This window comes from Leguminivora glycinivorella, chromosome 8 (assembly GCF_023078275.1).
Source record: "Leguminivora glycinivorella isolate SPB_JAAS2020 chromosome 8, LegGlyc_1.1, whole genome shotgun sequence".
Lineage (NCBI taxonomy): Eukaryota > Metazoa > Arthropoda > Insecta > Lepidoptera > Tortricidae > Leguminivora > Leguminivora glycinivorella.
In genome coordinates, this window is record NC_062978.1 from 17,279,460 (window position 1) to 17,566,682 (window position 287,223).

At 38.5% G+C, this 287,223-nt stretch overlaps 24 protein-coding genes, 2 long non-coding RNA genes and 1 other non-coding gene across 45 annotated transcripts; 13 read left to right on the forward strand and 14 right to left on the reverse strand.

The window, feature by feature from the left end:
• Positions 1-757: 757 nt before the first annotated feature.
• On the reverse strand, positions 758-7,837 carry LOC125228531. 2 transcript variants are annotated; one of them, XM_048133126.1, is made up of 5 exons: positions 7,389-7,821; positions 4,827-4,950; positions 2,643-2,795; positions 1,350-2,546; positions 758-1,270 (listed from the first exon to the last, which is right to left on the reverse strand). In XM_048133126.1, exons 1-5 carry the CDS (start codon positions 7,458-7,460, stop codon positions 927-929), a joined length of 1,890 nt encoding a protein of 629 aa, XP_047989083.1. In that variant the 5' UTR covers positions 7,461-7,821; the 3' UTR covers positions 758-926. The 2 variants fall into 2 exon arrangements, with proteins under 2 accessions (XP_047989083.1, XP_047989084.1); XM_048133127.1 differs by lacking the exon at positions 758-1,270 and having other exon boundaries at positions 2,422-2,546; positions 2,678-2,795; positions 7,389-7,837.
• On the forward strand, positions 6,039-20,696 carry LOC125228533. Of its 3 annotated transcripts, none has more exons than XM_048133132.1 (5): positions 6,039-6,156; positions 19,439-19,590; positions 19,819-19,988; positions 20,072-20,331; positions 20,581-20,696. In XM_048133132.1, the coding sequence occupies exons 2-5, from the start codon at positions 19,480-19,482 to the stop codon at positions 20,667-20,669; spliced, it is 630 nt and encodes a 209-aa protein (XP_047989089.1). In that variant the 5' UTR covers positions 6,039-6,156; positions 19,439-19,479; the 3' UTR covers positions 20,670-20,696. The 3 variants fall into 3 exon arrangements, with proteins under 3 accessions (XP_047989089.1, XP_047989087.1, XP_047989088.1); XM_048133130.1 differs by lacking the exon at positions 6,039-6,156 and adding an exon at positions 18,868-19,367; XM_048133131.1 differs by lacking the exon at positions 6,039-6,156 and adding an exon at positions 18,868-19,027.
• On the reverse strand, positions 20,682-22,939 carry LOC125228534 (transmembrane protein 41 homolog). Of its 2 annotated transcripts, none has more exons than XM_048133133.1 (5): positions 22,594-22,939; positions 22,358-22,493; positions 22,071-22,199; positions 21,417-21,754; positions 20,682-21,069 (listed from the first exon to the last, which is right to left on the reverse strand). In XM_048133133.1, exons 1-5 carry the CDS (start codon positions 22,742-22,744, stop codon positions 20,900-20,902), a joined length of 924 nt encoding a protein of 307 aa, XP_047989090.1. In that variant the 5' UTR covers positions 22,745-22,939; the 3' UTR covers positions 20,682-20,899. The 2 variants fall into 2 exon arrangements, with proteins under 2 accessions (XP_047989090.1, XP_047989091.1); XM_048133134.1 differs by having other exon boundaries at positions 22,705-22,938.
• Positions 21,613-43,863, forward strand: LOC125228535 (tumor necrosis factor receptor superfamily member wengen). Of its 2 annotated transcripts, none has more exons than XM_048133136.1 (4): positions 21,613-21,734; positions 25,340-25,757; positions 30,801-30,923; positions 43,662-43,863. In XM_048133136.1, exons 2-4 carry the CDS (start codon positions 25,343-25,345, stop codon positions 43,709-43,711), a joined length of 588 nt encoding a protein of 195 aa, XP_047989093.1. In that variant the 5' UTR covers positions 21,613-21,734; positions 25,340-25,342; the 3' UTR covers positions 43,712-43,863. The 2 variants fall into 2 exon arrangements, with proteins under 2 accessions (XP_047989093.1, XP_047989092.1); XM_048133135.1 differs by lacking the exon at positions 21,613-21,734 and adding an exon at positions 24,269-24,542.
• Positions 43,864-44,383: 520 nt separating this feature from the next.
• On the reverse strand, positions 44,384-52,148 carry LOC125228532 (cyclin-A2-like). The gene is made up of 8 exons (XM_048133129.1): positions 51,797-52,148; positions 51,439-51,728; positions 50,660-50,882; positions 49,764-49,987; positions 48,837-49,041; positions 47,361-47,510; positions 46,525-46,679; positions 44,384-45,987 (listed from the first exon to the last, which is right to left on the reverse strand). The coding sequence occupies exons 1-8, from the start codon at positions 51,941-51,943 to the stop codon at positions 45,885-45,887; spliced, it is 1,497 nt and encodes a 498-aa protein (XP_047989086.1). The 5' UTR covers positions 51,944-52,148; the 3' UTR covers positions 44,384-45,884.
• Positions 52,149-56,708: 4,560 nt separating this feature from the next.
• LOC125228979 (ER degradation-enhancing alpha-mannosidase-like protein 2) lies at positions 56,709-70,458 on the forward strand. The gene is made up of 8 exons (XM_048133731.1): positions 56,709-56,933; positions 58,027-58,323; positions 58,504-58,747; positions 65,066-65,216; positions 66,577-66,756; positions 68,653-68,909; positions 69,052-69,296; positions 69,521-70,458. Exons 1-8 carry the CDS (start codon positions 56,800-56,802, stop codon positions 70,227-70,229), a joined length of 2,217 nt encoding a protein of 738 aa, XP_047989688.1. The 5' UTR covers positions 56,709-56,799; the 3' UTR covers positions 70,230-70,458.
• Positions 59,082-64,732, reverse strand: LOC125228984. The gene is made up of 2 exons (XR_007177352.1): positions 64,637-64,732; positions 59,082-59,234 (listed from the first exon to the last, which is right to left on the reverse strand). It is a non-coding gene; the product is annotated as an uncharacterized LOC125228984 (long non-coding RNA).
• LOC125228983 lies at positions 63,100-64,626 on the reverse strand. Its single transcript, XM_048133739.1, has 2 exons — positions 63,766-64,626; positions 63,100-63,210 (listed from the first exon to the last, which is right to left on the reverse strand). Exons 1-2 carry the CDS (start codon positions 64,624-64,626, stop codon positions 63,100-63,102), a joined length of 972 nt encoding a protein of 323 aa, XP_047989696.1.
• Positions 70,459-70,460: 2 nt separating the features above from the next.
• Positions 70,461-72,822, forward strand: LOC125228981 (testis-specific serine/threonine-protein kinase 3-like). 2 transcript variants are annotated; one of them, XM_048133738.1, is made up of 5 exons: positions 70,461-71,130; positions 71,214-71,988; positions 72,129-72,262; positions 72,350-72,430; positions 72,709-72,822. In XM_048133738.1, exons 1-4 carry the CDS (start codon positions 71,035-71,037, stop codon positions 72,404-72,406), a joined length of 1,062 nt encoding a protein of 353 aa, XP_047989695.1. In that variant the 5' UTR covers positions 70,461-71,034; the 3' UTR covers positions 72,407-72,430; positions 72,709-72,822. The 2 variants fall into 2 exon arrangements, with proteins under 2 accessions (XP_047989695.1, XP_047989694.1); XM_048133737.1 differs by lacking the exon at positions 72,709-72,822 and adding an exon at positions 72,523-72,619.
• A 99-nt stretch (positions 72,823-72,921) lies between these two features.
• LOC125229090 (testis-specific serine/threonine-protein kinase 1-like) lies at positions 72,922-73,816 on the forward strand. Its single transcript, XM_048133868.1, has 2 exons — positions 72,922-73,486; positions 73,659-73,816. The coding sequence occupies exons 1-2, from the start codon at positions 72,922-72,924 to the stop codon at positions 73,814-73,816; spliced, it is 723 nt and encodes a 240-aa protein (XP_047989825.1).
• On the forward strand, positions 73,733-78,361 carry LOC125228980 (testis-specific serine/threonine-protein kinase 3-like). Of its 5 annotated transcripts, XM_048133735.1 has the most exons (6): positions 73,733-73,818; positions 74,090-74,138; positions 75,353-75,961; positions 76,082-76,241; positions 77,307-77,435; positions 78,225-78,361. In XM_048133735.1, the coding sequence occupies exons 3-6, from the start codon at positions 75,395-75,397 to the stop codon at positions 78,305-78,307; spliced, it is 939 nt and encodes a 312-aa protein (XP_047989692.1). In that variant the 5' UTR covers positions 73,733-73,818; positions 74,090-74,138; positions 75,353-75,394; the 3' UTR covers positions 78,308-78,361. The 5 variants fall into 5 exon arrangements, with proteins under 5 accessions (XP_047989692.1, XP_047989690.1, XP_047989689.1 ...); XM_048133733.1 differs by lacking the exons at positions 73,733-73,818; positions 74,090-74,138 and adding an exon at positions 74,419-74,793 and having other exon boundaries at positions 75,378-75,961; XM_048133732.1 differs by lacking the exons at positions 73,733-73,818; positions 74,090-74,138 and adding an exon at positions 74,421-74,780.
• Positions 78,323-154,394, reverse strand: LOC125228977 (liprin-beta-1). 9 transcript variants are annotated; one of them, XM_048133727.1, is made up of 13 exons: positions 154,166-154,394; positions 145,538-145,713; positions 110,039-110,212; positions 93,961-94,110; positions 92,518-92,671; positions 90,045-90,204; positions 88,713-88,929; positions 87,451-87,661; positions 86,152-86,328; positions 85,139-85,250; positions 84,740-84,836; positions 82,946-83,065; positions 78,323-80,599 (listed from the first exon to the last, which is right to left on the reverse strand). In XM_048133727.1, exons 1-13 carry the CDS (start codon positions 154,278-154,280, stop codon positions 80,525-80,527), a joined length of 1,938 nt encoding a protein of 645 aa, XP_047989684.1. In that variant the 5' UTR covers positions 154,281-154,394; the 3' UTR covers positions 78,323-80,524. The 9 variants fall into 9 exon arrangements, with proteins under 9 accessions (XP_047989684.1, XP_047989685.1, XP_047989687.1 ...); XM_048133728.1 differs by lacking the exon at positions 154,166-154,394 and adding an exon at positions 147,826-147,956; XM_048133730.1 differs by lacking the exon at positions 154,166-154,394 and adding an exon at positions 145,907-145,928.
• Positions 154,395-159,233: 4,839 nt separating this feature from the next.
• LOC125228751 (zinc finger protein ztf-16) lies at positions 159,234-169,576 on the reverse strand. The gene is made up of 7 exons (XM_048133417.1): positions 169,306-169,576; positions 168,905-169,029; positions 166,728-167,236; positions 164,521-164,831; positions 163,971-164,101; positions 163,130-163,303; positions 159,234-162,948 (listed from the first exon to the last, which is right to left on the reverse strand). The coding sequence occupies exons 2-7, from the start codon at positions 168,977-168,979 to the stop codon at positions 162,709-162,711; spliced, it is 1,440 nt and encodes a 479-aa protein (XP_047989374.1). The 5' UTR covers positions 168,980-169,029; positions 169,306-169,576; the 3' UTR covers positions 159,234-162,708.
• Positions 169,577-170,043: 467 nt separating this feature from the next.
• Positions 170,044-180,732, forward strand: LOC125228859 (transmembrane protein 184C). The gene is made up of 6 exons (XM_048133557.1): positions 170,044-170,554; positions 170,665-170,904; positions 171,194-171,475; positions 171,848-171,947; positions 172,108-172,282; positions 180,245-180,732. The coding sequence occupies exons 1-6, from the start codon at positions 170,292-170,294 to the stop codon at positions 180,478-180,480; spliced, it is 1,296 nt and encodes a 431-aa protein (XP_047989514.1). The 5' UTR covers positions 170,044-170,291; the 3' UTR covers positions 180,481-180,732.
• Positions 180,733-185,392: 4,660 nt separating this feature from the next.
• On the reverse strand, positions 185,393-189,491 carry LOC125228746 (putative neutral sphingomyelinase). The gene is made up of 6 exons (XM_048133413.1): positions 189,248-189,491; positions 188,934-189,107; positions 187,965-188,148; positions 187,453-187,607; positions 186,677-186,869; positions 185,393-186,283 (listed from the first exon to the last, which is right to left on the reverse strand). Exons 1-6 carry the CDS (start codon positions 189,286-189,288, stop codon positions 185,816-185,818), a joined length of 1,215 nt encoding a protein of 404 aa, XP_047989370.1. The 5' UTR covers positions 189,289-189,491; the 3' UTR covers positions 185,393-185,815.
• Positions 189,492-189,742: 251 nt separating this feature from the next.
• LOC125228893 (gastrula zinc finger protein XlCGF8.2DB-like) lies at positions 189,743-193,526 on the reverse strand. Its single transcript, XM_048133598.1, has 7 exons — positions 193,236-193,526; positions 192,724-192,836; positions 192,468-192,638; positions 192,009-192,160; positions 190,990-191,110; positions 190,808-190,907; positions 189,743-190,697 (listed from the first exon to the last, which is right to left on the reverse strand). The coding sequence occupies exons 1-7, from the start codon at positions 193,341-193,343 to the stop codon at positions 190,527-190,529; spliced, it is 936 nt and encodes a 311-aa protein (XP_047989555.1). The 5' UTR covers positions 193,344-193,526; the 3' UTR covers positions 189,743-190,526.
• A 273-nt stretch (positions 193,527-193,799) lies between these two features.
• LOC125229091 (protein ILRUN) lies at positions 193,800-195,634 on the forward strand. The gene is made up of 4 exons (XM_048133869.1): positions 193,800-194,299; positions 194,443-194,556; positions 195,102-195,399; positions 195,596-195,634. The coding sequence occupies exons 1-4, from the start codon at positions 194,115-194,117 to the stop codon at positions 195,632-195,634; spliced, it is 636 nt and encodes a 211-aa protein (XP_047989826.1). The 5' UTR covers positions 193,800-194,114.
• Positions 195,635-196,341: 707 nt separating this feature from the next.
• LOC125228896 lies at positions 196,342-197,711 on the forward strand. The gene is made up of 2 exons (XR_007177342.1): positions 196,342-196,388; positions 196,768-197,711. It is a non-coding gene; the product is annotated as an uncharacterized LOC125228896 (long non-coding RNA).
• Positions 197,712-197,764: 53 nt separating this feature from the next.
• LOC125228894 (thymidylate synthase) lies at positions 197,765-200,835 on the reverse strand. Its single transcript, XM_048133599.1, has 5 exons — positions 200,599-200,835; positions 200,256-200,513; positions 200,056-200,176; positions 199,493-199,718; positions 197,765-198,026 (listed from the first exon to the last, which is right to left on the reverse strand). Exons 1-5 carry the CDS (start codon positions 200,672-200,674, stop codon positions 197,817-197,819), a joined length of 891 nt encoding a protein of 296 aa, XP_047989556.1. The 5' UTR covers positions 200,675-200,835; the 3' UTR covers positions 197,765-197,816.
• A 1,059-nt stretch (positions 200,836-201,894) lies between these two features.
• LOC125229092 lies at positions 201,895-217,994 on the forward strand. The gene is made up of 11 exons (XM_048133870.1): positions 201,895-201,979; positions 202,647-202,823; positions 204,775-204,895; positions 205,845-206,033; positions 207,016-207,164; positions 207,615-207,787; positions 208,181-208,317; positions 210,173-210,182; positions 210,570-210,698; positions 214,864-214,981; positions 217,024-217,994. Exons 2-11 carry the CDS (start codon positions 202,684-202,686, stop codon positions 217,322-217,324), a joined length of 1,467 nt encoding a protein of 488 aa, XP_047989827.1. The 5' UTR covers positions 201,895-201,979; positions 202,647-202,683; the 3' UTR covers positions 217,325-217,994.
• Positions 213,103-213,178, reverse strand: Trnak-cuu. Its single transcript has one exon. It is a non-coding gene; the product is annotated as a tRNA-Lys (tRNA).
• A 396-nt stretch (positions 217,995-218,390) lies between the features above and the next one.
• On the forward strand, positions 218,391-239,970 carry LOC125229153 (epoxide hydrolase 3-like). The gene is made up of 6 exons (XM_048133934.1): positions 218,391-218,623; positions 223,431-223,555; positions 225,376-225,488; positions 238,113-238,281; positions 238,957-239,096; positions 239,493-239,970. The coding sequence occupies exons 1-6, from the start codon at positions 218,423-218,425 to the stop codon at positions 239,759-239,761; spliced, it is 1,017 nt and encodes a 338-aa protein (XP_047989891.1). The 5' UTR covers positions 218,391-218,422; the 3' UTR covers positions 239,762-239,970.
• Positions 239,971-241,647: 1,677 nt separating this feature from the next.
• On the forward strand, positions 241,648-246,299 carry LOC125228928 (anaphase-promoting complex subunit 4). The gene is made up of 6 exons (XM_048133647.1): positions 241,648-242,118; positions 242,231-242,337; positions 242,986-243,177; positions 243,276-243,816; positions 243,977-244,176; positions 244,643-246,299. Exons 1-6 carry the CDS (start codon positions 242,010-242,012, stop codon positions 245,834-245,836), a joined length of 2,343 nt encoding a protein of 780 aa, XP_047989604.1. The 5' UTR covers positions 241,648-242,009; the 3' UTR covers positions 245,837-246,299.
• Positions 246,080-248,239, reverse strand: LOC125228929. Its single transcript, XM_048133648.1, has 3 exons — positions 247,869-248,239; positions 247,020-247,254; positions 246,080-246,498 (listed from the first exon to the last, which is right to left on the reverse strand). The coding sequence occupies exons 1-3, from the start codon at positions 248,076-248,078 to the stop codon at positions 246,284-246,286; spliced, it is 660 nt and encodes a 219-aa protein (XP_047989605.1). The 5' UTR covers positions 248,079-248,239; the 3' UTR covers positions 246,080-246,283.
• Positions 248,240-248,334: 95 nt separating this feature from the next.
• LOC125228930 (transmembrane protein 60) lies at positions 248,335-248,831 on the reverse strand. The gene has a single exon (XM_048133649.1). The coding sequence runs from the start codon at positions 248,747-248,749 to the stop codon at positions 248,342-248,344; it is 408 nt and encodes a 135-aa protein (XP_047989606.1). The 5' UTR covers positions 248,750-248,831; the 3' UTR covers positions 248,335-248,341.
• A 335-nt stretch (positions 248,832-249,166) lies between these two features.
• LOC125228897 (probable dolichyl pyrophosphate Glc1Man9GlcNAc2 alpha-1,3-glucosyltransferase) lies at positions 249,167-257,264 on the forward strand. The gene is made up of 8 exons (XM_048133600.1): positions 249,167-249,311; positions 249,509-249,781; positions 250,148-250,295; positions 250,457-250,699; positions 251,042-251,147; positions 251,747-251,945; positions 255,694-255,780; positions 256,449-257,264. The coding sequence occupies exons 1-8, from the start codon at positions 249,253-249,255 to the stop codon at positions 256,921-256,923; spliced, it is 1,590 nt and encodes a 529-aa protein (XP_047989557.1). The 5' UTR covers positions 249,167-249,252; the 3' UTR covers positions 256,924-257,264.
• A 14,431-nt stretch (positions 257,265-271,695) lies between these two features.
• LOC125228565 (esterase FE4-like) lies at positions 271,696-285,391 on the reverse strand. The gene is given in 4 exon segments (XM_048133177.1): positions 271,696-272,861; positions 275,491-276,224; positions 276,227-276,735; positions 285,201-285,391. Coding segments are annotated over 4 exon segments (1,620 nt in total). The 5' UTR covers positions 285,388-285,391; the 3' UTR covers positions 271,696-272,671.
• Positions 285,392-287,223: the final 1,832 nt, after the last annotated feature.

Genomic DNA, 287,223 nt, shown 5'->3' on the forward strand with positions numbered 1-287,223 from the left:
CACTATTTTCTGTCAAAATATTTGTCAAATTTAATTGTCAACGCGGAGCGACCGGCGACACGTCTGCCTCCGATGAGCCGCTCACGGCATCTAATCGAAAGGAGAATTCTGACAGCAATGGCGAATTTATGGAAATTTTACGATAGTTTAAATTTAAGGTAAAATTTCTTTGTTGCCTTTGAGAGAAAAAATATAAAAAACCTCAAAACTTGTAGTCCATTTATCTGGCTTTCAGAATCACATAATGTTATAACTAGGGTATTGAATTTTTTTAACAAAGTTTACTAAACGGCGACATACGTTTTTCTCATTTTAGGTCAACTTTGTGTGGGTTTAGTTATTACACCGTTAATAATTGGAGATTGTGAATAGTCAAAAGTTGTAGACACACTCTTTAAGATAATAACTACATTTATTTTATTTCATTTAATTTAGAAATGTGAGCAGCATTTGTTAAACGCCGAATGCACTTTTCGAGGATTTCGTACGACCCCCTCTTAATGTATTTTTCGCGATGTATGTACTTATATCTACTGTTTGTTTTTGTTTTATTAATTATGTTCTTCGTTTAAAATTTACCACTCAATAATTATTTTTAAAACGGCTATATAACATGAAAATACAGTACTTACCCATACACACTTACCTGTATTGACAGTACTATTTTTTAGGAATCCTACGTACCTACTGGTAGTTATCTTATGATTCAGGTTAAATTATTATTAGAATGAAATATTTTAAGAATAAGAATCAAATAAAATCTTGCAATGAAAATAATTTAATATTAGAATGACTATACATTTATTGCCAAAAATATCACACTCAATAGCTCAGTATTTGTATAAGAAGTACGTACTCACACATGTACCTAGTACCATTTATTGCAGAGAAGATCTTCTTATACAATAAGTATACTGATTATACTATTAACTAAACCTGTTGAATAAGCACATTTTAATTGTGTTATTATAAATTGACACAGCTGCTATAACTATCCATACTAATGTCACTACAGAAATAATGATCCCTAAAATGAATAAGTATTGTTGTAAGTTAGTTTCCATGTCCGTGAACAGACATACTAACACAAAGAATGTAACTAATAGCAAGGCAGATAGTGTTTCCAAAGTGCTTCGTAATTTTGGCCATTTTCGGGCCCCAACGAAGTCTTGCACTGCGCCCTCCCAACACGAGCTTATGGCGCCAAAACCCAGTCCGGCCACCACGCAGCCGATCGAAAACGCGTCGTGGCTATCTGAAGCCGCCAACACTGTGGGAGAAATAAGGAAACTGTTAGACACCAACTTACTTAAAATAATGTTGAAATACCCAAGCAGAAACATACGTACCAAAACATGCAAGAGTAGATATAGTAAGGCCGAGCACTGCAACGTATTTAAAATTCCTTTTCGGCGTTTCGGTGAGCCATGGCGTACTCAGTAAAAAACAAAGCCAAGTAAATCCATGGAGAGACATTAAAAAATTTGACTCAGTCATAGAGATCTTCGGATGAACATGAGACGCGACCATTGGCAGGAGCACCAGTGATATCGCTAACAAACTTAAATGGGAAAAGCTTAGAAGTAGAGCAGGATAAAACCGCCACGAGGATAGTGACCTCGTCAAAGGTTTTATGAAAGTGTCATTGATACTATACATTGTGAATTGCAGTTTCCTGCGTATTCTGTATATTCTGTACGAAGGCATCCAAAACTTCCTTCGTATTCTAGCGTATGCAGATTCACAACGAAAACTGAACGATTTCATAATTTTTTCCCGTTGTATATCCGTAATAGGTGAAATATTGTCGTACGTCACTTCTAATTCCGAATATTCTCTGCTTTTGTCGCCTTCACAATCACTTCCAGAATCTCTTCTGCCGTGTTTCGTTATGTAATCGTCTAAATTGTCGCTTATTGTACTCAGTCTCTTAATGGCTGCACTATATCTCTTCTTATTCCTATTTATATCCATTTCTTTAACATCACTGTGATCATCTTCGTCTTCTTCGCTCTCTTCGGTTTCTTCCAGAATGTCGGGTAGAATGTTGATCCCGAAGGGATTCCGTCTTGTGTCCTCTGGACTATTAGGCGGCGTAATGGTGGTCGTGGTGTACGACTCGCCAGCATCTATCCTCAACACCTCTCCCCGGTGCAGGTTGTCATCTGACGGACTTTTCCAGCACTTCCTGCTCAAGTCGTGCAATTGCATTTCGTTTGAGTAACATTCATTTTCGACTTCATTGCTGTAGGTTGCATACGTTTTGGAGAGATCACTGTACCTAGAGAAAGAGACAGGCCTCGTTACAATAGGATTTACTTTGAGTAGCATAATAGCCGGTAGAGTTTGGAGCATTATTCCACCGAGTACTATATGTGCGTATGAGTATCCATAATGATTTATCAAGGCGGTTATTATGTGAGGAAAGAGCGACTGTCCAACCGCCTGCCCTGCTAGACATAAGCCTCGAACGATTCCAAGATGTGAGTCGTAGGTGTCAAAGACAATAGCATCAATTTGTGCTGATATGAGTGATGATCCGAGACCTGAAACAAAATTACAGTAAACATATTTATAATTTTCTAGTTCAAGGTTAAAGACATTGAATGTAAAAATAAAAATATTTGATGCCTTCGTTTTACCTCCTGCAATGCCATAAACAAAGGGCACGACATACATGGGCACGAAGCCGCACGCCACCAGGCCGGCCACGTTCAGCAGCAGGCCCGCCGCCGCCATGGCGCGGTAGCCCCGCGGCCCGCCCCACGAGTCTGCTGCTTCGCGGCACCAGCATTCTGAAAAATGTACCTACGATTAGGCCTGATCAGCTAATCCTCTTTCGCACAAGGTAAAGGTAGTAGCTAAAATATGAGTTGAATTATACTGGGGACGCTATTGCTATGTCTTGTATGGGAACCCTGCATTTTGTGATTAAGCACTGAGACTTGGCACAATTGTTCATTGGGTGGCCCTGAGTAGATAAAGATCAGGAGGCATCGAGAGCCCCCCTTAATTTAGGAGGGAGGAGGGGGGGGAAGGCTGGCGCCTCCGCGCTTCCTTTGAAACCATATTTCTCTAAAACTATACAAAATAGGGCATGCGATATATCATTTTCGGATAAATGAAGGACGAGGAATTCATTTTTGGAACAAAAAAAATTTATTTTAGAACAAAAATACAAAATAAAATTGGAAAATCTAAAAACGAGATTTTTTTTTATACATCTTATTGCACATTTTATGAAAACTGTAATGGTTTTTTTTAAATAAAAAATATTATTTAAGAGCTACATTTATCTAGTTTTAGAAAATGTATAATTTATTATAGAAATATATTATAGGACGAGTGATAAAAAATAATTTACATCGCCCGATAGGGTGATTTGAATGCACATTTCAATAAGTTTTGTTAATGATTTCAGGTATAATCACTATTTTTAACACACGAAAGCCGTAATCATTGTAGTTTATGGCTATTTTAGTGATAAATGTACTTAAAATAAAAAAAATACAAAAATTAAAAAAAAATTTAAAATGTGGTAATTTTTTTATAACATTATCCTATTTTGTTCTTTCTATACAATATATTCTATACAAAGCCAGATTTATGTAGTTTATAAAAATATACAGTTTGTTATTTAAATATATTACGAAACGCGAGATAAAAAATAATGAATGTGACGTGGCAGGGCGATCTTGATGTAGGTACGGTACGGGTCAGCTTGTATGATTCGATGAGGTGAGGTAAAGGTACTCAAAGCTCTCAAAAAGTGTAGTTATTTAGAGTACTTCAAATTAAACAACATACTCCTATACACCGTGTTTCACTTAACACTAAAAACCTGAAAACAGTTTGTTCGGAATCGAGAGTAGAATCGATTGAGCTATATCTTGATGGGGGTAATATTTTTATTTAAATTAGTATTATTAGTTATTTTTTAGGTGCCCATTCTATTGTACTCGTAATACAACATTGTGTATATCGCATTGCTAGAGGTTGTTTACCTTTTTTCAGTATTTAGGGGTATTAATACTGGCTGGTTACATGGACGATTATTTTTTCCGCTACTAGTTTGACGTTGTTTGTCAGTTCAATCTTAATGTTTATCATAAGTCATAACAAATTGAACTCGTACCTAATTACAACCTTGTCATTTTGAATATTGAGTTTATTTGCTTACTGCGATTACCTGTCCAATTTGAAGTTTACTGTGACAAAGCTTTAAAGTGTTTTACAGCAGGGACCGGACAACCCCTTCCGCGCTACAAGCCTTTCATTGGGAATCCCTAACGTAAGGACGACCCAATCGAGAGACTCTCCCTTTCGAACTGCAAGCCCATTCATTTGACTAGCCCTTACAAAAAACTTAGTGCCAAGAATTTGAACGGTAATGTTCTTAAAAGCGGCTTCCATGTTTATCTTACTTCGTTGGCAATAGCGTCCCAGCTATAAAATTCTAATTCATTATGGCTGATTTAAGCTAGTTGACACCCGTCGGTAGAAATTCAGGGCCGGATTAATGGTAGATGGAGTGGAGCGGCGGCTCTAGGCGCCACATGGTAAGGGTGCCCCCTTACCATGTGGCGCCTATCGTAAATGAGGAAAATTCCGGATAAAAAAAATGGCGAGAGGGGCCGCCGAGTATAAAATAAGGACGCCAAAACCATACCTCACATAGAATTGCGGGCGGAAGACCAACTAAGTTATACCTACAATATGCAACGTCGTAGGGTGGATGTTCCGGTCCCAAACCAGTTAAGGACAATATTTGTTTTTAAAGAAGTATTACGATTACGAAGAATATAATGGGTATACTATGAACTTACGTGTAAAGCCGTACGTGAGGATATGTGTGACTGGGGTGGACAGCCCGAGCCACGTGGGCACGCCCAGCTGCACCGCGTGCAGAAGCACCACGCCGTACGACAACACCAGATTCGGCACGCACACCTAGACAGGAAACATTGTCAACCATGGGATGAAATCATCGAAATTTTTAAATTAAAGAAAAAATGGATAAATTCAGTCCTCCGGCAGTTGGAAGCGTGATGGCTCCGGCAAAGCCAGAGGTCGCAGGTTCGAGTCCTGCCGGAGGTGTGAATGTTTCCGTTTTTCCTTTAATTTAATAGTACATTACATCAGAGGCCGGGAAAATGAGGATTTCCGGCCAAGTGGGTATATACGAGGATAGGGATACGAGGCCGGGAATCCGTTTTCACGCCGAGGCATGTATAGTGCTTTTCTCAAACATACAATGAAATAAAAAAAAATGCTCTAAAGGACAATATTTTATAAAAAAAAGTTACTTTGCAGGCCTAGGCCTGAAAAATAATATGAAATCCCTTTACAGTCCTCTCGAGTTGTTGCGCCCAAAAAGCGATACTTCCCAGCCCATTTTAAGAAACGTAAAGACAATATTTCATTGCATGTTTGAGAAAAACAAATTTACTTCTCCTTTTGAATTTGACAGACTATAATTTTATGCTAGTCGTAAAACATCGGCAGCAAGACTTCGTTATCCTCTCAAATATTCTGTGTTAATCTTGTTTCTTACAATAACTACTTATGATACCCATCAACGATACCACATGAAAGTGGAAGCGTAGATATACGTTTTAAGTTCAACTCGTTATCTTTACGCGATCCCAAGATAAAACACACCCTTCACATCTCTGTCTATCTTGACTTGGACAAACAGAGGGATGGGCAACAAAGTTAAACTACAAAAATTACATTTTGAAGTACAGAACCCTAAAAACCGACTAAGCTTCATTGCAAACATATTGGTACTTAAGCTAAATATATATTTGCAGCAGCAGAAAAAACATTCCTTCAGCTTATGCTAATTATAATCATAGATAGAGGATGCTCTTTGAATAGAGGTACCTACATATAGATACTTGCAAGAAGGTATTGTAAAACTATGTCAACAATTCCTACACTTTGTAGCTGTGTCTATTCTGACTTGTGATCATGATAAACATAGTAGTAGTTTATCACGACATGACGTTAAGAGTGTCATCACGGTCATTGTGATAAAACAACAGCTTTGATTCAAAACATTTTGCATTGTGACGGTACCTTACCTCTATCTACACATGCAGGGTTTTTGCGCAATATTATCAAACGAGCCTATCACAACAGCTGATAAATAAGGTAACTACCTATAATTTTCGTGCGAACGACCGGGTGGCTAGCCGAATGGCACAATCGCTCACGAAACGCTCACGAAACGAAGCGCTAGTAGATATCTATCTCTATCGCGCTTGCGTATTGGCGCGACAGAGCCAGCGGCGTATCGCTTTCGTTTGGCGTCGGAGAAATGCCATTCGGCTACGGGGCCTGACAAGTTGAAAAGTGCGCATGAATATTTTTTTTTTAAATGTTAAATAGGTATTGTATATATCGTTGTCTGAGTACCCACAACACAAGCCTTCTTGAGCTTACCGTGGGCCTCAGTCAATCTGTGTAAGAATGTCCAATAATATTTATTTATTTATTTATTGTACACTGTTTCCCTAAGACATAATATGCAGATACGATACATGTGATAAAGTTAAAGATTTACGTTAAGTTGTGCACTTTGTTGTTTACCATAAGGACTAGATTTGATTGTATTTTTATACTAATAACCTGTCAAGCCGTCCTTAACAAGCTGCAGTTAGGATTTTTTTCTGGGTCACGCCGACAGATTACCTACAATAAAGACCTATCCTTTTATTGTCTCCTATCGCTTGCGTATGTACTATGTACCTACAAACCAGGCAGCGCTTTTGGTGAACAATAATCTATTTAGCTTACTACTTTGAACTACTGAAATCGCGTTTTTAGGGTTCCGTAGTCAACTAGGAACCCTTATAGTTTCGCCATGTCTGTCTGTCCGTCCGTCCGTCCGTCCGTCCGTCCGTCCGTCCGTCCGTCCGCGGGTAATCTCAGTAACCGTTAGCACTAGAAAGCTGAAATTTGGTACTAATATGTTAATCACGCCGACAAAGTGGTAAAAAGGTATTTAAAAATGAATAAGGGTTTACTAAAATCGTTTTTTGATAATATTAATATTTTCGGAAATAATCGCTCCTAAAGGAAAAACAAGTGTGTCCCCCCCCCCCCTCTAACTTTTGAACCATGTTTAAAAAATATGAAAAAAATCACAAAAGTAGAACTTTATAAAGACTTTCTAGGAAAATTGTTTTGAACTTGATAAGTTCAGAAGTTTTTGAGAAAAATACGGAAAACTACGGAACCCTACACTGAGCGTGGCCCGACACGCTCTTGGCCGGTTTTCTTATACTTACCTACTGTAGTTAACTGTGGGTACTGTAGGCTACATCTCTCTTATTGCTTAGAACTTCAACCAGGAAGTTTTGTATAGTTTGCACAATACATACGTTTAACAGCACAACTGAAAACAGGAGTGACCAGCGCCAAGCGGAGTCCTGAGGTCTCGCTTCTATTTCCATCTAGCTATTCCTCTTGCATCTTCATAATACTCCTCGACGTCATAATGATTTCACAGACACTATTATATATAAGGAATTTAATTAATATATTGCAGAGAGCATGTTGACGTATTGACAGGACGGTGTTATCGGAAAGCCGAACGTGTACGTAGTTTCTTAGTTATCTTATCTTGAAACTGGAACTCGATGTTACTTCGATTTGTGTGTTCGCTTGTTTTTGTTACGGACTGTCTACGAACTATTTACTACCAAGGGTGAAGGAATCAGTCATTATCACAATAAAGTGAGAATTTTGGTTAGGGTAAATTGCCTATAACTGACCAACGTCCACTAACTGGCCACCATGTACAGTCGACCAAAAATGTGGTTTACCACCCTACGGGTGAGGTTCGTTTAATTAAACGTCATGCGACAACAAGGTCGATTTCCGCTTGCAATAATATTATGTCAGTGACAATCGCTCTGTCTATATATGATCAGGGGCGGCTCACTCCGCGATTCTATCGCCGCGCTACAAGTACATGTCAGCGGCCGCGAGTTCGCGGCCCATTCATTGGCGACGACCTTCGCGCGGCGCAATAAAATTCAATGTTGGCTGCTCGCGTGCGGTCCGTTTGTTAATGTAGGTAAGAATTTAGAATGGCGGCATTTTGTGAACATCAAAGGAGCCTTCTGTACTTGTACTATTATATATTCTGTGATATGATGTTTACGTCATGCCGTGTGTCAAGTCAACCTTAGCGATCGTTAGAGCTCACAGAAACTTTTGTAAAAACTGGTAGACCACTTTCTTGGCCGACTGTACTAAAATTAATTGTGATTTGATTTTCTTTGAGTTTCTTTTTATATTATATTATTATTTTATATTATTGGTTTCTTATTATTTTTGACGACCGATCTGGCTCAGTCGGTAGTGATCCTGCCTGCCGAATCCCGGTAAGAGCATTTATTTGTGTGATGAGCACAGATATTTGTTCCTGAGTCATGGATGTTTTCTATGTATATAACTATGTATTTATCTATTTAAGTATGTATATCGTCGCCTAGCACCCATAGTACAAGCTTTGCTTAGTTTGGGGCTAAGTTGATCTGTGTAAGGTGTCCGGTGTCCCCAATATTTATTTATATAATTTTTTATATTATAGGTTAGCTCTCAATAACTGGCCACTTTATGCAATAAAGAAATCTGTGTTCACCCATACATTTTTTAGTATAGTCCGCATCAATAGTAGCGGATGAAACAACGCACCTAAAGGAAATGATATCCTGAATAACTTTTCTAAATATAGGTAAATCTGTACAGTTTGTGGTCAGAAAGGGCAAAGATGAATTACTTTTTCTATGCGTCATCACAAATAATCTTTATTAAGCGATTACAGAATGGTAGTTACTTCCGAAGTGTCATTTAGGTCAGCTACTTTTGATGCTGACTGTACAAGGTTGTAGTTGGAAAGGAACCAGTTACTGACAGTCATAGCTGGGCATTAACTCGTTAATCTGTTAATAGTTAATTAACGAAGTTTCAAATTCAATTTCGATTAACGGATTAACTTTTAAGTTAACTTTAAAAAATGTTAACGGACTCGTTAACTTCCGTTAAATTTCTCCGAGTCCGTTAATCCAACACGACACGTGACGGTTGCGCCTCGAAAAACACGTTCTGAACGCTATTATAAAAGCCAGAAGTACGGCAAATCCTATGATTTACCGGTAAATCTTAGGTTTTACCGATTCCGGTCGCTAAAAGCCCGAAATATTACTTAAAGAAGTACCTATTGTTATATGTTCACGTCGCTTCGCTTTCACCAATGTTGATTCGGTGAATCCTAGGTTTCACCATGGCGACTGTACTATTGTCAGAGCAGCAAATTAGAGCCCAATTTACGACCACATTCACATCCCTAGCAGAACTCTCCTAGCCTCTATCGCCCCGACGGCATCATCGCGCATCCGCCTGCTGTGATCTTGCAGCTCTCCTGACAGCTCTCGGGAGTAGCTCAGATCACAGCCTTCCACATGCAGCCAAGAATTCTCTCTAGACACGCAGGGGCTGTGTATGAAAACCTAGTAGCTTTGGCAACCCCAACGGTACAGGTGTAGGTAAACGCGTACCATTCTTGTACCACTCATGAGTGAGATATGACAGGTCGACTGGTCGCGTTTTTGACAGGCGGTAACTGAGGTAACCGAAAGCGGTTGGGCGGCAGCGGAACTTTCAGCGAGAGTGGCCATATTGTACGATAGTACTCTTTATTATACTGTGCTGTGCTGTGCTGACAGCTGTGAGGTCAATAACATTTGTAACACATCTTAACCCTTAAATGCATAGTGAAGTATATATGCATCATGCATTTTTAACTATATTGACAGCATGTTAAAATTCGAATTTGAATAAATCTTTGTCAAGGTCATGCATTTAAAAGTTAAGGCATATGTCAGTGTCGCATCAGTGTCGTCAGTGACACCTAGTGTCGAGTAGTGGTAATGATAATTCGAATTCTGGTGTCTAGTAGCGGTTAATTATCAAAACCACTACTTGACGCTAGATGTAGACTACGAAATAACTCTCATTTGGGTAAGAAAAGTGATGAAGTTGCCTACTTATAATATATTTCTCTATGAGTTACTGTAAAGTTAATTTAATTTTCATTTCATTTCATCTCTTTTCCATTTCTTTATTAGCATTCACACTATACAGTATATACATAATATACCCATACAACCATTTCAGTCGCAAAATCTTCAAATCAGTAACTAACTGTCAAATGTGACATAACGCGTGGTAACGTCGTGCAAACAATGCGACCGTATTGTTACAATAACAAAATGTAGTCGTCGTGTGCACTCGTTACGGTAACAAAATGTGTACGAATTTGTGGCTGTCAATGTCACTGTCAGAATGACTTTTAACGACACTTTATTAGTCGACGTTTGCACACATAACGGTAACAACATGTGGACGAATTTGTGGCTGTCATTGTCACTGTCAGAACGGTTTCTGACAGTGACATTGACAGAATTTGTACACACATGTGTAGGTCTGATTACCGAACTGCTCCTAAACCACTGTAACCGCAAATGACAATCTGAAATACGAAGGTTTCTCAAACTTTCTTGTGAAGTTGTGGACTGGTTGCTTTGAATCATTTAAATATGAGCGAATTAAATAATAATAAACGACGACGACCATTTAAGCACTCTTCGACATTTTATAGAAATGTGGGAAAGTTAAGAAAAGTGCAGAATGATAATACAAATAGATAAGCACTTTATAGTTACTTAATGTATTAAATATATAATTTTTAATTCTTATTGATAAAAATGAAGTGCAGTGTTGCTTTACACAATAAAAGTAGGAATCAAATGAAATAGAGTATTTACTGTGATATTAATAGAATTTCTGTTGCGCAATGATAGTTTTTTTCAGTACAGATGCTGCTTTTTACACGCAGTAGTGCGAGCAAATCAAGCAATGATTCATTTCTTGTCTGGCCGAAACTCTTAGCTCAGATTTAGGTACTGAAAATCGTCATACGATACACGTGCGAAAAGGACATTCACAACTCGTGTCGATTTAAAACACTCCCTTCGTTCGTGTATTAATTTATCGCTACTCGTATCGATTTTCCTCTTTTCCGCACTCGTATCTACAAGTATTTTGTTTGGGTTACAAAAAAAAAACACATTATTTACTCTACTACGTTTTATTTATCTCTCTTTAACATTACAAATTTGTAGACACTTATCTATACAAAAATCTTGACAAAAGAAGTACAGATCGCTGAAATTAATGTTGATAGTAATATTATTGACGACTACTTCAACAAGTGTCAATTGTGAAATGCCGCAAAATACTAGTTGCTCTATAGAAGACCATAATAATATGATCCCCGATCCTTTACAACCCAGCAGCTCGGTACGCACGTTACATTTTTTTTTATCTTCTTTAGTGAGGGCAACTGAGTACGACGGCATATTTAATTGTTTATAAAGTTTGAGGATACCTGGAAAAAATTAATGCAAGAATTAAGCCATTTTGAAAATAGCTTTCGGTCACGCGTGTACGCTGCGACCATTTTGCGACCGTTTGTCGACCGTTTGGTGACCGTTTGGCGACTGTTTTTTACATGGAATATTACCGTCTTAATCCATATTTTAACAACTTTATTGGTTTTCTAGGCATTATTTTTAATATTTCAGTATAGTATATGCACCGGAGCACTAAAACTTCACCAATCAATATACATAACACGCAAACACCGAGTAGTCAATAATATTATTACTGGTTAAACTGAGGTAAATTGATGGCGCGTTGATAAATTTAGACTTATTTTATGAAATCACTCGAGCAATTTAATTGGCCATGGTAATTAGCCCACATTATATTACAAATGCAAACATTATTTATCTTTAACAAATTCTTACGCCATTACATTTTAATGTCAAATGGTTTTATTTATTTTTTACTTTGACGTCTCTGACAGTCGCCATTTGAAAAGAATGAAATGAACGAATGATTTTGGGAAAGTAGTCGCCAAACGGTAACAATGTGTGCACGCGTGGTGCACACGTACTGTCACTTCTGTGACCATTTGTGCCTGTTACCAATCGTCCCCATTTGGGTCGCCGCGACTAAACGTCGACCGTACTGCGACTAAACATTGAGACCCGAAGACCTGTGTGTACACAAAATAGGAGGATTTGCGTAGGAACGGCGACCGATTATGGTTATATGGGTACAGTACAGCACATAAAACCCCTTGAGGTGTAGCAAAAGATAAAATTACAGAATAAAAGTCAAGTAAGATATAGCGATACATAGTCAAAAAGAGAAAAAAAAAAATTATGCAATGTCAGATTAATAAATAGAACTAGGGTCTTTAAATATGTCATTATTGTCATTAATATTATTATTCTTCCAGAAGATCTCACGGTTCTTAATACATACCTGCTATTTTGCCATACGATAAATAAATAAATAATTATAAAAGCAGCCTTTTAGTAAAAACATTTTGAGGGAATTCTCGAAAACATGGTAGTCTTGCATTTCCTTTAGTTTCATTCCTTTAATTTTTCATAGGTTGTAAGCAAATAAACATTTTATCAATAAGTATGTGTATAAATAATATTCATATAATAATAACATTATTTAAATCTTTTATTTATAGAAGGCTTAGCCAAGCTTGTACTTCTATTAGGATTTGTATCATACTTTTTAGGGTTCCGTAGTCAACTAGGAACCCTTATAGTTTCGCCATGTCTGTCTGTCCGTCCGTCCGTCCGTCCGCGGATAATCTCAGTAACCGTTAGCACTAGAAAGCTGAAATTTGGTACCAATATGTATATCAGTCACGCCAACAAAGTGCAAAAATAAAAAATGGAAAAAAATGTTTTATTAGGGTACCCCCCCTACATGTAAAGTGGGGGCTGATATTTTTTTTCATTCCAACCCCAACGTGTGATATATTTTTGGATAGGTATCTAAAAATGAATAAGGGTTTACTAAGATCGTTTTTAGGGTTCCGTACCTCAAAGAGGAAAAACGGAACCCTTATAGGATCACTCGTGTGTCTGTCTGTCCCTCTGTTACGGCCGATTTCTCCGAAACTACTAGACCGATTTACTTGAAATTTGGTACACATATGTAAACCTGTGGCCCAAAGACGGACATGTAATTTAATTAAATGAAATTTAATCATAGGGGTCACTTTTGGGGGGTAAACTTGAAAATTAAAAATCAAAGTTATTAAAACTATATTGTGTTATATATCAAATGAAAGAGCATTTTATGAGCATTTGAAATATATTTTTTTTTAATTTTTAATTTTGGTACTTTAGAAGTAATTTAAGAAAATAGACAAAAAATGACCATTCCCCCCTTATCTCCGAAACTACTTAGCGTAAAATTTTCAAAAAAATACACGAGATAGCCCTCTACCTGTAGATTACAGGAAAACCTATTAGAAATCTACAGTCAAGCGTAAGTCGGACTTACGAGAAAAAACTCAAATTAAGATTTTCACTCACTGACGCTGCAAGCAGTTACTAAACGTCTTAAAATTTTGTAAGCGTGATGGACAGGTAGAAAGAAATTCATTTCTGTCTTTTTCTTTTTAGAAATTGTTCAATTTTTTTTTTCATTTGCCAAAATGACTTAAGTTCCTACTAAAAAGGAGGCGCTTAAGACCGTTTGTAAGTGGACTGAGCAAAATCGGTCCATAAAAAGGTCTCTGTTGACGAAAACATAGAATTTGTGCCAACGACAGCCCAAATCTGAAGTCCATTTTGCTCTATCTCTTATCGTTTCCGAGATATATACGTAAAGTCTTGAAAGTGCGAAAAGTTAACTTTGCCATCACAGTCGTTCAGGCGCTCATGAGTTCTTTGTATGGAAAAGTCGAAAACCGACTCGCACTTGACCAATGTCCATAGAACGTGTTGTGGTTTTTTACGCGGGTCCGCGACTGACGACGTTCGAATGTTTTGTTCGGAAATGTTTGATGGTGGTTTCTTTGAAACGTCGCCGGCGGCGGGTGGTTCGACGGGCGAAGGTCACACGCCGCACGCGACGGTCTGTATTCGTTTTGTACAATAGCAACGGATGGCGGGTGGCGTCTTTATATGGAAAATGACTGACTTCACTAAAGATAATGATGAACTCATTGAGGTAATACTAGAGAGGACACTGCGAGCAAAACGTTTGCACTACAAACATAAGTCCATTGGACTTATGTTTCTGCCTGCACACAAATAAAATGTAAAAATGCCTTCCTGCGCAACAAGATGCTGTTTAAGCCATACGAGAAAATCGAATAAAACTGACGTGTCACATTTAATCGGTTAGTATACACGCTATGTTAATCGATCTTTATTTAAGTAATTATTTCAATGAAGGGACGCGCTCCTCAAACGCGAAGCTATATCGCTGCCATTTTGTTGAACGAAATCATAGATTAATCGCATCATAATCGCACAGACTTGACATGTAGGTAATGAAGTATAGTAATTGTGATTATATTCTGTTTGTAATATATAAAAGAGAAATGTTAAATTTATTTCACGTTATACTTATGAATACTACACAGTTCTAACACGAGTTGTAATCGATATTTTCATACAATAATAACCTATGATTTTCTTCAAGGGCAATTAAAGTAGGTATATGAAAAAAATCAATAATGTATTTTTGTTTCACTTAGTAGAACTTAAACATAGCACAATGTATGATAGTGCTAAAATTAAACTACTTACCCCCTTATCCATAAACGTTCACTTTTCGGCGTATTGGTGTGATAGAAAGGGACAAACGAACTTTATCGGCTTGATAACTTTAGTGTGCGTTTATGAATAAGGGGGTTAGTATTTTACAAAAAGTATAAAAAAAGGTCTACACTAAGAGTGTCGCGTCTAGGTGGTCATTGGTCAAGTCTTACTCTATGACACGGTACCTCCCCACGCATGCGCCGCGCGCTGCCGGCCGGAGCACAGACTTTGTTTGGGGTGTAATTTCTAGTATCTTAGTACATAGTAATTCAATGGATGAATTGTACTTCTGTGAACTGTTTTCGATATACTTAATCGAATATATGATTTAAATTTTTCTTTACTACAATGCAAGTGTTTGAGTACCAAGTTAAAAATTTCACTTTCTTTTTGCCGGTTTCATACAAAAATATCGTTTGACTGTCTCTTTTTTTGGGTAATATCAATATTTATATGGAAACGGATTAAGTCGCGTATAATCTTCTTCCTCTAAGAATTACAATGTTTTTATTTTATTTTACTTTATTTTATTTTACTTTGTAAATGTATGATATCTATTTAAATTTATAATTTATATATAGTAGTGTGACTACTTGAAAAAAGAACAAATCGAAAAATATTCAATAAAATAATTTGATTTGTTCCCTAGTTGTATAGATGGCAGCACCATCTCTCTCGCTATATCGTAATCCTGCAAAGGATTCGTATAGGAGGTGCAAGCACTAATTGCTCGCCCTTAGAGTTGGTCAAAGGCGCCTAGCCTTATCAGAGATAACATACACTAGAAAAATTTCGTCGGGTACCACGGCGGGCGGGTGGTCTAGTGGTGAAGACGTTAGCCGCGTAAGCTGAAGACCCGGGTTCGATTCCCGGCTCGGCCACCAGTGGGCCTTGTCGTTTTTTCTCTCGTGTATGATATCTATTTAAATTTATAAGACATTTTTAGAGTTTTTAAAATAAGTACCTAAGTAGGTACGTGAAGTAACATGGGAAATTAAAAAAATATCATTAGATACTTATTGCGAAGGTGTAAACTATTTCCTTCGTTTTGCCACATATCAATAATTACCTACCTATATTAAATTCATTAATCCGTATACATTACATTTTTACAGTACGGTAAGTAATACTCACCCCGTTATTCATAAACGTAGACTAAGTTATCAAGCCGATAAAGTTCGTTTGTCCCTTTCCGACGTATTGGTGTGATAGAAAGGGACAAACGAACTTTATCGGCTGGATAACTTTAGTGTACGTTTATGAATAAAGGTGTTAAAATTTATAGCTACGAAATTTTACATAAAACACCTACTTTAAAATAAAATAAAAAATGTTGAATTTGGTTAACATTATAAAAGACCTCACGCAAGCTGTGCTAATTAGTTCGCGAATTCGTCGAGAGGTGGCGCTAAACACAATTATGCTCATTAGAGAACCTATACTTCTAGCCTAGCCCAGTCTTTAGACTTATGTGAGTAACGTAAAAGTACCTAATAGTTTTGTAGGTACGGAACCCTCGGTGGGCGAGTCCGACTCGCACTTGGCCGGTTTTTTGATAATATTAATATTTCCGGAAATAATCGCTCCTAAAGGAAAAAAAAGTGCGTCCCCCCCCCCTCTAACTTTTGAACCATATGTTTAAAAAATATGAAAAAAATCACAAAAGTAGAACGATATAAAGACTTTCTAGGAAAATTGTTTTGAACTTGATAGGTTCAGTAGTTTTTGAGAAAAATACGGAAAACTACGGAACCCTACACTGAGCGTGGCCCGACACGCTCTTGGCCGGTTTTTTTATATAAATCTTTGCCATGAATAATTTCCAACAGTTTTGCATCAACTGTATCCAGTTTTGTTATCTGCTTGAAAAGATCTAAGGTTGATTTCACTGCAACATCTCTTTTTTTGTACAACTGAAACAAAAATTGGATCATTAATTTGTCTTATTAGTTGTGTGGTTCATAGTGCGAGACCAAGCTAAGTTGGCAGATTTCGATAGCCCAGACTTTACAAGTGTTGGTGATTAAAGGCTTCTTTACCTCTTAAACCATAAGAACCACTTTGTTATTTGTCAGTCTGAATATAATTTTATGTTAAGAAAAAATCAATCAATCAATCAACTTATTTACCTCCGAAACAAAATGGCAATCTCTCATCAACTTAGGTAATGCCATTGAATGTGTCCTTTTGACAGAGTGGAACCAGCCAAGAACACAAATACTTGGTTCACCTTTCCCAGTAATAATATAATATTTTCTTAGCAGACAAGTTGCCATGAACTAAATTAGCTAAATTATAACATTTATCCATAAAGTTTATGATTTCATTTACAATGAAAGGCGAGTCCGACTCGCACTTGACCGGTTTTTTTTACTATAGACTCTATAGTAAAAAAAACCGGTCAAGTGCGAGTCGGACTCGCCCACCGAGGGTTCCGTACAAACTTTCAAACTCCCCAGTTAAAATAATCTCATGTTTTCACATAACTCTAACGACTTGACTAGAAGACAAAAGCACAGTATAATAAAGAGTACTAACGTACAGTATGGCCACTCTCGCTCCCCGCTAAAAGTGCCGGCCACCCCCTCTCGGTTACCTCACAGTTACCGCCTGTCAAAACGCGAACAGTCGACCTGTCATATCTCACTCATACAAGCATGGTACGCGTTCGCCTACACGAACTTAGACTGTGTGCTAGGAACGCGCCTCTTTCATATATTTGATCGCCAGTGTCCGAGATGTGACAAAAGTACAGGTAATAATGAGCATTATTGTGTATAGCGCCATCTCTCGGTGAATTCGCTAACTAATTTGCGCGACCATAGTATGTTGGTTTTTCAGGGATTATCTATCTATCTATCTATATATATAAAAATGAAATGCGTTTGTTAGTTACCTATAAACTCGAGAACGGCTGGACCGATTTACGTAATTTTGGTATTGAAATGTTTGTATTAGACCGCAGAAGGTTTAGGCAGTGTAAAAACACGTAAATATTGTGATGATAATTAGAAAACAGTGATTCTTTTTTCCCATACAAATTGTTCCTACCTGACAACTTGACAATGACGTGACGTTAATGACAGGTGCGTTCCAAACTTACATTAATGGCGGATGCGTTCCAAACGCATTGTGATTTTATTAATTTATCTTGGCAAAATAATGTGAAAATCAGTAATTATTCCGTTAAAGAAATAAGGAATGGCAAAATAATGTGAAAATTAGTAATTATTCCGTTAAAGAAATAAGGAATGGCAAAATAATGTGAAAATTAGTAATTATTCCGTTAAAGAAATAATACTAAATCGGAACGCACACGTCTGTTACAGCTATTTTAGGCTCCCCACAGACAGTCTTAAAAATTCATAATCTTAAAAAAAACTTGTATGCAATCTGACAGTTCAGATCTGTCAGTGTCTTGTCAGTGTCAGTTTGAACTGTCAGATTGCATACAAGTTTTTTTTAAGATTATGAATTTTTAAGACTGTCTGTGGGGAAATTTTAGGCTTCCCAGACAGTCTTAAAAATTCATAATCTTAAAAAAAAATTGTATGCAAATTGACACTGACAGATCTGTCAGTGTCTTGTCAGTGTCAGTTTGAACTGTCAGATTGCATACAATTTTTTTTTAAGATTATGAATTTTTAAGACTGTCTGTGGGAAGCCTTAAGTAGTCTATGAAGTTGCACAACTCACACTCACACATGCGACATGACACATGTCAATGTCATTCTATGTCATTGTCAAAGACTTATTGTATGATTTGTATGTTGATGGGGACTTCCGGTTGGGACGCCATCTTAGCGGTTTCGTGTCGTGAATAATTTATTTTTCTTTTACTCATTAATGTTGTTTAAAGTGTAATATTGATAGCTTATTATGCAGTAAACTAATGGTGTAGTGAGAAGCTGATGAAGAATTGTTCTCGAAACGCGTTTAGCCTCTTTTTTGTCGTTAACGGCCGGTAGTCCACGTGCTCTTGTAAAATCTAGCTATCAATTTACAAGTGCTAAGTCACCGTACAATGTCGTACTTACTGTACAAAAATTACTAATATTAGCTCATATCACCTTGACACTGGCGAAATAGTCCCAATGGACTGAAGCCATTTAATTTTAAAAACTGAACTGAACTGTATGTTGATGGTTAAATACGTAGGATTTGATTGAGACTAATAAATATTTCTTACTTTTTCGCCGCTGTTATAATAATAATAATAAAAGGTGCATTAGATCCTTACGCTACGATTACGTACAACTGCAGTTTACTAACGAATTGGCAGTTGATTAAATAAATGCATTATGGTAAATGATGAAGTGTTACAAGAATATTCTAACTCAATTATACGACTCAAAAAACAGTGCATGGACGCTGGTATGAGCGAAGAGGAGTTTCGGCGATTATATTTTGAATCTCTTGACTCTCTAGAACACCGAAATCCTATAAGTTCGGTTACGCATCGAAGACACAGATCAAAGTTCCGGATAGCACTGATTGGCTTGTTTTTAACCATTTGTGTCGTCTATAATATTAAGCCTATTTACAGCTCTGTTGTTTGTAATCTACAAGAATATATCTACCCTGGATTGAGATTTCTAAGGCGGATATCAATTCCATTCATATCCTTATTCCCTGGACTTACTGGTACCTATGAGAAAATAAATTGTGCTTTTGTTAAATGCTAACAAATTATAATAAATATGTAATTTTTGTAGATTTATACCATGAAACATGTTTGATACAAAATCCATTCTTCATGGTTGTGGATATGGACTGCTGGCCATGCAGCAGTGTTTCCAATGTCAGAGAAATATATGATCCGAAAATAATCACCAATCAACAGCATACTGCTCCATTTATATATGAGGTATGAAAACTGTAGGTCTTGTACTTCCTGTGTCAGTATACTATTCTTTTAACACACAAAGCTAGGAACACTCCAGTCTCCAGTCAGGTTCATTTTGTAATGAAAAATGGGGTACTTGACCTAAAATGATGTAAACACATTCACTGTTCCGCTTTGAATTTAAAACTTTATTGTGTCTTATTAAAGACTTGCTGGGACCCATGTGAAAATTAAATCTTTCTTTTTTAGACTGACCAACAACTTGTGAGACTAGAGAAACTTATAGAGTTATACAATAAGAATGAGGAAGTATTTAACAAGGAAGCACCAAAAATATTACTCAATAATAAATATTATTCAAAACTGAATAAAGTATTCAATGAACCCCAGATACTAGGAGATAAAAATCTATTTGTTTGGTAAGGATATTTAAGTATATATTTTTTATTTTCATTAACTACATTATTTTCTACATTTACAAAATTTGGGTATTGTGTTTCAGGAAATTAAATACTATGAATATTGCTAGAATACTCCGCCAAGTTATTCCTAGACCCAAAGTAGTGCCTAAGTTTGGACAGAGCACTGAGAGATTCTTGATCATAGACAATAGTCAAGGACAGTTTGCCGTGCCAGACACTGAGTGCAGTTTCTCATTCCTGTTGGTACTCAGTGGTAGCAGAACAGTCAATTTGAAACCAGCAGAGGAATGCAAACATCAGTGTCGATCATTGAGAGTTGAATTGAAAGAAACATACCTATGTAAGAATGATATATACTAAAGTTTATATTAACCAATGTACAGTCATCATCAAATGGGTGGTTAAACATAGTGAAATTGGGCAGCACAATACTCCTGTGCACAAAAAAGTGTATTTGGCTATTAGCTGTCACATCACCACCAATAATGTCTTAATGATGACTGTTAAATCATAATATGCTTTTGAACTTTATTTTATAAACACAAAAGAACTTGCTTTATTTTTAATGCCATCATATTTTTCATTACAGTGTGGTACAATTGGTGGTATTGGCGACCAGTGGTGCAGCCGTCACTATCAAACAACACTCTAATAGCCCATGTGGGTTCATACTGTTAAATAAAGAAATCATCATAAGAAAGTCCATTTATTAACATATATAAATTAAACCAGCCATCCTAAATAAATTACTTAAAAATATTAATTGTTTAGGAAACAACATTCAACCAGGAAAGTGCAAAAAACTATTACTAAAATGTACTATTAAAAAATAACTACTAATGGTATGTCACTAAGTTCCAATAAATCACAAAACCTTTTGTCACAAGCACAATAATACATCCGAAAGTTTATTCAAATTTTTCTCTTAGACGATTCTTGAGTAGCACTGGAATGAGTGAGACTAGAGCAAATACACTGAGCACGGTGATGGAGGTCCACGACCAAGCATCGCTGGTGGATGTGAGGGTGTGGAGAGTCTGCCCGGCTTGAATCGCTACAAATGAAGGAGGAGCTACACCTGAAACAACAATCAAATACTTATTAGTATTGCCTGTATTAAGCTTATAATGGCTACTACTTTTATCAAGCTTTAAAACTATTGAAATCTTACAATAAGTCAAAAATACCAAATGAATGTATTTTCTTTCTTTCTTCCTGTTGATTTCAGAAATGCCCCGAGAGTTTAAACAGACTTTTTGACCCATATTTCTCACAAGATGTTTCATGTAGTAAATATCAATTTACTCAATTTTTACAGGTAAATTAATAAGGATATTGTCTTGTCACTAGTGTGGAAGTTAGCAGACATGTAATGTATGGTCATTTTGTAATGCAGATTTATTTACATTTAGTAAATTAACTCACCAATAAAAGTTCCCAAAGCAAATGGCACTAGAGGCACACCTATAACGGGTGCTGTCATGTTGATAAACCAGTTAGGTAAAAAGGGGGTCACTCTCAAAAATATTATGTAGTTCAGCAAATTGTTTTTGTGCTTTTCAACAGTTTTTGACCATTCAGCAGCTCTCTCTGGGAAGAACTTCTTCACCAGCTTTTTCCCAAGAAGATTGGAGAGGAAGAAGCAGAGGCTGGCTCCAATGGCGGAACAGCAGCACACCAGCACTAGGGCCAGGTAGAACGGGAACAAGAACCCAGACAGTATACTGAGGAATATGGACCCAGGTATTGCAAACGTTTGCAAGCTGTAAACTATTATTAAGGATATTATTAATCAATGATTTTAAAGGCCGTTACAATAAGCAGTATTGTCACAATCAAATTGCCAACCACTGCTCTATTCATAAAACTTGATATCTCATCTGAACCCCACCTTGTGCATGGAACAGGACAAACATTGCACAATAAACTCAAACTAGGGAGTCTTGGAGACTAAGACAATAAATTCTTCCATTTAATTAACCATAAAAATATGTTCATGTCACGCTTGATAAAAAAATTAGAAACTTAGATTTGCAAATGATATACAGTCATCTTTAACAGAATTTCTTTAAAGGATACAATATATATATTAGAAAAACCCCACACAGCACTTCATAGAAGTACTTGTCCTTGTAACGATCCAACACCAAACCAAGCTGCTTGGCATCATCAAGATCCCATGGCAGTTTTATATGCTGTCTTTCTTGCCTGAAATTTAAAATAAGTATTAAAAAAACTTACTAACTCTCTCTTTAATAAGACACAAAAAAATACATAATAGACTTAAACTTATGTGTAACTAATATATTTAAAGAAATTGTGTTTCTTTGTGGATAAATACATTAGTAGATAAAATCTGAACTCACTCTTCTAAATCCGGAAATTGTCTATATAGAAGTCCCAAAGCCAACAGTGAGGAGGTAAAAATTATCAAGACTAAAATTAAAGCTTTAGATGTAGATATATCACCAGTACTGGGAGATTGAGTGACAGGAACTGAATCTGCAAAAGATGTGAAATCTGACTTTATATAGGATCACAAAATTCAAAGGCAGATTATATTTTTTTAAAGGTAAGGAAGAAACAGAATGGGATTAGGTACTTGGGAGGGGTCGACGATGAACATAGGCATTAGGTATCTCTGGACGTAGGACGGAAGGGCGATCCCCGTTGGACGTGGAGGAAACCAAAGGATCTTGCATAGGCAATTCACCTCGTCGTCTTATTCTCCTGTGAGTTAAATTATTATCCATGTTTTCCAACCTGCACTTTAGTTAATTTCCTAATTAACGAATTGTATTATGTATTAATGAATATGACCCTAAAATACTGCTGTATAAAACAATAAATCTGCTAGGTTTGCTTAATAAAGAGTAATATCAAGGTAATCGAATGAATAGTATTGAGTTGAAATGAAACTGAAACTGTGAAACAAATTAATTTGGTGGTCATCATGACACATGACATGACATTGACAGTCCGATGTGTGACGTTTGGCTTTTTTTTTCTTTTTTACTTGGGCGCTTCGGAACATTCAGCCAATTTGTAATTTCAAAAAAAAATACATTCTTTCAATGGAAAACGCGTAAAGTCAAAGTTTTCTAACGGAGATTAAATTCTCGAAATTTTTGTAGTCCATTCAATACTCACACATATGTCTAAATTATATTATCATCAATATTATTTCGTTATTATTATAGACAGTCAACAAATCTTGTCACTAAAAAAGGTGGCAAATTTGAAAATGTAGCCTGGGGCGAAGGTTTATCGTCCCATAGAAAATCTCAATTTCCCGCCTTTTTTTAGTGACAAATTTAGATATACTCTGGCAAAGCACCCTTCCAAAGAGAATATAATGCACCCTTCAACAAACAAGACAAATTCTCAGACTTCCCTTAGAGAATTTGAATTTCTCGTTAGTGTTGCATGCTCCTTGTGAATATTATATTCTTTGGGTCGTAGCTAGTCGTCAGTGTGCATTCTGATACTGAGATCGAAGTCAGGAGGGACTCGGTAAAGTCGTTAAATAGTCAATGATACGACTGCAGTTTCTGATGCCCTATTAGTGGAGAAATAAAAATTTACATTTCTTTGAATATCTATACGAGTCGATTTTTCAATAGGTAAGTATCAAGCGCTCGATTTCGAATTTTCGACTCATGAAAATCTATAGGGAAATGAAGAAATACTATTTTGAAATACGAGCTTTACAAATCGCGGATCATGTGGTATGTACGGTATATTAGGTATATTACGACAGAATACATGGTAGTGTAAGTAGTATTATGTACTAACGCAAGTAGCGTAGCAATAGTAGTGTAGCAATGCAAGCCGAACAGAGTCGGAATCGTATTACTCGCTCCGGCCGCCGATAAGTATTTACTCTGCGATTCTGACAGGCTATAAATGCTATAATAATGAATACTATCTACTTTTAGTGCTAGAGCCGCTAGTAGTAGGACTGCTAAGCTAGGCCGGCGAGCTAAGGGTGTTTGCTATTCGTCGGAGGGTTAAAGGCGTTTGTAGTTTGTGTACACTTCGTCGGTGCGTAAATTCGCTTGGCATTAAATATATGAATGGGCTTATATTTTATTTTATTCAGTTGACCAGAAGTTAAGACTCTTGACCAGCCATACCAGTAAGATGAAGAATCTAACGTAAACATTTTTGAAAAACCGAGAGATCAATCGGGTGGGGACATTTGTAGCGATGTCTCGGGCTATAAACAGTTATGAATGAGTGGCGTTGCTCCCCGACGCCCCGGGCTCCCCGGCCGGCTCGCGGCCGCGCCGCCAGACCGCGCTCTGCAGCCGCCCGCACCATGCGTGCTCTTTCCCACACTCATTTAAAGTAACCAAATGCACTAAAGTTTTTTTTTCGAAACGCGCGACTTTAAATACTTACATTTATGAAAGCGAACGAACTGTAGTTATCAGTGCACATTATGGATAAATGTGAAAGTGCTCAGAGTGAACTTTCTAATTTAAATTAAGCTATTGAAATGTGGTCCCTGGTGCACACTTGGTGGTATACATGAGTATAAGCGATAAGGTAAATATTTTGAAAAAAGTTCGTTACACACAGATATTTTTATACGATCAGCCAACCATGTTACACTATGTTTCTGAGTATACTCCAAAGAAACTGTATTATGCTGCATTTTGCAAAAATAATGTACCTACCTATATATTAGGTACGACACATAACTATTAGTGTTCTATCTAAAGTACTAAAATAGATATCGAATGAAATTTAAAATAAAAATAGGTATTTCATCTATATATGAATATTTTTCTCACACCGCATTACCGATTTTATCAATAGAATAGATTATATTTTTAATATACCAACCTAGGTACTACATGCCCAGTTTCTTAAATACCTATAGCTCACCTGCTATTTTTGGTTTATTGTACCTATACAGTAGATTTATAGGTAGTACAATACCTACGTTCATATTACCCAATGGAATAATAGTAGATATGCACAAAGCTCTTTAGCTTGCTTTTTTATAATAAACACTCCAGTACTTCGTCAATAAATAATAAATACATATTATATAGGACATTCTTACACAGATTGACTGAGTCCCACAGTAAGCTCGTTACAATGCAAATGAATAATTCCCCATTCTAGTCCCGATAAGCCACTTTCTAAGGATACTTAATAGCCGGGATCAGTTGCATATAGGTAGGTTCTACCTACACAAACGAAGCGAAATGAACGTTTACTATCTATTGGTATTTGTTATGTAAAGAACGTCTGCCACATATATGCTGCCTTATCACAGGCTCGTGTCCGCCAGACAGCACAGCAGCAAAGTATTCACCATTCTTTTTATCATCTAGGTAATGCAAGGAGAGCTACAGAAAGTGTTGCTAGTTGCGACGCTAGCACTCGGGTCTGTGTTGGGCGAGAGCGTGTGCAAGCACCGGCAAACCTGGTGGGACCGGCAGCGGCAGGCGTGCGTGCCCTGCACGCCTTGCGACCGCGCCAGGAACCTTGTCATCCGCTACCCTTGCGAGGTCTACCGCGACACCGTCTGCCAGACTTTACACATTGTAGACAATGATACCCAGGACAGTGAAAGTGATTATGAATATTATGATTCGGACGTGGAAGTGAGTGAGAGTGAGCCGTGGGACCTGCAGACGTCGACGTTGGCTCTGGCCGTGAGCGGGTGTGTGGTGTTCTTTGTGGTGGTGCTCTCGTTGTGGCTGTACCATGCGAAACAGATGAGGATAATTAAACGAGCACTTGAGTCAGGTGAGGATACTAGGTATATTTTATCATACTTGTGTTTAACTATCAGACTTATAACCGACAGACCTATTCCTACTAATTATAAAGGAAACTGAGACCAATGATGTGACTGGGCAGCCAGCAAAGGATATCAGCTGATATCCTCAAGATTACTATAGGTAGGGTAAATTCGCAATTATCATATTAGGGTTACCAAAAATGTGCAGGTGGAAGTGGAACGACCCTTATGGCGCGACTCTAGCCGTCAGTCTGCTCGTTTTTAATGCCACGTCAATAGCAAGAAATCATACGGCCCGCTATCATCCTAGCTTATGGAGAAATTCTTGCACACAGTTTTATCTAACTGTGATACTGATAGTAAATAAATGAAATCGCTTACCTACTCTACCTAATAGACCCAGAGCCCAGGCCCGCCAGACCTTCCTCAAATTCTCAAGGATGAAACTTTGGGACAATGTAGAGTTCATATCGGCGGTTAATGTGTGCATATTTTCTAGTTCGGCCCATCGGCCAATTATTTTGCTATCAAGTGATGAAGGTGAAAAAAAAAGTGCTTACTTTCCTTAAATTCTCAAGGCTGATTTTTATATATGTGTTAGAGCACGTTGTTAGAAATTGGTTATCATCAATGCCAGACCGTTTCCGCCGGCCATAACTTTTACCAGACGCGACAAAGTTGGCAAAAAACGACTCTAACTTACCTCATTTTCTCAAGCCTGATTTTGATATATGATACGCAGGGACCTATAACTAGACCGTTTGTAAGCAGCCAGACCAATCGGATGGACCCAACCATCCGCCAGACCGACTTAAAGTTTCGATATGAGCATTAGTAGAATTGAAATATTCCGGGTCTATAAAAGCTAAAAACTTGAATTTTCTACATTAAGCTACGTGTATATTGTATACTTACGTAATAAGTCTCTATAACCCGTGTAGGGGATGAATATTCAAAATGAACGTTCAGTAACTTTTCTTGCATTATTCAACGATTATGCTTTTGTAAAAAAGTATAAAATAAATTGAAATATATTCGATGTAGATTATTATTCTATCTTATATATGCCATATTTATACATAGTGTGAGATCCCTCGCCCACAAATTAAAAAGGATCGATCTTAAAACTAATTTTAAACCACCTTGTTCGACGACCGAAAAAAAAGTTTAATTTACTTTTCTTCTTTTATTTATAATAAAATACACATGTACTTGCGCAGTGTAAATAAAATTCATAGCTTAAAATTAATCTTGCACCCCATATAAACTTTCATTTTTTTATTTCCTTAGAAGTAAAATTTTTGAAAGTCGCTTATTACGTCAAGTATACAATATACACGTAGCTTAATGTAGAAAATTCAAGTTTTTAGCTTTTATAGACCCGGAATATAGACCCGGAATATTTCAATTCTACTAATGCTCATATCGAAACTTTAAGTCGGTCTGGCGGATGGTTGGGTCCATCCGATTGGTCTGGCTGCTTACAAACGGTCTAGTTATAGGTCCCTGCGTATCATATATCAAAATCAGGCTTGAGAAAATGAGGTAAGTTAGAGTCGTTTTTTGCCAACTTTGTCGCGTCTGGTAAAAGTTATGGCCGGCGGAAACGGTCTGGCATTGATGATAACCAATTTCTAACAACGTGCTCACACATATATAAAAATCAGCCTTGGGAATTTAAGGAAAGTAAGCACTTTTTTTTTCACCTTCATCACTTGATAGCAAAAAAATGGCCGATGGGCCGAACTAGAAAATATGCACACATTAAACGCCGATGTGAACTCTACATTGTCCCAAAGTTTCATCCTTGAGAATTTGAGGAAGGTCTGGCGGGCCTGGGCTCTTGATCTATAAGTAACTGCCTACTACCTACCCATTTAAAATCCAAACATAAAACTTTTCTCTTGCTGTCATGTAGCGGACTTTTTCTGATATTTCCAACGGTTCTATTGCCAATCCAGTTTAATTTGACCCCGACAACCGTAACAAGTTATCAACTGACTGACTAGAGGATTAGTAGATAGAGGCACAGTAGGTTAGCGTAGTGAATACGACCCTTCTCAAGTTTTATTTATTCAGGACGATGATCACGCGACCTCCGCGTCTTGCCTTATTATTATACAAACTGACGTGAGCCTGGAATACCAACAAATCGTGCTTCACGATGTTATCTTTTGAAAAGGACACGCTCGCGCTACTGGGAATCTGATAAGACCTTTATAAGTAGAAAAGTACTCTACCAGGGAACAAGGTATTAGAGGTATCATTATAGTTAGTTACTCGTATGTATGTCTCGATCACTGCGCTGTATGTACATATGAATTACGTACCAACTGTTATCCACGTCCAAATAGAACAGTTAAGAAACAAAATTAAATAGGTACTCAAATAACTGCTTTAATGGCTTTACCAAAAGCTGCAAAAATTGACAACATTAAAACTTCACTGCAAAAGGTCAGCTCGACCAGCTGAAACCCAATTAGTTTTCAAAAATCTAAAGCATTCGATTGCAAATGCAATGATCATTTGACTCAATTTGCAATGCTGTGTGCTTATACTGACATTACATAGATGTACATTTAACTACATACTTTCACCTCCTGTGGGCTCCTGGGCTATAAATGTCAGTGTAGAAGGTAACTGGTACGCCTACGATCATTTGCTTATGCTTGTTACATGTGAAAAGGATGGTACCTGACATTAGGCTAACAGAGTAAAACTTTAGTCATGAATAAAATTCAACAAAAACACATTAAACAATATGGCGACACTAATTTTAAGGCGGGAAAAACCCACACCACACGAACGGGTAAAGGCTTTCTTTATTGTTCGAAAACAGACAGCAAAACTGCATTTTATCCACAAGAGTGCAAAGTAATTTCATACAAATTTAACTTGATGTCTTAAGCTGGTTGATGTAATATAGATTTTACCTATTAATGATGATTTTGAATATTGAATTGATAAATATTAAATTGGATTTGATTTAGTTTGATGTTTTACAGTTAGTATTTTGTTCGTGTTGGTGTGGTGAAAAATGTTGTGTTTCACTCGGTGGCAAATTTTGCCCTCGCAGCACTCAAAATTCCACTTTTACAACATTGGAATCTTTCGCTTGTTCGGGTATCAATATTGCACACCTAAAATAAATACATAGGCCACTGTGAACTGTACCTCTAATATCTACATAATACATATAGGGATCTAAACTCGTCGAACTGCCAGAAAAGCGTTGAAAGATACAAGCAACACCACCTAAGGTGGAAGTTTGATTTTAAACATTAATTTCATCGCGTTCAGTCATAAATCTAGTCCGCAGTGCACGGTTCACTTCGCCTGCCGCCTTCGAGGCATTGGACTCAGTTCACGACCCGACAACATGTATATTTGTATTTAACTCATCAGGGCTAGTATGTCAATTCTACTGCTGGCTGCTGTTGGGCTCAACGTTGTGAATGTTGGAGCAAAATTGTGCATGCAGTGACGAAATTTCCTAGCGCTAATTAGAAGCTGATGACTCTCAAACGACGCTTAAGTATGTGAGGGGTCTCTTACTTATGTCTTAGGCACAGTGGCTGCACATAGGAGAACGGTACGGTAGGGTAGATCATACTGTGAAGAGCCACTCTGCAGATACACATACTGAGTTAGATTTGACGTTCTCCTGAAGTAATGGAGAAAAAACCTGGAGTATCGAAAACGCAATATTCCAAACGCATGGTGGTCTACATACATACTCGTATACTATTGTTCGACACACGTGTCACAATTTATTTACAGCAACGCCATTTTACGCCAATAGCGCCAACTAGTCGCCGCTTCTCGAAAGACACTGGTATGAGCTAGGGGTCTCTTATACTGGTACGCTTGAGGCAAAAGCTATTCGCACTATTGATATTCAGAGCCAGGGCATGCGGCGAAAGCCACGTAAACAATGCGCGTTTGTTTGAATTGAACATGTGCGCTACTAATTTCGACCCGCTGCGCTGCGCCGCGACCGCCCGAGCAACAATAGCTAACGGTTTTTTGGTTGCATTCTCCTATGCGCGCCAAAATTAGAATTTAGTGTTGGTTTTAATTAACACGTCAAGAATTACTCTGCTCACTTTATATAGGTATAAACTTTACTTAAAAGCCCGTGGCAGTACAAGCGATAATCTTGTGAATTCTTGAATGTAGAGTGAGATGCGAAATTGCATGGAGAAGTTATGAATGAATTCATTAAAAAATTCGGCATGCACTTTTACAGCTCAATGAATTTTAGTAACTTGGGCCCGATTTTTTTTAATATGGTAATGTGTCACGTGTCACGTTATACTTACAGAGTGAAATAAAAAGGACCGTTCAAACGTTGCATAGTGACTTTTGGCACAGTATAATAAAGAGTACTATCGTACAGTATGGCCACTGTCGCTCCCCGCTGAAAGTGCCGCCCACCCCCTCTCGGTTACCTCACACTCACAGGTACCGCCTGTCAAAAACGCGAACCGTCGACCTGTCATATTTCACTCATACAAGCATAGTTCACCTACATGAGCTTAGACTGTGTGCTAGGAACGCGTCTCCTTCATATATTTGAACGCTAGTGTCCGAGGTGTGCTTTTGGGGTCATAATGAACAACTCCCTTTCTTCCCGTGGGTGTCGTAGAAGGCGACTATGGGATATGGGTTAAATTGTGGCGTAGGCGAGAGGCTGGCAACCTGTCACTGCAATGCCACAGTTTCGTTTTCTTTCAACCCCTTATTTGCCAAGAGTGGCACTGAAGCTTTAGTAGTTTCATGTGTTCTGCCTACCCCTTTATGGGATACAGGCGTGATTGTAAGTATGTATGTATGTATGTAATGAACAACTGTTATTATGGGCAGTCGAAATGTATGAAACAGTCAAACTTTCCCCATAATAAAAGTTGTTCATTATGACCCCAAAGGCCAAAAGTTACTGCAAAGTTTGAACGGTCCTTTTTATTTCACCGTGTACCTGTATTTGATTTGGGTTAGCTAATAGTATTGCGAGGTTGAGTATCTAATAGTATTGTGTTGTTTCACAGATATGCAGGAGTTTTCCGCGAAACTAAGGCTAATGGAGGCAGGCGACGCGCCGGCGGAGCCGGTGGCGCCCACGGACCACCACATATACTGCAACATCCACGTCGGGAAGGACGCTCTACTTGGTAATACTCATTTATTTTATGATAAGGGGTATATAATCACATTATATCAGCATTTCCCAAACCATGGAACGCGAAATCATTTCTGAGTCATAAGTGTACAGTAAGCCTTGAAACTAGCCACAATCTGAGTCTGAGCGATATTTAGCCCATGACTCGCGAATTTGACAGTAAAGTTTTTGTTAGGAGGATCGGAGCCTTGGGCCTTGTCAACTTTGCTGGTCATTGCTGAGAGAAAGAAATATATGTTTCCCCCAATAGGGCAATAGCTCTTTAATAGAATGATAGCAGAAATTCCATGAGCGATGGTGATCGCTTCAGGCGATTCGTCGGTTCATTTGCCTCCTATATCATAACAGGCACTAATTAAACTTTACAAAGCTCACCCAAAGGAGGAATTTCTATGTCCTGCGCGGCCATAACTCCATAAGCAAGGAGAGTAGGACCCGCTGGCGTCATGCCAGTCAAGTTTAAAATACTGTCTTGCGTGGGCGCGCTCGTCTGGCGCCGCTACAGTTTTTATTTATTTTGAGACGTTTCAGGACGGAGGTCACACATTTCACGTAAACGCGTGCGTATTATGTAGGTACAAGTAATAAATAATAACAAGCGTAGGTACCTGCACTTAAAAAATTCGGTAAAACCGTTTGCTTTTCGTATGTAGGTACGTTACATTTTGTGATACAAATGGTACCGACGCACTTTTGTCGATTCAGTTTTCAAATAGCTGTGGCGGTTTGAAAGCGATCTATAACCCTACTAATAATCTTATACTTTTAATTCTTTTAAACGAGCAATTCTTGTATATTTATTTATTTATTTATATATACCGACGATCTCGGAAACCGCTCTAACGATTTCGCTGATATTTGTTATGTGGGGGTTTTCGGGGGTGAAAAATCGATCTAGCGTAGCCTTAGATCCCGGAAAACGCGAATTTTCGAGTTTTCATGGGTTTTTCTTTCGCGTTAGTACACATAAAATATGCATGGTCGTTAATTTCGCCGCGCGCGTTTCGACTCCGCTTAGCTCAGTCATACGAGGTCGGTCTAATGTTCGCAGATAGGTCGCAGGTGTCTGGGTTTCGAATCCCGGCCAGAAATTAAGTTTGTTTTTTGTTTTTGTATTTATAAGAGTTTTTTTTATCTAAAGACGTTATATAATAAAATAGAACCGAGCGAAGCTCGGTCGCCCAGATATTATTTTTAAAACACGAAGGGATTCCTGTCGCCATTATCACATATAAATTATAAAATTGGGCCTTTAAACTCGAATCTCCCAAAAATAGTATTAAAATGAAACTTGTCCGCGTACCCCCTACTCGGCACTACAAAAATACTAGGTGTTAAATAGCCTAAACAGGTACCTACTTATATTATGTAGGTAACAATTGTCACATACGTATTAATAAGTATTATCAATCAATAACTAGGTGCTCTGCCTCATTGTAATTCCGATCTCAAATGATTATCTGAGGCCGGCTGGCTGCGCTGGTTGCTTGCTGGCGAGCTCGTGGAATACCAACACGACGCCATTACGACGGTTACATTTTAAGGTGTTGTCGAAACGTTGGAATTGTGTCACGCCACAACCGCTTTCAAACTGACAGTACCTACTTACCACCTACTTCGCTCTTAATAGAGAAGTCTAGCTATTGACACATATACATACATGGGTTCATAACGAGTACCGAGACTAACAATAAAACACCGAATACCATGGGGTTCACCAATTAAACGCGGTAGCCGTAGATATATTATACTTAGTACCTGTACCTAAGTACCTATAATATGAAGATGATGGGTGGTTAATAGTGCTTACTTTCACCACACCAACTGGTAAAGGCTCTCTTTGCTTCTCTCGAAAACAGATAGAAAAATTGCATTTTATCCACAAGAGTACAAAGTAATTTCATACAAATTTGAACTTGTTGTCTTTACCTATAAACGATGATTTTGAATTATAAATATTAAATAAATTGATGGATTAGATCTAATTTGATGTTTTATAGTCAGTATTTTGTTCGTGTTGGTGTTGGTGGTGAAAATTTTTGTGTTTCATTCAGTGGCAAAGTTTGTTTAACCTTCGTGCCTTGAAACCCTCGCAACGCTCAAGATTCCACTTTTGGGAATATTTCGCTTGCTCGGGTATCAATATTGGCACGTGCGGTTAAACACAACTTTGCCCCCTTTGTTTACAAATAAATATTATTTCGACCAACTTGGATCATACAATTTACAAACGGTACACATAAAATACCACAATTAATAACAAACAATAAAGCCTGGGGCGTAGGGCGGCAAACTCGTACTTAGTACATCGTGAAAATCTGTCCTTTTGTGTAAGTACGTTAATGTAAATTGCCAGCCTAGCCAGAGTGACAATCGACTCTTCGTGACAATCGAAACGCAGTTCTCTTTCTCTCTCTGCCGCGCCAATACGGTACTACGATACGCTACGGAGCGTCAACGATTTTACCAGTGGCTAGAGGGCTTAGGTACCTATAGGTACTAGCAGTACAGTAGCTTACGCTTCGTAATAAGTCTATCATAGCTAGTGGCCGGACAAAGCCAAACTGCGCTTCGATCGTCACATAGTGTCTGCGATTGCCTTTTTGGCTAAGCCGGCTGGGAGGTTTTACTAACGACGCAGCCTGTTGCAGTAGTTAACGACAATGCTCAAAATCGTATTACGAGGAGTTTCAAGTATTCTAACAACACGAGTTCTCAATTGAGTGTTGTTGTTGGCGGCAGGTAACCGACCCTACGGGCCTTCGCACACGTGCCGCAAGAGGGTCATTAGTAATGCCGGCCCGTCCGCGCCCGCCTCTGCTTCCGCCCTGAGGGCTTCACTCGCGCCGCCGGGACCGCACTTCCTGGTCGCCACGATTTTTGATAACAACTTAACTATAACTCCGAATATAGCTGCGACAAACATGGCTGCTGAACTTTCGCGCGTTCGTCCGTGAGTAAGTTCGAAAAGCTTTGAAAGACTTGAAACTTCCTTAAGATGTCTTAACAGTCTACTTGAGGGCGGGTTAAGTCTATGAAGATATTGAAAATCATTCATATAAACGCGTTTTAATAGAGAAGATACGCAACCCGCACAATTAGTAAATTACATGAAAATTATCTTACCGGTACGTAGCCGAATGGCACAAACGCTCACGAAACGAAACGCTCGTAGATATCTATCTCTATCGGTCGTGCGTATTGGCACGACAGAGCCACACTACCTTTCGCGGCGTTTTCGTTTCGCGTCGCAGAAATGCCATTCGGCTAAGGCACCAGGACAAAATGTTGATGCTTTAATAGGTAGGGTATACATTAGTGGCGTCGCTCGAAGTTACTGTTTTAATTCTATTACTAGACTTTAAATGCCTAAAGTGGAAATATTAGCTAATGAACGATATGGAACGGTTGAAAATGTTGAAATGAAATTGAAAATGCTGATATATGTGCGTTTCTAGTTCCATATATTTAGCTAGAAGACCACGTTTATACAACATATTTAAATTCTATCAGATTTTCCCATAGGTACAACTTTCTCGTGCATCGCACAAGTGATCGTTGAACTTGAAATGCATTATTCACCGCAAACAACTCGTGAGATGTATGCATGGTGGTCCGATCTAGGATAGAATACTTTTATAGCTTTCCCAGTACTGCCCTGTCTGTTTCCATGTTACCTAAACGTGATTACTATGTAAACGTATGTTTGTTATCGTTATTTAGATAGTTTTAATACAATTTTATTACTTAGTAAACTAATTAATATCGGCCGAATCACCTTTTCATACAAACGGACTTTCGTTTTTGTTATAAAACTAAAAGTGCACGATTGAATTAAATTTTGAACATTATTAATGTTTCTACTATTTTTTTGTCATTTACTCAAAATTTGCCACCTTAAGGCCGGATTTAGACGGCGTGCGAATTCGCATGCGATTTTAGTTACATTGCGGGCTGTAAGGGCTGTTGAGGTTACATACAATTTTGCACAGCCATCAGATACCGCAATGTAATAAAACTCGTATCCGAGTTCTCGTACCGTCGAAATGGGCCCTAAGACGTGGCCGACCAAGAACCTACGGAAAACACTATTAAGTATACCAAATGTCAAATGTGTGTGTTGATTATACTACTGGAAATGTATGTAATTTTTGGTCCTAGTTTAAGGGCGCCGTGCACTTTCTCCATCCAATGTCATTTTCCGTGACATTTATGCTGTAACGTATTCTAAAAACGTCAAAAACAAGGTAAAGGCAGATAAGGCTACAAATGAAGTAGTAGGTACTCTTTATAACGTGGTTGATTACTAATTTACTACGCGTCCAACCGCTGCTACAATGGAGACGCGGGCCTTAGCTGGCCGCTCCCGTAACTACCCCAGTCACGTTTACTCGTGATAACGATTAAGCCGGACCTCTTTAGGGACGACCCATTGTTCTACACAATAACTACTTTCTCATTTGTTTCTTCACTTTGAACATGAAAAGCCACATAATCAGTTTATATGTGTTTATACTTGTCCTCATATTATTTATAAAACGAAACAAATAAGTTAAAAAAGACAAACAAAAAAGAAAAACGTAAAACCTAAAAAATTCTTTGGCAGTTTTTTACAAGCATCAGTCAGTCATACGATAATATTTTCGTATGGATTAGAGAAATAAATCGTTAATCTTCGAATAGCCCCGCGAACTCTATTTAGTAAACATGGTTCGTACCTATAAGGGCGATTCTCTGTAAGGATGTTCAACAAACAGTCCCCTGGCAATGATTTTTTGAAATATTTATTAATGAAATCCTAAATAGTTAGTATAATTTAATAAAACCCATTTGCCTTAATTAAATTATACAAACTATTTCTGATTTTATAAATAAATATTATAAAAAATCATTGCCAGGGGACTGTTTGTTGAACATCCTTACAGAGAATCACCCATAATTCAAACTGCTAATTAGCTTGCAGCTAAATGAGTTGCCTGTTACTCTAAATTTAGAAAATGCCTACATGCACTTCAGGGCGGACATTTAAAACAAAGTTAGACAGCAATAAATTCAAGAACGATTTAAAACAAGTGAGCTATGCTACCAAACATTCTAGGATTCAAATTAAAGTTTAGCAAAATACAAGACAGTATTTGGCTTCCAACCCGCACTAATTCGAAACAGATTTAATTGAAAGGATGCATAAAAAAATTCTTCACGCTATTGATATTACGGGCGGATGCAGAAAGGTAAAAACGTGCGTCATGACGGCCCCATTTCTCTCCGAGCCAGGAAATGGTCCAAAAGCTTCCTCCCAGCGATGTTAGCGAGTCAATAATAGATCCCATCAATTCGACTGAAATGCGATCATATCGCTCTGTTTACCGCACCAGACATCGATGACGCGTGAAACGATTTAAACATAGCGAGTGATATCGACGGATGTACATGTTCAACAAGGTCAATTATGTTTACCATACTCTTGCCGTCTTGCCAAAATTCGTTTATAGAAGGCCTTCTTATACTTCGCAGCCTGACGTACATCGAACCGACTTGGTTTTTGTCTTGGACTGCAAATCGGGAACATTACAAAGAGTTTGAGTTTTCTAAAATTTAGAAACTTGTTCGTGGTAAGTCCGTCGTTGGTAACTAGTTGTTCTGTGAGTTGTTCGATGACTTCGAGGCTTCAATACGAGTATATGTATTATGGCTCTATGCAAAGTTCGAATTTGAAACTAAGATAATTGAGATATTCCATGTGGCAGGTGAAAGATCGTCGACGATAAATTTAAAATTCACTGTGACTTATTGTAGATATCCAATTTGGCGATAAGTATTTGCATTTCATAATAAACAATAGAATTATCATGAGAGCAGGGGAGTTTACAATTTCTCGGTCGCGTTATGAATGCCAAGCGAATTTCCTTTCGGGGCTGCGGAAGTCGCCCCAGTGTCGTAACTCCTTAAGGAGTCCTCTTTAGCATGCGGGGCGTCCCACCATGTCAATAACTCTTTAGAGCGAGCCATTCAAAATAATCGTCATAGCAACAGTAGCTAGTCGCCGTCAGATATATCTGAGCGGTCGGAGCGTGCAAAAATATCTGAACGCGCCTTGTCGCCTTAACAATAGAGGCTTGTTCAGATATTGGTGAGCACCTTGATCGCTCCGATAAATCTGATGGTGACTGTACCAAATCAGCAAATTGGCTAAGAGTAACCTGGCTTTTTTGGCTGAAGAAAAATCTTCGAGAGCAACTTAACATGCTAATAAAATTGGCTAAAATCATAAGTAGATACTGTTTGTTATATTGATTCGCCGAGCACGTACTACGGCAGTACGAGCAAATCAGCGTCTCAGTAATAAACAGAAGGAAGCCATGATAGGACCAATAAAATACCACGGTCATTGCTCGTCAACCTTAAGGTGTGAGCGTGTGAAGAAGGCACGTCAGGAATTCGTTAATTCAAAACCACTAAAGTTTCAGATGAATAAAAACGGGTCTCCATTCTTAATATTTACCAATCCAACTCAGTAAAGTACATCAATCATTAATTTGCATAATCCGGGGTCAATTTTATCTCATCCGACGATAAACAATGGGATTCAATTGAGCAACAAGTAGGTATATACGTTACGTAGTCAACAGTATCACCAATAAAATTGCATATTAATATTGTTATACACTACCAATACGTAGTGCAGGACGTCTCATCCTTAAATTAGTGACGGCAGACATTTACACCGGTCAAATCTTACATGAAAATCGGCTAAAAAAACAAAGTGTGATGTAAAGCTGGATTTTTGGTATGTTATTTAGAGTCCTTGGGGGAATGTAAGACTACATTTTGCAAGCAAAAAAAGTGTGCTAACTTCGTAATTTAAAAAAAAAGGAAAAAAATCGGACATTTTTTGATCTTTATTTTTTTATTAAAAAACTATGCGTTTTTGGTCAAAAGTTGCTTTGTAATGTTGAAAGCGCATTAAATTTCAAACAGTTTGACATCTTTTTTATCAATATCCATCAAATAGTTTTCGAGATATGAAGCGTCAAAAAAGGTTAATTTTTGACGCATTTATAAAATGTAGCGTTTTGCCAATATTTTTAAACAAATATCTGCAAAATACTTCATGATATGATATATATTGCAATATAACATTGTATAAAATTTATTTTGCTTTAGTTTTAGTGCAAATAAAGGTCAGTAAGACGAATAGTTACTTTGGTAAAAAAAAAAATCTATAAATAGAGAAGCCAAGAGTCTGGTAGATTGGTTAAGGTAAAATAGTTTACGCTAAAAGTTTTAGGTTGAAAGTGCTATCTATTCGATCTTACTTTCTTTGATATCCGTTTATCTGAAAAAATTGTCTAAGCTAACTTTGCATCGATTTGACTATTACTAATGAAGAAATAAAATACAGTAAAATTTTGAAGTTTAGTAAATTAGAAAAATAAAACAGAATTAGTTACATTTTACTTTTCCTTTTTGAGGGTCCTGGTTCTGCATCTTGATGGCACAACTCCTGTAGTGATAGAAAGTCCACTTGAGTTGTATTTGACCACCAATTGCTGTGGAATAAACTACGGGAACGGAAAGCGCCCACGCCAATTATTAAGATACTGGAGAAGTGGTATTCCCAGCAGAAGAACGTAGTAAGATGGAAGTCAACTCTGTCCACAGCCAGCGGGCTAAACTGTGGCGTGAGACAAGGAGGCAGTATGTCTCCGGCTCTCTTCAGCGTGTACATGGATGGGCTGTCGCAGGCTTTGACCAGTACCGAGGTTGGCTGCTCCATCAATGGACAAATGATAAATCACATCGCATATGCAGACGATATGGTCCTACTAGCACCATCTGTGGGAGCTATGCGTAAATTACTTGCAGAATGCGAGAGATACGCCAGCCAGCATAACATGAGATACGATCCGGACAAGTCTGAATTTATGCTCATGGAGGCAGCACATATGCCCACACATGTACCACATCTTTTGCTTGATGGAGTTCAATTGCGGAGAGTACACGAAGTCAAATATCTTGGCCACATCTTGTTGTCCAGTTTAAAAGACCAGGAGGACATAGAAAGGCAGAGGCGAGCCACCGCAGTAAGGGCAAACATGTTGGCTAGAAGATTTGCCAAATGTAGTGACAGCGTTAAAAGACAGCTGTTCCTCAGTTTTTGTACAAGCGTGTATACTGTCGAGTTATGGTCCGACTACACCTGCGCGGCTGTGAGTAGGGTTTGCTCCCGGGAAATACCGGTACCGAAAGTACCGGGAATTCCCGGGATTTTTGGCCAAGCAAAGAACCGGGAAATCACCTTGAAAAATCCCGGTACTTTCGGGAAATATTTTTAGTGACATTTTTTGCTACAAAATTTATTTATTTTTGTTTATATTATTTAAACAGTTAAAAAATAGACATAGGTACAGTAACACGCGCTTAATCACTATTTAATAGCGTGTGGCAGTGGCAGCCTGGCAGCAGTAGCCACCGCGATACCCTGGCTAGCCCCACTAGCCAGTTCAGTAGTCGAGTTTTGTATTTTTGGTGCAGGTTTGTTATATTAATTTGTGTATTTATTTTTTCTCTCTCAATCTCCTTTGACTCATTTCTCTGCATGTTATAAAACTTTGTTCGCGAATTTTGCGATAGACTCAAAAACTACTAAACGGATATTTATGCGTTTTTCACCTATGTATGAATAGAGTGATTCTTGAGGAATGTTTAAGGTTTTCTTATTATAAATTGATTATTAAAACATGAGTGTGTGTATATATGTGCTAAAAGTCGGTAAAAACACGCTGCTTAAGAGCTTCAATCAAAAACCCTGCCCGTACGTACCGATCGACTTATAACAAAATAATGTATGGTGGAATTGTCGCTCTGATACATACATGTATTAGGTCTAGAAAAAAAGTCGGCAATGGCTTATGTCTAACTTTTAATGATAATAAATGCTATAAACATGCTTAACTTAAAAACATGTTTACATATAAATGTGATATACGGTATTCCAGAGAAATATCCAAAAAATGACTAATTTTCTCGAGAACGATCCCTCTGACTAGCAAACAAATAGTGCACCATCTCAAATATTTTGTTTCCTTTAGTTTACATTCTTTGATTCAAATTACATGTTTGGGTAATTTTGTGAGGTTTTACTGCCGGTCTATAATCAATTATTATATTTCTTTAATAGTATTTGTCTTATTTCTTTTACTAAGCGATTAAACATCTCCCAGTAATGGCAGATCGCTTAATCGGAGCAACGGTAACCATTGGTGCTTATGGTTGCCAGATAGTCGGGTTTAGGCGGAATTCTTCACGATTTTTTGTTGTTGTTGCACGGTATAATCTCACTATGAAAATAACTATGAAATAAAATACGGAACCCTAAAAAGGCAGATAAAATAATACGCCGAGCGAAGCCGGTGCGGTTCGGTTATGTTATGGTAATATAATAATAAAAGATGTAAAATGCCAAAAAATATGTTGTTTTATTTGAAAAAGCGAAAAATTAGACCAGTCCCGAAAGTACCGAAAATCCCGGGAAATCCCGGTTCCATATTGCTTCGGTACCGAAAATCCCGGTTCTTTAAAACAGTACCGGTACTGCAATCCCTAGCTGTGAGAGACCTGCGCGTGCAATACAATACATACTATGTACTGATATTTCGTTAAACGGAGAATACTATGATTCGGGCACGTCCACGACAACGCTCGTGAGATTACATCGATGTTATTGACCCTCAGTGATATGCTTTAAAAACCAGTCCGTACAAGAAGAATTTCGGAACAATCTGATTCAATTACTTAATGAGGGTTTTCTACTCGTAAATATTTTTTTCCGCCAAGCGGCGATCCTGTCTTTCTGACCGTAAACTTAACTTACTAAATAAATGTTGATTTGATATACGCAAATATGTGTCTGAGTAATACTTGAACAGCTCCCAAACAGCGCCGGCCCGCTCACTCGATCAGGGTAGAGCGAGCTACAGTCTTGGCGCCCCCTTGTTTAAACTTTTTTGGGGTCTGAACCCAAAACGCCATCGTTATAGATTCGCTTTGTCCATCTGACACCTCACAAACATTTAATTAATTAAAATTGTCATATTAACGCGAGCGAAGCGAGCGCGAAATTTTTTCCGATTATTGGTGGGGGGGTCTACATAAGCCCCTGTCTTTCATAGGCACACGTACCTACGCGAGGCTAAAGCTTTCCTACGAAACTGATAACAGTCGGAATTAAGCTTCATTTCAGGGCCAAGGCAAGACATGGGAGACAAAAGCAAATCGCGGCAAAGGCCAACTTGGACAGACATTGAAAAATCGAGATGTTCGACTTCAACTGCAAAACTGCAGAGCTTGGAATTAAATAGGTTAATTAAGCTCTCATGTTGTTTGACCTTTGGCATATTTTGGGGAATTTAGACTTCAATGTGCTTACGTTCCCGACTTCTTGGCCTTTTATCTCATCATCCCTCCTTGGAACTTGTACACTCCTTTTTGCTGTGTACTTAACACAGCAAAAGGGAATGTACATGTACAAGTTTCTAATGGGGTGGCAACGCGCATGTGACACTGTTTGCGTTGCATGCGTTCATAGGTTACGGTGACCGCTTTCCATCAGGCGGACCGTATGCTTGTTTGCTACCGACGTAGTATTAAAAAAAAAAATCATCGGTTTTATTTTATATAACACTAAGAATTAATTAGGCCCCAGTAACTCGGTAGTCAGCGTCGGGATGCCATAATGGACATCGGTGGTTTGCCATGTGCCCTTCGGTTTCCTAGTGATTAGAAGTTCGTTCATCATCACGCTTACGCTCCTTTGATTCATACAAAATTGCACCCCTCTGAGACGTTTTGCGCCTCTGGCTTTAAGAGGGACTCCGCTTTGGATAGCGACGTAACTTTGTCGCTCGGCGTTGCAACAATGTGGTTCGTCAAGAGCTATTAGAATCATCTTTCACGGCGCCCTAGCAACAGCTCCCACCTTATGGATGTTGTACATTTTGGCATTGTGGTGCAACTTTTCAGATAATCAGAATCAAAAATCTAGACTTTCAACAGCTAAATAAAATTCGATCCCGGCTCCTCTCGCCAATTTAGGCTATGTGTACGTACGCCCACGTAATGACGATTTTGGCGCCCCCCTTACCATTCGGCGCCTAGAGCGGCCGCTCCACTCGCTCTACCCTTAATCCGGCCCTGCTCCCAAATAATAATAATTCGTTCTCCGCTACGCCTCCTGTAAATATATGTAAACTAACCCATTTGGCCATTACCATCCACCGATTATTTCTGATCCAGTTATACTAGACTTATGATATAATCCTATTTTTTTAAATAACTGGCACTCTTTTGGTCTTAAATGAAAGCTAGTGAAATTTTCTACATCTTTATTTTACAATTTATGTAATAGACTGAGTTGTTTTGCTGATATCTGTCTCAAAATATTAGCAAAACGAATATTTTAATAGAAAGGGAAAAATGCTCTTTTTTTGACGCTTCATATCTCAAAAAATTATTGACGGACATTGATAAAAAAGATGTCAAACTGTTTGGAATTTAATGCGCTTTCAACATTACAAAGCAACTTTTGACCAAAAATACATATTTTTTTAATAAAACGGCAAAAACCAAAAAAAGTCTGATTTTTTTACTTTTTTTTTTAAATTACGAAGTTAGCACATCATTTTTTTGCTTGCAAAATATAGTCCTACATTCCCCCAAGGACCCCAAATAACATACCAAAAATGCAGCTTTACATCACACTTTGTTTTTTTATTTCTCTTTTTGACCAGTGTAATTGCACAGTCGGATGATTTGATTTATTATGTTTATGCATCGCGTCTCAAGTGCGGCCTCCAAACGTTCTTGAAAAGATTTAAATTGTTAGTCTCAGACGGGTCGTAAGAATTGGCAAACTTTGAAGGTTAAAATCGGATCGGAGGTTAAAATGTCAATTACATAGAGCTGAAAAAAAAACGACTAAGTTTGCTTCCAGGTAGGCTCCATGCCAACACCATCATCCGTTATATCATCTAGTGTGTTACATATTCCCAAGCTGATACTTTAGGGAAATCTAAGGAAACTGGAGAAATGTTACAGCAAAAGCAATAAATATGTAATTTTATGGGAGATGGCACGGCACGAGTTATTCCAAGAAAATTTGTATAATTATCCATTAAAACTTTTCGGATTAAAGACAGACTGTGTGTCGGCTACTGTACACAGTGTAACATAATGAACTCTTCTACTTATGACTTAACTCGATACTTCAAAGAAACTATTCTAAGAATGCATAGAATTAAAGAAAACAGCTTAAAGTTTGAAATAGCCTGCAGTTCCAGGGGCCGAGAATAAATAGAAGGGGTAATTTTAATTTCCGCATATTGGCGTGTTCGGTGCAGGGAATAGTGTGCAGCTGGGCCGGCCGGGACTGCGAGGCACGCGCGAGCCGTAAATTCTAATATGGCTGCGAACCGCTATTAGCATTTACTTCGCGGACACCTTTTTTTGTACCGCGTGTTTTCAAGACAGATTGGAATTCAAACCACGCACTGTTCAAGCAAAAGTACAAACATGAAGATCCTCAATTTGACGGTTTTTTCCTAGTTCAAAATATAGTAATCTAAAATTGGTATACTACTGATAGAAGACAATACTATAACAAAACTATAACCTGAGGTGTGAAAGATCATGGAATTATATTTTTTTTGACGGCAACTTTGTTTTGTTACAGGTCGGACGTCGACAAAGAAAAGCAACGTCTACACACAAGAGAAGCACTAGTGTCTAGCGTGGATGCCACCGACCGATATTGTACAACAATAATAAGTCACTTTCATGGAAGAACATGGAACCTCGCACATCAATTAGAAGATAAAATATTTTGATAGAAATGAGAGTTAACAGTTCAAATAAAAATCAGTATAGTTTTTTAAGCCTTCGTTTTAATTATTGACCGATTAGATACAATTAGGTAACGCGGAATTCGCAAGCAGATGCAAGCGCAGTATATGTATTTGCGTAGAAAACGATAAGTGATTTTATATGTATTACATTGTAGGACGCGTACAAGCGACGCACGCGCTCTCCAAATAGATTTGACCGTAGCATGTCTAGCACATCATTACGGCGACGTACAAACAACTCTACCGCGGGTCGAATAAAGTTTACAATTTATTAGTTGGAAAACTGCCGCTAAATAGCTGCGGAAGGAAATGATTCCTCAACGTCGCTGCCCGCACCTGCCTGCGGCGACCAGATTAATAAATTCGTGATTTTTGACAAATTGTTTGGCAGGACTACCTACATTAGGATTGATTGTTTTTATAAATCTTTTATCGTAGTGTTTCTAAATTGGAGAACTGGATTATTAATAACTGTTTGCGGCATTTGCAACAGACCTTTCGGTCTAGTGCCTCAGTGAGAATGTTACATTTTACAAGTAAAACACATAAATTATTTCAAAATATCAATATATATTATCAATATACTCATAGGTACTTACCCTCCATAGTGTAAAACTGAAGCAAAATTGCGATTATATTATATTAAATTACATTATAAACTAATTAGCAATATTAAAACATACCTTAGGTCTCAAAAATAATAATTTACTAACAAACATTTAGGTTTGAATTGAATCGCGCGTTTTTCATACTATTAGACACATTACCCATTCAAAGTAATATACATAGTGCCGAGAGTAAACCCCAATTTTATTATTGATCCAAGTAAGGATGTAGAACGCGGAAAAAATGCAGAAAACTGTAAATGAGATGAACACAAAAGTATGACAAAATAAAAAAAATTATAACACTTAAAATTAAATCTGTACAATGTGATCTTAGCTATTTCGTGCATCTAAAGGTGGACTGTAACGTGTAACGCAGTACTACACAGTCGCACCTCACGTTTTAATGTTCTTTTATAGCACAAACTAACTGTAGTCTTCTTTTACATTTCCATAGGAAACTGTTAATACTACAACTATCGTAATAATTCACACAATCAATATCTAGAAAACGGAAACCTTAGTTTCAATAGGAGTAATACCTGTAAAATATTCGTAAATGCAAGTTTACTGGGTCACTCAAGTCAGTCATATTTTATTTAAATCTATAAGTAAAGAGCGCGGTAATCTACGCCCGCACTTTACATGAAATCTTAGGATAGTTACTTGCCAGGTACTGAAGAATAATGAAATACTTTATAGCTTGTCATTTCCGTAGAAATTGGTCCCAAATGCAATATTTGCGGAACTGAAGTTAGTACCCTGGGAACTTCGGTGCGCACTATAACGACCCCGGGACCGACCAAATTATACTAACACATACGAGGGTCAATCAATCCATACAAACTTGGCGAAGACAAAGGAAGACATCACAGTATAAATATCAGAGATTCACATGATAGGAATTGATACCGTCAGGTTAACATGATAACATGTCTTTAGAGTAAGTAGTACTAAAATACGCAAATATCTTACGAATTTATTAACATCTTTGAAACGCCAGATTGTATGAAATGTTGGCTCACTCTAAATTTAATTAAATGCCTGCTGCATTTAAAACTTTCGACTCTACGTTCTACGATCTACGGATTCAAACATTGATAGCGCCCAGTAATCTGAGAAAAATTCAAAAGTGTCCGCGTAACAGTAACGCGCAAAGTCGAAAGTTGCTAGAATGTTACCTTGCTTACTCATACTTTAAGTCTATTTTTTACTGGAGCAAACTGTGGCGTGTTTTTTTTTCATTAACGAGTCTTGCCCTCTAATCTCGGGCTATGCGTGTTTTTGACACGATTAGGATTTTCTACAAAATATCCAAAGTTTCAATATTCGTTTTTATTTTATTTTTTTAAGACGGACAAACTAAGAGTAGACAATAAAATGCTACACCCAAGTTAGCTCCAAATAAAACGTAGGCTGAAAGTGTGGCGGGCGTGAGGCGGGTTGTTAGCTGGAGCGCGAGCTGTCCCGGGACGCGGGCGCGGCGCTCGGCGAGTACGGCGCCACGGGGCACAGCGGCCGCGCCGCCAGCGTCGACACGCTCTCGTACCTGCAAGGGGTGCAGGATAAGCATGGGTGTGTTTCAACCGTTCCACCACAAAAATGGAATAAAGCAAAAAAGGAATCTCACTTATCAAGTTTGGATAATTTCAAACCCCATACAGAAATATTTAACTATTTCCATTTTGATTTAAGGTTGAGCAGTGACAGCCATCGAAACACGGAAAAATAATTGTCCGTCAGTTAGATGATCAAAAAATTTTGGACACATTTTTTCTTTTTTCTCGTAAATGAAAAATGACGACGGTACAGTGCGTTGAAATTACGCGTGACATCACGCATAGGTATATTTTTTACTTAAAAGTGACGTCACAAGCCCCCACTCCGGAACTTTGATGCTCTATATCTTTGTATTTTTTAATTAATTAGAAAAAGCAAAACATGTGTTCAGTATTATTGGACAATCTAACTGACGGACTAAACAGAATGCAATTTTTATTATGTAGTCGTCATTCCTATTTACTAAAGATTCAGTGCACAATACTTGTAGTTCTGATACAAACAGTAAATAGTAGGTGGTACTAACTTGTTGGTCTTGTACTTGTCGACGATGGCCTGGTAGGGCTGCCGCTGCGCGTGCGCGTGCGTGCGCGCCAGCTCGCGCAGGCACGGCGTGAGCTCGGCGGCCGAGTACCCGGCGCACGCCGCCAGCGCCGCCGGCCACGCCGCCGACAGGCACTCCTGCGGGGGGGGACCATCAATATATCTATGAATGAGGTCTGGTCGATAATAATAGTCCTTTCCGACATATTGGTAAGATGGAAAGAGACAAACGATTTTTATCGGTTTGTCAATGTAAAATGGTCTTATGAAAGATTCAAACTGGCTGCTACCAATATAACACTTTAAGTTCTCGCGCTTTGTACACATATTTAAAGTCACACACAGGTCAGGTCAGGTTTTTTGCTGGGACGTCAGTCTTCCGCGACCACGGCCAGTGCAACCTGGCCGAAACGTTGGGAAAAAAGGTAAAAATAATGTTAATTAATCGCGTTCGACCTGTGTGTGACTTTAAATATGGCTGCTACCATCTAACTACTACTACACACCATCTAACTGTAGATACTAGATACGTATATTTTTTCATGTCACATTCTTCACTTGTATGTTTCTGTTTTATCTCCTTGTAATAAAATAAATAAATAAACTACAACTACCTGTACATGACTCACTACCTGCACGTGTACATGACTCTTATGAAATAAACTTTGAAAAAAAAAACGCAGAAAATAATGTAGTAAGTATGTATACAATGCATATAATTACAGCGTTGTAGTAACTTTGAGGAGCAGTGTGAGATACGAGACCTTTTCAAAGTATTGACGATATGAGACATGTTTAAATATGAGATGGTACACTCACGTCGTGAATAGTGTCGTTGTCGTCGCTGGGCTTGTCGCAGCGGCGGCAGTGCAGGCAGTGGCGCGCCGTGGCCAGCGCCGCGGCCGCGATGACGGACGGCTTGTACTGCAGGTACGGGTCCGCCTCCAGCAGGGATAGCTCCGCGATGTACTGCAAGCAATACTCTACTCACTGCGAGGGTATTATACCAGGGGCGGCTCACTCCGCGATTCTATCGCCGCGCTACAAGTACATGCCGGCGGCCGCGAGTTCGCGGCCCATTCAGTGGTGACGACCTTCGCGCGGCGCAATAGAATTCAATCTCGGCTGCTCGCGTTTATTAATGTAGGTAAGAATTTATAATGGCGGCGTTTTGTGAACATCAAAGGAGTGAGCCTTCTGTACTTGTACTATTATATATTCTGTGATTATACTGCCAAACCTTCTTCTTTTTCTTTGTTAGGGGCTATAGATGTAAAGCTACGTATCACTATGTATCACTGCGACTATTCCTGATCTATTGTGATCGGGATCGCCACCTACTACATACAGCTCTCGGTAAAAGTCCTACAAATTCAAACTGTCAAACCTTTGTATTCCCTACTTGCTAACTTTTGTTGAATTTGCCCCTTGTGGTGAAAGGTTAAGAATTTCACTACCCTTTCCTCCAGTGAGTGTTGTAAAAGTCGACAGTGGGATATGGATTCAACTCAAGTAATCGTCACTGTTATATTAATATCGCAGTATCTGCCTACCTATTTTTGGAACACAGGCGAGTATATAATATGTATAATATAATAACATAACTCATTAGTTAGTATAGATTAAATCTTCTATCAAATTACTTGATATCCAATAGAAATACAATTTTAAATACTTATGAAAGTACCATCAATGCAGTATTATTCGGGCTCTTACAAAGGTCCTCCCTAGCACAGTATAATAAAGAGTACTATCATACAGTATGACCACTTCCGCTGAAAGCGCCACCCACCCCCTCTCGGTTACCTCACAGTTACCGCCTGTCAAAAACGCGAACAGTCAACCTGTCATATCTCACTCATACAAGCATGGGTACGCGTTCACCTATACGAGCTTAGGATGTGTGCTAGGAACGCGCCTCTTTCATATATTTGACCGCCAGTGTCCGAGATGTATCCCTAGCCCCAGTGTTATCTAGAGCCAGGTCGTCTTGGACAAATTAAAAATGAAGATTCAAATAGATAATTATAATACACTAGCTTTTGCCCGCGGCTTCGCTCGCGTTAATTCGAAAACTGCGGTATACTCCATACAAACTTCCACCCCCCATGTTAGGGAAGTGGGGGGTTAGAAAGAGACAAAAAGGAGCCTATGTCACTCTCCATCCCTTCAACTATCTCCACTTTCAAAATCACGACAATTCGTCGCTCCCTTTTGCCGTGAAAGACGGACAAACAAACAGACACACACACTTTCCCATTATTAGTATGGATAATGCAATAATAGTGGACTTACGGCCGCCAGATGGAAGGTCTTCTTAGGCAGCTGGTTGGAGATGCAGTAGTGCGAGAGGAAGGCGAGCGAGGTGGGCGTGGATAGGTCGAACGACAGCACCTTCAGGATCAGGTGCTCCATGCGCAGCACCTCGCGCTTCGTGTAAGTGTCGTCCGTGATATACACGAACTCGGACACCTCGGGTGGGTACACCTCCTCATATTTCCTACAGATACAAGCAAAGTAATCAAATTATTTTTTTAAATCAGTACATAATAAACAATTGTAGCCAATTTAGTATTTTACAGCTTTGTACCAAATGTATGTACCAACAAAATTATGAACAAAAGAAAATCACTCCCGCGTAAATAAAAGGGACACGGCGATGTTTATAGTTACTCGCCCAGCAGTGAGCTATCAATATCGCCCGTGTCTCTTTTATTTAAGCGGGAGTGATTTACTTTTGTTCGTTTTTATAGCCGATAGCTCATAGCTTACTAGCTCGCGGTGGGACCAGTGCCTTTGGGTATTCTGATCAATATCAACCTTCATATCATACATTCCAACAAATTTCTCGATGTGTTGATGACATGCTGTACACAAGACGCATGGTGTTTAAGTGGTTTCTCTGATCTTATTGAAATTCTCTATTTTTATATTACGTCTACAATGGACCATACACTTTGTAAGTTTGCATGTTAATGTTGAAATAATGTACCATATTCAGTTAAACTTTATTGACAATCTGTTGTTTTCTTAAGTTAAAAAAAATATTTAAGAAAAACAGAAATGACTATGGATTGAGAATGCAGGCCATCAGATAAATGCTTACTCCATTCATTTCATGTTATGAGCAATAGAGATAACCTTTGATACCTAATGCTCTAAATTCTTTTGCCAACCTTGTTACTTAATACAGTTTGAGGTGGCCTACACTAAAGTACTTACGCCGCAATATAAGTGGCCGCGGTACCGACGAGTTGTAGTTTCGTGCGCACCACACTCATGTAGGACAAGAACCGGTCGACATAGGACACTGCGAGGTGGAGAGTCTCGCTCTGCTGGCCGTATTCATCACACACTTCTACCAGCCAGTCCACAAGCACTGAGCGCATCACATAGGTGATGTCTGGTTGTTTCCGCATGTAGCCTGGTTTCGCTCTGTGCTTAACCTGAATAAGAAATGTAAAAGGTGAATTTGAAGCATGATCATGATTAACAGATTTAGTGCGGAAAACATGACTATTGTGTATTTTATGAATTTGCTCTCAGGCCAGATGACCCTAAGTAGGGTTCTTGGTACTACTATTATGGCTAACAGACACACCAGTAAACCCAATGTTGAGCACTGTGTTTGGTGAGCCAAGTACTCTATTGTGTACCCTACTGTTGGCATCTTGATATGTGCTTAATTAAATTTAGTGTTGAATGTTGATTTGTTCTAAAAGTGTGCAACTGTATATGAGTCTAGATTAATATAGTTTAGTAGACACATACATTATTATATTCTAATTGAATGACTCCAGGTATACACATACAGGTCCTCTTTTAGTACAACCCCAATTCTATTGCCAGTGCATAAACCCTTAACTCCCGACACCCTTGTCATATACCTCGGTCATTTATATTTCTTCCTTTAACAGTTTAGTTATGCTTAAAAGCTAAACCAAGTTTGCCAAGACAGGTATAGTTTTAAACAAAAAGTCAGTTTTGAGAGTGATCAAAAGTTACTTGTCCAAGGTCACATGAAATGCTAGCTGCTAGAAGAGTTAATAAACTGCATGAAGGATACCACCATAACAACTCTAACTACACTTTCATTAGAATAATTGAAGAAGTCTTACCTCTATTTCCCTCATGTATTCATAAATATCCTGCCGATACTCCACAACATGGAAGAACATCTCTCTGTCTGTCTGTGCGGTGGTTGTGTCCTCCTCATCTTCTTCCAGAGTAACTTCAAAAATCTCACTCTCATTCTTGGAGATTGACATTGATGACAGGATGCTAGCATCTCCAACGGACATGGGTGATTCCACCACATCTTTCTTTTCTTGCAACGGCAGTCTGACAAATTGGAAAACCAAATTCATTACAATCAAGTTACTAAACTATGTTAAAAATAGTATTTACATAACAATTGCTAAATTAATAAGTACACATGATTCAAGAGAAAACGGCACAATAATAAGATTTACATTTGCCTTTTGTCAGCAATTATCTAAGTAATGCTGAATACATATGTTTTATTAGCAGTGGAAGCACTTTAATACAAAATTGAACTACTTAGTTTTACATTTTGCTAGATCATCAGATTTGCACCTGGGGGTAAATCACACCATCATGGGCTTGCAGACTCTACATGAGGGTACATGGGAAAAAATCTAGAAAATGTATTCCTATTTAGCATACCCCAGTGTCAGATATGGAAATAGTTACATGTATTTTCAAATTTGAGACAGTAGGCTCAAAAATCCAATTTTCCTTTAGATTTTTGAGCTTTAAGATTTAATATTTCAAGTTTTCGGGATAATAGGTAACATTTCAACCCCAAAAACTCTGGGGTATAGTTGAGTATTAATGTAAATTTATAAGGAAGTGAGGTTATGTTTACAAATCCTACCTTTTGGGAGGTGCTTCTGTAGGCCGATCTGACTGCTTCTCAACCTGAGCGCATAGGGCGCGTACGTTTTCCGCGGCGCTGATGAAAAAGCTCTCTTTTTTAGTGTCCTTTGCAACGAACGGTTTGAAAGTCGGCTCGCGTTTTTTGGCCTCCAGCTCCGATGGTTTATCTTCATACACGCTGAAGGCGCGAAATTGCGCCACAGGGGGCACAATGTTCTTTTCATTTTTAATTTGACGCACTGTCCTTGTCTCATCTTGGACTTTGCAAGGTCCATTTGTCAATCCGGCCTGAAATAGCGATACATTAGTAAAGATCACACCGTTAGGCCCGTTAAACGACTGATAACTATACTTACCAATTTGATATTCCGGCTCTGATTGCAGGCGAAATGACTGAGGTCGCCGAGGGCACGCCGCTGTGCAGCCGAAAATACATCGGCATTTTCTTTTCTGATTGCCAGAGAAGCATTTTCTTGATCTTCGTGAATTCTGAATGATGCCATTGTCCCCGCTTCTTCCGTAAACAACTTTTAACGACTAATCAGATCCGCCTAAACGCGAGCCGTTAACGGAAACAATGGTAAGTAAAACGGAAACACGTAATTCCTTTTCTAGGGGCACATATTTATTAAAATATTGCGTGTAGACTAGACAATGTGCCGTGTAAATTCAAAATCACCCTCGAAGTTGTTATCCAGCGTCAACGGACAACAGACATTTTGGTAGTTTCAGCTGTTGCGTTTACGACGTTCTATTGTCTATGTTATTTTAAATTTAACCAATAGAAAAGCCAGGCTTGTCTATGGTATTACGATCAACTTTTTTTTAGATTGATATACACTTACGGATTCGATCTATTTTGAAAATTTAAAATTTTCCTTGACATTATTTTTATTGCTCAAATAAAAAAGGCCCAAATACATAATATATCAATAGAGACGCGGATAAAAAATATCATTTATAGTTATAGCGAAGGCTGAATAAATTAAGGAGCATGTGGAGGTGAGTATTATATTCTTTGATGTGGAGCGACCAGCAAAATATGTCGTTTGAAAGCCTCTCCCCCACAAAAAAAAATTGGTTGTCTGTAAAGTCGGTTTACGGACGGTAGTTTAACGTGATAACGTCAAACATTACAGTAGTATAGACAGGGGCGGTCAGAGTATAGCAAAAGGGGCCCGATTCTGGGACTTTTTTCACGTTTTTTTATTTATTTATTTATTTATTAAAAATACACAAAAGTTAACAGTATTTCACCAAAGCACTTATGTGGTAATATAATTATGTACATGTTAAATTGACATAAATAAAAGCAAACACACTTAAAAGTTAAACTATGGTTATTACATTAATCACCTAAGGAGTGTAGAGTCTATGAACCTTAAGAGTTTTCTGTAAAACACACCAACACTATCAGCAAATATGTCAATATCGTCTGTCTCCAACATGATGCGGTTAAGAGCAGCTCGGGCTCGAGCGGTGCGCCGGCCGCCGCGAACAGGCGCCGCCGCCGCCGCGCCGGCACCGCGCCCGGCATGCCAACCACCACATTCGCTCTTGGCACTTGCAGCCCCATTCTCTCAAGCACGGATGCGTCATCTACTCTATGGTGAAACAGTTGGCGGTAATGCATAATATGCAGCAGTTTCCGTCTGGTTTCTAGAGTTTGAAGACCAACCATTCCTGTTACGAATAGAGATGGATACATATATGGGTAATATCCGTACAGTCGTTTGTAAATGTGCCTACAGAACTTCCTATGCACTCTTTCTAGCATAGTGTTTTGTTCTTATTTGAAAGAATGCATTAAAATAACCATCTTTTATAAATTAAAGTTTTTTTAAAACCTACTAATTTAGGAGTTAGAGTGGTGCAAAGTTGCAAAATTTTCCCGTAGCATTACTAAAGCTAGGAACATACTACGCGGACGTCCGTCGTGAATCGACCGCGGATGGGAATCTGGACAATGGAAATACACATAACCGTGCAAACTATCGGTCGACGGACGCGGACGTGGCCTTGAGCGCACGGACGTCCGATCGAAATCTGGCTCTCTGGATGTTTTGTTCCGTGCACACTGATACGTCGCGGTCGCGGTCGTTTTACGACGGACGTCCGCGTTGTATGTTCCTAGCTTAAGGCGCCAGAGACAGAAAGCGATATCGACGGAGCCCCGCTTATTACAGAAACTGCACAGAATAGGAACCTTCGGCCGTTTGAAGATACCTAACGAACCTAACCTATACCTATATAAAAGTCGTCATTTTGTATCCTAGACCGTTTGCGAGACACGCGTTTTTTTTATTAAAGTGCTAGTGCCATTTACTAATCTTAGAACCCTAATATCTCAGTAAATATTAATGGAGAAGAAAAAGTTTATATAACAAAACATCCTTATTTAAACGTGTTCTATATGATTTATCAATATTAACATAGGTTATATTGGTAAAAAAAATCATCGTAAATTTATTGTCTCTGGCGCCTTAGTAAATACTATGGGAAAATTCGCAACTTCGTACTGCACTAACTCCTAAATAAGTAGGTTTTTCAAACAACTTCATTCTATAAAAGATGCTTATTTTAATGCAATCTTTCATGTTTTTAAATTACAAACACTCAAAAATAATAAACACGGGCGCGCCATCTGTCGCAGCTGTGGTGCTTTACTCAGGCCACACGCTACAACCATACCGAGCGCATCGATCAGCCGCTTAGTTCCTACGCGCGCCAATAGATGGCGCTTTCGCTCTCTTGGGAAACGGGACAATGACGTCATCTTTTTCGTGCATGCTGCCCGTAGTAACGAGTTATTAGACGTTATCACGTCAAAAGCTAAATTTATACCCAAAATTATGTGGACCTTGCCAAATCGTTGCATAATCATGACGCAATTTTTTTGACGTGAAAACGTCTAATAACTCGTTACTACGGGTTGCATGGACGAAAAAGATGACGTCATTGTCCCGTTCCCCAAGAGAGCGAGAGCGCGGCACGAACGAGAGAGAAGCGTGATCGGCTCGAGCCACGGAAGTATAACTAAGGCTGAGCGCACACGGAGGCGACAGTTGCACGGCGACATTTTTTGTCTCTGTCTTGGACGCATGTAGTAACGACAGAGACAAAAAATGTCGCCGTGCAACTGTCGCCTCCGTGTGCGCCCAGGGTAAAGCGATCGCTGGCAGAGGGCCGAGGGCCGCGAAACGCCCGCCTGTATAGTCGCGCGGCACGTACTGCTTTTCTGAGAATTCTGAGTATTACTTAATACGTAGTAATTTATTAGTACTAGTGATCTTTTTGACGTGATAACGTCTAATAACATAAAACATGGTGGCAGCGGTGGGATAAGTGAAAATAGAAAAGGAGGCTTCCAATATGAACGTGTTCTCATTTCATAAGTTATAGTATTTTATGCAACAGGCGTTTAAAGGAGGTCAAAAAAGACGAGTAGCGTTGGTAACAATTTGAGGCGAAGCCGAAAATTGTTATTAAGACGCCACGAGTATTTTTTGACTCAATTAAACACCGTTGCATACAATACTTTTTCTACGACCGCGCACTTAGTTTTTAATAGTATTCTACAATAACTTTCGTGAAATTTGCACTGTTTCCTGTATTTTGCCTTGTCGTCGGCCTCCCCTCTGTTCCTGCCTCACCCTGTCGCTCGCGCTCCCCCGGCCGCCGTCCGCCCCCGGCGGCGCCCCGCGGCCCGCTATATCTCTTAAAGGCTTCCTAACAATGCTTTAAGAGCTATATCGTATGCGTGGGTGCGCGGGGCGCCGGGCGGGGCCGGGCATCTTTTATGTAGGGGTTTAAAGATCTATGCACGACACTGTAAATGGCAAATAACACTACGAGAGTAGAAAAAATAAAAAGAAAATTGAAGCGCGGAGGTGGCGGGGGGCGACATCTATTGGCGCGCGTAGGAACTAAGCGGCTGATCGATGTGCTCGGTATGGTTGTAACGGCGCGGGGTGCGCGCTGCGCGCGAGCGTGTGGCCTGAGTAAAGCACCACAGCTGCGACAGATGGCGCGCCCGTGGTCGTTCGGTGTTGTTCTCGTTACAAAATTAATTATTTTAATTTATACGACTTTTTGACAGAACATATCCCGTCTGAACTCATCATAGATTTAGAATTATTAAACTAGATTGTGTAGTTACGTCAAAAAGTGTGTCCACGTGTGTTAAGTTCGAAACGAGTGGCGATAAATTAAAACACGACCTACGAATTTCCTTTTCGCACGTGTATCGTACTTCGGAGGGCCATCTGTACTGAAAAACGTCGTTCGATACACGTGCGAAAAGGAAATTCGTAACTCGTGTCGATTTAAAACACTCCCTTCGGTCGTGTTTTAATTTATCGCCACTCGTTTCGAACTTCCTTTTTACGCACTTGTATCGTAATGTACTATAATGCCTCAATAAGTGTAGTACGGCCTTTATAACTTCTTAAGGGCTCATCCATAAATTACGTCACATGTTAAGGGGGAGAGAAGGGTGGAGAAGGGGTCGACGAAGTGTGACAAGGGGGCGGGTTCAGTTGTTCCGATGATTCAGGAAACCATGTAATTTTTATTTTATTTTATTCCCTGTTTATTGGAACATCTTTAACTTAGTTTTTTTCTAACTCGTTACTACGGGCTGCATGCCCGAAAAAGATGACGTCATTGTCCCGTTCCGCAAGCGAGAGCGCAGCACGAACGAGAGAGAGGCATGATCGGCTCATTTCGGTTCGTGCTGCATCTATCTCCCTTCCACTCGATCAGCCTAGCATAAAAGATACACGTGAACTTAAATATTTATAAAGTGAAGTGAAATGTTATTGTGATTTTCATGTGTGTTCAATACAATTGCGGCAAGATGAGATTTTCAAATGCAAGAATTACTTACCTACCTCTATGTAAGTAATTCTTGCATTTGAAAATCTCATCTTTTAGGCCGGCAACAGACGAGTCTTAATTTTCATAATCTTAAAAAAAAATTGTATGCAAACTGACACTGACAGATGTGTCAGTGTCAGTTTGAACTGTCAATTTGCATACAATTTTTTTTTAAGATTATGAATTTTTAAGACTGTCTGTTGCCGGCCTTAATCTATACTACGGTAATGTTTGACGTTATCACGTCAAACTACCGTCCGTAAACCGACTTTACAGACAACCAATTTTTTTACAGATTTATTAAATGGTCGTATCGTTTGTGCCGTGTCCGTTATCCTAAGTCAACTGTCAAACATATGTCAAACCAAACTGAACTGTCACTGTCAAATGCTGCGGTCGCTTTGGCTGACGTGTTTACATTTTTACAAGTTTGTTTTTACGATTTCTTAATAAAAATGTGTAGAAGAGATATGTTTAAAAGATGAAAATTCGACATCTTCAATTTTACTTAGATATGGGTGGTAGAGCATTAATAATATGCCTGGTATGCCTTTATGGCATCAGGTCTAGTTCGGCGCTGCGAGAATACACCAAAGAAGATATTCTGAAATTGAGGTAAAATTCTCGACTTTAGAGTATTTTGAATGTGTAGCTTATTGAATGTCATTGACGCAAATATACCACAACCACAGTAATGCCTATCTTTGGTTCAAGTTTTTTATTTCTTATTTACTCGAAAGCCTATTTGTTACCCAAAGTCGTGGATATCATGGTTATCATATCAGCCTTTTATCGCCCTCTGCTGACCATAGGCCTCTCTTCTAGTACGCCACTTGTCTAGTTTTTGAGCTAGTCATTTCATGTTATCAAACCTACTGACTGGATGGGAACATATTCCTATTTTTTCCATTTTCGCTAAATTATGTTGACTACCAAGAGTTAATTTAAAATTTGTTGGATGTATTATGATGATACATAACTACTTATTGTTTTAACCATTTGACGACTGGTCTGGCTCAGTCGGTAATGACCCTGCCTGCTGAGCGGCGGTCCTGGGTTTGAATCCCGGTAAGGGCATTTATTTGTGTGATGAGCACAGATTTGTTCCTGAGTCATGGATATTTTCTATCTATATAAGTATGTATTTATCTATTTAAGTATGTATATCGTCGCTTAGCACCCATAGTACAAGCTTTGCTTAGTTTGGGGCTAAGTTGATCTGTGTAAGATATCCCCAATATTTATTTATACCAATAACTCTAATGCTAGAGTTGTTACAACTTACAAGTTACTCAAAGGCCACAAAGTCGACAGAGGCATTATGTACTCTCTATAAAAATGGAGCACAAACTAGGGAATGAATACTCATGCTCATTTTGTTTAATACTTTAACTATTTGACGACCGGTCTGCTTCAGTCAGTAGTGACCCTGCCTGCTAAGCGGCGGTCTTGGGGTATGAATCCCGGTAAGGGCATTTATTTGTGTGATGAGTTATAGCATATTTGCTCCTGAGTCATGGATGTTTTCTATGTATATAAGTACGTATTTATCTATTTAAGTATGTATATCGTCGCTTCGCACCCATAGTACAAGCTTTGTTTAGTTTGGGGCTAAGTTGATCTGTGTAAGGTGTCCCCAATATCAACTGTTTGTGTCTTATTTCACTCTTACTGTTGATAAAAAAAAATGTAATTCTTATTGTTTCAGAGAAGAAACAAGGGAGATGTTTCAACATGCATATGACAGTTACTTGAAATATGCTTATCCTTATGATGAGCTGCGGCCTTTGTCATGTGATGGTGTAGACACGTGGGGTAGCTACTCCTTGACCCTTATTGACGCTTTGGATACACTAGCAATTATGGGCAACTACACAGAGTTCAACCGAGTTGTGGAGATACTCCTACAGAAACAGAACTTTGATACTGACATTAATGTGTCCGTATTTGAGACCAATATCAGGATTATTGGTGGACTGCTTAGTGCTCATTTACTGTCCTACAAGTAAGTCTTTCTGGACAGTGCATAAATATTTTACCATAAGAAACTGCACTTGTATAATACTTTTTCCAAATATAACTTGAAAATGTGAAATTGTCTAATAAATAGACTCTAGTACAAAATGATATGAAAAAAATTATCTAAGGACAAAATGGTAATTAACATGTTACTTCTGATATTCAGAACAGGTATGAAACTTGAGCCGGGGTGGCCTTGCAATGGGCCTCTGCTGCGCCTGGCGGAGGATGTAGCTCAGAGGCTGATAGTGGCCTTTGACACCACCACTGGCATGCCATATGGCACAGTCAACTTGAAGAAAGGCGTCCCGCCGGGGGAAACCACTGTCACCTGCACAGCTGGAGTTGGAACATTCATTGTGGAGTTTGGGACATTAAGCAGGCTCACAGGAGATCCGTTGTATGAAGAGGTAAAATAACAAGCACTAACTTATTTCATCACTTATATCATAGAAGTTTTTGCCCACTAGAACTTACCATACCATTACTGTGCTAGAAGCATAATTATCAGACAAAAACATATTCTTTGTTTGAAAACGTATTTGACCTTGCCCACTAGGCCGTTCCGTCACCGACCGTGCCCGTCGCTTGTCCTGCACGGCGCGTGTCCGCTCCGTCAAAAATATTCTCGCCGACAATAGTTGCCGGGTCGTGCATGGCAAGCGACGGACATCGCCGGTGATTGAACGGGCTAGTGGGCAAGGTCTCATACATTTTAATTTTTTTTTTTTTTTTTTTTTTTTGCTTTGGCTTTTACTCCCTGCCAATTTGCACAGGGTGAATTTGCCAATGTCAGTGTTGGCTTGGTGTTATCGTAGCTTTGACTTTCACACGTGAGGAGAATGTTCGGTATTTTTATTTTTTTTTAATTTTTTATGAAGGATGTGAAGGGAAAACCTAAAACAAAACATTTGTTATGAACGTCACTGACAAACACATGACAACACTTACACAAATTGATTAGCGAAGAAGCGGGAAGCGGATGACAGAATGTTAGTAATGCCAACATGAGGGAAATGAAAGAAAAGAAAACCATATTATATGTATAATAGGAATAAATGAAGTAATAGAATATTATAGATGAGAGTGAGAATGAATTTACGTTATTTATAGTTTAATGTTATTTGTTTGTAAATATTTAATTAGGATAGAAGTTAAGGTCGAATCCATGTAACAAAGTAGCGAGCTAAAGCATATAGGTCGTGGTACACTTTCGGGCAATACATCGTACAGTGAGTAGCTACACATTGAACAAGAAAAGAAGATGTGATCCAAGTTACCCTCCTCTTGCCCGCATTGGCATAATGAGTTCGCGCGGACACCAATCATAGCCAGAAATAACGGAGTGCATACTTTTCCCAATCGCAACCGGCAAATTGTGGATATAACCCATTTAGGAGAATTACGAAAACGATAGAACCACGGCTTCCGAGTGATACGAGGTTGCACACATCCATAGTGCTTGCCCGTCTGCAATTTCGAGATATCCCATTGCTCCTGCCATGTGGCAAACATGTCTGCGAGTGCGCCACTCAAAAGGTCAGTACTGTAAATTACCGATTTCACTGAACCAATGTCGATAGCTTGCCTTGCCCATGTATCAACCATCTCATTGCCATTAATGCCACAGTGGCTAGGAATCCAACTCAGAACTATGGTTAGACCCTTTGACTCACACCTGCGAAGTACGGTTTTGATTTCTAAAATCAAAGGGAACTTTATTTTCATTTTAAATTGGTTGCCAATAATAGCCTGCAGGCAACTTTTACTATCAGTAAAAATAATAGCTTTACTAATGTTGTGTGTCTCTGCATATTTGACAGCCTCAAGGATAGCAACTGCTTCGCCTGTAAAAATTGAAGATTGTGGAGGACATTTAAATGGGAGAGCTATATTGTATCGAGGAATCCACACTGCTGCTCCCACGCAACTGGTCGCATCCATCTTGGAAGCGTCAGTAAACATCGGTAAGTAATTTGACCATTTTTCTAAAAATTTATTGAATTTATTGTTTGCTCCTGGATCATTTTTGAAAATGCCTATATCTAATATTACTTTAGGAGTATATATAAGGGTTTCAAATGCTACTTCAAATATGGGATTAGTACCGGATTTATATAAATTGGGGTAGATATTAATTAATTTGGAAAAAGATATTACTGTTCTTGGGAAAACTTTAAAAGTCCAATATCTGTTTTCAGTGACCTCCAGCGCCAGCGGCCACAAGCGTGGAAGCATCAAGTGGCTATAGTATGAGCTGCTCTTGATTAAGAATCTGTCCGCAAGATACTGTCTGCGGAGAGCCAGTGGAGGGTCAACACTTTCTACCTGCATGCCATTCTTCGGAGAACACCTCATAGCGCCAAGTATAATCCTCAAGCATTTTGCCTGGATGAGGTCTAGTTTGTCAAGGCCATCCTTATTGCAAGGTTCCATTAAAAGTGACCCATAATCTATATGACTGCGTATGATGGCATTATATAGTAACTTCTGGCAATAAGGATGAGAACCCCACCACACCCCGGACAGTGCTCGTAGTATGTTGATATTTTTTTCACATTTACCTATTATGTATTTGTGGTGCAGAGTGCCAGACATTTTATGGTCCAAAATAACACCTAGAAACTTTACAGACTCCTTACTCGGAATTCTGACACCGTCATAGTATACATCAGTTGTTGGCATGTTCCTTCTGCGGCTAAATGTAACAGTACAACTCTTTGTCGGAGATAGAGTAAGCCCATGGTCACCGAGCCAATCCCCAAGGTAACCCAGAGCCGTGTTCAGACTAGCAGTTGCTTTATCCATTGACTTTGCCATCGTATATAAGACAAGATCATCAGCGTACTGCAAGATGTTACAGAAGGATAAGACAGATTGTTCTAAGTCATATGTGTATATGTTGTAAAGAAGGGGCTGAGTACCGATCCTTGAGGGAGACCTCTCCACAAAGTCCGAGGAGGACAATAGGAGTTGCCTTGTCTAATTTTGATAGACCTGCCCATGAATAGCGAGGTGACAATGTGTACAATCTTCGCGGGAATGCTCAGTTGTAGCATTTTAGCCCTGAGCACCGGAAGAAGCACATTGTCATATGCAGCAGAGATGTCGAGGAAACATCCCAGCAGATATTCGTTTTTTGATAAAGTAAGTCTAATATCACTCGTTAAAATGTTTAGGCTATCCATAGTGCTACGCCCCTTTCGGAAACCGAACTGTGTGTCTGCTAAAATTCCATTGTTTTCCACAAACCATTCAAGCCTATTTTTAACCAAGTGTTCTAATATCTTTCCCATTGTTGCAGAAAGAGCGATTGGTCGATAGGAATTAGCCTCGTCTGGGTTTTTAGACGGCTTTAGGATAGGAATGACTACCTGGGACTTCCAATCTGCTGGAACCTCTCCTGTGTTAAAGGCATGGTTTATGATGCCAAGCAGATATTCCTGTCCGGGAGTATTTAGCTTAGACAGGAAACAATATGGAATCCCATCCTCTCCAGGTGAAGTATTCCTTAAACCATTAATTACCAGGTTAAGCTCTGAAAATGAGAAGGGCTGGTCGAGAGAACAGGAGGAACGTGGCAGCGGGGGGATATCAAACAGGACGCCTCAGGGACAGTTGGCGGGGCAAGCCTATCTGCGAATTCTGCCATCCAGGGGGAATCTATTGTTGGTTTAGATTCTGGATTAAATGAACCCCTAAATCTCTTAATATTTCGCCATACAAGAGATGGAGGGGTTCTAGGAGATAGGCTCTCGCAGAACCCCTTCCAGCCCCTCTTTTTAGCCTTTGCTAAGAAACGTTTTGTATGAGCCGAAACTTTTTAAAAGTAATGTAATCGTCCAAATTACCGGATTCATTGAAGAGGCGCTCCGCATCGTTTCTTTTTTGATGGCAGTCGTGCAATCTGCGTTCCACCATGGGGGGAAGGAATTTTAACCCTGGCAGGCTTCTTTTTCGGGATAAATTTGTCGGCAGCTTCCAAAATGATATTTTTGAAGTACGTATACTTTCCCTCTTGGTCCATCTCAGTGGGGTTCCTCTCTTTGATACTCTCTTCGACAAAAAAGCATAATTGGGCCAGTCTGCTGACTGTATTTTGTATTTCAGCAGCGGCTCTGGCGGTGGTGAAGGGAGGATCGACGTTGGTTTAGTGATAATTATCGGAAAATGATCACTACCATATGATTGGCGCAAAACCCTCCACGATAACAAGGACGATAGGTTCGGCGAACATACAGTCAGATCCAGAACAGATTGGGGGTTCTGACCTGGGTAAACCCGATGCGTGGGGGTACCGTCGTTAATGACTCCCACGTTAATGTCATCAAATAAATCCAGCAGAGCTGTTGAAAAAGCATCGGAATGGTATGATCCCCAAGAGATATTGTGGCAATTGAAGTCTCCTAGAATTACCAGAGGGTGTGGTACAGATGAGAGAATAGAATGCAATTCGTCTATATCAACTACCTCAGTATGGGGTATATATACAGAGATGAAATTAATGCCCATAACCTTTGCAGCTACGGCATTAATCCCATCCGAGTGGGGAGGGATAGAAATTTGAGAAAATGGGTAACAATGTTTAATCAATAACGCACATCCAGCACGTCCGTCACTACGGTCCTCCCGGAGGCACGAGAACCCCGGTACTCTAAAAAGAGCCCCGGGACGTAACCATGTCTCCGAGATGGCCGCAACGGACACAGCATGATCATTGATCAACTGGGTAAGTTCTGGTTTCTTTGGGATGATACTCCGACTATTCCATTGTAAAAAGTTGACCTGGTGACCTATTATGAAAGGTGAGTCGCTCTGCAAGTGTGACCATTAAAGGCGCAACGTCGTTCGGTAGAATGTCGCTCCATTTGGCGATGATATTTGTTAGTAACTTCAAACACAGCTCCATTAGGTCCTCCTGAGGGGTGACTCTATTGTAAGCACCATTCAGGGCCTGGCCATTGGGGAGCTGTGGTGGGGGAGTACGAACAATATTATTGTGGGCCTCTCTGTCATAACCTGGGGAGAGGGGGACCCTCGCCCGGGGCGCCCGATAAATGGTCTTACGATAAGATGTCGTAGGCGGGGATGTTGGCATAAACGTATGGCAGGGTGACTCGGACGATCTAGAAGAGTCTGGAATCTGCTCAAACATGACTCTCGCTACGTCAGAGTATGGGCGGCGTACTGATGAGAACTGAGCAGCTGCCTCTGCATACGAAATACTCTGTTCAGACATAGCCAGTTTGATGGCTTTCTGCCGACCAAATTCGTTACATGTCTTGTCAGTCGCATAGTGTCTGCCGGAACAGAATATACATCTAACATGTTCAGGAGCAATGTTACATCCATCCCCAGGGTGTTTTTGTGAACATTTGTAGCACCTAGCATCAGACCGGCACTGTGCTTGGATGTGACCAAACCTGAGGCACTTCCTACATTGGATTATTGGCAGCTGATACACGTCCACAACTAATGAGGTGTAGTATGCAAAAATTTTGGTAGGCAAGCTTTGACCCTCAAAAGTTACTACTACCGATTGAGTCGGAACCCAAGACGGGGAGCCATCATCTTTAAGTATCTTCCGTTGAAGTCGACGAGCTTTAAGGATCTTCCCTTTACCTTCTCTAAGGGACGTTCCATTGACCAATTCCTCCATAGTCCAGTCTGAAGGAACTCCTCGCACCACTCCCATTCGAGATACATGATATGAAGGGATATCAGCTATAAACTTATTTTTGCCTAGAAGCGGGTGCTTAAGGAAGTTATTTGCATCCGCAGCTGTGGAGAAAGTGACCGCTACTCTGTTGCGACCCACCGATTTAATGCCACCGTCCTTCTGGATGTTATTGACGTTTGCCTGAGTTAGTAAAAGGCCTACATTTATGGGTTTTAGAGTGGCACTGGAGGAAGGGGCGGCCTCTCTAGAGACATGCACTATGAAAGGTCCATCATCGTTGGCACCATACTCTCGTGATTTGCTGTCTAGACTGGGGTGTTTGTATAGATGCGGGTTAAATTCAGTTGAGTTACTTTTGTTTATTTCAACTGACTCTTTTTGACTGTTCGCATGAGACTCGACCATCCTACTAGTACCGGGCTCCTCAACTGCACTATTTGTATTACCCGACTGCTTTTCGGACTCTGCCGGGTCAATTACAATTTTTTTGGGGGAAGGCTCCAGCTTGGTTGGTGATAAATCCAAGTTACGCTTGCGCGTGTATTTCTCCCAGTCCATACCGTTATCACCATCCTCGTCTGGAGGCTTCTCCTTCTCGTTGCCGTCCATCTAAACTAACCTTTGGTTTTATGTATTAATAAACCACCACCTGATTAGAAAATAAGGAAAGTTGTTTTATTTACGGGAATATAACCTAAAAATCGAACCACTCACACAACGCGCTACTCCTCCATACATTTTAATACAAAGAATACTTTTTTGACGGATACGCTCCTAGCACGGTCATGGTATGGAGTATGGTCTAGTGGGCAGAGACCCAAGCATCTTTGTTTGCGTTATAGACATTGATGATTAATTGAAAGACAAGTTGAGTAAAAGTAGCCTAGCCACCAATTTTTTTCGTGTTCCATTCGGAACCATTTCAATCTGGGGATGCTGTAGGTACATTCTGTGACAAAAATTGGAATCCATATTATTTTAGCACAACTTAGCCTCTGTAACATTACCTGTCACTGAGCACGTTCCTGTCGTGGCTTTTTCTTTGTAGTTGGCTTATAACGCTTTGAAGGCGTTGTACCACCACCGGTCGCCGATCGGCCTCGTCGGCAACCACGTGGACGTTATGAGCGGGCGCTGGACCGCGCAAGACGCGGGCATCGGCGGCGGCGTCGACTCCTACTTCGAGTACTTGGTCAAAGGTTGGTCAGAGGCATACAATAAATATGTACACATATTAGTGGCCAACTACAAAGTTGGCCAACAATGCTCTGAAGGCACCGGTCGCCGATCGGTCTCATTGGCAACCAAGTAAATAAGAGCGGCTGAGCTGATGGACCGCGCGTTAAATTCGAAAATTGCGGAGTGCTTCATACAATCTTCCACCCCTCATTTTGGGGAAGTGGGGGGTTAGAAAGATACAAAAAGTAGCCTATGTCACTACATTTTCCCATATGAAATGAAATATGAATGAAATGAAATGAAATATTTATTTTCCAAGTAGGCATATTACAATGCGCTTATGAACATCAAATAAAGCTACGCCGGCTCTAACCCTACGCCTCAGCCTCGAGAAGATTTCAGTCCCCCCTCAGTCGGAGGGGGGTATCCACTATGGGAGCAAGAAACTCGGCGGGCCACTTCTTTTCAAAACATTACATCTTATAATTAACATGCATTAAAAAACGAGATAGATACAATTTAATCAGCAAAAGTATTCATCAAAAAAAAGAAATATTAAATTAACAGACTAGGTACCTACTCTATGGAAATTCATTTCAATAAATTATACAAAGTACAAAGCTACTATGATTAATAAGAGATTTTAGAGATGTATAGTCTCTAAGTGTTAAAGTACATTAAAAAAAAAAAAAAAATATACATGATGAAAACAAAAGAAAAACGAACTGATACAAATAAAAGATAACTAAAATAACTTTAGAGTTGTAAAAGACTCTTGATGTCACAACTAAAGAAAAAAAAAATAGATATACTTAATCTACTTTTTTCCTTGGAGATGTATATGGTCTCCAAGAGTCAGAAAGAAAATAAACAAACAAGGACCGAACAGAGTGCCTCAATGTAATCAAAATTAATGTTACAATCTAATAGTTATAGCCCCTATTAGCTGAAACAGACCGGTCTTCACAAACAGCACCCGTTCATGAGTATGGCGCGTATCTCAGCCATCGCCTCCCTCAACCTATATTCGGGAAGGTGGCGACCCGATCAACGACGCCACCGTAAGCAAAGACTTAAGCGAGCATGACATGTTCAAGCTGTCCGGGCTGTATTAAATATTCAAATAATAAGTCAATACCGTATACCTAGATGTAAGACACAACATTCCGTGCTTGTATGTTACATAGCTTAAATTGACTTAACTGAAACAAGATCTTGGGAGATGTAAAAGGTCCCCACAGTCAATTATAATTAATGGGATATAATAAAAAATAAAAATTTGGAGGTGTAAAGTTTCTCCAAGTGTCAAAGTACTAGAAATAAAAAATGCGTATGAAATACAAATGTGATTTATGTGATGTGTTTTTTTTTTAATTTCAGGAGCCATCCTCCTCGAGCGTCCAGAGTTGATGTCGATGTTTAAAGAAGCGCGGCAGATGATCGACCGCTACCTGAAGAAGGACGACTGGTACGTGTGGGCCACGATGCTGCGCGGACACGTCACGCTGCCCGTGTTCCAGAGCCTGGAGTCCTATTGGCCGGGGCTGCTCGGGCTGCTGGGTGAGTTCAGGAGTTGATGGTCAGAGAGGCGCGGCAGGTGATCGACCGCTACCTGAAGAAGGACGACTGGTACGTGTGGGCCACGATGTTGCGCGGACACGTCACGCTGCCCGTGTTCCAGAGCCTGGAGTCCTACTGGCCGGGGCTGCTCGGGCTGCTGGGTGAGTTCAGGAGTTGATGGTCAGAGAGGCGCGGCAGGTGATCGACCGCTACCTGAAGAAGGACGACTGGTACGTGTGGGCCACGATGTTGCGCGGACACGTCACGCTGCCCGTGTTCCAGAGCTTGGAGTCCTATTGGCCGGGGCTGCTCGGGCTGCTGGGTGAATTCAGGAGTTGATGGTCAGAGAGGCGCGGCAGGTGATCGACCGCTACCTGAAGAAGGACGGCTGGTACGTGTGGGCCACGATGTTGCGCGGACACGTCTCGCTGCCCGTGTTCCAGAGCCTGGAGTCCTACTGGCCGGGGCTGCTCGGGCTGCTGGGTGAGTTCAGGAGTTGATGGTCAGAGAGGCGCGGCAGGTGATCGACCGCTACCTGAAGAAGGACGACTGGTACGTGTGGGCCACGATGTTGCGCGGACACGTCACGCTGCCCGTGTTCTAGAGCTTGGAGTCCTACTGGCCGGGGCTGCTCGGGCTGCTGGGTGAGTTCAGGAGTTGATGGTCAGAGAGGCGCGGCAGGGGATCGACCGCTACCTGAAGAAGGACGACTGGTACGTGTGGGCCACGATGCTGCGCGGACACGTCACGCTGCCCGTGTTCCAGAGCCTGGAGTCCTACTGGTCGGGGCTGCTCGGGCTGCTGGGTGAGTTCAGGAGTTGATGGTCAGAGAGGCGCGGCAGGTGATCGCCCGCTACCTGAAGAAGGACGACTGGTACGTGTGGGCCACGATGCTGCGCGGACACGTCACGCTGCCCGTGTTCCAGAGCCTGGAGTCCTACTGGCCGGGGCTGCTCGGGCTGCTGGGTGAGTTCAGAAGTTGATGGTCAGAGAGGCGCGGCAGGTGATCGACCGCTACCTGAAGAAGGACGACTGGTACGTGTGGGCCACGATGCTGCGCGGACACGTCACGCTGCCCGTGTTCAAGAGCCTGGAGTCCTACTGGCCGGGGCTGCTCGGGCTGCTGGGTGAGTTCAGGAGTTGATGGTCAGAGAGGCGCGGCAGGTGATCGACCGCTACCTGAAGAGGGACGACTGGTACGTGTGGGCCACGATGCTGCGCGGACATCATGCGATTCACGCGGCCCGCGTTCCAGAGCCTCGAGTCCTACCATCCTGGAGATCAGATGTCGGAGTAATCGGTGACCATACATTATCACAAAAATAAGCCAAGAAGATGAAAAAGGGCATTTCATTGAGCATTTCTTTTTTTTGCTACTTTTATGAAATCTGATAATTTTGAAAAAAAATATGCTATTTCTACTCAGAATCACTAGCTTTTTCAATCCTAGTAGTTAAAAAAATTGTCCCATACGATTTTTTCTTATTTTGTTACCATTTTCCGTACATGTTGTGTGGGGTCACAAAAGAGGAAAGTAACAAAAATGTATGGATATTCTGGGACACTTTTTGTCTCCCAGTGAGATTGAAAATACTCGTGATTCTGAGTAGGTACAATTGACCTAAAATTCCCTAAAAAAATCAAAATAAAAAAAATGGCAAAAAAAATGCTCGGTTAGTTATTATATTGTATTGTAGACGTTTAACTTCCCTGCGGGTTACTAGTTATCACCATATCATGCGTTTTTAAAATAGGTATTTTGTTATCAGCCTATACAAATGAATTCCTTAAATACTATTTTCTTTATCTAGATTGCTGTAAAATGCACTACAACACGTTGAACTCGGCATTTATACATTTCTATTTGTTTTTTTACCTGCGTTATATTGTCCATAGGCGACAGTGACACCGCCATGCGTATAATCCACAACTACCACAGCGTGTGGCGTCAGTACGGGTTCACGCCCGAAGTCTACAACCTGGGTACCGGCTCGGCCTCCTCCAGCCGCGAGAGCTACCCGCTGCGGCCCGAGCTCATCGAGTCCATCATGTACCTCTACCGGGAGACCAGGGACCCGATACTGCTGCAGATGGGGGAGGATATCATCAGGAGTATACAGCATAGTGCTAGGACTCCTTGTGGATACGCTACGGTGAGCGCCCAAAATTAATCTTACTACAATAGCACCATGTTGCGTCGAGTAAAGTTTAAAACGAATAATATTCGTTTTTGACTGAGAAATACGTCTCAAGTTATTTATGACGGGTGGTTCAACTTATATATTGTACTTTCAGATAAAAGACGTCCGCGATCACCGTAAAGAGGATCGCATGGAATCCTTCTTCCTCGCGGAGACCACCAAGTACCTGTACCTGCTGTTCGACCCCGACAACTTCATCCACAACCCGGGGAAACACGGCACGGTCATCAACACGCCTAGTGGAGAGTGCATCGTGGATGTGGGGGGCTATGTGTTCAACACCGAGGCCCACCCTATAGATCCCACCATGCTGTACTGCTGTAGAGAAGCTAGGCAAGGGTGAGTTGTTCCATGTCCATGGTTTTTAAGTTCTATGCTCAGTAAGAATAATGACGCGCTGCTTTTTGGCGTGGAGTCCGCGGCCTAACATATTAAAAACCTCTCATTCTTATTAAAAAAACAGCCTATTTACGGTCCCACTACTTACCACCGCTGTGGACAGTCTTCGTTTCAACGCGGCTTCGGCGCTTGGGTTATAGTCTGACGTTTATTTTTATTTTCAGAATCAACATCAGCGACGTTCATAGAATATATCAAATGCTGGAAGATGAAGACAATATTCATTTCATGACCATGATTGATGCTACTACGAACGAAGTCGCTCCGAGTAACGCAGAAGAAAGATATACGGAAGCGGACCCGTCTGTTGAAATTAACAACGAATCAAAATATATTAAAGTAGAGCAAGAACAAGTTTTGATTAAAACTGAGACGAGAACAGGATATGTCAATATGGACGGCACAGAAAGGGAGAAAGTTAAAAACGATTCTAGTCTACGAGACGTTGTCAAAGAACGTATAGTAAACTTTAATAACAATACGAGCACTTCTCAAGAATCCGAGGAGAGCAATGAGGAACCTACTGAAACTGATCCCCAAAAAATAGAACCAGTGGGAGAAGTAGACGTGGATGATATAATAGTGCCCGGGCAACCACAGGAGGCAGAGAATTTACAGCCTCCCAGCAGCACTAAGGCTAAAGAAGCATTCAAGATGTTGCCAACCGTAATTCAAGATTTTCTAAATAGCGACTGGAAATCTAAACCGAAATGTGAACCGCAGCACATTCTGGAGAGGATCCGCAGGGAAAACAAGTACCCAGACCACCCGGACGTGGACAAGTACGAACTGCTCTTGACTCCGGCTCAGTCCTTCTTGCAGAGGATATCTTTAGCTGGAGAATTTTTGAACAAAAAGCAGTTGGAGTTGTGATCTATGTAAGTGCTCTATGATACTACTATGATCTCAAATAGTGGTAAAAAAGTATCCGAAGTATCCGTGAATAGCAAATGAAACGTAACTATTTTATTGCTTAGCTTTGCTGTATGAATGAAAACCGCCGAGCAGCATACAATGTTACGTTTGTAAAATAAAATGATATTTATATTTAATTTATACCTAATGTTAAGTTTTAAATAATAATAAAGACTGCAAGTTGCAATACCTGCCTTTGAATTTGGTTGACAATTCTGGGAGAAATGAGGTGCCTATAGTCAAACTTAAAAACCTCCCATTTTCAATTTGACTTATGTGGAAAGGAAGTCGTAAGATGCATTCCCTTTTTGTTTGAAATTCATGAATTGATTTTAGTAATTTCTTTATTCAGCGTAATTATACAGTTATACATTGAATGGCTTGAGTATGTACCCGCATGAGCTGGAACATTATAGGTATATATACTAATTAAGTACCATACCTGCTCCTGCGCAAGTGCATCTATGCAGCTAATAAAACACATTGTAACACCCACCACGCCTTGTGCAAGCGCCCTCAGAATGATATTCCATAGCCAACAAGTACTTTTGTAAAATTGACGCGTTTGAAAGAAGAATAATCGCCGTCAATTAAGGATAAGTGTCACTTCTGTCAGTTATGTTATCAAAATGTAGTCTAAATTTTAAAATATAAATAACAAAGTAAAATATAACAAAATGCCTACTTTTCCTCTGGCTATGAAGAGACGTCGACTGTATACTGATGTTGGCTGCTCCGTGTTTGAGGTCATGGTAGTGGTATCATGACCGAATTGAAAACAACACCATCAGAGGAAAATACTTTGTTGACTAAAGGATACAAATTGAGTAAATTTATAGGTGAAGGTGCTTACGCTAAGGTGCCTAATACAAATAGTAGTTATAAACTCGCCGCAACAACGTTCAAGTTATTTATCTTAATTCTATGCCCCTATATCCGCAGGTGTTTTTAACAGAATACTCATCGAAAGACAGTGATGCCAAATCTACACTCGCTTGCAAAATAATCGAGACCTCCAAAGCTCCCAAGGAATTCGTCGTGAAGTTTTTACCTCGCGAAATAGATGTATTGATACGTTTAAATCACCCTCATCTCATACACATTCACAGCATATTTCAGAGGAAGACCAAATATTACATTTTTATGCGATACAGTGAAAATGGTGACCTTTTAGGGCATATCTTGAAAAATGGATGTATGTCGGAAAACCAATCTCGAGTGTGGATGCGACAATTGGCACTCGGCCTGCAGTATATGCACGAAATGGAGATCGCGCATCGAGATATCAAATGTGAAAATATTCTGTTGACAGCGAATTTTAACGTGAAGCTTTCCGATTTTGGGTTCTCGAGGTTTTGTGTGGACTTGGATAATCAACCAGTTTTGAGTGAAACTTACTGTGGATCTATGTCGTACGCCGCTCCGGAGATTCTGCGCGGGAAGCCATACGCGCCGAAGCAGACGGATCTGTGGTCGCTGGGCGTGGTGATGTTCGTGATGCTCAACAAGGCCATGCCCTTCGACGACACGCGAATGCGAAAGCTGTACGAACAGCAGATGAGCAAGAAGTACCGATTTCGGTCGCGTGTGGCGCCCACGCTCTCAGTCGAGTGCAAGACTGTAGTGAAGTATCTCTTGGAGCCAGACCCGGGGCTGCGGTACACGGCCGTGCAAGTCTTGAACTCCGAGTGGATCGCTATGGATAGCAGGCTTACTAGTACATTGTTTTGGATACTTTAAAAATAATATTATGTGCTATCTATAAAACACATTACGTAGAAAGTACTTACCTAATTAAATTAATTTATTCATAAAGATAGATGAGACCTGCCTAATTATTGTAACACTATGTTCTAGCTATGAATGCGGTGGAAACGGCAGCTCTAAAGCGAGCTAAGGAGCAACATAGAAGAATGTCAGATCCACGCAAAAGCGTTGTCAAAAAGCACGGCGACATTTTAAACAATCCCATAAGAGATTCAACGCATAGAGTAAGTGCTTGTTTTTTTAGCTGTGTACTCGTATTGAATAAAGTACTTACTAATAGTTAATCATATTTACTTTATTTTCCTCTGCAGGCCAGTGAAGTGATCAAGTCTCTGGCTAATCTAACTGCAAAACAGAAGCCATTCTGAGATTAAATGGAGGGTCAATCAACGGTGCGTATAATTGGAACTTTATTCAATGACTTTTAATTTTATATCTATGTATAAGTTAACTATTCATCTATAAACGAAAACTTTGTTTGTAGCTTGAGTCAGAAGAAGAAATAAAGTTGAGCGGTTCCGAGCAACTGACACTCGTAAATCGCGGCTACAAGATCATCAAAAAACTGAACGAAGGGTCATATGCTAAGGTGTTTTTATTTCATTGATATACTAATAAGTGAAAGAGAGTAGACTCCTCGAAAATGTTTAATGCTAATAAACTATTTCAGGTATACCTCGCAGAGTACAAGAATCCTAATAAACACGATGCCATATCCGTTTTGGCTTGCAAAGTCATTGACACTAGCGTAGCGCCGAAAGATTTTGTTAAGAAATTTTTACCTAGAGAAATCGAAATGTTAATAAAGTTAAATCACCCGCATCTAGTGCACACCCACAGTATATTTCAGAGACGAGACAAGTATTTTATTTTTATGCGTTACATGGAGCACGGGGATTTGTTAGAATTCGTGCTAAAGAAGGGTGCTATTCTAGAGGACCAGGCGCGCATATGGACGAGGCAACTGGCGCTGGCCGTGCAGTACATGCACGAGCTTGGCGTGGCGCACAGGGACATCAAGTGCGAGAACGTCATGCTCACCGTCAACCAGAACGCCAAGCTGACCGACTTCGGCTTCTCCCGTTTGTGCATCGACAGAAAGCTAAGAGATATTCAAAGCGAGACCTTCTGCGGCTCACTTTCATACACGGCTCCAGAAATACTCCAAGGAACGCCTTATTACCCGAAACCTGCCGACATTTGGTCATTAGGAGTTGTTCTTTACGTAATGTTGAATAGGGCGATGCCGTTTGAAGACAAAAACATGAAACAGTTATATCAGGCCCAGATCAATAACAATTGGAAATTTCGTGCGCGGTGCCTGAATGTGCTGTCGGATAACTGCAAGAGACTGGTCGCGCGAATGTTAGAACCGAATTACCAACAGAGGGTCAAAATCGAAGATGTCATCAATGGTGAATGGATTGCGATGGATTCAAGGCTGCTAGGTGAGCGTTATTTTATTGTATATCGATATTTAATAATTTTTGTGAGCCGTTCATAGAGAGTGCAACCATCTTTTTTATTCCAACCATCTTATTTAGATTTTAGTATTGCTCACAATCATAAGATTTTTCCAGTTTTGTTTTAATAACTACTCATGTATCGTCGTACGTACAGAATGGACAGCGCAAGAAACTCTAGCATACAAGAAAGCTCAAGAGGAAAAGAATGACTTATTGAAGAGGACCACGGCGCACACCAACAAGAGTCCTAATCAAGTGGACAACTCGATCATGAAGGTCAACTATGATCTTAAGGACCCGACCACGCAATAAAGGTAAGTGGGGATCTTACGACCTCTACTTGTCCTATACTTGTCATTCGTTTATATGTCGTCACTACTTTTAAAAAATCTCGTATCTCACGCTGTTCCTCAAAGTTAAAACGCAGTAAGTGTATATGCATTCCATACATATACTTACTACAATTTTCTTTTCATTGACAGACGAAGATACAAGTTTTTTTAAAAGTAGTGACGATGTATAAAAATTTATATTTATTTAGCCTTTCATTTCGTTTTCTGTAAAAATGAAAATTTCTTTGCCTAGGTCTGTCCCCGCGGGTGTACAGCTGGAGCTGGACAGCGCCATTACAGAGGTAGGTAAATAAAATAATGCTTGCCCGTACCACATCTCGGACACTGGCGATGAAATATATAAAAGAGGCGCGTTCCTAGCACACATTCTAAGTTCGTGTAGGTGAACGCGTAACATGCTTATGAGTGAGATATGACAGGTCGATTGTTCGCGTTTTTGACAGGCGGTAACTGTCAGGTAACCGAGAGGGGTTGGGCGGCACTTTCAGCGGGGAGCGGGAGTGGCCATACTGTACGATAGTACTCTTTATTATACTGTGCCCGTACCGTGGCTCAAACAACCTTACCGACCTCAAAATTGAAATAGGTACAATTTGTACTTACCTATTTGTATTTATGTCAAGTTGACTGACGCTTATTGTCGTAACAAATTGTCAAGTGTGTTTGTGAATTTATTTACTTTTTTGTTAAACATGTTAAATACAAAGTATAAATGAAATGTAGCTAGCTAGTTATATCTAGCTAGCGAACCATACCAAAATGCATCTTAGGAAAAAGAAAACTTGAAGTAATGTGCGGAGCTAGTAATTTAAATGGGGACTCCAGGCGAAAAGTGCGATCTGACTTCGCCTTCGGACCTGGCTATGCTACAAGAGAAAGGATTCATAATGGGCAAGATTATCGGAGAAGGGTCTTATGCTAAAGTACGTGCTTCAGGTACGGGTGGCGGCAAATTTAGCGGTTTAGCACTCCAGCTGCCTTTTGTCCATTCAATACAAATTTCAAGGATTTATATCAATCTAACAACAATAATACTTAACGTCCCGATTCTAAAGAATAGCTGTCTTTCAGTATTAGTTACATAGATAAGGCTGGTTTTAGTGTGACTCTTGTCGGTAAGTGACAATCGTTGACGCTACGTAGCGATCAAAATCAACTGGCTCTGGCGCGCCAATACGGAAGAGCGATAGGTATGTTACGGAGCCAAAGCGATTGTGTCCGAGCGAAGCCAATTCCCACAATCCGATTCCAATCGAATTCCAAGCTATCGGTTACGTATAAAAAGTAATTACCTACGCAAATCTTTCGTGGTAATTAATTTAGGAGTTAATCACTTCCCAACACAATATAACTGATTAATAAAGTGTCTCTGCAGGTAGGTGTAGGTACTGTAGGTGGGCACCAATTAAAGTGAACTGAAGCGTTGCACCTACTTAGGTGGTACTTAGTTTAACGTTTAGAGAAATAACATAATAAAATAATGTAATGTTGGTAGGTTTACAAAGCAATTCATGTGATAGACGAGACCCACAACACGATGCTGGCGTGTAAAGTGATCGACACGTCGGGGGCGCCCCGCGAGTACCTCACCAAGTTCCTGCCGCGCGAGCTGGACATCCTCATCCGCCTCAACCACCCGCACATCGTGCACGTCACCGACATCTTCCAGCGCCGCGCCAGATACTACGTGTTCCAGCGATACGCCGAGAACGGGGACCTACTCAACTACGTGACGAGCAACGGCGCCGTGCCCGAGAACCAGAGCAGGCTTTGGATGCGACAGATTAGCTCCGGTCTCCACTACATACACACTTTGAACATCGCGCACAGAGATCTCAAGTGCGAAAACATATTGATCACATCAAATTACAATGTGAAGATAACAGACTTTGGATTCGCGCGCGGAGTTCGCTGCAGGGATCGGGATGTCTTGTCGGAGACGTTCTGCGGATCGCTCTCGTACGCCGCGCCGGAAGTGCTGAAAGGCGTCCCGTATCTACCCAAGCTGGCTGATATGTGGTCCATGGGGATCATTCTTTACACTATGCTAAACCAAGCACTTCCATTTAATGAGACTTCTGCGAGAAAGTTGTATGAGCTGCAGGTACCTACCTACATAACTTCAAGTCGTAGTCAACTAAGTATTTGATTTATTTCACAGTAAATAAAATCTTAGTTATAATTTTCGTGATATGAAGAAACAACGAATAATTGGTTTCCGTAGGTGACGAAAAAGTGGCGGTTCCGTTCGAATGTGGTGAACCAACTATCGGAGGAGTGCAAGCGGCAAGTCACGGTGCTGATGGAGCCCGAGGCGAAGGCGCGGCCGACCGCCGGCGGCGTCTTCAACGGAGCCTGGATCGGCATGGATGCTCGCCTTGTCAGTCAGTATCGCACATTCATCCAATTGATAGTGGCAGTCAGTGTAGGCAAAAGTTGTAGTTTCTGTCTGATCCAGCTCCCTATTTACTACGCCAAATCGATCTTAGAATAACTTCACTCGATGCCAAATTAAGGAAAATTTGCGTTTCCAGATTTAAGAGAAAATATACCAGCAGCGTGCGAGGAAAAGGTCATTTTTGACAAACTTTTTTATGTCATTCAATCCCGTTTCTATCAAGAATTGCCACACTAATCGATTAATACCATCCAATATTAGACTGGTAAAAACTATCGAACAATGTCGACTCTTCCATAATAGTTATTTGTTATACAAGGGGGCAAAGTTGTATTTTAACGCCGAGTGTGGAATTGAAAAACGAGCAAGTGGATTCTATAGTTGAACCACGAGGGAAGCGAGTGGTTCGAGAATAGAATCCTGAACTTGCGAGTTTTTTAACACACGAGAAGTAAAATACATTAGCACCCGAGTGTAACATAAAACTTTACCCCTCACTATAGCGAGGAAACTATAACGCAAAAAATGCGTTTATCACTGCTTCCTGTAGTTTCACAGGTGGTAAATCATCTTTATTACTAGATTCACCTACTTTTATAAATTTTAAAGCAGTTAATTTGACTTTATTCAAGGTTAAATTACTTTACCCACTAGTGGATAAAATGCGTTTTTACCCACTGGTATTAAAGGGCAAAACACATGTTTCCGAGCAAGTGAGGGGAAATTTTTTTTTCCAGCTAATAAATAAGCCACAAAGCTAGTACAGATCTTTTCCTATATAATTTGTATGCAATTGAAAACTAAGTAGGTACTAAAGTATTCCGTTCTTAGTTCCAGTAGGTACTAACAGCAACACTTATTAACCATCGGTAGACTATATGACCTTGTAATAAGGATTACAAATGTACAGCAATGTTGCCAATGGTACCACCAAAGTAAAAAAAAAAGAAAACTTTTTCCGCAAGTTTACTATGGAAAAAACGTAAAACTTCCCCACGAAATCACCTACAGCTCCAGGCTTGTGTCTAACGGATAATTTCCAATTTTACAGAGTTGACTTTTTTGGAAGAGTCGTTACTGAAACAAGCTGTATCACTTGTCGAAAAACAGATGAGGGATTCCGAAGCGGAGACCGATATGGAGCGCATCGCTGAAATCAAAAGCAAGAGTCGGACAAAAGGTAGGTGTATGTTAAAATGAAACCATTTTAAGGCAGGCTTCTGCACTCAATGAGAAAAAAACTGTCTTCCGCGGGAAAGACTAACATCAAATTGTCATTTAGAGCTGTCCGACCGTTGGGTTGTTTCACCACAGGGACAATTGTCGCCCGACAGTGACACTTCGCTGTTCATTGCCAGTTCAACGATAATATTGACGCTGAGTAATAATGTGGTTATCAATAAATATATAATAAAATTATCAATAAATCAAATTATCAAGAAATAGCCACAGAGTTCACTCAACATCTCCTGAGGATGCCTCGTAGAGAGGCGAAACACGTGTTGAGTTTTGTATTTTTGGTGGTGGTTTGTTATATCTGTTTGCGTATTTATTTTTGCGGCAGGTGGGAAAATTAATTGCATGTAGAAATGCAAGGAAGTACTTAAATTTAACGTATAACGGTTTAGCACTGATTGACTTGGGCGTTTTTGACAAAGTTTACTTCCAATGCGTAGAAAAATAGGTACTTGCAGAATAATTAGCAGAAATTCATTTAATAATTTGCAGAAAAACATTTAGCAAAAAGCGTATTGCCAACGATTTATTTATTTATTTGAAAACATATTTCAATGACATTACAGATAAATCCAATGCGTCATGAAATTAAATAATAAAAAAAAACAGTAAATAAGAACATTAAAAAAAAAACATTATAAATTTTTCGTGTAATTATATTTATTTAATGCCATTCGCTGATAGTCTGCTCTCGTGACAGCCATGAAATTCTAATAATGTATTTCTTTTTCAGAGGGATTCAGAGTATGGAAAACGAGCGACGCAGCAACTATCATAAGATCGAAACATATGTTTGATGACAATGAAAAGCATTAAGAATAAAAAACGAAATCGTCATTCATTTATGTTTATTAAATCATACATTTTATATTCTATGACTTTAAGTTATATTAAAAATTATTTGATACATAATGTATAAATGTTTTCTCGCTATCCGGTGATACAACTCACCTTCCAATAACCTACACTTGTATTACAAAGTCATGGAAGACAGGGTTGTAAGGGCCTATGTAAAGTATGTAAACATTTGTAAGATTTGGCACAACGTGGTAGGAACGGGATCTTGGATCACTCTACATTTATAACGATAATAAAACTGATATCAAAACATTCGATATAAAATTCGATTTACAGCAGTTTTCTATGTGTAATACTGTTGCTTGTAATACAGAAACATCGTTTTTATCTTTAGGTTTCGTGGGTCTGATATGATAATGAGAAACTATTGACTATAAAAAAAGCTACAAATAATCATTACTTTCGTCACTCAATTTATGTGTTTTATCAATACACCGAGATAATATCGTCCAATTTTAGGCACATTATTTTGTGCGTCCACGGCGCAGAGTTGTTTAAACAGTGTATAATGAGGTAGGTATATTAATTAAAAAAATAAAATTGAAAATTTATGTTTGTGCGAGAGACTGGCGCTAATAAAAAAAAACTTATAGGTATGTTTCGTTTTTTAGCGCACTGTTATAAACCTTACATCAATACGAATTAGGTAGTTAGATAAGAATATTTTTGTATAACAAATTTATTTCACATCGGGACAAAAGTGTATTTACTCGTCATATTGTCAGACTTCAAAATACAACTTGTCATTTTATTATAATACATTTTTATTTTGTGCCTTAGTAGAGAAATATGTAAAGTTGTAAACTAGAGAGTGCTCAATCAGTTAATACATTCCTTACTTCCTGCAGAAGTATGGTACAGTACAAAATAATATGGTAAACTCATTTTAAATGCGTTATCGACGTATGGAGTGAGCACTCCTTGCCTACTCATATTATTATTTCCATTATTGTGTCTAGCGAACAAAATTTAAATTAATTTTATCTTACTCTCTCTTCAAACATGTTCTACAGTTCCTGTCGAAATCAATACGGACAATAAAAAAAGGTATCTCTTAAAAAATATATACCAACGGGACGCGGGTTATACGATATTACATTATGATAAAGTGGTAATACATATAAGAATAGAATTTGGGTAATGGTCCTTCTTGGATATAATATTTATAATGTAATATAAAATCTCAATATATACCATAGAAGTAAACAGTTATAATTATACTGAATGTGACCCTTATAACTAGATGGAAAAGTCTTTGTAGCAATAGAAATAAGACCAGAGATATATTGTCGCGTTTCAGTCGTTTTCTACAAAGCTACTCGTACTTAACAATATACAGTAAAACGCACTACCTGTATCAAAAACTGTAACAAATCTAATGGACCTAGTGGGTCAAGTTAACAGACGTGTAAGGTCATATTTCAAATAACAGATACTATATCGGTTCAATATCGGTCTAAAGACGTAGGCTTGTCAAAAGCTCGTTCAATATAAGTTATTCAAGCACATTATTTTAATATAAAATGGAATGTCTATTGCTTTTTCATTTGATGTGATGAGTGAAGCGTATTTAAGGTTTATTAGCGGCCTTCAGATCAGTCCGAGGAGCGGCCACCCGCGGGGCTCGAAGGTCTCCGTCGCATTCGCGTCGTCGACAACAACATCATTTTATAAACTATATAAGTTAAATATATCTCTCTCAATAAACCGTTTTTAGACCTCTAAACATCTACAACGGACCAATATAATTCGAGACATGATTTTTGGCAGCGCGACTCGATTAAATAATTTAATAAAATTAATCACTTAACAATCTATCACCCTTCGCACACCGGGGGCCGGGTCTTATAATATTAGTTTTAGCACCACAGGTAGCCGATCGCAATTAGTCGTTTCGAATGCCCCCGTTTAAAATGAACCTTAAAATGATTAGAACACGATAAATTAGAACGCATGCGTTAGTAGTCCACGGTAGATTAGCTGCCGGAGCGCAGGGCGGGCCGACGTCTGCGCGCGTGCTCGGCTGTGCAGGCGCACGTGCTCGTGCAGCCCGTGCAGGCGCACGTGCAGCCCGTGCAGGCGCACGTGCACGTGCAGCCCGTGCAGGCGCACGTGCACGTGCAGCCCGTGCAGGCGCACGTGCACGTGCAGGCGCGCGCGCTGTGTGCGAGGGCGCTAGTGCGCGCGCGCGGGGTCACGCGGGGGAGAGACAGCCGACGCGACGCCCTCCGCTGATTTTACTCTCATCGTCTGTAAACACAAATCTCTTTTTCAGTACAGATGGTGTTTTTTTTACGCACTAGTGCGAGAAGTGGTTCATTATATGCCAGGTCGAAACTTCGGAAGCTCATCTGTACTGAAAAACGTCGTACGATACACGTGCGAAAAGGAAAGTCGTAACTCGTGTCGATTTAAAACACTCCCTTCGGTCGTGTTTTAATTTATCGCCACTCGTTTCGAACTTCCTTTTTTACGCACTTGTATCGTAATGTACTATTATTGATCGACCGACGGCGATGTCAGCCCCCGACCCGAAGTAAAAGAAAATAAAAGCGTTGTAGTAAAAAACCATCACCCTCGATTAAATGCAGTGTTATTGTTATTAAAACCCGAACCGAAATATGCACACCACTATTCAGATACCCGATAACCGATAAATATCACTGCAAACATGATACACAATAAAGTATACCATTCCAGCCTGGCAATATAGAGTAGAAATTAATAGGAGCGCCACCGTCTATTAAACGTTGTAAACCGTTTTGCATGTGGCAACTTTTGTAAGAGAACAGACAGCACAGTGTTGCTATGATAATAGTACATTACTACAGAGGCCGGGACAAAGGGGTTGCCGGCCGAAGACATATAGACGGCCGAGCGAAGCGAGGCCGGATAGGTCTGAGGCGGGCAACCCCCTTTGTCCCGGCCTCTGTAGTAATGTACTATTTCTCAAACATGGTATGAAATATTGATGATAACATCAATATTTCATACCATGTTTGAGAAAAATAATTAATTCCATCTCTACCCTTTTTTGCCAGACTGTATAAGTGTGTAATAGCTTAAACAAAAATGTAAGAAAAAAATACCTATCTTTTCATAGCTACTTGCTGGCTGAGGATTCGTTTTAAACGGAAAACTTGGAAGTGAAGGACTTTCCGTGAATATGACGAAAGTTGTAATGAAGGATGTAAATACTGAAGGATGCCAGTACTGTAAAACCAGGGGCGGCTCACTCCGCGATTATATCGCCGCGCTACAAGTACATCCTGGCGGCCGCGAGTTCGCGGCCCATTCAGTGCAACGAGCTTCGCGCGACGCAATAGAATTCAATGTCGGCTGCTCGCGTGCGGTCCGTTTGTTAATGTAGGTAAGAATTTAGAATGTCGGCGTTTTGTGAACATCAAAGGAGTGAGCCTTCTGTACTTGTACTATTATATATTCTGTGGTAAAACGCTGTACGACGTTGTTCCGCACTTGTATCGTGTAACTATGCATTAGGTACACAATTTTACGTAAGTATATTAACCACAGTTGTTGCCACTTTTTGATTGTACTTTACATGTATGTCTACAGTTGCCATATGCAGTGTAAAACATTGAACGATCCACGTATGAATGGGTAATTCGCAACTCTCTTCGATGGTGTTTTAAAATATGGCCACTCGTTGAGAATTTCCTACATTTAGCACTCTTATCATAACTAACTACAGAAGTGCAAACTGCGGAAAGTTTCCAAAAATTCAAAGATCAGAGTGCTTAGCCAACTTTCAGGACTATGGCTGGTTTTAGTGTCACGCGGACCGTCCGCGCGGAGCGATCCGCGCGACCAATTTGTATGAAGTTGATGTTGTCGTCCGCACCACTCCAAAACGCTCCCTGAAGTTAACACATATTAGTCCAGTGCGGATCGCTCCGCGCGGTCGGTCCGCGTGACACTAAAACCAGCCAAAGTTTGACACTCATAAGTGTCTGCCGTCTGCCGCCCTAGCAGCAGCCTAACGCAGTCTGGCTCTGTACCTCCACTACAGAAGAGTGATAGGAACAGGTACGCGTAAGCGATTGACGTCTAGGTACTGGCCTCAATATACATGTTACACCAGCATTAAAAAAGCTGACCTCATAGGTATAATTTATACCGAACCACTTTTACTATGGAACCAAAAAACATTTAGTTGTTTCACACACTTTGCTTGCGTGATCTTGACATTTAGTATAGGCACATCTCGGACACTGGCGATCAAATATATAAGAGGCGCGATCCTAGCACACATTCTAAGCTCGTGTAGATGAACGCGTACCATGCATTTATAAATGACAGGTAGACTGTTCGCGTTTTTGACAGGCGGTAACCGAGAGCCGGTGGGGGGCACTTCAGCGGGGAGCGGGAGTGGCCATACTGTACGATAGTACTCTTTATATACTGTGGTATGGGAGAGCTATTTTTTTCTCCAATTTCAGTAGTAAAAGTAGTTTAGTATGACTTATATCTACGGGGAATCTGCGATTAGCAGTGTCTGGTGTAACAGGTTGTAGAGGTGAAGTGTTGGAAAGCCCCCGCTTACCCATTAGTGTATTAGTGCGGTTAGTAACTCACGGGCGACGTGTGGTTAGCGTCACCTGAGCAGTCGTCGTGCAGCGGGCACACGAGGTCCCCGAGCTCGAGCTCGTCTTTGCTCTTCTTGCGCTTCAGGGAGAACTGGCTCTTCTTTGGTACCTGGAAACGTTCCATTTTGAAGTCATTCTTAGTTATTCAGCATTAGCACCACGGACAATGGCAATCACATAGTATATGAAAGAGGCGCGTTCCTACGCACACAGTCTAAGGCCGTTTTCACATTATCCGATCCGATATCGGGTGTCGGACCGACATCCTACACCCGATAAACGCTTCCGATAGTGTCGGATGTCGGTCCGATAAAACGCATTGTTCCAAATCAATCAAGTATGATTTTGTATCAAATAATATTTTTAAAAAGTTTTATATTTAATAATTATAAGCACTATATTTCAAATATTTTATTGTAAAATTAAAATAACGAGCATAAAAATACTCAAGTGTGTGCAGGTAAAATAAATAATTTTACATTTAACTATATCTACTAAAACATGAAAAAAATAGTATCCGCAATTCGGACCGATGAATTACAAATATTACAATCTTTTTTTTCAACAGAAATTCATCATTAACAGCTGTTTAATAGACGCCATTTTTGTCATTCACACTACTACAAAGTAACAAACGTATACCTACATTATATACGCACACATACAAATATTATCGGCCGACAGCTGGCGGGGGGCCCGGCATGCCAAAAATGTCGGAAGCGTCCTGCCGATATCGGCAGTTCGATGGTGCCTTGGACAAAAACTGTTGTAGGAAAGTGCCATCTGCATTAAATCCGCAATTTTTGCGTTTTATATCGTTTTTTAGTAATAATGATCTATCAAATACATAAATAAAAACCTGGAAGCGCATAAATCTTACATTTTACATCCTTCCTACATCCGATATCGGATCGGATAATGTGAAAACGGCCTAAGGGCCAATTGCATCAACCACATTTGACAGACACATCATCGTCACGCAGCAGACGTCTATGGAACTTCCCATACAATAAAATTTAACGAACGCTTTAACGGTGACAGACGGTTTGATGCAACCGGCCCTAAGCTCGTGTAGGTGAACGCGTACCATGCTTATATGAGTGAGATATGACAGTTCGACTGGTCGCGTTTTTGACAGGCGGTAACTGTGAGGTAACCGAAAGCGGGTAGGTGGCACTTTCAGTGGGAAAACTTTTCACTTAGAAAGAAGTTTTGTTTTAAAGGGTTATTTTATCTAAACACAATTGAGGCACAACAAAAATGTACCAAGTAAGGCCCAGGGCAGTCTCTTTGAACTTGGAACTTTATTTTATTTCTACAATATAGAGGTTCAACTCTCGAAGTTAATTTGTATATGTTTGTACAAGTACACCATGTCTTCAATTGCGCCTGGTTCCTATAAATTATATACGATCACTTAAACTTGTTTAACTATCTAAGAGCATAAGACATTTATATGACTTAGAATAAATTCAAAAGTGGAAAATTACTGCCTTGCGTGGGACTTGAACTAGATCCAGCGCCCTCCTAACTGAGCCTACAAGACTTCAATAAAGGCAGTGAAATTTTTACCATATAGCTCAATGAGACCGCTACGTGAAACATTATCTCGCTTCAGCTCAATTCCTCACAGTGAAAAAAAAAACAATAAATAAATAAAAAAAAACTTCGTGTAACGTTGTACTGACAGTGATACAACGGACTTGTTCGACGGAAAATTTTAAGCGATTTAATATGCATGTAGGTACTTAGTGTAAGCAAGAGATAAGAACAGTGTCCGTACCTTATATTTAGTAGTAGCCGTCAGAGGCTGGTAACCAAGAGTTTGCTCAGCATTCCGCTTTTGCTGAATAACATCCCGGCCAAGCAAGTCATTGAACCTGTAATAGAAGAAATATAATCAGAACGACGCTAGACGAAGAATTATATATCCGAAGCGTAGACGAATTAATCAAACACAAATCAACGTAGACGTGCATAATATGTAGGTATGTTAAAATGTGGTTAAAATTCTGTTTTGACACTTCGGTGGTGCGGCTTCCGTGTGACAAGTTGACAACGTTTGTGTTTTACACAGCGTCGAAAACGTGAAAAACAACTCGAGCCCAGGGTGCCAAAAAGTATTATGGCAGACGTTACAGTAACTTGAGGGGTTAGACAGATTAGTTAAGAAAGAGTTTACCTCTGCGTGAGATGCCGCCGAAGTAGAGTCTTGTTGGCGGGAATGTTTAGTAGAGCGGCTAGCAGTTCTGCCGTAAATCTTGGTTCTAGCAGCATCAAGCCGCCGTGAACACCTGAAAAACAAATATCTAAAATTAATACGGAACATTTTTAAAGACTAGTAGTAGTACTAATCACTTTATTGTGTAAGGTCAATAGGTACGGGTAACTGTGTCATAACATAAGGGGAAGTGTGTCTGGCCTTCACATTTGGCTGTTTTACTCAGTATCACTGGTGGATTTGCGAGTTCATACTTTTGCAGCTTGCTGCTTACGATTAGTGGTAAAAGTATTGAACTTTCAATAAACACTGATTATCGTTTAAATAGGCCAAATGAGAAGGCCAGACATAATTCTCCTTATGACACACTTATCCGTATTGATCTTACAAGTTTATATAACTGTAGGAATAGAGATACTAAGGCGAGCTTGTTTTATAGCGTAGGAGAAGAATGTTCCACCGTTACACGTCAAGTTTAGCTCCGTACTCCTTAAGCTACTGAATGTTATGATTTCCAACTCAATTCTTTCGAGCATGCTAGATCTATTCGTGCGGGGTATGTTGCATGTGAAGTGGTTCTCTCTGAGGAGTCATACGATCGTACGGTCTACCACATTTTTTTGGGTATATACTTCGCCAGGCCACGTAAATAAGGCACAATGGTTGCCAACTTGCGGGAAATTCCCAATATAATTAACTAACTCCGCCAAGTCTATCTAATTCAGCCACTGCACATGATTTGGTTGCCTTCTCTGGCCTGATTCCTTCAAGCTTGACAGAGACACTCGTACGCTCTGCCGGAAAAGGTTAAGGTGTTAGTACTAGTGTTAGATAGCGCGCCGGATCATCGTGTCTGGGTTCAACTGAAGCGGTTTGCACTGAGTATTTCGCGGGCAAAGAAGTAGGCAAAGGGTAGTGTCATAAGAGAGGGTCTGTTGAGAGAGGTTTATGGTAGCTAAGTAGTGAGTACTGACCAGCTCCGCGCAGGTTAGGCGCGTACTCGGCCAAGTCTATCTGCTTGAGCCACTGCATGACGCGGTGCGAGGACCAGCGCGCGATGTCCTCCTGCTCGCTCGAGCCCGCGGCGCCCTCGGCCGCGCGCCGGATCATCGTGTCCGGGTTGAACTTGTTGTCCCGGAGCACTTGGATACCTGTAACATGGTTATCAATTGAGTCAATTATACGCAGTCTAACACCGATAAACATTGAAATAAAATAGGCATAGCGCCGGGAAGGAGGTTGATTGGACCAAGGACTGTGACCAAGTAACTTTAAAATGGGAAATAGGTAGGAAGCATTTGTGTTTCGAACTTCGTCGAGCTTAGACGTCGTTTTCCAAAGGGTAAAAGGGATAGATTTACAAGAAACTTGACGAAGAAGAATTGAAGATCAATGTCTCATTTTTTTAGGGTTCCGTAGTCAACTAGGAACCCTTATAGTTTCGCCATGTCTGTCTGTCCGTCCGTCCGTCCGTCCGTCCGCGGATAATCTCAGTAACCGTAAGCACTAGAAAGCTGAAATTTGGTACCAATATGTATATCAATCACGCCAACAAAGTGCGAAATAAAAAATGGAAAAAAATGTTTTATCAGGGGGGTACTACATGTAAAGTGGGGGCTGATATTTTTTTTCATTCCAACCGCAACGTGTGATATATTGGTGGGTAGGTATTTAAAAATGAATAAGGGTTTACTAAGATTGTTTTTTGATAATATTAATATTTTCGGAAATAATCACTCCTAAAGGATAGGGATACGAGGCCGGGAATCCGTTTTTACGCCGAGGCATGTATAGTGCTTTTCTCAAACATACAATGAAATAAATCAAAAATGCTCTAAAGGACAATTTTATAAAAAAAAGTTACTTTGCAGGCCTAGGCCTAAAAAATAATATGAAATCCCTTTACAGTCCTCTCGGGTTGTTGCGCCCAAAAAGCGATACTTATCAGCCCATTTTAAGGAACGTAAAGACAATATTTCATTGCATGTTTGAGAAAAAATATTTTATGCAGTGCACGAAATAAAGCACCACATAGAAGAAAAATATGGACAGTAGTTTTGTTTAAACATTATTTCTATTTAATAAGTCAAAGAGAAAGATATAAAGTAAATGAATTGACCGTGACGTCACTCCTCAGTATTTCTTAGTAATTCCATATTAGCAATCGTTTTGACAGTTCTTAAAAAGAAGCCGATTTGACTAGTAGGAAACTAGGCTATTGTCAGAACCGCATGTCAGTAGTATCAGTAGTGCGTGTAGTGTAGTGTACGTACCGCGGCGCACGGCGAGCGCGTGCAGCGCGTGCGAGACGCGCAGGTGCTGGTGCAGCTCGGTGTGCGTGAGGCGGTGCAGCGCGCGGCCGTCCAGCGCGGCGTCGGCGGCGGCCGCGCGCGCGCCGCACACGCCCACGTCCTCCAGCCAGCGCAGCGTCCACGCCGCGTCCAGCGCGCCCGCCAGCGTCAGCAGCGGGTCGCCGTGCCCGCCCTGCAACCGTAACACAACACTCATACCAAACACGAGGTGGAACATTTTAGCGGAGACCACTTTGCCAGCGCAATCAGTTTTATGAAAAATTTTAGCCGGCTCATTCATTTAGCTAATTTTATGCGAGGAAAATGCGGTTAAAAATCTCATATTTACTGAAAATTACCTAACCAAAAGAGTTAAATTTCTACAATGATTAAAACTCAATTTTAGACCGATTTTTTACATACATACCGACCACCGACCGATTGACGACCGGTCTGGCGCAGTCGGTAGTGACCCTGCCTGCTGCGCCGCGGTCCCGGGTTCGAATCCCGGTAAGGGCATTTATTTATGTGATGAGCACAGATATTTGTTCCTGAGTCATGGATGTTTTCTATGTATATAAGGATTTATATATCATATATTATATCGTTGTCTGAGTACCCACAACACAAGCCTTCTTGAGCTTACCATGGGCCTCAGCGAACCTGTGTCAGAATGTCCTATATAATATTTACTAGCTTTTGCCCGCGGCTTCGCTCGCGTCAAATTGGAGAATTGCTGAATGCTCCATACAAACTTCCACCCCCATTTTAGGGAAGTGGGGGGGGGTAGAAAGAGACAAAAAGTAGCCTATGTCACTCTCCATCCCTTCAACTATCTCTACTTAAAAAATCACGTCAATTCCTCGCTCCGTTTTGCCGTGAAAGACGGACAAACAAACAGACACACACACTTTCCCATTTATAATATTAGTATGGATTTATTTATTTAATACATATAATCACGCCTGTATCCCATAAAGGGGTAGGCAGAGCACATGAACTACTAAGTTTCAGTGCCACTCTTGGCAAAAAGGGGTTGAAAAAAATCCAAATTGTGACATTGCAGTGACAGGTTGCCAGCCTCTCGCCTACGCCACAATTTAATCCATATCCCACAGTCGACTTCTACGACACCCACGGGAGGACAGGGGGTGGTGAAATTCTTAACCCGTCCCCGCACGGGGGACGATTTTTTACAGTTTGAGAAAAACTTTACTAACCGACCCAACTTTTACGTCACTCACCAACAGATCCGTAAGAGCGAGCACGATCTTTTTCCTATGCATAGGGTGTTTTAAGGCCAGCTCCTTCTCGATAGCGGCGTGTGAGGCGGACGCGAGGGCTCCGCGCTCCTGCGTGCCGAGCCACGCGCGCGCCGCCGGCACGTATGTCTCGAGCCCGAGGTACTCCAACCAACCGCATGTCGTGTCACAGTCCCATTGCCGCACGTCTGTTGTTTGCCTAAAATTGTTGGGCGATATTAAAAAATATATGTTCATCCATTATATTAAAAAATATATTCATCCATTATTATATTTATCAAGTATACCATTTTGATCTATGGGACGAAAATTTCATCTCGCTACAATTTTTCTTTAGGCATATGTCGAGGTGCGATCGTCATCTTAGCAAAGCTAGGGCAGAGCTAGGGCACAGGGCACAGGCACACGGCATGCAATACGCGGGCCCGACCTAGGTTGACACCTCATTATATTTTTGTGGCAAAACTAATATGCTCGTTTACGAAAACTTAACCTCTCGTATGCTTAGGAGCAGATCTGCTCCATATTGTTTCAACTTTAACATGTAGTTATTATGACTAATATATTAATGACAATTTTTTGACAGACGCATACGAAAGGTTAAGTCCTCAATTCAAATTGGGTGCCTTAATATATAAAAGATAACTATTATAGTATATTCGGTTCGGTGCATATTCAGCGATGGTTCAGAGACAAAACCTCGCGGGTCTCGCATTATATATAATATCTGGGCAACCGAGCTTCGCTCGGTTCTGTTTCGTATCCTTGACATGTGTCGCCATCTAGTTCAAAAATGAATAGTACCTACATCGAGCGAAAGAATTCTCAGCCTTAACAACACAACTACTCCACACGAGATGGCGCGCATTTCGCCACAAAAACTCAAATAGTGTATTTTCTATTCGTTTTAGCCTTGACCTGTGTCGCCATCTAGTGTTTGCAATAAATAGTACTTACATCGACCGAAAGAATTCTGTCTTAACAGTACAACTACTGCACACGAGATGGCGCGCGAAGAAAAACGCATGAAAACTCGAAAATTCGCGTTTTCCGGGACCTAAGGATAAGTTAGACCGATTTTTCACCCCCAAAAACCCCCACATAACAAATTTCTGCGAAATCGTTAGAGCGGTTTCCGAGATCGTCAGTGTAAATAAATATATATATAAATAAATAAATATACAAGAATTGCTCGTTTAAAAGTATAAGATTATGGACGTTGCGTCTCCCTCGAGGCGCACACCACCGCTGCCAAGCAGCGACCGCATGTCTCGCAGGGAAGGCATTCTGTACACTAGAGCGTCAGTACTGTACCAGGGCATGGTGTCGGGCGGGCGGCGACTCGGCGTGTGAACACGCAGGGACGACCGCAGCTCATCGCCCTCGAGGCGCACGCCGCCGCTGCCGAGCCGCGACCGCATGTCTCGGAGGGAAGGCGATGGACTGCCGCGCGGTATTGCTTCCTCCTTTTCAGCTGCAGTCATCAAGCACGAAAGATGAAAAAATGCCGAGGATAACATGTACTTTCTAGTTTTGAAATATCATTAAAATGAGCCAGAACACAAGGAACGGCGAACAGCTGATAAAGAATCGAAGCCTTTCAAACATTTCGGTCGAAAACATGTTCACGAAGATAAGAAACTAAATATACATAACAGATAATATCTAAAGCGATTAATATTTAACAGCCAGGACAAAAATACCACAATGATTAAGCGTAAGCATGAATGGAGGTATCTATACTGGGTTTAATTTCAAATGGTAGTCAAATGTCGTGATCCTATTATTATTGCCTACAAATTATTCTAAAAAAATGGTATTCAATGTCAATAAACAATATAGTTAACAAATTTTGCATAATTCAGCATAACTAGAATCTTCAAGTGTATCCCGAAAAGTACAAAAATGTGGAAAGTATTTTTCATTTTGCCGATAATGGAGAACGAATACATTCGGATATCGGAAATGAATTCAAAGGCGGGATTCCTGACCCATATAGAGATGAGATGCAAATCCCTACTTCAACGACGCAATAAATGCGCGCCAATTCTTAGGTCCTGTTTCATTTGAATCCTCGGTATAACGCAATACAATTGTTGCATTTGAGTACAGATGTTGCATCCACGAATTGTTAAATTATTTTACTTCTCGTGTGTTAAAAAACTTGCAAGTTCAGGATTCTATTCTCGAACCACTCGCTTCGCTCGTGGTTCAACTATAGAATCCTTTCACTTGCTCGTTTTTCAATTCCACACTCGGTTAAAATACAACTTTGCCCCCTTGTATAACAAATAACTATAATATCCCTATAAGTATTTTGCATGTAGCTAAACAATTCTCAAGTCAACTACTAGTTAAAATATTTACTTCGACGGACAAGCATTTTATTTAATAATATAAGAAGCATACACTTCCTTGTTTATAAACGACCAGCGGCTACAGCTTCCGACATCGAAGCAAAGCAAATACTGTTGCAGGGATAGTAGGTACAATTATTGGTATCTAGGATAAAGGCCTAGCCAAGATGACAATCGCTGCTAGAAATAGAAAGCGCTATAAGAGTAAGTAATACCTAAGTCAACTAGTCGAATTTATTTTTTAAGTGTCTCAGATATCTGTTAGTCTGTATAAAATTTTAAGAGTTACCAAGAAATCGAGCTTGTAAGGGGGTAGGGGTAATATACAATACAAAGTTTATAATAAATAAATATTATAGGACATTATTATACAGATTGACTGAGTCCCACGGTAAGCCCAAGAAGGCTTGTGTTGTGGGTACTCAGACAACGATATATATATGATATACAAATACGTTTTTAAAAAATCAGTGCGCGACATCTTTGCTGGCAGTTTAAGGTAGAATTGAATGTTATCTTTCTGACAGGTTAGTAATATTTATATATGTATATATATAATTATATTTATATATATGAGTATATATTATATAACCTATCGTTATTTATGTAAAAATAGTATGTAATTGTATGTACGTTAATATATTATATGTTGTATATAGTTGTGTAACTTGTATATAGTTTCTAATGGGTCGGCAACGCGCACGTGACACCCCTTGAGTTGCGGGCGTCCATAGGTTACGGTGACCGCTTTCCATCAGGCGGGCCGTATACCTGTTTGCCACCGACGTGGTATAAAAAAAAAAAAAAAAAATATGTCTATATGGTTTTGATTGATATTTCAAAATTGGTCTCTTAATGCACCGCCTACAATCTTCTCTGCTTTGCCCAAAGGTTGACTGGTAGAGAATGCCTCATGGTATTAAGTTCGCCTTTTGTACATTAAGTTGTTCTTTTGTGCAATAAAGTTTAAATAAATTAATTAATACTTATATAGATAGAAAACATCCATGACTCAGGAACAAAAATATCTGTGCTCATCAGACAAATAAATGCCCTTACCGGGATTCGAACCCGAGACCGCGGGTTAGCAGCCAGGGTCACTACGCGGTAGGCCAGACCGGTCGTCGATTATATTTATCAAGTTTACCATTTTGGGACGAACATTTCATCTCGCTACAATTTTTCGTTCGGCATATCGTCACTACTTTTAAAAAAACTTGTATCTTCGTCTGTCAATGAAAAGAAAATTGTAGTAAGTATGTATGGAATGCATATAGACTTACTGCGTTTCAACTTTGAGGAACAGCATGAGATACGAGATTTTTTAAAAGTAGTGACGATATGTCGAGGTGCGATCGTCATCTTAGCAAGGCTAGGGCAGAGCTAGGGCACAGGGCACAGGCACACGGCATGCAATACGCGGGCCCGACCTAGGTTGGGCACGGAGTGTCCGCGCCCGCGCGCCACCACCATGGTGTTGGTGTGTTGTTTACCGAAGCCCGTGGCCAACACGGAGGAGCGCGGCAGCGACGAGTACACGTGCGTGTTGCGCTCGATCTGCCGCCCGTAGTTCGCTGGCGGCGTCTGATACAAACAATACCATGTTATTACACGATCTACGTGAATCACCATCACATACCTAAGATAAGGCGGGATAAGACAAACACAAAACAAGTAACGCTATAGTGTTTAAAAAAAATCCGAATTACGCAAAATCGCTGGTCCTAGAGATTCTAAATGTGGCACGTAGGTTCTTATAAGGTGTAGAGGGGCACTAAAAAAAGGGATTTTTCAAAATTCACATCCTAAGGGGGTGAAATGGCGGCCCAAAGTTCATCGTTTGAATAAGATTACGTTTAGTACAGTCACCGGCATAAATAAGCAATGATTTCTGTACCTTGTCACATTAACATCTTGTTTGAAATGTCATACGAAGTTGTCAAATGATTAAAAGCGACATGGTACAGAAATCATCACTTATTTTTGCCGGTGACTGTACGCGGGCGAATCCGCGGGAAAAAGCTAGTAATAACTTAAAATCGTGATTTTATTGACAGCAATATAAAAATATAAGAGTTCTACGAACACAGTCAGCAATAAGATATATTGAAGTTGGTAATGGAGCAAAAATTGGAAATGTTAGCTTTTCGTACCCAATAATGCCTACATCCTTCTTATTTTGACGTGGGTAGCGTAGCGAAGCGGCTCAGACCGTTGTCAACGAAGAATGCAAGCCCGTTTGCCCTTCAATGGCAAACGAATTCGAATTGATATACTTTTAGGTTAACATCTATTAAGAACATCATTGTTGTGTAGTCAGATTCTGTGACTCGATTAAACCATTTGAATACTCAATGAAGACCTCACGTTGGCTACACGCCAATCAATTTCCACTGCGAACAGCGAATAATAACCGTAATTAGGCACCGTTCCCGAGTACGGACGCTCCCGGATAATACTGAAACTGTATACTTAGCTTAAAGTTTCTGTTATATTTTTGTAATTAAAGCCTATTCTGCAGCTAATTACAACTATTAAGGTACAAATACAAGAAAGAAAAATTAGCAAATAGGCCACGGCCGCCACGGGGGCACTTTTACAAGCGTAAGAAAACTTTATTCTACACAATCGCTTCTACATACCCTTCATTTTCCTTTATAGACTTCGTATACATTACGATACAAGTGCGCAAAAGAGGAAGTTCGAAACGAGGGGCGATAAATAATTAAAACGACCGAAGGGAGTGTTTTTAATAGACCAGAGTTACGAATTTCCTTCTCGCACGTGTATCGTACGACTTTTTTCAGTACAGTTTCGACCTGACAAAAAATGGCCCTCTTCTCGCACTAGGATAAGTTGTAAGTTGCTCATACCCTGGGCGGAGCGGGGCGGGCCACGGGCGTGGAGTCTGGCGGCGGCGACCGCTCGAGCACGCCGCGCGCCGCCGCTTGCAGCCGCACTTCGCTCAGCTTCGACAGCAGCTCCAACTTCTGCGTCTCTAGAGATGAACGCTGAAGCATTTCCTAAAACAAAAAAAAACAACTTTTTATTTAATACAAAAAACATTTAATTTTGTCTAAGGTACAGCGGGGCAAATCTCGGCTAGGGGACAAATGTAACTGGTCCATTTTTCCATGTTTTACAATGTTTGCATTATTAAATATAGTGTCCACCGGTTATATATGGTAGGCGTGTTTAGTGGATACATGTAGAACTCAACATCATAGTGTAATAATGGAAAAAATGGATTAGTTATATTTGCCCCCCAGTCGAAATTTGCCCCGCTGTACCTTATCTACTTACCAAATAGTAATCAGACACCATAGCTAACGCTTAGATGGCCTTAAATTTTGGAGAGTATCTACAAGTGAACTGCCTATCCCATTACGTGATACCCTGCCCCTTTAGCACAACTTGCCTTGTCGCGCGCGACATTGTTGCTCAAGCGATTTCAAGTATGGACTCGCGCGCGACAAGTTGTGCTAAAGGGGCTGTCGTCTACAACTTCTACAAGTTATATCGTCACTACTTTGAAGAAAACTCGTATGTTCTGTCAGTGAAATGACAATGTATCACTATGTATTGTAGGGGGTGCATATTAATTATAAGTTGTTAAATAAGATAATAGACATTGTGTAATAAGATATGACGTGTAAAATTTGTAAAATTTTATCAATAAATGTATCTTATCTTATCTTAGTGCCTAGAGTTACTGCGTTTCAACTTTGAGTAGCAGTGTGAGATACCTACGAGATATTTTCAAAGTAGTGACGATATTCTGACCATGATGTTCATGATCATGATCAATGATATATTTAAGTTTGCTTCATGAAGGCAAAACAAATTGTTCATGCTATCCACCATGAAATGAACATTTCTTTAGAAATGTCCATTCAACTCTAGCGTCGTCGCTTTTATATTTATAGAGCACTTGAACAATTTTATACGCTCACACTTGTAAATATTCAAGCTAATGGGATGAAATTCTATAGCGACAGAATGTGCAGCCTAATTGCTTGTTCAACAAACGTGACTACTCCTTGAAATATAATGATGCTGTCAGACAAACTCACATGGCCAACATAAAAGAACAAGTAGGTCGCTGTTCCATAAGTATATAAAAACCTGATGAACTAGAATAGCTTTGAATAGTATTTATTTTCCTAATATGACGCACTGACAACTTTTGCGCTATCGCTACTAAGTTATTTGACCCTTATTTTGGGAGTGAGAGTGAAACTTTGGGTTCCGAATAACGATGAATATTTTGTTAAAATTCTTACATTGCATTACATTGGATTAAGCGTATTGAGAATTGAGATATTAAGGACAGTGCGGTATATTTTTAGACAGTTCAATAAAATTGGCGTATATTAGAGTTGACACATTGGACTTCAGAATAACGATGAAAAGTTTATTAAAATTCTTCAATCGATTTGCACGAATGCGTCCCTAATTGAGGTATTATGAATCAACAATCCTATATGCCGATGTCATAATTACATTTGATCAGTTAATAGCTAAAAAAACTATGCGTGAGTGCCAGTTTTTAGACGACGATGCGCACTTTTCACTTTCGATTAATGGTCACTTATGATGAAGCGCACTCTAATAATAGGATATGTAGGTAGGTTTTATTTGCCTTTTGTTTAAACTATACGTATATTGAAAAGAGATAGTAAATAAATATTATAGGACATTCTTACACAGATTGACTGAGTCCCACGGTAAGCTCAAAGAAGGCTTGTGTTGTGGGTACTCAGAAAACGATATATATAATATAATATATAAATACTTATATACATAGAAAACATCCATGACTCAGGAACAAATATCTGTGCTCATCAGACAAATAAATGCCCTTACCCGGATTCGAACCCGGGACCGCGGCGTAGCAGGCAGGGTCACTACCGACTGCGCCAGACCGGTCGTCAAAATATTGAAAAGAGATGGTAAAATACAAAAAAAGAAATCTTCAGAAAATCGGAGTCATTAATATTATCTTTGGGTGACGACGACCCTTCTTTAAAAGCACTCTTAAATATTAAAATTTTCAACAGTTTTCTCTTACGAAATTACGAAACGGAATATAATCATTAAACCTTTTAGTGCTCGAAATCGTCTTTAAAAGCCTTTTGGAGAATTAATGGCATTTTATAGTCCTCTGAATATTAGGATGCTGTATTGCTAACGAAATTGTTTAAGCGGAGGTCAATAAGGATTACATTAGCATTAAATCTGCATTGAATATGGAATTGAATACGAAATTGTTAATTGTCTTTATTACAATATTCTACGCGTTTCTACAAACTTCTGCGGATTGTGCATTTATTTTTGGCGTTCTCAGCTGACAAAATTAACAAGGAACTATACTAGCATGTAACTTTTAAAGACACATGTAACATAGGTCATCAATGTCATTCATTATCCGATCTATTACGCTTACGCTGCACCCTCGATAAAGTGCCGTTTACCAAGCACTAACAGACGTTTTATGATAAACGACTGTGTCGTTAGGGGCGCACTGCATGGCAATCTGAAAGTAGTGCCAATGCGACTACTGTATTTTACGAGTGCAAAGCTCAAACTGAATGTCTGAAATGAGCTAACGAAATAAAATACTGGGGAAAACTTTGTCATATATTGTGAGAAAACGTTACCAAGATAAATATTTTGACTTTGACTTTATCAAGCGCTATACGCAATGTATACTAAATAAACGCATTCGTCAACACTAGAAGCTGCTACCTTCACCGAGATAGGTAAACACATCGGCCTACTTAAACAGGAACTTTATCAATCACGTTTTATAGCGGCTTTTATTCAACCACGCTATCTCGTCTGTTTAATAAAAAGCGCATCTGGCATGGTTAGCGCGATGTATGAACGCGAGGCGTAAATGGATTATAGAAATAGAACGTTTATTTTCATTGCCCATTTTTTTATTCCGAATACATGATCCTGTTTACTTATCTCGCAGATACTAGGTATGTTAAGAAAATAGTCTTTGGTGGTGATTATAAACAGGTAGATAGGTACGAGGAATCCAACAGTGTTAAGACGCTACGGGAGCGAAAATGCTAAAATGGAAAGGAACGGTTTCAATTTGGGAATTCTAGTTTAATATACTAATGTTATTAACTAGATTTATCGAATGTCCATTAAGAACAACTGAGTTAAAAGATATTGCGAAAAAATCTTTAAAATCCAGGTTCCGCTCTCGACTGTTTCCTCCTTCAAAACTTAATCAATCGGAACGAAATTTGAGAATATGAATAAAAATTAAATAATCTATGTCGGACCGTTTAGTTTTTTTTTGGCAAATTGTTACCAATCTTGAGTATCACACCTTTTTTTGCGCTATAATGAAAAAGGCCGTTTTTGGAAATTTTTGATTAGCTCTAGCGTCTTTAAAAATAAAAATCTCAAAAAAATCAAAACGGTCCGACACAGATAAAAATAATAATAATCTGTGTTGAAAAAATCATTCCTCTATCTTCAAAAACCAGGGAGGAAATAGTCCAGAGCGTTTGTATGGAGAATTGACCCCTCCTGTATCGTCTTAAAATGGTCCGGAATTTTCTTATGGTATTATCATTATTCAGGGGATACTTAGTAATAAGCATAAGTACGTCCCACAGAAAAACATGCATTCTCAAGTCTAATGTAATAAGTGTAGTGTGTCACAAGAATGCAAAATGACATTGTATTAACGACGAGGGCGCAGTTTTAATCCTGAACGAAGGATAGAAAGAATTCTAATACATAAGTGATAAGAAAAATTAAATGTGAAATTTATAACATTATGACTTAACCACATAAATAGGTAATAAGATATTATAATTATGACTACAAACTTAAACTGAATCTGGCATGCACTAAAATTCCATTGCTTTACTAATATTCGCGGTGCCGTCTTGCCTTATACCTAGTTTTATTAAAGCTAATTGTAAGATTCAGAACAGAAGGGTTCACCAGCATCGGCGATCGCGATCACGAACTCTGCTTCATTTAAAGAACTGTAATTAAATGACGTGACGTTTATTTCTAACGGCTTCCTTAGTTTATCGGCATTCAAGGCACGGCGCTGGTACGTGTGGGTAGGTGAGTGAGTGTATAATTATTTTGTAGACTGCCAGTTTCCTTCGTTTCCCAAACCCGTGTATGACTCAACATTATTTCGAGCGGGAAAACGATCGGCTACCAATGTATATCAATCGATTAATGTAAATAGAGAATGATTAGGAGAGCCGAGAGGTGATATAAAACACAACTACGATTTGGAATTTGTCTGAGTGTCTAGTGCGAATAATAAGAAATCTATCTCACGAATCAACACTTGTTATACAGCGTAAATTCAAATACACATTTCAAGCATTTTTTTCATTTTATGTCCTTTTTAACCATCCGACGCAAAAACGACGGGGTGTTATAAGTTTCACGTGTCTGTCTGTTTGTGTGTGTGTGTCTGTCTGTCTGTGGCACCGTAGCTCCCGAACGGATGAACCGATTTAGATTTATGAAATAAACCTATGGAAACGGATTAAATCGTGTATAATGAATTTAAAATTCATACGCGATTTAATCCGTTTCCATAGTTTTATTTCATGAGTAACTATCGCGGTAACCGAAGACAATATTACGATTTAGATTTAGTTTTCTTTTGTTGGAAAGCTGAATTAGTCGGGAGTGTTCTTAGACATGTTTCATGAAGAACCTCCTCCTTTTTTGAAGTTGGTTAAAAATCGGTCTAAATACTATGTCGCGGTAGAGGGTTTTTTAATTTTGTGATTAGGTTATTACGAAATTATACGGCACGTCCTAAAGTGAATTACATTTCCTATATAAGTTTGAACAGGAATTTGGCCTAGTTCCGCAGACAGCCTACCACGGCCACGGCGTAACTCGGTTGGGTCAAATTAAATTGCAAGCTGTATGAGGCGTTGTTTGCGCTTTGAGGCCGTGAGCGAGGTAGCCATTAATGCATGTTACCAAAATTTGTACTCCCCTGTCAGGTGCTTCATCTAATTTAAAACATGCTCATGTGAAGGCTGACCCTATATTTATGTTGAATATGTAATTATGTACCTACCTATAACACTCTAACTAGTATCTAACCTGACTCATGTAAGGCCATATTATTTTCTTTATTAAATATAAATAATAAAATCATGAGGACAACATATTCTAATACCATGCAATTTGGTATCATAATTGGAATAAAATGGAAATTTAATGAAGTTGAAGTTGCTGTAGATCTATTCCAGAGATAAAAACCGGCCAAGAGCGTGTCGGGCCACGCTCCGTGTAGGATTCCGTAGTTCTCCGTATTTTTCTCGAAAACTACTAAACCTATCAAGTTAAAAACAATTTTCCTAGAAAGTTTTTATAAAGTTCTACTTTTGTGATTTTTTTCATATTTTTTAAACATATGGTTCAAAAGTTAGAGGGGGGGGGAGGGGACACACTTTTTAATATTATCAAAAAACGATTTTAGTAAACTCTTATTCATTTTCAAATACCTATTCAACAATATATAAGTATTACACGTTGGAGTTGGAATGAAAAAAAAATCAGTCCCCACTTTACATGTAAGGGGGGGTACCCTAATAAAACATTTTTTCCACTTTTTATTTTACCACTTTGTCGGCGTGATTGATGTACATATTGGTACCAAATTTCAGATTTCTAGTGCTAACAGTCACTGAGATTATCCGCGGACGGACGGACGGACGGACGGACGGACGGACAGACAGACATGGCGAAACTATAAGGGTTCCTAGTTGACTACGGAACCCTAAAAAAATGATTATAAGAACAATTTCAATACCAATTGTGAACAAAATCCTCATAGAATGAGACTTTAGAAAATGTTAAAAAAGCAATTTCTACTTGATCAATGAAATGAACAATATTTAACGTTAGCAGAATCAGAACCTTGATTTGACGCGCTTTAATAACTTGATAAATAAAAATATTTTTTTATATAAAGTTTACTTTCTAGTATTTAGGTAACCCAGATATATGACAGACACGCACAGCACAGTTGTTGGATAGCCAGTCGCAAAACAATTCATCCCGGACAATTCGCCTCGTTGGAGTATTTGCAATATTTGCATCTCTGTTCCGATTGTTTAGCCATCGAGAGCTGTTAGACGAACCAGCTAAAGCACATTGTCTGATGAGATGTATAGTATTCCTGATAAGAGATGTTTTCTTTTTTCGGCTCATGACTTAGGCACTGGTCCCACCGCGAGCTAGTAAGCTATGAGCTATCGGCTATAAAAACGATCAAAAGATAAGCACCCCCGTGCAAATAAAACACACGGCGATTTTGATAGCTCACCGCTTAACATCACCGTGTCTCTTTTATTTCCACGGGAGTGCTTATCTTGTATTCGTTTTTATAGCCGATAGCTCATAGCTTACTAGCTCGTGGTTGGACCAGTGCCTTAGTCTGTTACTGCGGGTGCGGGTCATATTACCCAGTTTAAGTATATTAACTCCTTCACAAGATAAGAAGGACAAGACAAGGTATTCTGGTTAATGTGAGTGTTCGAGTCTCTTGCATTAACGCAAAGAATGTGTACATGACAAGAGAATGCACGTGCGTGTCGTGCACTAACGAACGTATACGGCTCGCAAAAACAGTACTCGTAGCGTAAGAGAATTTGCAGTAATAGTATAGGTAATTGGCATTACCTACTGATTTCAAATTTAAAGAATACTAAAATAATATTTTATGCAGCAGGCGTTTAAAGGAGGTCAAAAAAGACGAGTGGCGCGGGTATTTTTTGACTCAGTTAAAAACCGTTGCATACAATACTTTTTCTACGACCATGCACTTAGTTTTTAATACTTTTCTCGAATAACTTTCGTGAAATTCACACTGTTTCCTGTATTTTGACGCAAAGATTTGCACTGTCAGTTCAGCTGCCCAAACGCATTGTTATAACGATACTGCGCACGCGCGCAGTATCGTTATAACAATGCGTTGCCATGGTTACAGAACCAAACAATGCGTTTTCAGTTTTTTCGATACTGCGCATGCGCGGAAATCCGTCGGACGCTGGCTTTGGGGAATAGACTTTTATGTAGGGTTTTAAAGATCTATGCACGGCCCTGTAAATGATGAATAACCGCTCGGCAGTAGGAAAACTATAGTAATATGTATAAGTAATATAAATAAATTATCGATAATAGAGATACATTTCTACTGTAGATAATTTATCTAATAAGGTATTTTTACCATTATTGCAAAGCAATTTATCCGGATACGGAACTCGTGGAAGTGGTGGATAATGTGATTTAAAGAGGTACTCCAATAACACAAGAATAGGTAAGTACTTAACGGTTTCTTCACATCACAATGTCTTCATCCAACAAGAATGTAAATTTGTAATGTAAGGACATCACTAGTCGCTGGTCCCCATCCCTAGGCATCGCTGTCAAAAATGGCGGCAGACGGACTCAGAGCGTCACTTGAAGATAGCTCGTCATTGAACTTGTATTTTGAGATTCCGTTTAATAAACTGTATAATTAATAGTGGTGACCTGGTGTTTTTACTCTAACAGTTTCAGAAGCGAGATATTAAGTTACCCATATACGCCCGTACTATGAAATTTGTCCGAAATTGACAATATCATTCTCGCGCCGCGCTCATAACCATTTATTGTCGTCCAACAGTATTTAATTAACACCAGTCGATCTGATTCAACGAGTAAATACACTAGCACCATATAATACAGTTAAAAGTGTAAGAGGCAAAGTACGTGATCAAATAGTTGTCCGTAATTGTGCCAACAAAGAGATAGAACATGCCTAGTGTGCTGGCGTGTCTTGTGTTGTCTTTCAGATTCATTGCAGTTTACGAGATATTCACACTTTGGAGTAATAATTTATCATAATGAGTGTGAAATCGGAAGTAAAAGTGATCCAAACACAGTGCTCTGGGGCTGAAATTATCAACATCCACTATAGTAGCCTGTGTTGTGTTTCTTTCTTTCAGATCAACTTAGTTATGTACATGTTGAAGATACTAATACTTTTATATACTCACAAAATGTATCACAATAAGTACCACAGTAAGTCATGGACGGTGAGATGCTAACCACATCCAAGTTGTCATTCACATAATGCTCCGGGCAAAGAGTATTACCAGTATATATAGAGGGGCTGCAGTAATGAATAATCATTAGCTCACTTGTGTGTTGTGTTTTTGTGCTTCCAGATATGTTTCAGAATACATAATACATATTGAACCTACTTGTGATATATTGACAATTGTCACAGTGTCACAGTGAAACAGAGTATAAGATACAAGTACTTAGATCTAAATTACACCTAAATGATTCATTATAACAGGTGACTTTATGGGTTTAATGATCTACAAAGAGAGATGATCATTATCTTGCCCTATTTGTCATATTAAATATAAGTTTGTCCGGAATGACATGGAATAAGGTATTTATCCTACTCAATAATATTGTACCATTGCATCTGGCTTATGTAAGTATACTGACAGTAAATACATTTTAAATTCACTACAGGTTGGTATAAAGGGATGAGTAAATAAGCATAAGAAAACTTTGACAACTGTCTTGTCTTGTTTGTGTTTTGTTATAAGTTCACTAACACTTCTCCGGGGACTGTATTTTGAAATCTGTCTTAGTGACATTCTTATGCATATAAACTCTGTATGATCTTGCATTTTTCTAAATGAGGAAACATGTTGCTATATTACATGGCACAAATTCATCAAAAATGTTGATAAAATAATAATAATATTTTGATGAGGTTAATTATGCATCTTGTTAAAACCATAATGTGTGTTAAAATTAAGGGCATAGCACTGAAGTATAGTGTATTGTTGATGCTGTTTTGTTTATAATAATGCTGGTTTAGCATTGCAAACATTTTTGACAAGAAATGTAATCAATGTAATCATGTTCTAAATTGAACCAAAGACAAATATATTACCTAGACAGACATTTGGAACATTTATTATCATGACATAGTCCAGTGTCCATTTAATGCATTATCAGTGATATAATTTGTTCCTTAATTACATTCCTTTCCAGATTAATTTATTGATTACAGTAGTTGCCTGCCGGTAACCTGGTGAATATTGACCATAAGTTGAAAATACTTGCATTGGTAAGGCATGATTCCAGAAGTTCCTGAGGTTAAATCTTGCTAAAAGCTGGAAACACCAAACTGGATATCTATTGAACTATTTATGACACTGGTAAAATTTGTCATAGCTAATGGTAAGAGATTTTGATATTTATAGACCTGATGGACTTTAACGGTCTACATGCTATACTTGTCTGTTACAACAAATCAGTTTGATTTGGAATTGGGCTTGAAACATGCCAATCAGTTAAGTTTTTAACAGATGTGCAATAATCTGAGGTAAATAACTTAATTGGAGCTTCTAATAATTTTAACCCTTCACTGCGAAGGAATGTTTCTGAAGTTCTGAACCGAAGCATGACAAACAGGTAACGTTTGAAGTTGACAAGTATTGTCTACTTTTAATATGTTCTGTTCCTTGAAATATAAAAAAAAATAACTGTACACTTCTATTGCTTCTTGATTTCACAAGAATATATATATTTTACATGTTTTGTGACTTTTGCAAGAATCAAAAATAATGATATTTTGTTATAAAAACTCATTAACTTGTACTAAGTATTCTTGCATATGCATAGTATTAACACAACTAACAAAATTATGTAGTTGTGCAGGTGGCAGCTATATGGATAATGTTGTGCTTTAAATTGCACATATACCTACAGCTGGAGCACCTCTCTAGTGTGTCTGGCAAGCTTGATGGTTTAATTATTAAGCTTATGCACCATGCCTGATGATGATATATAAATACCTTTGTCAAGAACCATTTGGTAAGTGAACAATGATAGATAAAATATTACATTATTTGAATGTAGTGAAACCTCGATAAGTCAAGCCAAGTGCCATATGATTATTCTTGCTTGACTGGAATGTGTTTCAATAATGGTATATATAGTAAGCGTGTTACCTTAGGGGCACGGGAAAAATAAGACAAGTTGCACGCCGGATTGAGAACCGAGTTGTGTTTTGTCTTATTAGTCTCAGATTAAGAACTGAGTTGTCATTACATATATGCACACCGGATTGAGAATCGAGTTGTGTTTTGTCTTATTAGTCTCAGATTAAGAACTGAGTTGTCATTACATATATGCACGCCGGATTGAGAACCGAGTTGTGTTTTGTCTTATTAGTCTCAGATTAAGAACTGAGTTGTCATTACATATATGCACGCCGGATTAAGAACCGAGTTGTGTTTTGTCTTATTAGTCTCAGATTAAGAACCGAGTTGTGCTTGTCTTATTACTTTCAGATTAAGAACTGAGTTTCCATTGCATATATACACGCCGGATTAAGAACCGAGTTGTGTTGCCTTTACATGATGTTAATAATATATTCTGTTCACAGGGTTTCCTGATAAGCACATTGTACCTGAATCTTGTGGTATCCATGGTAGTGTAATTAATGTGATATCCACAAATGAAGTGATTTCCGTCACTTAAAGTGTGAGTCATAATTATAATGATTACTTTAATGTCTGCTATACATTTAGCACTTTGATTATTGTTTCTTAAGTAGTTCTGTTTATGCAATGCAGGCCTAAGGAGGCGGACCATGTGCATAAGACCTATTATTGTGGTGTAGGTCTTTACAGACGCCATCATGTGTTATATAGACTATCCTTAAGAGGATTGGTCTGTTTTTGTTATTTGTGATGTAGGTCTTTAGAGACGCCATCATGTGTTATATAGACTATCCTTAAGAGGATTGGTCTGTTTCTGTTATTTGTGGTGTAGGTCTTTACAGACGCCATCATGTGTTATATAGACTATCCTTAAGAGGATTGGTCTGTTTTTGTTATTTGTGATGTAGGTCTTTACAGACGCCATCATGTGTTATATAGACTATCCTTAAGAGGATTGGTCTGTTTTTGTTATTTGTGGTGTAGGTCTTTACAGACGCCATCATGTGTTATATAGACTATCCTTAAGAGGATTGGTCTGTTTTTGTTATTTGTGATGTAGGTCTTTACAGACGCCATCATGTGTTATATAGACTATCCTTAAGAGGATTGGTCTGTTTCTGTTATTTGTGATGTAGGTCTTTAGAGACGCCATCATGTGTTATATAGACTATCCTTAAGAGGATTGGTCTGTTTCTGTTATTTGTGGTGTAGGTCTTTACAGACGCCATTATGTGTTATATAGACTATCCTTAAGAGGATTGGTCTGTTTTTGTTATTTGTGATGTAGGTCTTTACAGACGCCATCATGTGTTATATAGACTATCCTTAAGAGGATTGGTCTGTTTCTGTTATTTGTGGTGTAGGTCTTTACAGACGCCATCATGTGTTATATAGACTATCCTTAAGAGGATTGGTCTGTTTTTGTTATTTGTGATGTAGGTCTTTACAGACGCCATCATGTGTTATATAGACTATCCTTAAGAGGATTGGTCTGTTTTTGTTATTTGTGGTGTAGGTCTTTACAGACGCCATCATGTGTTATATAGACTATCCTTAAGAGGATTGGTCTGTTTTTGTTATTTGTGATGTAGGTCTTTACAGACGCCATCATGTGTTATATAGACTATCCTTAAGAGGATTGGTCTGTTTCTGTTATTTGTGATGTAGGTCTTTAGAGACGCCATCATGTGTTATATAGACTATCCTTAAGAGGATTGGTCTGTTTCTGTTATTTGTGATGTAGGTCTTTAGAGACGCCATCATGTGTTATATAGACTATCCTTAAGAGGATTGGTCTGTTTCTGTTATTTGTGATGTAGGTCTTTAGAGACGCCATCATGTGTTATATAGACTATCCTTAAGAGGATTGGTCTGTTTCTGTTATTTGTGATGTAGGTCTTTAGAGACGCCATCATGTGTTATATAGACTATCCTTAAGAGGATTGGTCTGTTTCTGTTATTTGTGATGTAGGTCTTTAGAGACGCCATCATGTGTTATATAGACTATCCTTAAGAGGATTGGTCTGTTTCTGTTATTTGTGATGTAGGTCTTTAGAGACGCCATCATGTGTTATATAGACTATCCTTAAGAGGATTGGTCTGTTTTTGTTATTTGTGATGTAGGTCTTTACAGACGCCATCATGTGTTATATAGACTATCCTTAAGAGGATTGGTCTGTTTCTGTTATTTGTGATGAAGGTCTTCAGAGACGCCATCATGTGTTATATAGGCTTTCCTTAAGAGGATTGTTCTGTTTCTGTTATTTGTGATGTAGGTCTTCATAGACGCCATCATGTGTTACATAGACTTTCCGTAAGAGGATTGTTCTGTTTCTGTTATTTGTGATGAAGGTCTTCTGAGACGCCATCATGTGTTATATAGACTATCCTTAAGAGGATTGGTCTGTTTCTGTTATTTGTGATGAAGGTCTTCAGAGACGCCATCATGTGTTATATAGGCTTTCCTTAAGAGGATTGTTCTGTTTCTGTTATTTGTGATTTAGGTCTTCATAGACGCCATCGTGTGTTACATAGACTTTCCTTAAGAGGATTGTTCTGTTTCTGTTATTGTGATGTAGGTCTTCACAGACGCCATCATATGTTATATAGACTACCCTTACGAGGCTAATTCTGTTCTGTTATCTGTGATGTAGGTCTTACAGACGCCATCATGTGTTATATAGACTATCCTTAAGAGGATTGGTCTGCTTCTGTTATTTGTGATGTAGGTCTTACAGACGCCATCATGTGCTATATAGTCTATCCTTAAGAGGATTGTTCTGCTTCTGTTATTTGTGATGAAGGTCTTCAGAGATGCCATCATGTGTTATATAGTCCTTAAGAGGTATATCCTTAAGAGGTTAGCTTGAGACCTTGTTTGTCAAAAGCATGTTTTATGACCTTAAAGAGTAATGATCTCAAGGTTACCTTGAAAGGGTCACTTACATGCATACTTTCCAGAGGTCGCTGGTGAAATTACGGTTTCCAATAGAGCGGAGAGAGCAACTGTTCGGAATGCCTAGCTGAACGAATGCATGCTACAGGCTGCGCGACAACCTTGTCATGAAGGGCCAACTTCTGCGGTCGTTGCGCTGACAGCCACGAAAGAAGCCGTATCACCGTGGCTTGCGTATGAAGCTTTGATATGGTAATGTGTGTTGTCTTATAGCAAAATTGGTGGCTAGTACACATTGATTATTACCATTTATTAATTTTATCATGTTGATAGAAAAAATAATCAGCGGTTGTTAAAGGTCCTGCCAAGGAACAGCCATGTATTCTGCTTAATATATATTCATGAAAAAAAAAAAATATATATATTACATGACAATATTTTGTAATATCTTGATTGTCATTGTTTATTACTAAATTATTTAACGGCTATGTAAGCCGGATCTGTAATTGAGAGCACCTACTATGCCAATTGTAAATTAATTTCTCGTAACCTTATCATGTTACTTGAACGACAGTTGTGTTGTACTGATTCTATCACCTACTGGCTTAGTTCCAAGGAAAAATTATCACGTTCTCGTTACATTAAGGAACTTAGTATTTCCCATGTATGTTACAGAGCTTCTTAACAAGAGCTTGTGCTGTGTTGGAAGGTGGCTTGGCTAATGATCACGCATAGGGTGTGTCATGTTAACCTCTCACGAGTTGTACGTCTTCTTGCGCATGTGGGGAGCTTCACAGCCTACAGTGACGAAGCCAACTGTGAGTTTGTTCCATGTATTTGCTATTTAAACGACGCCAATCATCATTATTATATTGAGCGGTTGGTTAGTTTGGAATGCACCGCTCACGTAAGTCTTAACTTAAGGCATAAATGGCATAATACTTGCCTGAAAATAAATGAAATGTATTGATGGGTGAAGTTATTTACAAGCAAATATTAGATGGTGTTTTGTACACCAGTAATTACCTGCCCGCCGCTAGATGTCATCTATTTTACATAATTAATTTGACTGATATATAGTATCGATCATGGCGGTAAAATATGTACTTTTCGTACCATCGCACCTTAATAGTTTTAAAGCCTTACTGGCTGTGGATTTGTTAAATAATGACCTGACTTACTTGTACTAGGCTAGTCTGGTCATGCAATCTTGAGTTTAGTTATGTCATTACTATGATTCGACTATAAAATGAGGCCAATTACATATCTTGGTGTAAGTTAGTCTTAAACTACACCGGCCGTTTCCAACGGTTCTCGAGTTAATCACTTCAAAGGACCAGGGCCTGAGTGTATAGCTGGAGTATACAAAGTTCTTGTTCACTTTGCAGAAAAGAAAAGAACAAATGAACAGATGAAGTCTACCGCCACCAGTTGGAGGCGCGGCCTGCTTCGGCTGCGTTGACTGCGGCAGTCATCAGTAGCAGCATGGATAGCAGAGACCTTCGGGACGAAAGGTCAAGGTCAGAATGGGCGAATGTAAGGACATCACTAGTCGCTGGTCCCCATCCCTAGGCATCGCTGTCAAAAATGGCGGCAGACGGACTCAGAGCGTCACTTGAAGATAGCTCGTCATTGAACTTGTATTTTGAGATTCCGTTTAATAAACTGTATAATTAATAGTGGTGACCTGGTGTTTTTACTCTAACAGTTAATATGTTAATTAGACATTGAAACAGCATCATAAGTTTCTTAAAATTTAAATAAATATATTATGAAACAGCTATTGAAGCGGCGGGTAATCAGCATTCGCGATGTAGTAAGGTGTCGGGCTCACAACAGGAATGGCGGCCTACGCGGCCATGATTATTCAATAGCCCGGGATCTAGGCCGTACTGAATGCTAAAGAGTTTACCGTAATAATCCTTTACTCCTTTCGCGAGGGAATGAGGAGACTGGAAGTCGCTTTTTACGGTTTTTACTAGCATACCACAACCATCAAAATGTTAGTATGTTTACATTTTTGTAAAATTTGGTTCTGATTCTGACGAGTCTATAAAGAATCGAGGATAATCCTCTTAATCACAACATAAGTAGATCGAGGGTGAGATAATCCCGCTCGGGGAGGTTACGTTATACGTTATAAGCCTATATGATAGGTAAAGGTAACCGATAATAATCTATCAATAATATTTATTGGGGTTTTGTTAGTGATTAAGAACAAGAAGAGTTAATAAATGAGAAATGAGCAACAGCAATTTTATGTGTTGTAGTGTATGTTATGATTTATGAAGTGGCTTCATATATTTCTAATGTTTTTATTATACTGAATTGACGCGCGCGAAATTGATTGAGAATAGAGTGGCTGTCTGTGTAAGTTATTTACAATTGAACACTGATTTCAAATCCGCTTGCAAAATTATCAGATTTATCACGTTATCACTCTCCCATGAAAATTACCCAACTTCGTAATCAGATTATCATAAACGCCTCATTGGCGCCTACATCGGTTCACGCCTCGAGCCAGCAAGCTAAGCTGCGAAACTTGCAACTTGGCGAACAGTAAGTTTATCGTGGGAGTTCGTTACGCCGTGCCGAACAATTTCCAACACCAACAAATACTGAAAATACTTGTGTATTATTTTATAGACTAATAACCATTAACAGATACCTAATGCGAATTGACATGATCTCGTGGAAAGCTTTTATGGCGTTATATCGAATTTTACGTCTATAGGTACATCGCCTATTAGTGTATAAAGTTCAGTTTATAAAGAAGGACAGACAATTCTGGCCAGTTTTGCAATTACATGTGTAGGCTCTCCTTGATCGACTTAAACCAATGGTACATTTATCAGTGCACATACTTTTTGCAACTTCTGCCGTCTGGCAGTCTTTGCCTGGCGACCAGCAGTGCGCGCTCCAGGTCCGCCATCTTGTCACTCTGCGCAGACACTTGCTCTGACAACACCTGCACTTGTATGGACCTATCAAAGGTCTACCACCGCGCTTAATATTTACCTTTTGTAATCTCTGCTCGGCGTCGTCCAGTCGTTGCCTGGCGTCCAACAGAGCGCGCTCCAGGTCGGCCATTTTGTCACTCTGTGCAGACACTTGTTCTGACAACACCTGCACCTGCAGGTGTAAGCTCTCCTTGTCCGCCTCGAGCCGACGTACACGGTCTTCGGCGTCATTCTGGAATAGATTAGTTTATATTAGCCGATGTTTGATTCTTAGGGACTTATCCATTTCTAAAAAATATATCAAACGTGTTTTGTTATCTATTTCGCAGTAGATATTTTCTCGTACAAAAATATGGATACCAGCAACTATATTTAGTCGATATAGCTAGATTTTTGTCAACCACTATTGTTTTAACACAAAAACTTCCGTCTCATTAATAATTAAGTACATTAAAATTGCCGTGTTAGCATAAGGCAATCAATTATATCTAATGTCATTGAATCGACATATCGTGCACAATAAGAAATTGAAAATAAGTTGTGTTACTTAAATTAATGAAAACGTCACGGATAATTATACGTACTGAGTTGTAGCTAACATACAATTGATTGTCACCAATATCGTACAAAAAGAAGGCTGCATTATAGCCGATACGCTCTTATGGCTCTTGAAATAAGATTGATTCAGATATTATTGCGGCCTTCTTTTTGTGCGATGCGATATTATTGCCGGTGACTGTACTAAATGAACTATAAATAATTAATATCTGGTTTTCAGTAGAAATAGTCCGTTGTTAAACTTATTTGTATTAACATTAAATTACTTATTCACCTTGGTTAAAATGTTATAAGTATAAACAAAAAAACATCAAAACATCTAACGAAAGTTAGTTATTAATAAACTAACATCACATTATGCAATTCAAATAGGTAGCTATTTTATTGTACATACATTAACTAACGCTGCTGTGACAATTTTAATTGAATTAACTTTCAGTGTCATGTCATCTCTCAAATGAAGCGTGAAACTCATTACCTACTTTTAAAGTAGGCCAGAGATAATGTAGATATCACTAATAACGAAACGGTGTAAATACCATTAGCAATGCCAATACACACTTTGTTTGCACTGTGTAAGTACCTTATACGGCCTTGATGGTACTGGAGGAAGAGAAGGGTGTGAGGGCCAAGAACGGTCGTGCATGCAACAGGGCGGCGGAGGTGGTCCGTGGCACCAGCACATGGGAGGCCACCATCCGCCGGGGCTGCCGTCGGGGCTAGGACCCCATCGGAAGTGCTCGTACGAGTTCCATCTCCTCTGAAGATCAGGAGGCGTTTCCTCCACGCGCGAGCGACGCGGTCGTGGTGACGCGCGGACGCTGGAAGGGTGCTGTGGCGGTTTGGTGGACATTGATGACCTAGTTTTACGGTCACGGTCATTGCGATCGGCGGGAGCTCGCCTTCGCCTGTCTAAACTACCCGACACCTGCTCTTCCGTTCGCGATTCCATGGAAGTTGGCTCGACGATATCTGACATATTTTCCGGTGGCATCCATTTGAAGTTATCGTCTCGACGCGTCGAGTTGTCTAGCCGTCTGCTAGGTGTTAAAGTTCGATAGTCAGCTTCGGCGCTTCGAACTTCGAAATCTTGTAAGTCGGAATCATCGTCGGCCGACGAGGTGGACTCGGTGTCGCTGGAATCGGCGCGCGCGGGTATAGCTCCGTCCGGCCACGCCGTGCATTTCACTGTTGCTTCGTCAGGGCTGTCCGAGTCGCCGCCTGTCACGAGAGAGGAGTCAGTAAAAACCGAGCGAGCCGCCGAGAGCCTCATGAACGATTCGCACTAACCCATAGGCGAGTACATGTAGGAGCGTACGGCGGGATGCACGTAGCCCGCCGCCGCACGCTCCTCGTCCTCGTCGAAGGGCTCCGTCAAGTATTCGCGGTCGGACATGAGGCTCCGTGCAAGCGACACTGCGCGACAAGCTCTCTGTACGAGTCACCGGCGTAACTCTATTTTAGAGTTTGGCCGCGTTCCAGTCATACGCTACGTCAGTGCATCGTCCACGCATAGTAATTACGTACTCTCGTTCGGGGGCGGCTCCTCGCTAGATTGCACGGATGCAGAGTCGCGCTCCGAGGCCTCCGACGCGGTTGAGAGGGGCCGCTCGCTGCACCCCGACACGCGCCGCAAGTCTTCCCTTTCAGACCGCAGGCCACTATTGCAACTCTGCACGCTTGTAGCGCGGAGCTTGGAAGCTCTGTGCTTGCCGTCACTCGCGGAACGACTGTGCAAAGCCGCGATGGTGGCCGCCACTACCGAGCCTTCGCGGCCGAGCTCGCGCATGTTTTAGATCAAAATGAGCGGCGCTTAATCGAGTAGGGCCGACGCCCGCGCCCGGAAATAGATCGCAGTATGGGCGCCTGAAACATTCCGGACAAACTTCCCTTTTGATCCAAGGTATAAAACGGCAAATAAAAACAAAAGCACAAATTCCCGCTCAAGGGTGTTCTCGTTGCATTTGCAAGCACTTTGTATTCAGATTAGTTTCACAAACTAGCGTATGTAGTGTGTATTATGATGGGCAACTGCAAAAACAATTAGGAATAGTAAAACACAAAGTAAGCGCGGCATATTCCGGCGTGCTGCGCGCGGAGCACAATTCGTCTCACTCACCGGCATGCAGTTGACGCCTTCGTAGAGCGAGCGGCGCGCGCGCCCCCACCCGCCTCCGTCCTCGGTACATGTGCTCTCGACATATGTCTGCGAGCACACACCCCATTCATACGCGGAGCTGAAACTTGCCGGCTGGCATTCGACAACTCCGTATATATATTCCGGGTTGTACGGCGGCGGTGAAGGCGGATAGTAAAACGGCGCACTGGGTTCAATCGGGTCGAACTCGTGAAGTTCATGTCGAGAGTTTAAACAGTTCATCTTTGCTCTTCCCGATCTGGATGCCAAAAATACAATTATTGAATAATATAGCCTTCAACATTTACTATTAAGAGTAAGTAGGTCAATATAGCCATTCAATCTCAACAAGGAAACGTAACGCACCTAATCAACGTTAGACGCAAAACCGCTGCGAACCGAGTCTGGTTCCGAAGTAATGTTCCCAAACAGTCGTTTGGGAACATTACTTCGCTGAGCCTACGCTTACAACCTTGTTAAATGTGTAAGGATAATGGGTAGAGTAGGTATACGTTCAACGCTGTAAGTGACAGGCGTCTTGTTCGGGTGCGTTCGAGCAATATAATAATATGCCCCTCGTCTCGGAAATAGATCGACAGCTGTTCCCTGGAGAATACCCGATAAAACGGCGATTTCAACGCATAGACGAGCGAAGAACACGTGCTATTCCAAGAATATCTAAAATTAACTACCGCTTGGAAACAAAAGATGCTGGGATAAATAAATTACTAACTTGCATAATGCATACACAGTCTCACTTCTGAATATTGGTATCGCCAGAATCGTTTTTAAAAGGCCGAAAAGACCTAATACAGACGGACTGTAAATAGTAAAATTTTAATAGTGTAATCCAACTGTATGGGAACTGCACGTTCAACTGTAACGTTGGTGTACTTACCTAATTATTTAGTCACTTGCAATAATTTCAGTAGGAATAACAACAGTACAGTATGTATTTAGGTAGAACCTTATTGCTATCATGATAGTTGCTTTTTAACTACACGGAGACTTTAGCGCGTGCCGTTTAAACGGGAGCTAGCCGCCGTGAATAATAGAAACAAAGGGTTTTGTTTAACAGATTACGGCAAAAGCCAAAAAAACCATCTCTGAAAATTCATACTATAACCCTGGCCCTCTAGTTAAGAAGAGCTCGAAACGCAGTCTGGCTCTGTCACACCGCTAGAGGAGCGATAGGGAGTAACTCGGAACTGTTAGAACTGTTCTAGCTCCGATACGCTTAATACGAAGCGTAAGCTACGGTGACGTGTACCCTAGTGTGCTACCCAAGAATTTTATATATATCTCTGGATAGTGCGTGCCGACCAATGAGTTGAAGCCAGGTTCATTCACCTTTACTCCTATGTTCTATCTCATTCCAACACTGTGATGTATTGCCAGATAAGTTAATAAAAAAAACGTATAAAACATTCTTCAATCAAATTGACTTACTTTTCTTTGTATTATACAAAAAAAAACTCAATCAAAAGCCTTATTTCTCCGGTATTTACCTCCTGCGTACTATGGGAACACTAATAATAAGAAAATATGCCCGATATGTCAGAATTGTCAAAATTCATTCACCGATTCAGAGATTTATTTTGCAAAATAAACGTTTTTCGACGATTTACTTAAGTTCTGAGCTATGTATTGCATAGTGAACCATTGTGGAAGTAAATGGAAACCGAAATCCGACGTAAAATTTCACAAGTAAGTACTTATTTTACCAAAATGTTCATAAACCTCACTGGCAATAAATTTTCTTCTATTTTGCTTGTAATCTTGGTTAGTTCTTATCATTATATTGTTTTCATTGTCTCAAATTATATCAAAATTCCCACGAATAGGTTTAGAACGATAAATATGACCTTTAAAGAAAAATAATGCTATGTGTGGTTTTACGACTAGGGTGACCAATCTTTTTTCTTGCATGGTATTTACTCTTATTGAATGGAGCTAAATCTATCAACTTGGTACGGTTTCTATGTTCATAGTTCATATCACAGTATAATAATACCAACTTTATATAATTTATGTCTTTACAATTAACATGAATAATATTAAACTTTTCAGTGTTCCAAAAGATGAAGGAAGGAGGCAGCATTGGCTGTTGGCTGTCGATTGTACCGATAAAAGGAAATGTTTCAGAGCGTTCGACAATTTGCAGATTTGCACTTTAAGCCTGAAGATTATGACACAGAAAGAAATTTTAAAAATCAGTCCAGTAACGACGGATATATCGTGGCATAAACATTAAATTGAGATACATATATACATGCGAAGAGAATTGAAATAAGTACGAATTGAGAACCACCTTCCTTGAGATTTGGGGCGGCGCTTAAAAATAAAGATACTGTTTTAAAACGTCCTAGTATTTCATTATTTCCCCATTGACAAATACTTCCCTTATATTTTTGTGGCTATTCCCACTAGTTACCACCAAGTTTTTACCTGTCCTAACTACTGGAATTTCCCCCACATTGTTAATTACCATACCGGGGGTTGATAGCTACTGGGATTAGTTTTCCCAGTAGTTACTACCAAAATATTATTGTGATGGTTTAAAGTGACCTTTAATAAACACAGGTGTCAGTTAGTAAAAGACAAATACTTATGTAACTCCGTATAGACAGATAAAGTCTAAGAAAAAAACGTACCTCAAAACCATACAGAAAAAGGTACGGTGAGCTAGATGGCGATACACCTTTGGGGTAGGTACGCTCAGATAGATGGCGCTAATATTAATATGTGACATTTTAACACATATCAATATCATATCAAGCTGAGAATATTGTCAAAACGGAGGTTCAAAGGTTTTAAGCCTGTGTCGAGAGATGTAATACGTCAAATTCCGCGGGATATCCCTAATGTATGCTTAATCATGGACACCCTAAAGAAAGAGATGCAAGACCGGCGTGACGTAATTCAAGGTCAAATTTTCTGGCTTCAAAGTAATGTTCGGCGTGCAACATCCATGTATATAAGATTCTTGGTGCTACCCTAGTGTGCGTGTACCCTAGTATGTGCTAACATACTTAAACCAATGAAAGATGATTCGTTTGTGGCTACCACCGAGCCGGCAAATACAATCGTTAGCGTAGGCCGATAAATTAATAACGTATGTATTCCGATAATTCAATTCGCGTGCCGCCCGCAATATTGATCGCTTTAATTGAAAATACCTACTAGTAAATCATTTCTTAATGATCAAATATGAACATCAAAGGAATGTAAGTAATTATAATTAAACTCTAAACACGTATCACTGATTTAATGTCGATTAATACCTACTGAGTATTTGTTGGTATTCTAATTGTAAGAATTTAGAAAACGAATGGATTTTGAATCTAGAAAAAAAGCAAGGTTACTCACAACACAACATTCATTCCACTAAAATAAATAAACACTATACTACTCAAATGTCCCATTCGGAATCCAGAGGGCAAACTGTTCCTTATTCGGATTAGTCCGATTTTCTCACGAATGCGAAGGTAACTCCACTTCACCGCGTATAAAAACCAATGTTTGAAAAACTTCTTGGCACGAGCCAAATATTGGGCAGAAGCTCAATATATTGTCTCTAATCTCTAAACGGTATGTACCAATATCTGACAATTGTGTTAATTTTAGGAACCACATAAATCGGTAAATCGAAACCAATAAATAATACATTTCTCTTCACTGCCCTGATGAGAGGAGAGAAGAAAAGTACACTTTTCTAGGTTACGATTTCATTCTTTTTTAACCCCTGACGCAAAAACGAAGGGGTGTTATAAGTTTGACGTGTCTGTCTGTCTGTGGCATCGTAGCTCCCGAACGGATGAACCAATTTAGATTTCGTTTTTTTATCTGAAAGCTGAGTTAGTCGGGAGTGTTCTTAGACATGTTTCATGAAAATCGGTCTACTATGTCGCGGTCGGGGGTTTTTTCAAAATTTTAATTTTGTGGTTATTGCATATTTTTTAGAATAACATAATATTTTAGAACATAAAAATTTCTCATTGCTGATGTCACAAGCAGTATGTGTCACCTAGTAACAAAAAAATAATCCAGCTTGGGTGTTCACACTTTTTTTTTTTTGATGAAAAATATTTAATTCGATAATAAATGTTTACATTTTTAGTTATAGGTTGGAGCTTCCTTTTAAGTATAATATACCTGTAACAGGAGGCTCCGCTCCTCCGTAGCAATAAGTTGTAGATTTAACAAATTTAGGCAAATGATAAAGAATAGATTAAAGAGAAGAACTTAAAGTAAGCTATTTACTGAACGAATGAACTTAAAGTAAGTTATTTAGTGTGTGTCTGTGTGCGTGAGTGTGTCTGTGTGCGTGAGTGTGGGTGTATTTCTTTGTGTTTTTGTGTGAGCGTGTGTGTTTTAATTAGGTACATTTCGGGTTTTCCTGCAAGAGTTCATTGACCACATTTTCTGAGTTAGCATATAAGAGCCTCTATATCCTCATAGTTAACAGTTTTAAGCCACTCAATCAATACTTTTTTACATTTATATAGTTGTAATTGATATATATCTAATATTTTATTTTATTTGTTATACACATATCTTGATTGCGCTGCAAATTGTCTCCTAGCAAACACAGATTTTGTTGTTAAGAGGGGAGCAACATTATGTTTCCGTCTACGGTTGAGCAATTCTGGATTAAATGGTAATGTTTTATGTAGTTTTGTTGTTATGCTCAAGATATATAGCTTCCTCATTGACAGAAGGTCACTAAGGTGGTAGAGATCTCTCGTTGGGAATCTGTATGGCTTAGAGTACATGACTTTTAACAAGCATCGTTGACCCCTTTCAACCTCCAAAAATTTTGTTTTTGCCGAGCCACCCCATACTGATATGCAATATGTCATTACGGATTGGGCTAATGTTATATATAACTGATTTAATATTTTTTTTGTGGTAATATGTTTTAATTTTTTGAATAGCCATATAATTTTGCGTATTCTCACATTGACATATTCAGTATGGCAATACCAGGACATGCGTTGGTCTAACATTACACCCAGATATTTCGTGGAGTTTACTTTTTCAATTTTCATACTTTTTTTTTTTTCAATTTTCACTTGTAGGTACCAACTATAGAATTCTTTGCATCGTTCAGGATTCGATGTACACTGTTGACTGTAAATATAACATTTTGCTCCCTTGTGTCACAATCTACTAATAGCCTTCGATTTGTGCAATGATGGTCCTCTGTAGGTATTATGAATTCCGCTATGAGTTCGTGCCATGCAGCGCAATGGGGCAGGTAACGTATTTCATTTCATCACGTGTCAATAAAAGCGCTTTTACCTATCTGCCATTGCACGAATCATTCCACGCATATGTAAAATCGATGTTTTTCTACAGATAATGGCCCAAACAATGATGTCCGGATAACCTAACAACAAAATTAAAATTTTGAAAAAACACCCGACTGCGACATAGTAGACCGATTTTCATGAAACATGGCTAAGAACACTCCCGACTTACTCAGCTTTCAGACAAAAAAAAAACTAAATCCAAATCGGTTCATCCGTTCGAGAGCTACGATGCCACAGACAGACACACAGACAGACAGACAGACAGACAGACAGACAGACAAACAGACAGACACACACACACAGATAGACACGTCAAACTTATCACACCCCGTCGTTTTTGCGTCGGGGGTTAAAAAAATAGCAAACTGATTTTGTAAATAACTTAAGTAAGTAGCTAAAACAAGTAAAACACGATATAGAAACAGGTGTCTCGAAGAAGCCGTTCGATACGAAGCACGACATCGCAAATTTCATAAAAATAATGCCAAATAAAAGCGGTCTGAGGATGACAACCACCGAGCGCAGTCGTCGCGCGGCTAAACACTAACGCGGAAGTTAATTCTAGGGCTCTCTTGAAAAATTAATTTACGAAAGCGAATTTTGTTCCTCTGGCAAAACGGTCGTGTTTACTTTAGAGTTCACAGAAACTGATCCGTGCCCGGCTGGGCCCAGCGATAGCAACTTGGTCAGTTTGCTAGTTGTTTTATTCACTTTTCTAATGGGATCGTTTGTCCCGGCTGCCACCGCTCTCGGCAGTTTTATTTTATTGGATGACTGACTCCGATTTGAAAGAGCCAATTATATAGCAAACTTTTTAAACTTCGTCTTAGTTAATCTGTAGTTTTTATTAGAAGTCTTTAGTAACGGACTGACTAACACTGGCCCAGTAATTAAGTTGAAATTCGACGAAATGGCTAGTTCCCTATAACAAATCGATGTATTTTACTTAATGTATTTAGTATTTTCAAATCAACAAAAAAAATGCGAATCAAGATTAGGAGCATGAATAAACTCGCAACTATTTTACCTAAATTATATTAAACATTTTTTTTATTGTAACTTCCATGAAATGTGCTAACTATTACTAATTATATTTTTAAATCTCTTTACCGAATCCGGTGTGTCAGGTATACTGAAACTCAACGTAGCTGTATATAGGTTAACAACTAAGTTATTTCCAGCAGTTTCATAACGCGGAAAGGACCAGCCATAACTGTTTAATTAAAACGAGAGCAACAGTAAAAACGGAATCAATAACAATGGTTTTGCAATCGCTACCGAATTTCATGTTTACTGTTTCCCAGATTGCTTTCGACATAATTGCTTCGCTGGAGAGCATAAACGTATTTAGGTCACGCGAGCTACGCTAGTTAAAAACCATAACACAGAAACTCACTGTAATAACAACGATTATAAAAACAATCCTGTTAAAATTTCTTAACGCTTGCTGTAGCACTAAGTACACTGCACAAAAAATACACAACCGAGTTATCAAGGGAAACGCCCGATACACACTATGCGTGTGCCAAAATGAAAGTGGTGATGAACTTTGCGTGTTTGTTTCCTACTGTTCTTTTCGTCACATCACACTGTAAGCAGCGGAGAAATGGACACAGTGGATCGCGACAAAATATTCTAAGGAGACAAAAATAGGTGGCTATTTTTATTTTATAGAGAACATACTTGACTATTGTTAACACGCTGATTAGCACCCAAAGCAAGTTGAGATACCTAATTATACTAATTATGTCTTTATATTAATTACATAATAGGATTTGTTTAGTTTGGGGCTAGGTTGATCAGTGTAAGGTGTCCCTATATAAAAAAGTGCATGTGTTTTGACTTGCGGCTAAGTTCAATCCAGGTCTCTTTAAAGCAAGAGTAAATATGTATCTCATAGGTAGGCATGCTCCACCGCAGACCGCATCATCACTTACCATCAGGTGTGATCGTGGTCAAACGTCTACCTATTCATACTAAAAAAAAAAAATTATAATGAAAGAAAGAGAGAAAATAAATTTATTCAGGACGTTTACAAAATTCCTAAAGCTGAGTTAAGACGTGCAAGTTATTGCTGCAAGTTTTGAAACAGAAGTATATGCAAGAAAGAGATGCAGATGTTTGCCACTCACTCTTACCTATAGTTGCGTCTCAAAACTTGTGTTAGATTTAAATGTAATGTGTATTTATATAATCTTACTATTTGCATGTTACCTATTATGTTACTGGCTTACAGCAAGCATGTCTATGTTACATAGTATTTGAATTTTATATTTCGCCTGTTCTTATTTTTGTCTGCATGACAATATCATGTCACTTGATTTGTTTGTTTACTTTAGGATGCACGTTTCTTAATATATCTTAATTATACCTAAACAGTCTCGTGTTATTTAATCATTGCGTACTCAGAAAGCTGCGCTACAATGGTTATGGGCCCAGGGAGCCCTAGGTATATTTAAAATTGAAGTCGAGTCAGTTTTAGGTCAACGTATTTTGTGGTACGTACGGTTGATGCGGAAGTAAAGGTTGGCGTAGAGAGGTCAACAGAATGAGTACTACTATGAAAATAGAACCGCTTACTCAAGAAAATTATGAAACGTGGAAAATTCAGGCCGAAGCGGTTCTTATAAAAAATGATGCCTGGAGCTACGTGGATGGGAGTAGCGTAAAGCCCGCCGAGGTGGAGGAAGCACGGGAGTGGAGCGTTGGAGATGCAAAAGCTAAGTCCGATCTTATACTTGCTATCAGTCCTAGCGAATTACGTCATCTGCGTGATTGTAAGACGTCGCGAGAGATGTGGCTGAAACTGGAGAGCGTGCATGCCTCCAAAGGACCCGCTAAGAAGGCGACGTTACTAAAACAGTTGTTGCTTCACAAAATGCAGGAAGACGGTGATATCAGGGAACATGTTATGCATTTCTTTGACGTCAGAAATAAGCTGGCTGATATGAAAATAGAGATGAATAAAGATTTAATCTCTATCATGCTCCTCTATAGTCTCCCACCAAGTTTTGAAAATTTTAGATGCGCTATTGAGTCTAGGGATGAGTTGCCAGATCCAGAGGCCTTAAAGATTAAAATTATCGAAGAGTTTTCTTCAAGGCGACAGAAAGGTATAGACGATGGAGCATTTATTGTAAAAGCAAAATATTCTAAGCCGTTGAGTGGAGCAGGTGCCAGTAGATCTTACTTCAAAGGTAGATGTTGGAAGTGTCAAGATTATGGCCACAAAGCCTATGAATGTAAGATAAATGACAACAAGGAACGATACAAAGACAGTGCCGATAAGTATGTGTCGAAGTCTAATCGCGATGAACAAAATTATAATTACGGTCTTGTAACTTTTAATTGTATTTCAGACAATAAAGCTGCTGCGTGCGATGGGAATGAGGGCTGGATCATGGACAGCGGGTGCACCTCGCACCTGTGTAATGAGGCTCCTAAATTTGATAATTCTTTTACACCTGTATCTGGTAAGCTTAGCCTAGCCACAAATTCGTCAGCTAATGTAAAAGGTAAGGGCACAGTAAGGTTACTTACATGCCAAGATGATTTAAAAACATTTGTGGAGTTAAAAGATACATTATTTGTTCCGGATCTGAGATGCAATTTGATTTCAGTTGCAAGAATTACAGATAGGGGCTATAGAGTCATATTCGATAAGTATGCAGCTCATGTTGTGAATGACACTGGAAATACTGTCATGGTCGCGAATCGTTCGGGTAACCTTTATCATGTCGAAGAACGGCTTGGGACTGCTTCAGCAGTTATCGGTAAGAATGATGATGTAAAGTTGTGGCACGAGCGCTTGGGACATTTAAACGTAAAAGATTTGGCAAGGTTTTTGAACAAAACTGGCATAAAATTTGAAATGGCGGATTTGAATCAACTGTATGACTGTAGTATTTGTGCTAGTGGGAAAATGATTGGGTCTCCGTTCCCGAGAGGAAATGGACCATGTGACGAGAAGCTGAGAATTGTGTATTCGGATATTGTAGGTCCCATGCGTCATGAGGCTCTTGGTGGAGGAAAATACTTCATCACTTTTATTGATGATTCTTCTAGATGGTGCGAAGTGTTTTTGCTAAATAAAAAGAGTGAAGCATTAAAATTCTTCAAGATTTATAAGAATCATGTTGAAAATTTGACAGGTAAGAAAATAATATACTTTCACACTGACAATGCAGGAGAGTATTGTAGTAGAGAGTTCGATGAATACTTGCAGGATGAAGGTATAAGAAGAAGGCTGACTATCCCTGGTACACCCCAGCAAAACCCAGTAGCAGAGAGGATGAACAGGACATTAACAGAAATGGCCAGGTGCATGTTAATATCATCAGGTCTCTCACCAGGATTTTGGGGCGATGCTTTACTGACTTCATGTTATATTCGAAATAGATGTCCAACTAGCAGCTTAGCAGGCGAAACACCCTATGAGAAATGGTTTGGTAGACCTGCAACAGTAAGTTATCTGCAACCTTTCGGATCTAGAGTCCACATTTTAAATAAAGAGGAAAACAAGGACAAATTTGCTCCACGCGGAATAGACGGTATTTTTGTGGGGTATCCAAGCGACCGAAAGGGTTACAAGATTTGGTTACCACAGGAGCGAAAATTTGTCGTATCTCGAGATGTCAAATTTCAAAAGTTCATTGGACAGACATACGAGCATGACTGTAGTGAATTAGATCCCCTAGAAGTCAGAAATGAAGAGGTACAGATGAATACTAATAAGAGTTCTTCACCTGGTTTAATTGAAATAAGTTTTTCATCCAAAGGTATTGCTACAGAATCAAACCCTCAAAATGATCCAATTGAAACACAAATAGAGAGTGTTCAGGAAGTTAGAAATGACGTGGATCAGACAGGATCGCACGGGGATGACAATCAGACAGTAACGGTTCATGTGGAATCAATTGCTGGTCCGTCGCATACTCGCGTTCAAGATGTCGGCTCCTGTATTGACGAAGTCAAGGTTATGAAGAGAGGGCCTGGTAGACCGCGTTTAGAGAGAGGACACATTGGAAGACCAAGAAAAATTTACCACATGAACGAAGTGAGACAAGAAATCGAAGCAGAATGTAATGTAGAAGGATCGTCTGACGAATGTAATGTAGAAAGATCATCTGCCTGTCAAGATTATGCTGGTGTAACTAAAAGGATGCCAGATGTTGAAACAGAAAGTAGCTCAGAAGAATATTCTGACTGCCAGGAATTCGCTGGTGCTGCCCAGATAACTTTAAAACAAGCACTGTCAAGTGATGAAAAACAGAAATGGAATGAAGCCATCTTATCGGAGATAAAAAGTCTTGTAAAGAACGACACCTGGGATATAGCTGAGAGACCAGTCGGGCGAGCGATAGTAGGTTGCCGCTACGTTTTAACAACTAAATTGAACATTGACAAGACAGAGAAGAAAAAGGCAAGGCTTGTGGCGAAAGGCTACAGCCAAAAATATGGTATTGATTATCACGATACTTTTGCTCCGGTAGTCAGATTAGACACGATACGATTGTTAACATCACTTGCGGTAGAATTGGATATGGAAATCCATCAAGTAGACATTAACACAGCCTATCTAAATGGTACATTGGACGAAGAAATATATATGGAGATACCTGAACTGCGTAAGGAAAGTCTACAGAAGCTCTTGGAGCTAGAGGAAGTAGGATCTGTCACGTATGAACGAGCTAAGAAAATGTTAGCTGATATTAGCGCTGGGGGCAATGTCTGCAAACTTAAGAGGTCATTATATGGATTGAAGCAAGCGGGACGCCAGTGGAATGCCAGGTTAGACGACCAACTTCGTCGCATGGGCCTGAGATCATCGTTAAATGAGCCATGCTTATATTATGAAGACATCGACGAAAACTCCAAACTTTTTGTTGCGGTGTACGTTGACGATATATTAATAGCTTCACAGAATAAAGTTTACATAGAAAAGTTCAAAAAGCAACTGGCCAGTGAGTTTGAACTCAAAGACTATGGCATCGCAAAATATATTCTGGGTATTGACATTGACAGAAATGTCAAAGGTAAAATTAAGTTGTCACAACAAAAGTATGTTGAAAATCTTTTACAGAAATTTGGTTTTGAGAATTGTAAAGGATCCGTGTCGACTCCAATGGAAGTGAACTTGAAATTTGAACCCTTTAAAAGTGACACGAAATTCGACGAGCAATATCCATATCGGGAATTAATTGGAAGTTTGATGTATCTTTCCGTTGGAACTCGACCTGATATTTCAAATACCGTTTCTAAGTTAGCACAGTTTGTGGAATCCCCGCGTAAAGACGCATGGGTCGCTGCGAAACGCGTATTGCGTTATTTACAAGGGACAAAAGAGTATGGACTCGTGTTTACAAAGACTGGTAAGTCGTTAGAGGGGTATTCTGATTCTGATTGGGGAGGCTGTGTATTAGACAGGCGTTCATATTCTGGCTATGCTTTTGTATTAGGTGGTGCGTGTGTGGTATGGCGATCCCAGAAACAGAAATGTGTGGCCACGAGCACTTCCGAATCGGAGTATGTTAGTTTAGCGTCAGCGATGAAGGAAGCGATGTATTTGAACAGCTTGCTAACTGAAATCGGATTGGGTAAGTTTGCACAAGTAACCTTAAATGTGGATAATCGAGGAGCAATTTGTCTAGCCAATGATCCAGTGTTTCATTCCCGCATGAAACATATAGATATTCGCCATCATTTTCTTAGGCATGTCTTAAAGGAAAATCAGGAGATTAAGTTGGTGTATTTGCCAACTGAGTTCATGTTGGCAGATATATTAACTAAGGCTTTACCGAAAGTAAAGCATTACGAGTGTATGTCCGGTCTAGGAATGCATTCTTTGTTTTAATATTATGTGTTGTGCATTACTATCTTCTGATCTGTTTTGATAATAATTATAATATACACATTAAGAGGGCGTGTTAGATTTAAATGTAATGTGTATTTATATAATCTTACTATTTGCATGTTACCTATTATGTTACTGGCTTACAGCAAGCATGTCTATGTTACATAGTATTTGAATTTTATATTTCGCCTGTTCTTATTTTTGTCTGCATGACAATATCATGTCACTTGATTTGTTTGTTTACTTTAGGATGCACGTTTCTTAATATATCTTAATTATACCTAAACAGTCTCGTGTTATTTAATCATTGCGTACTCAGAAAGCTGCGCTACAACTTGCTGGTCTAAACTCAGCTTTATGTTATGTCTATTGATACACTTTTATTCATATTAACATAAACGTCACTGAAAAAGGTCTCCCCTCAGCATTATATTATATTCGTTTTGCTAATATTTTGAGACAGATATCAGCAAAACAACTCAGGCTATTACATAAATTGTAAAATAAAAATGTAGAAAATTTCACTAGCTTTCATTTAAGAGAAGAGTGTCAGTTATTTAAAAAAAAATAGGATTATATCATAAGTCTAGTATAACTGGATCAGAAATAATCGGTGTATGGTAATGGCCAAATGGGATAGTTTACATATATTTACAGTATACACGTTTGTACAAAAACTGAGGAACAGCTGTCTTTTTTACGCTGTCACTACATTTGGCGAATCTTCTAGCCAACATGTTTGCCCTTACTGCGGTGGCTCGCCTCTGCCTTATTTCTATGTCCTCCTGGTCTTTTAAACTGGACAACAAGATGTGGCCAAGATATTTGACTTCGTGTACTCTCCGCAATTGAACTCCATCAAGCAAAAGAGGTGGTGCATGTGTGGGCATATGAGCTGCTTCCATGAGCATAAATTCAGACTTGTCCGGATTGTATCTCATGTTATGCTGGCTGGCGTATCTCTCGCATTCTGCAAGTAACTTACGCATAGCTCCCACAGATGTTGCTAGTAGGATCATATCGTCTGCATATGCGATGTGATTTATCATTTGCCCATTGATGGAGCAGCCAACCTCGGTACTAGTCAAAGCCTGCGACAGCCCATCCATGTACACGCTGAAGAGAGCCGGAGACATACTGCCTCCTTGTCTCACGCCACAGTTTAGCCCGCTGGCTGTGGACAGAGTTGACTTCCATCTTACTACGTTCTTCTGCTGGAAATACTACTTCTCCAGTATCTTAATAATTGGCGTGGGCGCTTTCCGTTCCCGTAGTTTATTACACAGCAATTGGTGGTCAAATACAACTCAAGTGGACTTTCTATCACTACAGGAGTTGTGCCATCAAGATGCAGAACCAGGACCCTCAAAAAGGAAAAGTAAAATGTAACTAATTCTGATATATTTTTCTAATTTACTAAACTTCAAAATTTTACTGTATTCTATTTCTTCATTAGTAATAGTTAAATCGATGCAAAGTTAGCTTAGACAATTTTTTCAGATAAACGGATATCAAAGAATGTAAGATCGAATAGATAGCACTTTCAACCTAAAACTTTTAGCGTAAACTATTTTACCTTAACCAATCTACCAGACTCTTGGCTTCTCTATTTATAGATTTTTTTGTTCACCAAAGTAACTATTCGTCTTACTGACCTTTATTTGCACTAAAACTAAAGCTAAATAAATTTTATACAATGTTATATTGCAATATATATCATATCATGAAGTATTTTGCAGATATTTGTCTAAAAATATTGGCAAAACGCTACATTTTATAAATGCGTCAAAAATTAACCTTTTTTGACGCTTCATATCTCGAAAACTATTTGACGGACATTGATAAAAAAATTGTCAAACTGTTTGAAATTTAATGCGCTTTCAACATTACAAAGCAACTTGTGACCAAAAATGCATAGTTTTTTAATAAAAAAATAAAAACCAAAAAAAGTCCGATTTTTTTACTTTTTTTTTTAAATTACGAAGTTTGCACACTTTTTTTTTTGCTTGCAAAATATAGTCTTACATTCCCCCAAGGACTCCAAATAACATACCAAAAATCCAGCTTTACATCACACTTTGTTTTTTTAGCCGATTTTCATGTAAGATTTGACCGGTGTAGCTGGTCTTCCGTGGAAACCTGTTGATATATTATTTGCACGAGGTAATTTTTACTAATAATGCTACAAACAGAAACAAAATATAATTAATTTTTCCCCTCACTAGCTCGGAAACACGTGTTTTGTCCTTTAATACCAGCGGGTAAAAACGCATTTTATCCACTAGTGGGTAAAGTAATTTGACCTTGAATAAAGTCAAATTAACTGCTTTAAAATTGATAAAAGTAGGTGAATCTAGAAAAAAAGATGATTTACCACCTGTGGAACTACTGGAAGCAGTGATAAACGCATTTTTTGCGTTGTAGTTTCCTCGCTATAGTGAGGGGAAAAGTTTTGTGTTACACTCGGGTGCAAATGTATTTTACTTCTCGTGTGTTAAAAAACTCGCAAGTTCAGGATTCTATTCTCGAACCACTCGCTTCGCTCGTGGTTCAACTATAGAATCCTTTCACTTGCTCGTTTTTCAATTCCACACTCGGCGTTAAAATACAACTTTGCCCCCTTGTATAACAAATAACTATTTCTACTCCCGTGTTGTTATTCGTCATTTACCGTGTCGTGCATAGATCGTTAAAACCCTACATAAAAGATGCCCGCCCCCGGCCGGCGCCCCGCGTACCCACGCATACGATATAGCTCTTACAGCATTGTTAGATAGTCGTTAAGGGATATAGCGGGCCGCGGGGCGCCGGCCGGGGGCGGGCGGCGGCGCGGGGGAGTGCGAGCGACAGGGTGAGTGCAGAAACATTGCAGAGGACAATTCAAAATACTTGTAGGAAACAGTGCGAATTTCACGAAAGTTATTCTAGAAAACTATTCAAAGGTCGTAGAAAAAGTATTGTATGCAACGGTGTTTAACTGAGTCAAAAAAATACTCGTGGCGTCTTAATAACAATTTTCGGCTTCGCCTCAAATTGTTACCCACGCCACTCGTCTTTTTTGACCTCATTTAAACGCCTGTTGCATAATAGTATTTTATGCAACTGGTGGTTAAAAGAGGTCAAAAAAGGTGAGTGGCGTGGGTAACAATTTGAGGCGAAGCCGAAAATTGTTAATAAAGACGCCACGAGCATTTTTTGACTCAGTTAAACACCGTTGCATACAATACTTTTTCTACGACCAAGCACTTATTTTCAAAGAAAATTATAAATTCAACAAATACCTACTTTCAGTCATCTTAGTTATCTAGTGGACCGCCTACCATTTTGAATATGCAGTTTGAGTGCAAACATGAAAATAAAACTGTCTATGGTATGGTTCTTTGAAGCCTGGCCACTAAGGCTGGGCGCACACGGAGGCGACAGTTGCACGGCGACATCTTTTGTCTCTGTCGTTACTATATGCGTCCAAGACAGAGACAAAAAATGTCGCCGTGCAACTGTCGCCTCCGTGTGCGCCCAGGGTAAGGCCGGCAACAGACAGTCTTAATTTTCATAATCTTAAAAAAGATTTGTATGCAAACTGACACTGACAGATCTGTCAGTGTCAGTTTGAACTGTCAATTTGCATACAATTTTTTTTTAAGATTATGAATTTTTAAGACTGTGGCAAGCCTAAGACGAATCGAGCCGAGTTGAATCGAGTTCTCATACATTTGAATGCGATTCGACGCGTCGCCAATGAACGCAGCAGAAAACGAAGGAGCCTGGACTCTGCGAATTGGTTTGTTAAGTTGGTAGCAATGTATTTACTGAACTTTAACAGCTATATCGTGCTACTGCTACTAAATGTTTTCAGGGTATAGACTAGATAGACTTGTCCTGACATCTTTTATGTAGGGTTTTAAAGTTCTATGCACGACCTTGTAACTCACGAATAACAGTACGGGAGTAGAAAAACTTATTTTTCTATGGCAAAACGCGTTAGGCCAGGCCAGGCTAGACTTATCTACGCCGCCACTCGCAATGTATTAGATTTAGCGAATAAGCCGCCGAGTATAAAGTTTTTTCCGCAACAAACGTGGCGAGCTCACAGTGCAAGCTCGGGTCGACACCCGAGCCCAGTGGGCGGCAAATAGACTGTCGGGCGGGCGGTCGTCCTATATATAAACTTATTAACGATAATAATACACCTTGTTTCAATGTAATTACCGACCGGATTGAATAAAATACTGTCCATGTTATTTTTAAACAACTCATTTGTTATTCAGCATGTAGGTGTAGGTACTTCAATATAGTTATGCGAAATGCTTTGATCGAAGTATCCATAAAATAAAGATCACAAATAATGATCCTGTGGGGTTGTTGCGGTCTGTGGACTTGTGGGAGTACCTCTAACTTGGTCACAAGACTCACAAGTTGTATTTTATTTTTAACCGAGTGTGGAATTGCAACACGAACTAGCGAATGGATTCTAGGGTTGAACTACGAGCTAGCGAATGGATTCTAGGGTTCAACTACGAGTTAGCGAATGGATTCTATTTTCGAACCACGAGCGAAGCGACTAAGCGGAGCGAGTAGTTCAACTACGGAACCCTAAAAATCGAATCCTGAGCGCAGAGAGTGTTGCAATACACACGAGGTAAAATAACTTTGCATCCCGTGTGTAACACATAACTTTTCACCTCACTAAAGCGAGGAAACACGCAATAAAAACAACTGGAAATAAGTCAATTTGCGTTTATTACAATTTCCACGATGCACCGACCTACACCACAAAAGTTTCAAATTAAGAATCAAGAAGAAAAATCTATTTGGGTGCGTTCCGTTTCACGCGTTTTGAGATTGCAATGTTACTTAAGGTGCGTTCTGAATAAGTACAATGGAAGAGTCAAAAATACAATTTCTTGTACGATTTCAATTGTTTGAATTTTATGTTTTTAGTCGGATACAATTCGATATGAAATTATTTTTACGTTCGCATCACATGATTTGTTAAGACAATTTAAGCACAGGGAGAAAATTGTCCTGTCTGGGTCTGGGACATGCCTTTACAAGAAATTATATTTAAAAAAACCGGCCAAGTGCGAGTCGGACTCGCCCACCGAGGGTTCCGTACAAACTTTCTTTCAAACTACCTAGTAAAAATAATCTCATATTTTCATATAACTCTAATGACTTGACTAGAAGACAAAAGTATAGGCACTAATGAGTATTATATATACACTATAATACTCACCATCTCCCATCTCCCGCTCAATTTGCTAACTAATTTGCGCGACCTGGTTTTTCAGGGATAATTCTTTATAATGTTAACCGATTTGAACAGTTTTTACTTTATTGGACAGAAGATGGTTTACGTAACACCTCGTATTAATTTAAAGTACGATATACATCCGCAAGGGTGGGTAAATTGAAAGTAAAAATCTGAAAAGTTTTTTGTGAATAAAAAAAAAGTATTCAAAATACAAACACGATTATATTTTTCCTGTAATATATAGCATAAAACCAATGTTTACTAAAATTTTCATAATTTTTCGTTGGTACTTCGGAGATAAGGGGGGGGAACGGTATTTTTTTTTTACATTTTCCTTCAAAATTCTTTTTTTTTTCACAACAAAAAAATTATAAAAAATAGCTTATTTACGTTCAATTTGAGCTCTTTCCAACGATACCCCACTTGACCTAGTAACTTGAAATTTACAGTTTGCCCCCTTTCATTTTGGCCATTTTCTACAATTAAAATTAATATATTTAAAAAAATTATACTTTCTATTTGTAGGGGTTTACAATGTTCACAACTATTCCAAATTTCAAGTTGATAGCATTAGTAGTCCTCGAGATATTTAGGAATGTGACAGACGGACAGACAGACGGACAGAGTCGCACCATAAGGGTTCCTGTTGTACCTTTTTGGTACGGAACCCTAAAAGTAACTAATGACAATGACACGTTCGGCGGATTTCAAATATTCTTTGCACTCTTGTGGATAAAATGCGATTTTGCTATCTGTTTTTAAAGAATAAAAAAGTCCTTTCCGAGCTAGGGAGGTGAAAAGTAATTTTTATTATAAATTCCCGTATCAGCGGATTTGCATTGGCCAGCTCAAACAACGCGGTTTGCGGTTTTCGGATTAAAGTCCGGTCATCCCGAGCGCGATTCAATACTCCTTTTGGTAGCTCGTGACATGGCTAAAAAACATGCCATGAAATTGCGATTTGATTGGGGGTTCCTAATTCCCCCCAATAATTATTTTTAATAATTAATAATAATTCTTGAAGCACTAGTACATGAGTACTATCACAGAATATATACAATTAATATTAAATACTTAGTAAGTAAGTAAGTATTTAATCATTTATTGTCAGATTGTGCAAATCAGTTTACAGATGTTACAATATTAATAAACAATTATAGCTTGTGTCACAATCAACCTTACCAGATTGCAATACAATCTATTTAGATTCATGACAAGAACTTCATTATGGTCATTTGTATTAGGTATTTTTTTTTGTTTTATATTACCTGCCATTATATGAGTAGCGGCCTTGTTCAATACTAGCATTCGGGGAAAGATTATGTATTTAGTCACATTTGTCTTCTCGCCCTAATTACTTGCAGGAGTAACATCTGGCAGTTCGTACGAACGATCCTATTTGCAACCATTACCGCTACCGTCGTTAGGCATACCAATAGAACTACGTATGCACATATACTTATATCAAAATTAATGGCAGGTAATATAAAACAAAAAAAAAATACCTAATACAAATGACCATAATGAAGTTCTTGTCATGAATCTAAATAGATTGTATTGCAATCTGGTAAGTATTTAATATTAATTGTATAAAATACTATTCCGCTTTTGGTAACTTGCGAAGCCCTTAAAATTAAAGTTATCCGTCTAGAGGTTTGCACAATGGTTTGCAACTTAATGCATGAGGTTGCAGTGTTGGCAAATTATTATCCCCGTAAAAATATTAATCCCCATATTTCGTCTTTGTGGATTTGTACTTTGATAAAACAAAAATATAATTTAATAAAACTTAAAAAGTAAGCATGTACCCTTATCCACATTTCCTTTGGGGGATACCCCCATTTGCCAGAATTTCATTTGCCATAATTTTATTTGCCATCCTATTCAACAATCATAATATTGTTTCTCATAACATCTTATGCCATAATCATTGTTTACTATATTAATCTAGTGCCAGAAACTTTGTTTCCCATAAAGTCAGTTTACATAATGTCATTTGTCAGAATCATCGAAATCCGTAATTACCACATTCCATACCATCATTTGTCATACAAATTAGCGTCCAGAAAAGTCAATTTCCATAATGTGCTTTGGCAGAATCGAAAACTACTATAATAGGTACTAGAAAGACTAGAGAATGAAACTGCTATCAGAAAGTAGGTTAGGTTAGGTTAGAACTGTGACCCTCTGGAAAATGAAACTGCTATCAGAAAGTAGGTTAGGTTAGAACTGTGAACCTCTGGAAAAGGAAACTGCTTGAAAAGTAGGTTAGGTTAGGTTAGAACTGTGACCCCCCGGAAAATGAAAATACTATCAGACAGTAGGTTAGGTTAGGTTAGAACTGCGACCCCCTGGAAAATGAAACTGCTATCAGAAAGTAGGTTAGGTTAGGTTAGAACGGTGCCCGATTGATATTCCGAAATAAAATACGCCGTTTTTCGGTACGCCGACAACGATTCGCCGACGCCTTTTTTGGCCGAATAACGATTGGGAGATTCTCATTTCGCATAATATTCGTTCGTAAACGGTGTCGATAAGCAGAAATTTGATACGCCGATTTACTTTTCGTCGAATAATCATTTAGTAATTGTAAAAATTGGCCGACAAAAAATTGGTCGAAACACAATAGGTCGAGTGATCATTTGTTTTTATTTTTGGTGAGTTGGCTGGAACTTGCGTACTTACAAACTGCTCTGCGGATTCAAAAATCTAGTTGTTAGAACGTTTAAGTTTAAGAGTAACTCACGTTTATTTCAACTACTTATTTATATTAATCATCATGTTCTGATTCTAAGGATCAATTTTAGTAAATTATGTATTGTTGTTTTCAACTCACCAAATTTTTACTTTTAAAATGTTTACATTTCCCATTCGGAAATTATCACGTTTCTTTTCTAGTTGCCAGCATATGTAAATTATTACCGCAACCAAAGGGGTTTCACATTATACATTATTTGAAAAAAAAGTGTCTACTAAGTGCGTAATTTTTTTACAACAACGATTATTCATATTTTAGGCTTTCCTCATAGGTGTTGATGTGTAACATTGTAGCAAAATTATTTCCACCTTGGGCGTAGATAGTATTAGCTTTAAACACCTCACTAAGCTCAGCATTCAATTTACGCCCTGTCTGTAAATATGTAATTTTGCTCCCTTGTAACACAATTGGAAATAAGCCTTAAAGTTAATATAGTAATGAATAATAGTTATGAAGGTACGTATAACGGTTATTACTTATTTTTCTTGCAATAGTGTGTTGAGAAGTTTAGTTTAATGTAACTCTATAAGAATTTATGTTTCTACAGTCAGCAAAATTGTCACTTTATTCGAAAATATTTTAACCATGTATAAAATGTGAAACGTTATTCGTCTAAACGTGGCCTAAACGAAAATATTACTTTGCTAAATGAAAAATGTCCAATTGTTGTTCGGATAATTTGCACAGAAGCGAACTGAACTGTATGCGAACCAAGATTCTGCGTAACGTTATTCGACCAAAAGTGACAGCGATAGTTTGATTATTCGGCTAAATGACATTCGGCGAATCGTTGTCGGCGAATCAATAATCGGCTAAAAAATCGTCGGAGAATCATTAGGTAGCCGGTTAGAACTGTGACCCCCTGGAGAATGAAACTGCTGGAAAAGTAGGTTAGGTTAGGTTAGAACTGTGACCCCTGGAAAATGAAACTGCTATCAGAAAGTAGGTTAGGTTAGGTAATAATATGGGCAACAATTAATATGGCAATAATTGCTTATGGCGTTTGAATATTCTATGAAACCATATTATTGCACTTAATAATATGGCTAACAAATAGTATGGCATTGTATGATTATGGAAGGTAATATTCGGATAAACAAGAGTATGTCATATGATTTTTATGGTAAACAAATCATTCGGGCAAATGAAATTCAGGCAAGTTAGATTCGGGCAAATGAATATTATGTTAAATGACTGTCGGGCAAACAATAGACAACCTTCCTTTGGACATCTACATAGTTAAGTTGTAAGTGTTGTAATTGTAACGCAGAGAGGCAAGTTTGTGTTTTCTGCTACACGGGAACAAAAATAATAAATGCAAAAAATAATTGCGCGAAAGACAATGAACATTTTCTGTATAAGTTTACGGCGGGCTTTACCTACACTAACTGAACTGAACAAACTGAAACAATGAGAATTCTGTTTTAAACTCCTTTAATTCAACAAGTATCCTCATTTGCACTCTCTTTCTTATTATTTAGCTATGATTGTAACTTTGTATGCCTGTTTGTATTTGGAATACATTTTGGATTTTTAATTTGAATTGAGAAAATTATCCTCAATGTTACATTCGGGAATAAGCCGCCATGGATTATTTTTCTCCTTATTGTCAGCAGTGCCTTTGTAAAAGGAGCCTAGGCAATTTTACGTCCTGTCAGCCTCACAAATATAGGTAGGCTTCGACGCTGCCTCGCCGCGCCGGCTGGCTCAGCGGATTCTGTGCAAAGAGTAATTTAAAATTCAAAACGCCCGGTCGCGGGCTCTCGCTCGAGTCGAGCCTCTCTCATTAGGAGCTATTCATTCAGCATGGCTTGGCGCACGAAAATAATTATTGGCCTGTTGGTGCTGTTTAACAAATAGGTATAAGCATAATACCAACCAATTGTCCTAATTTGTTTAGATATATGTTTTCACCAAAACAACTTTCTACAACTGAAAACACGAGTATCCTAACGCGATCCGAAAGTTCATTGTTGTAATTTTCGGACACCTATGTTTGAGACCGCTACTTTGATCGGAGATCGGGATCGAAGAATTTAAAAGACAACAAGAGTTTTTTAAGCATCATGTACCTACTTCCATTATTTTCATTTGTCGCCCTGTTTTCCTCGTAACCATCTTTTGTGGGAATACTACAATACGATGTTTTCTTTCTTACTTATATTTATTTCTAATTCAGAGTAAAAGCATCATTCATTACATGAAGAAAAGAAAGCACCCTTAGTATAATAAACAGACGGATAGGTTTGTCGATAGAAATTGTAAAGCCGTAGGGTGACATCTCTTTTCAGGATTTCCCTTAAATGAAACTCAGATAACAGAGTTAATCTGTGTAAGAATGTCCTATAATATTTATTTATTTATTATTATTATTATTTATTAAGGCATATTTACACGGAAACGAGTTTAGTTACATTGCGGACTGTTGTCCTTACCTATCTACACAGGTACCTGTAGTATCTTGCATTAAAGGTACATTGCGCCACTCAAACCCGAGCTTAATCAGGCGAGGTGGTCCAGCTCTGGAGGATTACGTACGTTTCCACTTCTTACCATTACCGTTATAGTATGAATTTTTTGAAACGAACGTTTCTAAACAAAGGTATTGTTCCTTTTGTGTTGAGCGGGAGCTTCTGTATTTGCACGCGCTAAGACAACAAAAAGCGACTGTATCCTCATAATTGTAAGGTTCAAATCTGTACAGCAGCAAATTTGAGATAGATTATTTTGGAAATGTGAAGCGATAGACCACACCGCTATAGGTGCGAAAATACAGCGCTTCTAATACTTTGATACTTGGTGGTGGTGCTGTAAGTAATGAAACACGTATATTATCACTGTTATTTTTTATTAATGATTTTGTTAACAATCACCAATTGTATATAGCAATATATAAATAGTAATTACATAAATATTAGGTACAAGTCTTGATATATAAAATAACACTAATAACTAAACAAACCGTAAACCGTATTTATAACAAAACATAACAATGGCGGTCAGATTGAAAAACCTTATCAGTGTTTATTGTCACTTTGCGATGACACCTTAAGGTGCCAGGTGCTTATCAACCTTTTAATCTGGCAGTTTCGCTGTTTAAACGTGTTATTTTTATTATACAGACTGACATATTACCGATGATTATTATAACTATATGTACTATACTTACACCATCAAGTATCAAAGTATTAGAAGCGCTGTATTTTCGCACCTATAGCGGTGTGGTCTATCGCTTCGCATTTCCAAAATAATCTATCTCAAATTTGCTGCTGTACAGATTTGAACCTTACAATTATCAGGATACAGTTGCTTCTTGTTGTCTTAGCGCGTGGCAATACAGAAGCTCTCGCTCAACACAAAAGGAACAATACCTTTGTTTAGAAACGTTCGTTTCAAAAAATTCATACTATACCGTCAGGATTAAATAGAACTTTTAACCCGTCACTCGTTCTATGGAAGACATTCAGAAGGGCAGGCGACAACATGCAGCCTCAACGCCGCAACAGTAATGCAGCTGCATTTCCCAGCAGAATTCCGAATCACCTTTTGTGTTAAACTAGTAAAAATTATTTAAGTATTTTAAATGAACATATTAAGTATCATCTACCTATTCTTAATAAGCTCAGCTATCACATCTTTTATTTTCTACATGAACATAAATGTATTGTCCGTTTTCTCCAATAAAAGAAAGTGTTTCGATTTTTTTCTCCTATACTAATACCTGTTACTCAATTCACAGCCAAATTAAAAATTTTGTGAAAACTTTTTGAAGCTTATTTATTACTTTTTGTCGTGCGAATAAAACGAGAGCTAAAATGCTTCGCAGTTTTCCTACTTAGCCAAGCGAGAGTATTAGCAACCACTTCAGTGCAGGTGCGTACACCAGTACTTTATAACTTTTATATTCATGTATAATTAAGTAAGTAATAGTAAGCTCAGAATACTTCAAAGCGTTTTAGCCAAAACAGCGTTTCCAAAACTGTTCCTATTCTCTACCTACAACCGAAACTTGTAAAAGGTTTACAAATATTTTAGTTGCGCGGGGTTATATTATAAGTTACACCTCACTAGCGCTCTTTGGTGTTTAAAGCGATACCAGATTGATATTATATAAATAACCGATTCGTAAATTTTGAAAGGCACTCTAGCAAGCGGGGAAACAGCGAACAGTTGAGGCATTGTCGCCGCCGTCTGCCGCCGGATGCCTGCGCAGCCCGCGAAGCTTCACGCTGACGAGCGACCTCGACGGGCGACCGACATAATGAGATCTACAATTCTACAGTATCGAAAAGGTTTAAACCTCGACCAATTTTTTTTTCACGTATTCATTTACTGAAAATGTTATTGGTTTATTTGCTTCATGTTACTTATGTAGGTATGTGTATTTCAATATAATTATTATACCTATTTATCATAATGACTTCCCAAAAGTCCAAAAACACAACCTATAGGCAATTTATCTTAACCTACCTTGATCATGGACCATGCGAGCAACTCTTGATCTACTTTTATTTTCTCCTATAGGCGATGATTGTGGGTACAGTTAAGTATTAAATAAATACTATTATTTGCTATTATTATAAACATAAAACTAATTACTATAAACATACAATTTACTATAGACTACCAAGGGCAAATCAAATACAAGATTAACTAATAAGTAGGTACATACTAGAGTAGAGCCCATCGTAAATCAAATCAAGAGACATTTTCAACGTTATTAAAATTATTGCTTCAGAGTGCCCGCCTCCTGCGAATATATCCGATATTTTAATTAAGTTGGACCGTCGTCACAGCTCTCATTGACTTTAAAGGAAACTTTGTCGAAGCTTCGATACAGCGGGTCAAACAAAATACTCGGTTCATTGTGCATTTTCTTATTAAGAACGCCTACGTGTGCCGAAGTTGTTCCCGACGGCAGCGATTGCAAGAATTATTGCTAACGATAAGATTCAGGCGCTTGAAAATTTTGAAATTTGTTGTTTTATTTTAATCAGAATCAGAATCAGTCATTTATTTGCTAAAACATGGTACAAAAGGTCATGCATATTCAATTTATAGAGCTACATGTTTTGTCACAAAGACATGCAAATATTTATAAAATGTTGTGTGCATCGCATGCATACTTATATTACTTATCAGCTACTTTATTAAATTATTATTATACATCATTAAGATACTCTTTAATACTATAGTATGCCTTAGCCGCTAAAAAGTTATACAGTGTAGATTTAAATTCTTTTTTCTACTCCCGTACTGTTATTCGTGAGTTACAAGGTCGTGCATAGAACTTAAAAACCCTACATAAAAGATGTCAGGACAAGTCTATCTAGTCTATACCCTGAAAACATTTAGTAGAAGTAGCACGATATAGCTGTTACAGTTCAGTAAATACATTGCTACCAACTTAACAAACCAATTCGCAGAGTCGAGACTCCTTCGTTTTCTGCTGCGTTCATTGGCGACGCGTCGAATCGCATTCAAATGTATGAGAACTCGATTCAACTCGGCTCGACTCGTCTTAGTGGCCAGGCTTCAAAGAACCATACCATAGACAGTTTTATTTTCATGTTTGCACTGAAACTGCATATTCAAAATGGTAGGCGGTCCACTAGATAACTAAGATGACTGAAAGTAGGTATTTGTTGATTTATAATTTTCTTTCAAAATAAGTGCTTGGTCGTAGAAAAAGTATTGTATGCAACGGTGTTTAACTGAGTCAAAAAATGCTCGTGGCGTCTTTATTAACAATTTTCGGCTTCGCCTCAAATTGTTACCCACGCCACTCACCTTTTTTGACCTCTTTTAACCACCAGTTGCATAAAATACTATTATATTTTCAAGTTGTAAGATGCTTAATGGTAATTTATTGTATATTCTAGGCGCCATACCAATTATACTTTTAGATACACAGGCGGTTCTAGATAGCTTATAATTAATTTTTCCCTGGTGACGTAGGCTATTGAATTTCGTAAATTGATTTATATTACTTTTAACATAAGTTGCTATTTCATACACGTATAAAACAAGGGACTGTGAGTATTTTTAGTTCTATAAAATGGGGTTTAAGTGTAGTATTTTATTATAAGACTAGCTTTTACCCGCGGCTTCGCCCGCGTAATAAAAGTATTCTTATTGAAACGTTTACAAAAAATAAGATTTTCATTTGGATCCGTAGGTTTCTTTGTAGGTACATCTGTCCGCGATTACTTCGATTAAGGTAAAGCGGGGCAATTCTCGATCTATTTGCTGTACGGTCAGCCAAGAAAGTGGTTTACCACTTTTCGACTCTATTGATCGAAAAGTGGTAAACCACTTTTTTGGCTGACTGTACCTTACACATATTACTATTGTTTTAAAAGTAATTCTTGCAATGATTGTAGAATTGTTACACAGCGACCACAGCGTAGGTAGTAGGTACGAATATGTTTGTATTTTACCTATATAAATATTTATACTGGGGAAACTTCATACAACCCACATAGCCAGTATCTCGACGCTATGGTCGGTAGGGTAAAAAGTACTTACTTGCATTATCGCTTACAATTTTTTCCATTTTGCTTATACTTATTGCAAACGTAAACATATAAAAGGCAAGCAAACAACGATCTTCTTACAGCACATTGAATGTAATAGTTATTACGGATGCAGGATACTCGCCGATGCCTACTTACTAATCGCTTCGCACTGAGCCACCTGCATTTTACACTGCCTAGATATCGATTGCCGACCGATTAGTCCGACCCCAATCCCTATTCTTATCCCCGTCCCTATCTCTGTCCTTGTCCCCGTCCCCGTCCCCGTCCCGTCCCTGTCCCCGTCCCTCCCCTATCCCCTTCCCCGTCCCCTATTCCTATCCCTATCCCTATCCCTATCCCGTTCCTGTCCCTGTACCTGTCCCTGTCAAATTATCATGCTGGGAGGTGAACTTTGAAAAATCCTTTTTTAGTGGTCCTCTAAGGAACTTCCGTGTCAATTTGAAATCTCTTGAACCAGAAGTAAAGATAGAAACTAAACCTATACTTATGGCTATTTTGGATATTTTAACCCCATTGCACAACAACGGGGGAGAAAATTTCTTTTCCACCTCATTAGATTTTAAAATCGTTGTATTTATCGTGTTCAGCGGCCCGATAAACCATAAAAACGATACCCATATTGTGTTTTTGACTTTACCTGAAACATGTATTTAGTCATATGTCTTAGGAATCCTCCTATGAAGTTTCGAATAAAATAGTCAAACTAATCTTGTTTCCCCATACAAACTTTGAACCCCCATTTCACCCTTTTAAGAGGAGAATTTTGAAAAATCCTTTCTGAGCACTAAGAACCATACTACTAAGAACTCTACGCCATATAAGGAACCTATGTGCCAAATTTGAAATCTCTAGGACCAGCGGTTTCGGCTGTGTGTTGATATGTCAGTTAGTCAGTCAGTCAGTTTCTTCTTTTATATATTTTTTGATATTTAAACCCCATTGCACTACAACAGGGGAGAAGGTATTTCACTTCCGCTTCGTTAGATTTTAAAACGTTGTATTTATCGTGATCAGCGACCCAATAAACCGTAAAAACGATACCCATATTAGTTTTTTGACTTTATCACCCCCTTTTCACCCTTTTAGGGGTTAGATTTTCAAAAAACCTGTAACACGTCTTTATATAGTCATATGTTTTTAGGATCCCTCCTGTGAAGTTTCGAATAAAACAGTGAAACTAACATTGCTTCCCCATACAAACTTTGAACCCCCATTTGACCCCCTTAGGAGGCGAATTTTGAAAAATCCTTTCTTAGTGCTCCTCTACACTATATAAGGAACCTACGTGCCAAATTTGACATCTCTAGGACCAGCGGTTTCGGCTGTGCGTTAATATGTCAGTCAGTCAGTCAATATCTTCTTTTATATATTTTTTTGATATTTAAACCCCATTGTACCACAACAGGGGAGAAGGTATTTCACTTCCGCCTCGTTAGATTTTAAAAACGTTGTATTTATCGTGATCAGCGACCCGATAAACCATAAAAACGATACCCATATTGATTTTTTGACTTTATCACCCCCTTTTCACCCTTTTAGGGGTTAAATTTTCAAAAAACCTGAAACACGTATTCAGTCATATGTCTTAAGGAATCTTCCTGTGAAGTTTCGAATAAAATAGTCAAACTAATCTTGTTTCCCCATACAAACTTTGAACCCCCATTTGACCCCCTTAGGAGGTGAATTTTAGAAAATCCTTTCTTAGTGCTCCTCTACACTATATAAGGAACCTACGTGCCAAATTTGAAATCTCTAGGACCAGCGGTTTCGGCTGTGCGTTGATATGTCAGTCAGTCAGTCAGTCAGCTTCTTCTTTTATATATTTAAGAAGATTATAAAAGACATCCACTTGGTTGGCTGAGAGAAAAAGACGCTTCTACAAACACACGTAATTCTTTCCGTTTTCTTTCATAATACAAGAAAATAAATATCACGCAAACTATTTTTACATTTAAGGACTGCGGTGTTAGTGTTAGTAGGAATATGAATAGGTTATATTGCACGGGTCCTCCACTTACGTCCGGCCGGACAATGTTCTATCTACTGTGGATTAAGTGATTTTTCTCTTATGGGTCGAGTACATACCTACATACCATACAGTATAATATGTAGTATGTGCGCAGTACCGGCAGTACCTATATAAAAGCGACGGGGGAGGCATAGAGAAATTCTAATTAGCGCTAATGGAATGCGCTTTAGCTGAAACTTGTCTGTGGGAGACACGTTGGAACCACCTTGTTAAGACTCCTACCTCCGGTGGAGAGAAACGAGTACAGTGAGGAGAGAGTTATTTGCGGGATTTTCCCAAGTCCCATAACCCCCGTTACGCAAGCAAATTAAACTGCCAATCGAATGAGGCAACGAAATTGTCGACAGCTACGATCTCATTTTTAGTCCGCACGTTAAATAACCATAAAATTAAAATTTTGAAAAAACCCCCGACTGCGACATAGTAGACCGATTTTCATGAAACACGGCTAAGAACACTCCCGACTAACTCAGCTTTCAGACAAAAAAACTAAATCTAAAATGGTTCATCCGTTCGGGAGCTACGATGCCACAGACAGACACACACACAGACAAACAGACAGACAGACACGTCAAACTTGCAAACCGCACTCTACAGGCCAATCTCATTAGATTTTTCATACACGTCGTAATTTATTCTATCGCTAATCCTGGACATTGTAGTAGGTACGTGAAGCATGCCAGTTAAGTCGCCTGTCGGGTAGAACACCAGACATTAATTTCAATCCAACGATATTGGCATATTAGACTGTGCGCTGTGTATGTACGCACTTCGATGAACATGGGTATTGATTGATTTACTCCAACAACAGTCCAATATTCAAATATCTGCCAGGCGAGAATGCCAAAAGCATTTCCGATATTCAGGCTGCGGTATCGCGGTGAGAGCGGACGTTGTTAGTGGCGTATTCATATTGCTTAATTTAATGGGATGAAGGCTCAGGCGAACCAGCGTCAAAATCTTTGCCCTTTGTATCCGTATATTATATTAGGTACTTTTATTACTTTTACAGATGGTAAAACAAGCGTCGGGTATTCTACTCTACATCACGGATGTAGGCCTAGCACAGGAGCGGCGGCGCGTCAGTATTTCACTCGCGAGAAAGGCTAACATCTCTTTTATCTCTAATAATCTAGTTTTTTTTAAATCAGCTGTAGACGGGTCGCCTAATGGTAAGCAATCGCTATTCCCTATGGACACCCGCGACACCAGAAAGTTAAGAGGTGCGATGCCAGCCTGTAAGATTCGTTGAAAAATGTATCGGTCCCGAAATAACGCAGGCGATAGGTCATTCCACTATTGTGCGTGGCAGGAAGTTTCTGGAGAAACGCACAGTTGAGGCCTGCCATAGAAGAAGAGCTGAAGGCGGTTGGCCGGTGTCACCGGTGTGAGAATGACGTTGGATGACAAGTGGACGTACTTATTGGTATTAAGTTTCAGTCGATCGTTCTGTGTGTTTAGCACCCGGCAAATGTGGGAAAAACAGTTTAATTTTACAAATATGTTAGGTTTGTTGGGCCAGTCTTTATTTACCGCTGAAATAGTCTGTGCGATTCAGAATAAAATAGGTAAGTGACAAAACAGTAACTCACTAAGCTCCTATTACTCAGTTCTAAGTGTCCTAACAGATACCGGCTCGATGTCACAGGTACGCCTAAAGCCACGCTTCCAGCGTCTCGTCCTGCAGCATTTAATTATTTCGGAATTCATCACACAGAAGCGGGAGAGGGTAATAACCCCGTCACCCGCTGCAATGAATGCTTGAGCGCGTGCAAGCTCCATTCAGCGCTCAATGCATGGTCAGTAAACAAAGCGCATTCAACACATACGTGTCACCTGGTACCCTAGTACTCGCAAACTGTCTAATGCCTCCTTTAGGGCACCGAGGCTGGGAAGGACTAAATAGCTTTCTCTTTTATCCTTTAGAAAGAAAGTTTCGACAGGTAATATCACCTTTTATGTTTGGAAAATATGGAGCATCGTACAATAATAAACCTGATGCTACTAACTGCACCCATTTCCTGTTTTACTCGTACACGTACATACGTGGAACTGTAAGTCTATTATAAATAACAACTTCAAAGGCACACGCTGTCAAATAACGAAGTTAGCTCACTGAACCGAACTTTTAGCATGCGCCGCCGTTTGAATATTCATTTCATTACTTCCGGGCGCGCATATTGTCCAGATAAGTATGTCACTTTGTTGGATGCAATTATCAGTTTTTCTCGACTAATGAAGCAGAGAGGATGAAGTTTGTGATAAAGGAGTCACCTATACAAGGTATGGTAGTTTTGTAAGGACTGTATCTGTGGCGTAAATATTTATTTAATACACGTTTGAATGAATTTAGAATGGGCTTCTAGTAGAGAAGATAGGTAATAATAACGGCACACGGGTTTCACGAAAATAAACAAAACCTGTTGAATTATACAATGAAACTTCTCATAAGAATCATTTCATTGATACGTTAGAACACATAAAAATCCATGAGAGTGAAAAAATGAGATTAACGGGAACAGACATATATACAGAAGGACGGGGGATTTCGTTTTATAAGGTGTAGGATATGTAGGTATTTCGTGATAATATGTAATTTTCAAAACTCCGGGTTTCGAAGGAGACCTTTTGCTACTTCCAGAGTGCTCACATCAGCGGGCAAAGGTTCCACTCGGGAGCAATTACGTTGTTCACTTCCATACCTACAAAGACGAAAGCCTACACGAGCTCATTAAACACGTACTAATTACGTGACGTGAATCACGGTATACATATACTATGATATAGTAACAGGAGTATCTATCGTATCATATATGTATATTAGGATATGGTCTTTTCTTCGGGCAAAATAAATTATTACTTAGCCAGTATTATTGTACGTAAAAATATGAACCTCGAGGACGGCACATTTTCTATGGCTTTAATGTCCGCAGTTAACAGGCTGAATTCATAATGTATATATCCATACGCCTGTAGCGAACAATAAGTTCCGAAACCGTCAGTCAGCCTTTGCTTGACTTGAACCCCAAAGCTCTAATTCACATAGCTAGCGGAATACCTCTCTATAACCAAGTTTGCTTTGCCTTCGACCGCGTTTGTTGCTAATCTAATAAGGGTCCAATCTAATTTTATTCTTGCTAGCGACGGATAGTGCTCCGGTAATGGGATGTGACATTGAGTAGTAGCAACAAAGCTACATATTACCATGAGTGAACGCGAATACTTCCGCTTTGTGACATCGGTTTGACGGCTAAGACGTGCGGTGTTGCGGACGACACGTAATAAGTCACCCTTCGATCTGGGAAACTAATGTACACCTCCAACTATAGATAGATATCTATCCTACTCCAGATTATGTATCCGGGAATAATCCATTCAGTAGTAACGTTGCATTCACCAATGTAAATATCGTTAAGGGGATATATACCGCTCAAAACCGAGCAAAGGGGCATGTTTGCTCTTGTGTTGGAGGAAAAGATTTATTTTGGGTCATCGGGCCATCCAAGTAGTATTGCAGTAGTGGGTGAATGGAAAATTAACGCTCGCATTTATTCCTCTTTTAAATGGAAAGTAGAATTCACTATCTCACTAAATCTGATAAAGTGCTCCAGAGGTATCCAAATAAATCCTACCACGTTCAGTGTTCCAGCTGCAAAGTAATCCGACGGAACTAGGACAAGAATGCAAATGGTTCCGCTGTCTTACCTTAATCGCATAAACCACAACTTTTGAATAAAAGCTTCACAAACGCGGTTTCAGCCGAGATTTTCCTGATGGATTAACGGTTAAAAAACGCAAAATGCGCCACTGATATGGGCGATCCTTATTTTTACTGGTGAATTGTGTTGTCTTTTGTCCCATAACGATATTTTTTACGACGATTTTATTACGTTAGCCGAACGCACCCGCGATCCGGACTGTAGGTTTTTATATAGGATCGGATTGGAACGCTTGGCGGGCAAGAGTGAGACCAGACCCTTTAGCACAGCTTGCCTTGTCGCGCGCGATTCCATACATCAAGCGCAACTTCATGTATGGACTCGCGCGCGACAAGGCAAGTTGTGCTTAGAGGGCCTGAATTAGGTAACAAATGGTATTGTGTTAGGGTACTTACAAGTGCAACGGAGTTGTTGTTCTGCTGCAGCCACCGCAGGATGGCGCTGGCGGTGGTGAAGTCAGGGCGCGGGGGCGGCGGGATGGCGTGCTGCAGCGACGAGGCCAGCTGCTGCGCCAGCTCGAGGGCGCGAGCGCGCGCCGCGCGCCCTGGCCCGGTGCCGGCGCCGCCCGCCTCTGGACAAGAAACAAATCCTTGAATGTTATGGTACATCCACAGTTCACAAGCTTGGCAAAGAGTTTTTGAAGTTACAAGCGTAATTGGATCTACATTGAGATTTCATAACTTTTTGACAGTGCATCCTTCCACAACTACAATGTTTCAGATGAGATATACTCGTAAATATGCCGGCGGATAGTCAACACTTACGAAACATTGATTGGTGATTAATGCAGCATCCGTACAAAGGAGAGATGCGTTGTCTCAATTCTCAGGGGATTTAGCTAACTGGCTTAGCTCTTGATTAACTGACTTGAATTAGATTAACAGCCACTAGGATAGGACTATTTCCCTTTGAAGGTTACACAGGTGAAGTAAGAACTTGGAAAACAAGCCATTACTTCGGCATTGATTTATTTAGGCACTTCTTTTTGACTAAACGCGACACGTTTTTGAATTATTCGAAACCACGATCGGTCACTGAATTATAATAATATTTATATCACAATTTGTGACCAGCACAACACAACTTCCACGGCGATGTTATAAGACTGGGATGTCATGTGTACACCAATGTAATCACAATGGCGTAACATTGATACGAAGATATCCATATCGATATCTCGTTTTGTGTTACGGAAGACAGTATATTATGATTGAAGGCATTAAGATATACGATCTTGTCAGTAACGGATGAGTGAGTATTACGCTCTAGTAAGTAGGCATTATTAGTGTTGTCCGCTGGAATTTTACACTGTAAAATTAAGATTTAAGACCATTCCGCTACAACACTAATCAGAAGAAATTGTAGCACATAGTTGCACCTCAATTAATAATTGTCGCTATCTACAGACCGGAAAAATGTGCAAAAAGCTACGAAATAGCGCTAAGAGCGTAAACTTAGCTGTGATGAAGTTAATTTAATTTGCACAAAAGTTACAAAATTACATAAAGTTAAAGAATTTGACGCCATTCTGGAATTTCGCTGGAGAAAGCAAAGAAAAACCCCACTCTAAGTACCGAGCCAGGTTTTACAAAAAAATAATCTATTGATAATTGGTGTCACAATATTTTAATTTTATACTTGCTTATGAAGCGCTGGTAGCCTAGCGGTAAGTACGTGCGACTTTCGTTCAGGAGGTCGCGGGTTCGAACCCCGGTTCGCACCAATGAGTTTTTCGGAATTTATGTGCGAAATTTGATATTTGCCAGTCGCTTTTCGGTGGAGGAAAACATCGTGAGGAAACCGGACTAATTCCAATAAAGTCTAGTTTACCCTTCGGGTTAGAAGGTCAGATGGCAGTCGCTTTCGTAAAAACTAGTGCCTACGCCAAATCTTGGGATTAGTTGTCAAAGCGGACCCCAGGCTCCCGTGAGTCGTGGCAAATGCCGGGATAACGTATAGTTCTAGCGAACGACTGGAAAAAATCTCCGCAAAAATTAATAATCATTCCGTCCCAACGAGGCTAAAACCTTTTCGAAAGGACTCCACTCGCGCAAATTGCGCGGGAACCGAGTGAATTGCATCCGTCTAGGAACAATGACGCTTTGGGCTGCCTCGGGAAGAAAAAGAAAAAATCTCATCGCTTTACCTTCGTTATAAAACTGAAGGAATATTTTAAACCATATTTCTATCCACCATTCGATATGAAAAGATGCAATAATATTGTGTATGTGAAAGGATCATGTGATTCACGTGTGAACTAAAACGGTAATGCATTTTTGCAATTCCTAATACTGTAAAACGGGGCAATAGAAATTGAGAAGTTAATTAGGCCCGGTTTCATTATGTAAACCGGATATTATCAGTTCACCGTGGATGTCATCCCAGTATTCCCAGCAGTGCAGTGTAACCAATGCGGCTATTTAGATACCGTCTACACTCTAGACATTACTTCGTTACTTTAACCACCCAGAAATGCAGTCACGCTCGCGCCAGTTTCAGGTGAAATAGAGAAGAATAGGATGCTTCTGCAAGTATCCGGATGTAATGACTTTGCTAAAATAACTTGTGTTGACGAGCCTATAAAGTGTCCCACTGCTGGGAAAAGGCATTCATCCTGGGAATTTTCAATCAGAAAAACTACCAACATAAAAGAGGAAAATTATTTCATGATTGTAATACATACGCTGTGGAATCTGCGAGTCGACTGCATCGGTTTCCCCGAAAAGCCTCTCGCTGCACACGTCCAGCAACCACCAGCGGGTGAAGTGCTCCGGCAGATGCCAACACCCCGGCATCGTGCAGTAATCACATCACTTAGCATCCAATACCGCTACAACGAATCTCACTTCGGATACATTCGCTAAGCTTAGGAAGAAGAGAAAATCGGAACGGAATGTGTGGAGAAAAAAATAAAACGGTCAGCCGGCGTATTATGCTTCTAATTTTATCACTTATCCACGTGGATATAGCATCCGTCACGCTACTCACGCTTTGGCAGGTATGTCAGCGTGAGAGTGACAGATGTCTTATCCACGTGGATAAGTGATAAAATTGGAAGCATGATTCATTGGCTGAGCAGGGAGAAAGTATTGTAATAAAATAAATAATGGAAATATTTACACGAAAATTGTTTTGGATGAATAAAAAGAAATAGGTGCCAAACGGAATCGCCCCTAAAGGGTTCCGCAATTAAGTATGTTGTACCTACATATTTCTTAAGATCAACTTCAAGAGTGAAATTTATTATTGGTCTCCCTGTAGTCATCTGTTAGGTAATAAACATAACCACAAAATTAAAATTTTGAATAACCCCCGACACAGTGGACCGATTTTCGAAACATGGCTAAGAACACTCCCGACTAAATCAGCTTTCAAACAAAAAAAAACTAAATTTAAATCGGTTCATCCGTTCAGGAGCTATGATAGCACAGACAGACACACACACACCACCATTAGACAGACAGACAGACACGTCAAACTTAAAACACCCCCTCGTTTTTCGGGGGTCAAAAAGAACTATTTAGAATTTTTCGACATAATACAACTGCTAATCATTCATGGCATCTGTGAAAGTGTGAAGGGTATGCTGAGGTAAAGTCTGCGTCTAATAATAATAAGAAAAGTTTGTAAGTCGTCTACTTGTCCAAAAAATAATAATGATCCCATTTTATGTTTTAATTATTTTTCGCAAACATAGATAAAAATCTGCTCAAGTTTTTCAATTAAAATGCTTTTCATGCAGGATAATCCCTTTGTTTATTGGACACTGGGTTATCCGGGAGGCAGATAGAGGTCAGGCGGAAACATGCACGAACGCTGAATATAGAGTGAAAAATACGGGATATACATGATGTGAATGGTAATTACAAAACTTTTCTGTGTTTTCTCATTTCCCGTTGGCAGAAAAATAACTGAAGTTGTGAAATAAACGCCAGGATGTAAATTATTCAGCTAAGATACGCTTCGCGAATTCTTCTTTGAGGAAACGTGCTCATACTTAAACAAAAGTTGAAATTAATCCAACAAAGGTCTAAGTCATTCGACGGCCTTTCTAATAACGAAAAACCCTAAAAAGCGTAAAAAAAATATTGGAGATAAAGAAAAAAAAACGTGATCCGCATAAAAAAAAATCGACGTTAATGGAAGTCTCTGTAAGAATGTTTAGAGAGGCCGCGATAACAGCTCAAAAATTTAATCTTGACGCGAACCGGCTGAGATTACATTCTTTCATGTGTTGGATTTTAATATTCTTGTGACAAAGTGTACGATGTGTGTTAGAGGAGATTTTATTCACGTTTTATTTGAGTAACGCCCCCATTTAAACGGTTCGAGGATGTGTATGCAATTTTTAATAAATACATTGCGGTGTTGATTGATTGAATTTATATGAATATTGTTTGATGTACCTATACAAGTTGTTGGACTGTCTAAATAGGGCTTCAATGCAAGGATTGATTTAAAATCCTAATATATTTCCGATACACAGAACGTTGAAGTGTAGTGTGAATAAATATTATAAAGTTATAATTTCATAAACACGTACCGTTTAGGATCACGCTCTGTGCTATCAAAAATACAGATTTAGCTTGGGCCTAATGCTATCTCGATTTTTTAGACATACATTTTCGACTTTGAATAATTCTTCAAAATTCAGGTGTAAGTGTAATCCTACATGAAATTTCACTAAAAACAGCAAAATGTTTTTGTGATATAAAAAAAACATTTGACAATTCAGTGTCCACAAAACATACAGGGCACCAGCCACAGGGAATGTATGCTACAGGGAACCTATATTTTCAAACTACCTACATAATTACAAAAGATAAGGCTGTGGCTACGGTACGGGACGGGAGCGTTTTCTCTTACGGAACCCAATGGAAAGGAACGCTTCGAGCTACGTACAGTTTCTAGGTATCTGAACTGTGAACGGATCCCTCGCCCGTCGTTCAAAAACTCATTAGTGCGCTACACTGCAGAAACGAGACGCGGCAACGGTTTATTTCAAACTGCTGAACAACTATTTATTTTCTCATCTTGTTCACAGTTTACTCGATCCTCATGAATAACTCAACGAATGAGAAGCAATTCTATGTTTACTCAAGTAACTGCTATACTTAATTTGTTTTCAAATTAGAAAACAAAAAAATAGCGAGTTTTTATGAACCCCGAGATTCATCCAATATTAAATGAAAAGTCGTTGCTACTTGTTAATTATTTCGACCCTTATCTTAGTTCGTTATTTCAGAACGATTAATTCCTACTTCGTGAATTATACCTAGAGGTAGCTTAATAGGTAGGTACTTTACTATTACTTTTCGTTGGGATAGATATTAAGATACCTTTAAATGCACCATCAGTTAAATATCTTATGAAATAAATAATCCTACCCTACGCGATTCCATTATAAATCATACGACCATACGTACTTGATAAATTTGTCAACCTATTACCAAGCACACATTTAACAAAATATGTGGGTAGTCTAACAACTTCGGTAAAAATCAGCAAACAACAGTATGGGAAAGGGTAAAAAAAAGTAAACAAAAAAAAAAGGTAAGAGATATGTACATGTAGTTAAGCGAGGTCGGTTCGTGAGCATTTGAGATTGCGACGCGACTGGGACGCGACGCGTCCGGCCGGGCGGACGATCGGCGGCGGACTGGCGCCGCAGCCACCCTCCGTTCAACAGTTTGCACCCTCCCGCATCGCGCCCCCATCTCATGTACCCTATTTATTATAGGCTCCTTCCGTAAAGTCTACATAATGTCAACTGAATAAGTACGTTAGCTTCGTATAGGCATGTTATACACAACCATGATTCGAAAATTACAATACTCTTGAATCTGAAATACACATTCAGGGTTTCATGGCCTTAACTCTGTTCAGTACTAAATATAACCATTTAATTGATACATATTAAATAGACTGTCTTATTCATGAAGATGCACACATTGTATAGTCATAAAAAAAATCTGCATTTATTCATTAAAAATAAATTAATTTTCAGGGCTGAATTAAAAATAAATAATCCAAGGAAAGTGTGTGAAGTTAATGGTTAATTAATTCAAAATATTGATGTAAAGGGAATTTTATTTAAACTACTATCATCCTCTTTCCATTGTGTTGTGGGACTTGTGTGCAAGCAACTTGAGCAGTTTTGTATGCTCTGCCTACTCCTTAAAAAATACATACATGAGTTTTTTGTACATGTATGTATTGGTAACACAACAGAATTGACACTAGTATGCATGCATGTACTTAATAGCATGATGATAAAGTTTATAAAAGGAAAATTATTACTTCAGACTTTAGTATATATTTCAGTTCTGTTCATTTATAGAGTAGCACTTTGAACCTAAAATTTTTTGAGATTCTAATGGAATAAATAGAGGATTTGAGGGTCCACATCAGCAAGCTCCGTTATCCTTACAAACATAAATAAAATAAAATTAAAATAGCCTGTATTATTTAAGTTTTAGTTTCAAGTAGATAATTTATTATTTATTTACATCGGCAACTTCGACTTGTCCCTTGATGAAGGCCTTTTCTAAAATTCCTTACAATCATAGTTCTGTTCTCATTTAAAACCTGTCAATTTTATTGAGAAATAATTTAATAATTTGTGAGTAATAATGACAATTCATTTTAACAGGGGCATACCGTTGAGTCACATTGACATTACTTCATTACCCTTTCGAAACCCATATGTCAAATATGAACACTCAATTCTAAATTAAGCCCAAAATTAATTAAGGTGCTATTAAAATTTTTAAACTGGCTCCCTGGGCTTGCAAGGTACACATTTTTCTTGGGTGTTTGTAAATTTATGTCCTAGATACAAATGAAACAGGGCTTTGCCATATCTCTCATAAATTTATCTTATACTTTTAAACAAGCAATTCTTGTATATTTATTTATTTATTTATATACGAGTATACCGACGATCTCGGAAACCGCTCTAACGATTTCGCTGAAATTTGTTATGTGGGGGTTTTCGGGGGTAAAAATCGATCTAGCGTAGCCTTAGATCCCGGAAAACGCGAATTTTCGAGTTTTTCTTTCGCGTTACTAAACGTAAAATATGGTCGTTAATTTCGCCGCGCGCGCATCGATTCCGCTTAGCTCAGTCGTACGAGGTCGATCTAATGTACGCAGATAGATCGTAGGTGTCAGGGTTTCGAATCCCGGCCAGAAATTAAGTTTTAGTTTTTTGTCTTTTTTTTGTTTTTGTATTTATAAGAGTTTTTTTTTTATCTAAAGACGTGATATATTAAAATAGAACGGAGCGAAGCTCGGTCGCCCAGATATTGAATACTAATAAGAGAGTTCTGTGCAGCCATCTGTCTGTAAGAAATCTGTAGCTGCTGGAACTGAAGTAATATCTGTTTTAACAAAAGAAGTCAACGAAAATGCCGGTCTGGAGACCAATAAGAGATAAGTAGCTAAAATAACATGTCATAAGTGTTTCTGTAGGGTCTCTATTGGTTCCCATAATTTTTTAAGTTCGATTTTTACTATCCATAACGTTTTCCGTCATAATTTTTCTTAGTCATATTATCACTAGTCATAAAATTAAACGTCAGAAATTGTAGTTCCGATTTTTGAAAGTCATAATTATTGTTAGTCATAAAATGTATTAGCCATAATAATCAAAGTCCATAAGTTGTGCAAATCCATAATGTCGAAGGAAATAAACTTATTCGGAATAATTGTTCTAAGGATTTTATCACAAGTCATAATGATTAATAGCCATGTGTTTCTTCACTAATAGCATTCAATGGGATCTCTATTGTTTCCCATAAAAAATGTTGCATTTTCGTAAGTTGTAATTTGGCTTACTAACTTCCTCAGTATTTATTAAATTTTCATGGCACCTATTAAACCAATTGGTCTCGCCAAGGAGCTGACGTCGACAACTTCTATATCCGCTTTTAAGGACAAAAGATAACTAGCAAAAGGAAACTAACGAAACTAACTACACGAGGCAAAGGGTTGCTTTTTGAAACAATTTTGTTCCGCCTAAGGTACAACGGGAAACTAACGAACCTACACGAGGAAAAGGGTTATTTTTAAAACAATTTAGTTCCACCAATGAGTAGATGGAGCCCCGCTACTTGGGGCTCCTATTTCCGCTCTAAGGAATCAAAGGAAACTAACAACCTACCTGAGGAATAGGGTTACTTTTTGTTTTGAAGTCATAAATAATATTTTATGTACAAAAATTTTCTGTGTAATTATATATATGTCTGAAATATAATATACTTTAGGAATTTTAGACATTAAATCTATATGCAGAACAATCAGTAGGGCTTCAAAATATATGCTTAATAATATTTCTGAATAATTATTGTTATACTTTCCAATGTTATACTCATCAACTTTATGACTTTTGAGATTATGATATCCAATATTATGGTTTGTTATTGTTAGAACCATTAAACTTTATTCGTAACAAAAATTATGACTAGTGATGTTTATGACCACAAAATATATGAATAACAACTTCTGACTAACAAAATTATGAACAATAAGTTTATGGGAAAGAAAGGGATCCCGTTTCTGTATTATAATGTAATGTTATAGGTACAGTCACATTTGGTCAACTTCGAAAAAGTTTAGATCTGGCACTGAATTACATAGATATCTGAACAAACATGAAGAGCATGAGCATGAAGAGCAAGAGCAACTAATATGAAGAGCATGAGAGTATGTTCAGATATTTTTAACTATTCACATAAGTGTGTTTAGTGTGTAGGGAATTTTCTTCATGCCAAAAGCCTAAAAGGGTTATTAATAGTTATAAATTAAGTAGTGTCCTAATCAGTCACGCACACCTTTCACTTTGGATAGTTCGTTAGGTATTTTAATGTGTCATGAAAAGCCAAACATCGTTAATTTCAGGAAGAATCACAAATGTTTACTATAGTCGGCGAAAACGCTCATTGTTTGGAAGTCTAGTAGAACTGTACGCGAGTTATTAAATGCGTTTTGCTGATCCCCGATGTAGATTTAAAAGAACTTACCCGCTATAATGCCATCCATCTGCAGTAATGCAGCTTCCAGTAACTTAGCGGGGTCTGGATCGGAATCAACCGATGCTGGATTGTTGTCGCCATCAACCTGTGTTGTTTTTCCCATTCCACGAATAAAGTAATTCAGCAGTTCAACGCCAAATGTAGACTAATATTTTTACAATCAACTTAGTTTTAGGAAAAGTTAACTTTTTACAGTCGAACTGTCAACAAAACTTCACAAGGCAAGCAAAAATCAGAGATAGGAAAAGGATGCGTTCAAATGACAACAAATTAGCGATGCGTCATAGATTTGTCGTTCGGTTGTGTACACATTGCGTCACTTTCAATTGACATAAGGAAGAGAAGGACGCAAAATCGCGAATAGTATTTTAATCGCAACCAAAGAGCATTGAATTGAATCATTACGTTTTAATCGCATTTGAGATCCGCAAAATTTTATATTTTTTAGTTTACACCATACCAAAGACACCGCATTGAATCACTAATTCACTATGTTTTGCAACTGGTCTATATTTATGAAAGCTTTCCAAATAAAGAATAAAATAAAAAGTGGCAACATCGTAGTGTCGTCCCGTTTACTCACTTTTAGAGGGTGCGCCCACGGGCGACTTTTATGTCGCGACCATGGGCTAGTATGAAAGTGCGCTCACGAACTTTTCATACAAATACGTAAGTCGCCGAGCAACATTGTCGCCCGTGGGCGCGCACCCTTAAAAACGACACTTTTTAATTTCTGCTCCCTTTTTTTGCCAGACTAAAAAACGTTGTGATTATATTCTCTTTGGACTGTAGTACCGGCCAAGACATTAACACATTCTACCTCTATTCTCCCTGAACACATTCACTACCAGACAACAAATGGCGACTAAGGGCCCCCACAGACGGGAGACAAAACTGTTTTGTCTCCGTCGCTCGGTCTATGGGCTAGTATGAAGGTGCGCACACAAGGCGACGCAACTTTTCATACAAATACGACGGAGACAAAACAATTTTGTCTCCCGTCTGTGGAGGCCCTAATCTAAGGGCCCATTTAGATGGTACGAGAACTCGTATCCGAGTTTTATTACAATGCGGTATTTGACGGCTGTATAAAATTGAATGTACCCTCAACAGCCCGCAATGTAACTAAAATCGCATGCGAGTTCGCACGTCGTCTAAATCAGGCCTTAAACGGGTCATTATTACAACCGCCTTGTATCTTGTATAGAACGCGCGAGAACCCGCCCAGCGGCATCCGAGCAAAGTTCACGAGTGCACACCAGGCGGGTTCTTGGTTGCGAAAGTGTTGTTCAGGGAAATAGAGTCGACAGCGGCGTAGCGTCTGTGATTGCCGCCCGGGGCCGATCACCAACTTTGCCGATATGCCGCCCCTCTTATGATCAACATGTCTAGATTATTTGGTCATTATAAGTGCGAGTTGTGCTATCGTTGTAAGGACTTCGTACACCACAAGAAGGGCTTAAGCGCCTCGTTTTTTGAACTCACTTAAATCATTTTTGAGAATAATCGATATTCTGAACAATTTCTAAAAAAACGAAACGGAAATTAATTTAGGAAGATTTCAAGAGATTTGGTAACTCCTTTCAGCGGCAGACTGAAATTTGAGTTTTTTTTCTTTTAAGTCCGACTTACGCTGACTGTATATTTATAATCTTCCTTCCTTCCTGCTTTCCTGTGTAATCAGCGCCGGCCCGTAATACATTGGATCAGGGTAGAGCGAGTTTGAGTTTCGGCGCCCTTAGGAAGAAGTTTCACGAAGTAGGAAAATAAATCGCGAGCGAAGCGAGCGCGAATTTTTTTTCATAGTAATGCCGTAATTTGAATATTAACAGATTTCATCATACTTCAGAGTACGAAAGGGAAAAATGGTTGAACAGGTTGAACTTTCGTAGTCGCACCCTAGTATAGTACAAAATGGAGCACTATGGTGGCCAAGTCAGGAAAGCAGATTCGGAATTTGTCCTAACTAAAAGAGAAAATAATTATAAATAGTAAGCGCGAGCGAAGCGAGCGCGATTTTTTTTCCTATTGACCTGATTTATTAAGACAACTCGCCAGCGGGGAATCCGCAAACTTTCAAGCTTTTATCGTCTGCAGAGCTGCAGTCTTTGACATATTTTGGGGTATTTTGACTTCACAGGGCTCCTATGTTTGGGAACATACTTTTAGGCCTTACATTTCGCCATCACTAAGTGATCTGAGTGCTTTGAAGTTCGCTCACCATCTGCTGTGACTCACAAACATTTGCGCCCTTGGCTTTATGAGGAACGCTTTGGACTATCGGGTAGACTCATGTTTTTGTATTTGGATAGCGACGTTACTTTGCCGTTCGCCGCACAACAATGTGGTTCGTCAAGGACTAGAATCCTCCTTTTACGGCGCCCTAGCAACCGCGCTTTATGAATGGCAATATTTTTGTATGGATTTTTCCACATTCTCGATTTTGGCGCCCCCTTACCATACCTGTGTGTAATCCATACATTGAAGGCTATCTCGTGTATTTTTTTGTGCATTTTTTACCTAGTTTCTTAAATTACTTACGAAAAATTATTTGAGAAAATATTTTTGAAATACTTATAAAAAACTCTTTCATTTGATTTAATTTTCATTTTTGCCAACAAAAAGTGACCCCTACAATTAAATTTTCTTAATTTAAATTGCTTATCCGTCTTTGGGTCACAGGACATATTGTGCCAAATTTCAAGTTGATCGGTTCAGTAGTTTTGGAGAAAATTGGCTGTGACAGACGGACAGACAGACGCACGAGTGATCCTATAGGGATCCGTTTTTCCTTTTTGAGGCACTTAATCCAAACATTCCAAACCAATAGCTTTTGTCTTTTGTTCCTACTAAAGAAGACGGTCAACCAGATCTTGGTACTAAAAAAAACGGCAAATTTGTAAAATAGAGGGCTCCGCGGCTAGTTAATTTCTTGAAACGCGTGCCTTCCTAACGTCCTTGACGTTGGCGGAATCATCGACGAACTATAATTATCCTGACACTTCAAAAAAATATTGAAAATATAGGGGTGAAGGTTAAATTCCCATAGAAAATTTAAATTTCGCGCCTTTTTAGGGTTCCTTACCAAAAAGGTCCTTTTATTTGTGCCCTTATGGTGCGACTCTGTCTGTCTGTCTGTCACATTATTTAAATATCTCGAGAACTACTTATGCTATCGCTTTGAAATTTGCAATACTTATGAACATCGTGCATTCGGCGCCAGCACAAAACAGAGAATTGGCACGTTTCTCAGCTCAAGTTGAAAACTGTTGGTCTCATAATTTAAAATTTTATTTATTAGATGGGTTCCGTAACAAAAAGGTACAAAGGAACACTTATGGTGCGACTCTGTCTCTATGTATGTAAAAAAATTTAATTGCCGATTTTGCCGCCCCCTGTCATGTGCCGCCCGGGGCCATGGCCCCCCCGGCCCCCCCCTCGCTACGCCACTGAGAGTCGACAACACCTCGGGAGTTGCAGGCGTTCATAGGCTAGGGTGATCACTTCTATCAGGCGGCACGCTGATTGCCACCGACAGTTATTAAAAAGAGAGTGAGTAGGTATCATTTCGTTCACTAACGTCACCTTTATAAATGGTTTCATCCACAAAGATCACATTGACTATGACTCGTATTTTTTTTGTCTTTCCCATCACGGAACAATGGTATTCCGGACCTTTGGGAGGCGTGCGCGGGGCCGAAGCCAACGCGTAGAGGCCCTTTCGACACTTTAATGAAATGTAAGGGGTACACCGAGCGGATGTTGCCCTTGCCCGTATCATGGGACACACGCAGAGGCAACACCCGCCAGGGTGTAAGGACTATTTGAGAGTTAATGGAATCTAAAATGAACTGGTCTATTTTGATGAAAGTGATGGACTTAATACTGGGCTATGGATAAAAAACCGGACGCCTGCCTAATAAAACGGTATCCAATTTTATTTCCGGCAGACGGTGACTCGTCCCCACAAGATGGGCCCCCACAAAAAGCGACATCCAAGATGGCTCAAAGGCAACTCCGGTGTGAGAACTCAAGGGTGTCGAGAGGTGCACACCGCTTTCTGCCCAGTGGCTGTTAAGCCACTGTACCAACTCGCGTCTTATGCAAATTTTCACTTCCACCCATGGGGCATGTAGCCCTAACGACTCCACTCTGGACGGCCAGCCAAGGCAAGCCAGAGGTAGTGACTCGTATTTGTATGTCTTTCCCATCACGGAACAATGGTATTCCGGACCTTTGGGAGGCGTGCGCGGGGCCGAAGCCAACACGTAGAGGCCCTTTCGACACTTTAATGAAATGTAAGGGGTACACCGAGCGGATGTTGCCCTTGCCCGTATCATGGGACACACGCAGATGCAACACCCGCCAGGGTGTAAGGACTATTTGAGAGTTAATGGAATCTAAAATGAACTGGTCTATTTTGATGAAAGTGATGGACTTAATACTGGGCTATGGATAAAAAACCGGACGCCTGCCTAATAAAACGGTATCCAATTTTATTTCCGGCAGACGGTGACTCGTCCCCACAAGATGGGCCCCCACCAAAAAGCGACATCCAAGATGGCTCAAGGGCAACACCGGTGTGGTGACTCGTATTATTATTATGCTATTAAAGATTACATTTGAATAATCTATATACTACTAAGTACGAAATGGCATGTTTGGAAAAAAATGAAACAGCTAATATTTCATAATTTATTAATATTTTATTAGACCCTTTACCAAATTAAACGTAAATAAATAGAACTAGATTGTGGTAATAAGTACCAATCCTTTATAATCTTAATTTACCGTTACAGGACGATAAGAGAAAATTATATTTCCTAACTGCAAAATAAACTTTTCATAAAAACAAGCAACAGCCATATTGCGTACATTGTCTTATATATATAAATAATTAACATGTTCATTTTCTAGTTTTTGTGTATAAATATATAACTCTAATGTGACAATATTTTATTTTTAAATACACACATCTAGATATGAGATATATTATATTAAACAATTTCCAAAAAATGTCTCTTTAAATATGTATTTTTAAAATATTAAAGTATTGATCTAAGGCACAATCTGCTAAAACTTGATATAGTAACTATCACTCATAATTCGAAACTGGTTTTTCATAAAATAGTATCCCTTTTATATTATATAAATATTATATTCATATCAATTGACAACACAATAAATGTAACAGAAAAATATTAACGACGCTTTTAACTGTTTAAAATTACAAGCAATTGCTTTTAACCACGTTCATTTATTTATATTTATCTATCTTAAATTACATATATATAACAACTTAAAAATATATAATGTTGGTAAGCTGTGTTTTGGTATTAAGGTGAGGGTCGCTATACTAAAAGCTTGTTGTTGACTTGGACTGAGTGCTTAGTAAATTACTATAAATGATAATATAATATATATAAAATAGACGTGGCATTATGAACATCTTTATCATTATTTCGTTTTGTGAAATTCTAAAATGTATCAGTTTGCCAACTTTATAAAGTTTTCTAATCCAGAAGTTTTATTTAAAATACTGTTCCACGTATTTCACAAATATCATTAACAATTTGCTGTGATTTTAACACAACTTCCAATACTTATTTTGTACTTATAATATAACTACTCCACAAAAATAAAGTATATATAATATAATTTTAACGATAAACTTTTCTCTCTTGATGAAATTAACGCGATTAATAAATCTGCGAGTCCATAAACAATGTAAATAGGTCAACAGTAATTAATAAATATACTTTCAATAACGTGGCTGGATAGGCACCGAATTATGTAATAATACCTATGTATGTATGTATAATAATTCCTTCGAACCATGTCCAAGTATGTAAGTGAGGGATGAAATAAAATGATGTCATAGTTATCAAATATACTGAAACAGGTCACTCACGTCTTTTATGTGGAAAATGTTCATTCCTCAAAAATGAGCATATTCTGGAATGTTGGCGCAGGCGCATTAGGTACGTCGGTGCGCCATAGCGTGCTCCCAATGATGCTCCTTGTTACAGAGGGAATAAAATGTCGAGCAATTTTCTATATATAACTGAGTGGCTCGGTTTAATACATTTTATATGTGGATGTACCACGAGTTTTGTTAAGATATCGAAATTAAGTTTTAATCGGTAGTAAATAAATGTCATTAGCATTACTGATTGACATCACAATTACTTACATTTTAGCAATGCAGAGATAACGTTAAATGTTAAATAAATTATTACTACATATTTAAATCTCTGCAATTATTTAACCATTTTATAATTAAGATCTCTCCCTAGTCACATCTAAAATCTACAAAATATATTATTTTTTTATTAAATATTAAAGGCAATATCTATCATTAGATATGGACGGATTAAGTAAAGGCGCCCAATGGGGTGACCGGTTAATAATATTAATAGCTCTTAGAGTCTACCTTAACTAACAGTGACGCGGCAACGGGACCAAATAAAAGTAAACATTCAAGTTGCAAAACCAACAATGAAACGGCATAAGAATCTATAAATAAATATGTTGCTCGCTTCAGGTAACTCACGGACGGCCCCGCGCCGGCCCTACTTTATACACGCGATGACCACATAACAAAACAAATATATAACTTCGTTGGTAAACGTTCCATCTAAGTAATTTCGTAAACTTAACAGGCAAGACCACAACCGAAAGTAAGTACTTAGGAGCTACAGGAATGTAAATCTCAGGTTACTTTAAGAAAAATGGAACGGACTGACCAATTATGTTAAACATGAAACATGTACTAAAACAAAATTAACAGCTACATTACAAAATAAATTCATTAACCTATAGCATTTCATTTATTTTAAAATTTTATTTATAAACCAGTGTATGTTTGTATAAGCACTATAAGCACACAAATGAAATATAATATTTATGTTAACTAACACATATATTGAAAGTAAATATAGAAATTTAACTCTTCAAAATAAAAGAGATCAAATATCGTTTCCCATTAGGTTGAGCACTTCAGTTTTAGAACGCTGGCTTATCGCGTCCGATCCGAATCCGGATCGCAAAAACAAATACTGCCTGGCAGTATTCGCAGAGCGTAGCGCGGATACTGATGATCGGACATGGCAGTAAGCGTTCCCTTTGCTGGAAAACGATGGCTATTAGCATTCAGGACGCAAGATGTAAAAATCTTTCGGATAGTACAATTATATGATACAGGTCAGTTTCTCTATTTAAATCTAATGGGGCTTTTTAAACCTTGATTTTATATAAAATTAAGTACCTTCGAATTGAAAGATTAAGCTTTTAAACTTTCAGAAGCATAATATAGTTCACTATTCCAATTCATTTATATTTTGAATATAATGCTTTTGTGCGACGTTGCCCCACACTTAAGCTATATTGAGCAAGTGTGCTTTCAATATATAGTTTTTTTTTAAATAATTTACTAACGATAATATCATACAACTGAACTGACGAAAGGAACATTGCATAAATTGAGAATGAAATAAGTACATAAGACCATAAAAACGCACCACTCTTTAAAATAATAAAACATAGCTATTAAACAAAAAGACATATTTTAGAAAAATAAATAATAACAACAAAACATAACTTGTACATTAAATATTAGTCGTGGACTTGCATTACATGCATATTACGAAACAGTAACATAAAAATGGAATGTAGAATTTATAATTCCTGTCTGTACACAATCACAATAAGTAAATAATCACGGAAATACAGGCTAGGCCCTCTCTTCTCAACAGTGAAATGTAAAAATATATTAATTTGTACAATTTTCACCATACTTTAAAACATTTGTAAAATTCACTATCGCACCAAAAATACTTTTAAAATTTAGATTAGATATAGTTGTAGTACAATTAAGTACGGAAAAGTAGAATGGTCAACTAAAACAAGTGTCCTTTTGCTATCCATTTTTGTCGAACTTCACAATGTTTCTGACATTGCATCGGCGAGTTGCGATTTCTTTGTGATGTGAGGTGCAACAACACACTACATTCGTTTTCGTGATATTTGTAAAAATGGACAGAGAAGATACTTTAAGTAACTACAATAATATTCCCCACCAAAGACTCGAATCTCTCATCATGGAATGTTACGTCACGTTTTGGAATGTAATATTACCGAGTGGTACCACTTTCAGCTTTCAATTTAATCACTAGGTCGTATCCCAAATCTATCTGACCCTTCACAATTAAAATTTAATATTACCCTTTTATAAACCCTTTTCTTTAAGTACTAGAATATCCGCATAAATATCTTCACGCATTTTAACATAACAATTATAACCGCTAAAATATAACTCGACATAATTTGCACTTTTAAAATGACATCTTCGGGGGGACGTTCGGCGCATAGCGAGTTCGAAGCCTTTCAGCGCCCGACACAGTAGTTTGAGAACAGAATCGCGTAATCCAAGACGACAGTGAAGCTCCGAAGCGCTCGTACTATGCACACACCGCGCAAGTGCATCACGAAACACAAAGTCTATATTATTGGAACGGCCCCCCAGCAAACAGTCATTGGTGACTTTTGCTGAGCAGGTGGGAGTTGAACTCGTAGACGTTGCAGCACTGCTCGCCGCAGATGTTGCACTTCCAGGGGTTGGAGTCGCAGTGGCAGCCCTTGTGCAGGAAGTAGAGCGTGGAGTCGGGGAACGTGATGGAGCAGAACGCGCACATCAGCGACGCCGGCGCCAGCGCCGCCTCGCCGTGCGTCGACGTGATCACGCCGCCCTCCGACGGCGACGCGCGCGAGCTCTGCATGTACACATGGAATGGTTACGGCTGACCAATGCACACGATCACGAAACGATTAGTATAATTACTCTCTGAATATAGCTAGCGGCAAAACTATGGAGTTCTGATGTGAGCGCAAAATTCATGAGAACTTGTCGAGCTGAGCTAAACCGATAAAGAGAGAATAATGAAGTGAACTCACGTTGGAGCCGCGGGCGCGGCCTCGGGCGCTGATGCGGCGGCGCAGGTCCTCGCGCAGCAGGCTCTTGAGCGGCGACACCTTGATGAGCGACGACAGGCTGGACGACACGCCGCGCTTGTCGCCGTTCGCCTCACCCTGCGATTCAGCGCCGCCCGTCTCCTCTGCGTTTGGCTCCTATAACACGAATGCGGAATCATGGTGAGTACCTACTATGTACCTGTACCTACCTACACTGGGTACACATGATTGTATTGTAAGCTTATAAATTATCTCTCACTGCATTTTAGTGCCGAACTACCTCGACAGAAATGGATGTCTTGCATCCTTTGATAAACAGGCTATCTACTATTAAATTACTTGTGTATTGAGATGGTATAGTTTCGTTCATATTTTCCGGAAACGTTCGTATTTGTCATGCTAGTTCAGTCAATACATCTTGTACTGAGACTGACTGAAATAGCACGACACGTTCGTACGTTTCCGTAACAATACGAAGGCAAATCTTTTCAAGGATTTAGATTCTAATCTCGCCTAGCTGCACGAGCGAAGAGTTGCCAACGTCGCCGTCGGCCGACTGTGGCGTGAGCGTATTCTTGTCAGTCAGTATCATACCTGCTTGATGGGCATGAGTGTGATGGAGGGCGTGATGCCGGCCGGCAGCTGAGCGAGCGACGAGCTGGCTACGTCGCCCGACTGTGGCGCGCTTCCATCCGCGCCGTCCTCTTGGGTCTGGGACATGTTCTTGTCAGTCAGTACTGTACCTGCTTGATGGGTATGCCCATGGCGAGCTGTAACCCTCACCGTTCATGCACCAACATGTTCCTGTCAGTCAGTAACGTACCTGCTTGATGGGTATGAGCGTGATGGAGGGCGTGATGCCGGCGGGTAGCTGCGCGAGTGACGAACTGGCAACAGCGCCTGCGCTGTCTCCCGACTGCGGTGAGCTGCCACCTTCGCCATTCATACGCGAATCTGCGATGGATAAAAAATACATTCAAGATATTTTTTTATCAAAAAATAATCTCATAAATGCTAGAAGATTACTTGTACAGCCTAATATCCATCATAACTCGTCGTACATAATCATAACATCTTAAAGACGTCCACTGCTGGACACAGGTCTCCCCAGGCCCCCAGGGGTCTCCACCAAGCTCGGTCTTCCATGGCTCCCACTCTTATCCATGAGCTCCTACGACTTTAACCAGATCGTCGGAACATTTTGTTATCGGTCTTTTTGGGCTTTCCGGTTTGCGGTCGACCCTCAAATCTTTTCGCCCCAACGGTCTTCGTTCCTACGAGCAAAGTGGCCTGTCCCGCCCACGGCACAGAGCGTTGTCAGCGGAGCGGGTTAGAGACACAGATAAACCAGTGCTTACATACTATATGCGTACCGGAATTATTAAGATGGTTCGACTGTCCAGGAGAAAAGGTTTCGTTGTTGTCGGCCATAGATATTTCGACGTGAGGGGTCAGATAGTGCATGGGCGGTGTAGCGTTGTCGACCGATCGGGCGCCGTTGCTATCCCCGCTGTCTGAGTACGCGGCTGCGACGGACACAGACAGGCCGGAGCCTAGAGCGCCCAAGGCGTTGATGGCGCTCGCGTCCATGGAGCCGTCGGCGTAGGCCGCGTTGGCGATGCCGGCTGCTAGCAGGGAAACAGAGTTGTTGCCGGTTCCTGGGTTGTCTAGGTCGATGCCGTGTCTGAAATATTTTTCTGACGTTGAATATTTTTGAAGTGTTAACTTATTAAAATGGGAGTTTAAAGGATTAGTTAATTTAAAATTTGTAGTCATGACAATGCATCTATCCATACTAATATTATAAATGGGAAAGTGTGTGTCTGTTTGTTTGTCCGTCTTTCACGGCAAAACGGAGCGACGAATTGACGTGATTTTTTAAGTGGAGGTACTTGAAGGGATGGAGAGTGACATAGGCTACTTTTTGTCTCTTTCTAATTTATGAAATTTTTACCAATCATGGCCATTACAATAAATATTACAGGAAAAATAAAATGGTATACGTATATTGACAACTTTTTTTTAATTTATAAAAAACCTTTCAGATTTACATTTTCACTGTCACCGCCCTTGCGGGTGTTTATTGCACCTGTAATTTTTACAGAATAACATTGAAAATACCTGCTTATAAAAAAAGGAAAATGGTTAAAATCGGTTCACGCAATCAAAACGCATTATCCCATAAATATCATCTTCCATACTATAAGCTCGCAAACATTAGATTACTTAATTTGCCGATAGATGTCACTGTACGTTGAACGCTGATTTCCTACATCGCGTTTTTCCTGATATAATGGGGTCGGATCAGGAGCGGCCTTACGACATGCCATAAGCTATTGAAGTCGAATGGTCTTGATTTTCTTTGGACGTTGTCTAATAATATAATTGAATATTAAATATTAATCGTTATGTGGGAAATTGAGTTTGTAGAGATATATGAATAACATATGATGATTCAACTATTGAAAGTTTGTACGGAACCCTCGGTGGGCGAGTTCGACTCGCACTTGGCCGGTTTTTTTTTAAATGTAAGTGCTAGTACTATGTATACAGGGGTATGAACAATAGGATATGATCTGTATATATTTAAAATATTCACATTAGGGATGTACCGACTATTGATTTGGCCGACTAGGCCGACTACCGACTAGTCGGCGCTTGGGTGGCCGATTAGTCGGCCGACTAGTCGGCTAGTCGGCTAGAACATAATTTTCGATAAATTCACATTTTGAATGTCATTTTTGGTCCTTCGTTCGCGCTTTTCATGATTTTTTTACAGATGTTCAAAGGTTCATGACAATATTTATATACATTTTCCATTTTTAACAACCGGCTTGGCTTAGTAGGTAGTGATCCTGCCTATGAAGTCGATAATCCTAGGTAGGAAATTTATTTCTGTGTTGATAACAGATATTTGTTGTTTTGACAAGAAAAAGGAATTACTAATAGCTACAAAATACAACCATAATTTTCAGCTGGTAATTTAATTTTGTACTGTTTTTCTATCACTAATGAAGTGCCGACTAATCGGTCCTTTTTGCCGACTAGTCGCCGACTAATCGCCGACTACAAATGTGGCCGGATAGTCGGCTTTCCCGACTAGTCGGCGACTAGTCGGTACATCCCTAATTCACATCGTAAATTATTGAAGTTAGCTAAATTTCACGTTTTAAGTATCGTATCTATATTTGAGAACGAAAACTTAACTCTGAAAGTCTAAAAGACAATTTTAATCGGGAACATGCTATCATTAATTTTTCCGCCATATTACGTAACCTAATATAAATAACGTAAGAACCTTGTCTTAGACTCAAAAGACAATGAGGAAAATGTAAACACATACAATTTAGTATTGTACTTCCCATAAGTTAAGGTAAGATAGGTATTTTACCTTACCAGAAGGCTAGCTTCTGGCTGACTTATATCTACCATCTTAGCTCACAATATGAAGAATGGGCAAAAATGTTCAAAGTTTAGTTACTAGGTCAAGTGGGTATTATAATATATATATATTGTAAGAGCTGAAGAGGGACATTAAATTCTCGAAAGTTTACCAAAGAAACTCACATAGAAATCGTACCTGTTAAAGAAATGAACTCGAAGGCTCTTCATGGTGGGGGCACGGTAGCTGCAGAGGGGGCAAGTTTTGACAAGGTCGTGCTGGCCGACATGCTCGTTCTGGAAGTGCGCGCGCATGGCAATCTGGCGCTGGAACCCTCGGTTGCATATGGGGCAGTGGTACGGCAAGCTCTTTGTGTGGGTGGTGAAGTGTTCCGCCAGGTGGTCCTTGCGGAAGAACCTCTTCTGGCAGACTCTGCACTCGTAGGGTTTGACGCCGGTGTGGCGCATCTTGTGGCGGCGCATGTTGGCGCCGTTCGAGAACTTCATGTTGCAGACGTCGCACTCGAAGAGCTTCCTGTGGGGGCGCGCGTCCGCCTGCGCGCCCGCCACATTGTTGTTGTCGGGCGAGCACTGCGCCATGTGCGTGGTGAGCGCGCGGCTGCTTAGAGTGCTAAATGTGTTGCAGGTTGTGCATTTCAGCAGAGTGCTGCCTCTTTTGGGTGTTTCTTCTTTACTAGCGGTGGTTGCCTGCCAAACAAACCATTGTGTTGAAAGTTTGGAAATTTATACCACATTTTATTACTTTAGCAAATTCAAAACATTGTTGATTAAATGGAATATCATATGAATACTGAGTTACTTTATAAAATGGGCTATAATTAAAGCGAGTATTTGCACCATGTGCCAAGCTTAACCAGGGTGTGTTGTGTTGGGATTGGCAAAATACATGAACACCTCTAGTTGCATATTGTGATGTGACTGCTCAACATCAAGCTTGACATAATTATGCTTGTTTGTTTTAGTTCCATTTAGATCTTTCTTTATGCATGTTTGTTTAATAACAATCTTCATTTAAAACATACTCAAAAAGCTTCTAGGCATGCAAAAGGAATCAAATTAGTAGACTTCATCTAATACCATTGTTAGCAACATAGTAGTTTGAAGTGTATAAATATTCATAAGTGTTCTCATGGAAACATAATAATAACCACCTTTGGTATTTGAATAGTATTTAACATCCTATAGGCATATATGTATGCATGTCAAGATTCAAGGTGCACATTTACATTGCCAAATAATAAAAGTATTTTATATATTTATAATAATGTAATTCAATGTAGGTAATTTCAATGTCATAACTTTTTTTTTCAATTTGTTTTTAATAAACAGTGTTATAGGCATACCAAACTAAGTTTGCCAGCCTGACAGGTGCATATGTTATTTTAGTAGTAGTAGTAAATTTCTATCAAATGATAATGTTTGCACAACCAAGGTTCCCAGGTGGGATCTTGGTTGCAAAAGTGTTAAAATACTTTTACACATTTTCAATCATTTTCTGGGTCTACACAGAGTGAGGCACATCGCGGGATATATTCCTTGTGTGGCAAACTTGCTATGTAGAAGTGCCTCACAGGATGCAGTGCACACGTTTTGCTAGGTCGAGCAACCTGCCTCGACTGACGAATGTCCACATTGGATGTTTGCCACACAACCACATTGTCTTGTGATGTGCCTCGATTTTGTGTGGACCTGGCTATTGTTGAAAGCCAGATAAGTCTGTACTCTGTGCCATCTATGTCCAACTTGTGAATTGTCAATTTACCAAACAGATGTGTGAAAAAGTCACCATATAAAACTGATAAACAAAATTATTTTTAACTCAAGAGGTGAGGATATTGCAATTCAGGTTAATTCCTATAATTTTTATTATTGACAATTATGATGGCATGCTTATTACACAACTAGAAAGAAACAGACATTAATTAAGACAACTTCTTGAATAAATGAAACCTTGGGAATTCAGAATCTTGATGGAAATAAGGAAAATCAGTAATCACACTTAGCAGCTCTGAAAGGTGGTGAAACAAGCACTACTTATCTTACACTACTAAAGAGGCTGTGGAAGAGGTTTCAAAATCGAATGCTTAGCTAAATCATACTACATTATTATTTTTGCTGTAAAATAATGTATCATCATGGTTGACTTTGAGTTTATATGATAAAACCATACCTTTTCTAGTATCTAATCAACCAATTCCCAAAATATTATTTTCTTAATAAGAAAGTGTTTGAAAAATCCAGTTAGAATCAGAAAAAAACATTATCTACCCAATTAGAATAAAATTGAAGTATTTTAGAATTAAAACAGCTCATACACTTAGCTTATGAGGAGTTAATTACGATTTAAGTACTAACCGGTTCATTTTTGACTACAGGCAGGTTCGGCGACACGGTGCCTGAATCGGCCTCTGTTTCCCCTTTTGATGACATCACATTACCAGCTCGCGGCCTTTCTGGACATCACTCTCCCGCCACACTCACTTGAAAGAAAAACACAAACATTGTATTTAATACATAAACCTACAATAAATACAAGGGTGTTTAGTGAAACAACAATAACTGCTACGCCAAGATATCACAAAACAACTTCGCTCGTAAAAGAATGGCGAGGTGACCCATTTACAAAAACATACGAATTATCGACTCACGCTATACACTATTTATAAACGTTATCTATCGTATTCATCCCAAACAACACTTCGCTTATCCCGTCCACTAAGTAGAATAATGAACACGAGAGTAAATTATAAACTCACGTTTAACTTGATACGTCGACAACCAGCGGTATTTTAGGGAGAGATCGCTATGTGGCCTAATTCGATGCTCAGAACTCGATGCACAAATTCGTGTTACGCGTATAACTGTAAATGCACAAATAAGTCGATCCCCACTATTAACTTGCACTGGTTTGACATCTTTAAACTATATTTCCACCATTAAAAGCTTTGATTTCCTAAATTAAATAATAGTATTTTATCTACAGCAATCCCATTTTGATCATGATTCGAACAGAAAAAAAATTATACCTACTTCACACAACACTACACCTGTGATGTGATTTTTTTTAAATTAATTTGTGGCTAGTAACACTGATGTGGTGTTACCAACTTTTAATCAATGTCCACAAAAAATACAAATAAACGATAACTTAACTCAATATCTTACTTTGAAATAATTTACAATAATTTAATCTTAAAATGATATTCATTGGTTTTCTTACAATACTTTTGTTCTTTTTTGAAAAGTCCAAGTCATGCTTAATGATTCTGTTCTGAGTAATAAACTGTTTCGCATCCATTTGGACTGGTGAAATAGGTACAGTACCACCACACGGAAAAGTCGTAACTGCCATCCAAATCTCATTCAATAAAATACTGTATTACAGGTCAGTAAATTTCAAATATAAACCAATTTCTTATACCTGTTACGTTTGTTGTGCATGAATGAGGATGAATACAATAGATGGACAGTCGGTCAGCTGCGTCACTCACGTCACTGTCAGTCGATATTCGATAAATATCTACGTAAAATAAATATATTTTGTTAATCAAACTAAATCAGTTTAGCTTGAATATAGCTGTCTAGGGCCTTCATTTGTAGTTGTTGTACACCATTTCTTGATATAAGTACTCAAACGCGATTGATTACATGTCTTCCGTGCGTCATACCGAAATAGAAAATGTTGTGAAACTAAACTTGTTTCGTTGTTCTTATTACTTATTATGTAAAAAAGCATTAGAAGATGTGTTCTCATAGTGTATTTTCATTCTTTAGTAAGTGGCGGTTATGGATTAAACCGCTGCTGGTAGCCGTCTACGTGATTCTTATAATCGTATTAGTGCCAATATTGATAGCTCATTCTATAAACAATGGATTCAGTAAAGCTGACCAAGGCGCTCTGGTGGGAGGCGGATTCGTCCTCTTGGCGATGCCCATCTCGATATGGCAGATCACACAACATGTATTGCATTACACAAAGCCTTCATTACAAAAACATATTATAAGGTAATCTAATACATACCATACTAATGTTACAAAGTAAATTGATCAATGATTTTGTTGCGAGTATGTCATACATTCTTGTTTAATGAAAGATATTTTCTTTGCCTCCACAGAATACTATGGATGGTCCCAATTTATGCACTAAATGCATGGTTAGGTCTACAGTTTCCAGAACAATCCATTTACATGGATTCTCTGCGAGAATGCTATGAAGCATATGTAATTTACAACTTCATGAAGTATCTTTTAAACTACCTGAATGAAGATCAAGATCTGGAAGTGTTACTGGAAACAAAACCTCAAGTTTATCACATATTTCCTCTCTGCTGCCTTGCACCATGGGAAATGGGAAGGTGATTAACAATCATTAATTTTGACACTATCGAATGCATAGACCATATAACTAATGCTAAGAATAATAAGTTAATAATGTTTATAAAGTTGATAATATCTTTACATTAATATTGAAGTAAAGTTGTTGAGGGCCACTTTACTGTAATTTAATTAATAATACATCTTCAAAGAATTCAAGTAATTATGTTGAATCTAAATTGAAATGAAATTAATAATTGACTGCTCTACTTATTTTTTTTTTATATTTACTTTGTATAAGCATAAACATATTATATCTTATCACTTCAGGGAATTTGTCCACAACTGCAAACACGGCATCCTACAGTACACAGTAGTACGGCCCGTCACCACTGTTATCTCCATGATCTGTGAGCTGTGTGGTGTGTATGGCGAGAGTGATTTCAACCCTAATGTGGCGTTCCCTTACATGATAGCTATCAACAACCTGTCTCAGTTTCTGGCCATGTACTGCCTGGTGCTGTTCTATAGAGCTAACCGGGCGGAACTGAGGCCAATGAAGCCTATTGGGAAGTTTCTTTGCATAAAAGCTGTTGTCTTCTTCTCATTCTTGTAAGTATTTTATATGACAATTTCAACAGTTATTTGGTATTATAAGTAACTTTATTCCCACCAATTTGTATCTTTGCTTAGAATTAATCTATTCTCATAATTTACTGCTAGTGATTAACTAAAAACGGTAAAGGAATTGAATCTGAATTAAATTTTTGACAAAAACTTAAATTAAATTTAGTACAATTTTAATTAGTCTGTAACTATGTACATTAATGAATTAATTCATTTACTGATATATATTATATGTATTTTACTCCATATCCTGCTTATGATTAATTATTCCACAATTAAATAATTATGTGAATTGTTGAACACATAAGTAATTGAGTACCAAGTGATTAAATACTAATTAGTATTATTTTCTTACAGCCAAGGTGTAATTATTAATATTCTGGTTTATTGTGGAGTTATATCAAGCCTGTTTGGAATACCAGAATCGGATACCAAAATTATGTCTTCTAAACTTCAGGTATGAAAATAATCCTATATCAATAGGATCACTTAAAAATCAAATGAGTTCATTAAAATTAAACATTATTCAGTTTGAAAAACATCCAGACGTGGATCCTCCTAAGATCCTCACAAGACAAAATTCTTCGCGTTATCTTAAGATAGCAATTTGTCCCCAGGATTTCCTGATCTGCATAGAGATGTTCTTAGCGGCGATTGCGCACCACTACAGTTTTTCATACAAGCCTTTTGCGCGGCACGAGCCCGACTCGCGGTCTTGTCTCGGCTCGTTCTTAGCCATGTGGGACGTTTCGGACGTGAAGCGGGACATCTCTGAGCACCTCGGCGTTGTTGGTACGTTGTATAACCTTAGGGACCGGCCACATCTAAGAGACGCATGTCCTGAGGTGCGGAACGGACGTCCGCGCCACGCCGCCTGAATGTAATTCAAAAAACGTCTCAGTACATTTTGTATAGGAAGGATGTAAGACGCGCCCCAGGCGGCGTGGCGTACGTTACGTCTTTCCTATACAAAATGTACTGAGGAGATGTTTTTTGAATTACATTCAGGCGGCGTGGCGGAGACGTCCTTTGCGCGCCCCGAGACATGCGTCTTATGAGTGTGGATGGTCCCTTAGATGTATGGTTAAGCTTTTGACTCTGAATTTATATCATGGGTATAACTTTTTTGACTCCAGCGACCTTAACAAATACACATATAAATCTTTCTCAAGAATCACTCTATTGATAGGTGAAAACCATTTCATTCTCTTGTCCTTTAGCAGTCACTGGGGTCGGCGCAGCATGTCTGCTCGTTCCATACATCTCCATCACCCGTCATCTTATGATTAACGTGATTTCGTTTCATATCATGACTCACACAGTCTACTCTTCCTCCGTTTTCCTCTCCCGTTACTTCATCCTAATCATCCTCTTGAAAATTATCGTTGAGTCGTTTTTGAGTTTATCGCTAACATAGATACAGACGAAAACGCGACGGGTGATTTTGTTTTATAACTAATTTGTAGATTGCGAATACATAATTAGATTAAGAATAATCTAAATTATATTTTATGAAAACAACATAGACCTTAGAGTCCTTAGACCATATGCCAGATATTATCTGGTCTATGAATGTATAAACGGCTGTTTTTGTTGATGATAGATTGAATTATTTTTTGTTTGATGCTATTGAAATATTGTCTCAGCAAATTACTTGATGAGGTTGCTAAACTTTAAAGAGCTAATGACGTTTTTAAGTTATCGTGGACTAATTTGCCTATTTAGTCATTTATAATTAAAAGTAATTAACATAATGATCAGGCGACTGGTAGGTTCTATTCATACGCACATGCTTCGTACATACAGTCTGACCACAAAGATAAGAAATTAAAAAGTAGCAACATTGTAGTGTCATCCCTTTCAAATCAATATGAGTGAGACAACGGGACGCCACTAACGATGTTTCTCTTTTTAATTTCTACTCTTTTTGGTCCGACTGTATATTTATAATTTAAATGAAGAGGAAAATAATAAAAAAATCAACAGAACTGGTGGTCGTATGAACGAATTTAATATGTGAACGATAATACTACGAGTATGTTTTGTATGTACGATAACCTTTGTTTTACTGGGGACGCTATTGCACAACACCCTGCATTTTAGAACAAAAATACAAAATAAAATGGGAAAATCTGAAAACGAGATTTTTTTTTATACATATTATTGCACATTTTATGAAAACTGTAATGGTTTTTTCTAAATAAAAAATATTATTTAATAGCTACATTTATCTAGTTTTAGAAAATGTATAATTTGTTATAGAAATATATTATACGACGAGTGATAAAAAATAATTTACATCGCCCGATAGGGTGATTTGAATGCTCATTTCAATAAGTTTTGTCAATGATTTCAGGTATAATCACTATTTTTAACACACGGAAGCCGTAATCATTGTAGTTTATGGCTATTTTAGTGATTAATGTACTTAAAATAAAATAAAAAATACAATTTTTTTTTTAAAATATTAAAAATGTGATTTTTTTTTAACATTATCCTATTTTGTTCTTTCTACACAATATATATCTAAAAGCAATAAATATCAATAAAAAGCCACATTTATGCAGTTTATAAAAATATATAGTTTTGTTATACAAATATATTACGAAACGCGAGATAAAAAATAATGAAAATGAAAATTTTAATGTACGGGTCAGCTTGCATTATTCGATGAGGTGAGGTAAAGGTACTACCCGCTATGCAGTGGAGTTCGTCTAGTAATACAGAAATATACTTATTCTAATAACGTTTACACATGTAGGTATATCACGACCCAGTACAGAAAATTGTAAAAGTCCTATAATATAGTTTTCCCCTCACTAGCTCGGAAACATGTGTTTTGTCCTTTAATACCAGCGGGTAAAAACGCATTTTATCCACTAGTGGGTAAAGTAATTTGACCTTGAATAAAGTCAAATTGACTGCTTTAAAATGGATAAAAATAGGTTAATCTAGTAATAAAGATGATTTACCACCTGTGGAACTACTGGAAGCAGTGATAAACGCATTTTTTTGCGTTGTAGTTTCCTCGCTATAGTGAGGGGAAAAGTTTTGTGTTACACTCGGGTGCAAATGTATTTTACTTCTCGTGTGTTAAAAAACTCGCAAGTTCAGGATTATATTCTCGAACCACTCGCTTCGCTCGTGGTTCAACTATAGAATCCTTTCACTTGCTCGTTTTTCAATTCCACACTCGGCGTTAAAATACAACTTTGCCCCCTTGTATAACAAATAACTATTATTTTGATTGTAAAATAAAATTGCATGTGACTTATATTGCAAAAAAAATGTCTTAATCACGTTCTCCTCTCCTAAAGCAGTTCTGCATGCATAGGTTTGAAGATTTTTTAGTTTACTAGCAGAATTTAGTTACTTCCTTTGGGCCCCCTTAAATCGGTTTTACCCATCCATAAAAGATAAAATAAAAATCGTCATATTCTTCCTTTCAGTATATATGATAGTTAGTTATTGCGCAATAGTGCCATAAAAAATAAACTAGATTCGTATTAGCATTAAACATTAATGATTTTTGAACTAAGACATTGCTTTTGTACAAAGGAGAACCTCAAAAAATGGTCTGACTAGACGAAAAATGTGTATCGGGGCTAGTACTCAAGGCTCTCAAAAAGTGTAGCTATTTTGAGTTATTCAAATAAAACAACATGAATAGTCTGAATTTAATTATGTACATATAACAACATCCACTGCATAAGCACATCAGCTCCGAACATTTAATTTAAAAGTCTTTTTTTACGATTGCACCTTACGCGGCACTGTTTTTTACACCTGCATCCGACAATTTCGAGGCATGTTTCTGCAGCAACAGGCAACGTTGCGGGCAAGTAGGCTCCCAAATCCCAATTGTTACAGACTTTCGTCCAGCCACAAGTAGCAAATAATGGCAAATTTTGAATTGGGTTCAGTTGACCCCATAAATGGACACCTTGATATACCTATAACCCTTACAAAAATGGTGCAAGGCAGCTTTTGTCGGTGAAATGCTGTTAATTTGGCGGTCTTTTTTGGTTAATAACTATTTTCGGCACTCGTTAACCAAAGTACAGGACGCAGATCTGGAATAATAAATATGTCAAGTAAGAATTATCCATAAATTATGCAAATCATATAGATAACTACTATTTCACAAGATGTATTAGGATCAGATGTATATATCTGACCTATAATATCAATCGATCATTTCATGTGATATAAATAGTTAAATTCAGACTATATAGGAGTATGTTGTTTAATTTGAAGTACTCTAAATAACTACACTTTTTGAGAGCTTTGAGTACCTTTACCTCACCTCATCGAATCATACAAGCTGACCCGTACCGTACATCAAGATCGCCCTGCCACGTCACTTTCATTATTTTTTATCTCGCGTTTCGTAATATATTTATGTAACAAACTATATATTTTTATAAACTACATAAATGTGGCTTTTCATTCATATTTATTGCTTTTAGATATATATTGTATAGAAAGAACATTGATAATGTTATAAAAAAGTTATCACATTTAATATTTTTTTTATTTTTTGTATTTGTATTTTTTTATTTATGTACATTAATCACTAAAATAGCCATAAAATACAATGATTACGGCTTTCGTGTGTTAAAAATAGTGATTATACCTGAAATCATTGACAAAACTTATTGAAATGAGCATTCAAATCATCCTATCGGGCGTTGTAAATTAATTTTTATCACTCGTCGTATAATATATTTCTATAACAAATTATACATTTTCCAAAACTAGATAAATGTAGCTATTAAATAATATTTTTTATTTAGAAAAAACCATTACAGTTTTCATAAAATGTGCAATAATATGTATAAAAAAAAATCTCGTTTTCAGATTTTCCCATTTTATTTTGTATTTTTGTTCTAAAATACATTTTTTTTGTTCCAAAAATGAATTCCTCGTCCTTCATTTATCCGAAAATGATATATCGCATGCCCTATTTTGTATAGTTTTAGAGAAATATGGTTTCAAAGGAAGCGCGGAGGCGCCAGCCTTCCCCCCTCCTCCCTCCAAAATTAAGGGGGGCTCTCGATGCCTCCCGATCTTTATCTACTCAGGGCCACCCAATGAACAACTGTGTCAAGTCTCAGTGCTTAATCATAAAATGCAGGGTTCCCATACAAGACATAGCAATAGCGTCCCCAGTATTATTTTAAGGAGATTTACTATTAAGTATTCGAAAAAATAAGTTCTACTTTTGTAGATGTAGATGTAGATGTAGTGTAGGGACGCCTGGCCGGATACAGGCGGGCTGTCGATCGCTGGTGCGTTCATTCAGCCCAATTCCCTGGAGTTGGAGCTGCAGGTTACTGTCCCGGCTGCCCTCCCACACTTCTCTCCTCAAATCTTCTTGTTTTCCTGCAGAACAGAAGGACATCTTTAAGTTTGACATCCTTGAGTTCATCTTCTCCCAGATTGTCTCTACCGAATGTGTCATGTCGCGGTGCCGCATACATGACACATTCTGCTAGTAGGTGCAAGCTAGTCTCCTCCTTACCACAGTGTGGACAGGATTCGTCACTACTGATACCTATTATCTTCATACTTATGTCTGTTAAGGGTGTTGTGTCCCGTTATGATACCGGTCAGCATTCTTAGACTGTTCTTACCTAGTTTCAGAAGATACTTAGTTCTCCTTTGGTCTCTACCTTCTATCATCATCTTCGTTTGTCTACAACTGGTCTCTCTTTCCCAGGCTCTTTGTGCTTCCATCTCTTTTATCCTCTCAATGACTCCTTTCGTGACGTCAGCTGACATAGGCAGAGCCGGTTCCGGACCCAAGAATTCCGTCTCCGCCCCCGCCCTTGCCAACTCGTCCGCTTTCTCATTACCTGTGACTCCCTGGTGTCCCGGTACCCACGCAACCGTTACACTTCTATGCTTGCCTATCGAGTTTAGCTCTTCCCTGCATTCTCTCACCAGGGACGAGGTCACCGATATTCTCTTCAGAGCCTTTAGCGCCGCTTGACTGTCGGTGTATATTACCACGGCTCCATCTTGTTTGTCGCTTTCTTTTAATATACGTGCACAGCGCGCTATGGCACATACCTCTGCTTGGAACACGCTAGTGTATCTCCCTAGTGGTATCGACACCTTTTCTCCTAGTTTCGGGATTACTATTCCCGCCCCTGCTAGCTTTGTAGAGCTTCTCCTAGAGCCATCTGTGAAGCATATAGTCGTTGGGTGCACGACCTCTACCTTCCAGTTGTCTCTTTCTCCTATATGTACCCTATACTTCTTATCGAAAATCTCCTCCCTCTTTATGAGGTCATTATTGACCATCAGCATTTCTAGTTTTGATAGTGCCTTTCTTTGTATCAGTGCGTGTCTCTTGTCCACACAACTTCCTCTCCATTCCTTGCATGCTTTCATTCTGTACCACTGTTCCATGGCTCTCTTCTCTGCCTCAATCCAGAGGGGCTTTAAGCCTATCAGCACCTCCATAGCATGTGTCGGGGTGGTTCTCATTGCCCCCGTCATCATGAGGCAAGCTAATCTTTGTACTTTTGTCAGATTCTTCCGATATTCTCCAATATGGGTCCTGTGCCACCAGATCACCGCCCCATATAGTACCCTGGGTAGGATAATGGCTTTATAAATCCAGTGGATCATACTCGGCTTCAGTCCCCAGTTCTTCCCTACTGCCCTTTTACATTGGTACAGCGTTCTTATGGCCTTAGCCGTCTGCTCTCTGATATGAGTCCTGTATCTAAGCGAACTGTCAAGAGTAATGCCCAGATATTTGAACTCGTCTACCATTTCTAGTTCTACACCCTCTATTTTTATGGGTTCCAGCTCTTTTTCCTCTTGTTAGTGAATAACACCAGCTTAGTTTTTGACGGATTGAGATCCAGTCCTCTCCCTCTGCACCATCCCAGTACCTGTCTGAGACCTCTTACCATTATGTTCCTCATGACACTGAGGACCATGCCTCTCACCAGTAGTACTCCGTCATCAGAGTAGGCCTGCATGTACAGGCCTCCCCTGTTGAGTTCTCTTACCATAGAGTCCAGAAGTAGGCACCACATCAAGGGTGACAAGCAGCCTCCCTGCGGGAACCCCTCCTGGGACTAATCGTCTTTGTTATACCTCCCAACTCCGCCGTTATAGACCTGCACCTTAGCATACTGCCTATCCACTGCGCTAATGTCGGTCGGATGCCTTCTCTCACCAGACTCTCCTCCACGGCCTGGAAGGTAGCCCTGTCAAAGGCCCCCTCCACGTCGAAGAAGCAGCCTAGAGCGTACTGTTTTGATTCTAAGGCCCTTTCCACCCTCACAGCAAGGTTGTGAAGAGCCGTCTCCGTTGACTTCCCAGCCATATATGCATGCTGATTCCCGTGAAGCGGGTCTCCACTGCCGTTGACCTTCTCTCTTATATGCTTGTCTATCACCTTCTCTAGGGTTTTTAGGACAAAAGACGATAGACTTATGCTTCTAAATGATTTTACCTCTTGGTATGATTTCTTGCCTGGTTTAGGTAGGAAAACCGCCCTTACCTCTCTCCACACCTTTGGTATGTGTCTGAGAGCGATACTTGCCCTGTACAGTTCCAGTAGGTCATCTTTTATATGCTCATACCCTTTCTGCAGTAGTACCGGTAGGACCCCGTCCGGGCCCGCAGACTTGAAGGGTGCAAAGGAGAAGAGCGCCCACTCCATCCTGCTCTCCTCCACCACTTCCGCCGCTCCTCCCCAGTCGGCCTCCCCCGGCTTACCTGCTCATCTATCTCTGTCACCTCCTCACAGCCCGGAAAATGTGTGCTCAGCATTGTACTCAGTACCCTCTCCGGCTCTGTGATTAGGTCACCGTCTACTCTTAGGCTCCCCAGTTGGCACGCCCGGTCACCAGCTAATAGCTTTACCACCCTCGCACCTTCTGAGTAACTGTCAATGTCTTCTGTAAATCTTCTCCAGCCCTCCTGTCTAGCTCTCTCTCTTAGTCTGGTATACTTATTTCTGACCTCTCTATACTCGTCCCAACTATGAGTGTCGCCTTTCTTTACCGCCACCCTCATAGCCTTGCGAACCTTCTTCCTTACCTTCTGTAATTCTCTGCTCCACCATGGCTGTCCTTCTACTAACTTCTAAGTTCTACTTTTACTCATTATCGTAAATTTTATCAATTGACCTTCATTGCACTTAAACACCAACACTGAAACACAACAAGCGAACATACACCCTATGGGTTTTCAATATGGTGTATAATGGGTTTCTCTTATTTATTGACACAACTGCTTTCCAATCCTGCGGTTGACTTGAAGACTAGGTATTCACATCGAACTCTTTATTTAGTCTAAAAAATCTGCGCCTGCTGTTGGGTACAACATAAATCATAATATATAGTCACCACCTTGAAAAAAAATCGTAGGTACCTATTCTGCCAATGAAAGGACAATGTAGTAAAAATAGGTATGTCTGGGTTCAATATAGAGTTACCTACCGCGTTTCAACTTTTGAATACAAGTGTGAGATACGTGATTTTTTCAAAGTAGTGACGATTGACATCGAGACAACGGATGAAGACTTGTAAGACTTGATAGGCGTTTATGATTGCCATCAAACTTAATGTCTACTTTATTTATTAGTGTCTACCACTATCACTCATCTATCAAAGATTTGTTTGCGCGTGTCTTTATGATCATCCGTAGGTAGTTTTATATCGGCTAATATATACTGGGGAGACCCCTACCCCAAAACAATGGTCTCTAACATAGTTCTGTCAACAGGGAGCTCCTTCAGCCGCCGCCTGCGAGGCAAGTCCATGTACCACATGGCTCGCGGCTACGACGAGAGCTCGCGGCTAGTCACCGAGGCGACCAGCAGCTCAGCCCCCAACCTCACCGTGGAGGAGCCGGCCGTCGACATCCGGCCCTCCGTCTACGGCTCCGTCGACACGACTGTCACCGCCTCTGCCTCGGACTCCGAGCCGTTGCTAGGCTCCGACCATGACCCTAAGGCATGAGCATCAAGTCTAGACAATACGTATTTTATAGACACGTAAGGCACAATCGCTGCGTCTGATGACGCCTTTGTTAAGTACAATCAGTGGGCCTCTATCACGATCACTGAAGTTCGCAAACTCACACTCAAACTACCGTGAGACACTGACATATTAAACATGTAAAATCGGGTAACTCACGTAAAATTGTCGAAGATGCTGCGGCCCGCAGTCTATGTCGGGATACCATCGGCATCGCGCTTGCTCAATGAAAATGCTCCTCCCAAGCGCGGATCCAGCTTCGTGCCCAGGGGGGGGGGTCACGTGGTAAAGGCCCGGGGCTCCAGGGGGGGTCACGTGGTCTATTTGTATGGCCAACTTAGGCTCCAGGGGGGGGTCATGACCCCCATGACCCCCCCCCCCTGGATCCGCGCATGGCTCCTCCTTACGGATTCAAAAGTCAAATTGTAATTAGGTGCGTCTTACTGATAAAAAGAAAGATGATGCAACTTTGCGACTTCGGTGTTCTGGGTAGATCGTTACTATTGTCAACAAATATAGGTACAGTGGGGGGTGGGGGCCAGAGTGGCAAAGTTGTGTAACCATATTTGACTCATTTAAACTGTCATTATCTATTTATTTAGATAATTAAGCGAGTTCTGTGAATGACCCTAAGGGCCACTCGTACCAATGAAACTGGAGGGTTAACCCACCATTATATATGGAATTTGACAGTTGACAGCACACTAACCCTGAGTTAAGTGGTTGGTGCAAGTGGGCCTAAGGCATGCATGTAATAATATACATTAGGTACATGAGTTTATACCCAGATACGTATCTAAAGGTGGCATTCCACCTGTCTAATTTTTGATAAAACATGGGAATTAAATTAAATTAAGATGGGAATTAAAATTTGATTAAATATTAGACAGGTGCATTACCGATCTAAAGTAATGTATGCATGAACGTACCGAGCGCCAACGCCATCTACCGAGTAGTAGAACGAAACCGGTGAACGCTCTAAAGAAAGAGCTCTCCTCCGCAAGTAGTGTTCGCCCTTTGCTGAACCCTTTGTCAGCAAATCAGCAAAGACAGCATAATATGTAACTTTGCTGTCAAACTGCTTGTTGGACAGTGAGAATTATCTACGTAGTAGGGACTACGTATTATACTTACCTTACTACCTACAGATTTTCTGTGACTACATTACATTGATTTCGGGTTTGACTTCGAACAAGAATAATATGACCCTTTTTAATTCGATATGTAAAGTTATTGTTGATTCTCAATATTTTAATTTTGCTTTTGAAGCTTTGTATCTAAAATTAATTTTAAACGAATTTACTTTATACCTAACTATTTTATAATAACTACATCACATTTTATTGCCAAAAATTGGTTGTCCGTAAAGTCGGTTTACGGACGGTAGTTTAACGTGATAACGTCAAACATTACAGTAGTATAGACAGGGGCGGTCAGAGTATAGCAAAAGGGGCCCGATTCTGGGACTTTTTTCACGTTTTTTTATTTATTTATTTATTTATTAAAAATACCAAAAGTTAACAGTATTTCACCAAAGCACTTATGTGGTAATATAATTATGTACATGTTAAATTGACATAAATAAAAGCAAACACACTTAAAAGTTAAACTATGGTTATTACATTAATCACCTAAGGAGTGTAGAGTCTATGAACCTTAAGAGTTTTCTGTAAAACACACCAACACTATCAGCAAATATGTCAATATCGTCTGTCTCCAACAAGATGCGGTTAAGAGCAGCTCGGGCTCGAGCGGTGCGCCGGCCGCCGCGAACAGGCGCCGCCGCCGCCGCGCCGGCACCGCGCCCGGCATGCCAACCACCACATTCGCTCTTGGCACTTGCAGCCCCATTCTCTCAAGCACGGATGCGTCATCTACTCTATGGTGAAACAGTTGGCGGTAATGCATAATATGCAGCAGTTTCCGTCTGGTTTCTAGAGTTTGAAGACCAACCATTCCTGTTACGAATAGAGATGGATACATATATGGGTAATATCCGTACAGTCGTTTGTAAATGTGCCTACCGAACTTCCTCTGCACTCTTTCTAGCATAGTGTTTTGTTCTTATTAGAAAGAATGCATTAAAATAAGCATCTTTTATAAATTAAAGTTTTTTTTAAAACCTACTAATTTAGGAGTTAGAGTGTTGCAAAGTTGCAAAATTTTCCCGTAGCATTACTAAGGCGCCAGAGACAGAAAGCGATATCGACGGAGCCCCGCTTATTACAGAAACTGCACAGAATAGGAGCCTTCGGCCGTTTGAAGATACCTAACGAACCTAACCTATACCTATATAAAAGTCGTCATTTTGTATCCTAGACCGTTTGCGAGACACGCGTTAATTTTATTAAAGTGCTAGTGCCATTTACTAATCTTAGAACCAGTATCGTAAATATTAATGGAGAAGAAAAAGTTTATATAACAAAACATCCTTATTTAAACGTGTTCTATATGATTTATCAATATTAACATAAGTAGGTTATATTGGTAAAAAAAATCATCGTAAATTTATCAAGTCTCTGGCGCCTTAGTAAATACTATGGGAAAATTCGCAACTTCGTACTGCTCTAACTCCTATATAAGTAGGTTTTTCAAACAACTTCATTCTATAAAAGATGCTTATTTTAATGCAATCTTTCATGTTTTTAAATTACAAACACTCAAAAATAATAAACACGGGCGCGCCATCTGTCGCAGCTGTGGTGCTTTACTCAGGCCACACGCTACAACTATACCGAGCGCATCGATCAGCCGCTTAGTTCCTACGCGCGCCAATAGATGGCGCTTAAGCTATATTGGGAAACGGGACAATGACGTCATCTTTTTCGTGCATGCTGCCCGTAGTAACGAGTTATTAGACGTTATCAGGTTATCACGTCAAAAATAACATTGATATTAAAATTAAGGACAAATCAAGAATGAACAAAAGGGAATTTCACTTAATTTTTATTCATGGTAACAATTTTTTCCCGTGCTGTATTTAATTTTTCTATCAATGCAACTTTTAATTTGGGTGTTTCTACATTCCAAATTGTTAAGCATAATTTAGTTAGTTCCCCTAGTGAAGTTTAATTTACCCGTGGCGCCTTAAGGCGTTGTCGCAATCGCGATTTGCGGACGAATTGAAAGTTAAACAAATTTTCAGCTAGATCTTTAGTTTCAACTGGCCCGCAAATCGGTCTACTTATGTATAGAGGGTTTACTGGTGAAACCCGATAAGTCGAGATAATATTTGTCCTTGAAATAACAACATTGTGGAAATTGCACGTAGTTCGAATTTCAAAAACCAGTTTGCTCAACTTATCGGTTTCACCAGTAAACCCTTCATGAAATGTTTAAAGAATGAGTTAGGCTTTATATTGTATAGTCATTTTCATGTCATCTGTGTACCTACAACCAGTTTTCCACGGTAAATATGAAAAACAATCGTTCGAGACTTTAACCAAAGCTGTAACTTGAATATAGAAAATAGCTTTTTGCACTTATAGCATATAATAATTAAATTACTAATATAAAGAAACGGTCTTCTGATCTGCGATATGGACTTAAATATATCTTAATATATTATGTTATAAATTGTGATATATACCGCAACTTTTGGAGCGGTTCGTCTGTTAAGATTTAGAATTAAACGTATTTCTTTATCCAATACACATGATTTTCATTTTCACGTAAGTAACTCAAAGGTCCCATTTATACGGTGCATGAAGTTGCATTAGAGTTTCTGTGCATTGTGGTGTCGTTAAAAAAAGGAGCGTTAAGGCTAAAGGCAAATTGTCCTATGTCTAATGATGATGATGTCTAAACGGGGCTTAAATCAATATAAGTCGAGTCTGCTACTTTCATGGGCTACGTGTTTAAAGTTCAGTAACACCACTACTCTCAGTTCTTGGGCTCATCGTTTTACTTCCATAGCTTTTATCCAGTAGCCTTTTCATATTATATTCCATTAATTTTCTACAAGTAGTTGTTACGCCGTGAAGAGTGGTGCCCTCTGCGTGTCCCAAGAGACAGGATTAGGACAACAGCCACTCGATAGGGTATTTACTAAGGGAGAGAAAAGCAATTTTATTTCATATAATAGGTAAATATATTTCATAGTATTTATTAATTAACATATTAGTTTTTAAACATTGGAATGTACGATAGGTTTCTCATTTAACAAGTAATGCGTCATTAATTAATTATCTACGTAACTAGGTACGAATGTGAATATAAGCAATGACATACAATAAAATTATAAGACTAATTAAAATTATTAATTAATTAATTAATAAGCAATTAAAACAATCATTCATCAAATAGGAAGAAGTCAAAAAGCGAAAATAGGCCATTTTTTTTTCAGAGTTGTCCACCCTACTTTTTTGTAACATACCTACATTTTTTACGCGATTAATACTCAGAATCGGTCTTTCGCTCGTGATAGGAGAAAAATGTCCCAAGATTTCCATACATTTTCAAACCTTCCATTCCGTTACCGCTATACAAAATATATGAAAAAATGGTAACGGAATGGGAAAAACCTTGAGGGACTTTTTTCTCCTATTAGGATTGAAAAAGCTCGCGATTCTGAGTGGAAACCACATAAACATTTCCAAATAAAAAAAAGTGGGGTGGACAACTCTGACAAAAATGTAAGAGTATGTAAGAGGTACCCGTAATGTAAGAGGTTTTTTGTTTATAGCTGCCTAATACTGTATCTATATTCATACCAATTGAATAAGGTACTAATGTAGGTACATGGCACGCCTAATAATGACTTTTCGGTAGCTTTTTTTAACGAGCTGAACAAGCCCTTCTATTTCATTCCTATACATTTACCTTAATGTGTAGGTAGACTTCTTTTTAAAAGGAATCAATACATACATACATACATACAATCACGCCTGTATCCCATAAAGGGGTAGGCAGAGCACATGAAACTACTTAAGTTTCAGGGCCACTCTTGGCAAATAAGGGGTTAAAAGAAAACCAAACTGTGGCATCAATGGGATAGGAATAAAAATAGAATAAGTGCTTGAGCATTAAAATAGAATTTTACCTACTATCGTATGGCATTTTTGCATCTTACTGGACTTAAATTACAGAATTCCTTAAATTAAATTAAAGATTAGTCGGCTAGTCCTGAAAATACTGAAATGAATGTTAAAACGAAAGAAATACCTAACCTAAATACTTTTTCGTAGATATGTCAATTTCTAATTCAACAAATAACAGTATTGTCTTTTTGACCACGAAAAAGTGAACCTTATTGTTACACCATCACATTTTGATATTTCTTGTATTTTTCAACAAAATCCACATTCTGATCAATTTATCACAGGTTTGGCTCTCCATTATCCTTTTTCAACTGGCTCCTGCTTTTGACAAAATTGTCTAGAGCACTCAGCCCGGCCTTCAAGCTATTCATCTCAATTCTGTTCCACAAAGTCCCCATAATCAGATAGTAAAAACTTAGACCAGTGATAATTATCTTTATCACGTTGTACAACACGTAATCCGGCCAGTAACCGAATGAGCCAAGTAGGAACATGAAGATTAGTCCTCCAGCGAACAAATACAGCTTCCTTGTTTTGGATAAGTTGGAATAAGCCTCATCGCACACTTTGTACGCGTCTGCAATAGTGTCGTCCAGCGACCCGTTCTTGTTATAGACGTGGTCTTTGTAAAAGCCCTCTGTGGGCCGTATATGCAGTTCGAGGACGACTGCGTTGTGGTCCGAGTACGAAAATTGCTGCCCGGGCACCCTGTCTTCGAGTGGGTTGCCAAAATTCATTACTTCGGCCTGAAAACAAAAAATATACATCTTAAAAATAAGTTCCTGTAAACAAAGATTTTCTGTGTTACTGACAGAATTGGCTTCATCATAATTTTTCCTATCAAGTTTATTTTTTAACAGTCTCCTACGGGTGTAGCACGCTATAGTTCGATAAGCTTTATCGCATCGGTGCGTCCCTATTGCACTTATCACGCGACCATTTTTGCCTGCCTAGTCTATTTAGATTTTAGAAACTACAATTCCTTATGAGCAGATTAGGACAGTCCACATAAAGCGAGCAACCACTCTGTTGAAGGGAATTGCGCAAGTCTACATTTACCATGCGGCAGAAATGCCTCGCGACGCTGCCCGCTCTATGTGGACCGGTCCGATTCTATTTAATGATCCAAGTGATCTTACCGCCCACTGAGAGTTGACATGGTAAAGTATATGATCAATCCTCTTCCCCTCAGGGCACAGCTTGGCTTGCTTCTTGTCAGAGTAGCTGTTGTTGCAGTTGTCGTTGGTGCCGGTGGCTTTCCTAATAGCAGGGTTTGTGTTCTCACACTCTAAGTCGTACGGGTCTATGAGCGATGGGAGTTCTGTTATTAATCTAAAATAAAAATATTTACATTTACTTGAGGCTCGCTCATCGCCAAATTAAAAACCTTCATGCATGGCTGTGTCAAACACAATGAGGAGGCACACAGACATTTTATCCCGCCAGGCGGCGCCTGTGCAAGTGTCTAGGCATGTCACTGTCATTCATATGTGAGAGACAGAAAAAAACATATCTTCTCGCTCATACGTATGGACTAATAGGGTGGCGCCATCTGTCATAACACTCATAACCTTTGAGTGTCCTCATTGAAAGACATCTAGCGCACTCAAACGTGAATTAATCTGAGGATTTGGCGTAGGCACTAGTTTTCAGAAATAGATGACCATCTGACCTTCCAACCCAGAGGGCACACTAGGCCTTATTCAGATTTCAGTCCCCCCTCCCAACTGAGGAGAGACTGAAATCTTCTCGAGGCTGAGGCGTAGGGTTAGAGCCGGCGTAGCTTTATTTGACGTTCATATGCGCATTGTAATATGCCTACTTGAAAAATAAATTTCATTTTCATAGTTTGGTTCTCTCACAATGTTTTTCTTCACCAAAGAGAAACTAGTAACTGGTAAGTATGTAATTATACCTGTAGGATAAATCGCCGGGGCCTGTATTCAGGTCTCCAGCCAGGATGGATACATCGGCTGTGGACTTAGTAAGATTGACGAACTCTGCAGTGGAGTGTGCTTGCAGAGCCCTGTGTGCTAAGTAAATGTCATCCTCATGGTACTCTGCATGTAACTGTAAATAAATGGAATTGAAACTGATTTTTTTTTTATAAGATAATAAATAAATCAAAAACAGCACCACATTACATTTGGTGCTAGTGTCTGAAACTCTCTTGACATACTGAAAATGTTGAATGAAATGTGAATGGGCTATTATTTTTTGGTGTTTGAACAATGAACTATCTATAATTTGAGGAGGTACTAAACCAAACAAGTAAACTAAAAAAAAAGTTAAAACAAGCAAGCTTCAGTACTTACGAAAAAATATTGTATGGGAAGTGTGAGTTTTACCAAAGATTTTTATACTAAAACCTAAAATTTGGTTGGATACTATTAACAAAATATTAGAAAAGTTAGTTAAAGTACTTACATGGGTACAATAGATGTTAACCAGTCTATCTTTTACCCGGATCCGACACAAACCAACACCCTTGCCTCCAAACCAATCCCCATGGTGGATCTTATGGATGTACCCATTCAGTGGCCATTGGTGGAAAAATACATCCTGTATAAGCCACTTCGAGAACACACAGAGACCCGAGCCAAGTACTCCACTGGAAAACAATGGACAATGTGACACCCTTTATTAATTTAATGTAAGGTGACTAAGTCACAACATGTCATTATCTTCAGTATAGTGCAACAATGTGTTAGTTAACCTTTGGGGTATCAGCCATCAACTCCCAACCAATTATGTCAATCAAAATTGAAATTTGAATAATTGAAATAACATCAAAATTCCAACATCTCAAAAAATTCATATGACACTTGAAGATTGAAGAGCTAATGAAGGCAACAAAATATAATGATGATAATGATCATAATGATGTGATTCTGTTATTCCGCATAAAGGACATAAGGTCTCAGAAGAATCTTCCACTTTTCAAGATTCTATAAGATAAGATGGAAATATAAAGTACTAGCTTTTGCCCGCGGCTTCGCTCGCGTTAGAACGAGACAAACTACAGCCTATGTCACTCTCCATCCCTTCAACTATCTCCACTTGAAAAATCACGTCAATTCATCACTCCGTTTTGCCGTGAAAGACGGACAAACAAACAGACACACACTTTCCCATTTATAATATTAGTATGGATAAAATGATAATATTCTTGTTAAAATGTTTGAATTCGGAACTTAATTAACTTTGTTAGTTACTTGGTATATGTATTGCGCTATCACTGAAAACTAGTTAGTATAAATGCATGACTAACATAATCATAATACTTTTTTGCAACCATGGAATATGATGAAGATGATGATGGTATGATATGGTGGTGCATTCAACACTGTGCCTAAAAATATTAATTTTAAAATCTATTGGTGTATAGTTAAATACCTGTAGAAGTAATGTGAGTAGGGCAGGTTGCGTTTCAGTTTTTCTTTAATAAACAGATAATCATCCTCACTCCAAACTTCCTGCAGGCACACCACAGTATGACAGCTTTCTTGTAGATACGTTGAAATAGCTTCCATACGTTCCTTTCTGTTTTTTGAGACAATAGGTATACCCCTAAAAAAATATAAATTTCGTATAAAGCAATCAAGACATCTCTCAAAACTTAATTAATTTAATTATATTAGGACCTGTTGTGAATGTAGCATTTCATTGTAACTCTGTGACTAAACATACGTAATTTGCTTGTAACTTACCAACAATTGAGCGTAAAAATATTCAAAGAAAAATCCGACATGGTTTAAAAAATAACAAGATTTTTCTAACAAAGAAACTAGTTTTGTTTGAACTTAAGTTATAGTCACTGTCTTAATATCTTTAACACGGTAACAATGCTTTCACAGAGCTTTTTATTATTATTCATTTAAAGAAATAAGTGTTCTTCTTATTTTAAAATATTCATTTACTTTTATTAAAACTTTAATCCTAATAACAATGTTAACCTCAACACAATGAAAATCTCAAATGACAGATTAATAAAGTTTCGCAAACTTCAAACTAGCTTCATTTCATTCCAACCGAAACCTTCATATTATAGCAGAAAAGATTAAATTCCTCTGTACTCTTTTAGTTAAACTGTTTAAGGTAATGAATTATACGCTCGTTTATCTATTCACAGTTTAAAAATGTTAACAAACGTTCGTACTTACATAACCGACTCGTTTATTTGCCTCTCTATCCAAACGTCTTTGTCTCCCTCTAACACATTGTGAAAGAGCGACATCTAGGTCGAGTATGCCACTCGACCTTGTCAGCAGGCGGCAAAATTTAAAATTGCCTAACATGAATTTTGTTTATAAAGGCCAGTTAAGTAAGAAAACTTCGGGATGTGGTAACTTCGTTTACTGCTAAGTACTAGCAAAGATACTAGAAGTTTCCCCAACAATGCTTATAAAACATGTATAGGTATTTTGTCTTGATCTACCCGTCCTTGTCATTAATACAGTTAGAAGACGTGTAATGTATCTCACGGAGACATACTCTCGCGGCCATCATGTGCTAGGCACTGACATTGCTAAGAACGACAGGCCGACAAGTACACAGTGTGACTAGTAAATCGTCTATTCAATATTTTGCCTGCTATGGATTATTTCATCGGATATGATGATGATGTCTTGACCGGATCCAGATAAATTAAGTTATTGCTAAATTGCCGAGTGTAGAAAATTGATCATAGCGGGAGAGCTTTTAGCGGATATAGATCGCGAAAGCCCTTCTACCAAGTCTGTACGTTCTGTCTGCGTAACTACCAACTAAGCTATAATTATTTATTTATTTATTTAATCTTTATTGCACAAAAGAAAAATCTAGCAGTACAAAAAGGCGGACTTAATGCTTTAAGGCATTCTCTACCAGTCAACCTCGCCTCATTATTATTGGAGGGTGATGAAATCTCAATAAGTTAAGACACATATTTCCAAAGAGAATAGATAAAATAACATAACATTGTAATTTCAAAGTTTTTAAACAATAACATCAATGATTTCTGGTTCTAATGCTTCCTGGACTCCAGCAAGCTTGGCGGACCATAGAGATTTTCATGCTGCCTGCATCTTTCCTCTCTTTACGTCCAGTGAGTTTTGTTTTCGTAGGCTTGGTTTTAATATTTGGTTCGCTGTGTAGCTTCAGATGCAATACCAGCTTGGCCTGTAATGAAAATAAAAACTGTACTAACTAGCATGTTGAAATATAATATAATTATATTTTATTATAAATTATAATATAGATTTTCATTTTCAAATTAATGAAATATTTACCTTTGTACTCAACTCTGCTTCACATATTTCACATTCATGCCTTATTCTCTCATGTTTCATTAAGATATGTTGTTTCAAATTACTGTTCCTTGAATAAACCCTGAAATAAACGGGACAAAGTATTAATGAGGTTGTAAAAAAACTATAGCTACTAAAGACTTTCAATAGATTATTATATTTACCGTTCACAGTTATCATATGGGCATGGAAAAGTTCTGGTTTTTATTTCCGAATGTGTTTTAATGTGCCGCACAATGTGACTGCGTAGTTTAAAATGTCTATCACACTCATTGCAAACAAATGCTGAAATATAGAATACATACTAATAATAGTTGTGATAAAATAATTCTTAACTAAGGCAGCGTTCCCACTTATACGTCGCGTGTCTCGGGGCGCGCAACGGGCGTCCGCGCCACGCCGCTTCAGTGTAATTCAAAAAACGTCTCCTCAGTACATTTTGTATAGAAAAGACGTAAGACGCGCCCCAGGTGGCGTGGCGGCGGCGGGGCGCGAGCCTTACGTCCTTCCTATACAAAATGTACTGAGGAGACGCTTTTTGAATTACACTCAGGTGGCGTGGCGCGGACGCCCTTTGCGCGCCCCGAGACACGCGACGTATAAGTGGGAACGCTGCCTAACTCATAAGGTATAGGTACTCTTGGGTCGACACATTCGTTTTTCGCTTTTCAGCACATTCCTAAATTTGTCCGATTCTGCTTTCGTCAGCCATTCTTTATTCATCACGATCGTCGATGGTCTTTCTCAACTATGAAAGACGATTGAGTGTATATAAATGAGCAAAAGGTCAACAACACATTATGGTCAAAGACTGCAGACTAAGTTGACGAATGAAGAATGGCTGACGAAAGCAGAATCGGTCAAATTTAGGAACGTGACGAAAAACGAACGTGTGGACCCAAGAGTATAATATTAGTTATTTGTTTTACAAGGGGGCAAAGTCATTGTTTAACCGCACGCTTTAGTTAAAAAAACTAGAAAAATAGTAGAATTTTTCTAGATCTCTATAATCAGTATTAGCAATAAAGGGCTTTAATTTAATTTCAGTTTTGAATCAATCATTACATCATCATCATATCAGCCCTTTATCACCCACTGCTGAGCATAGGCCTCTCTTCTAGTATGCCACTTCTCCCGGTCCTTTAATCATTACATGCAAGAGTTCTAGTATTTAATTTGTTACCTCTGCCGAAGTGATCTAGCTTTATGTGCTTCTGGTACTTAGACCACATGCCGAATGTGGCATCACACTCTGTGCACCTGTATGTCTTATGTGTTCGAGCATGTTTCTTCTTTTCTTTGAGACTCACAAATTCTTTGTGACAAAGCTCACAGCTGTAACATACAAGTTTTAGGTAAAATAAATGTTATATTTATAAGAAATTAATATTTTTATTATGAATTGACTTCACATGGACTGATTCAGTATAATAATAAACATACATATAGGCATAGGCTAAGGTTGACAGTGTAGTAGTTAGTCCAATTTCAAGAGTATAATCACTAGAGAAACAGTATTGTATGTATATGATAACTCTATGTGGCAATCAGTGAAACTAGTAATAAAATTCACTATATTTCTTGAGAGGTCATGTAACCCCTTACCAGAGTGAATGTATTAAGAATGTAATCCTAAGTATACCTGAACGCCATAATTCCAGTGTGCTGGTACATGTGCGCTGTTAACTGGTGCTTCTTTAGAAAGTTCAACTTGCAAATGTCACACGAAAATGGTATCTTCACTTTGTGAGTAATGTTCACATGCCTTTTCAAATTCTGCCTGTTAGCATACTTCTTTAAGCATGTTGGACAGCTGCAAAAATCAATGATTTAATAAAATAAGTTCAAGCCTTTTACAATAAATATTATAAGGTGCATGCAAATAGTACTTTAAATACCTGAATAACATATCATTTTCAGTAATTTTATGGGTATTATTTATGTGCCTGTCTAGATGACTTTTGTTTGTATATGCTTTGTTGCAGTTACTCTCAGGACATGGAAACCCTTTCTGGAAAAAAAATATTACATTTACATACATATCTATATCATAAGTAGCCTAATCAATAAGCTTCCTCAGAGCAACCATAAAGAGAGGTATGGACATTGTAAATGGTAGGGCACTGTGATGCCCAACTGGGGAGGTACCTCCACCAAACTGCAGCCAAATAACACTAGATCCTACTCCTAGTGTTGCATTCATGTTGGTGAGTATTTAAGGTTGCCAGAGCTCAACAGGCATGCAGTTGGTGGATCGTAATTGCGCATGTATACCACTGGGGTTTCAAAAGTCTATAGGCTACAGCGCCTGTTTCACATCCAATTCTGTTCTACATTGCTTACTAAGTTAGCATTTTGATGCTATGGTTGAGAAGACCAACAAAAATCCAGTTCAATATGACATACTTACGATGTTATTATGGACTAACAAGTGTTGTGCCAATCTATATGGTCTGTTAAACACGGAATTGCATCCTTCAAAAGTGCAGCGATGTAAAGTTTTCTGTTTGGTTTGCATGTTTGTATTTCCTACCGCTACCACATTATTAAAACATGAACTCTTTTGGGTATGTTATCGCTGCTTGTCACTAAGCTAAGATTTAACTTATTTGATAAAAATTACTTCACTTATCCAGTATTTCAAAATTCGCACGCATGTAAAAATAAAACGGACATAACCTAAGCGCCTAACGTCAAACAGTACGTCAACAGCGAAGAAATACCTGTCAAATACCCAGTATATTTAAGACACATTAAATAACGTCGATACATTGTGATAGTTTTAACAGATGATTGTTCTATATATAACCGGACAGGATTTTGTTTAAGGAACTTTACTGCTAACAACGAAGTTTATTATTTGCGATCTTTTTACATTTTTAGTGTACCTAGAGTGATAGAGAAGAATGCTCCCAATTATTTTGTCAAACTTAGTGTTCGTAGTAGAATAGTACACTTTTGCCAACAACACCGAGGTCCATACCTTTTCAATCCATATTTGAATTGTACTCTGTGGTGAAATTGACATGACATGATAAATAATGACGTGATTCGAGCGAGATTCACTGGCTCTCACATTTTACTTGTTCTAAATTTTTATTGTAATTGTTACTTGGCTCTATTCCGACAGGGGTATAATTATTAACATTAATGATATTGTAAGTTACAAGTCAGTGCCCAAAAAATACGAAGATAAAAGAATCAGCTGACGAACATAAACAAAGGGCATGATAATATTCTGTGAAGTGGTGAAATATTTACAAAATACATTGTGATCCGTGCTGTAACTATGGATATTGATGGTTCGTCTATGCCAACCCCCCAAAACATTGGGGAAATAGATCAGAATTTACTTTTACAGTTTAGCTGTATGAATACTACAGACAGGGAAGAACTAATAGGTCAAATGCAGAGACTATTAGGACCTAGTTTGACCCATAACACAGCGAGTTTCTTTCTCGACATGAGTAATTGGTAATTGATTTATTATACATGTTATTGTTATTTGTATATTATGTGCTTTTTGATTCCATATACCCAACACAGTCAGATGATATTTAGTGTTATTTATGGTAAATGTTTTTCGTAACGTTTATTTTGTTATTACAATGTTCCAGGAACTTGCAGACTGCAATATGTTGTTATTTAGACTACACCTTACCACAAAAACTTCCATCTATGTCATTGAAGGCTGCTCAAAACCAGGAAACGGCTGTTGGTCCTGGGGTTTGGTAAACACATTTTCTCTTCCATACATACATATACATATAATCACGCCTGTATCCTATAAAGTGATAGGCAGAGCACATGAACTACTAAGTTTCAGTGCCACTCTTGGAAAAAGGAGTGTAACTTTTCCATACATTTTATAATTACTCCTTGTAAATTTTAGACCTAAGTTTTATTAGTAAACAGTATATTTAACATGTGGTAAAGCTTAACTCATCAGTTAACAACTTAACATACAGGGTTTCATTGACATCATGAATACTGAAATATATAAGTTACTAGGAAAAAAAATAAATCTAAAACAATGTTGAATAAAGATAAAATTTGTATAAATCTCTTGATCAATCAGGAAACTCTTCTCATAAGCTAAAATAATTTTTATAGTCATAGTCATTGGATTAAACATTTTATTCAAATATACATAATACTGCAGTGTATTGAAAATGCTTATGTAATTTTACCCCTGGATGAGTCACATAACAAAGTCATTGTTAGGCTGCACTCATGACTAATGCTTCAAGTGACAATATTGTTTCTTTTATTACAGTTTTGAACAAAACTGGACCATTGCCAATACAGGGGCAGAGAGTTGGCCTGGTAGCTGTAGGTTGGTCCAAGCTGGAGGGGAGCCGCTCGGTGCTACACCTGTCTATGTTCCTCCTTTACCCCCAGGACACTCCACCACTGTTATGTTAAAATTAGTAGCACCTAACAGACCTGGTACACATAGGGGCTATTTCCACTTAGTGACTGAGAAAGGCGACCAAATAGGAGGTGAGTTGTGTTACAAACATATATCAAGTTTATTATTATTGAAGAACCTTTACCACTCAGCTACAATGACAGTACAAATTCAAGCCTCCAAAACATCAATACCACTTCGAAGAGGGGTGCGCCAAGGTGACGTTATATCTCCAAAGCTTTTCACAAATGCTCTAGAAGATGTATTTAAACACTGTAGCTGGGACGGCATGGGCATAAAAATAGATGGAACGTATTTAAACCACCTACGTTTTGCTGACGACATCGTTCTACTCGCAGAGACACCTGAAGATCTCGAACAAATGCTCAATGATCTAAGCCAGGCATCGATGCAAGTTGGTCTAAAAATGAATATGGAGAAAACGAAGTGGATGAGCACTGCTAAAAACGCAACCATAACATTAGAAGGCAAAACGATGGAGAGAGTAAGCGAGTACATATATTTGGGCCAAAAATAACGCTTGAAGGTGACCCCCTGGATGCTGAAATTAGTAGGCGCATTCAATTGGGATGGGGCGCATTTGGCAAGCTGGGTGATGTTTTCAAGTCCAAAATTCCACAGTCACTGAAAACCAGAGTCTACAACCAATGTGTCCTCCCAGTAATGACCTATGCGTGCGAGACATGGACGCTAACCGCTGGACGAATTCGCCAATTAAGAGTGGCCCAAAGAGCTATGGAGCGCGCGATGCTCGGGATTTCATTGCGAGACAGAATCCGAAATGAGGAGATTCGCCAACGCACGAAAGTTACCGACATCGCGAAGAGGATTGCGCAACTAAAGTGGGAATGGGCCGGTCATATTTGTCGAAGAGTTGACGACCGATGGGGCCGGATAGTATTGCTGTGGAGACCTAGACTGGGAAGCCGAGGTGAAGGGAAACCACGAGCCAGATGGTCGGACGACATCAGAAAGACGGCAGGGCCGACCTGGCACAGAACCGCCGCTTATAGAACAGAATGGAAATCCATGAAAGAGGCATATGTTCAGCAGTGGACGCAAATATGCTGAGAAGAAGAAGAAGAAGAAGATTATAGAACAGATGACGCTGCCACATCTAACGTTACTCAGGTCAGATTTTATACTGATGTTATTACCAATTCAGAAATAGCACTTCTAATTTGGTTTTAAGGCAGATGAAGATACAGATGGGCATAACGAATCACAAGGGGCCTTGATCAAGAACATACATTAAGGCAGATATAGTTTTTCTCAGGGCTGGCTCTTTCCAACTTGAGCCCAAAATTTCACCCTAAAAACACATAGGTACTCTTGCGGCCTGCCTAACTATTAGCAGCTGCATTATACTTTCAAATGTCTTTCATTTCATTTGAAACAAAACACCTGATATAATATTATGGTTCTTTCTTATTGCGAATAATGCATAAGGACCATTCTCTGAGGACAGCCATAACTTTTTTTGTATTCAATTCATTTTTTTAATTTTCAGATGCCACAAGATGACCAGATGTGTTGATGAAAATTGATGCAGTGTCACAAAGTTTTTAATTTATCTTTACTTATACATCACAAAACCATCGGTTTTTATTTTGATTATTATATCATAATATTACTATTTCATTTATTTAAATAAAGGATTTTTTTTTCTATTTTAAAAAGAATGCATTTTGTAGTAAAAATTAAGTTAGGTACTTGTATTCTTTAATGTTGCATAAATTTCTTCAATTGAGCCACAAATGTACAAATTAAATTGGTTACTTAGAGATAAGATAAGTAATGCATTTCGTAAGAATCTTCTACACATTTCTTGTCCTTTTGCAAAATGTCCATTCAAGTGTCAACACAATACATCTATTGTTATATTTCTTATTTCAATACTTTTGCTTGTCTTTTAACTTTGTATCATTTGTTTTAATTACTTCAGTTCAGACATATGTTTTAACCTACTTCTTGAAAATTCTTGAATGGATCTGTGAATTTAAATATATTTTTTTTCACTCTAGCTTTCCTTCTAAATTAGTTTATCATTTGTTTTTCAAAAAGTTTCATTGTGAGGCAGGGGCATTCTGGAAGGATTTTGTATAAGATTGTTGCGAACTGGATGTAGTGCAGAAAAAAGGGAGACCTTCCAATATAGATATTTTTACAAAGATATGTTTCGCTAGTGGGATCTCATGCACTCGAAATAAGTAATTTACATTGTATAATGAACATCTCCAATTGTTGAATAGTAAGACAACAAAATATGAATTTGTTAGATATTAATGAAAATTTTACAAAACATTGTAATGAAGTGTTTATTTTAGTAGCATCACTTATTTTTTATCTATAAATTGCATTGCCATTTAGTAACATAACATTGGGGTTTTATTTGTAGTTGTAAAATATGTAAGTGAAGAGTACAATTTAAAAGCAATAAATGATTTAAAACTATTTGGATCTGCATTCATGCCTACAAAGTAACATTGTTTACATAATAAAAATACACTTATGGTTATAATATGTAGTCTTTATAAATTATTTCATAAATATGACTCCTTAAACTGCCATCTGCATATCAATCTTAGGATGTGGATTATAATCTTTAATTATGAAGTCCTCAAATTTAAAGTCGTTGATGGAATCTACTTTGCGTGCAAACTCCAATGTTGGAAAAGGTCTGGGTTGTCTTTCCAGTTGCAGTTTAAGAGGCTCTATGTGGTTGAGGTAAACGTGAGTGTCACCAGTTGTGTGGACAAATTCTCCAGCCTGAAAGACAGAACAATGAGGTTTATATTAGGGCTTCAGCATCAAGGGTGGTGTGATGGTATTAAACCCGCAACAGGGGCACAGAAAGGACCTAAAGTGGTACATCAGCTGCAGAGAAAAGGATACCCCCTTGCATACAAATTTTTATGTAGGGGGTATACTTTTATCTGCAGCTGACTGTACTAGTTTTGACGATTTGGCAGCAGCCTTAAAGGGGCACTTTAAGCAAAACTCTGTAGGACTACAATTTTATTATTATTATTTGTATGTCTTACCATATCTCGGTACCATGGGGTCCCGGACTTTTGGGAGGCATGTGTGGGGCCGAAGCCAACAGCACAGAGGCCCTTTTAGACACTTTAATCTAAAGGCAAGGGTTACACCTGGCGGATACCATCCCCGAGCGCACAATATGATACATCCGGAGATGGTCCCCGCCAGGTGTAAAGACTATTTCAGTGCAGCACTTTTGTGTTGCGATGGGAACTAAGGTCATAGGCTATTGTTGTGCAAGTTGGATGGACTGGATAATGGTCTATGGGGGAGACTATCGGACACCTGCCATGACAACTAGTCTCAAGATTGTAAAAGACAGGCGATGACTCGCCAACTCATTGAGTGGGCCCTGCAAAACGGCCGCACGCATGGTGCGACAACAGAGCAACACTTGAAGAGTGGCTGAAAGGTTGTCGAGAGGTGAGACTGCGGTAGCCAGATCCCGGTGATCCGTTCAGCAGGCCGCCGGCGTTATGACATTTTACACTTCCAACCTGGAGCATAGGTCCCGCTCTTGCGAATCCACGCTGGCCGGCCGGTTAAGGCAAGCGCAGAGGCGAGGGCTAGATGGAAGTGCCCTCTGGAATAGGGGTCCGCGGTGTCGCCACTCACCGTCAGCTCGCCACAAGCTGCCCCCGCGGGCTTATTATTATTATTATTTGTAAAGCAGGCAGGCAGTTGTAGTAACTGATAAAGCCTGTATCTGTTCTTAAACGGTTAAAAGTTAAATTTAGCATGGTTAGCGCATCATAACTGGTGAATTTCCAATATGACTTGGAACTCCAGTTGCCGTTTAAGAAGTTTAACACTCTTACGGTAGATGTCGCTACGGGTCCCATTGACCTTAGTAGTGGAAAATTTCGCTGGCTTGGTTGAAGTCTTGGTGGCTCAGTTGGCAGAGCGCTGGAGTATCGATCCAGAGGCCGTGAGTTCAAGTCTCACCCAAGGCAGACATTTTCCACTTTTAAATTTATACTATGTAAATGTTATGTATTTACATGTCTACTGATACTTAGCCACAGTAAAAATCTTATCTTTAACTTTTTTGTTGGATGGATTTTGGGGTTAATGACACTTTAACCAACTTTAACATGTCATTGAGACTGAGAAGGTTAAAATTCTAAGATAAGACACACCAACAAGGGTTAATCAATTTTAAAGAACCAAGGTGGCAAAAAAACAATTCTTACCTCTAGCCCTGTTATATGAGCAATCATATGGGTCAAAAAGGCATAGCTGGCGATGTTGAAGGGAACACCAAGGCCCATGTCGGCACTTCTCTGGTACAGGAGGCATGATAGTCGGCCACTGGCCACATGGAACTGGGCTAAGCAGTGGCACGGCGGGAGAGCCATTTTACCCAAGTCTGAAGGATTCCAAGCACACATCAGCATCCTTCTGTCTGCAGGATTTTTTCTGAAAAGGATTATTTTTAATTTAACATTATTGTTCCATAGTGACTATTATTTATTTACACTTTTATTTTGAAATTCAAGAGCTTTGCTCATGCTAAATTCGACAAATGTGGAATGTTCCATACCAACTTCTACCCCCCCATTTTAGGAAAGTTGGGGGTCAGAAAAAGACAAAAAGTAGCCTATGTAACTCTCAAGCCCTTCAACTATCTCCATTTAAAAAATCACGTCAGTTTGTCGCTGCAACACGCACAAACAAACAGACACACACACTTTCCCTTTTATAATATTTATAATATTAGTAGTTTGTTCTAATTGACATTGAATCAATAACATACTTTATACTGTCAATTATGTTTTGGAGCTGGTCAATTCCTTGTCCACTGTAATCAGTTTTAGCATTAACATATTGAGCACCACTGTGTCTCCATTGAAATCCATATACTGGACCCAGGTCACCTGCAGAAAATAACTAATGGTTACTAAATAGGTAATATAAAAACACAGCAAATGTTATGGAATTATATATAGTTAATACCTTCTTCTCTGTCTGTAAATCCCAAATTATCAAGAAAAGCCCTTGAGCCATTAGCATCCCAAATATGAACACCTTTGGAGGCTAAGACCTTAGCATCAGTTGACCCGGAGATCATCCATAACAGTTCCTCAAGAACTCCTCTAGTAAAAACGCGCTTCGTTGTCAAAAGAGGCAAAGTATTGTTTCTAAGAGAATATCTTTGCATTGCCCCGAAAATGGACAAAGTGCCGACACCAGTTCTGTCTACTCTTTTGTCACCTAAAACATAACAGATGTTGGTAGCTAATATATATCTTGAAAAATAACTATACATATTCAAATTGTAAAGCTTCTTAAGTCATACCTGTGTCTATAATTTGCTTTACAAGCTTAAGATACTGATACTCATCATGGTGATCAGCAAAGCCGTTGGTTGCCATGACTTTCAGGTGGCCAGGAACTGAACTAAATGATCTTAACAAAAATATATCTTGCACAAACCGAAATGATTTACTTTAAGCTATCACTCAGGTTAATTATAAACAAAATATACGATAAAAATTAATGTAAAAACACTCGCACTCGACAATACTACGGTAGTTCCCGCCAAAATATTTGACATTGACACATGAGTGACAATTCAGGTGTTGTCAACTTGTCAGGATCGATTAAAAAAAAAAAGGAAATATTACAAAATTAAAATAAAGTGGAAATAAATGGTATTTATGACTTATAATTGTAATATATACATTATATACATCTTTATTCTTCTAAAGTTGGTAAACCCTGTGATGATGATGATGATGATGATGATAAACCCTGTACTGTGTACGAACACAATTTTATTAATCCGCGAAATTCTGCGATTAGTTTTAGGGGATTAACGTTACTTAGACATACTGATAGACTGTATCTATGTAAAACAATAAAGCTGTTCAGTATATTTTTATGAAATAAAGGAATAAAATAGCAGTCAAACTAGGAACGCGGACGTCCGTCGTAAATCGACCGCGACCGCGACCGATCAGTGTGCACGGAACAAAACATCCAGCGAGCCAGATTTCGATCGGACGTCCATGCGCTCAAGGCCACGTCCACGTCCGTCGACCGATAGTTTGCACGGTTATAAGTAATTTCATTGTCCAGATTCCCGTCCGCGGTCGATTTACGACGGACGTCCGCGTAGTATGTTCCTAGCTTTAGTCCCAAAAACTGATGATGTTCCGGTAAATTTGGGCACCTGGCAATACTAGTGGCAGAGTTTTTTTTAAAGCGTTTTGATATTTCATATTTAATATAATAGTGCTTGCACACAGCACACGAATCCAGTGCGGGTGATGAAAACTGATTCTGTACGAATATCTTGTTGCAGAGCCCATTAGATATAATAGGGCTAACAGACAAAGATTATAATACTCACTCTAACAGACTTGTTGTTGTTGTTGGGCACTGCACCAAGGTCACCTAACCAAAGTGAGAGAGAGAAAGTGATATATTTTCTCACCCTCACTTATGGATGACCTTGGCCTTGGTTTGAAGCGATCGTTTGTTAGTCGCTTAGCCTTCCTTCATGTTTACGACCCTCTTTGATCAAACATTTCGTTTGGTTGTCACTATGGCAACGGGTCATTATCGGAAATAATATTTGTAAATAAAATCAGTTGAATAAAGAATTAATAATTTTCTGTGAATAAATTAATAAAATATAATATTTCAAAGAACTGTTACTACTAGGAAATTTAACGGTAAGGTTATTTAAAGCAGAGTTGTAATTATTTCAGTCGCAGATATTTACGAAATACGAATGAGGTTTATGAAGAAGTCTTTTTTGTCTGTAACGTAATAACTAAATAAACAAACCGATGTGGAGTCCGGTAAAAGAACGTAACGAAACCTAGCTTCTATCTTATTAGGAATGTTGCTCAATTCAGGGGGTTAAAGTTAAAAGGTTTACTGTGAACTACATTCGACTCGTTGCCTCCCTGTCAGCCTGTCACGCTAACGTACGCATTTAAAAGTGCGAGAGAGAGAGAGAGTTCCTGGTAGGTCCAGACAAGGTTCTCGGTAGGTCCTCAAGTGACCCTAAAGAGTAGTAGGTACATTATCAGAATGCCATTACTCTCCTGAAGTAAGGAGTATTGTTTGCGATGTCTATAACTGGCAATATCCTTATAGAACGTTTGAATGAACTATCTTATTTTGCTTTCTAAAGCGCTTCACATATTACTACCTACATAGGTATCTAATACAGAATTCTATGTGTAAAAATTAAAATCCTAGAGGCCCTATCACACTAGTGAGTTGCCTCTGATATTAGGCCCCAAAAGGAGGACAAGAAGGAGTGTCTATAGTTTTCTCTGTTGCTCATCAGAAAGAAGTAGTAGATGTAAGTATGTAATCCTTTTTTACAAGGTTTATGGAGTAGTCTTCAGTTATTCGGCCAGCCAAAATGCCTGGTCACGAAGCCCCTTGCGTGGAACTCGGCAGCGCCCCGCAGACACCGAGCATCGGACCGTCGCCGTCGCCTTCAGAAATTTCAAGTACAAGTACTCCCGAGCCACAGAATGTGCGACCGACGCCTTTATTTAGGTACAGCCTGCCACCATTCCGTTAACAGTCCATCTGTCATCACTCTGCCTATAATAGTAACATGTCCTGCCCAACTCCATTTTAGTTTGGTAATAATGAAACCTACGTCTTGCACATTCCTCACCCGGTCTTGCATCTTGATACCAAGCATGGCGCTCGCCAATTCCATGGCTCTGTGCTACTCGTATCATAAGCACAGCCTTCTGAGCGTCTATGTCTCGGCACCGTAGGTCATGGTGTGCAGGACCTACTTCTCGTATGCAACTGAATCGCTGTTGTGGAAATTGTCCAATGGTCTACAACATCCAGTATTATCTAGGTAGTAGTGCACTGTATCCTTGGCACTGCCCTTAAGATCGTACAGTATGGCCACTCCCACTCCCCGCTGAAAGCGCCGTCCACCCCCTCTCGGTTACCTCACAGTTACCGCCTGTCAAAAACGCGAACAGTCGACCTGTCATATCTCACTCATACAAGCACGGTACGCGTTCACCTACACGAGCTTAGACTGTATGCTAGGAACGCGCCTCTTTCATATTTGATCGCCAGTGTCCGAGATGTGCCTTAAGTTTCCGTTTCGCTTCGTTTTTAGGGTTCCGTAGTCAACTAGGAACCCTTATAGTTTCGCCATGTCTGTCTGTCCGTCCGTCCGTCCGTCCGTCCGTCCGTCCGTCCGTCCGTCCGCGGATAATCTCAGTAACCGTAAGCACTAGAAAGCTGAAATTTGGTACCAATACGTATATCAATCACGCCAACAAAGTGCAAAAATAAAAAATGGAAAAAAATGTTTTATTAGGGTACCCCCCCTACATGTAAAGCGAGGGCTGATATTTTTTTTCATTCCAACCCCAACGTGTGATATATTGTTGGATAGGTATTTAAAAATGAATAAGGGTTTACTAAGACCGTTTTTTGATAATATTAATATTTTCGGAAATAATCGCTCCTAAAGGAAAAAAAAGTGCGTCCCCCCACCTCTAACTTTTGAACCATATCTTATACTTTTAAACGAGCAATTCTTGTATATTTATTTATTTATTTATTCATTTATATATTTATTTATACTGACGATCTCGGAAACCGCTCTAACGATTTCGCTGAAATTTGTTATGTGGGGGTTTTTGGGGGTGAAAAATCGGTCTAACTTATCCTTAGGTCCCGGAAAACGCGAATTTTCGAGTTTTCATGCGTTTTTCTTCGCGCGCCATCTCGTGTGCAGTAGTTGTACTGTTAAGACAGAATTCTTTCGGTCGATGTAAGTACTATTTATTGCAAACACTAGATGGCGACACAGGTCAAGGCTAAAACGAATAGAAAATACACTATTTGAGTTTTTGTGGCGAAACGCGCGTCATCTCGTGTGGAGTAGTTGTGTTGTTAAGGCTGAGAATTCTTTCGCTCGATGTAGGTACTATTCATTTTTGAACTAGATGGCGACACATGTCAAGGATACGAAACAGAACCGAGCGAAGCTCGGTCGCCCAGATATTGTTTAAAAAATATGAAAAAAATCACAAAAGTAGAACTTTATAAATACTTTCTAGGAAAATTGTTTTGAACTTGATAGGTTCAGTAGTTTTTGAGAAAAATACGAAAAACTACGGAACCCTACACTGAGCGTGGCCCGACACGCTCTTGGCCGGTTTTTGGTTGAATAATTCTGCATTTAGTCTTCTATCTCTGACAATTTGACGAGTCTTCAAGCTTCGTCGCGGGATGGAAGAGACATCTTAAATGTACCTAATGACTCTCTGCCTTATTTTCCCAACTACCATTATTTCCAGCAGGGTACGTGGCGGCATACGAGTATAAATAATCGCCTCTTTATTGCCTGTTATCTTATGATTCACATTCTATCAAGTAGATGCGAAAATGGGGCTAATACCGCTTTGGAAGTGCTAAGATTGAATTGCTCACAGTGAAACTATTAATCCGTGTTTATTAATATCAGGGCGCTGGCTATGCCTCCACCGGAGCCCGAGCAGCCACCGGGGCAGGATGACTTGGAGCGCCGTCTGCCCGGCTACAGGCGTATCGTGATCCCGCGGGATCTAACGCTCATTGAGCTGTTGGTGAGTGCACAGAAGATGTATCTGGGGGGATGGTCCATTACCAGTTGAGCAGCTGGGATAGGAGGGCCTACAACGGAAGACATATACCTAACATATAACTATATATATATATATATACCTAACCGAAATTTCGTTATTACCTGTATCAATTAGATTTAACCACGTATCCATTCATAAAAAGCTTCACACATAAGCGCGGGATCTTAATGATCTTCAAGTCATAGGGTAGGTTAAAACATTGCGGGGTTAAAACATCAGCTAATATGATGATTGATAGCATAAATAAATAATAGACACCGCAGATACACATATTACAAAATACCTTTAGAATAATTATTAAACTATTCATCCGGCTATGCCGTCTATAGAGCAAAAGCGTCTAGACTTTAATAAATAAGTTCGTTTTGTAATGAGTGTAATGATAACGTCCGTCTATCGTTAACTTCCTAGAGATATAAGTAATTTTAGTAGCCGAGTGAAGTGAGAGGTAATAAGCCCTTCCGATTTCTATTTAGCGTCGTCATTTCTCCAAGTTAGGTACTAAACTAAGTTAGCATGTAAATGTTAGGTTTAAGTAGTCATAAGTAACTCAACACACTTACTACTGTTAGGCCTTAAGTTACAAGCTTTCCAATTCTGCATGACGTGCCGGGTTCAGGAAAGTACTTGAGAGCGAAAGTTTTACTCTCTTATTATGTTTTCCACAATTGAAATTTCTAACGTCATCAGCAGTTTCAAATAGGCGTCCATAAAGCAGAAGAGTGGTGTTACCAACTCGTAAACATACAATTTGCATTGGATAAAGTTGATTTTGGTATAATTTATAGGTCTCTCCTGTGCCAGTTAGCATGACTTATATAACGTACATTCCTTATACTGTATGGTGCCACTAGCTGACAATAACCAGTTGTCCACACCTTCCTTCATCACTTCAAACCTGTTCGGCCAGAAACAATCGAGCGGCGCGCAGAGCGACGAGGAGGTTCTCCGCATGCGTGAGGCCAAGTTGCGCGTGATCGCGGAGCAGGTGGGGCTGCGGCGGCTGCCGGTGCTGGCGCCGCGGCTGCGCGAGCTCACGCTGGACGGGAGCGCCGTCGCGACGCTGCGCGACCTTGGCATCGGACTTGCAAGGTTAAAGGTGAAGAAACATGTCACTGCTGTCAGGCTAAAGGGGTTTACTGCGAACAGTGCGAACGTCAAATAGAATTTCGTAATTTAAAGGCCGATAATAGCGGGGTACCTGTTCTTGCTTTTCTTGCACATCAAGCGATAGAGGCAGATCAGTTCTTGCGGCAGGAGACTGATTTTTTAATATCGACTATTCGATTTTGTGAAATTCTAATAATATTTAATTGAAAACGAGTAGTCAAAATCATTAGATATCAAAATTCTAGAGCTCGTTTTACAAAACCGTTTTCCGCTGACTTTGGAATGGCAAAAGCGTGCACTCGAGATTCAAAAATCGGCCCCCAGGTTTCTCAATAAGCCCATTTATTTACACTATGCCAGTCACTGCCACAGCCAAAATCACAATTAATGGAATGATTAATGCCACTGACCAGTAAACTTCCATACCTACTTACATAAAGTTGGACACCATCGGCGGTTTGGAGCGTATACCATTTATCAAAAGGACGGAAACAAATGTAATGTACTTAGGCAAGAATGATTTAATACTGGACTGACAAAGCCCGTACAAAAAAGCGTACCCCTGAAATGTATGGGCCTTTTAGGCTTAAAACTAGATGGCGCTGTTCGCAGTATTTTCCCCAAATATTTTTGTGTTTTATTTTTTATAAGAAGAAATGACATATGTCTCTATTTTAAAATCATGATATCACGTCAATACACATTTTGAAATAAATAAATTTGTAGGCATCATCAGTGTTATTATGATAGTATACTTATTTAATAGGTGGCTAAAAATTCGAGGTACGATTCTTAGTATGGTAAGTATGTAAATCCTATATAAATAATCCTCGCGGCGCGGCGTTCTGTTTCAACTTCATTATAGGTACCATTTGTTAATAAGTCGGAAACATAATTACGTAAAAATTGAAAAAAAAAATATCGCAACTGACCCGCTGCACCTATCCGTCAGTAGTTCTGATGTTGTTCAGATCCTGAGCGTCAACCGCTGCGGCCTGACGAGCCTCGACGGGGTGTGGGGCCTGGGCGCCTTGCACGAGCTCCACGCGGCCGGCAACCGGCTGCGCGACATTCAGCTCCTGGCCGGCCTTCAGAAACTGCATACCTTGAACTTGGCCAAGTCAGTATTTTATAAACGCATCTTTAAATGCCTCCGACTCGTAACTGTAGCCAGTGTACGTGGAAAAGGTTTTAGAGATTTAGAAGCTAAATCAAGAGTTTTAACGCTTTTGTCTATATTAAACATACGATCTTATTTAAACGGGACCTTTCTTAAATTGTACGTACGTGTCTCCAGCAGTGGGTTGTGTAGATTAAATTATCCAGCTCCAAATTCTCTGGAATTTGTGAAATCAGCCGGCCTAGCTGTAGTGACAATCGTTGATGTGGCGAAATGCAGTCTGGCTTTGTCGCACCACTTAAGAAGAGCGATAGGGAGAGCTGCTACGAAACGCTTACGAAGCGTAAGCGATTGTGTTGTGACGTTAACATCCCTGAATCCAAACTAATATTATACTTAAGTATAGGTTAAACAGTACCTAACCCCTTACTACTTTATTTTTTTTCTTAGTAACCCGATAGCAGAGTCATGTCGGCTCTGGACTTTGGGCGTGTGTGACTCCCTGCGCAATTTGACGCTGCGAGGCACCCCGTTTGCGGACACGGAGGACTACCGCGTGAGGGTCGAGACTGCTCTTCCCAAACTGCAGAATCTAGACGATCGCCCTTTGCGTGAAGACGAAGGTGAGTAGTAAGAATAGCAGGAGTACTGAAGACGCTTGAGTTTCCTTGTCGTTTAGCTATTTTTCGAGGCACTTTTTCAAAACTCCTAGTCTTTTTCAGGTTTGCTCTTGCATCATAACCACAAAATTTAAATTTTGAAAAAACTCCCGACATAGTGGGCCTATTTCCATCAAACATGGCTAAGAACATTCCCTACTAATTCAAGTTTCAAACAGAAAAAGAAAACTAAATATAAATCAGTTCATCGGTTCGGGAGCTACGATGCCGCAGACATACACGCACACGGACAGACATACAGACGCGTCAAACTTCCCCGTCGTTTTTGCGTCGGGAGTTAAATTCAGACTCTCAGTAATATCAGACATGTGGCTAATATCTTTTGCGTGTTAACAGACGATGGTCTCGAAGAAGAGTTGAACCCCACGTTAAGCTCGGAGTCGGAGAGCGAGTGCGAAGACACCACGGCCACCTCCATGACGCTTGACGTGTCGCTGGAGCCGCAGCCTGGACCATCTAACTCACAACTTGAGGTACTCGATCCTATCCCTTTGTATAGTTAATCTTACTTGGATGTTAAGTACCTACTAGCGTTTTCCCGCGGCTTCGCTCGCGTTAGAAAGAGGCAAAAAGTAGCCTATGTCAGTCACCATCCCTTCAACTATCCCCACTTAAAAAGTCACGTCAATTCGTCGCTCCGTTTTGCCGTGAAATACGGACAAACAAACAGACACACACACTTTCCCATTTATAATATTAGTATGGATAAGTACATAGCATATTAATAAAGTTCAGCATAAGACCGCACTCATGGCAAGGTCGCCATGTGACATGTGAATAAATATTAAACACTTTTTAGGGAGTATATAGATAGTCGTGTGGCTTGATATTGCTTATCTGATTTCGTTGGATTTCGTAGACAACAAGGAATCTTCATATAAAGTTCCTTTCCCAAAAACTTTTTCTAAATCGGATGGCGAAATTGCCCACCTTATGTGGCACTTGTAATTGCACTTACTTGAAAGTTAAAGAAAACATTATATAGTATACGTTGCAAATTTTTTTTTTAATTGTCACTAGGGTTTCTGATTTCTCGACCTATTAGAAGTCTCGAGTTTCGAGAAATCTCGAGCCCAAAGTCTCGAGTCGTCTCGAGTCTCGAGTCTTTTTTTATAAATGGTAAAATTTTGATAAAACAATAAACAACAATATGATTAGTAGTTTTTATTGCACCACACTATCATAAAAAATGCGTAAGAGCAATAAAAATCTTATTTGAAATAAACATAAATCAAATTTTTACAAGAAAACTACAATTATAGTCTTGAAAATAATACCTAATCCTTTAACTTCCCCGCCTGTGCACGGGTTAAGTAAATTAAAATGTCATGTATTAAATCATAATGTCATTGAAATTAAACGTTTAAAATAACTTCTTCTTCTTCCTCGTTTCCTCATTGCCGAGGTTCGCGACCACAAGTAGCGTGTCTCCATTGAACGCGGTCATAAGCCATGTGGACTGCACAGTATACGCTGTCGCCACACGATTTCTTCACACAGTCAGACCATCTCTTACGAGCCCCACCCCAAGAATGTTTACCATTAATTCGCCATATTATGCATTGGTGCTCTCATAATGTGTCCGAAAAATCTGAGGGTCGCTCTTGGCATATTTTAGAGAGCCGTGTGGTGATATTCAGTTCTTGCAAAATAGAGATGTTTGTTAGTTCTTCTAGCTTTTCAAGTTATACTCGTAGCAGTCTTCGCCAGCACCACATCTCAATAGCGTCAATCTTAGCCACATCAAAACTTTTCGGGGTCCAAGTCCATAAGTACATAAATATCGAGATTATTGAAATAATCGCACTTTATTTTGACGTCGGATTCCTCTGTTCTTCCAAATCTTGTCGAAGTTAGCCATAGCACTCTTCGCAGGTTATCAATGACCCAAGATACATAAACGCGCTGACTTTTTTGTAATGACGAATTGCTTTTAAATAACATGAGGCTGTCAAAACTAGCCAAAGTCGCTGCCAGCTTACGTTGGAATGAGAGGTTAGATCGCTTTATCTCGTTATAATTTATGACCGCCGTTCGACACCGTCCCCACCGCCTCGCGATGAGACCGGGCAGAAGGTAAAAAGTTGCATTTCACTTCAGGTCGTACTTTACATTCGGGCCTCGAGACGTCTCGAGTACCTGTCATTTTTTCTCGTCTCGAATGAAGCCGAAAGTCTCGAGAAGTCTCGAGTTCGAGACTCTCGAGCAGAAACCCTAAACCCTATGTTTGGGCGGGGCCAGGTTTCGGGGCCGCAGTGAAGGCGGCCGGCAGCTCTAGCAAGCAGAGGCATGCTGAATTTCTTGATACCGGTTTACGTACTAGCGCAGGCTGCTGAACGTATGAACACACTCATGAGAGTCAATGTTCCATAAGACCGACAATGACCGGGGTGTTGGAGCTAGAAGCGAGAATACGCATTGTAAACGGTCATTGCCCATTAACCGGTTTTGGAACGTGTAATTTTTTCCGATTGATTTATTATTTTAAGAGGATAAAAAAAATTGTTCACGTGCGAAACTAAAGTGTGTAATTTTTTGCGTCAATATCACAAGTAAATACAAGAGGTTATACTAAGTCAAAACAACACACCATCTAATTCAAAACAGAGTCGTATGCTGTCTGCTCTATACTGCTACATTGCAAAATTATGCTTATTAGAGGTAACAAGTATCCTTTAAAGTTTTGCTGCCCAAGTATCGGGCATACGTAGTGTTTTATTATAAGTAGGTATATATGTTGGTACAGACGAGGAGTGGCGCAGCAGTGGCAGCAAACTCACTTCGCAGCACCCAGTGTGCGGCAACATAGCCAGGGCCCTGCGGCGCCCGCAGTCGGCTCAGAAGAAGCTTTTGGGTAAGTGGACATCCCTTGGAACATAGACATCACATTATTATTTACCGTTTTCCTCTCTAGATATTGATGTTATGGAAAAACTTAAAATTATTGTCCATTTTAATTTAAATTAATAATTAGAGGTTACATAGTAGTTAAAAAATTAACAATAAATCTGTAAAACGGCGATTCCTCGCGGGTTGTCCCAATTCGTGTATTGATTATATTTACTTGAACTTCGCATATTAGCACTAGCAGTGATAAAATGTCGTACCTTACGTCATCAATGACAATTTTCCATTTAGAAATATGTTTAAGTATTGGCTTCGTGCGAAGTGCATGGAGGGGGTATGCAAAGCGATCGCAGTGCTTGCGGTGGTCAAAATCGACACTGATTGTGGTTGTCATCTATCAAAACTCATAAAATATAATACAATGTGTAATGTTTGATATGGGGCATCAATGTTGTTTCGTTATTAATTGTAAAAATAATGGCATAAATATAGTCGTTGCACGTTCTATGCGTTTCTTAGAGCACACTGGAAATTGGATCAAAGAACTAAATGGATAGCTACGGTGAAAAGAAAACGTAAGTGACATGTCAAAACAAAACATTATAATAAATTATATTTAAGCTTTGTTTACCTAATATTGTTCAATACGCTGTTAGTATTTTTCCTACCGTAAAAGATTATGCTTAAAGATTCAGGCCTAGCCTGGGAATAGGCCCGTCGGATATTTCTGCGGCCGCGGACATGACTAGGTACTTACGTTTAGATTTGTTTTATATGGCATTAACGGGACGGAGGTTTAGCGAATACCATATCACTAGCTCGAAGAACTTGTACCATTACTCCTATGTTCTTCAAGATTCCTTATATGCCCTGCCAGCACCAATTTATTGACTCTTTCTGTAGTCTGGGGTTGGAAGTTTATACCGTGAGTAATGGCTTTGGAAACATATTTTTGGTATTATATCCATGTCTTTATAATCTATCTACTTAAATTACACTTGAAATAGTAGCTCTTGTTATTAGATTTATTTAAAATTAACGAAAAATCGTTAAAATATAATGTTTGTTTACATGTCATTTTTTGACATTTTCCACTTCAAGTTCACATGGTAGTGGGCGTAATTGTCGTGCACGTAGCCAATAATAATGTCGTTCCCTTACGGAGTCTACGTTTAACATGCATTTGATAGGGAATAATATATTTAGGTACGATTGCACCGACGTACCTAGATCTACTTTCAGGAGTTTTACCGAAGTGAAGCTCTGTTTAAAGGTTCAGTTTCTTCAGGTAGGGAAACTAGTAAAAAATCCATTTTTGTTGGTAATAAATAGGTAAGTAAAATAGGATATGTACGCTACGCATGACTAGGCTCGACCAAGTTCACTAGCTCGTCGATATAATAGGTATGTACTGTAGGTACAATACATACAATGTAAACTAAATTGACGCATTCTTTTCGACGCTCCAAACGGAACTGTTGACCGCGGTATCGTAATATTTCAACATACAATATCCAGCACAGTCTGAATGCTTATTTAATAACACAAAACCATATCACTTTTTGGCGACTGTCAGTCCGATTCAAACTTACCTATTTAAGATAAGTCCAGATTTTGGATACGTCGCTCTAGATACGATATGGAACTTTTAATAATAAAAAAAAATGACTGGCTGGTTTGGTTGTGTGGTTGGAATGAGTTACTATGCCTAAACACCTATGCAGAAAGGTTTAGGACTGCTTAATTTAGGACACTGAAATCTGAGTACTATTCTCGTAAACAAAGAAAAGAAAACCATCGATTGGGTGCTTTTATACTTAACCATGGTCGTCAACGATAAGTATTCGCTACATCATCATTTATCGTTATGACCTGTGTTTATCTAATAGAAAGCGCTAACTGTATAGAATGACAAGAGAAAATGTGAAATATTTTTCTTTCCGAATTTAACAAAAAGTGATTCGAAAAAAAAAAATGGTTAAAAAAAAACTATAGCGTGTGACACTGGCTTTACGCCTAACGCGTCTCAGAGAGACGGTACGAGTCAGTCTGAGGGAGATAGAAGACTGCCAAATAGGACCAACAGAGGTAGACCCCCGTCTCGCGTCCTAACGGACTTAAGCCGCGGGTCAACCTTAGCTGGCTATCGTGTGTAACTCGTTTTGTCCAATCACGTAGCGGCTGGCAGCGCTGCGCATTATAGAGACAGTGGCCGTTAGCTTTAGTAGAGAACGCACGCGTTTGCGCATGTCAGACCCTACGACCCTTTGTCTCTTTAATTGTGTTTAACTAATATAGCTTGGATTCATTTGTTTAATAACCAAACCTGGTGTACTTTGTTTGATACAACATAAACTTTGTTCTAACGTCAGTGCCGGTGTTGTTATTCCAAATCGTCCCGCTATATCTGGCGCCCAACGTGGGGCTCGAATCCACGACCCTGAGATTAAGAGTCTCATGCTCTACCGACTGAGCTAAAGGACACGCTTTACTAACAATCTTTCTAACAACTAATAACCACAAAATTAAAATTTTGAAAAAACCCCGACCAGGACATAGTGGATCGATTTTCATGAAACATGGCTAAGAACACTCCCAACTAACTCAGCTGTCAAACAAAAGAAACTAAATCTTAATCGGATCATCCGTTCGTAAGCTACGATGCCACAGACAGACACACACACAGACAGACAGACAGACAAACATACACGTCAAACTTGTAACCCCGTCGTTTTTGCGTCGGGGGTTAAAAAATAATGTATAAGTACAAGAGAGTTTTGTGCTACTGAAATATTATGAAATATTAGAAGAAGATTAATACAAATATTAAGACATCCTTCTTGCGTTATCCCGGCATATTGCCAACGGCTCAAGGGAGCCTGGGGTCTGATTTGACAACTAATCCCAAGATTTGGCGTAGGCACTAGTCTTACGAAAGCGACTGCCATCTGACCTTCCAACCGAAGAGTAACTAGGTCTCATTAGAATTAGCCAGGTTTCTTCACGAAATATAAATGACATTTCGCACATAAGTTCCGAAAAACTCATTGGTACGAGCCGGGGTTCGAACCCGCGACCTCCGGATTGAAAGTAGCCCGCTCTTACCGCTAGGCTACCAGCGCTTTATTTTTTACAAATATTAAGTCTTAACTTAATAATGTTTTAAATTAAAATATATTGAAAAAGCGTGGGGTCTGTTATAAAATTTACAGCCTGTAGATAGTATCAATACCTATATATTTCTACAGCTACAGGTGCATGAGCTCATGTTTGCGCACTATGACATCACAGAGGGCTTTGCTCATTACTTACACTGTTTATTGTCTACTTAATTTAATATTCAAACCAAAGATTTCGTCGGCCACTTTTTCTTAACCTCTGCATCACGTCTACCGGCTTCAATATGTATGTACTTGTACTATGAAGATCCGTCACGTAACCTACTAATCATGTATTAATACCTATATATTTTGATAAGGTGTAGATAAATCACATAATATTAATACATTAACATTATACCGCACTTAGAATCGAGTGTACTTATCTGCCCTTGTCACTTGTTTTGTCTATCTAAAGGTGATATTAAAGTTAATTGTCAAATTTGTCACTATCACGCCATGAAAAATAGTACATATTATAATCTAAGATACGATAACTTATCTACCTATCTGTTTACGAACAGGCGGACTGTCTAATAATTATCTCACATTACTCACATACTAAGCCATTGCAATATCAAATACGTTATTTTTTGTACCTACTTATGGAAATTATTTCAGAAACCTATCGATCAAAGTAGCGGTGAACATGTGCAATTAAAGGAATGCAGGAAAATTACATAACGCTCATCATGTTCCATAAATGACGTGACGTTTTCAACGCTGCGTCTATCGCAAATAATATTTTTTCAGTACAGATGGTGTTTTTTTTACGCACTAGTGCGAGAAGTGGTTCATTATATCTCAGATCGAAACTTCGGAAGGCCATCTGTACTGAAAAACGTCGTACGATATACGTGCGAAAAGGAAATTCGTAACTCGTGTCGATTTAAAACACTCCCTTCGGTCGTGTTTTAATGTATCGCCACTCGTTTCGAACTTCCTTTTTTTCGCACTTGTATAGTAATGGTACTACCTATTATATATTATCTAATAAGTAATTGAAATTTTCAGAAGAAGAAGAAAAGCTGTTAGTGAGCGAAAGCCTTGAAAACGCGATGCGCGCTGTTGCGAAGGAGATACCCCGCGCTCCTTGCGTGGAGGATTGGGCTCAGTTCAGGAAACTTACAGGGTTAGTACAGAAAATATCAAGTAGGTATGTATTTGAAGGTAACCTTGATTAGTTGTCAAAGCGGACCCTAGGCTCCCATGAGCCGTAGCAAATGCCGGGATAACGCAAGGAGGATGATGATGTATTTGAAGGTAACACTTATGGATAGACTTATCATGTTCACTGTCCACGATAAATTAAAATGCCGTAAAATGCACAATTAAGAGAGGGACAGTGAATGTGATATTAATGGTGGAAGTCCCCACTAAATATTTATAAATTCGTGATTGCTTTCAGATGTCCTGTAATGTTTCCTGATGTTGATCTAATTAATTCTAATTGAAATGTCAGAAGGATTGGTATTGTTTCTTACTTAAATACATAAAATACATAAAATGTAAAGATTTGCGTATTTTAGTAGAAGTATTTTGTTAGTATCCAAACAATACATAATGTAGAAACTTATGATCAATTTCTGTAGGTACGCTGTCGATTAATAATGAAATACCTATGGCATAAATATAATGACATAATGAGACATGAAAGTCCAGAGCCCATCCGAAGGTCACCGATGGCAGTTAACTCGATTTCTCAATGTTACGTCACGATGTATTTGCACGTGGACTGTGGACTGGCAGTATTTCCTTCTGTGTAAACGGTTTCTCTTGTTTGAGTAGGTACTTGCTTAACTTTTGAACTGACAAAGATGCGTAAACATGCGTATTTAACGTGTTTACCTCGAAATAATGAATTAGTTAGGTAATAGATGGCAGAAAACCACAGAGAGTTTCTTTAGTAGGTAAGAAAGTAAATTAAATTGGAAGATTATCCTGCCACGACGCATGGGAGGATGCTTGGTAACTATCCCCAAAAATGACCTAGCGTTAGCTTTTCCGATTACCACTGCTATCTGACCTTACGGCCTTCCATCAACCCTGGATGGTCTCTAAACTAGACATTATTTGGATTAGTCCGGTTTCATTGTGATGATGTTTTTTCGAAAAGCGACTGGAATTTATCAAATAGTATTTCGAAAATATGTTTTTAGAACAATTATTTGGTAAAAGCCGACCTTTTACATGCGACTTTCGGATTTAAAGGCGCAAAGTCACACTTCTCTAGGCCTCTAGTGCTTTTTTAGGGTTCCGTAGTCAACTAGGAACCCTTATAGTTTCGCCATGTCTGTCTGTCCGTCCGTCTGTCCGTCCGTCCGTCCGTCCGTCCGTCCGTCCGTCCGTCCGTCCGTCCGTCCGTCCGTCCGTCCGTCCGTCCGTCCGTCCGTCCGTCCGTCCGCGGATAATCTCAGTAACCGTTAGCACTGGAAAGCTGAAATTTGGTACCAATATGTATATCAATCACGCCAACAAAGTGCAAAAATAAAAAATGAAAAAAAAAATGTTTTATTGGGGTACCCCCCCTACATGTAAAGTGGGGGCTGATATTTTTTTTCATTCCGACCCCAACGTGTGATATATTGTTAGATAGGTATTTAAAAATGAATAAGGGTTTACTAAGATAGTTTTTTGATAATATTAATATTTTCGGAAATAATCGCTCCTAAAGGAAAAAAAAGTTCGTCCCCCCCCTCTAACTTTTGAACCATATGTTTAAAAAATATGAAAAAAATCACAAAAGTAGAACTTTATAAAGACTTTCTAGGAAAATTGTTTTCAACTTGATAGGTTTAGTAGTTTTTGAGAAAATTACGGAAAACTACGGAACCCTATACTGAGCGTGGCCCGACTCGCTCTTGGCCGGTTTTTTTGTAAAGCTGCTGACAAATTACCGAACCGTGCCAAGATCCTTTACACGTCATCCCGTAAGTGAGACCGAGGAAAAGATGCTTCCCTCAATGAAAAATTAAATGTGTTAGCAGTTAGCAGTTATCATTTCTTTCAGAATATTTTTACCATTATACATATAACGACATATTAGGTAGTAGGTACCATGGTAGGTACCTACATATTTGTATGACGTATAGGACAAGGTTGAGACTGAGTAATAATCTTTCTGCTAATCCATTGGTTTAATGATCGTAACTCATTACTTACTTTTCCCAATAGCATCAACATCAACATCGACTTTGAAACCCGGCCACAAGGGGACGCTAGCACCGCACTAGATCGTCTCGAGAAAATTGAAAGGGAGACGTTGGAACGACTGGAAGAAGAGGCATTGAACAGTACAAATATACCAACATCGTCAGGGAGGCTGGTCATGGACATGCGACCTCCAACTCCTCCAAGCGACTGTGATGTGTGGAGCGGCTCGGGTGACTCGATCCGGGAGCCGCGAGGCCCCAGGCCAGATCCGAGGCTCGAAGTCGACGTGCTGTTCAAAAATATTGTAGATTTGGGGTATTGAATCGCAACACGGATAAAATTAAACATTGTCTAGAGAAATAATTGAGTTTCGAACAACTTTCGTTTTTGCACGGTTTGAATAGCGAATGACGCGTATGATCATGATCTAAGGTTTTGTTGCGTGACATGCCTAACGTTATAACAGTAAAGTGAATATATTAGTGAATTGTAATAACGAATTCTAAAGGTCAATTTTCTTGACGCTTTCGTAGCTAAGACGTAACATTCTTGTTAGATACTTGAGACAAGTATGTTTGATCGGAGGTTCGAATTAGATGAACAAAAACACTTTGTGAAGAAAATGGGCCAACCTCATTTATGGCTAAATAGCAGTCAGTTTAAAATACTTAACAACTTTTAGGGCAAGTAGATGGTTTATTAAGGGCCGTCTTTTTACTATTAGTATCTAGTAGAAATAGTCAGGTCGTATGTGGAAACAGAGTCAAACCAAGCTAAGTTGACAGCTATTATATTATATGACTGTGCAAGTGTTATTTTAAACTTGAAATGTCTATGAAAATTGCTGCAAACTTAGCATTATTTGACTATAGTCTGAATAGAAAGTGTTCTAATGAGATCTTTAGAATCCTAATGACCGCAGATTAAACTTAGGTTTTTGTTTTTGATGTCTTATTTTTTGATCATTGTTGTTGTGAATGTTTGAGATGAATTAAATAATTATGAAGGACTAACTGGTTTTTAATTGAGCTATTTACTAGATTTACATCGACCCCCAACAACGGCAATAAGTGTAGGTACCAATTAGAAATGTTAAATTTTATTAAGGTCAGAGCTTAATTTAACATTTCTTTCGTTGTCGTCAGGGTCTTGAATGAATAGCGTCTTAGCGTCCCATCCGACGATCGAGAGTGAAAAGGGTTATCCACCGTCTCAGTCAACAGTGCCGACTTTCCCATCAATAACTTTTCAAGAGATTTCTCTAATCTAGGGAACTCCGAACTCCGAACGTCATGTCAATATCCCGAAATGAGCCACTTGACGCTTCAAGTGGTGGGCGTACATATTAAACTACACAGTGCTTATACATAGTAGTCAGGTCAGTCTGACAGCCGGCGTCGCGAGCAGTGCGCGTGTCACCATGAGCGTACTCGACACGATCTCGCGTTTCGTAGTGTTCAACCTCCTTACTGTGTTCTATAGTATCCTGACATTAGCGTATTTCGCTGTGAGATATGTCAAGAACCCCTTTGCGGACCCTTGGGCTCAGAAGCTGCGACTGGAACCGCCGGCCTGCCTGACGGACCCTAAATATGGAGTACATAAGTACATTAAAGTTAATGTAAGTTTATTGTTTACCTGTTGAAAATTAAAAATGTATAGTAGGTATCCTATCCTGATGCTTCTGGGTGCTGACCCATGAGCATATATCTACTACTTTTAAAAAAAATTGTATCTTCGTCTGTCAATGAAAAGAAAACTAGTAAGTATATATGGAATGCATAGAGACTTACTGCGTTTTAACTTTGAGGAACAGCGTGAGATACGAGATTTTTTTAAAGTAGTGACGATATGATTTAGATTTAGATTTAGATTTTCTTTATTTCATGATAAAAATTACACTATAAATTTGTTACATGCCAAAGTTATGTTTATCTTCTCATCATGATCGTCGAAAATTACATTATAAATTATGTAGAATTATATGTACCTAGTCCTCTTTTTTTTACCAGAGACATACAAGGCAAACAATTGGCAAACAAGCGTACGGTCCGCCTGATGGTAAGCAGTTACCGTAGCTTGCAAATGTTATACACTCATTTTTTGAACTCGATCTATACTGTAAATCTTTAAGAATATTTTTTTTAATTACATACTATCACAGAATATATAATAGTACAAGTACAGAAGGCCCACTGCTTTGATGTTCACGAAATGCCGCCTTTTAAATACCTACAAAATTCTTACAAAGAAACGAGCCGCACGTGCGCGGCGTCCCGTGATAGGGTTACCAATGGATTCAAACGAATTAATACTCACATAAAATGTTATACTATTATATTCAAGTCTTGGGTACTTTCTAGGTATATATACTGTATTTATATATTTTTGTTCAAGTTCTAACATCACAAATCACAAGCCTTATTGACCTTACCGTGGGACTTAATCAGTAGTAGATCTGTGTAAGAATGTCCTATGGTATTTATTTTATTCAATATGTCTATTTAACTAAATATTATTAGCATTTCACACGCGGACATCGCTTGCAAAAACCTCGCGACGTAAAGTAACAATAGAAAGTGCGAACGTGCATTCCGTGAGAACGCGCGCCACCCCTGAGTAGGCCGCGAACTCGCGGCCGCCAGGATGTACTTGTAGCGCGGCGATAGAATCGCGGAGTGACGCGAGATTATCTCGCTATGTGTCCCACTCTAATGAATACAGTTAGAATAGGACTCGTGCCTGGCGGGCAAGATAATTGCCGAGCTGTAAGTACCCATGGCCCGTAGTTTTTAACCTTTAATTAGGTACCTATTCACTGAACGTGACAAGGCACTATCGAAGAAGTCAATAAACCTTTGCCACGATAGGATGTTGTCGGTTGTCGGACATGAATTATAATAATTACCAACCGTCAATGACTACGCATTCATTACGCATTGTATGTATGCAGGCGTAGGTATTGCAGGGTATTAGGCAATCCTCAATGAGGACGTAAGTGTCGAATGTATTGTGTATGGATACTGATGAACTTTTGATTTGTCTCAGGCGAAGCCACTTGGAACCTCATATTATAATGGTCTCTGTATCACCCTAGTTAGAGTAGGTAGGTAATTTAACTACAAGATGTAGCTACTGTTAGAGGTTCTTTTTGAAGTGAAACTTCTGGCGACTTTCAACTGACAGCATTAAACGTTTAACTCTTAGTGTTGCCAAGTCGAATTTTGAAATAATTATTTTATTTCCTATTTTATTTACAATTTTCATTTCCACATTAAGAAGTTTCACTTCTTCCGCGCGGAGGGACTCTACGCACTATTTTTTCCTGTTAGATTTCTAGAAAACAAATAGACCGCTAACCTTCGTTATATTTTCAGTCAGTTGTATGTACTTTAATATCGCTTGTTTCGTCACGACCTTGGCTTAACTGATAAAATTGTCAAGCACTACAATCTGAGTCACAAAAATTATATGATACTTAATATCAAAATTTGAAAATAGGTGCCAATTTGGCTTTAAAAATTGGTAGGTACGTTAAAATGGGGATATTTAGGATACGTGGGGATATTTAGAACAAGATGGAAAATTTCAAATTCAGAATTAAACGCTTTACAGTTGGTGAGAATATGTTTATGTACAAAGGTGTGAAAGTAAAGCATTTACTTCCATCAACTTCCAAAATAACCCCATCTCGGTTACAGAAACTACAGAAAGTATTTAAAAAAAGTAAAAAAAAAAAAACACTTAAAAACCAAGAGACAAAATTAAAAGTAGATAAAAACCATTCCGTAAAGATCGTATTCGACAGTAAACGGTAATGCGGTTTAAGTTTAGACATTATTAGGAAAAATGTCGTAACACTTTGGCGAAATCCCATCGTCGATTTCTCAAAACTTGTGTGGCAAGGACCGATAACAAAAATACTGCCTACGAAGAATCCATGGTCATACTGAGTATATGTATTTAAGATGTCATGCCCATATGTATGATTTATTTAACGTCTGATGATGTTCATGTGCTTTTTTATAAAATGTCTAATTTTTATTACGATATTTTTTAAGTGCCTACGGAATATGGATTAAAAAGGACGTACTTACGTATTATTAACGTAATCCTATGGTTCGCATTTCAATGTAATTTTTAAACGAATGTTTTAGGCCTAAATTTCATTCGTTCGATTTATAAATTAATTCGTTCGATTTGACTAAAATAGGTGGCTCTATATTCACTATGGTGCTCATTCGATCACAAAGACACAATTTAAGCTCAACTATTATTGCTAACCTATGTGGTTATAGTCAATCAAGGTCCTCTGTGGTGAAACGACCTGCACGCCGGAGTGGGTTTATAGTGGGTAGGGCCAAGTACCCCCCTCTCGCTAGGAGAGGGAAAATAAACGGCGAATCCCACACATCGTGATCATGCAATCCCACGTGTTCTATCTAAAAAACAAGGAAAGTTAAGTTCAATAAGGTCAGTCGCAGCCAAGCTTTCTGCGAATTCTTATCAACTGTAGTATGTGTGAATCGGAACGTCCTCTTCTGCTCTGTGAGCCCTTGCATATTGTGTAGCTCCAATAAATTAATTCTATAAAATTTAAGTTTTAATTCCGTACTACATTGTACGTACAACATTGTAATAATACAACATTGACGATGAGGATGGGATAGTATGTATAGTCACTCTGATCATCTGTATGGCAGTTAAATTTGAATCGTTTAGTTGTGTGACTACTATATTATTTTAATTTGTTACTCGATAACGTAAACGTCACGGAAAATGACGTTCCTTGTATGGAGAAATTTAACAGCGCTGCCAACGGTTAGGTACTGACTGAAAACATACATTTTGTGTGAGTTTGCGCTATCGAGTCGCATTCAAAACAAAACTATGGTGGCTACACTGGTCCATGCAGAGACTCGCTTACATCCATATAATAAATAGTACCTATATCTAGATCCAGTAAACGGGTTAGATCGCATCGCGTTGCAACGTACAGTTTATTCAACCCGAGTGCAATGGCGAGAAAGCGGAACGGCTCTCGTGCTGCACTTTAGAACTGTGTTTATGCACGCTGAGAAAATTACGATATCATTCTTATCTAAGGCCCTATAATTTCAAAATCCATTTCTAAATGGCAAAATTACTGACTAATAAAAATCCGGGCATGTTGATTAATATTCACAGATATATAGTATTTAATGCTCTGAGTTAATATTAGTAGGTAACGCATATACAAACAATATCCGTCAGCATATTTTTTCCAAGAAATTCAGTATATTATTTTGGCCACAAAAAGGCATTTAGTGGGCGTAAAAAAGACTTTATTCTGTAAGCGTATGATCATTCACATTAGCGAAATAGTTCTGATTGTCAAACCGTATCGCCACAAAAAACGGCAAAAATTTCGTCGTCTCTTGAACTTGGCACAGAAAAACGAGCTCCGTTGTAGGTCAGTGGTACAGTGGGCTCACCGAGTGTTACGTAATTTACGTGTGCTCTCAGCTTACTATATTGCACCTAATAAAACGCTTATTCTCCATTCAGTCCGGACTGGTCCTATGACGTAGAGTTAGAACACGCTAACTTTGTAGCGCATCTGATAGCACTGATATGATATAACTTGAAAATGTAAAAAAATCTCCTATCAAATTATGGAATTTAAAGCATAGAATAAATAAGTAAGGAAAAAAATTAACTCAGGTTTAAAGTAACAAATTTACAGTACCTTTCTTAGCCTGTGCTGTCAAATAAACTATAGAGTTAACTTGGATCGATTCTAGGTAGTTAAAATTAGCAACTAATATATTCTCCGCATAGCTTCTACAACAGTACTCATTACGTAGTTTAGATGTAGGTAAATTTTGAGTTGTTGTCTAATTATTAGTTGCATTTTACAAAATCGCTGTAGAGGTAGACCGGACCCACTTCACTGTATTACAATACAATACAATACAATACAATACAAATACTCTTTATTGCACACCTCAATACACGAAACATCACCTGTATTAATTTTGCTTACAAAATTGAATCTCGGGCTCGAGAATTGGAGGCCTCTACTACTAGAGTAACAAGAAGGGCTAATGACGTAGTAAACACTGAGCCAGTTAAAAGTTTCCACATGTGGAAACTGTACAATGTAAAACTATATACAATAATTACACCATGGTAGATAATTTTGAACTTAAACTTTGCCTAGGTATAATTTACATCTCTGTTTGTTAGAGATAAGTAGATAACTATTGTAGGTACATACACGGATCGTTGTATTGAATTCGCTAGGTACATATACTTATTGATGAGCTTACAGGGGCTGAGTAATCCAGGCATCACATGTAGATTTTAGTGCTTTTAATGCTTTTTTCGCTTATAAATGTTCTTTAATTTTCTTTAGTGTTTTAGCTGAAGTGTGGTTTTTTTTACAGAATGTCAAGTTACATTACGTGGAAAGTGGCGATCCGTCTAAACCCCTCATGATATTTCTGCATGGGTTCCCTGAATTTTGGTACTCTTGGAGACATCAAATCGTCGAGTTCAACAAAGATTATTGGTAAAACCTTAACCTTCTTTATTTATTCTTACATTTTATAAATTTATGTAAGTAAGAAATTAATTCGTAATTGGTATATCACATTTTAAGTTACGTCCCTATTCACCCCGCCAACCCTATTCACCCCGGTATCAACTATGTATATTATCTATCTATGACAGTTGTACAAATTGTACAATGTACATGCGGGTCGAATCTTGCAAGTTAACGACCTACGTCCCGATTTCCGATGAATGCGGAGCGGAGCACGAAAACGGGGCATAGTCTCCTGCACCTGCAGAGCTAGCAGCTAGCGCATGGTTGGTGAGAGAATATGAATATGTCACCGCGAGATAGACTACCCGTCCACAGTACCCGTTCTTATGTCATTAATAGGTACCTACAATTAGAAAAATACGTGGGATCTAATTACCTATGTCGGGGCCACAGACCAATCCCTATAGACATCCATTACAAGACGACTCGCGGTCGCCAGCCTTCCTAGTATTTGCACTGATATAAGCGCGGGCGCTCGCCGTGCCCGATCAGTAGCGACCAAGTAACAGACCCGAAAGCAGCGCGTGTTTCTCGCAGTAAAAAAATTGAAAAATTAACTTTTTAACAAAAAATAAAACCGCCTTCAAAAAAAGCGCGTTACAAAACACGGAGAAACTAAAAAGCAAAAAATAATAAACCTTTGAATTCAGATTTCTTATCGTATTGCAATAATCTAAACATCCAAATTATAAACAAATCCATTATTTTTGTAGTCGGTACCAGACCTGTTCGTCGCCTTGCTATTGCCTGTTTGCCCCACCCAACCATACGCAGGCTGGCACCGACTCCAAAAATAATTGATTTGTTTATAATTTGGATGTTTAGATTATTGCAATACGATAAGAAATCTGAATTCAAAGGTTTATTATTTTTTGCTTTTTAGTTTCTCCGTGTTTTGTAACGCGCTTTTTTTGAAGGCGGTTTTATTTTTTGTTAAAAAGTTAATTTATTTGTTGATTTTTAGTGATTCCTATTGATATTATATGTATCAGTCCGAATATATGTACACTAGTGAAAGAATTATCCTTTAACTCCTAACCATTGAGGAGTTGACCTTCCATCATCAGCTCAGCCACATAAAATTATTACCATCAGGCGTAAATACTGGTTTACCTTTGAAAAATACACTAAAAACATTACATGTGCCTATAACATTTGAAGAGTTCCCTCGATTTCTCCAGGATCCCATCATCAGACCCTGACTTGGTGCCAATGGGACCATCTCGGGGTTATACCCGTTCGATCAAAAAAAAAATTTTGAAAATCGGTCCACAATTCTCGGAGATATCGAGGAACATACATACAAAAAAAAAAAAAAAAAAATTCAGTCGAATTGAGAACCTCCTCCTTTTTTGAAGTCGGTTAAAAAGGGTATTTTGATGTCTTAAAGATGTCCACCTGTAGTGTGAAATGGTGTGGAAAGGTAACAAGAAGCTCAAATTTAAAAACAGACGTCATTACATTCCACATAAAAGTCATATTTATAATTTATTCAGAGCCGGCATAGGTCAACTTACATTGGCCACTAACGCGTCAGTAGAGGGACAGTCCCTTTCATCTGGCGCGACTGCCCGCCGTCCTTGAAACGGCCAATCACAGCGCGCTTAACACATTCCCCGCCCGCTCCTCGCACCCCTGGCACTGGTGACTCGTATCGCGAACAAAATATACAAGAATGCTACTCTATAGGAGGTTCTCTGTGGTCGGGGCGTTATTTTGCCGTTGTGCAAAAAAATTGCATTGATTTTGACAAACTATCAACCAATTTTAATGACGTATTTCAGGTGTATTGCTGTGGACATGCGAGGGTACGGAGACTCGGAGCGGCCAGACGACGTATCTGCATACCATATTGATCTCCTGGTGGAAGATGTTCGGGATCTAATACGTCAGTTAGGTAAGTTTGTAACATGGCTTCATTAGTAGGTACCTGTTCGTCTGTTTTTCATAGGGAATGCAGAACCGGTACCAGTCCCGGAACCGGGACTGAGATTTCCGGTACTGGGAAAGAACCGGGAAATCCCGGTTCTTCGGTACTTTTCGGTACTGAGGGGGTTTACTACCTTTGGTTTACATTTGTTAAAAAAATATGAATAAAACATAAAATTAAGAATAAAATGTGTAATAATTTGATGCGAATATTAGCTATATCAAAACAAAATATAAAAAGAAAACACTACTGTATGAGTTTTATTATAGGTACCTATTTCTAATAATCTGTTATGCAAAACATCTACCTACTTATAAGAAAATTATGCCAAATATGTCGTAGACAGCGCATGTGAAAAGTGTTTAGCCGTCGCTCCTGTTTTCCCGTCTCTTGTTTGCTGACGATGCAGCTTTTGTAGCGAACTCTGCAGCCGAGTTGCAAAACATCGTGGACAGGTTTTCGCGGGCTTACACTTTGTTCTCCATGCCCATCAATGCCAAAAAGACAGTCGTATTAGTGTAGGTCTGTGCGGAAATGAAAATGAAAAATGAAAATGAAAAATATTTTATTTTCCTTGAAAAAGGTTTACAATATTGCCATCAGTGGTTGGGACTTCCCTTTAGGTAAGTAAACCTGTATTGGGATGCCCCGCTCCTCCATAACTAACAGTCCTAATAATCTAATTTTTCAAAGAAATTTTACATAGGTATATCTATTTTTTATTATTATTAATAAGCTAATAAATAAGCTAATTAATTTACTTTATTAACCGACTTCAAAAAAGGAGGAGGTTCTCAATTCGACTGAATGTTTTTTTTTTTTTTTTTTTTTTTTTTTTTTTTTTTTTTTTTTTTTTTTTTGTATGTATGTTACTCGATATCTCCGAGAATCGTGGACCGATTTTCAAAATTTTTTTTTTGATCGAACCGGTATAACCCCGAGATGGTCCCATTGGCACCAAGTCAGGGTCTGATGATGGGATCCTGGAGAAATCGAGGGAACTCTTCAAATGTTATAGGCACATGTAATGTTTTTAGTCTATTTTTCAAAGGTAAACCAGTATTTACGTCTGATGGTAATAATTTTATGTGGCTGAGCTGATGATGGAAGGTCAACTCCTCAATGGTTAGGAGTTTAAGGATAATTCTTTCACTACTGTACATGTATTCGGACTGATACATATAATATCACTAGGAACCACTAAAAATCAACTGAGCTGATGATGGAAGGTCAACTCCTCAATGGTTAGGAGTTAAAGGATAATTCTTTCACTACTGTACATGTATTCGGACTGATACATATAATATCACTAGGAACCACTAAAAATCAACAAATAAATAAACTTTTTAACAAAAAATAAAACCGCCTTCAAAAATAAGCGCGTTACAAAACACGGAGAAACTAAAAAGCCAAAAATAATAAACCTTTCAATTCAGATTTCTTATCGTATTGCAATAAGCTAAACATCCAAATTATAAACAAATCAATTATTTTTGGAGTCGGTACCAGCCTGTGTATGGTTGGGTGGGGCAAACAGGCAATAGCAAGGCGACGAACAGGTCTGGTACCGACTACAAAAATAATTGATTTGTTTATAATTTGGATGTTTAGCTTATTGCAATACGATAAGAAATCTGAATTGAAAGGTTTATTATTTTTGGCTTTTTAGTTTCTCCGTGTTTTGTAACGCGCTTATTTTTGAAGGCGGTTTTATTTTTTGTTATATAAACTAAATGCTTATAATACTTTTAATTATTATTTATTGTATTAACCAATATATTTTAGCTGCTATATTAATACTAGTACTAACACGGGCGTGTGTGTGTGTGTGTGTGTGTGTGTGTGTGTGTGTTTTTGAGTGTGTGTACAATCAATAATTTACGCGGTATAGAAGTGATTCGGTGTCATCATAGCTAAGTTGTTTCAGCCATTTATTAAGTTCTATCTTACACTTATATAGTAGTAATGGATGGATATTTATAATTTTATTTATATTGTTGTATATGTATGACGATTGCGCTTTATATTGCCTCTTGGCGAACATACTAGTGGATGGCACAGCTTTAGAAGTCGTTGAGTTTTGCTACCTTCGGTCGACCGTATCCAACAATCTCCCGTAGCCTTACCATGACTTTTTTAAGTGAAAAAATACGTTACGTTTTCAGTGAGAGTTACAGAAAATGTATGGAAAAACTGAACAGCGCTCCAAGCGGAAACGCTCACGTACTAAAATTTTCATCGGTACCATAAGTTATTAACGAGTTTACTCCGAGTTTTTAATACGTTCCTAACTTTACAGCTAAGGCGCTCTCTTTCTGATTGCATGAAGTCAATAGAACCAGAACTATTTGACAGTCTCTAGTGAAAACTCAATACTTTACGTGAGTAATCATGACTAGGCTTGGGACTTTTGGATGCTCGCTATGGTTCTGGCATCCGATGTTTTTCGAAGTCAAAGTCAAAGCCTGGAAATAAAACATGTTAGATGTCATGATCTATACGTATACCTATAACAATATGCAATTAATTTTATCACAAATCTATTACACACACCTGTCGAAGTTCACAGTTGACGCGATATGCATAATATACATAGCTGGGCACCGTTAATCAAATAGTTAACTTCGTTAATCGCTAATCCGTTACTAAAAAAGTTAACTTCGTTAATCGTTAAAGCGATACATTTCGACAAATTTAACGCAAGTTAAAGTTAATCGTTAATCCGTTAACACGTGAAAAAAAAATGAACTTTTCTTTAAATATTTTGTTGCATCAGTATCCACTATAACGTATTATATTTCTGTAAAAGGCCAAAGTACAGCTAGCTAACTCTAGGCTGCACGTGGAAGGCAGTGATCGCCTGAGCTACTGCCAAGAGCTGTGTCAGGAGAGACGGTGACGGGACTGTTGTGGCACTTTGGGCGGTAGAGGCTAGTGAAGCGAATGTGGTCGTAAATAGGGCTCGAATTTGCTGACCTATCACTACAACAGTCGCCATGGTAAAGCTTAGGATTCACCGAATCAAAGTTAGTAAAAGCAAATCCACGTGAAGAATACATTTTTAGCTAATATTTCGGACTTTTAGCAATCGACATCGGTAAAACCTAGGATTTACCGGCAAATCATAGGATTTGCCGTACTTCGGGCTTTTATAGTAGCGTTCAGAACGTGTTTTTCGCAGCGCAGATGGCGCCTGTGCCCTACTAGATTAACGATAAACGGACTCGGAGAAATTTAACGGAAGTTAACGAGTCCGTTAACATTTTTTCAAGTTAACTTAAAAGTTAATCCGTTAATCGAAATGTTAACTTCGTTAATTAACGGATTAACGAGTTAATGCCCAGCTATGATAATATATACTATATACGTATATACTACCTACGATTTACTTTACTATCCATCCTCTTTGATACTTGTGTTTTGTTTGACAGACGACTGACATCTATTTCAAATAAAAACACTTGAGTAATAAGTTGTCAGTTCAGATGAAATATCGTTTACGCAATTTGTAATAAAATTTTAAAATGAATAATTTTACGACTTGCGAAATTAAATCCTGGTTAGAGCCGTATCAGGAATTAAAATATTATGAAGAAAAGTCTAGTATATTTTGCTCTTTATGTGATGTTCATTTCTAAGCCGGAAAAAAAGTATTTATTGCTAACCATATTAAAAGTGTATCCCATCAAAAAAACTGTGGTGAATATAGCTTGTTTTTGGATTGGATAGAGATATTGTTGTTAGATATTTTATTTCCAGGCTTTGACTTTGACTTCGAAAAAAATTTTTTAACATAATGGCGACTCTGCGGATGACAGAACCATAGCGAGCATCCAAAAGTCCCAAGCCTAATCATGACAGTCACTAACGTAAAAGTAAACCACCAATTCACTCTGATGTGTTATTACTGTCAAATTATATAACAATCCCACAACATTTTCACGATTATATTTGCAATTTTAAATGCAAAATAAATAAGACTAATATGTATTAATGTATAATATTACGTGAAATTAAAGAACAGCTTAAATGTAGCAGTTAGTCAGTAGTTCGATAAAAAGATAAACCAGTGATGAAACCAGTGCTTGATACTTTTACAAAGGTAATGTAATGAGTTAGGTTTATTATTCATCATTTTGTACTGTTTAGCTACAGTTGAGATGATTATATTGGTTGCTTTCAGAAAAAGAAGATATTATTGAAATAGTTATTTGTTATACAAGGGGGCAAAGTTGTATTTTAACACACGAGAAGTAAAATACATTTGCACCCGAGTGTAACACAAAACTTTTCCCCTCACTACAGCGAGGAAACTACAACGCAAAAAATGCATTTATCACTGCTTCCAGTAGTTCCACAGGTGGTAAATCATCTTTATTACTAGATTCACCTACTTTTATAAATTTTAAAGCAGTTAATTTGACTTTATTCAAGGTCAAATTACTTTACCCACTAGTGGATAAAATGCGTTTTTACCCGCTGGTAATAAAGGACAAAACACGTGTTTCCGAGCTAGTGCGGGGAAAACAATATTTCCATGCCAGCCGTATGGTATTCAGCAAACCCAACGTAGAAGATTGTTCAAATTGATAATGAATGAGGCAGTTAAGAATAAACTGATTACCTACAGCAGCAGGCAGTACCAATTCATGGGCATGTTAGTTTCTCAATGCACATTATTACTTGTACCTATAGTCACCATAACACCATATCTCGTGGGTATATATTAGAAGTGAACCAAAGGAAAAAACTTCAAAAAAAATATCCTATTACTGAAATAAAGTATCTCTTTCTGTGACTTTGTTTATTTTGTAATATTCTTGAGTAACAGGCTAAGTATTTAATAAATTGACGTGAAACGAAAACTAAAAACCTAAAATTCAGCGTTTACGTACATATCAAACATCAATTACAACGACATCGACATAGGTAAAAACAAAGTCTAAGGTAAGGTATAGAACTTTTGAAGGCGATTAGATCATTATGGGGTGTATATGAAGATTATAATTTGATACAAAAGTGAGTAGAAAAAGCATTTTGAAACAAGTAAAAATTGTATCTGATTTTTTGGCAGGGCACGTAGCCAAATGCACAAACGATTATGATAACATCGTTATCGTAGCTTAGCTATCTCTATCACTTTTCCGTATTGACATGACAGAGCTAGACTGAATTTCGATCGGCGTTTAGCGCATAGATTTAAAGTCCATGGTTTAGCGTCAACGATTAACATTTCAGCTAAGTCCTTGTGTCAAATCAAAAATGACAAAGCTAATTTTTTTTTAATTTATTGGGAGCATTGGCAACTTGGCCATCAGAGTAATATTGCACATATTGAAATGCTAAACTTATGACTATTTAGTAACTACACAATACAATGTTTTATGAATGAAAAGAAGTATTTTGGAACAATTACATTATTTAAAAAGCGCCAATAGTGTGAATAATAAATTCATAAATTAGGATTAATAACAGCCTTCAAGTTCATTTCCCGGTTCTTTGCTTGGCTGAAAATCCCGGGAATTCCCGGTACTTTCGGTACCGGTATTTCCTAAACAAACCCTAATAGGGATAGGGATAGGGTAACGGTAATCGGTCGGCAATCGGTAATTGTAAGCGATAATGCGAGAAAGTACTTTTTACCCACCGACAATAGTGCCGAGATACGGAGCTATGTGAGTTCTGTTGTAATATGTAGTTCCTCAGTGTATATAGAATACATACCTACTCGTACCTACTACCTACGCTGTGGTCGCTGTGTAACATTTGTACAACCACTGCAAGCATTTCTTTTTTAAAAACAATAGTAATATGAGTAATCGAAAAAAACGCAGACAAACGTCTGCATAGAAACCTACGGATCCAAATGAAAATTTTATTATTTGTATATGTTTGAATAAGAATTCTATTAGTATGCGAGCGAAACCGCGGACAAAAGCTAATTCTATATAAGATGCTATGTACCCTTGTTCTGTAAAAAATATTTCTATTTCTTTACTACTCGAGAACATCACAAATAAACAAAGTCAATTAATGAAATACTTTATTTTAGTAACAGGAATATTTTTTGGAGTTGAGGTTTTTTCCTTTATTGGAGCACTTCTATACCTGTGATGATCATGGCCAATACCATTAAGTGCATTGCGGAACAAAAACACTTATAAATTGGTACTGCTCCCCTCTGCTGCCCTAAGGTTTTGAGTAGCGTAACTGCCAGAGTGCCACAGTATTAATATCAATTGAACCATCTTCCATGTTGACTGAATACCATACGGGTTTGTTCGGAAATATTGATTTCAATCATAGCTTCCGTCATCTTTCTGAAACCAAAAACTGCTTTGAGCATTACAATCATCTCAATTGTAAATAGTACAATATGATGGCCAAAAATAACTCATTAGTCATTACCTTATTTGATTTGTTCACTGGTTTATCTTTTTATTCAATTTTAGCTAATCTTGAATTTCACGTAATATTATAAATTAATGCAAAATGTTAGTCATAATTTTATTTAAAACTGCAAATATAATCGTGAAAATTCCGTGTGATTTTTGTATAACTTGACAGAAATGTCACGTCAGAATGACTTGGCCTATGGTTTGAGGCCTACTACCGAATACCGAAGTTATCGAAATGTGGACATGCGTCTCTTTTACTCTTATCAGTATAAAGTGAAAGAGGAAGAATCCCTCAGTGCGTATGTTTCGAAATTTGCAGTAGACCCTATATTGACAGATTTCGATAGGTAAATTACATTTACTTATGATTTTAGTTCCATCGCGTAAACACCAGAGGCGTAGCATTCGCCTATAGTTCTTTCTCCGTTTATTGATAAACTTAGAAAGGGATAGAAGCAGCTTCTTTGGCGTGAAGTTAGGCACAATATATTGTAAACAAACGTAAACTCACTTACTTTCTGAGTAAAGTAATACGGCTCTCACTTGGGCAGCCCATGGTAACGGTACCGCTTGACGCAGAAATCGATATCCGTATTGGCAAAGCGGCAACCATATTCGGGAGGCTACGTTCAAGTGTCTTCTTCTTCCTCCTACCCTTATCCCACGTTATGTGGAGTCGGTACAACAGGTCTTCCTCTTCCATTCTCCTCTATCTTTCATCATCCACCAGGTCACGGTCGATGCTTCCGTAATTTTGGAATAATGACCCAAGGTACCGGAAGTCGGAGCAGACTGGTAGGTATGCACCATCTAAGGCAATAAGAGAAAAACTGGATAGACCACCGAAATCTCAGAACATCTGTTCAGTCTTGGTTCTGCTGATTTGCAGTCCCACACTTTCCAGCCTTTCTTGCCATTTTTCCAGCCTGCTCTGGACCTCAAGTGCATTTTACCCAACAAGAACAATGTCATCGGCGAACAGCATACACCAGTGCTTCTTCCTGTATGTCCGATGTCAGAGCATCCATAACCAGGAGGAACAAATAAGGACCTAAAGTCGACTCCTGGTGTAGACTTACCGCCACATTGAACTCTTTCTATCATACATCGCCTGAACAAGCCGCACATACTTCTCTGGTACTCACGTCTCTCTCATACACCACCATAGAACCTTAGGCGGAACTCTATCGTATGCCTTTTCCAGATCCACGAACACCATGTGAAAGTTCTTTTTTGCTTTTCTGTATTTTGTAAAGAGTATGGTGTAACAAACTTCTCACTTTAAGAACCAAAACTTTAGTATACCAGACAAGCATACTTTGAGAAACCTGGACGAAGTGTGCAAAACATCATACACCTCTACATAGACTAATTATAACATTAGCAAAGTTAGTTTGGTTTACCCTCCAAGTATAACCGACGCCGAGGTCCCGGTCTTTGCCGAGGAAAAACTACCGCGCGGGACGAGTCTAACGCGTTTGAAGTTTTTACATTACACCATTAAGGGCCACTTGCACTGAACAAGGGGTTAACTAAATAAATAGTGGGTTAATAAACCCGGGGTTAACTCGTTAAAATTTTAACCCCGATCTTTTGTTGCACCATTGAAAACTAAGTTAGGGTTAGCTAACCCGGCAGTTTTTTTATTTTAAGCAGGCAACATTATTACTTTTTCAATCCGTTCTATAAACCAGCCAAATATTAAAGAACGAATGATGAATGGAAATGTATGTCTATCTCTTTTACGCCACGACATGGGGCGTAATGCTATCTTTCTTTAAAGCAACACGGCATGATATTTCGTCTAGGCGTATTATATTTGTGTCATGAGATGCTGCAGTGTACCTACTGTTTACTGTTTTTATCAGCTCTGATGACGAACGGTTGCACTCCTGCCTGTTTTCACAGTTTGTGTCTCAGTTATATCTCTGCAGGCAGAGCATTTTAGTAAACTTTCAAAAAAATTCTTAGAGGAAGTGTAATAAATGTTATAGTATGCTATATATTCGTGAACTACTCAGTAAGCCCTTTTATTTCATACCCCACACGTCATGGTTTGATGAAAAAATTTTTTTTCTTTGTATGCAATTTCGATTGCCGGGGTGCGGGGAAGGGGACCCCTTCCCCGCACCCCGGCAATCACTGGTTGGCAACATGTGTTTATATGGTGTCCGGGATCTATAAAATATATATCTGAAGTCAGAATGAGGTGCGCTATTTTTGCAAACGAACATCCCCTTGGAGTCTGCTCTATACCTGATATTGGGATTTACAGTACTGGACAAAATTCTTCATACACCGACATAAAAAAATTAACTTTCTATCATAATTTCTCTTACCCTTAAACTTAACATCACAGTTGTGTTGAAAACTTTTGGCTAATTTCATGGCGTACAACATACAGACAACAATATATCAATGATTGTACAATTATTGTTTTACATGGGTATAAATATAAATATTAGTACTTTTGGCTCTGGACAAATTTGATCATACAGTAATTAAAATACGAATGAAATGCAATATATTAGTGTGTATGGCTTTCATCTGCTTTAGATATGGCTGCTTGTCTCGGAGGAACATTTTCAGGTACAAACTGAAGGTATTTATCTAACCCAAGCTTTTTCCTGTGTGCCTACTAAAGTAGGCAAAGTGGGTATAATTCAGAATAACATTTGATATTTTCTTTGTTTTTCCAAAAACTTCCTTAAATTTTGGCTAGGATTGATAACATGAGACTATGTCAGCCATTGAAGCTACTTAATCCTATGAATCACAACGAACGCATGAAATAGACATACTAGTATTTTCTTTCAGTCATCTTTTCATATATAAGTATTCAGACGGGCGATGGCTGAAAGATAATACCAGTATGTATATCTCATGCGTTTGTTATGATTAATAGGAATGAATAGCTTGAATGGCTAACATATTTAGTCTCATGTAATCAATCCAAGCCAAAATTTAAGGAAGTTTTTGGAAAAATAAAGAAAATATCAAATGTCATTCTGAATTATACCCACTTTGCCTACTTCAGTAGACACACAGGAAAAAGCTTGGGTTAGATAAATACTTTCAGTTTCTCACATAAAATGTTCCTCCGAGACAATCAGCGATATCTTAAGCAGATGACAGCCATACACACTACTACATTGCATTTCATTCGTATTTTAATTACTGTATGATCAAATTCGTCCAGAGCCAAAAGTACTGATATTTATATTTATACTCATGTAAAAAAAAATTGTACGATCATTGATATGTTATTGTCTGTATGTTGTACGCCATGAAATTAGTTAAAAGTTTTCCAATACAACTGTGATGTTAAGTTTAAGGGTAAAGAAATTATGATAGAAAGTTTATTTTATATGTCGGTGTATGAAGAATTTTGTCCAGTACTGTACGTATTGCAATCTGTGTTTGATTTTATTCAATAAAAATGCGACACTGTGTTTTTTTAATCGAAACCTTCTGTGAAACTCTTTATCTCTATGTGTATTAAAGTAATCGGTACGTTCTGCGATTCTTCGGTCGTAAAAATCCGTGCTGATGTATTCTATGATTTCTTCATCGTCGTCAGAAAATAATAATAACGTTGATCATATTTATTTGTTCTCTCCGACAACACGATAAAGAAATTTCCAAATTGTGCGCCATTTTACTAGTACTAACCCAGAGTTAGCTATTTAACCCTGCGTCGTCGGCGGGTTAAATATTTAATAATTTAACCCAGAGTTAAACCCTAATCTTTAATGGTGCAACACAAATTATTAATTTAACCCCGTGTTAGTGGTTAACCCGGTGTTAGTTGGCTTAACCCTAGTTGGTGCAAGTGGCCCTAAGTGAATATTACATCGATTACTTTCAAATTTTTGAAGTGATTGACAGCGTTTTAGTTTGTAATCTTTGTCCATTTTTAACCGACTTCAAAAAAGGAGGAGGTTCTCAATTCGACTGAATGTTTTTTTTTTTTATTATTTTTTTGTATGTATGTTACTCGATATCTCCGAGAATCGTGGACCGATTTTCAAAATTTTTTTTTGATCGAACCGGTATAACCCCGAGATGGTCCCATTGGCACCAAGTCAGGGTCTGATGATGGGATCCTGGAGAAATCGAGGGAACTCTTCAAATGTTATAGGCACATGTAATGTTTTTAGTATATTTTTCAAAGGTACACCAGTATTTACGTCTGATGGTAATAATTTTATGTGGCTGAGCTGATGATGGAAGGTCTACTCCTCAATGGTTAGGAGTTTAAGGATAATTATTTCACTACTGTACATGTATTCGGACTGATACATATAATATCACTAGGAACCACTAAAAATCAACTGAGCTGATGATGGAAGGTCAACTCCTCAATGGTTAGGAGTTAAAGGATAATTCTTTCACTACTGTACATGTATTCGGACTGATACATATAATATCACTAGGAACCACTAAAAATCAACAAATAAATAAACTTTTTAACAAAAAATAAAACCGCCTTCAAAAATAAGCGCGTTACAAAACACGGAGAAACTAAAAAGCCAAAAATAATAAACCTTTCAATTCAGATTTCTTATCGTATTGCAATAAGCTAAACATCCAAATTATAAACAATTCAATTATTTTTGGAGTCGGTACCAGCCTGTGTATGGTTGGGTGGGTCAAACAGGCAATAGCAAGGCGACGAACAGGTCTGGTACCGACTACAAAAATAATTGAATTGTTTATAATTTGGATGTTTAGCTTATTGCAATACGATAAGAAATCTGAATTGAAAGGTTTATTATTTTTGGCTTTTTAGTTTCTCCGTGTTTTGTAACGCGCTTATTTTTGAAGGCGGTTTTATTTTTTGTTAATTCAGTACCGAAAAGTACCGAAGAACCGGGAATTTTTAACACCAGTACCGGTACCCAAAAAGTTGAAAAATCCCGGGATTTCCCGGTACTTTTAGTACCGGGAATTCCCGGGAGCATTCCCTAGTTTTTCAGGTTCAAGAAACGATCGTAGGTACTTCCGTCTGAAATGTTGGCAAGGCACCTACAACCCTTCTGGTGTTGCGACTGGACGGCGGTAACCACTTCCCATCAGGCGATTCGTCTGCTTCTTCACAGAGCTATTCATACCTATTTTTACCAATTGATACAACTTTTATTCTGTCTACCATATGAGAAAACTACAAATTTGTCCCACGTTGGGCGCCAATGTAGCTGGATCACCAGCGGTATGAAATGGTTTAGAGAAGAAAAATGATAAAAATACATATAAAAATTAATAAAATAAATACTTGTCAGTAGGTATATGAATAGTTCCTACTAGGGTTTGAGATCCGGATATCCGGATATCCGAATTATCCGGATATCCGTAGTATTAGAGATCCGGATCCGAGGTCTGATAGGATCCGGATAATACGGATCCGTTAAATATGGGTATCGATCCACACTACAAAATTTTTTCGAATTAAATTATATGAAGTATTTCCTGTATTTTGTCGCCTAAAATGTTTATTCACATTTATTTAATTCAAATACTACAGAATATCAAAGCTAGGTTAGGTTCGGTACATTACGCCATGCGATGAATATATAAAACTATATGTTGACAAACTAAATAAAATGAACTGTAAACAATAGTTTTTAAAACTGCTTTCGTTACTAACTGGATGCATCCCGCAGGAATAACGATACATTATTAATTTTCTATAAAGCTGAAACTATTGATGACGACCGGTCTGGCTCAGTCGGTAGTGACCCTGCCTGCTAAGCCGCGGTCCTGGGTTCGAATCCCGGTAAGGGCATTTATGTGACTGTGTGATGAGCACAGGTATTTTTTGTTCCTGAGTAATGGATGTTTTCTATGTAAATATATACGTATGTATTCATCTATTTAAGTATGTATATCGTCGCTTAGCACCCATAGCACAAGCTTTGCTTAGTTTGCATATAAAAATTAATAAAATAAATACTTGTCAGTAGGTATATGAATAGTTCCTACGCTCTAACGACAGCAAAAAAGTTTAAAGGTTACTTAATAAGGTATTAATTATTATGGGCTGATTGCACCAATTACCAGCTAAAAAACAATATAAATCTTTCTCTGTCCACCTTTACAGAAAGTTCCTGTAATGGACTGTTGGGCTCAATATTGCATTACTGTGCCAACTTGTTATAAAAGTTTGTGATAGCAAAACCTCATATAATTTCAGAACGAGAAAAGTGCATCCTATTGTCGCACGACTGGGGTGGCCTGATCGCGTGCCGCTTCCGTGATGTCCATCCAGACGCATTGGACGGGCTGGTCATGTTGTCCAGCACTTCCCGGGAGACCTGGCTCCACGAACTAGTACACAACTCGGAGCAGAGGAAAATGTCTTGGTGAGGAAATGTTGTTTATTATACTACACAAGCTCGGGTTACCTTGGACGCGCTGGTCACGCTGTCCAGCCCTTCCCGGGAGACCTGGCTCCACGAACTAGTGCACAACTCGGAGCAGAAGAAAATGTCTTGGTGAGGAAATGTTGTTTATTATACTACACAAGCTGGGGTTACCTTGGACGCGCTGGTCACGCTGTCCAGCACTTCCCGGGAGACCTGGCTCCACGAACTGGTGCACAACTCGGAGCAGAGGAAAATGTCTTGGTGAGGAAACGTTGACTAATATAACCTGATCTTGCTGGATATGTTGGACGCACTGGTCATGCTGTCCAGCACTTCCCGGGAGACCTGGCTCCACGAACTAGTACACAACTCGGAGCAGAGGAAAATTTCTTGGTAAGGAAACGTTGTCTATTATACTACACGAGCTGTGGTTGAGTTGCACGTGTTAGTTAATGGTTACGCTGTCCACCACTTCCCGAGTGGCTCCACGAACTAGTGCACAGCTCGGAGCAGAGAAAAATTTATTGGTGAGGAAACGTTGATAGTCGCTACTCTTGCGACTGTGTCAATCTTGTGGACTTAAAAAATATTTAATGGTAAGAATTGACCTATGACAATCTGTAAGCTTGTATACCAATGAGATTTTGTATAAATGAGAGCAATCTGTTTCAGGTACGTCCTGTTGTACCGCGTGCCATCCATTGCTGAGAAGCTGATCACGATGGATGATTTGGCATTGTTCGACAAGTGCATTCCCGCCAAGCCCGGCAGCCTTGACGTCGAGTGCTACAAGTACTGGTTCGGGAAACCTAGTAAGTGTGCTGAAACCTGTTTACATTGTGAGGAGTAAGCTACTGCCCAGTTGCGCCAGCGTTGTGTTAAGCAGCAGCTATAAGCTCGGAAGAGACGAAAGATTCTGTATGGAGTGAAAATCAAAAGACAGGAGTTCGAAGTTGGAACATTCAAAATCGTAACTTCGTAAGAGTAATTTTGGTTGATTCGTGTTACACCTACATGGTGCTCTAGCTCTTCAACCAACTAACTCTAGTACCTCAATTAACTAGTTCAGTAAACAAGATCAAATTCTTATTTCTGCTTTCTGTAGATAGCTTATAAATATTTATGCAAGCAAGACGCATTGAGCGTTATGGCCTGGTGAAAGGCGTGTATTTATTATAAAGAATTTAATCTCATAATTTGTTTTACAGCTGCCGTTACTCCACCAATCAACTACTACCGCGCGAATTTCGTATACACCTTGCCCGACAAAGCCCGCTGCGAGCGTCCCATCCCAATGCTTGTCGCCAACGGCGAAGACGACAAATATCTCGCGCAGACCATCCTAGACCGCATGAAGTCGGAATACGCACACATTGAAACAAAACTCGTCCCAGGCTGTGGACACTTCAGTATGCAAGAACAACCGGAAGTCGTTAACAAGCTAGTGAGAGAGTTCCTAGGGAAACATAAACTTTAAAATAAGTAGGTTATTATGTACAAAAGCTTTACCATTGTTTTATAGAATTTAATTAATTTTGCTTAATTGTTTAGTTACATTTCCAATGGTTCATTAGAAACCATCAATGTTTATTCATTAGGTTCGCACGCGCCTTCAATTCGTAAATTAGCTTAGTTTTTTGTAATTTTTATACTTAATTTTATTATTAAAAACGTGTTATCTATTAACCCTCGTATATTTTGAATCCAGCTTGCTTGATCTATAATTTTAATACCTACAAAGAATTTGAACATGGTTACAGTCAAAGAGAATATAATCACTACGTGAGTCTATATCTGTGGGCCTAGTGAACTAGTGAAAATCGGTATAACTCAAATTAACTCGGGTCTCGGTGAAAAAGGTCATAAGTCCGAGGTGGGACTTGTGCCCTTTTTCACCGAGTAAATTTGAGTTATACCCTTTTTCACACAGATTTCGGCAGATATGTCATGCCGGGCGATTTGTATAGAATACGCCTGTCGCAAGGTCTGCGCAACCCACACAAAGCACCAGTAATTGTAAAGATAATGCACGCACACACCTAATCCACACACACTTGTAGCTGGACGCTCCTATTGCGCAATACACGCGCATCATTTCAATGTATGTGTACACGCGAACGATAAGCGAGCGCGATCGCGCACGCACACATCGATAAATAGCGGGAACGCCTCGCCTCGTTTCCGAGAAAAATGTCTCACTGAGTGAATCGTTTTGTACACCGTTCATTGCGGCGCAAAACACTACACTGTTTACAATATGTTCCTTGTGTAGCCGCAATGTATAATGAACGTTTTAAAGCACAAGCAAACGTAAGGTTACATGGTACAACTCGGAGTATTACGTTGAATTCGTGTTTTATGTGAAATAAAAGGAAATAAATAGTATTTACCTATGAAATGTTATCCTATCGGCTTGGAAATTATTCAGGTCACTGTGATGTTTGCAAGTTATTATTGCACACTTCGGCATTTTTGATAAAACTCGTTTTTCGTCGGTGAACAGCGCGCGTGTACACTCGATGACAGCGGACGGCGAACTGGCGGCGGTGTAGGCCCAATGGGCCTACATCTGCGACCAGGCCGCGCGCGGCTTGTCCTCTCTATAGAATTTTTTCCTCTGAGCTTTTTCACTAGGCCCACAGATATAGTATTTGGTAAAAGCTACTCAAGCATTCTCCTAATAAGCATTAAACACTATCCGATATACGGCCGGATACTGCACAATTATTCGGACAGATAGTAATATGTAGCCGGAAACTGGATATCAGTTACATTCAAAGACCTTTACAGGGGACAGCTCAATCACATTTTTTGCCATACTAAATTGAACCTTATCACCGAGAGAGAAAGTTGATCGTATCAGACTAGCGAAAACGGTCCACATGAGAGGGCACTGTTTGGGCTGGTGTCCCTCTCGCACGTGTGACCAGTGTTAATGAGGTTACCATAGTAGTAGTATTTTTATCTGTATCTTTGATCTGTATATTACCTGACTTTAAAACTTCTTATTTTATTTTAGTGTTATATTCAAAGTAGGGTTTCGATATATTTTAAAGAATTAGAAAATAATTATAATGTAATTATTTTAATGCCCATAAATCAAAAATTTGTATAATTAAAAAATACCTTTAATTGGGTATTAGTAGATTTAGTAGTGACTTTGAAAATTAACTGGTATTCCCAATGTATGACAGTGATGACGTCACTGAATAATGTTGACATTGTCAGTAAGTGCGAGAGGGACACCAGCCTAAACAATGACCTCTCATGTGGACACACTTTTTGACCTAACTACACAATCTAGTTTAATAATTCTAAATCTATGGTTACATTACATCTGTCATCTCTCTTTGATATAGGTCGAAGAGAGCAAGGAAGAGACGTGGATGAGACATCTTTTTCTCGCTCCCACATACGGGTGACCTTGGTGTAGAGCGATAGTCTGTTGGCGCTCTAAGAATGGTTGTTCGGTTCATTTCGTGCGCTATGTGCAGTAGCCATTAAATGTTCGGTCATCGTTTCTGAACGCATCGTATTTCTAGTCAAAACTGTCAAGTGTCACTGTCAGCGATATGCCAATGTCAAAAACAGAGCCGAGCCGGTTACACTTGGGTTATACACTTGTTTATATTTATTTTAAGAGTTGGTTTAAAATAATTCTTTCTAATTGCTACTAGTGAATAAGATCAACATTTATTTAAAAGGTGATTTGTTCCACTGCCGCCATGTATCACTGTGGAATTCGTCAGCTGGAAGAAAGGCATGTGGCCAACCAAGTTGATCTCATGGTTTGGAGCAATAGACTTGATTTGTTAGCGTTAAGTAACTTTAAAGGTAAGTTACACTATTATTGTAAAATTTTTACTATGAAAACGTTTATGAGGTCGTTAAGTTTGTGTCTATAAAAATCTTATTCAATAACTAACTTAATGACATGTTTTGTTAGGTGAAGTACAAGTACATAGACTTATAAGCTGGCAAAAAGTGTGGACATTATCTCCACCTAAAGAAAACGTTACTGTACAAGCTTTGGCCTGGAGACCAGACGGAAAGGTAAGGTTCTTTTTTAAAAATAATGCAACCAATTTAGTAATGTGTAACTCTTTGGGTGATCATCAAGCAGGTCTGATGATGAACATAAAAGGTTATCATAGCAACTCTGTGAGGAAATCGCAGTCCGTTGCCTCGCTCAAGGGGCAGTTAAAAAAGCTGTGGCTATCGGAACATGGATGACTTGTTTGTAACTAGTTATAGATACTATATATAAATATATATTTATTTACTATATATATTGTTATATATTCTTTATATTTGATGTACCTTTTATTCCAATTTTATTTTATTATTTTTTTGTTTTAGTCTCTTTTATATTTTTATGGGCTTTCCCATAAACTGTTGTACTAAGTGCTATATTTGTCTACCATTCTTCATCACATTTCACCTACTCAAAGGTTAGCTGGAAGAAATCCCTTAAAGGGATAAGTTCGCCTTTGTACTGTCTATCCTGTGTCATATCTGTGTTTTGTGTTTTGTACAATAAAGAGTTTATACATACATACATACATACATAAAACTATACAACCTCATTTGTTAGAACTTTCTTGTTGAGTATTGTTGAAGGAAAATTACAGTCAGTAATAACAGCTCATATCAAATTATATTGAATAAATTCAATTATGTTACACATTCTACTATTTTTAGGCATTAGCAATTGGCTACAGTTCAGGCAGTGTCCATATAGTGGATATAGAAGACAAAGAAATTCTCGACAAGTATGATTTGGAGCAGGAGCTGTCGGAAGAGTTTGAAGACTCAAAGCATTATGGAATAACTTGCATCACATGGGCAGTCAGAGCTACTACTTTGGAAAGTGCAACGGAATATAATATCTATGTATGTATTCATTTTGTTTCAAAAATAATAAAATTACACAAATTAATCTTACTATAGGTACCGTAAGGTTTTATAGTAAAACATGTTTAATCTTTCAGGCTGATGCATTAATATTTCTCCAAAAAACACCATCTCTTAGCAGTGGCTATAAGAATCAGGCATCAGAGGATAATGTTAAGGATATTAAAGAAATGCAGGAGCAGACCCAACTCAACATGCTGCTGGTCGGCTATGGCACCGGACACATCTACATGAGTGTGTTCGGCAGATACCCATACGGAACTATCCATCTCACACAAATTGCCAAAGACGAATTTGGAGAGTTCAAAGTACTAGACATAAATCTCTCAGAGGATTTTAGTATGATGCAAGTATTTTACTTAGACAGAGCCACAAACAACCTTTATGCAGCACTTATCAACACAAGTGTGCTGTCGGCATATGCTGAGGAGATATTTGTTGTGGCGAATAAACACAGTCAACTGACTCAGTTGGTGTCTCATTTAGATCAAACAATGATATCTATTACTGAAGCTTGGGAGCATATTTTATTGGAAATGGATACAAAAATGGCGTACTATGCGGCATCTGTTCCAGAGGGTGGAGTATCGGCTGATCTTCTGGAGCTGCTTATGTTAGGTAAAGCTGACTACCTATCTGTAACCTGTATAATCTATGTTGAGGAATGTGTCCCACGAGTATACATAGATTGTGTCATTCATGTCATGAAGATGCACACCTCAACTTTAATGTCATGTTAAAAAGGATATTTTATCTATTTATAATTATAATTTTTCAGGTGTTCCCTCTGATCAGCTGGAGTTGTTTCTACTGAAAGAATTAACAGCAAAAGGGTTAAAAAAGTTAGGGAGCTCAGTTGAACTGAGTTACTCTACCATTCAAAAATTGGTTCTGAAGCAATTGAACATTGTTGGACAAAGCCTGACCTACTACCTGGCTGAGCTTAGGGGCTTGGCACGGATACCTGATCGATATAAGGTAGGGCATGTGCTTTTATTATATTTCATGGATTTATTTTAAATACAACTCAAATGTTCTGATTATATGAAAATAATATAATTTATTGGCTACCTAAACCTAAAAAAAGATTTAAATAATAAATTGCTTATTATGAAACCTTTGGTAAGCTCCTGAAGACATTGCAATATGCTGTAGCTACTGCCTATGCTTTGAATTTGCCCTTTCCTCAACTCAATTTCGAATGTTTAGATGTCTTCTAAAGCCCCAACCTTCTGAAAAATGTTTATATTCACTATTCCGCACGTAATTCTGACAAAATACTGTATCTGCATATGCCTTGCATAAAAAGTTTATCAACCATTAAGAAGGTGTCCTCGAAAAATATTTTTAAACTTTCGTAAAATTTTACAGCCTTATGTGTTATGTAGATTATGCGCTCTAGTATTTGAGTCAGAAATTTATGAACGTGTGCTGTTGCTTGCAGATACTCGGGCTCGAGGAAGCCACGGTGACGGAGGCCATCCGCGCGTGCTGCGCCTTCCTCAACAAGAGCCTCGAGCTGCAGCAGGTCATCGACATCTCCATGCGCCACTACAAGGCCTTCTTCCGCTGGCTCTTCGTCGTCATCGCCAGGTTGCTCGACGAACAAACGCCCAGCGAAATCGTTAAAATAACTCAGCAGGAACTCACACACCTTGCAGAATTTCTGTACAACTTTGATAATGTCCAACTGGAAGGGAGCGAAACCGTGTCCGAAAAACCAGTGAAGTTCAACCTGGAAAGACTCGGGCAATACCTCCAGGACCAAGACCTAACTATATTAACCGATAACGATGATAATCCCTGGCACAAATTTCTCGCAGAGAATGCGTGCTTGATGAAGGATAACGAGACCATTTTCTCTATGTCTGAATTTAAAAAGTTTTCCCTGGTGCAACAACAAACGTTTCTGAAAAATGCCATCAATAAAGTGTTTGACGTCTCCGATAAAGATACCGGCAAACACTTTTCAGTTCTCTACAATCTGAGGTGTTACGAAGATAAAACAAGTTCGCCTTCTCAGAATAATCTACGGGTATCTCAAATGTTTGACCCGGCGCAGCAAAGGTTCATGATGGCGTTCACCAACAACGCAAACGCAAGCGACGGAATCTGTTTCATGTCGGTGGCCATCAAGGAGAAGTCTTGTAACGCCTCAGCTATCAAATATTACATCACATCCAGTCTGATACGGGACCCGAACAAGGAACAGTTCGACGAGGAAAACGTAGCAGTACTGGACTTGCAGTTTTATTCAGCAGAGTACCTGTCCGTGTTGATAAAGCATCCGTGCAACGGCGAAAGTACGATATTCGTGCAGCTGCCTCTAAAAATAGCGCTGGATAACGCGAACGAATTCAACGTTAAAGCGAAGTCGTGTATATTTAATGAGAAGATATCTCGGCGGAACATCACGTCGCTGCTGGACCCGGGCATCTACACGGTGCTGGAGAAGCTGGACGGCTGGCGGCTGGCCGTGTCGGGCGGGCGGCGCGTGGCCGTGGTGCTGGGCGCGGGCCGCCGCCGCGTGCGCGTGTTCGAGGTGGAGGCCGACGCCGACGACGACGACGACACGCTCGACTCCACGCAGCACTCGCTCTCCGCAACTAACGATTCTTCATACAGAAGTGATCAATAACACAGTTCTCTGTACACTCACTCATATGAAATGAAATGAAATATGCCAAAAATTAGGCATCTTTAATTAAAAAAAAATGGATTCTAATTTAAATTAAAGATTAATTTCGGAAGTACCCATATGCTAAAATAATTTTAACTATCCATATACACACACATCTATTATAGCTTTTCTAGCTATAAATTATTCTAAAAAGAACATTCAGCAATCTGAGGGATGTTTAAAAATATTAAAATCAAATGATTACAAGTTGCTGATATAATTTAATTATTCTTACCTAACTATCACAATTTACAGTAATAAATTAATAGTATTAACGTTTGCCAATCAACATGAAACAGAAATGATCAACAATCTACATTAGTAAACAGCAATAAGAATGTCATGCCAACTTACTGTTATTTTGTAATTGTTAAGAAATACAAAATTATAGTTTAGTTGAGTAAATTATATTAAACTGGCATGTGGTGATTTTATTTGAATATTCTCAAAGACAGAGTTGAAGTCTGTATCCAAGCCCTGATTGTCTATGCCATAGAGGAGATGCTCCGATGATGGGTTCCTACTCGGTGCCCGACTCGGCCCGGCCACTGGTTGGCTTTTAGAAGTCACTGTGGTGGGGTTATATACTTCATCGCCATCATCTTCTTCCATGTCATCAACTGTAAATGATAATTAATGCTCTCAGAAAAATTGTCATTTTTATTTAATCAATCAAAACACAGATTATATAATTTTTTTGAACATTTTAATTAAATTTAAACTGGACAGAGAAATATGGGAGATAGAGACCTATGCCAAAGGCAACCAGACAAAATATCTGCAGAGAAAGGCTGGCATTAAACAAGTAACACAATTTACAAAGATAGCAGCACATAGTGATCACGATCAGTGTTAGTACAATGTATTTTTCTCATGTGAAATGGCCAATGACGATCTGATTAAAAAATTAATTGTAGAATAGAATAGAATAGAATAAACTTTTATTCGTGAACACAAACAAGACAAAATACACATAATACCAAGAACGCAAAAGGAATGAAGTGCCACGAAATGGCAATAAAAATGGCATGAAATGGCAATTGTATGAACAATTTAACAAACTCCCAATAAGAGGAGTTTTTAACAAAATTGCATGGCAAGGTTTTTAGCCACTTGATGTAAAACAAAATTGGTGCATTACCTGGCACAATAGCATGGCCATCATATTTGTTCCAGTCCTTCCTCAGTCTCCAGTACAACACGGCACAGCTGATCAACACGATGATGGACACGACGATAGCCACCAGCTTCACAGCGTCTATGGTGTTGAATGTGGAACCGGAGACTATCATCTCAACCTGCCCGACCGCAATCCCTGTGCCGTCAAGCTTTTTTGAGATGCATTTGTAGTACCCAGATTCGGCTGGTGTAACATTCTGGAAGAATCCAACAAACAGCAATTTTATAATGACACATTTATATCAACATAATATTTTGATCAACTATACAAAAAATAATATTGTCTTCGGTTACCGCAATAGTCGGCGATAGTTACTCATGAAATAAAAACTCGATATTATCCATTTCCATATCCACAGTTTTATTTCATATTCAAAAAATGTTCAAAAACGATTACATTTCTAGGCATATTAGAAACTGCAAATTTTGATAATAATTATCAAATATATCAATAATTGTTATTGTGTGGTTATTAGTAAACAGTACCTTGTAAGGTAATCTTTAGCAATTAGGAGTTCAAGTAAATTTTGTTTGATATACTTACACTAAGTTGTTTAATGTAAAATGAACCACTAAAGAATCAATTTCCTTAATAATAAATTAATAAAAATCTTTTAAATGAATGATATTGCTATTACTGAAACCATAGTGGTTATAATAATGTCAAATGTGTCATATTATACAACAAAATAACTAGTTTTTGCTGTCCAAATGAACAAAATATCACAATTATTTCACTATTTAAATCAAAACAATGTCTATGAGATTAATGTCTACTAAACAAAAAAAGAAAATAATTGAGTACACTTACATCAATGTGAAGCTTTCCTGACAGCACTTCATATTTGTACTTTCTTTCGTCATAATGATTGTCAGGGCCAATCACCTTGTCTTTGCCAAACAGCCAAAACATAAAATTGTGGTTGAAATCATTACTGTTGCATGTCAGCACAGCCGTGCCCCCTGCCGGGACCTCTTTCACTATAGAACTCTTAATCACAGGGGCATCCGTTATAGCCATCTTGAAATTCCTTGTTGAACACCTTTCTCAGGTCTGTTATATCATCAACGCTCTTGGCGCACTGAGTATATTTGACATGTGTAAACATTCCATGGTGACACTGAATGAGTGCCAAGTTTAAAATTATCTACAATACACAGAGTCACATGTTCTTGACTTTATTGAAGGTAAAATAGTTATTGAGTTTATTCACTTCTGAGTCATCATTTTTGTTCTTTCAAACAAATTTAAACTTATTTGGTAATTGTTCAAGTTTACTGTTGTTAGTATCTACTACTCCCACTAGAATGTTTTATTAAATGCATGAAAACTTCTACACTCAATACAGGTAACAACATCCAAATTGGAGTCATGACGACGTAAATTGGAAGACTTCCTTTTGTATACTCCAGTTTGATACAGATTATGATCTGCGCTGCCATTTTAAGTCCAATTGCTGCTATGTACCACACATGTTTATTGATTGTACCTCTAAATCTTTCAATACCGTTACGGCAGTGAGATATCATATGAAACAAAACATATATAAGAAGAATGCTATCATAGACCCACATCGGTATGAATACTATGAACCAGTTCCAGTGTGTTCTTGACTCTAATCTCAGGCACAGTAGTATCAAGAACACTAAAAATATAAACCACGTAAACAGTGCTCTGTGAAGTATGGCCATTATATTGTTTGCTATAAATAAACAAACTATATTTTCTCTAATAATAGAAAATTAAATATTCAATTGACCAAATGTCTGAAGTGGTCTGAAGGAATAGGAATTATTTTGACATTGACGTCATCGGCAACTATTGACAGTTTGAGCTTTTTTATTTTTAAGGCTATAACCGTTGATCATTCTGTCTTGATTTTCATCCTGATGTTACGTGAAAAATACACTTAGATAATATAAATAATCGCTTAGAAAATACATTATATGTTCATAAGATTTATACCTGTAACTGTGATCCAATGTATTACTATAAAGCTAATGTAATTATAATAAAACTATAAGAATTCGTCGTGTCCTATCTGTTGTAATTTTTGACAACTCATGTCAAACTCGTGTAGTGACGTGACGTTTACAAACAATCTTATTTCGCCGACATAACCTTTCAGAAATAAGAAAGTTACATTAAATAACATAAAATTTGTGTTGAGCTAGTCATAAATACCTAGTCAGTAATGATATTTCAAATCGTTTTGATAGTGAGCACTATAAAGTGCTTATTTATTCCTCTTTAGTGAGTACATGTTCGACATTTACAATTTTACCTTCGAGGCTTAACTAATAAGCGAAACAGATCATATTATTATTAAAGAGTATGAGATTGAACCAAATCATTGTTTCTAGGCAGTGTTACTTTTATCGCTAGTTTATATACAATACAATGTGAAAATGGAGTTAGCCAATGAACTGTATAATTTGTTTCTGTTTTAGCCACTCTACGGATTTCGAAGTTCACAGGAACTGGTTGGCAATAACACACAACCTCTCCGTCAGTAAGTGGTACTATGACGCTACATCAGAATGGACTCTGGATTATCCTCCGTTCTTTGCTTGGCTGGAATATTCTCTATCATTTGTGGCAAAATTGTTTGATCCCCGGATGTTGCACTTAGATAATTTAAATTATGCATCAGATATGACTGTGATATTCCAAAGATTATCTGTAATTGTTATAGATTTGGTTTATATTGCTAGTGCAAAAAGGTAGGTACAATATTACTCATTGACCAAGTAATAGGTACATAGTTAATAATAATCCTAGGTATTGAAATTTTTGACACTAAGTACAGCATTCATGCTTAACAAATTCAAGCTTGCAAGATGTCTCCAGATATCTTTCTACTGTGTTGGACATTCCAAGCATATTTTTTAAAATACAGGGATGAATAATAGTTATTTAAACAATGAAATAAAACTATGGAAACAGATTTACGCATATAATGAATTCAAAATTCATCCCGACGTTTCGAACTCTAGTTTTATTTCATGAGTAACTATCGCGGTAACCGAAGACAATATTATTTAAACAATGTTAAAAATATGACTAGAAATGTGTTGTTTGTTTTTCAGTTGTTCAAATCTTATTAGTGATGGTAAGCTGCTTGTGTTCATTCTGCTAGTGTCTAACCCCGGGCTGCTGATGGTAGATCACATACACTTTCAATATAATGGATTTTTGTATGGTTTTCTTCTCTATTCCGTCTCAAATATGATAAGAGTAAGTTCATATTTCTGTGTGCATGACAGTTTTAATCATAATCTTATCTCAAACAGACATTAATGGATAATAGCTAAAGTAGGTTAATTAATTCCTGTACTTTAATAGAATTTTCTAGATCATACCAATTGTAAAACATTAACACTAAAGATTTATTACAGGGTAATTATGTGCGTGCAGCACTATTGTTTGCGGTGCTGCTAAACTTAAAGCATATATACCTATATGTGGCACCTGTGTATGTTGTGCACTTGCTGAGAGCATATTGCTTCACTATATCAACAAACGATGGTGTCCACACCCCATGGTACTCGTTTTCCTTCATGAACTTGCTAAAATTGGCAATTACAGTCATAACTGTGTTTGCTCTATCGTTTGGACCATTTTTGGAACATATACCACAGGTAAAATGCACATAGTTTTATTATATATATAAACAAAGTGACTTTTCGACTGAAAGGAACCACATTGTTGGGGATCATCTACATATTGAGTCACAACGTAAGCAGGAGGTAGGGGTACTATGTGACAATCCATGTTAAGGGGTACAAAAAAGGGGCAAGGGGTTCAAAAAATCTAAATTCTGTGTGACGTAATATTTGGACGGCCCCTTGTTAATAAGGTCGATGTTAAATTGAAGCTTCATGGAAATTCAACCTTGATGGCAAAGTATGTCTTATTTGAGAAAATAAAAATGTGATTTTTCTAAACTAGTTGAATATTAAATTTGGATATTCTTTTTTTAGATAATTTCAAGATTGTTTCCATTTAAAAGAGGCTTGTGCCATGCATACTGGGCTCCGAACTTTTGGGCACTATACAATTTTTCAGACAAGGTGCTGCAGCATGCCTGTGAGTATTATACATAACTTAATACTAGTTACAACTTGGGAACAAATCAAATTATTTTATTGAATATTTTTTGATTTGTTCTTTTTTTTTTTGAAGTAGTCACACTACTATATATAAATTATAAATTTAAATAGATAGAAGGTCAGTAGGCCTTGTCGTTTTTTCTTTCGTGTATGATATCTATTTAAATTTATAATTAATACTAGTTTTTTGTTTAATTCAACAATCCTTTTCCCAGCAATAAGTTACATTCCAAAAATAAATAACTTTCTATAGAAAGTCACCTACTTTTCTATGCTACTATCACAGTATAATAATGAGTACTATCGTACAGTATGGCCACTCCCGCTCTCCGCTAAAAGTGCCGCCCCACTCTCGGTTACCTCACAGTTACCGTCTGTCAAAAACGCGACCAGTCGACCTGTCATATCTCATTCATAAAAGCATGGTACGCGTTCACTTACATGAGCTTAGACTGTGCGCGTAGGAACGCGCCTCTTTCATATATATATATATATTTGATCGCCATTGTCCAAGGTGTGCTACTATTGTAAAATACTTTCTTTAAGACGTTCATTAATTTTATTTATTGTATTCAGTGCCGCGGGCTGGCTTCCACGTGCCTAAAGTGGAGGCGTCCATGACAGGCGGGCTGGTGCAAGAGTTCAACCACGTGGTGCTGCCCTCTATAAAGCCCGTACACACTATGGCGCTGACCACCATTTTCATGATACCGGCTCTTGTTAAGCTTTGGCATCTTGGAGCCGACAGAAAGTACAGGACTGTTAGCTTTGTGAGGTTGGTATTTTTACAAGCTTTTATTCAACTTGCCTTGTTAGTATGTTAGTGTGCGTCAAAACGTAGAAGCTAAATTTGACCCACTTCCCGGTTTCCGATTGAGCTGAAATTTTGCACACATATGTAAATCACGTAACAATGCAGTATTATGGTATCATGGAGCTGATCTGATGATGGAGCAGAAAGGTGGTCATAGGAACCCTGTCATGAAACGTCGTATCCCCGTCGAGTAAGGGTTTTTTTTAGGGTTCCGTAGCCAAAATGGCAAAAACGGAACCCTTATAGTTTCGTCATGTCCGTCTGTCCGTCTGTCCGTCTGTCCGTCTGTCACAGCCGATTTACTCGGAAACTATAAGTACTACAGTGATGAAATTTGATGGGAATATGTGTTGTATGAACCGCTACAAAATTATGACACTAAATAGTAAAAAAAAGAATTGGGGGTGGGGCCCCCCATACATGTAACTGAGGGATGAAAATTTTTTTTTCGATGTACATACCCGTGTGGGGTATCAATGGAAAGGTCTTTTAAAATGATATAAAGTTTTCTAAAAAACATTTTTCTTAAAGTGAACGGTTTTTGAGATATCAGCTCTCAAAGTCGTAAAAAGTATGTCCCCCCCCCTCTATTTTTATAACTACGGGGTATAAAATTCTAAAAAAAATAGAGGTGATGCATGCTAATTAACTCTTTCAACGATTTTTGGTTTGATCAAAGTATCTCTTATAGTTTTTGAGATAGGTTGATTTAACTGTAATTTTGGCAGGTGTATAAATTGACATAATAAGTTTATTATATTTGCTGCTACGGAACCCTTTGTGCGCGAGCCCGACTCGCACTTGGCCGGTTTTTAGAAACGTCTCGGAGAGCAGTAGATGACTGTTGAAAGAAAGGTATACAGTCGGCGATAAAAGCTTCTGCCAAAAAAATTTTTTGCAAAAAAATATTATTATTTAATTTACTGGTTTTCCTTGCTTTGTCGTGCCTTAAGAGCCCGTCACGATGGGTAAAAATTCAGTATCTGTCAAATTACCCCATTTACACACACTAACGCACGTCACACTCACCAACATACTTTTCGCACACTACCGCAATTTACTGGAAGAGGTCAGTGACCTAAGTGAGAGGAACTTAAGACAGGTCTATAGTTTCACTGAAGATCAGTTGTAACGTTAAAATCCCATCAAAACCAAAAAAGGGAAATATGAGCCAAGTTCAATATTATATATGCCTTGGTTGTTGGCGTCAACGACAAAAGCAGTGAGATCTAAACGGGTGCCAAGTTCAATGGCAGTCCTCAAAATGTTTTATGACAATTGATGACATAAAATATCATTTCTTATAACTTTTATAATAGAATAGAATAGAATATAATTAATTTATTCGTTAACACACACACAAAATAAACGTTACAAATACATACATACATACATATAATCACGCCTGAATCCCATAAAGGGGTAGGCAGAGCACATGAACTACTAAGTTTCTGTGCCACTCTTGGCAAAAAGGGGTTGAAAGAAATCCAAATTGCGACATTGCAGTGACAGGTTGCCAGCCTCTCGCCCACGCCACAATTTAACCCATATCCCACAGTCGACTTCTACGACACCCACGGGAAGAAAGGGGGTGGTGAAATTCTTAACCCGTCACCACACGGGTCACGTTACAAATAATAAGACATAAACAAGAAGGAGATCCAACGAAATGGTCTAATCTTCCGATCAGACCATCCGGTGAAACAATCACGACAGGCACATAATATGTATGTCACAAATATCAATATAAGAGCCAAATTTAAGACGTTTATGTGAAATAGTTTTTGTTGTGAGGACGCCTATAGAGGCTCCAAATAGTTCGTGTAATATTATTACACACGATGTTGTCTGCCAGTTCGGTTACTTGAACTTGGCTTGACACGCTGCCGCGTGTTTAGATTGCGGACAGTGTCAATTTAGTGTTACCATCTCAGACGAATTGACTCCGATTATTTTTCAAAATAAATTTGTGCAAACACCATATAAAATCAAAACAACTCTGGTGTAAAAAACAGTGCTTCGTTTATTCTAATTATAAATGGTTAAACCCTTTTCCGAATGAATTAAAATAAATTCACTGTTCCTGATCGGTTTAGCCATTATAACATCCGTTATAAATGCACTGAGACAAAGGTTGAGGTTATGTATGAACAGAGGTTGACAGTCAGTTTACATGTAAAATTGTTGCCATATATAGAATTCTTCATTAAAATAATAATTTTCAAAATTTAGTTAAAGTTGTCTGAATCTAAGGTTACGTGCCCCGTGTGAAAATACCATTTAAAAATTATATTGAACGTAAGAAGGTAAGTCATACAGAACAATTTTGTGATAAGATAATATATTATTACAATTAATAATTTCGCCATTTACGTAAATAATCGTTTATAGAATATAATTATAATGATTAGTTCTGTTAGTTTTTTCATACGCCACACTGAATGTCTCTTCGCGATAGAGAATGTTACACACACTGACACACTAAATAATGTGACCAGTATAATGAAAATAAAGTCCAACGAGTTAAAATTAATTTTAAAACTCTTTCATTTTAATAAAGTTTAGAAGACAAAAAATACCTATATTTCTTATCATTGTATTAAAGTTACATATATGTTTTTATTTCTCAACAATAATAAGTAGTAAACAACACAAAAAAAAAACGATTTTAAACTGAGACTCTTTTAGACGTGACGATATTTATTTACCTTATTACTTTTGAATACATTCATAGCACTGGCAATCTTTTTGTATCCGTATATGATTTCCAGTGTCAAAAACAAATGTCATTGGAGCAGATTTGGCGACACGTCCACTCCGAACGAGCCCGATCGGGCGTCTGACTCAATAGAATCTGTTCGCAGTTTTGACGTTTGTATGGAAAATTTACGAAAGTTTATATTCAACATTGATTTTATTCGTTCTCTTTGTAAGGAAAAATATGAAAAGGTAATAATTCTGTAGTCCAGTTATCTAGCTTATAAAATAACATTATTTTAAAACTAAAACACGGTCGTACATATTCAAATTTATGAAGATGCCGACAGGGGCCGACCGCATTTTAGTTACAACTTTAAGTAAGTATGTATCTAAAATTGGAAGTGTTTCTTGATTTGTATTACACACTATTTTGCATACACATACTTAAAGTTTATAATTATCAAGAAAGCCTTTTGTTTGCCTAAAAGGTTTTCGAAGTAATTGCCATTTGATTCGAAGTATTTTTAGACAAATATTGATGTCGTTTAACTTCCATTTACTGTATTTTAGTAGCATGATAACACACATGTAAACTACTGAATTTTTAGTTTAGGATATAAGTAATGCGACAACATCAATTTTAGCAGCCTAAAGTATACAAAATTGAGCTCAGCTCACTCAGACGTGAGCACTATTTGCGGGTTTTCTTAAACTAGCGTCAGGAAAAAAATCATAATTAATTCAGGGAGTAACTTTTCCTTGATGTTAACTACTGATTTTGTAGATAAGAATACGCGCTGTTTAAAACAAGTGCTTTTCTTATCAATAAGTATATACTGAAACTAAAACCGGACGTAGAAAACTACCAATTTTACGATTTTGTACTTTTTGATATTGACGGCCTCTTAACAGAAAAGTAATTTGGGCAGGTTTAGCATTTTCGTAACTACGAATTTCGATGATGCGTATATTCGTATAAAATATAAATATTGATAAATTTCGTTTTCAGGTGTTTGGCATTATGTGCTACCACATCGTTTATGTTCAGCTGGCATGTTCACGAAAAGGCTATTCTTTTAATTTTGATACCGTTAAGGTAAGAAAAAAATTATAAGTACCTACCTAAAGGTGAATTATAAAATTATTTTTTGAAATTTATCTCCGACGTTTCGAATACGTCGTTGTTTTTGCAGTCTCAGTCAGTCTTATCTTAGTCTCTATCTCTTATCTTATTCTAATCTTAGTGGCAAATTTTACGCAGTTTTAAGTAATATTTCCTATTCAACCCGTTTTAACGACGAGAGAGTGAGACACAATGCAAGTTTGATCAAAAATGGGTCAGGTGTAGTGCAACGCTCAGACAGTCCGCCTCCTTTTAATTTCTCGCTCTTATATAGAATTATTTGATTATTAATTAAGCGCTGGTGGCTTAGCGGTAAGAGCGTGCGACTTTTGATCCGGAGGTCGCGGGTTCGAACCCCGGCTCGTACCAATGAGTTTTTCGGAACTTATGTGCGAAATGTTATTTGATATTCGCCAGTCGCTTTTCGGTGAAGAAAAACATCGTGAGGAAACCGGACTAATTCCAATAAGGCCTAGTTACCCTTCGAGTTGGAAGGTCAGATGGTAGTCGCTTTCGTAAAACTGGTGCCTACTCCAAATCTTGGAATTAGTTGTCAGAGCGAACCCCAGGCTCCCATGAGCCGTGGCAAATGCCGGGATAACGCAAGGAGGATGATGATGATATAGAATTATTTGTTTCAGCTTCTTATCGGTGCTGGGAGACGTTGACGGCAGACTATTCCTTCTCCTGTCCACCGTCGGACACTACTCTTTGTTTCCTTTACTTTACCCAAAAAACCTTCTATCCATAAAAATATTCATATTGTTAACCCATTGCGCGATTGCCTTTGGGAACATACCCAAATTATATGAGCCCTTAAAACCCAAGAAGAAACCTAGACGCGCTTTTCTACGGCTTCCTATGTTGAGTAGTATAGAATCCTTGTACGTCTATGGTCTGATACTACTGTGTGTTTATGAGAATTTAATTCATACCCTATGGGGTTTGGACAAAACTTTACCCTTTCTGCCTCTAATGATGACTTCCGTTTATTGTGGTGTCGGGGTCGTGTATTTCTGGATCTCGTACTATTATTATTTCCTTTATTTTAACGTGAGTAGAGTACCCATGTTTGGCACGGGCAACTTGACACAGTATGCTAAGAAAGTAAACTAGGTTGTGTTTGAAGAAGATGAAGATCTTAAAGGTAAGTATATAATTATGTAATGAGTCAGTCATAATGGAAATATGAAGACAGAGTGACTACTTTTAGTCATGATTGAAAGTCTGTGTAAATATAGAGATTATTTTAAGATTTTAAGAATGTTCTATTAAATGTTTTCCGTTAAAATAAGTACAAGAAGAAAGAATCGTCAGAAAGCCGATTATGTACAAGTACACTACCGTCAAAAAGTTTAAGACCAAACACGATATATGCAAATAATCAACATTTCATGAAGTTCCTATGAGAATATTACTTTTCAGTACCTACAACCGACAAAATAAAGCGTATAACATTTTTTAAAAGGGATAATAAGAAATAAAAGCTAAACGTTTTTCTCATCGAAAAATCCTCCTCGACGCTTTTTCACTTCCGAGCAGATTCTTGGCATTCTTGCTATAAGTTTGTGTAGCGTTTCTTGGCTAATGGATTTCCACTCGTATTGCAGTATCTCCCATAGAGCTGTTGCAGATGTCGGACATTATCTTCGGACTCTACGGTCGAGTTCATCCCATAATAGTTCGATCGGGTTAAGGTCTGGGGATTGCGGTGGCCAAATCATATTTTTTAACACACCTTGGCGTTTTTTATTGACTGTAGCTTCTACAGATCTTTGCTGAGTGTTTGGGATCGTTGTCTTCTTGCAGAAGAAATGGGTTGCCGATCAATATAATAAGATTACGTTGTTTTCTATTGATTACAAATTTAGTTTGATGATTTTTTAGAAGGGTTTATAACAATGACACTGAACATTGTGTTTGGTCTTAAACTTTTTGACGGTAGTGTATCTTCTATTGTCTTCGGTTACCGCGATATAGTTACTCATGAAATAAAACTATGGAACGGATTCGGGTTTTATGGCTGGACGGTCGGGATGAATTTTAAATTCATTATACGCGATTTAATCCGTTTCCATAGTTTTATTTCATAACTACCTTCTAATTAAAAATACACTGTAGAAAACTAAAACCAAAAAATCATAGTAATAAGTTTAAGAAATCAGACCTTTTTTAACAATGTAATAACTCTCATGGATTAGTAACTAATGCATTGTATTAATTTGTGAAATATTGTAAGCTCTTTTATGCTTCAACTTTGTCGTGCAAATAAGTAGGAGGCTACGATGGTACTTTTACATTCCCTATGTGATCAATGTTACTGCCATCAATTGTAAATTATTTTGTAAGGACGTGGCATATTGACACCTAAAATGGCGCAAGCCAAGCGCCATTTAATATGACACAGAAAATGATGGTCTATGTTAAACGAACATCGCACGCGTCTTAGAAACATCAACTTTTGACTACATTTTTATTTATTTGTTATTGTACATACCATTAAGTAACTATTTTATATATAAAAAAAAATGTTTTCGTCCATTTCTATTATAGTAGATTTTTTTTTAAATCAAGATCTCCACTTGAGAACTTCTCTGCGGTGAATAGCATTGTTCTCTTTTGTTAACCCTAAACCGCTAATTACCTGTGCGAAATAAATACCATACACAACAAAAGATGTTTTATGAATAACAACAGTATTCCTTTAGACGCTATGGAAGCGAAAATGCTAAAATGTAAAAAAGTCCCCCTTTCAATTTGGGAATTTCAGTTAAATGTACTAGTGTTATTAACTAGATTTATCGAAAAAAAAATGTCCATTAAGAACAACTCAGTTAAAAGATATTGCGAAAAAATCTTTAAAATCGAGGTTCCGCTCTCGACTGTTTCCTCCTTCAAAACTTATTTAAACGGAACGAAATTTGAGAATCTGAATAAGTAACAATGAAATAATCTGTGTCGGACCGTTTAGATTTTTTGGCTAATCTTTTTTGAGCGATATTGAAAAAGGCCGTTTTTAGAAATTTTTGATTGGCTATAACAAAAAAATCAAAACGGTCCGACACAGATAAAAATAATAATGATCTGTGTTGGAAAAATCATTGCTCTATCTTCAAAAACCAGGGAGGAAATAGCCGAGAGCGTTTTGTATGGAGAATTGACCTGTATCTGTATCGTATCGTCTAAATCGTCTTTAGTAATAAGGGTCAAAAATTAACACAAGTTACAATAATCAAAGCCTCCTTTTAACTAAAATACACGGACACTGAGTGACCACGGTTCTTAATTTCAAAGTTGTACGTTTAGTGTATGCTATGACAATTTGAACCTTATTACTAAATGAATACTGTTCAGTTTTATAAAACATCTTTTGTTGTTTATGGTATTTATTTCGCACAGGTAATTAGCGGTTTAGGGTTAACAAAAGAGAACAATGCTATTCATCGCAGATAAGTTCTCGTCTTGATTTAAAAAAAAATTGTACTTACTATAACTTTAGTAAGAATTTTTGTATTTTTTTTTACTTTGTATAACCTTAGGAGCATAATATTAATATATAGGGCAGAGCCCGATGTGTAACATATTATATTTCATATCCAAAATTTCTTACTAAAGTTAATAGAAAAGGACGTAAATATTTTTGGAAAGAGACTTAGCTTACTAGTGCTGCAAGTAGGTACACTAGGTAAGTACCATATTCGTTGTGCATATATTTAAGGATTTAGTAGCATGTGTAAGTAAACTAAGTACCCTAGTAAGTGTTGTATTGTAGCATATAAATCTTAAGCAGTTTGAGTTGATGTTCAAATTTGCGTTATTCGTGTCATGCGTGTATAGGTACTTATAATGAGTGTCATGATCAGAGGGCGGAATTGCTCATGGCAAAAATCAAACGTCAATCAAGTTGGAACGTTAAATTTTATCGACTATCGATTGAACTGAAATTATCAGTATATTGAGTTGTTTTCGTCGTAAGTAAGACGAGGATACTTCTTTATCCATTTGTTGACTGTTTTTCGTTTTAGATTAACCATTTTTTTTCAAACGTTTTTGCAAGAGGACTAGTGACAAAAATGGTATTCAAATGTTATACAATTTACTTTTAATCTAGTCAAAGAGGTCAAAATCAAATGGTCGAATAGCTAATCAGAGGCCAAATAAAGGCAGAAATTTAAAAGGTGACTGTTTTTATCGATAGCTGAAAATGTCGATAAAATTTAACGTTCCAACTCTATTGACGTTTGATTTTTGCCATGAGCAATTCCGCCCTCTGCACGGGTAGCATGGTCGCGCGATAGACGATAAAATATCAGGCCGTCCCTATCGCACTATTAGTAAGTGCGATAGGGACGGCCAGATGTTTTATCATTTATCGCGCGACCATAATTGCCTGCCTGGTCATGATTTAGTGTTACCTTTCAAATATGGTTTTTACTGGCTAATAGCTAGATGGATTATTAAATTTCAAAATAAATGGATGAAATATAATAATTGGACTTGATTCTTCTTTACGATACTTCTGGCCTAGTCATAAAAGTGCCCTAGTGTCGCCCTTCAAATCAATGGTTTAGAGTTCGATTCCGGAGATTTCTTTGTGTGATGACCTACTAATACTTGTTCCTTATCCAAACATTCATGACGTGACTAACATTTCATGTAAAAGACATACTATTTGAAAGTAGCTATAAGTATAATAATACTAGCTTTCATCCGCGGCTCGCGTTAGAAAGAGACAAAAAGTAGCCTATGTCACTCTCCATCCCTTCAACTATCTCCACCTAAAAAATCACGTTTTCCATTTGTAATATTACTTTTTTTTCCATTTGTAATATTAGTGTAGATAGATATAAGTGAGAATTTCGTAAAATCACATAATTATTATTCTAAAGACCCACACATAAATTGGGCTACGAGTCACCTTTGTACAGCATGTGTAGTGTCAGGCATATTTATTTCACGGTCCAGTTACCAAACGCCCTACTCATTGAATAGAAAATCGGGAATCCAATAAAAAAGCTGTCAGCCCCAAACCGGGACAGGTGTAGTGTAGACGGAGATACGGCGGCGGCGGCTGCCTGACGAGTGACTACAAAGTAAAACGAGTAGGTTATTTACTTTTCCCCTCACTAGCTCGGAAACACGTGTTTTGTCCTTTAATACCAGCGGGTAAAAACGCATTTTATCCACTAGTGGGTAAAGTAATTTGACCTTGAATAAAGTCAAATTAACTGCTTTAAAATTGATAAAAGTAGATGAATCCAGTAATAAAGATGATTTACCACCTGTGGAACTACTGGAAGCAGTGATAAACGCATTTTTTGCGTTGTAGTTTCCTCGCTATAGTGAGGGGAAAAGTTTTGTGTTACACTCGGGTGCAAATGTATTTTACTTCTCGTGTGTTAAAAAACTCGCAAGTTCAGGATTCTATTCTCGAACCACTCGCTTCAATTATAGAATCCTTTCCCTTGCTCGTTTTTCAATTCCACACTCGGCGTTAAAATACAACTTTGCCCCCTAGTATAACAAATAACTATTTCATCACACCAACTGGTAAAGGCTCTCTTGATACTTCAAAAACGAATGACAATGTTGCATTTTATCCACAAGAGTGCAAAGTAATTTCATACAAATTTTTGACTTGTTCCCCAAAGCTGGCTGGTAGAATTGACGTTTAAATGATGAACAAATAACTACATATTTACCTCAATTTCAGTAGCTAATTGCATGAACGGAAATTATATGTCTGTCTGTCCGAGTTGTTCTGAATACTTCGAATGCCACCTACTACTAAAAGCACAACCAGAGGAAATGGACATCTAGCTTTCAGGAATACATTACCCAAAATGTATATCCTAAATTTCTAAGAGGCTGCAATAAAAATAAACGCCGTATGTGTGCGGAGTCTGCGTTTGCCTTTGGCACATGTTTGACTGTCTGTTTCTAATACTTTTGGGTGAAAGTATCGTACCTACTTTGCAAACAAAACCAATAATTTTATACATATTTTTTATTTTTTACCTGTGTGGTGACGGGTTAAGAATTTCACCACCCCTTTTCTTCCCGTGGGTGTCGTAGAAGGCGACTATGGGATATGGGTTAAATTGTGGCGTAGGCGAGAGGCTGGCAACCTGTCACTGCAATGTCACAGTTTCGTTTCCTTTCGACCCCTTTTTTGCCAAGAGTGGCACTGAAGCTTTAATAGTTTCATGTGCTCTGCCTACCCCTTTATGGGATACAGGCGTGATTGTATGTATGTATGTATTTTTTGGCGATTTAGTCTGTATACCCACCCAGTCTTCGTAATCTACAACAAAAACAATAACAGTCCGCCTTTATAAAGCAGTGCCAATTCTCAAAGCCGTGATGCTGGTAATAACAGTAAATCGTAATTTTATCGCCGCCCGAGCGGCCTAAGTACACATCTCATGAAAAAAATATATTGCAATACAAAAGGAGCGAACTAATGCGGCGCGAGGCGCGTATTATTGAAACGGTCGACAGAAAGTTTACTTAATGCTATATTTGCTAAGGGAAACACTTGATAGGGATTATAAAAAGATTTTCGTGAAAACATTTCCGCATCTAAAATTGACCTCAGTTACCAAAATATACCTATTAATTTACCAAATTGTTTAGGCGCATACTTACATACTCGTAAAGTACCAGATGCTGACCATGGTGACCTAATTATACTCGTAGGTACCTACATAATCGAAAACAATAACTTTGGGAAAAGCAGATCGTAGTGGAGTGGTTAGTCCAAAATAGATGATAGTTGAATTATAAGGTTTTCATAGTTGCAAAGTACGTACTAACAGAAACACTGTTAACGAATCATCAGTAGGCTTTAAGCCCTTGTAATAAGGATTACAAATATACAACTAACAGTGTTGCCGATGGTACCTACTCGTACATGTTTCTATTAAATTTCCTAATTTTTGCACACACATTTTAGCAGGAGGAAAAAAAATCGTATATTTAAGATAAATAAAAATGTTGAAGGTTACCTATGTTAAGAAAAAATATTAGTTTACATATTTTACCCGGAGCGACCGGAGCAAGCGCAATGAGGATACCCGAGTGTTACTCTTGTCCCAGAGTTTGCCTTCACCCACCTTACCTCACGTCACTAAATTATTTTTCTCTCCTGCTTTAGAATATCCCCCCGACTCCCGGGAGCGATCGCCATGCTCTGTTTTACGCACGCCACTACTGCGCCCACTAGACCCATTCGCATTCGGCCTATCCCGAACACTAGCAGGTGAAACAAGGACTGTTACGAAGCTCAAAGCTTGATGTCTTAGAGCGTTTCTCTTCTAGTGGAGTGAGGTCAGCTGAACGTCCAAATATACGGCAGCCTTATACGCTAGGCCTTTAGATTATAGGTACAGTGCATAATGTTTTGCTGTCGTATTTTCTCGGAAATGTTCGTGTTCTATTCATATTGACGACCGGTCTGGCGCAGTCGGTAGTGACCCTGCCTGCTGAGCCGCGGTCCTGAGTTCGAAGGGCATTTATTTGTGTGATGAGCACAGATATTTGTTCCTGAGTCATGGATTTTATGTATATAAGTATGTATTTATCTATTTAAATATGTATATCGTTGCTTAGCACCCATAGTACAAGCTTTGCATAGTTTGGGGCTATGTTGATCTGTGTAAGGTGTCCCCAATATTTATTTATTTATATGTTACCTTGAGTTAACCTCAGTACTTTTTGTTGGGTACTGGAGACTGACTGAAAATTTTGCACGGCAAATCAATATTGCAAGTTAAATACCTACCCACTTTGTATCTATAGTCTTGAAGATTTTGACACCAGGGGGCCGATCTTTGAGTCTCACGGCGTTCGAATTCAGAAAATTGACATTGAAAATATGTAATAGGCAATTCACCGTTTTCAACCGGTATTTTAGTGAAAGTGAGACTCAAAAATCGGCCCCCAGCATGTGAATCATAATCAGCACGTGACAGTGATTCAGGAGCTGCGGGCCGATTTTTGAGTCTCACGCGTTCGAATTCAGAAAATTGTCACTGAAAATAATAAGCAAGTCACCGTTTTCAACCGGTATTTTAGTGACAAATTCCCGTATGCGAGATTCAAAGAATGTTTGTAGTACCTACCTAGCTACTGGTATTCAATAATGGATAGGTCAAATTTAATTAATCGGTGAAATCGGTCCTTCCTGCTGACGAAATTAAATTGGTTACCGCTAAAATTGCCCTGAAAGCTTTTGTGTCATTTAAAATGGTCTTGCACGTGACAGACATAGCGACGGACAACACGGAAAGTGTTTTCATTAAGTGGGTACTTAATATTTTTAAATCAGTTTTTTTGCTGTCTCAAGGTTATAATTACAAGTACTTGCTTCGGACGAGTAGCATTTGCAATAGATTCCTATATTTTCATAAGTGTATTTTCATAATTCCTTCCATGTACTAATTTGGAAGTTCAATAGTGTTCAAAGTAGATTATAAACATTTTTTTACTTGTCGACTGTAATCTGCCAATTAGGCCACCACAGACTAAACTATACACCGTGTTTCACTTAACACTAAAAACCTGAAAACCGTTTGTTCAGAATCGAGAGTAGAATCGATTGAGCTATATCTTGATGGGGGTAATATTTTTTGTTTTAATTTGTATTATTAGTTATTGTTTACGTGCCCATTCTACAAATTCGTAATACAACATTGTGTATATCATATTGCTAGAGGTTGTATACCTTTTTCAGTATTTAGGGGTATTAATACTGGCTGGTTACTTGGACGATTATTTTTTCCGCTACGGGTTTGACGTTGTGCGTCACTTTAATTTTAAAGTTTATCATAAGTCATAACAAATTGAACTCTTACCTAATTACAACCTTGTCATTTTGAACGTTAGGTTTAAATTTGCTTACTGCGTCACCTGTCCAATTTGAAGTTTACTGTGACACAGTTTAACGTGCTTTACAGTGACATAACTGTCTATTGGTAAACCTTATGTCGTTGCAGTAACGTACACAATTAATCAGTTTTAAGGTTTACTGAGTGTTTTATTGAGTGTAGAGTTAAAAGTCGAGTAGAGCTGCACAGAAAATTAAATATTCAATTAAAAAAAATAATAATCATCAAATTAAAAAATGAATATTCTAGATACGTTTAAAAAAATAAAAATCAGTTGGGGTGTCTGAGGTTTTGAGTGATACCGGAAACACGGTGTATGTGCTAACTTTTCAGTGTTGGATACTCTATGGCAGTTCCGACTCAATTATAATTAGCACATTATAGTTGACTTTAGTTCAAAAATAGAACTTCATACAATTTCGATACTAATTTGCGATACCTGGCAAATTTTCCTGCATCTGAAACACATTTTTTTTTTACTGTCGCGTTATCGGCCAATCAGAGACGGTTATTACAAACAATCGGTTGCTAGGTAATTCGATGTTGATACAACGGTGAACGACTCTATTAATATTAATTTTAACTTGCATGAATGATGATATTTCCGTCCATTGATGATGAAGATGATGACTCGTAGAAAAAGTATTGTATACAATAGTGATATAATTAAGCTTTTCACTCTCGTACCGTACTATTAGGCCACTCAGCAAGCTTCGTGGCCTAAACATGGTACTCGACTGAAAAGCTTTGTATTATATCACGATTGTATAAAATACTATTTTTAAAGTTAAGTAATTATGTAAGTACTTATTACCTACATAAAAACCCTTAAAGGGATAAGTTCGCCTTTGTACTAGTGGTAAGCTCTTTTTCTTGTGTGTTGTATTATTTTCTGGTACAATAAAGTGTTTTACTACTACTACTACTATTACTAAAACTGGTCACTTTATCTAGAATCGGGTGAAATGAAATGATATGTTTATTTTTGATAACAGGGGATCGATTTTTGAATTTCGAACGCATGAATTCGCCGTTCGAAAGTCTGTGGAAAACGAAGCATGTAATGCTATTTTTGGAAAAGGACGGCTAGTAATTTTAAAACTAGTGGTAATGACCACTCGTTTTCGATTCTGTTAGCAGAATTTAAATCGCTAGTAGTGGAGATATAATTGAACAAATTTCACGAAATCGAATGGCCGAGATTCAAAAATCGGCGTTACATGTCAGTAGGTACTAAATATTATACGATATTACATTATTTTTATTGTGTATTAAACTCAAAAAAATGCGGAAAATGCGGCCGTTGTACCCTACTTGTCATATCGAGACTGCATAGGGCCATGTACTGTAAAATACATGTGCGAAGAGGGAATTCGTTATGGTGTCGATTTTAAACACTCCTTGACTTTAAGGAGGCTTTTACCAGTTGGTGAGAATTAATACCTAATTATACACCACTGCTCCACGTTGGACTTAATATTGGCGTCAAAGCTTAACATCACCGTAGAGGCGTAGATACAGCGCCGGCCCGTGCAATCGATCAGGGTAGAGCAAGTTTGAGTTTCGGCGCCCTTGGGAAGAAGTTTTACTACGTAGGAAAATAAATCGCGAGCGCAGCGAGCGCGAAATTTTTTTCATAGTAATGCCGTAATTTGAAGATTAACGCTATACAGAATTTATGGATTTCATCATACAGAGTGCGAAAGGGACAAATGGTTGAACTTTCGTAGTCGCACCCTAGTATAGTTACGTGTGGCTGAACGTGGATATCAAGTACATAAAATAACAAACAAAATGGAGCACTATAGTGGCCGAGTCAGGAAAGCAGATTCGGAATTTGTCCTAACTAAAAGAGAAGATAATTAAAAATAGTAAGCGCGAGCGAAGCAGCGCGATATTTTTTTCCTATTGACTCGATTAATTAAGACAACCCGCCAGCGGGGAATCTGCGAACTTTTAAGCTTTTATCGTCTGCAGAGCTGCGGTCTTTGACATATTTTGGGGTATTTTGACTTCACAGGGCGCCTATGTTCCCGACTTTTATTTAGGCCTTATATTTCGCTATCACTATTATTTTTATAATACTAAGAGTTAATTAAGAGATTAACTGCGGACTCGATCGTCACCGTCGGGATGCCGATTTCGGTATTTTGCCACTAAGTGATCTGAGTGCTTTGAAATTCGCTCACCATCTGCTGTGACTCACAAAATTGCGCTTTGGTCTATTGGGTAGACTCATATTTTTGCATTTGGATAGTGACGTAACTTTGCCGTTCGTCACACAACAACGTGGTTCGTCAAGGGCTAGAATCCTCCTTTTATGGCGCCCTAGCAACAGCGCCCTTATGAATGGCAATGTGGTGCAACTTTCGACTTAATTTGATTTACAAATCTCGATTTTCAATAGGTGGATTCATTTCCGACTCCTCTCGCCATTTTGTGATATGTGCGCGCCCACACAACGTATAATTTTTTGTATGGATTTTTCCACATTCTCGATTTTGGCGCCCCCTTACCATGTGGCGCCTAGAGCGGCCGCTCCACTCGCTCTACCCTTAATCCGGCCCTGCGTAGATATAGGCAACTAGTGGAATTAGTGAAGCTGATGATTTGTAGGCAATAATCCCGTCAAAGGCATCCGCTCATGGAATCTAATAAGCTTAGTGCGTTACTCATGTTTGTCACGTTGGTATAATTTACACAAGTGCATGTCGCAATGTTCTCTATAAGTAGGTACCTACCTATAATGCCGGTGTGCGTAGCCGAATGCACAGATGCTTCACGAAACGCTCACGAATCGTGACTGACCAGAAATACACGACTACGCGCCATGTTGCGGAATGTTATTAGAACTATGATCATTATGCTGACCTAAATATTACCCTATACATCAGAATAACAGCGCCCTCTTGACAATAGTTAGGTATAAGCTAGGAACATACTACGCGGACGTCCGTCGTAAAACGACCGCGACCGCGACCTATCAGTGTGCACGGAACAAAACATCCAGAGAGCCAGATTTCGATCGGACGTCCGTGCGCTCAAGGCCACGTCCGCGTCCGTCGACCGATAGTTTGCACGGTTATGTGTATTTCCATTGTCCAGATTCCCGTCCGCGGTCGATTTACGACGGACGTCCGCGTAGTGTGTTCCTAGCTATAATCTGCACGGGTAGCATGGTCATGCGATAGACGATAAAATAACAGGCCGTCCCTATCGCACTATTATATTTTATATGGTTAGTTAGCGCTGGGGCCAAGTCAGGGCTTATCCGGCTTATTTGCTAACACTGTTGACTAGGCTAGTACGCTGCGTAAACAAGATGCTTATCGTTCATGCTCTTTAGCGTATTGTAGTTCTAGTTATCTTCCTTGTCACCGCACCGCACCAACTGGTAAAAGGGCATTTTCCAAATTAAATCCCGAAAATCGAATTTCACCAGATCTGGACGTGTTTGGGCTCATTCTACTCAGAATCACGAGCTGATTCGATCCCGACGATAAAAAAATGTGTCCCAAATTTTCCATACAAAATTCGAGTTTCCAATACGTCACGCTCGTAGTAAGTTCATACTAAAATCGTGACGTAAAAGGAAAAAAATATTAGGACACTTTTTTTTATCGTCGGGATCGAATCAGCTCGTGATTCTGAGTAGAATGAGCCCAGACACGTCCAGATCTGGTGAAATTCGATTTTCGGGATTTAATTTGGAAAACGCCCAAAAACTCTCTTGATTCTTCAAAAACTGGTGAGAGAGTTCCATTTTATACACAAGTGTGCTTACAAATATTTCATAGAAATGTTAACTTGATGCGAAGCTGGCCGGTAGAATTGACGTTTAAATAATTGCCCCTAGTAACACAAATCTGGGGGTCCGGTAGTGCCCCTGCTGCCAAGATGGGCCAAGCGAAGCGCAAGGGCACTACTTACCTTTTCTCGATAACTACGTATTGTTGCAATAAATACGGAAGAGCGAGTTCATTTCCAACACCTTTAATACAAATAAATATAAAATCAATCAATATAATTAGAGGCCCAATATAATTTAAGGTAATTACTGACTTTGAAAATGAGTGCTTCATTTCACCGTTAAACGTAAGTTTGGCAAAAAGATTAGAAACTGTATAAGGGACCGTCCACACTCAAGAGACGCATGTCCGCCGACGCGGAACGGACGGCAGTGCAACGCCGCCTAAATGTAATTTAAAAAACGTCTCCGTATTTTGTATATGAAAGACGTAAGATAAGACGCGCCCCAGGCGGCGCGGCGCCTGGGGCGCGCCAAGTGACGTCCCTTGCGCGTCCTTCCTATACAAAATGTACTGAGGAGACGTTTTTAGGGTTCTGTAGTCAACTAGGAACCCTTATAGTTTCGCCATGTCTGTCTGTCCGTCCGTCCGTCCGCGGATAATCTCAGTAACCGTAAGCACTAGAAAGCTGAAATTTGGTACCAATATGTATATCAATCACGCCAACAAAGTGCAAAAATAAAAAGTGGAAAAAAATGTTTTATTAGGGTACCCCCTTACATGTAAAGTGGGGGCTGATATTTTTTTTCATTCCAACCCCAACGTGTGATATATTGTTCGATAGGTATTTAAAAATGAATAAGGGTTTACTAAGATCGTTTTTTGATAATATTTATATTTTCGGAAATAATCACTCCTAAAGGAAAAAAAGTGCGTCCCCCCCCTCTAACTTTTGAACCATAATGTTTAAAAAGTATGAAAAAAATCACAAAAGTAGAACTTTATAAAGACTTTCTAGGAAAATTGTTTTGAACTTGATAGTTGCAGTAGTTTCTGAGAAAAATACGAAAAACTACGGAACCCTACTCTTGGCCGGTTTTTTTAAATTACGTTCAGGCGGCGTGGCGATGGCACTGACGTCCATTCCGCGTCGGCGGACATGCGTCTCTTGAGTGTGGACGGTCCCTAACAGTTATATCCTAATTATTGTTACTTATTTAATTTCATAGCAAACGGCGTGGGAGGTTATAAATGAAGGGAAGCGTTTCAAGACTTTCAAGCAAAGAATGTAATACTCACTAGTTTCAATTCAAGCCTAACCTCTTAAATAAGTCTTGCTCGTGACAATATACAGCGTGTAATGCTAATAAGGACGAATCTCTTAACGGTGGTTAGTATAGGACATGAGAAATGTAATTAGATATTAACTTTTACTTAAAATTTAACAATTTTGTCGATCAGCCAACGACCTATTATAGGCAACTTGACTGTACTTAAAATGAAATATTTTGTACCATGCACGAAGTAAAGCATCAAATAATTGTAAGAAAAAACCGGCCAAGAGCGTGTCGGGCCACGCTCAGTGTAGGGTTCCGTAGTTTTCCGTATTTTTCTCAAAAACTACTGAAACTATCAAGTTCAAAACAATTTTCCTAGAAAGTATTTATAAAGTTCTACTTTTGTGATTTTTTTCATATTTTTTAAACATATGGTTCAAAAGTTAGAGGGGGGGGACGCACTTTTTTTCCTTTAGGAGTGATTATTTCCGAAAATATAAATATTATCAAAAAACGATATTAGTAAACCCTTATTCATTTTTAAATACCTATCGAACAATATATCACACGTTGGGGTTGGAATGAAAAAAAAATTCAGCCCCCACTTTACATGTAGGGGGGGTACCCTAATAAATCATTTTTTTCCATTTTTTATTTTTGCACTTTGTCGGCGTGATTCATATACATATTGGTACCAAATTTCAGCTTTCTAGTGCTAACGGTTACTTAGATTATCCGCGGACGGACGGACGGACGGACGGACGGACGGACTGACGGACGGACAGACGGACGGACAGACAGACATGGCGAAACTATAAGGGTTCCTAGTTGACTACGGAACCCTAAAAACGGGGATAGAAATTATTTTTAACTCCAAAATATATTTTATAAATCAGATAGAAACATATAAAGTAAATCAGTTGACCGTGACGTCAATTCGATTTCATATTAATTCCATATTAGCACGTCGTTCCAAATTGTTTTGACAGTTCTTAAAAAGAAGCTGATTTGACTAGGAGGAAAGTAGCCTATTCAGGGTGTATTTTGATACCCGGGTCAGTGAGGGCAGCTATCAGGTAGATAGGTATGGATAATTGGATATATCTTAGATATACATAATCATTTCATAGTAAATTCTAAAACTTTTCGTGTATTTTAAATTTAAAACTCATGTCAGATTATCCCTGAATCCTCTTATTATTCTAGAAATTATATTTCCTGGAAATCTGATTGAAACATGTCGATCATTTATTGGACTTAATACATAATTAATACGAGGGTACCGGGCTACCGGGTTACAATTTTAATTTAATCGGGTATTCCTCGAAAATGTTAAATGAACGAGAGCAGGTTTACATCAGGTACATATTAGCAGTATCAACAATATTATGAAATTGTAGCAGATTTATATGTGTTGTTGTGTTATACCTAAAGAGTAACTTATTATAAATCTGTGACTAAAGTGACTAATGTTTTATACTCTAGGCAAGGATTATTTATATAGGATCAAAGAGGATCGAGTATTAAAGAGAGTTACTGACAAAGTAAAATGTGTAATCACAGTGCAGTGCATAGACTGCCATCTGCATCTCTCGACACACGCCTAAAACTTTTAAACCTCAGTTTTGACAATTGGCCCATATTCATATGGGTTAAAATGTCAAATATTAATATTACCGTCATCTAGCCGAGCGTACCCTAAAGGTGTATCACCATCTAGGTCACCGTAACTTTTTCTATATGGTTTTGGGGTACGGAGTTACATATGTCTTTGATAGGATTTACATACTTCATACTAAGATCGTACCTCGATTTTTTAGCGCCACCTATTAAATACTATCATAACTACACTAATGATGCCTACAAATTTATTTTTTTCAAAATGTGTATTGATATGATATCATGATTTTAAAATAAAGAATTATGTCATTTATTCTAATAAAAAATAAAAACATGCAAAAATATTTGGGGAAAATATGATTTTGGCCACTTTCAGGCTGCGAAACAGCGCCATCTAGTTTTAAGCCTAAAAGGCCCATACATTTCAGGGGCACGCTTTTTTGGATGGGTTTTGTCAGTTCAGTATTAAATCGTTCTTGCTCTAGGTAAACCTTTTATGTGAAACTTTTTCTCTTTTTAACCCTCTATTTTCCAAAGATATTTAAAGTCTAAACCAGGGTCGCAATTACCCCGAGGTTATTTTCGGAGACATAATTCAAGCATCTAAGGCCGTCACTTGTTTCCACTTCCCGAGATGAGGACCTGAATAATGAAAACTAATTATTTCCCGGCATTATGAATATGAATCGCCGGCGGCCGGATTTTTCCGGGGCCGGCGACGGCCAATATTGTACAAGGATAATGAAAATAAATCCCTTGAAAGACGTTTAATTACTTGCATACACTTGGATTGGGGATAAGCGGTTATTTTTGATGAATTTGATTGATAAAATATTTTAGATAAAGTCGGACCTAACCTAACATGGCACCAATTTCGATAACTGCCTGTGCAAATGTGCAGGGTTAATGAAACGTCATTATTTCATAGAAGTTCTGACATGTCAAATAACATTTGCACTCCATTTTTTCCAAATTCTGTATATTCCTTTTCCGCATGTATAATTTCCTACCCTTTTTACTCGACATTGGCTAATTTGGCTATCATATGGGCAACACCGCCCTCAAGTCCATAGATGAAAAAAAAACATTTGCACTGGCAGGCTGTGCCAAAATCTACGTCAACTTGACATTGTGCGACTCTATAATATTGTGAATATTGTGGTGAACCATTTTGCCAGCATCCTGGTAAGTCAGTCAAAAACCATACAAATGTGTCGTTATTTTACGTTTTATAATAATATTAATCGAGTACAGTGTACAAAGTTAACGTTAAACTAAAATATAAGAAAAAAAGTTATGCTATGTTATGTTGTCATGGTAATAAGTTATGTTATAATAGTTCTACTCCTTTCTCCAAATGTCCATACGTCTTTAAGAACAGGTCCCAAAAGGCCATCCGGTGGTGAAACGGTCTGCCCTTGAGCCGCAGATCTGCGCCGATCCAGAGACAGTGCCATCTGTCGGCTGTGATCGGAGTCCACGAGATGGGAACCACGTCCGACGGCGAAGGAGTAGGATTCCTGAAGAAGAACGTATTGGTTATGAAGTAAGTATGATTAACTTTAGCTACCTACAGCATCAGCATAAATAATTATAACAATTAAAACTTAGTATTGCTATCAAAAACTAACTACAGTAATTTCCCAGTAAAAGATATGCCACATTTGCTAATTCATAAATCATTTTTAGGGTTCCGTACCTCAAAGAGGAAAAACGGAACCCTTATATAGGATCACTCGGTGTCTGTCTGTCCGTCTGTCACAGCCAATTTTCTCCGAAACTACTAAACCGATTTACTTGAAATTTGGTACACATATGCAAACCTGTCACCCAAAGACGGACATGTAATTTAATAAAATGAAATTTAATCATAGAGGCCACTTTTGGGGGGTAAAAGTGAAAATTAAAAATCAAAGTTTTTTAAACTAAGTATATTGTGTTACATATCAAATGAAAGAGTATGAGTATCTCAAATATATATTTTTTAGTATTTCTTATTTGTGTAAAATTTTCAAAAAAAAAATACGAGATAGCCCTCTACCTATAGATTACAGGAAAACCTATTAGAAATCTACAGTCAAGTGTAAGTCGGACTTAAGAGAAAAAAACTCAAATTAAGATTTTCACTCACTGCCGCTGCAAGTAGTTACTAAATGTCTTAAAATTTTGTGAGCGCGTTTGACAAGTAGAAAGAAAATATCGATTAATTGTAAAAATGACTTAAGTTCCTTCAAAAAAGGAGGCGCTTTAGATCGTTTAAGTATACCTATACCTATATAAAAGTCGTCATTTTGTATCCTAGACCGTTTGCGAGACACGCGTTAATTTTATTAAAGTGCTAGTGCCATTTACTAATCTTAGAACCCTAATATCTCAGTAAATATTAATGGAAAAGAAAAAGTTTATATAACAAAACATCCTTATTTAAACGTGTTCTATATGATTTATCACTATTAACATAGGTTATATTGGTAAAAAAAATTCTAAGTCTCTGGAGCCTTAGTAAATACTATGGGAAAATTCGCAACTTCGTACTGCTATAACTCCTAAATAAGTAGGTTTTTCAAGCAACTTCATTCTATAAAAGATGCTTATTTTAATGCAATCTTTCATGTTTTTAAAAATTTTCTAAGTCCTAAAATCGGGCCCCTTTTGCTTATACCCCAACCGTCCATACACAAACCACTTGCTCTTGCTTGGTGGCCTTGAGGAACGGGACAATGACGTCATCTTTTTCGTACATGCTGCCCGTAGTAACGAGTTATTAGACGTTATCACGTCAAAAAAAAAATCTACACAACAAACAAACTGCAAATGTCCAACACCATACAACACAAATGCCTCACAGCCTTCATCGTGCTTGTTCCATTATCAGATGTACTACTGGATCCCAAGCCAGTGGTAAAGTAAAGCCATCTTCTCTATTAAAGTTTGAATATTTCTTGATCTCAATGGCCTCTCGCAACATTCTGGGTATATATCGCTGTTCTGTATCAGCTGGGTATATGTCATGGTTCGTTAATATTTCTTGTATGTGGGTAGCTTTTGCACATTGTAATTTTTCCTCAGTCACCCGTTGACCACGAACGCTGTAAAGAGTTCGAAACGTCGGGATGAATTTTAAATTCATTATACGCGATTTAATCCGTTTCCATAGTTTTATTTCATACTTAATACATTTTGCTGAGAGATGGCGCTTAACGCAATAATGCTCATTAGAGTACCTATACTTCTAGACTTGTCTTATACACCGTGTTTCCGGTATCACTCAAAACCTCAGACACCCCAACTGATTTTTATTTTTTTAAACGTATCTACAATGTTCATTTTTTAATCTGATGATTATTATTTTTTTAAATTTAATTTTTAATTTTCTGTGCAGCTCTACTCGGCTTTTAACTCTACACTCAATAAAATAATTGCTATCTACCATCACTGTTACTGCAACGACATAAGGTTTACCAATAGACAGCTATGTCACTGTAAAGCACTTTAACCTGTGTCACAGTAAACTTCAAATTGGACAGGTGACGCAGTAAGCAAATTTAAACCTAACATTCAAAATGACAAGGTTGTAATTAGGTACGAGTTCAATTTGTTATGACTTATGATAAACTTTAAAATTAAACTGACGCACAACCTCTATCTCGTAGCGGAAAAAAATAATCGTCCAAGTAACCAGCCAGTATGAATACCCTTAAATACTGAAAAAGGTATACAACCTCTAACAATATGATATGCACAATGTTGTATTACGAATTTGTAGAATGGGCACGTAAACAATAACTAATAATACAAATTAAAACAAAAAATATTGCCCCCATCAAGATATAGCTCAATCGATTCTACTCTCGATTCTGAACAAACAGTTTTCAGGTTTTTAGTGTTAAGTGAAACACGGTGTACATATGAGTACCATGAGATTATTTTAACCATTGAAAGTTTGTACGGAACCCTCGGTGGGCGAGTCCGACTCGCACTTGGCAAGTTTTTAATTTATTCAGTATTTGGTCCATCAGTATCACCTCCGGTTGATTTTAAGTACCTAATATATGTAACTTATTTCATATCGTTTTAAATTCACACGAACATTGGTGAATTGTCTAAGATAGCTTTAGTGAAATGTACATTAATTTAATTAAGACTTACCCTGTTTTGACAAAGTTAGCCCACATTGTTGTCATTCTATCTATAACTGCCTGGTCTTCCGACGACGGCTCCTCGGTAATAAGAGACGGGTCGAACAAGTATCCCAATTCGTCCGCGTGAGTGGCTCCCGGTGCGTTCACGTTATCCCTGTACTTCACAAAATTTCTGCCACCATCGTAGTCAAACACATAAAAGTATATATTTCCCGCTTCGCTCTGTCTGTACTTTCTCATAGCTCGCTGAATAGGATGAACATATGTAAAATCGGATTCGAAGTCTACCACTTGCCATTTGTCCTCATCTGTCATCAAGTGATCACCCACGTAAAAGTTTCTCAAATTTCGATGTATTACGTCCAAGTCGTCACCAAAATCAAATACATTTTGTAATGAGTCTCTAAATATGGTGAGGTTTTGAAAAAAGTCTGATTCCTTATCGGCATATGTAGATAAAAATTCTTTATCGACTGATCCTATTAAAACTGGAATATTTTTCACATGTGGCCGGTCGGCGGTAGCCGGGTGTTGTGGTACAAATATTTCCACACCTTCAAATTCTTTCTCTACGCACGCTCTAAAACCAATTCCAAGTTCTAGTGTTGCTTCTATTATTGAATCAGTATCCTTAGTAGCTAAAAATGTTAAGGCGTCATTCACATCATTATTTTTAAATTCAAAATATTCGGCTAGCTTTATAGGCTTTTCAATGTCAGCTTCAATCATTCTTTCGGGGTTAACGCTACACCACTCTGCAGAATAACCTTGTTGAACAATCTCTCTCCTGGATACATTAAATGAAAGTCCACAGAAGCACCACCTGCGCTCTGTCCCGCTAAAGTTACTTGATCAGGATCCCCACCAAAGGCTGCAATGTTGTCTTGAATCCATCTCAATGCTTTCAGTTGATCTTTTAATCCTTGATTTCCCGGGATTTCCGGAGTGTTCAAACACATGAAGCCATACGGTCCTAATCTATAATTGATCGTTATCAATACGATATCGTGTTGCATAAGGAACTTTGGTCCGTACATTTCTTTGTTAAATCCGCCTCTTTGCAAAAAACCGCCATGAACGAAGACCAAGACTGGGCGGAGGTTTAGGGACGTCGCAGAATTCGGCGTGAACACGTTGAGGTGGAGGCAGTCCAAAGTCCCAGTAATAGTGCTGTTGCTGTTCCGCTGTGGACACACGGCCGAGTCGTCATATGCCTCAAAGACTTCGGTAAATTTTGGATGAGGCAGGAAGCCTGAAAATATGTTTCTGATTGAGTATTTTATCCCATATGGGTGTGCAAACAAGGTATGTATGTGCACCAGAAAAAAATGAATGTTTAGTGTACGCGTGTGGTGCATTGTATAGTATTTTTATTTGGCTAAATCGTTGTAATAATTATGTTGTCATATGTAAGGGTCGCTGAAAATAGGAAGTCGTGGCGCGAGCTTGTGAAGGCCCTTTGCACCACTGGGGTGCCTTAGGAAGTGACTACAACAACATGTATAATGAAATTAGAAATATATGCTGTTAAGTATTAATTTTATATCGAGCAAAAATAATGCAAACGATGCTTTCAGGCTTGTATTTAGGTTTATAGATCTTTATTTTCTCAAAGAAATTATACATTTCATTCAATAGACGATAACTAAGTAGAACAAACTAGTGATAGACCGATCAATAGAATAAAAATTAAAACTACATACAACAACAACATACAACCACGCCTGTATCCCATGAAGGGGTAGGCAGAGCACATGAAACTACACAAGTTTCAGTGCCACTCTTGGCAAATAAGGGGTCGATAGAAAACGAAAGTGTGACATTAAAACTAACTGTTTTTAATCAATATAGTTTTAAATTGACATAGTTACCGTTTTAGTTCGACTGCAATTTCAGAACCCACGTAAACAAGATACCTTATCTTAGTTATCTCACGTTAAGATAAAATTTGTTTATTCGAAAATCATTAATAATAATAATAATAATAATAATAATAATAATAATAATAAAATGCTTTAATTGCACACTACAAAAATAAAACATAAATGAAAACGGTTACAAAGTGGTAGGTAACAACAGGCGGTCTTATCGCTAAAACAGCGGTCTCTTACAGACAACCTTCAGATAGTCGAGTGGCGGTCGGAGAGAAGTTAACGGGTGGTGCAAAAGAGAGAGACGGAAGAGGAAATTAAATCAAATTGGTATAATATAATACATAAACTACAAATATATATATATATATATAAAAAAAAAAAAATGATAAACTACATTTACTAATATATACAAACAATATAAGCACAAATATAAATACATATATACATATATATATGTAAAAATAAGGAAACCATTACAACAACATGAAAGTTCCTATAGGACAAAGTTTATGAAGTAGACAAATAATGATCCTTTAGCATCCTTTTGAAAATGGATAATGAAGTTGCACGTCGAATATCAATGGGCAGACCATTCCACAGTCGAACAGCACGAAAACTAAAAGAGTTACAGTAAAATTTAGAAGTGGAAGGAGGTGGGACAAGTAGCAAATTTTGCGCGCATCTGACAGAAGAAAGAAACTTAAATCGAGATTTGAGATAGCAAGGAGTATTCAAGTGAAACAGAGTGGCATATAGGAGAGAAAGAATATGTGTATTGCGTCGGAGGCGTATAGGCAACCACTTGAGCTGTAAACGAAAACTGGAAATATGGTCGAATTTGCGCAACCCAAAAATAAACCTGATGCAGACATTTTGGAGTCGTTCAAGTTTATTCAATTGCTCTTCAGTAATATCTAAGTAGCAAGTATCAGCATAGTCCAAAATGGGCAAAAGGAGAGACTGAGCAAGCGCAATTTTGGTTGTCAGAGGCAGGAAGTTACGAACCCGACGTAGGGAACCAACCGTAGCAAAGATCTTCCTGCTCACTTCACTGATCTGCGGAATCCAAGATAGAGTGCGGTCAATGATCACGCCCAAATTTTTTACTTGATTCGAAAAAGGAATCGACACCCCATCAAACTGAACAGCAGGGAGGTTCTCGAAGTCAACTCTCGCTATGCTTCTTGGGCTGCCAATGATAATGACTTGTGTTTTACAAGGATTTACCTTTAAACCATAGCGAGAGCTCCACTTCGCAATACCTTCCAGGTCAGCGTTCGTGGAATGAACGAGATCGGGTAAATCGTCAAGCAGGCCTTGGGAATAGATTTGAAGGTCGTCGGCATAGAGATGGTAAGAAGAAAGAAGATTAGAAGTAATAGAGTTTATGAAAATAGAAAAAAGTAAGGGAGACAGGACGCCACCTTGCGGGACGCCAGCTAGCGTACTGCACCAAGATGAAGAAGAAGTGTTATCGACTTTAATCCGTTGCCGGCGACCATCCAAGTAACTATGGAACCACTCGATGGCAGATGTAGAAACATTGATAGTACGCAAGATACCCAGCAGGATATCAAAGTCAACGGTGCTGAAGGCGTTGCTAAAATCTAGCAACGTCAGCACCGTTAACCTCTGGTTATCCATGCCAGATCGGATGTCGTCAGTTATTTTGACTAGGGCGGTGGCTGTGCTGTGACCGGAGCGGAACCCTGACTGGAAAGGGTTAAAGAGAGAGTTTTTATTCAGAAAAGAAGTTAGTTGCAGCTGCACAAGCCGCTCCAAAACTTTTGAGAGGAAAGGGAGAATAGAAATAGGCCTGAAATCAGAGAAGGACGACGGGTTGGACTTTTTGGGAATGGGAGTAATGTTAGCGTCTTTCCAGGAATTAGGGAAACATCGAGAAGAAACTGAACAATTAAAAATGCTGGTAATAATGGGAAGAAGGAGGTCAAGCAGAGGAAGTATCATATTCCGGCCCACACAGTCTACACCAATAGCATTAGAAGTAATAGACAGTATGCACTTCTCAACGTCATTCTCGGAGAACTGAGAAACAGAAAAAGGAGGAAAATCAGGAGTCGGCAGGGAAGACAAATGGTTGAGAGTTTCAGACTTAATTGGACCGTCAAAGCTAGCGGAAGAAGAGAAATGTTGGTTTAGGTTATCTAAATTAAGGTCACTAGGTAGAGGACCATTACCAGATTTACCGACACCATAACCCTTAAGACATTTCCAGATTTTGGCAGGTTGACCATCAACCACCGACTTATGTATATGGCGCCGCTGGGCGTCACGACAAACAGTACTACATTGATTCCTCAACTGAAGATATCTTGATTTATTTCTGTCAGAAGCGTTAAGTTTAAATTTTGATTTTGCCCGATTCTTTTTCTCGATTAACGCCCTTATCTCGTCGGTCAGCCAGGGAGCAGGAAGATGCTTTAATTTGATTGGACGAATCGGAGCATGGGCATCGTATAGCTGGATCAGTAAGGAATTGAAGAGTGCAACTTTCTCATCTATGGTGCTGGCATCAGTAATCACACTCCAGTCCGTATTTAAGGCACTCTCGCGAAGTTCCTCGACATTCATCCTCTTCAAATTGCGCTGCATAATAATTTTGGGTTTGGCTTTGGGGGGGCGAATTTTATACGACAAACAAAGTAAGTCATGATATGAGAAGGCGTCGGCAGAGTGTTGACTATATTTCCCAACTAACGAAGGCGAGGAGACCAGGGTGATATCAAGAAGAGAAGGGGTACAGTTGGGAAAGTGATGAGTCGCACCAGAAGGTAAAATAGAGAGATTACATGCATCAGCCAAAGACTTAAGACATTTAGACCGGAAATCGTTTTTGAGGAGACAGGTGTTAAAATCACCCATAATTATATGATGACTATAAGAGGGCATAAGGTCTTCAAGTTGTTTTTCGAAGGAAGAAAAATAGTCAATATGAATAGAAGGAGAGTAGAAAACTCCGAGAAGGATTTTAGAGTTTGACATATTTAGTTCGAGGAAGAGATACTCGGCGGCATTAGAGGAAGAAACAGACGAACAGACGATAGAGTAGGCGATATGAGATCGGAGATAAATAGCTACACCACCTCCTCCACGGCCCGTCCGGTCATTACGAAGCAGGTGAAATCCTGGCAGGGAATAGGAAGTCGAAGGGAGGCATGGTTTAAACCAAGATTCTGAAACAAGAACAGCGTGGATTTCGGACAAGTCGAAGGAAGTTAAGAGATCATTATAATGGGCTGGGATACTCTGCGCATTAATATGTATGATGTTAAAATTTTTTGGGACATCTTCAAGTTCACTAATAAGAACATCGCGAAGAGAGAGAGGGAGACTATAAAAGCTTTCATCGTCGTTGTTTGATGTACAAGAAGAAAAATTATCAGAAGATACATCACTAGCAAAACTGCTATCTAAAGTCATAAATAAATACAATTAATAATATATATAAATAAAATCTGTATTTGTTGGTAAATACCAACTACGCCATCTACTATCCACCAGCAGTTCATTGTAGAGATAACTTAAAAAATAAATAAAAATAATAATAAATTTACAGAGTTTAACCAGTCAAAACAGTGGATAGTTAAAAACGAGTGCATAACTTAAATAACAATTAAATTGAGCGTAAAACGAAACGCAACAGACGTAGAAATAGACATCAGGAAGTTGTAGGGTGTTGACAGATGTCATGTCATGTCACTCAAGTCACAATTTTAAACTTCACGGATTAAGAGAACAACCCACGAAAGTTATAGAGAAAAAAGATAGATTAGGCAATGAAAAAGTGGGTAGCAAGATATCAGAGTACAGACTATAAATTATACTACTAAATTGAGAAGCAAAGTATAAACAACACAGTGATAGTCTTACGAAAAGCTGGTTCAAGAAAAGTGACTAAATTAAAACTTCTTTGGGGGCTTCCTGGGCCTCTTAGACTGCTGGTTCGCACCGGATCCCGAAGGCAGAGGTCCCACAGTACAGCTTGCGTCAGCCGTTGGGAACATTTCGACCTCGGCCACAGATGTCACGCAGTGGCGCTTGTCTGCCGCATCAAGCACGTACACGTTCCCATCGCGGGTCCAGCACCGCCGGACACCAAGACGCTCCCGAGCAGCCATGAAGACGTCATGCCGTGGCTTAGTGAGAAACTCCGACAGAGTCACCCCGGAGCCCTTGAACCGTTTCTTCTCAAACCAAACAGAGTTTCGCACTGCCAAATCACTGAATTTGACTAGAATGCACCGATGAATATTTTTGCGAGGCTGGCCTAACCGATGACACCGCTTTACATCATGAGCTGTAAGCTTGTCCTCGAGGTGCGCATTTAGGACTTCAACTAGGCTCGCAGTTGATTCCTCTTCGGCCTCAGGTACACCATGCAGCAGGAGCATTTTTCGCCTAGAGCGCATCTCTTGCTGGTCCATCTGCGCACTCAGGAGCTGGATTTGATTTTGCATGGCTTCTAAGGTCAACTTGACAAGTAATTTAAATGAGTGGAATTCGGCTGACAGCGAAGCAACTGTGGGGTTGCTCGGCGCCGCCTTCTCAATCTGTTCTTCGAAACCAGCCATCCGTGCATTGAAGTTTTCAGTCATCTGGGCCATAGTTTGCTTCAGAGAATCCATTTTGACAGCACTTTGAGGTTAAGTTAGTGAAAGTGAAAGAATATATTGTTTTAGTGAATGGAAATTGTGACAAACTGCTGGTAGGTAAAAATTATCTAAATAGTCATATGTTTCAATAAAATGTAGTCCAAAAATATAAGTTAATTATTAAAATCAATAAATAGATCAGCTGAGATGATGTTGTCACTTTTTGTTCACCTACCCGAAATCATTCAAATCTGATAACCATCAAATCAATCAATTCTAGGTACTAACCAACGAAACTGGATTAATGTCCATTGGCTAATTTAGTAGCTATATTCCTATTTTGCATTAGCCGGAATTATTGTAAACAAAGGTATGGCCGGTGTTATAAAAAAATTGCACCATTCGAGGTATTGAAATTGCCGATAATTTTACAAGTTTATTAAAAATCTTTACATATTCCATCACGCAAGTAATGATTCTGTTTAAACGAAAATAAATTTCAACACAAAACGTTTTAGTATATTTAATGAAATGAAAAAGCCGTTTTTGTCGGTCGGTCGGTGTTATAAAGTAAAATTGGAACACACTTGGGGGACCTCAGGTAGTTGCATATATATAGTATGTAAATAATGTAGTGTGTGTGTATGTAGTGTCGTTGCGTATTTTAAGTATGTATCTTTTTAATTATTTCAGTTATTTATTCTGTTAGTTTTAAGACTTACTTTAATTTAGATTAGGTTTTAATTTAATTGTATTATTAATTAAATTAAGGGCATGGTTAAGTTAAATAACTATGTAAGATTACGTACCTTTTAAAAAAATGGTAACATACTGTATAACCTAATATATTTGCAAGTATATATAAAAGTAAGATTTTTTGAGAAAACTATTGGCGAAAAAAATATTTCACGGAACTCTTCAACGACGCTTATTTTTTTTTTTATACTACGTCGGTGGCAAACAAGTATACGGCCCGCCTGATGTAAAGCGGTCACCGTAACCTATGGACGCCTGCAACTCAAACAGTGTCACATGCGCGTTGCCACCCCATTAGAAACTTGTACATTCCCTTTTGCTGTGTTAAGTACACAGCAAAAAGGAGTGTACAAGTTCCAAGGAGGGTTCGGGTTGCCGACGACTCAAAGGACAATAAACGGAACAAGTTAGTTCCGTAAGACCTCCCGTCATCAGCACACCGCACCCTCGTTGAGCTCTGGCAGCCTTACTCACCGACAGGAACACAACACTATGAGTAGTGCTTAGCTCATGTTATGAGATTTCTTTCCTTCGTTATGTTTGTTAAGCAAATTGGGTTTTCAAGCGACAGTCAACCTCGAGTATTGATAACTGGATTCACGAGGAATCACATTTTAATATATACCTATGTTGATATATTGCGGCATATATACATATTGTATTTCCCTTGGAACTGCCGATAATGATGAGATTAATAATACAAAAGGTAGTAATATTACTATAAACTCCTGGTTTACCCAGAACCTGGTACCGGAAACGGATCCGCATAACTGTCGTAGTTGGATTATATAATCCACCTTATCTTACCGGCCTTGTTTTGTAATCGGCTAGCTGTATTAAAACCGGCCAAGAGCGTGTCGGGCCACGCTCAGTGTAGAGTTCCGTAGTTTTCCGTATTTTTCTCAAAAACTACTGAACCTATAGAGTTAAAAATAATTTTCCTAGAAAGTCTTTATAATGATCTACTTTTGTGATTTTTTTCATATTTTTTAAACTTATGGTTCAAAAGTTAGAGGGGGGGGGGACGCACTTTTATTTCCTTTAGGAGCGATTATTTCCGAAAATATTAATATTATCAAAAAACGATCTTAGTAAACCATTATTCATTTTTTAATACCTATTCAACAATATATCACAAGTTGGGGTTGGAATGAAAAAAAAAATCAGCCCCCACTTTACATGTAGGGGGGGTACCCTAATAAAACATTTTTTTCAATTTTTTATTTTTGCACTTTGTTGGCGTGATTTATAAACATATTGGTACCAAATTTCAGCTTTCTAGTGCTAACGGTTACTGAGATTATCCGCGGACGGACGGACGGACGGACAGACAGACATGGCGAAACTATAAGGGTTCCTAGTTGACTACGGAACCCTAAAAAACAGGGCAGTTATATGATGCAGGCGATGCAGCGGCTCAACGATAAGTCGATTTGAAGCGGCTGAGTAAAAATCCGCTGCAATCTATTCGACACCAAACGTTCTTCAACATTGCTAGCAGTAATGTAAATAATACATCGAATAATTTGCCGCCCCTTTATCACTTCCTAATTCCTATTTTTAACACCCGTGGCGCACCATCTGCCATATCCTGTGCTGCTTAGGCAAAACAGCTCTCGATTTCAAGTCAATGAAAATAACATACAGGTGCTAGTAAAAATACATTTTTTCATGCCATCATCCAATTCATCCATCATCATCATCATCATCGTTCCTCACACAATCTAAATAGTAGTCAGGAAAAGACTTACCATGCGGCTACATAAACGAAATCTAGATATTTGTTTATGATACATGAATCGCGTGAATTAGGCCTCTTGGTATTCTCTCTAAGTCAAACATAGGGAAATTCAGAAATTAGGCTAGTTCGGTTCCATTTGGAAACAGTAACGTTAATATTTTCTTCCTTTTTTGAAAATACCTACTACCTTTTTTACCTAAAACATAATCCAACATTCAAAAGCATTTTTCACCAGACTAGCATCCTCAATAGAATTAGGTAGCTAGTTAAAAAATATATGGTTAATCCGTCACTAACTGGGATGTGTCAAAAGTGCTGGATAAAATACAGAGGTAAGTATGAGATAAAAAACGCCTGCGGAACGCCCCCACAAGATGTGCCCCAGTGCCCCCACTAAGAGTCTCATCTCAGAGGGCTCAAAGGTAGCACCGGTTGGAGAACTCAAGGGTGTCGGTGGTAGCTGTTAAGCCACTGTGCCAACTCCCGTCTTACGTCCTGGCTTGCCTCCTCATTTATTACTGACTAGCATTTGCCCGCGGCTTCGCTCGAGTCAGAAAGAGACAAAAAGTAGCCTATGTCACTCTCCATCCCTTCAACTATCTCCACTTAAAAAAAATCACGTCAATTCGTCGCTCCAATTTGCCGTGAAAGACGGTCAAACAAACAGACACACACACTTTCCCATTTATAATATTAGTATAGATATAGATTAAATAAACCCTACAGGTTCTACTTACCCCAAAAGGGTTTTCCTTGTCAAGCATGGCATACGGTATACCCAAAAACATAGAATAGTCCCCATCCGATGCTTCCAATCCCCTGATCAACCCCACATTCGTATCTACGAGGGGGTCTACTCTCAAATCAGTGATAACATTTTTGAACAATATAATTGCTACAACGAATCTTAGAGGCAACATTATCCTTTGAGATTGTACGTAAAACTGCAAATTATCAGAGGTCCTCAAAAATAAGTTATTCTTACCTTACCTATCTTGTTTTTATCTTAAAACGATAACTAAGTTTGACAAATTGGTAAAATATATATTATCAATTTATCACTTGTTATTGGCAACGATGTAAATGTCACACTTGACATTAGTCATAGGGCTTACGGAAAAAAACTGCATTTTATGCAGAAAGCAAGCCACTTTGCACAGTGATACTAGGGACCAATACAAATGATTTCATCCGAGGAAACACGATTTTCATCCACTAGAATTCAAGATGGCGGACATTTTCCAAAATGGCGGCCGCATATTTTAAAAAATTTATAGAATCATAACGGCTGCATCGATTTTGATAGTTGGGGTATCTATCAGTTTGTATTGAAGCGCTTATTAATATAAAAAAATAAAATCATAAAAAAATAAGATGGCGGCCGAATAATAACAAAAATATGAAATTTTCAAACTTTTTTTTTCATTCTTGTGAAATTTACCAATAAATTTTCTATGATATGGCCACATTTGTATGTATTTAAATTAAACCTGATAATATTATCTACACAATAAAATAAAAATCATGAAAATCCGTTGAGTAGTTTTTGAACTATACCCATTTCAAATAGAGCGCGCGGATTTGAAAGACGTTTTCGCACATGATGTAAAAAACATTGGAATCATAACGGCTGCACCGATTTTAATGATTGGGGTGGCTATCAGTTTGTATTAAAACATTTATTCATATAAAAATTAAAATATTAAAAAAAAATTAAAGATGGCGGCCGAATAATAAGAAAAATATGAAATTTTCATTTTTTTTTTATTCTCACGAAATTTACAAATAGTTTTTCTACGATATGGTCACGTTTTTATTTATTGAAATAAAATCTGATAATATCATCTGCAAAATAAAACAAAAAACGTTAAAATCCGTTCAGTAGTTTTTGAACTATACGTATTGCAAATGAACCGCGCGGGTTTGAAAGAAGTCTCGTACCGCTATAATACATGCAAGACTGATTATTTATTTTGGTCACAACTTACTATTCAGAATCAATGTTTTTAGTATTTATATACATTATTAGTATTTTATTCCGAGTTTAGGTATATTTAGATAACCCCCGTAAACTTTGATGGTCATAATTTTTATTTTAATACGTAAAAGAACTTAAATGCACATAACATAACATTTGTATTAATAGCAATTGTCCTTTCCGAGGACTCCAGAGATAATTTTCGACAACTTCTGTAGGGGGTTACAGAAATATCTATGTATAAAATAACTTATTTTCTGCTTCTCGTCTACTTAGTCTACGTTTCGAGATGGTTTGCTTGTTATACGACAAGGAGCGTATGTTTTGTAGTGCTGACGATGTTGGTGAAATGCTGGTTATTAATTTTGGTTGGAAACAGTTCCTTGCGCACCAAGTTCACCGATAAATGTGGAGTCTGCGGATTATATATACTTAGGCCGCAGGTGAACTTTTCAAGCTTGGCCATTATTCCTCCAGGAAGACACTGTTATGTTAGTATGACAACCAACAAGGCTTGTTTCAGAAACTGTGGCCTGTTGATGTTATTAGTGTGGTGATTTTTTTTTTCTAAACAATTTACTTCCTCAGAGAACATTTGCTCTGCTATTTCAGGGTAAACCATAGACACGTAACCGGAAGAAGCTGATAGCCTCATTGTACCTCGCGCAAAAGATATGGCGGAACAGGGACTCACGCGTATCATCAGATCTTCCGATACAAATGACTTGGTATTTAAATAAAAACTACTGGAGTCTGAAGTACGGGTGAAGGATAGACG

Coding starts and splice junctions, on each gene's coding strand:
- LOC125228979 (XM_048133731.1), top strand. CDS start 56,800: ATGAAAATTCGACATCTTCAATTTTACTTAGATATGGGTGGTAGAGCA. Junction 58,324..58,503: donor GCTCATTTACTGTCCTACAA/GTAAGTCTTTCT, acceptor TCTGATATTCAG/AACAGGTATGAAACTTGAGC. Junction 58,748..65,065: donor GAGATCCGTTGTATGAAGAG/GTAAAATAACAA, acceptor TTTTCTTTGTAG/TTGGCTTATAACGCTTTGAA.
- LOC125228983 (XM_048133739.1), bottom strand. CDS start 64,626: ATGGACGGCAACGAGAAGGAGAAGCCTCCAGACGAGGATGGTGATAAC. Junction 63,211..63,765: donor TAATCCAATGTAGGAAGTGC/CTCAGGTTTGGT, acceptor ACAAATATCATC/GCCAAATGGAGCGACATTCT.
- LOC125228859 (XM_048133557.1), top strand. CDS start 170,292: ATGTGTTCTCATAGTGTATTTTCATTCTTTAGTAAGTGGCGGTTATGG. Junction 171,476..171,847: donor GTTGTCTTCTTCTCATTCTT/GTAAGTATTTTA, acceptor ATTTTCTTACAG/CCAAGGTGTAATTATTAATA. Junction 171,948..172,107: donor TTATGTCTTCTAAACTTCAG/GTATGAAAATAA, acceptor ATTTGTCCCCAG/GATTTCCTGATCTGCATAGA.
- LOC125228893 (XM_048133598.1), bottom strand. CDS start 193,343: ATGCAAACCAAACAGAAAACTTTACATCGCTGCACTTTTGAAGGATGC. Junction 190,908..190,989: donor CCATATGATAACTGTGAACG/GTAAATATAATA, acceptor CGTTTATTTCAG/GGTTTATTCAAGGAACAGTA. Junction 190,698..190,807: donor AAGCAGAGTTGAGTACAAAG/GTAAATATTTCA, acceptor TTTTCATTACAG/GCCAAGCTGGTATTGCATCT.
- LOC125229092 (XM_048133870.1), top strand. CDS start 202,684: ATGCCTGGTCACGAAGCCCCTTGCGTGGAACTCGGCAGCGCCCCGCAG. Junction 202,824..204,774: donor CGACCGACGCCTTTATTTAG/GTACAGCCTGCC, acceptor TATTAATATCAG/GGCGCTGGCTATGCCTCCAC. Junction 214,982..217,023: donor CAGTTCAGGAAACTTACAGG/GTTAGTACAGAA, acceptor TTTTCCCAATAG/CATCAACATCAACATCGACT.
- LOC125228533 (XM_048133130.1), top strand. CDS start 19,025: ATGGTAAATGATGAAGTGTTACAAGAATATTCTAACTCAATTATACGA. Junction 19,368..19,438: donor CTTATTCCCTGGACTTACTG/GTACCTATGAGA, acceptor TAATTTTTGTAG/ATTTATACCATGAAACATGT. Junction 20,332..20,580: donor ATTGAAAGAAACATACCTAT/GTAAGAATGATA, acceptor TTTTCATTACAG/TGTGGTACAATTGGTGGTAT.
- LOC125229091 (XM_048133869.1), top strand. CDS start 194,115: ATGGATATTGATGGTTCGTCTATGCCAACCCCCCAAAACATTGGGGAA. Junction 194,300..194,442: donor TTTCTCGACATGAGTAATTG/GTAATTGATTTA, acceptor ACAATGTTCCAG/GAACTTGCAGACTGCAATAT. Junction 195,400..195,595: donor ACCACTCAGCTACAATGACA/GTACAAATTCAA, acceptor TTCTACTCGCAG/AGACACCTGAAGATCTCGAA.
- LOC125228894 (XM_048133599.1), bottom strand. CDS start 200,674: ATGGCAACCAACGGCTTTGCTGATCACCATGATGAGTATCAGTATCTT. Junction 200,514..200,598: donor AAAGCAAATTATAGACACAG/GTATGACTTAAG, acceptor GTTATGTTTTAG/GTGACAAAAGAGTAGACAGA. Junction 200,177..200,255: donor ATTTACAGACAGAGAAGAAG/GTATTAACTATA, acceptor TATTTTCTGCAG/GTGACCTGGGTCCAGTATAT.
- LOC125228981 (XM_048133738.1), top strand. CDS start 71,035: ATGACCGAATTGAAAACAACACCATCAGAGGAAAATACTTTGTTGACT. Junction 71,989..72,128: donor TATGGATAGCAGGCTTACTA/GTACATTGTTTT, acceptor ACTATGTTCTAG/CTATGAATGCGGTGGAAACG. Junction 72,263..72,349: donor TAAGAGATTCAACGCATAGA/GTAAGTGCTTGT, acceptor TTTCCTCTGCAG/GCCAGTGAAGTGATCAAGTC.
- LOC125228535 (XM_048133135.1), top strand. Junction 25,758..30,800: donor TAAACGAGCACTTGAGTCAG/GTGAGGATACTA, acceptor GTTGTTTCACAG/ATATGCAGGAGTTTTCCGCG. Junction 30,924..43,661: donor CGGGAAGGACGCTCTACTTG/GTAATACTCATT, acceptor GTTTTGTTACAG/GTCGGACGTCGACAAAGAAA.
- LOC125228751 (XM_048133417.1), bottom strand. CDS start 168,979: ATGTCATCAAAAGGGGAAACAGAGGCCGATTCAGGCACCGTGTCGCCG. Junction 167,237..168,904: donor CTGTAGTCAAAAATGAACCG/GTTAGTACTTAA, acceptor TTTGTTTGGCAG/GCAACCACCGCTAGTAAAGA. Junction 163,304..163,970: donor CGCTCATACCCATCAAGCAG/GTACGTTACTGA, acceptor TTCGTGTTATAG/GAGCCAAACGCAGAGGAGAC.
- LOC125228928 (XM_048133647.1), top strand. CDS start 242,010: ATGTATCACTGTGGAATTCGTCAGCTGGAAGAAAGGCATGTGGCCAAC. Junction 242,119..242,230: donor AGCGTTAAGTAACTTTAAAG/GTAAGTTACACT, acceptor ATGTTTTGTTAG/GTGAAGTACAAGTACATAGA. Junction 242,338..242,985: donor CCTGGAGACCAGACGGAAAG/GTAAGGTTCTTT, acceptor TACTATTTTTAG/GCATTAGCAATTGGCTACAG.
- LOC125228929 (XM_048133648.1), bottom strand. CDS start 248,078: ATGGCTATAACGGATGCCCCTGTGATTAAGAGTTCTATAGTGAAAGAG. Junction 247,255..247,868: donor CAGGAAAGCTTCACATTGAT/GTAAGTGTACTC, acceptor GGATTCTTCCAG/AATGTTACACCAGCCGAATC. Junction 246,499..247,019: donor TGGCCATGCTATTGTGCCAG/GTAATGCACCAA, acceptor TATCATTTACAG/TTGATGACATGGAAGAAGAT.
- LOC125228746 (XM_048133413.1), bottom strand. CDS start 189,288: ATGTCGGATTTTTCTTTGAATATTTTTACGCTCAATTGTTG. Junction 189,108..189,247: donor ATTTTTACGCTCAATTGTTG/GTAAGTTACAAG, acceptor ATATTTTTTTAG/GGGTATACCTATTGTCTCAA. Junction 186,870..187,452: donor CCCGGCGATTTATCCTACAG/GTATAATTACAT, acceptor TTTTTATTTTAG/ATTAATAACAGAACTCCCAT.
- LOC125229090 (XM_048133868.1), top strand. CDS start 72,922: ATGGAGCACGGGGATTTGTTAGAATTCGTGCTAAAGAAGGGTGCTATT. Junction 73,487..73,658: donor GATGGATTCAAGGCTGCTAG/GTGAGCGTTATT, acceptor TCGTACGTACAG/AATGGACAGCGCAAGAAACT.
- LOC125228531 (XM_048133126.1), bottom strand. CDS start 7,460: ATGGAAATAGAAGCGAGACCTCAGGACTCCGCTTGGCGCTGGTCACTC. Junction 2,796..4,826: donor CCTCACGTACGGCTTTACAC/GTAAGTTCATAG, acceptor TACATTTTTCAG/AATGCTGGTGCCGCGAAGCA. Junction 2,547..2,642: donor TGTTTATGGCATTGCAGGAG/GTAAAACGAAGG, acceptor ATTTTGTTTCAG/GTCTCGGATCATCACTCATA.
- LOC125228534 (XM_048133133.1), bottom strand. CDS start 22,744: ATGGATAATAATTTAACTCACAGGAGAATAAGACGACGAGGTGAATTG. Junction 22,200..22,357: donor CAATTTCCGGATTTAGAAGA/GTGAGTTCAGAT, acceptor TTTAAATTTCAG/GCAAGAAAGACAGCATATAA. Junction 21,070..21,416: donor TGCTTTGGGAACTTTTATTG/GTGAGTTAATTT, acceptor TTGTTGTTTCAG/GTGTAGCTCCTCCTTCATTT.
- LOC125229153 (XM_048133934.1), top strand. CDS start 218,423: ATGAGCGTACTCGACACGATCTCGCGTTTCGTAGTGTTCAACCTCCTT. Junction 218,624..223,430: donor ATAAGTACATTAAAGTTAAT/GTAAGTTTATTG, acceptor TTTTTTTTACAG/AATGTCAAGTTACATTACGT. Junction 225,489..238,112: donor GGATCTAATACGTCAGTTAG/GTAAGTTTGTAA, acceptor ATATAATTTCAG/AACGAGAAAAGTGCATCCTA.
- LOC125228897 (XM_048133600.1), top strand. CDS start 249,253: ATGATATTTCAAATCGTTTTGATAGTGAGCACTATAAAGTGCTTATTT. Junction 251,148..251,746: donor CAAGGTGCTGCAGCATGCCT/GTGAGTATTATA, acceptor TATTGTATTCAG/TGCCGCGGGCTGGCTTCCAC. Junction 251,946..255,693: donor AGGACTGTTAGCTTTGTGAG/GTTGGTATTTTT, acceptor TTTCGTTTTCAG/GTGTTTGGCATTATGTGCTA.
- LOC125228930 (XM_048133649.1), bottom strand. CDS start 248,749: ATGGCCATACTTCACAGAGCACTGTTTACGTGGTTTATATTTTTAGTG.
- LOC125228532 (XM_048133129.1), bottom strand. CDS start 51,943: ATGGCATCATTCAGAATTCACGAAGATCAAGAAAATGCTTCTCTGGCA. Junction 51,729..51,796: donor AGAGCCGGAATATCAAATTG/GTAAGTATAGTT, acceptor TCGCTATTTCAG/GCCGGATTGACAAATGGACC. Junction 45,988..46,524: donor GACAAGTACAAGACCAACAA/GTTAGTACCACC, acceptor CACCCCTTGCAG/GTACGAGAGCGTGTCGACGC.
- LOC125228980 (XM_048133732.1), top strand. CDS start 74,670: ATGGGGACTCCAGGCGAAAAGTGCGATCTGACTTCGCCTTCGGACCTG. Junction 75,962..76,081: donor GAAAGTTGTATGAGCTGCAG/GTACCTACCTAC, acceptor TGGTTTCCGTAG/GTGACGAAAAAGTGGCGGTT. Junction 77,436..78,224: donor AAGCAAGAGTCGGACAAAAG/GTAGGTGTATGT, acceptor TTTCTTTTTCAG/AGGGATTCAGAGTATGGAAA.
- LOC125228977 (XM_048133722.1), bottom strand. CDS start 112,327: ATGCGCGAGCTCGGCCGCGAAGGCTCGGTAGTGGCGGCCACCATCGCG. Junction 90,205..92,517: donor ACACTCCGTGCCCAACCTAG/GTCGGGCCCGCG, acceptor TGATGACTGCAG/CTGAAAAGGAGGAAGCAATA. Junction 87,662..88,712: donor TCGCTCTTACGGATCTGTTG/GTGAGTGACGTA, acceptor TTACGGTTGCAG/GGCGGGCACGGCGACCCGCT.